Raw genomic sequence first — 243,793 nt, 5'->3', positions numbered from 1 at the left:
GGCAGCCCAGTTTAAAACTTATTTATGCTTAACATTTCTAGTTTGATCTGATTCAAAAAGTTTATCAATAGCAACGAGCTACAAAGTACTCGTTTGAGGACGCTGGGACTTCATTATTCACAATTCTGTCTTTGCACAGCCGTGTTCAGGTATTAAAATAAACAGTTTTATATTTCCTTACACATTGGTGACTTTAATATAGGATAAATAATGAAATAATCCCAGTGTCCACATATGAGGACGTTGTTCCTTTTTTTCCAAAACCGACTTCCTGCCACAAATACCTTGGAGAAATGAGAAATGCAAACCAAAATAAAAGCTCAGGTCTCGGGGGGTTAACCGTTTAGGCTAATAAACGATGATCAATACGAGTTCCAGGAGGCCACAGTAATATTTTTCTCCAATGATCCTGTTTTTTTTCTTTCCTTCTGTGGATCAACACACGTAGGTGAATTGTTTTAAGACAGTCTTGATATAATGTGAGACGTTCTAGTTCTGCAGCAGCCACTGTTTTTGTGTGTGTGTGTGTGTATATATGTATATATATAACTAGTGTTTTATCTTTCAAGTGATGCTAAAACACAGACTCTGACTGACATTCAGTGACAAAGACAAGGCTCGAGTATGTTTAATAGTAATAAGGCTTTTCTTGCATTTTAATGCCCGGAAACTGAAAAAAAGTTGTTTTAACATCCGGAAGGTTTCCCAGTCCATCCATTTTATTTCGAAGGCTGGATTTAAACACAGCCCCGGTGCTATTTCAATAACAACTTTCCCTTTTTTTTTTTTTTTTAAAGTTCCTTTTAAACTCTTTAAACTGAGTCTCTCGCTCGACGGGCAGCGTGTGCTTAAATACACAAACAACATTTAATTGCATTGCTGATGTTCAGTAGGCGGCGGATAATAAAAAGCTCATCACGAACCCTCGGGTGCACAGCTACTGAAATGAACCCTGCTTCATTTAGGTGTGTGATAAAATAAATATGGTAAAATACCTTTGTCGCTAATAAAACGGCTCCTTATTATTATTATAGCAATAAATACGCCCTGAATTCCCACAGCTCAGCGTCTACTGCATGAGGACTTTTAAATTACAAACATTATTGCTATGATGTGTTAAAGTAACGCTACCATGGCACGGTGACGAGGGGAGGAGGCCACGTGAAGGCAGACGGCTGGTACACTTCACCCACATCCACGGACACACAGAGAGCATGCGGGTGTGATGGCAGATGAGTGGATTTCAGAAACCGGAGGCGCGCTCACACCTGCGGCTTATTTTCTTTGGTCCGTCGGTCGGTGTGAACTCGCCCTTCGGTGTAAATGCTCCTTCTTTTCTTTTTATAATTTTTTGTTCCATCCCTCACTGCACTCTCGCCTCGAACAGAGCGTTGGGCGTCAGCTGCACCTGCGGGGGGGGGCCGCAGCCGTTGAGGTGGTGCAGGCTGTCGGCCCCCAGGTACGCCAGCAGCAGCTCAGAGCGGCGGTGCAGCAGGTGGAGCATGTCCTCCGCCAGGCTCTCCACCGAGGAGTAGCGCACTTTGTCCAGGTCAAAAATGTCCTTCAGGAAGTGGAGCACCTGGTCCTGGAGGAAAAAGACGAGAGTCAAGTATGGAATTAATAGAGGCAAGGACTTCACGATGTGGTATCACAATACTTGAATCATGATTATTGCAATATTCAACATAGTTAATTGAGAAATTTTAAATGCAGCTTAAAATAAACATGTATGTATAGATGACAGTGATAATTCATTGGACAAACTGAGTCAGAAAACAATTAAACCAAATGATCCACTTCTTGTTTGTTGCACTTGTTCAGAAAAAGTGTGGAAGTCGTTCAAAATATGACTTTTTATTTTCCTTTTAAAATCGATATTAGGACATTCAATATTGATTTTGTATTGGAAGAAAAAATATTGCGATATATACCCACATATAGATATTTTTTCCCACACGTAAGAATTTTAAAAGTAGTGTGTGGAAAAATATTCATGCTTCCAAGACTGTTCAGTTTTCTAAAACATAAAATTATGAATATCTGGGGAAAGAATAAATACATAAATCTGTTTTTTTTGCTAAAATGTTTGTATGAGAGCACACTCTAGGCTACATTGATGATACATGTGCAACTTACAATAATAATAATATAATATTATAAATTATATAAATATAAATAATATAAAATTTAAAAAAATGAATTTATCTGGGTTTGGTTTATCATGTTAATTTATTTCTATGAGCTACATGACTTAGCTATAATCTTCTGTAAATTATTTGGCGACAAAACCACATACATGTTCAGATTAATGCATACACTGATCAGGCATAACATTATGACCACCGCCCTAATATTGTGTAGGTCCTCATCATCATCATCCCACAGATACTTGATCAGTTTGGGATCTAGTGAATTTGAAGGTCAGGTCAACACCTCGTGCTGCTCATCATGTTATTTTGAGTTGTTCCTGAAGCGTTTTTGTGTGTATGTGTGTGTCTGTGTCAGGCTGCATCCTGCTGGGTCATTGCTATGGGGTGGGGGTGTCTGGTCTGGTCTGGTCTGGTGCTACATGTCTAAGTTACATCCACGTGAATCAATGCCAGTTCCAAAAGTAAATATAATGACCCTAAAATTGAACCCTGTAGCACTACCACAAATGGCCACTAGGTGTTGTAACTGAGCCACTAAAATGTTAGATCCACAGTGTCAAAGTTCATAATGGTCATAATGTTACGCCTGATCTGAGTGGAAATGCTCAAAACATTTTTTTTTTTTTCAGTTTTATTTAACTAACGACCATATAACAGCGGTGTGGTGTGTGGAAACGGGATTTATTTGCATTTTTCTGTAAATAAATTGCGTCAGACGTCGTGTGTTGATGTCGTTTCTGACCTTGAAGAAGCAGCAGAAGTCGTGCAGGGAGTTCTTCGGACCCAGGAAGCCCCAGGCCAGAGCCGGACTGATCTGCTCACACACGGCGTAGAAATGGGCGATGAAACCGTCTGGCACCTGAGGCAGAGACACGTCACAGAGGGACAGAGGACTTTAGGTCTCCTACTGCTACTACTGCGACCAAACATCCTGTTCCTATATATTAGGAGACATGTTGTACCTTCATGTGTTGTCTCTTCTGCTTCAGCACTGACCAACAGCTGGACGCCACCGCCTACAAACATACACATGAATCAATAATAAATAATAAAAAAACACTTGCTGTGAGGGTTTTCCTGTTTGCGGCTTCACTCACAGTCTCTTTGAAGGAGCTGTTGAGCCACCGGTTGTTGATGACGTTCTGGATGGAGACGGGCGGGTTCTCCAGGTCCTCGAAGGAGTCCATGAGGATGAAGTCCAGCACAATGTCATAGAAGTTCAAGTGTCTCACCTGGAGGGGGACGGTGGTCAAACATTATTTGAAGAAGCGGGAGGAGATTAGTTTACTCCTTCGTAGCTTAGCTTAAACAGATCTGTTGTAACCCTCACCCCTCGTGTGGCCAGCTCCACCTCGGTTTCTTCCCAGTGCTCCGTGTGGTCCAGGAAGGAAATCATCTCTTCAAACACTTCCTCAAATCTCTTTGGGCTCTGGAGACCAAGCGGTAGATGTTGAGAGAAGAACAACTTGTTAAAAAAAAGAAGAAGAAGAAGCAGTAGAAAAAGATAATTTTATTAAGTTTATCAGTCTTACCTTGTGTGCTTTAACGATAATGGAAGACAGTATTTTCTTTCCCGTGTCCGTCAGAAACACCCTGGTCGTCCTCTCAGACAGAATGAGCTGGAGACAAAATTATTACTAAATTACTAAGACTGCATCCTAAAGAGTGAACATGCCAAAAATATTAGGCTGACCTGGTATTTTCAGGTATTTTTAAACTCTTATCATTCCAGCCTTTTTACAAAAAACTAAAAAAAAAAAAAAGAAGCCTATTTAGGACAAACCTAAAGTAAACTGAATTCTGTTCGTGAACATTTGGAGCTCATGCATGGTCTTGATCTCTTTTGAAAGCCAAGAGTCTGAAGTTTCTATCACAAAAGTCAGAATTACTCTAAGTGGTATTGTTCTTGAGGAATCAGAGTTAGCACAGAGTTAAAAAATAAGAAGTTGCTGGGTTCAACTGAATTTTCTGTTTTGAATAAATGTGTTGGTTGAATCCTATAATGGATTTTATCAATGAAATCAGATGGAAATTACATATTCGCAGCATTTAGTCAAACACAACGTGTGCAGTGTTGTGTTGTGTGTTGTGATTGGTTTAGAAAGCTACTGCCGTCCCATACACAACCCAGAGGAATGTTAAAGGGTCTTTAAGTGTCTCTCGGGAGTGAAGCTTTGTAAAGTTTCATTATCCTGAGTTCTGTCGCCCCCTGGTGGCTTTAAGCAGCATAGAACATTAGCCCCACCTCCTCCGTGTGAGCAGATGTCAAACAAACCCCCAAAGTTTCCATTTCTATGTGTGTGTGTAGATTTGTCTGTTTGTTTTGATTACCGGCGCCTTAAAGGTGTCAGTCACATCAACAGCTGTGATTTATTGTCATCTGTTTCTTAACAAGTACCAGAAAACAGTACTGACAAATAAAGCTGAGGGATCTGCTGTGGCTAGCACCGTGTCTCCTGAGCACGCTCTGATACCACCCATGCATCTCTGCGGTATTTTGGCTTCACTTTTGTACAGCATAAGGAGGCGGTGGCAATGGACGGTCGTCTACAGCGGGAGCTTTGTTGTTACACTTCACTGCAGTTAATCAGGTTAGACTGTACCTGACACGCCTGCCGTACACAGTGCAGCTTGGCCAGGAAGTCCAAGTCCCCGAGACACTCTAGCGTCTCCGTCCTGAAAAATAAAAAAAAAAAATCAAGATTTTATTCAGATGCATGAACACTGAGGAACAAATAGGTTAAAACTTGTGTTGGTTTTGCATTTTTTCACGTTAGTGAGTGAAGTTACCGTAGCACCCTGCAGGAGATCTTTCCCTCCTCGGCCATCTGCAGCGCCTCCTCGTAGAAAGGGGAGTGACCCAGGACATAAGCGCTCCTCAGCTCTCTGTGCTCTGACAGCTGAATAGACACAAAAGAAGAAGATGGACTAAATGGTGATCATTTTTATGTTAAGAGGTGGGGTCAGTGTGTGATTCTTGCCATAGCAGAAAGTGATTTGACTGGAGTCAACAGACTGGAACACACTGACAAAACTAGGGTCACAGACTCTCACTGTGTCATGAACATTTTCTTAAATTCTATTGTAAGAAAAGACGCTTTGACATTTGTGGATTTGTGATGAAATCTACGTCAACTTTGTCCGAGTTGAGCTGCTGTTTTTCCACTCCAGTCCAGTATGTGGCAGCAATGCAAATTTAAGTAGTAGCAGTAACACGTTAAACGTTAGCAGTAAAGAGACGACTGTGTTGATAACGCTGGTAAAAACCAAGTGCCAACCTCCAGGTCTGAGCGATGAAACCAATGCGGAAGCGCAGAAAACTGCAGTTCATCAAGTGGCCACTTGAGGCTCCAAAAGGGAACAAATCCCCATAGACGCCCATGTTAAAAAGCCCAACTTTACAGCATTATTAACCATGTTTACAGCCTGGTACAGAAAATTATTTTAGTTTATTTTTTATTAAGGTTTAACATTCTTCATAGATTAAGGGTGTTCCCACTTTGACTGACAGGTGGTAGCCTGAGCTAACAGGTAGCGGAGAGTTGGGCGGGCGGGTCTCAACATCCAACACCTATGTGAAGAGAATACTATGTGAAACTCGTGGTAGGCGTCGTTCGTTGTTGCCTATTGTTGTGGGTCGGGCCTAGTCAAAGTAAAGGGCACATTTTTAGTCCCAGTCCGTCCTTGGTTGGACCTGATGTAGTTCTCAATAAGAGTATTGTGTTGTTAGCTGTCCTTTATGAACAGGATAAATTAAACCATTCTGGTACTCCATGTTGTGGTACTCCATGTTGTGGTACTCCATGTTGTGGTACGTTGTTTGGTCTGTAGTGAAAACAGCTGCAGAGTAACATTTGGAGGAATGCTGAAGGTCTATTTTTGGTGACTGAAGTCTGAATGACCTAGTTTCAGTTTCAGGGCTGTAAATTCTGCCTTAAACTCACCACTCCCTAAATGGCAAATAACAACTCTGCAGGTGTAAATACCTTCAAAGATGCACAGCCCCTCCCCTGAGTCGATCAGTTTAACTCTTATTTAGGCTTCAATCCTATTCCTATTAACGCTTCCTACTTGAGTCAAAGGCTTCGGCTTATTTCAGATTCTTAACAACCAGTTTATTTTTGTGCTCTGTGGGTCAAGTCCACCAGTAGAACCGGATACACGGCTCAAGTCCCCACAGAGAGATAAACAGTGGGCGGTGAAGGAGCAGGAAGATCAAAGCTCCCGCTGTGAAACACCCGAGTTGAGCTTAAGACGGGTCCACTCCTTCACCTGAATCGTTTTAGCTTTTGAAAGGAGGAGGTTTAAAAGATAATGAACCTGCACACACAGACCAGCCACAACATTAAAACCACCAGCTGGTTAATGGTGAATAACACTGCTGAACCTGGATTCTGGTATTTATGTGCTCCGTGGATCACGCTGTCCAGTAACAGTGAGCCTTGGACAGCCATGACCCTGCCACCAGTTCACCTCTGACCACTTTCATGATTACTAACCACTGGAGACCAGGACCAGGAACCCACAAGAGCTGCTGTTTTAACCTCCTGAGACCCAAGTATTTGTTTGAAATGCATCTTAATTTCATTTTAATCTTCTTAATAAGATTAAGGTCTTTAGGTATTTGGGATTAGTTGGACCTAGAAAGTATATCATGGTCTTTGAACTGGAAGTCGTTTTTGAAATAAATTATATGGACATAGGGATTATTTCACTGTATATTACAATGTAAGTCCCCAATGTGTACCAATATAATAAAATAAAACTGTTTATTTTAATGCAAAAAGCAGAATTGGAAACAATGAAATCCCAACGTCCTCAAACGAGTAACTATTAATTTGTTAAATTTGCATGTCAAACCAAACTAGAAAAGTTAGTAAGAATAAATAAACAAGTGTATTAACCCTTCGCTAACAGTACATGGCAAAGAAAAGTGTCTCTTTATGAGGACAAAACGTATAAATAAAGGAGAATAAGCTGCCACACACCTAAAACATAATGTCCCCATATGAGGACGCCGGGTCTGACCCATTCATCACAGTTGTGTCATTATCAAAACTGCTAAAATTCTTCGATTTATCCATTTTGTTTCTGCTTCTAACCCATGAACTTGCCTGTTGTATATCCCACCCACTAATAATCAGTGCTGTTCACTTCTACTGTCGGTGGTCATAATGTTATGGCTGATAGGCTATTAAGGCGGACTCTTGCTCAGCAACAGGAGGATTCACTGAGGGAGGTTTATTGCTTCTCTTACCTCGGCAGCAGAGACGAAAGAGTCGTTGGAGGCGATGCTGATGCTGTCTCTGAGGCAGCCGTCGTCCAGCTCCTCTCTGGCCAGGATGTCGGCCATCTTATCTGAGAGAGATAAAAGATAAATAAATAAATAAATAAAAATAAAAATCATATCCAGCCCCTCACACACCAAGACTACAACCACAAAAATAACACAGGATGTTAAAGTGGATGCTTCTTGGAGTTCCTGCTGTTTTATTGTGCTCGCTGCATATATATATATATATATAACATCCTGTGTAAATGATGGCGGGTCAGTGACTCACCCTGGCTGCTGCAGTGGGACGAGGGCTCCGACACACCCAACACCCCCTCAAACTCCTCCTGGAGGTGGTAGGCTCTCTGCAGCAGAGACCTGAGCCTGTGGATGAACTCTGCACTGATGACGTCCTGAAAGGAAGCGCATCATAAAGATCAGATTTACCAAAATGAGTTTTGACATGAACATATAGATCAGATCTAGAATTCAGTGGAACAATCCAACATCTCTTTTCCGGGTTCTTGCGCATCCTCAGTGTTTCTAACAACCTTTCCAAGAGAGCGTCAGACTTCCTCGACTGAGGAAAACGAAGCCGCGGTCTGAGCATTTGTTGGATTAACTGCTTGACCCACACTAATCCAAAACCCCACAATCTGAACGCTGCTTTGGGGTATAATCCTCTATAGCACAGGTCTTCAACAGAGGTACACAAAATCTTTAATTTTCCACCACAAATTTAAATTTAACACCTATTAATTACAAGGTAAAATGATGATTTTTATGGGAAAAAAGCCAAAGAGCAGAATCAGAGTACGGTTGTTTAAGATGTTCGCTCCTTTATGGCTGAAATTTCCCATATATTAATGGATAATGGAGCAGGATAACGCATCATCTCACCAAGAAAACACCCTCTAAAATAGTTTTTACGAACACGAATGGACGGGTTTTCCACGTCCTCCTCTCAGTCTGATACTCCTACCTCCATGCCTTGCTCAGCGATGGCGTCTCCAGCTCCCGTCTTAACAGATTCACAGCTCTCCTCGTCCTCAGCCTGCTTCCCCCTGAACGTCAGCGCCTCCTCCCACCGCCGCAGAGCCTCCTCAAATAAATCCATACCTGATAGAAAACACACAGAGTCCCCATCGTCCATCACGTCCTCCACTCTCATCATTACAAACACGTTGAGGTTGACGCCCGTGTCTTTACCCATGAGGTACAGGTTCTCAGGGGTGGTGACTGGTATCCCACCGCACGTGTCGACGTCGCCCACCCGGTCCCAACAGCTGGATTCGTTAGCGCAGGTGCTGCTGCTGGACGAGTTCATGCTCTTTACCTGCAAAGAAGAAGGAGCAGAAGTAGCATGAACAGCTCTGACAGAAATACGGTTCTTTCATTACAAGAAACTGACACTTCCTCAACAAAAATCAATCACTTATTATAATAACGTCTTGGTTCCATCTTACCGAAGCCAGGCTCAGCAGAGACCCGGACCGGTTCCTGTCTTCTCCTGTGAGGAGACCCAGACCGGAGCGGTTCTCGTTCATGGAGTCGAGGGTGACACTTATGTTTTGGCTGGTGTTATCTGGGCACATAAAGACGAACAAGGATCAGACCACAGCAGCACTGTTGACTCAGGATTATGTAACAGATAAGCCGTGTTTGGCCCGTAATGGTTGTAATACCACCACTGTGTAATAACCACTTTGTGGGAATTTCATTTTTTTTTCCTGTTTAAATCCCTTTCTATCATATTTTACTCACTTACTGTCTGAAAATTCTTTTCATTAACAGTCAGATTTGACATCACTGCCGTCATTTGTTGCGTTCAACCAAATGTGCAACACCTTAATATCACAATATAAAACTACATTTTGAAAAAACTCTCAACTATCGCTAAAACTTTTTTATGCTCACTGATGTTTATTTAATTTTTTTTTTCAGGCATATCGATATAAAGGTCCATTTAAAGTCCATCTTCCTGAAAATGAAGTCTAGTGGGACCAGAATTTAAGAAAATGAAGAGATATCGCGAGATGAAAATAATAGCTCATTCAGAAAACACCTTTCAATGGAAACACGCATCAGAATTTTCAGGAATGTTGCAATGGAAAAGCAGCTAGTGAGAGAACTGACCAAGTCTGAGACAAGGAGACACTGAGAGACACATTTAAAGCAGAGTCAATACTGAAATCACAGGTGAGGATTTAAACCTGTGAGTTTGCTTGTAATTATGCGTCGCTCTGTAATTACGCCGGTAAATCAGGAACTGAGCAGCTCATGATGGTGTTCAAGTTAATAAATACTGAACTACGGTTCAGAGGACGGGAGGCGTAGCTGAGCTTGTGGAAGGAGACGCTAACCTGAACATGCACATTAATGACTTCCCCACAACACCTTCCTGCAGATGTTTCACAATAAGAGCGTCAGTAACAAATGAATGGTGTATAACCACTGAAACAGCACGGGCCTCATCATTTGATGCAGTTATCAAGAGCGTCGAGCAGAAACTTTGAGCAATGCAAGCGGGGAGCGAGATCTCATAATAAAATGCAGTAAATTACACTTCACAATGACGGCGCGCTACAGAGCGCCACAGGAAATCATTCCTGCCCGTAACCAACAACCACTCCTCACTCTGAGTGTCAGACAGTAATGGTATTATGCAATAACTCATGTTCACTTTCTTATCACATACTTGTAAATATTTCTTTATGTGTTTATTGGGCTTTGGACTCAGACATTGATGTATTCTTATTCAAATGACCTACTTATTACACACATATGTATATATATACATACATATTCTTATTGCCTACGTTGCCCATTCTTGCTGTAACCAAAAGTAGTTTCCACCTGGGATCAACAAATTGACTCTGATACAGGTGTAATTGGAGGAAGAAAAAGTCCTGTTACCCTCTGTAGTTTAGGTAGATGAAGGTCTCTGTCACATTTAAGTAAAATAAAAAAATAAAATCTATAAAGGTCATATGACCTTTATCAAAGGATATTATTCTATTTTCATGGACCCCTTGCAATTACACCACAGACCACTAGGGGTCCACAGACCCCCCCACACATTGGTGTTTAATTGCACATGAATTAAAATCATGCAGAGAACAGACTGTGCAGATAAACTCTAAAGAAAAGCTGTGTTTCCCTGGTCACTGCTTCATCCCACATTTCTGGTCGTGTCTCTTTGGGACTCGACTCGGTGGCTAATCGGAGACTAATGAGATTTTTTCTGAAACCAGACGTTTACAGTTCAAGGGAACACAGGAGCAGAACAGGCACGTCAGTCCGAGTACGTCACCAGCCGGTGTCGCACTCGCTACTTAAAGGGATCACGGACCGAGGCGTGAGGCGCTTACCGTTCTCCGCCGTGTTCCGGGAGTAAAACTCGAAACCTTCCTGCTCCCACTGGGGCATGTGAGCCTTCTTCCTGCCCTTCCTCCTCTGGAAGCGGCGGGCGAGGAACAGGAGCGACACGGCGCCGAAGGCGGCGGCGGCCACGAGCTTCTTGGTGCCTGGGCTGACATTCACCTGGAGAAGAGTTAGAGAAGAAGCATTAAATCGACCTCTTTTGGTTTAGTTTCTCCCCTGAGCCAAGGACTAAGACTATAAGAAGCTCTAAATGAGGGACCCCAACATAAAGCACACAAATAAGCAAAGTGTGCATCCAGATTACCAGGAGATGAGAGCTGCCATTATTGCACATTTCCAGCCGAGTTAAATGATTAAACAGCTCCTGTTATCAGCTCTTACACAGATACTGTGAGACCGATGACACAAGTGGTGGAGGGCAGTTCACCCGAGGATGCATACCTCTAAAAGCTGCACATGCCGATGTCATAATGTCAGGTAGATCAACATCAGATAGCCCCCCCCTGCCACTTCTCCTACCCCCACCCCTCCATCTAAAGATAGAAACACCGAACCAGGAGGCCATTATCAGCACAGGCACCGCGGCTGCACATTAACCAGCTACCGGACATTACACAAACGCTCAGTCGGTCTGACAACAGCGGTAATATTGACTTTCTGAAAAGGGTACAGGGGTGATTAAAATGGTGGCTCCGCGAGCCTGCGATGCTTCCGAGCCGTTTGCCGGCTGCTGCTACATGTCAGGAACGCTCCGACCAGAATCTGATATCAGACCCGCTACGTGACCGAGGACACACAAACACACCAGCACTTTAACACGCAGGTGCCTGCGGGAAAATATAAAACATTTAACCACCTGGGAAAGCACCTAAAATATTAAACTCTTACAGTTTTTGTGCAGATGTTGAAAAGTCTGTGTGTTGAATTGGCATGAATTAAACGTAGAAGATCATTGTCGTTGAATGCATCTATGACTGAAGGCTTTTAATTCAGATTTAAAAAAAAATAATTAAAAAAAAACGATATTTCCATTGCACAAAGCCTCCAGCTCATGCAGGCGGTAGCACTTTACACGTAAGCAGCTTAACTTTAAAACTATGAATGGAGCTGCGCCAGATTCTCCCGTGTGAAACCTCTAAGACAATTCAATCTGCTCCGCAGAGACGCGTTTCTGATCCGATGAGGCACAAAAAAACAGACAGACAAGGCAAAGGAAACCCGGCGGAATGCGAGGCTTCCAGTAGAGCAGGTCTCAGTATTTGTACTTGCTCTTGTTTTGCCGGCATGAGTGCAAACGGCCTCTCTCCACAGGAACGGTAGGTCACCGCTTTTTGAAGCGATGAAAACGGCGCCGCGGTACCAAAGATCCGGTCAACGGAGTTGGACGCGACTCGCGTTTGCAGCCTCAGTTTCATTTTTAAGTGGAGGATGAGAAACTCTTATCGGGCCTCGATACTGTCCGGCTCATAGTAAAGAGTGAATAGGTAAATAAATATCAGCTGGTGCAGGGTATCCGCAGGGATTTTAAAAAGTATTAAAAGTTGATTATTCAATCTTGTGGGGAAATTAAGAATAAAAAGTCTTATCACGACTTCATGAGGTCTAAAATTTGAAGCTATTTTTGAGGTAAATTTTCGAGTTCAAGTCCAAAAAACGTGTGTGAATTTATTCGTTTATTAAAAAACAAAGACGAACTGGCAACATAAAGACTGTGGGTGCGTTTGTAGATTGTCTCTGGGAAGGTCCAGACGACATGCAACTTTCTGCAAGTGTTATGCACTTATACACTGTTCAAACAGCCTGTTTGAATTCTGTTGCACGTCACTGATGCAAGTGGTGGCAATTCAAAGTGACAATGAGGTTTTAAAAAATACTGAAAAGGTCTCGAAAAAGTCTTTAAAAGGTTTTGAAATTAACTTCAAGACTCCTGTACGCACGCTGCTGCGGGAAACGCTACAGTTTGTGCAGATATTTTGATGCACATGATAATTAACACAGAACTGGTAGATGTTTGCTAGAATTATTGCGAACGGATAGTTTAAATAAAGGCTACTTGGGCAACGTACCCTCAACAACATCATCTCTCCAGACCCTTAAATAGACGCCAGTAACGAGTGACCGTGGAGGAGCACGTCCCACTTGCAAACACACGCTCACCTGTGCCAGAGAGGCGCAGACGGACATCGGCAGGTCGACCATGCGCAGGGCAGCAGCCTTGACGGACAGCTGGGAGCTCGAGAGGGTCTCGTGTGTCATCGTGGCGCTCTGTCAACGACTTGGCAGCTCCTCTTTTGTCGGCATCTTGTTGTAGCCGAAGCAGGACGGCCGGCGTGAGTGGAAGGCTTTAACCTGGGAGGATCAGGGAGGGATATAATGTCATTACATAAAGCCTCGCACAGCGCGTACAAGTCGCCCTGTTTGCGCAAAACTGAGTCACGCAGGTTCCATCGCGTCTATAAAGTTCAAGCGCCGTCTTCCTTTTCCAACCTTTACCTGCATGAACGCGTGGACTGATAACCTGTGGAAACAGAGGTGGTCGTTCACAGAACTACAGGGCTGCCGGCCCACACCCACCAGGGGACATGTTTCAACCTTCGGCCTATGTCACACACACACACGACTGAGCAAAGTGTCCGTCTGAGTACATAAGTAAATTAGAGGCTTTATCTTTCTGCTAACATCGTATTGATGTCTCCACAGCCACTCGCTGCACAACCACTTAATATGATTCTCTGACAGGGCAGTGCACAACATCCACTTAAGTTTGGACAAGAGTCCGACACAGCGCTGAAAATGTGTCTCAAATATCGAGAAAGGGTCAATTTAGTTTGACTTTAGTGACTTTTAAGCAGCCGTCACAGGTAAAATGATATTAATTTGTCAGTGCCAAAAACTGGGAACATGCCATTTAAAGAGTAAACACCATAAAAATAAGTTTCCTCGTTGCATTAACGTCAAGGCAAATACGAGAAGAGACAGAGACTTTTTTTTTTGTTTACTTAGTAAAAACATTTATGAATTTAAGTTAATAAATGACGCATTTGTCACTGTATTTCTTATCTATTCTGTTCAGTCTACCTGCATGTTATAATTCTCTTTACTGAGGTTTTGCAATACTGTTTTAACCCTTGTTACCATTAAGGGACAAAGAGTCCTTTGCGAAATAGCATACGTTAAGAAGTGTTTCTACATAAATCTTTTAATCCACTTCAGTCGTAACAATAAATAACAAAGTAGATTTTTCTTAATCATAACAATTTTTGAAAATCTGGCACTAAAAAAAACAACAAAAAAAAACCATCAAAATCAATGTTTCTGCAAGGATCTAATAATTCCCCTAAGAAAAATCCACTTTGCATTTGGATTTTTGAAAACATTTAAAAAATATTCACAAAAAAAAGTTCTGATGGCATCACAAACACTGGCATATGAAGGATTAAAAGTCAGCAATTAATCAAACATTTGAGTTTGAAATATCACAATTTGCTAAATAAATAAAATACACCCATTTGCAAAATATTACACCAAAAAGCATAACTACCGCTATGTTATTAAAAAATAAATAAATAAATAAAATAGAAATTGACACTTCTGTCCCATGAGGATTAAAGGTCCCATGTCATGTTACTTTACAACTATTAATTTTATTGTTAAAAGTTACAATACTGCCCCTTATTTCCATTAAAATAATTTTAGATAAATTACAAAAAAATAAGAGTCTAAAAAAACATTTAAACACATGGATAAAATCGCTGATTTTAAATGATAAACTAATCATAATCACATTACACAGGACCGGCCTCTCTGAGCGGCTAATGCTAGCGAGGCTAACAGCGGCTAACAGGGTTAACCGAGCTCAAGCAAAACCATCCGACGCAGAAACCAACCTCCCAACTATCTCCTGAATGAATGTGGCTGGATTAAAGTGTATACGACATATTCAGTACCTCTGGAGCCGTCTCTGCTCCTCGTGGTTCACCCAGTCCTGCTATGACCTCAGCGGCTGCCGACTGAAGAAGGACTCCCGGAGCTGAACGCCCCCATCCACACACATGCCCTGAGTGGAACAGCGCGCCAGCTTCCTGTCAGCCTCTCTGCGGGGCTTTGGCGCCCCCTCTCGGTTATCTGGGGAATTACAGTCTGTGTACGTGCTAGTAATAAACCCTCCTGTTTTTATTTATTATTTATGTTATTTATCTCAACTTCTATAACCGCTTGTCCTCTATAGGGTCGCGGGATTATTTATTTGTTTGTTTGTTTATTTTATTTATTTGCCAAATATATACGGAAAAAGTACAAAGATGCATAAATGGTATATAAGCACGCTCATTTACTATTGTTTGCTTAATATATCTTTTTATATTTTTTTATACACTTATTTTTATTCTTAATCCAACCATATGTGCACTGTGTATCTTATCTGATCTTATCTACTACAAAACTAATAGAAATAAAATAAAAAATACAACAAATAACCAAATACAAGAAAATTGAAGGTGAAAATTTTCAGGCAATATTATATTTTTAACACAAACTTCTTGTTTTGGATGCTTTGGGGTTTAAACTCTTTTCAGTATAGCTTAAAAACAATGATATTTTGTTGTTGGTTAGCAAATTTGGAGCAGTGAATATGAAATTTGACTTTAATTATGAGAAGGTTGATTGCATACATTTTGTCTAGGCCTGTTTTTTTCCATTTTCAGTCTCATCTCATCACTTATAACATATTCATTTTGAACGTTAACTACCTTAATTGAATAGTATACCTTACATCCATTTTTTTTCTAAATTTAATATATTGATTCTTTTCTTTGTTGCTAAGTTAACTCTTTTTTTAATTAATCACAAGTATATTTCTTTCCTTTTTACATTAATTCACACGTTTCTTTACAATAGCATGTAAAAAAAAAAAAAAAAGGTGGAGCAAAAATCAGGCATTGGTTACTGATGTTTAAGGTCACACTGTATAAAGACGTATTCTCCACTGTCAGCTCCAAAAAACACACTAGATGGCGCTTGGGATGGGTTTACACTGTATGTATAGTGTGTTTAGTCATCAGCAAGTGACTCTCTTTTTCAGTCTTTCTTTTTGCACAGTCATCTCAAATTAAAGAACAATAAGAGCACTTTACTCACTTCGCCCTATTCAATTCGCCTCCCTATTGGACACCAAAAGTCATGAGAGGGGCATGTTTTATCACGTAATACATTAGTAACAACAACTAAAAGATTAGAAAATTACAATTTTTCAATATTGCACTCATCGTGGTGCTATATAAATATAATAGTGTTAAATATAAGGGGCAAACAAATAAAATATAACATGCTGGGGAGGGTTTATTAGATTTTTTTTTTTTTAAACCGGAAAAGGGGCGGAGCCAGCTGTAACGTTAGCAACCACGCTGAGCGACAGGAACGGTTAATGTGAAGGATCGTCCTCTGAATTATGTGTCTACACACACACTAAATCTACATTTTAACCACCGGACACGGCGGAATCTACCCGAGGAGAATAGACTCGCTTGCTACCGAGCAGGTAAGGACGTAAAAGGCTGGAAATCAGTCAGCTGTGGATGCTAGCCGACTCCGCTGTGGACTCGTCGGGGTGATCGAGTAACACGTAGTAGCATTAGCATTAGCATGCAGCTAGGTAGATTGCTTCTAAGTGACGAGGCGTCTTCGCTCCGTGTTTATGTTTTTTTTTTTGCGTGACTCGGAATTCTCCGCTGTTTGTGTCACCGCAGTGCGATGCGTGTTACGGGGGGAGAGGGAGAGATTGAGGCGAGTCAGCCCGTGACGTGACGCCTTCGCCCGGGGTTTGACAGCTCAGTTTGAGGAGCAGTGGACAAGGCCGAAGCCGCACACATCTGCAGCGCGCGTCGTCTCCGTTTAAAACAAACCAAACTTGTCAATTTAGTCGAAACCTTGCCCCCCCAAAAAAAAGTTGTTAAAGACATGCTACACAGCTAAGTTGACAGCCAGGCGACGCAGCTCACGTGACACCTTCAGCACAATGGCTACCGGTGGCTTTTTTGTTTTGGGTGTCTGCTTCCTAATTGTGCTATAAATACGCTTTTTGTTGTTTGTTTGATTTTAGTGAGATGCAGCATTTGCATATTGTGGTGTGTATAATCTAACTAAGGGTGGCGTTGAATTTGCATTGCTTGAGTTTGGGTGAACGCCCCACCCAGATTGTACCACCCCTTTGTGTTGAGTTTAACCCTTATAATGTGTTAGAAAGCTTTTTTCAAAAGTGACCCATGACTTAATCCAGCCCAAAAGTGTCAAAAAAACAATGTTTATTATCTATTGTTGTTCTTTACCTCACATCTGATTTGTTGTGCTCTCATATCCATGCGAGAACTGTATTAAATAAAGTAATAAGTAATTAAGTAATTTCCCCCTGGGATCAATGAAGTAATTCTGATTCTGATTCTGATTAAATGTTATTTTTTGGCCCGATAGGCCTTTTATCTTTGAATACTTAACCTCTAACACCAAAGATGTCACGTTAATAATTTACAAAAATGGTGAAAAAACCTTTTGTTGTGTTAAAATAGTTGTTCCTGAGGAAACAAGGAAAATGTACCTCTTACACATATTTACTTGGAAACAGCTCACGTTTGACCCAAACACGATTTATGGTTTAATACCTCGCACTCTTGAAACAGTGCAAAGGTTGTGTGATTTGTTGTGGGTGGATCAGCGTGGATATTCTTTCAATAAAAATCGCTGGAGGCTGGAGAGCGAAACCACCAACTAATCAGATTTCCCCCTGTGTGTACTACTTGTTTTAATAGTGACTGTTTACTGTTGTACTCTGGGTTTGTTTTGTTGAACGTATGGGCGGATCCCTTTCAAAGTTCAGGGTATTTATAAGAGCTTGTTAAAGATAAGTAGAATCGTAGCTGGGTGTGATTACTACACAGACCAGCGGTGTCAAACTCATTTTAGTTTGGCGGCCACGTACGGCCCAGTTTCATCTCAAGCGGGCCGGACCAGTAAGTTAACGACATAACTCCAGATTTGCAAAGATCAACAAATTTAACAAACTACACTGCACAAATAAAAGAATCTTAAGAAACATAAGTGCAATTTGAGACGCATTGCTGTCTCAGTTTCGTGTTCTGTTCACGTGGACTAATTAGAGATAGTCGTTATTTTCCGTTGAAAAATTGCAGTCTTCTGTGTAATTTTCGCACTTTGAAAATTCATGCTGCGGGTCAGGTGAGACCCTCTGGTGGGCCGTTTTTTGACCCCCACGCCGTATGTACGACACCTGTGACACAGACAGTATTGATCAGGAAACAGACGCGTTGAGTTGTACAGGACTGAACATGACTTCGAGCTCGGTGTCTGCTTCTTTCTGCGTCGATCCATATCTCTAATCTCTAACAGTTGTCCTGTTGTCGGGGTACAGGATGTGTGCGTTCACGACAGCACGGATGATTGTGTCATTCGCTGTAACGTAAAAAGATAAGACAAAGTTAAGCATGTGTGTGTATTCGTGTTATATATACACTACTACATATATTCGCAACTCACCGGTAATCAAACGGCTGTTGTCACGGTTTAGCTTCATGTCCTTGTGCTTCTGTTTATTCTCATAACTATATCTTTTTTAAGCACTTCTTTGATAGATTGATCATTATGATCTATCCGTTATAAATCTCCCACATATCATGCGTCATTCACCATCATGTACTCTTGTTTGTATCATGTTTATATCCAGATACATGAATGAAATGATCTGATTCCATCTGCTGCCCCTCTTCACTTCCGGCCTCAACCTGATGGCTTCATATTAGCATGTTGCTTAGGATTTCTCTCCGTTTAAAGGGACCTTCTCCTTGCCCCTGTCGCCTTAGTGCTTACTCATAGGTTTTCAGAGGCTGGGTTTTTGTAAAGCGTCTTCAGACTAGGACGTCCCACTGAGTAAAGGGAGATCGGTATTGAGGCTGATCCAGGCATTTTTTTTTTAAAATGATCCGATCGAGGCGTATCCTTGTCCGACCTTTTATATTTTTTTAATGTTTAACGGTGTGACATCTTTTATAATGAAGATGTTGCTTTTTGGACTGCGAAGATATAAAGGAAAATAGTAACAGCTGCATGGTTCCTGGTTTACATTTGCTGGTCGATGATTGTTTTATCACATTGTTGGCATCTGTCGTATCTGCTTTTATTTTCTTCCTCATTTTGGTTCCCTACAGTAAATGGTTAAAAAAAAAAACCTTTTCCTTGAGACTATTTCCTGGTGTAATAGTCGCTTTCAAGAAAGCTGACTCCTGCTCAAAGTCAGATGAGGTTCGTGTTTTATGATCACACCCCAAGTAATACACGTTTTTATCACCGCAGCAGCGACTTAGGGCTGTGTGAGTTCCCTTTTCTATTGTGGAACAAGTCCAATAATACTTCCAGTATTTTCTGGTCATCCCAGTGCGCAAGGCACGTTTTTTTTTTTTTTGTCAGGTAGCTGACAAGCTTCTTCTTTCCATATACAGTTCAGAAATACAACAGCGTTTGTGCTAAATGAGCCTAAATTAAAATAAGCATTTGGGGTGTTACACTGCAACCAGCTCGCTCAGTTAACGATCTGAACAATAAATAATTACAGACTGTTACAGTGGCTCCAGCAACAGTGGAAAACCTTGTGATCTTCCAGAAAAGGGCCTGTGCCTGGTTCTTTGAAGGGACACGATATTATATTTAGGATCGTCACAAACTGAAAAAAGAACTAATTTAGCACATGAGGCGGGATGTCGTGTAGAAGATGTATGGTTCTGTTTGCCGAAGCTAATTGGTCCATTAGTATAGCAGTTTTGTGTTCCTCTCTACGGACTGAGTGCAGCAGGGGAACAATGGTTTGGTTTCTGCAGTGGCTGCCTGCTGATTCATTCAGCACTCTGCCGGATTTGCCTTTTCCATTTGACCAGCGGTCATTATTAATGTCAAAATGGAGTTTGCAGCATCACTGGTGTGACTTTCACTTTCATTTCAGTGTTTTTCTCGCTTCTTGCATTGTTTTTTTTCTGCTCGCCGCAGCTTCTATGTTTGGATTTCTTTCAGCTCCTTCTAAGATAAGAGCTTATCTGTGTTTGTGAATCCAGGGTTTAAGGCTCACATGTACGGCGCAGAATTAGGATACCGGCGAGCAGATAAAGGCACGGACGCTCCCGACAGAAGTGTCGTCCGTTTGAAAGTCCCAGGCTGCCACCCTCTGCTTCTTCTTTCTGTCAGTTGTCCCCTTTTTGCAGAAGTCTTAACGGTGGTCAGGTGTAGCTGGTTGTACACGACGGCTTTCAAGAAGCTGTGGTGGTGGTGGTGACTCTTGTTACAGTGGCCTGTAACTGTTCGTTCTCATGTCGTGAACAATATGCCTCATTATTCTTCTCTGTCAAGGATCAGATGTAACTTTGACGAACATTCCTCTAAAACCAGAAGGTCAACATTGTTTCCTAAATGAAGACGCGTGAACTCGTTTCTTTCCCTCTCTCGTCCTCAGAGGTGAGGGATGCCGACGGCGTCCAGCTCTGACTGCCCCCACCTGGACTGCGTGGGGGAGATCACCAAGGAAGAACTCATCCAGAAATCCCATGTGAGCGTCCCGCCTTCTGCTTGTAACTTACCACCCTTTTAATAACATTTTATTAACTCGTGTGAACTAACTGTGTTTTTCCAGGGCCAGTGCCAAGACTGTAAAGTCGGAGGACCAAATTTGTGGGCGTGCTTGGAGGTGAGACGACGCTCGCCGGCAAAAAGGAAATAAATATATGCTGATGATGATGAGGATGTGAAATACAACCTCCTAACACTTTGTTCCTGTTTTGTTTTTTTTTTTTGTTTTTTTATTACACCGATGTCTGCACCATCCGTTTCCCCCTCCAGAATGGCTGTGCGTACGTGGGCTGCGGAGAATCTCACGCTGACCACAGCACCGTCCACTCACAGGTGAGAGACCTCAGCGCTTTCCCTCCGTCTCTCAGCTACAGAAACTACGGAAAGAAAGAGAGTAATGACTGATTTGGAAATGAAAGTAGATGTAACCAAAAGAGGAGTGGCGGTGTGGGAGGCACGCACATGGCGGAGATACTACTTCAGGTCGCCTCGAGTCATGACTTGGAATACAGCTACCTCTGGCGCCGTTTTTATTTTTAACGTTTTCTCAAAGAGCCTGCACGTGCACGTTACAGCCGTGGAAGCGCACGCCTTGTTAAAAACAACTAAGCCAACTGCGTGTGTGCGCCTACATCCCCACATTCGGTTCAGTTTCATCCATTATTAATTGGCGTTCCTCCGGGAGGTGGGGGAGATTCACGAGTATTGTCAGTTCCATGGTTACAGTGTCTGCTCCTCCCATCTTAACTGCAGCTTACTCAGCCTCTGGTGCTCTCATTGTTGACTAAGGTTTTTTTTTTTTTTTTTTTTTTTTTTTCCTCCAGCACACTAAGGCCAAGTGGGGTTAGAAGGAACGAGTGGGGACATAACATGTAATTTGCTCTCCCTATTAATATCTATGCAGGAGTCTTTGTTTAAAAGGCTCAGCGGCTCCTTGAGAAGTGAAGCTTTGCACCCAGATACGAGAGGGATCAGTTACACCGTGTGCTGAGCCGGACGGATTCATAACAGATTTAAACGATATCAATCTTTGACATTGACATCCTGTGCTTTTTCTGCCTCGAACATTTGCTCGTGCAGCTTTCCAGCCGGCTTCGCTGTTGTTGTCATTAACATGTTTGAATCTCGCAAGAAAGGAGCCCGTGCTTAATTAGCGCTCTGGAAGCCACGAGGGGAGGGGGGGGGGGGGACGTTTGAATCTCTCGACTGTGCAACAAGAGACACTGCGGCTGGTTTAGATCAGACCCGCCACGGGAGCGAGGGCCTCTGTTAGTCAAACTGTACAGGGAGCGAGCACACGTGGCTATTTTAGCGGAGTTGCGGTTTCACATTTACAGCTGGAATCAGCTAATTTCAGAAGCCGAGGCTCCGTGTAATTAGTATTTGCATGCGTTTTGCATTTCATTTGCATTTTTTTACGCGGGGAATTTGGGAATTCCTCCTGTGCGCTACAGATAAAGAATTTAAACCTTGCGGTTTCTTTCTTTTTCTCTTAGAAATAGTTTTCTCTTTTTATTTGTTTTTCTGCTGGTGGAATTCGGTATCAGCCTGAGATGACTAGTGGCCGCTGGCATTTCTTATTTCTTATTTAACGAGAACATACAAAACACAGAGGAAATACAGACATACAGGAAAAAAAACCTTTTTAGAAACAAAGACGTGAAGAGAGTACACAAATCAATATTAATAGAAAAACCTGAAATTGAATGCAGAGCACAGATCATTATAGACGCATCTTATTGTCCTTAGAGAAAGTCTGTCTGGAAAACAGTGGACACCAGAGACTCGCGTTTCTTATTCCTTATTGATTTCAGAGTAACGTTTTGAAGACATGGGCAGGATAAACTTTTTTCATATAATCCGTAAAACCAGGCCTGTTTCTCCCTGTGATGTTCAGTCATGGAGCGTTTGTACGGTTGAAACATGCCCTGCGACAACTCTAACGTGTTCAGTGTTTATTTTGAGTGGATATTTGTGAGCCAGTCGGACCGGCTTTGTCACATTGTTTCCATTTTGTCGTCAGTTAGCACGTTTGTGTGTGCGTGTGCCGTGTGTAATGTTATACCATTATGTGGGCGGTTAACACATCATAAATTCAGGTTGTTCTTTAAGCCCTACCTGGCGCGCTCGCCCTCGTGAATGATTTAAACGCTGACGTTTCGGGGCCCGTGCTCAGCCTGTGGTGTGTGTCACCCCCCCGCCGCTGGAAGGCTAATGCAGCCCTGATGAATAATACAGCTGTTCCACCGCTGCTCACGTTCAGGCTCGTGCCAAAGAAACGGGCCGCTAGTGGGTCAGCGGGACTCGGCCACAGGAGTCTGCCTCCACCTCCGTCTTCACACGTAACCTGAGGCGTCCAGCGTCGGCCCAGTGTGGTTAAACCTTCTGTGACGCGTCCACATTTCCTGACTAGTTTCTTGTGTTGTTTTATTATTTCAGCAGCTCAAGAAACAGATTTTAAACTAATGGTTTCTTCATGATTTAGACTGTTAATAAATTTAGTTAAATCATAGCGGCATCAGACTAATCCATTTACAACAATTTGGTGGACTTATGCAGAGGGGTGGATATTGGCAAGGACTTTATGATACGATACGTATCACAACACTAGAGTCACGATACGATACAGTATTGCGATATTATGACATTGCGATATATATATTTCCATATTCTACATAGTTCACTGAGAATTTTTAAATGCAGCTACAAGTTACATGTATATACATCAGATGACAGTGATAATTCATTCGACAAATTTAGTCAAACAATAATATTAATCCAAATGATCCATTACCAATTTATTGCAAGGTTTCTTGCCACTTAAATGTCAAAACGCATTTTGCGAGCTGCCTACTCTCTGTCCAGCTTATCACTTCCTTCTTCCATTTGAAAGCCGAAGTGCCTGCAAACGTCAGCTTTTAATTATGATGGCGTTTTAAGTTTTGCCGCCACCACCACACTCGCTTCTGCTTCTTTCCTGTCCTTTTCTTTCGACTGCCTCGCTCACCACTGCCGCTCCGCAAGGTGGCGCTACAGCGACACTTTTCAGAGCAGAGGTGTGGAAGTCGTTCACGATCGGCCCAGAACGTGACTTTTCCTTTTAAAATCGATATTAAGACATTCAAAATCAATGTTGTATCAGAAGAAAAAGTACTGTGATGTATTGCCATATCAATATTTTTTCCCCTACTTATTTATGTTGAACATTATGGTTTTGTTCAGACTTGGTATCAACATGCATCCTAAGTGATTCATGTGAAACTTACCAGCTCTAAGTATAGGTGCTCTCGTCTCAGTTATGAGCTCTGTATGGAAATAAACCCAGATATTTTATGTAAATTATCGTACAGACGGCCGTTACGAAACAAGGGATTTTTATCTGCTGCTGTTTCAGAACCACAAGCAGCGACGTTTGTTGTATGTGCGTCCTGAAGTCTTCTTCACTCACCAGAAGCTCGTTCATTATGTCTTTATTATTATATTATTATAAGCGTATTATATTTGCTCTCTGCCCCTGACGTTGGTTATTTTAGAAACTTGCACTGTGGTGTTTGTAACAGTGGAAAAAAAAATCTGGTAATAAACTTACTGGAGCCCTGCTCGGATTAAATAATTCATTTTGATAATTCTTGTTCAGATTTATTTATTATTCAGTTACTTAACTGCTACAAGAACACAAGGTTTTTAAAAGCTTCTCCTAATGAGCAGACATCTCAGATGAAGCTTTCTCCTTTTTGAGGTGATGCCTCACGATAGCAGATGAGTGTTTTTTCCTGGTGAACGAGGCAGAAGTGGTTCATCTGCGCGTCGTCACAAGTTTCCCAGACCACGTTCGCACGAGGCCTGAGCGATCCCACCTCAAGGCCCCGCGTTATCGGGTCCGAACGGGGCCGGAGAAGAGAGCGGCGTGCGCTCCGCGAAGTGTTTTTGAATAAATATTAACACTGTTTTCTTTTTCCACTCTCTCTGTTTACCCTTTCTCGTCACCGTCTTGGCTGCGCAGGAGACGAGGCACAACCTGACGGTGAACCTGACCACGCTTCGGGTGTGGTGCTACGCCTGTGGCAAGGAGGTCTTCCTGGAGCGCAAGCTGGGCCCCCACTCTCCCCACGCTAACATCAAACCCCTCCCCTCGCCGCCTCCAGCCGGCCAGGTGAGAAACCTCTGAGGTTCTGTCACGGCTTTCTGCTGTAGCTCGTTTCAAGCGCCCCGCGTAAGTCGTACGTATACGCGTACGACCTCTCCTCCTGCCTTCATGGAATGATGATCGATTCCCAGCGCCGGTTAAATTGTCGCTATTGATTGGCTAGTTAAGTGTTTCACGATGAATTCTGTGTGTGCTGTAAACAGCAGGATAACAGCAGGGCCCCTGGGAGCCCGACCTCTCTGAGAGTGCCCTCTAATGGAGGCTGCGAAGACCTGGACATGGAGACCGAGGAGGAGGACGACCTGCGTGCCAGAGGTACTTAAAGAGTAATTTCATGTAATTACATTTATTTCCCTCTATGTCAACAGATATGTCAGGAGGTAAATGTTGTGATCAGCTGTTAAATATACTGCCGCAGTAACTGAGTTTTCCTCTTTTATCGTGTTAGTAATTAAAATCTCACACTTTTTGAAGTCAGTGAGGTGATTTTTTTATCGCCTCTTAATTTGAGAAACTAAATTAAAATCGAACACCTCCAACGGTGGTGGTTTAGTTCAAAGCGAAGGTTGTGGTTGAATCCAAATTAAACAGTCGCTTTGTTCGTCAAGCGTTTTTAAAGTCACGGACACATCAGGCAGCCTTCAAAGAGCTAGAGACGATGATGGAGTTGCACTTAAAGGCACCACTGCGACCATCTGGAACAGCTCTGAACTTGACACCGTCTCGTAGCTGTTGATGAATATAGGCTGGAATGGATTGCACCAGACAACACACAAAGAAAAAGGTCTCTCTCTCTCTCTAAGCCGGTCTACAGGCGGCAGTGTAGCTCACATTGTAATGATGTTTCTTTGCCCAGTGCCCAGATACAAACAGGCTCCACCGAACGGCATATGTTATGTTAAACCTCATGCGGTGCAGCTCGGGCGTCGGCACCGGTCGCAGCTCGGGTTATTTTTGTCACAATTACAAACCACGTGATCAGAAGGCGGAGGAAATAAGCTGCAGATATCCTCAAAATGTGAGGCATTAAGACGCAGGAAACTTTATTTGTCCCTCTGGGGGGAAGTTTAAGGGCCGTGTGAAGTGCGTGACATTTTCTTTTAAAGAAACAAATATATATATAAAAACTTTGCCATGAATACGGGAAACAATGAGGATGCAGGAGGGTTGCAATGATTTTGAAGGCTGCATCAGTCTAGTTCCTGTTCACATCTCCCAAAGCATTATGGCAAACGTAGTCCCAAAACCTGAGCACAAAACAGAAATAAGCAGGAGTGATAAAACCCATTCGTATTCACTGTTTTTCTCTGCTCTTCCACCACTTCCCCTGCTGTAAAGTTGTAGAAGTGCAGCAGATTTTGTGGAAATTCACACACCATCGAAATTTACAGTCGCTGGACGAGGAGCTTCCACTAATTTCCCTGGCGTCTCTTTCAGGTCTGACGGGTCTGAAGAACATAGGCAACACCTGCTACATGAACGCCGCCCTCCAGGCCCTGTCCAACTGGTGAGCGCTCCGTCTGCCTCCCCCCCCCCTCGTCCTCCCCCGTACCTGTCTCGCCCTCACCACCGCCACCCCCGCTCACTTTTCCCACATCTTTCCTTCGCGTTACCTTCGCCTCGCTGCTCGCACTTTAACGCGCCTCTCATCAGTGGCAATTCGCTGTTTTATTCAAACCCACCCCCCCCACACACACACACACACACACTCTCGCCGCCTCCTGCCTCTCGTTGACTGTGAGAAACGACCACGGGCCCGTGCTCATTTGGGAGAGTGGCGGCCGAGGGAAAATTACTGCAGTGCACCATCTGAGACGGCAGAAAATGGCCTTTTGTGGTTCCCTGCAGGGTCTTCTGTTACAAATGAACTCTTTCGCCGTCTCTTACGTCGCTTCCTCTCCTCCCTCGTTTTATGTCTCCCTTTATTGTTTCTCTTCCAGGCCGCCACGTCTTTTATTGTTCGCTGAAATGCCAATCTGTCTGATTCTTTATTTATGTTTGGATTCGTTGGTGCGGTCGCTTAAATTAGAGCCCCGCGACAAAGCTCCGAGACTCTTTTATTACTTCACATTGTTCTTTTATTTTGTTCGTGGGCTAAAAAAAAAAAAGAAAAAGTACAATAACAGCGGTGCTAGCCCCTTCCTTTTTTCTTAACACCACGCCCCCGCAGGGTTGGTAAATGTTTAAATTAAAACGAGCGACGCCTGGTCTGGATACAAGCTGAAATGGGGAAAAAGATGTGGGGCAAAATTTGCAATCTAAATCACGTTCCTAAAATAGAAGAAACTGACTCACTCAGCTGCAGGAGGGACCTTTTCTCAAACTTTCCTTTGATGCCTGTTTGCGCGCTCCCTCTCAGTCACCGTCGGGTCGTTATTCGGTTCGAAGGACTTTTCCTTTTGCCAGGGGAAGGGAATGCTCCATGCCTTATTCATTCTGCACTTGTCTCCGTCTCGCAGATTCCTGTCCATTCTGCATCCGTCAAATAAACTCCCCTCAGCTGTTTTTCTCTTCAGCTAGTCTGATGTCCTTCGTCTCCTAACGTTTTCTTGTACGAGACGCTGCGCCTGGGAATTTGCGATACGTGTGAAATATTAATTTTATGAAATAAAGAAAAGGCACGGACGCAAAATGGCAATATGTCGAAACCCTGAAGCCTGCCAGAGCTCCTTTGCTGTTTCATGTTGATCATTTTCTGCCTTTGACTGCAATAGCAAAACCCCAGAATGGATTGCAGACACACAGATTTCAGATAATAATTTCTTAATTCAACCCTCCAAATGTGGGGACTTAGAAGAACTACTGAACCAAAAAGTTACTCACACCGCAAAGACTAAAGCCAACATTCAGCTGTTACATTGTTCTGTGCCTATATGAAAGGAAATGTCTCTTTATACCAGCAGGTGGCAGTAGTCTGTATGCCACACTGTACCGTCATGGCGTGCGATACCGTCATGTCCCATCACAGCAGACGGCACTCCAATACGTCCACTCCGTCCTACCCTCACTCATGAACAAGAGCCCGAGACACCTGAGCTCCTCCACTTGAGGCAGAACTTCCTCCTCGACCCGGAAGTGGACAGTCCACCCTGCTCTGACTTGAGGACCACGGCCTCAGACTTGGAGGTGCTGATCTTCATCCCAGCCCCACACTCAGCAAGAGCTGGAGGTCGCGATTCGATGAAGCTAGGAGGACCACATCGTCTGCAAAAAGCAGGGACGAGAGCCGAGCTCGACGCCCTCCAGCGCCGGGCTGCACCTAGAGTTTGTGCCCATAAAAGTTATGAACAGAAGTCTGTGTTTGTCGTTTAAGAGGAGAAACAGGAGGAGCTGCTGTTAGCTGGTAGGCCAGGAAGCTAGAACCAGCTACAAACCGTCCTCCCCTGAGTCCGTCGGGAATTTGAATGTTCAGATTAGATGAAGATTATAAATAAGAACAGGCTCCCTTCACTGTTCCCTGTCAACATTTTTATTGCTGTCTTGTTCCAGACACCAAGAAATGGCCGTTAGCCTAATGCCTCACGCATGAACAGCGTAGACACATTCAATTGTGTGTAAAACACAATTGTCCTCAATAAGGATATTGTCCTTGAACCGAATGTTTCTAGATCACATCATTTGTTATAAATGTGGTCTACTGCTCATGAGTTCTGAAAAAGTTTTGTACAATATACACAACTAGTCAAAGGTTTGGACACAATTTCTCACTGAACAGACTGACTGGCGGTGTATAGTATTTAGTTGAGAAGGAGTTGGTAACAATGTGTAACAAAGAATTAGGTGATTCGTTTTGTTTTAGGCTTCAGACCCAAAGTTGCACGGTCCACTTGCATTTCGTGCTGTCAAAATATTAATAACGACGCTGGAAAAAATTTATTTACTTTATTAAGACACAGATTGATTAGTAGTTCGCTGAAGCTATTTTTCTTCTTCTGCACATACAATATTCATTACGCTGCTGATGGTGTGTTCTGCTTTGCTCTTTTTATGGACAGATGACGCTACTGAAAAAAAAATCTTACCTTGTGTCGCATTTTCTCTTTAGTTTCTTGCTTTCTTTGCTTCTTCTGTCTGAGAATAACGTTACCTGTCACATTGGGGTGGTTGCAGTTTGCACTCGGTGCTATTTGGGTTCACTGTGGCGTTTCCTTGAGGCCCAGCGGTCGTTTTGATATCTTTTATTGTTTTTCTGAATGAGACGGTGCATACCGATCGTTGTGGTAATCGAACAGTAGCCCTTTTGTTGAGGCGAGGCGTTCACTAAACGCTCGTTTGTGCCCACGCGTGATGAATTCCTCCCTCTTTTCCAGCCCGCCCTTGACACAGTTCTTCCTTGAGTGCGGGGGCCTGGTGAGGACGGACAAGAAGCCCGCCCTCTGCAAAAGCTACCAGAAGCTGGTGTCCGACCTGTGGCACAAGAACAGGTAGTTACTCATTTGCCCTTCTTTATCGCACCAGTCACTCCAACGGGAGAGTACACATCCCCGTGTTTGCCCGCAAGTCACAGTTAATGAGCTCTGGTGATCACTTCAAGTTATTAACTGACCAAATCTAATCACGTATGGGAGTGTTTTGTTTGAACGGGCTGTGTTTTCTCACATTGCAGACCCTCCTATGTGGTTCCAACCAACTTGTTCCAGGGGATCAAAGCCATAAACCCCATGTTTAGAGGATATTCTCAGCAGGTGGGTCGACCCAGACAGTGGAATACTGGTGCTTTATTCTACATGTCTAATCAATCACATGTTGCAGTTTTTTTCCTCAATGCTAACCTAAATGTTTAAATATAAATGTGTTTTAAGTGATATTTGGGGGTCATTATTTTGTGAGCCCCTCGTTACTTTTTGTGCTGAGGTATTATTATTCCACACTATTAAGTTGTCCACGTCCTCATGAAGCTTCCCCTATTCCCCTTCCACTCCATATCACTCCATTCTCATTCCTTTACGGAAATTACATTAGCTCCGGCTCAAATCACCCAGATAAACCGAATCCTCTTCCTTTCAGCTGCTAATTCCGAGCCACTTACTTCCACACACACAAACCCACACATTGGGCCTCAAGGTAAATTGCTTGATTTGATTGAAGGCCGTGCTTGAAAGCAAAAGTTTCATGCGTTGCAAGCATCGAGGATTTGGAGAGATATTAAACTGAAGCACTTCTTGTCTTTAACCAGAGTCTGTAAATAAGGGATTTATAGGCTTGAACGGTGAAATTATGAAAGGGCAGGTTTCTTCTCGCCAGTGTTTGTTCAGAGGAGTTAGCTGAGGAATATCCATTTGTCACACCACGCTGGCTCGCACTGGGTTTAGCTTTGCTTTGAATGGAGCTCTAGCTCCTCGGAGAAGGGGGTTTATCTGACTCGAGGAGGGAGATTAGATGTCTGAGGGTTCATTCAATTTGATTACGAATTCATGACCATTCGGTTTTTCAGATTTTGTGATTCAGAATCGGCAAAGATTCCACAAGGACGTGAAGTGGTTGCTGGGTAAAGACTTTGTATAATTTCATTATACTTTGAAAGAATTAATGGTGAAGACTAGCGACGACGTGGTGACAAGAGACCTTGGGGTGTGAATGAAATTTACATTGAGAGTTACGACGAAACATTTGGCGACGTGAAGTACGAAGCTGAAGTAATCTTAGCTTTGAGGTTGACGCCATTGAGGAGACAAACAACAGCAGCATCTGATACAGCTGACTGGCATGTGACGCAAACACAGAGTTATCTAAGCATTTCTTGGAAGATGAAAAAGCAGCGGCAGTGACGGTGTCTGTCTTCTGCCAATACAGAGCGGTGATGGTAATAAATCCATACGTTAGCAGTATTTTATGTTCTCTTTGTTTTGCTTTCACGAGGCAGCCAGGAACTAGGAACGCTGACAAATGAAAGTTGTATTCAGGGATAGGGATCGAGCTATATTTAACAAACTCCAGGGATCTAAATATCTCCTACCAGATAGAATCAAGCGACTACCTTAGCTAACATTTGTTTGTTCCCGTTTCGACCACTAGGACTCCCAGGAGTTCCTGCGCTGCTTGATGGATCAGCTTCACGAGGAGCTGAAGGAGCCCCTGCCCGAGCCCTACGACCAGTCCAACGGCATCACAGTGGACGACGCCCCCGAAGAGGACAACCACAGCCAGTCAGACAACGACTTCCAGTCATGTGAGTCCTGTGGCAGCAGCGAGAGGGCTGATAATGAAGTGCAGGGTGGGAATGTGCTGATGGACGACACCAACGAGGCAGAGATGCTGATCCCTGAACAGGATGAGATCCAGGCCAACAGGGAGTGGCAGAAGGAGAAGAACATGATAAATGACCTTTACCGCTCCGGGGTTAATGGTGTTATGGGTGGGAGCACTGTAGCGGACGTCGACAAAGATGTTGACACCACCACTGAGGTCACGCCCATTATCAGCAGCCAGGGAGCCATCAAGGTTCAAGGAAGAACATCAGGTAAAATTGTGAATGCTAGCCCCAGTTCCCTTTTAGTCCGCTTAACTACATAAAATAATCTAGGACCCTAGGAGTTTCTAAAACTTGGTCTTCTCTCCACCAGATTGCTTTCCAGATATTCAAATGTCAAACAACACAAGACCACAGAGTCCAGTCCCCATGGAGACACACATTCCGAAAATGTCCAGCAGCCCTCCCAAAGCTGCCTCTGGCTGGCCCAGCCTTAACCCCGCACACAAGAAAGGTATGTAGCTTTGGTTGGCAGAGGAGTTCACCATAACTAGAGGCAGTGTTTAAAATGATATATCCCCAGTCTGTTGTGTTAGACTTTCAGCAATCAGGCATAATATTATGATCATCTTCCTGATATTGTGTAGGTAGTTGTGACTCATCAGAGAATGGACAAGGTCCTTCTGAGAGTGTCTGGTAACAGGATGTTGTTAGTGGGGGGTCTATGGGTTGAGGAGAGGGGGCCTCTGTGGATCATCCCACAGAAACTTTATCAGTCTAGTGAATCCACACAAATGTCAGGTCCAGAAGTTTCCCACCAGAACATTGAATTTTCACAAGACGGTCAACGGAATTTACTTCTCCTGTCAGTGGTCATAATGTTATGCCTGATCGGTGTACTCTGATGTGCTACTCTCATATTTCTCCGTCTTGCTGCCTCCCTACAGCCGTCACCACGTTCTCTCCACCAAAGAACAAGCGCCAGAAGAAATATCGCAGCGTCATCTCAGATGTGTTTGATGGGACCATTGTCAGCTCAGTTCAGTGCCTCACCTGCGATCGGGTAAGTGTGTTTGTTCACGGCTTTTGTCGCTCTTTGGGTGTTGTGAAAATGGGACCATGTCAATGTCCTAAAATCCAGATGTTATGTAAAGATCCGTGTGGTGGTGTAGTTGAGGGTTCACTGTCACGTGTCTAGTGACATGTATAAATCTGTAGAAATGTGTCCATGGATGAAGCTTCTCTGTGGTCTGTTGCCGTCAGGTGTCTGTGACCCTGGAGAACTTCCAGGACATCTCGTTGCCCATCCCGGGGAAGGAAGACCTGGCCAAGCTCCACTCGTCCACCCACCAGACCTCCCTGGTAAAAGCTGGCTCTTGTGGGGAAGCTTATGCACCACAAGGGTGGATCGCATTTGTCATGGAGTACATCAAGAGGTGTGCATATAAAAAATTCATACCGTAAATTATGTGCTCATCAGCGTCTGTCTACGTTAAACTCACCTCTCTTTACCGTGTGTTTCTTTGTTTAGCTGGTTCTGGGGTCCGGTGGTTACGCTACAGGACTGTCTCGCAGCGTTCTTTGCCAGAGATGAACTAAAGGGTAAAGAGAGTGGGAAGAAAAATATGTTGTGCTGACGCAGACATTTAACTCTCGGTAACTGTGTGTTTCTTGTTCTCTAGGAGACAACATGTACAGCTGTGAAAAATGCAAGAAGTGAGTGCGCTGTAGTAAAAAGAACAATGTGTTTCATGTGAGGCAGATTCAAAGGACTGAACCTGAAATGTTTTTCTCCTTTTAGATTACGAAACGGAGTCAAATTTTGTAAAATGCAAAGTTTGCCAGAGGTAAACGGACTGTTCTAGTCTTCATCTCCTAAATATATCAAATATATATCTATAATGTTTTCAAATAGTGACTGGCCGCGTTGTTCCTCTTCCAGATCCTGTGTATTCACTTGAAGCGCTTCAGACACGAGCTGATGTTCTCCACCAAGATCAGCACCCACGTCTCCTTCCCGCTCGACGGCCTGGACCTGCAGCCTTTCCTGGCCAAAGACAGCTCCGCCCAGACCACCAACTACGACCTGCTGTCAGTCATCTGTCACCACGGCACTGCCAGCAGTGAGTGGGCAGAGTGCCTCCCCATCATTTCTGCATGAGACTGGGGCAGCTGCCATCAGTTGGCACATGCGAGTCCGCTGCATTCATTAGGCCGTAAATAAAATTCGCACATACTCGTTGCATTTGTGAATGCGGCTCTAACGCGTTCCTCCGTTCTCCTCCCAGGCGGCCACTACATAGCCTACTGCAGGAATGATGCGAACAATCTGTGGTACGAGTTCGATGACCAGAGCGTGACGGAGGTGTCTGAAGCCTGTGTCCAGAACGCCGAAGCTTATGTGCTCTTTTACAAGTAAGGTTCAAAAAGCTGCAAGTAAGAACTCATGTGCACCGATCAGGCATAACATTATGACCACCTTCCTCATGTTGTGTGCATTTCCCTGATGAGCATAAGCCTTCTGAGGATGTCCTGTGGGGTCTGGCAATAGGATGTTGTGAGGGGAGGAGCCTCTGTGGATCATCCCACAGATACTTGATCAGTTTGGGGTCTAGTGAATTTGGAGGCCAAGTCAGAACCTTGTGCTAAGTAGCATCCACCTGAATCCAAAGGTTTCCCAGCAGAACATTGTATTGTCCTAAGACAGAGGTTTTCAATGTTTTTCAGGACCCCCAAACTGATTATAGAGATTAAGTAGGGACCCCCTACCTACTATATGTGTTGTATATTAAACTCTGCCTAGCGATATTTATAAATATACATTGTTAGCATTGTGTTGCATTTAATATTAAGCTATTTAAACAATGCACAAGTTCAAGTATTCATTTATTAAAATTACAAACGTGCAACAGTAGTTTGGTGCAACTGCCGTAAACATAAACATACCTGACAGCTTCAGCCGCCTCGTGATTGGCTCAGCAGCGTTGGGGCGGGGCCTACTGTGTACAGGAAGCTTAGATTGACAGGACTAGTGTGGAGCTCTTTGTGACTGGCTGTTGAGACAGCTGAATGAGATGCCTCCATTTGCCCCTTTACTAAAATTTGTTCGATTCATGTTAATGTGTATTTAGAGAAATTTAAAATTTGGCCGTGGAAAAATGAAAAAATATATATAAAAAATGTCTAATCAACCAAAGATTTTGCGACCCCCCTGCAGTACCTCTGCAGACCCCCTAGAGGTTGCGGACCCCTATTGAAGACCTATGTCCTAAGATAATCAACGTTATTTACTTCTCCTGTCAGTGGTCATAACGTTATGGCTTTGATAGCTTCCGTCTTACTTGCAGTGCTGATTAACAAATGTTGTGTTTGCGCCGCAGAAAGAGCAGCGAGGATGCGCTGAAGGAACGCAGGAGGGTGTCGGGCTTATTCAACATGATGGAGCCCAGCCTCCTCCAGTTCTACATCTCTCGCCAGTGGCTCAACAAGTTCAAGACCTTCGCCGAGCCCGGGCCCATCTCCAACGACGACTTCCTGTGTTTGCATGGAGGTGCGCACGACCACGTTTTTTATTTTTTTTATTTTCTCACTGAAACCACCGCAAGGTCAAACAGCTCTTTGCCCCGCGTCCGAGCGGTTAGCGGAAAGAATCGCGCTACGCGCCTCGCGTAATGCGGCCTTCGTCCCCGCTGTGGGTCTTTGATTTCGACATGCGCCGCACAGCACTCACTTCACAGCGTATCAGACTTCAAACGGGGGTTTCGCTTCTCTTTGTGAAGATGATCCTTCTTTTTCTTTTCTGGCGGAGAATGGGGGAGTCCTAAAAGGATTTTTTTTTTTTCCCCTCTCAGACTTTCTGTTCAGCTTTCACAGGATATTATGGAAATCAAGTTGCAAAATGTAAATTTACAATGAAGCTTTTTTTATTTATTTTTTTTAGCTTCATAGTCTAAACAAGCAGCTACAGGTTGTCTCGTCCATCTTTGCAGCTGCCTGCACACGAGCGCGACATAATATAACTGGCTAGAGAGGTACAAAGGCAGAGATAATGTGAGTGCTGTTCTGTGGCCGCGTTGTTGAATTTTTCCATGCAAATTTCTAAAGCATCGCATCTTAAATTTCGCTCACCTGCCTCGATTTTAATGGCTGTAGAACAATGGTTTCAGATAAGCAGGAAAAAAAAAAAAAAGTTCAGCGTATACGTAGGCCCCATTCAATTAAGGGTTGTAGATAAAAGGAAGATAATTCAAAGGATTGAAGGACCCACTTCACAGATACACATGATTATAATTGTAGCTTTATTTAGCGGTTGAGTGTCTCTTTTCATTGTGCAGTTCATGATCTCCTCACAGTCCTTTCTGCTGGAGCAAAGCGTCTCTGCTTGTGCGCAACGAGTTGTGCTCTGTAGAGTCAGCCTCCCGTTGTGTCATCACATTTTGTCCCGTAAAAGTACTGTATGTTACTTTGAAAAGGGTTCAGCAATAAAAATGGCCTTAGAGTAGGATTAGCACAGTCTGGCTTAAAGGAGAAGAAAGATGAATATTTAATGTAATGTAATAAATGAAACGGCCCTTTTAAACTGTGACCCGTTGTCATAAAGTCCAGACCTCAATGAAGTTTTGTGGCACAAAAGAGACAAGAATTGAGGCAGTAGTCTCTCGTATGTGTCTTCTGTTAGAGCCAGTGGGCTGTTTATTTATTCAGACTTTGGCAAACTTCAGCCAGAATCTGGAAGGATGTTGTTCTTGAAAAGTTAAAAAAATTATCAGCAAATTGAGATATAGGTATTATACACAAGTAAAAACAAAGAAATAATACAGTAAAATAAAACTAAATAAAAAAAATAAATAAATAAAATTAAAACTGTAATAAAATAGAAGTAAAAATCTAGTAAAATAAAATATAAGTTAAACTGTAATAAAATAAAAGTAAAAATCTAGTAAAATAAAATATAAGTAAAAATAGAATAAAATAAAAGTAAAAATCTAGTAAAATAAAAGTAAAAATCTAGTAAAATATAAGTAAAAATCTAGTAAAATAAAATATAAGTAAAACTGTAATAAAATAAAAGTAAAAATCTAGTAAAATAAAATATAAGTAAAAATAGAATAAAATAAAAGTAAAAATCTAGTAAAATAAAATATAAGTAAAAATAGAATAAAAAAAAGTAAAAATCTAATAAATAACATAAGTAAAAATCTAGTAAAATAAAATAGTATAAGCAAAAATTTACATATTTTCATATGAACAAATGTACAAGACATAGAGGCCGATGTAGATAAATATTATATACACAGGAATATGAGTGATTGTTCCTTCTTGGATTACTTTGCACATTTCACAAGGCAAAAAAGTAATTCAACTACTCAGGAACCCTTAGAGAGTCCTGACATCCAGTTTGTTACACACTGTTTTGGGAAGAAAAAGACATTAAATACGAGGGGGGGACACAATCTGAGCCACGAGTGTGACAGATTTGTTTGCAGTTGAGCCTCTTGTTCTCTTTAATGCACAGCCATTACCCTTTAAAACGTTGCGCCGTCTGACCGATGTTTGAATGTGTTTGCCCAGGCGTGCCGCCCAACAAAGCCTCGTTCATCGACGACCTGGTCGTGATGCTGCCGCAGAACGTGTGGGATCACCTCTACAGCAGGTAGATCGCGGCCGGCGACGCCTCGTAACATTTTCATACGTCCCGGTTGCGGCGTAATCTCCTCAGCTCGGGGCTTAGCGTGACTTTATGATTATTGTTTCCCCCCCCCGCAGGTACGGAGGGGGGCCAGCTGTCAACCACCTGTACGTCTGCCACACGTGCCAGATCGAGATCGAGAAACTGGAGAAGCGGCGCAAGTCCGAGCTGGACATGTTTGTCAGGGTAAGGCGTCCACGACCTGAAAGACTCTCACTAGCGAGAGGAGACGGAGCTTCACCCGGATACAGTGAAGCCCGGTTTGAGCGATAACGCCTCGTGTGTCAGTGAGTGTCAGTGGGGCCGTAAAGGCCTATTCTCAAGTCCATTTAACCAGTGGATGGGATGCATGTGTTGGTGCCCCTTCAACCCGGTGGGAGATGAGAGGTGTGAGCCTGATGAAAGCCTTATCATTAATGCGCTGGGACAGAGGCAGCTGTTATTGCCTGCTCAGTGTGCCCGCTCACACAATGGCTGCTCGGAGGAGAGATAAATGTTGTGCGTCTGTGTCTGTGTGTGTGTGTGCGTGTGTGTGTGTGAAAGAAAAAGCTTCAGTCAGCTAACGAGAAGAACACGATTATTTGTGTCATTTCCAAGAAAGATGAAATTGGCGCGGCGCGGTGTCAAGACTGTCTCTTAATTGGAATAACCGCCACAGAGAATTGATTAGGTTTTCCATCTTCTCTCCTCTCAATTCTTTCATCCTTACTTAAATTTCTTGCCCCCCCCCCTCCCCTCCCCTCCCCTCCCTCTCTCTTCCTCCACCCCATCCCTTTGCATCCTTTTCCCCTCCCTCTTGTCTCCACCACTCACTCCTCCCCCACTTCCTCTCTCCCTCTGTTGCCTCTCTGTAGCTGAACAAGGCGTTCCAGGAGGAGGAGTCTCCAGTGGTCATATACTGCATCAGCATGCAGTGGTTTCGTGAGTGGGAGGGCTTTGTCAAAGGAAAAGACAACGGTAATTGGACAATAAGTCTCGCCTTTTTCACCCCCGACCCCCCCTCCCCTCCCTCCCAGTCCTGTTTAAATGTCTGATTGAAAGGTTAAATGTTCCCCACGTGACTGTTGCAGCTGAGATGTATCTAATGATTCATCATGAGGGAAACAGCTACACGTTCGTCTTTTAAGTTAAAAGTGTTTTTTTATTATTATGGGCGCGAAGAGAAATGCTTTGTTTCTCTGTAGAAATATTTAATTCTCTGCTCAAAAGAGAAAACTGTGGCGTCCCGTTTCTGCTTTTGATTCATCTTCAAAGAGCTCGCTTCAGTCCCTTGAGTCGGGGTTTCCACCCTGCTACAGAAACATAAAGCGTCGAGATATATTTCCTTTCTGTTCCAAAAGATCTGTCCTCTTTCTCTGTTTTTTGTAACTTGCTTTGTATTGTCACATCTATTTATAACAGCCAGCATCTGCCTTGTCTGCAGATGCCTTTTCTTTCCTCTGACTTCTGTTCCTCTTATATTTGTTTTCATCTCTGTAGCAGAAATTCCTTTTCATAGTGCAACAGAAACATTTGACATTTTAACATAATTACGCTTTTGAAAAGGGGATTGATTGAAAGTGTATCTGTGGAAAAAAGTGGGCACGTATGCAGCTGCTGTATTCGCCAACTAAATGTCTTATTTTCTTTGTCAAGATCCGCCGGGACCCATCGATAATTCCAAGATAACAGTAAACAAGAGCGGGCATTTAACACTCAAACAAGGTACCAACGTTATTATCATGTCATTGCTGGATCGTACCACTTTTAATGCTTGATTCTGCGTAAAACGAGACGGATGAAGTAAATCTCCTGCTCGCGTTGACCCCACAGGAGCGGACTCTGGGCAGATCTCCGAGGAAACGTGGAACTTCCTCCACTCCATCTACGGCGGCGGTCCGCTGGTGACGGTCCGACCGAACGTCAGCCACCAGGAAGCAGAGTCGTCGCAGTCGGAGGAGAAGATCGAGGTGGAGACGCGCTCCGTTTAATCAAACACTTGACAGTAAACACCGAGGAAGGATGAAAAAAAAACAACAACAACAACAACAACAAAAAAAACATTTAAGAAACGAAAAGCCTTTTATTTTGCACTTGACTTTTATTTCGAAAGCATCCAAGCAAAGGACCTCACTTTTACTGCTACGTGACAGCCTTCGACGGAGGGAATTAACATGTCTGGAAAGGATGGTCGCGTTGTACAAATCTGTATAAAGAGCTCTTAAATTTCTATTAGCACTGTAGTATTCATGTGTCGGGTGGTTTTCTGAACCAAGCATTTAAATTAAGTGCAGCTAAAAAATTCCACTGTATGCCATAATTCTTTTTTTTTTCTTTTTTTTTCTCTCGACCAAATGAGCACATATTGTATGTCCACATGTGTGTGTGTTGCTGATATTGATGAATCACAATACATCTTGCTGTAGATACATGACTCATTTTTCCTGTTGTAAGAGAACAAGAGCTGTCCAATGAGGAGAGCAGAAAATCGTGACACTTAAAAGTGATGAAAATCAAAAGGTTATGAAGGGACTAATAGCTGAGTAGTCTCAGGAATGATTTTTGTGTTTTTGCACTGTTCTGTAGACGTACAAATTGGCATGCTTCACGCAAATGTCTGGTTTGTATTTTGAATGTATCCGTATACCTATAGTATGTTGGTCAACATCCAGCACTTGGGTTATTTATCGCAGAAGGGAGTGATTTAATATGATGTCAGTAGATTTTGTCTTTGTAGAAAACACGTGGCGGGCGGACACTGTTAAGAACGCATGCTCTAACGCTTCAGTCGCATTTTAACATCTCGTGTAAACTGCATGTAAATGCAAGAGCTGCTCATAAAAATGTGCACGCAAATCCGGATCTATCTTCACTAAACTGTACAGCCGCAGGAAGCATAACGTAGGCCGCAATCACCTTTATCATCATCAGCAGCAGTTGAATTAATCAAAGGCATTATTTTTGTGTATGGGCATGGTATTGCTTAACGTGTTGGCTGATAGGGAGGTCAACAGAAATGCTGTACTCTCCAAAATTTTTTTTATTTTTTTTTTGCATATGAGTAAGATCTATCCTGATTTTTTTTTGGCTGGCTGACACTATTAAAACCTGATGAAAACATGTTGATCGCTGTGGCTCCCTTGATTGTGTGTCCCTGTGTGCTGATGTGCTGGTGGTGGTGGTGGGTGAGAAATAAAAGTCAATCACGGCGCGTTATTATTATTCATCATAGTAGCCTCGGTGTATGGCGATCAATTAGGCGAGGCGACCGATTGCAATGTTGGCAGGGGCAAAAAAAAAATAAAAAATGTGCAGGATAGTGTTGCATTTTGAGGAGAGCGGCTGAGTCGGCTCTCCTCTCAACACACACACACACACACCAACACACACACTCACTCACTCACTCACACACACACCCCGCGACTAGTGGACTGGGTGAAAACATGGCTGCAGCAAATTTACGGAAGTGAGGTACGTGTAATTCTTGAGCTACAAAAGCTGTTTAGAAGTGTACCCCCCCAGCTCGGTGCTTGTAGTAGAGCAAAAAGACAAAAGCCCGGAGTTATTAACCCTTCAAAGATGTGCGCGGCCGTCATTGTTGGCAGGACACGAATACATCGGCAAAGTTATGCGCGGAACAATCGGCTAGCCGCGGATAGCCGCGGTTGCTAACTGGTTACCAAGTGCCGTTATACCGCCTGGTTGCTAACCATGCTACTCCTGCCTGTCTCTGATATAAACCTCGGCGAAACACAGCGTTAGTACCAGCTGTCGGGCTAGCTATAATGCCTCGCCTTATATTTTAATAGAGGGGCTATTAAATCGCCACGAATCCTCTCTGCACGGTGCAGTTTTACTGGGGAAACTAGCCGAGGTAACGTTAGCCGACCTGGCTAACTAGTCTATCACAACAGAAAGAGAAACTGGGTTTGTTCAGGCTGCAGCACACTTTTTTGGTGAGTGCCAGGGAGGAGCGCTTTAGGCAATGATTTTATTTCCACTTGTGCAGCAACAGTCTGCGGGTTTTGGTGCCTGAAGCGTTAATGTTTTTATGTTTAGCTCCCCGGGAGCTAGCGGTAAGTTAGTTAGCATTAGGGATGTGCGATACCACTATTTTTTCCTTTCGATCTGATACCAAGTAATACCAAGGCTAATGCCGCGATATCGATATCGATGGACGTCTACTTGTGGATGCGAAATTTACATTTACAATGAGTGTTTATGAATGTAAATATTATATCTCTGTATAAAAGTCAATAAGATGCCTAATATGTCTTTAATCAGAGCAATCAAAGGAAATCTGTGCAAAATCAACAAGTCGACTGAAAATCTGAGCAAATCACATTTAAAAGATTTAAAATCGCTCTCAAACAAAAATGAAAATAAGAACAGCCGCTCCGTCTCGGCTTTATTTCTATTTGGACCAGACCAGTGGTCTTCAGGTTAGAACTTGATAGAACCTCAACTTTCAGAACATTCCGTATCATTTCCCATTTATATGTTTTTGCTAAGAAACAATAGCATGTTGATATGATCTACTTGTATACACCTGTGATGTATTTTCACACTATACCTGGATTTTGCCTTCCTCTCTGAATTTAAGGGCTTCCATCATAGACGTCTGTCTCAGGTGTGGGGACACTTCCCCGCGCTCCATGTCTCTCACGCTTTTGATTTTTTTATAATTGATTACAGGTTCAGTGTATTTAGCTCTATTCGCACGGGATTCGTTTTACCTGGGGACATCCTGCAATTTCCGATATTACCTCCTGTGTCTGTGTTTCACGTGGTTCTGTGTTTTACTCAAATTCACGATCTGTAGTTAAGTCTCTGCTACTTTCCACGGTCTAATTTGTGGTGTAATTATTACATCACAAATTACGGACATGGACGATTCGCACCGGATTAAGATCACAGACGACCTCCGCGATTTTTTACAAATTACCAGGGGTCCCCAAGTAAAACTAGTCTCCTGCGAATAGAGCTATAAAAGTATTTATATTATATGTGAAAGCGGACTTAGTATCGATATTTTTGATGTGAGGATCGATCCGAAAAATATCACACGTCTAAATCGGAAGTATCGACGTTTCTGGATCGATACGCACATCCCTAGTTAGCATGCTAGCTCGGCTAAGACGTGCTATGGGGGAAGTTGGACCATGCTGCTAGCGTGTAGCTTTGCTCGGCTCGGCTCGTTTTGCCCCGGCGGACTCTTAACCGTGAACTTTGGGAGTTTTACCGGCGGCACGTGCTGATGGTGCTGCCGGTGCTGCACACGCCGGTCCGGTCTGGCTCGCGTAACCACCCCTCGTGCCTCCAACTTTTGTCGCCGCTGATTAGCCGGGATGTTGGGGTTTGAGCGATTCTCCTCGGTATGTCTCCCAGCACCGCTCCGTGGATTTATTGTTGCCAGTAGGCCCCGTGGAAGTGTAGAAACTACAGGTCAGCAACAGAGACGAGCACAGAGTCTGTCCGATCATCATAAAAGAGACATTAGTCCCCGTTATCTCAGTCACAGAGGGTTTTAACTTAGCTTCTTCGCCATCATCAGCCCCCCCACACTTTGCCTCTTAAAGGTGCGTGTTTGCCTGTGTGTAATTAGGAGTTTAAAAAAACCTTTTTAATGTGTCAAGTGGAAGCTCCTCATGGTTTTACGGTGTCTGGTGCCACACTGTCCATCTGTTAGACCTCTTAGAGGGAGACATGTCACAATACTAGTAATGCGATCCTCATCAGCACGTGTTAACTTCACAACCAAACAAGATCAGGAAGTGGCTTGATTGAGTCTGGAGTGGCACATGGGTCCTGTCTGGGGAGCAGCACTTACTAGTAACATACTAATAAATACTGGGTTTTATGGTTTGTTGTACATAGTGGTCAGGGTCACTGTTTATACACTACCAGAGCATTATGAAGTGTCAAAATAGTTTTAGTTGTGGGGCCACACACAGGAAGGAACACAATAGCATGATAACCTATAATTAACACCAGCTCCACATTGATTTCTATTTGTTTTAGTGCAAAGAAGAACAAGTAAATTAGGAGAATGTTTACTTTTAATAAACTGTCCTTTTAAAAAGGTAAAATAATGACATTTCTTAACTAAAATAACTGCACTTTGAGCTCGTTGCCGTCTGCTGATTAGTCCTGCGTCTCAGTGCGTCTGTTTCTAAAACACATTAGGAATAGAAGTTATTTACATTGGAAAAAACTGCAGTAATATTCACAAATTAACGCTGATGGGCCAGATTTAAAATCTCAGCCGGGGCCTCTTTTTGGCCCTATGACACCTGCGCGCTGCTGTGTTGTGTTTACGCTGTAATAACATCAAACACTACTATTTAAAATCGTCACCCGTGATCCTGAAATGTGCTGAGATGTTCCCAAAAAGATCAGGGGATATTTTACTCTAACAGATGTATTAAGTATTAGAGTTTTCAGTAAACGAACACAGCTCTCAAACCTGAAATTAAACTGTTTTTGTTTTGTTTTTCTAAATCTGTTGCTCTCGACCTTTTTATCATCCTTGTGACCCCCCTCCCCTCCCCTCGTCAGGCCGACGTGGGTTATGAGCAGCTGACGCGAGAGAGTGGTTTATCTCTCACGTCAGATTAAGTGATTTTTTTTATTTTATTTTTTTTTTTAAAGCCAGTTTGAAATCTATTATAATGACAGACCAAGCTAAAACTAACCAAACTAAATGCTGCCTTTAATCACCTGCCTTCAAACATCACATTTATCTCTCCAGTTCTGTAACGACTGTCTTATACATTACAGTGTCCAACATGTGTGTACGTCTCCGCCGACTTAGTAACCGCGTCGACTGGGAAATATGCAACCCTGTTGCACCCTTCACTTTATGACATTCCAGTCATTACATCCGTCCGTTTCTTTTTAGCTTGAGCTCGAGTGGGATCGTCAACGTATTGACAGTTATTACACTCAATTGCCAAGATATTAGGTTTATTTTATTAATAATAATAATAATAATAATAATAATAACAGCCTAAATCCCTCTTCATATCCGTTGTGTCGGAAAAGGTGACGATTTAACGGTGTGATCCTTCAGGAGGACGTGGTTTTGTCGCGCTAAAACGGGCTAGTCAATTAACAATTAACAGCCCCCAACAAAGGAAAACGCAGTTGAATCATCAGCTTGTTTTAAACGGATGTTGAGCACCGTAACATTCATGAGGCTTAAATTTAGTGCAGGGCTGTTATGTTTTAATACAGTAGTTTTTACGTGTGTGCTTGACCTCTTATCGTTCCAGCCTTTCTCCAATAAAAACAGCAACGCATATTTAGGACCAGAGTGAATTGAACGCTGTCCGTAAACATTTTGGAGCTCGTGCGTGGTCTTGGTTTCTTCTCAAAGCCAAGACTCTGAAGTTTCTATCACAAAAAACAGAATCACTCTGAGTGGTTTTGTTCTTGAGGAATCAAAGTTGGTGCACAGCTTATTTATTTATTTGGAAAAAATTGTATGGTTTGAATCTTATAATGACTTTTATCAATGAAACCAGGAGAAAATGACACATTGCATGAAGCATTTACTCACACAGCTTGTGCACAGAGCTCTGATCTGTTTCAAGAAGCGGCCGCTGTCCCACATGTGACCCTGTGGATTCTTAAAGGGTTAATAATTTGGCAAGCGAGCGCGTATTTAACGGATCCTTCAAACAAGCACCTGAATGTGGCACCTGATTTATTTAATACTCACTTATTGAGACCTCGCCAGTTTCATCGCTTTAATTATTGGAAGCAAAAATTTCCATATCCCATAACCCTAATTATCGTGTTGTGTAGTGATTAGTTTTCTAGATTTTTTGGGAGCAGGTCAGATGAGCCGGCTTAATTAGTTTTGGCGTGTTGAGTCTAAGGGCGAGTGCTTGGTCTGAATAACTTGCCCCCCACCCCACCCCCCCCCCCTCCAGCTCCCTGTTTTTCTTTCTCCCTCTCTTTTATTTTACGCATGGACAAATCACATTAGCCTTCCCAGCTGGAGACCTTAGTGGAGTGCGAGTAAAACGTGCGCGTGGTGGCGGCGGCTTGTTCCAGGTGACTATTGTGTCAGCTCCCCTCAAGGAATATTATCAAAATGTTATTTGTGGTCCGCGTGGCCTCTGGCGCTGAGCGAAGGAGAAAAAGGAGGAACCGTCCCAGAATAGACGACACGGAGATGTTAAATCACTCTTTGACTGATGAGCTCGTCCCGCACGTTGATGCAGTCAGAATTAATGTAAATATGTTCATGCACTTTACGAGCAGAGAACCGTGACTGTGTCTCCTGTTCTGCGGAAACGACGGCCGGTGACGACATCTCCGGCTGAATGTCACTTTAACACGACCTTTAGCGCGTCACGCTTTTATTGTCCCTTTCGTTAGATTTATTAGCTGGACAAGTTTCCTGTGGCTGTGTTGACTGAGAACGTTCTCGGGAGCCGGTCGTCCTCGAACTCGGGGCAGGAATGTCTTTGGGATCTGAAAATAGTTTCTCCGCCTGCGCGTCTAACTTTATTTCTAATTAATTTATGCGTCGTTTCGGGTGATAGATGTCCGAGGCGTTTCTAAAACAGCCCTAAATGTAAACTCTGTTTATTTGAAATATTAAAGCTAATTTTCCTTTTTTTTTTTTTTTAAATGATCCAGATTGTAAATTGCTATGACTGAGGGGGGGGGTCAGGCCCACATTTACACGACCTTTACACTGTGTGGCAAAAGCCAGAATAAGCTGGTTTCTCTCAGCATTATGTGTGCACTGCCAGTTCATTAGGTACACTAGTGAAAACAAATGCATTCTAATGTAATGGCGTTAAATCTTTGCTTCATGAAGGTTGGTTGTGTTTCCAATTGGAGGATTTCTATCCTTTTGACAGCCTCATCGTTGTCCGTGTGATAGGCTAAACAAGAAATATAACTTTGAGTTTAATTCAGGTTTAACAGATTACATCTTATAAAATGATCATACACTTCAATTACCATCTTTTATTCTATATATATATTTCTCCTACATCACATTTGCACCACGTGACTGGATTTAGGGTTAATAAATAGCCTTGTTAGAGCTAATGTAGCGAATCTTGTTTTTTTTTGTTTTATTTTTGTACCTTGGCTTCAGAAAACCTGTGTTCACTACTAGATGTTTAACATCATCTTGGGACGTCCATTTAAACAGAAGAAGAATGGTGGTTGCGGTTTATCGCAAACCTAAAAATAAAAAGATTAGATCATCTAAAAACAATACTGTATTTGCTTTTACTAATGCACCCAAGTGAGTGTTTGTTTAGTTACAACCTTAATGTCATGAAAGTGAGATAAACTGGTTACCGAGTTATTTACCTGACTGGACGCTACATTTAAAAATTGATTTAGTGCTTCGTCTCTTATCTGCGAAATTAAATATTGACTTCATATAAGAGCCTGGTAACATTTAGACGGTGTTCTTTTTTTTTTTTTTTCCTTGCTCGCGCCGGCCAGGATTTTTCTTGTAGTTCACACTAGTGAAGTGTCTTCCTCTGCATGATACCACGGCGACACACAGAGCCGGCGTCGGGAGGCTTTGTTGTGCCTTGAATTGAGTCAGGAAGTTCATCATCATGCCTCATGTAGAGGACTTTGTTCTTAGTGTTTCAGTTTTTTTAAAAAAATGTGCTCCAATAAGATTTTTAGCCCGTTGACCCTTCAGGCGCACCTGTTACGAAGAGATAAAACCAGACTGAAGGCGTGCGATTGGTTGAAACTGTGTCTCTGCTGAATTGGATGCAAGAAGTGTAGTGTTGCTTTTGCTGTCGGAAATCAGTCAACCAAGTAAACCACATTTATGTTACACAGAAGAGAGAAAAAAAAAAAAGAAAAAGCAGCAGCAATCTCTGCAGGGAGGAAATAAATAGGCCTTCACTGTAACAGACGTACGCCGTCTGCGTGATGACTTTATTTTTGGCAGCAGTCGAAATCTTTTTCCGAATATCACCTTCTTCGCCTGCTTCGGGGTCTTTTCATCATTTCGGATGCCTCCTGAACCGTAGTCACCTCATCTCTCGAGTTACCCCGCACATACAAATGAGCTTCGAAGCGTCGCCTTTTTTTTTTTTTTTTTTTTTTTTGTTATGAGGAGTCTGAAGTGACTGTGTGATTAGGCCAAATGGAAGATCGGACTTTATTGTCCCCCCCCCTCCCGCTTTGTTTTCTGCCGGCGTGAACTCGCCGAGCTTTTCAGTTTATCTTCTTTTGTGCAGACCAGGTGTAAGACATCCAGTTTTTGCCTGTGGACAGAAGGTGTTGCTTAGTTACAATGACAGGAGAAATCAATACGGCTCCGGTGTGAGCTGAGAAATGACCCGAGCGGTATTTAACAAAGCCCTTACGATGGACGCTTTTCTTTAAAAACACCGCGCGTTTTAGCTTTAGCATTTTTTAACGCTGTACCGCAGACACTGAGCTGTGAGCGTTGGCAAATTGTCCGTCATTATATTGACTTATCGAAGTGCATGTGTCTGGCTGTGTGTGTGTGTGTGTGTGTGTCTTGCAGGTGCCCACATTGTGCTGCAGAGGAGAGAGCACCAGGATGAGGAGACTGTAGGCACCCGCCGTAGTATGGCCGCGTCCCGTTCCTCGCGCGTCACAAGGTCATCAGTGGGGCTCAATGGATTGGATGAGAACTTTTGTGGTCGAACCCTCAGGAACCGCAGCATCGCCCAGCCGGAGGAGACCTCGGTGTCTCCTTTGCCGCGGGCCCGCTCGCCCAAGAAGAAGCAGGAGTCGAAGCAGGACGCCAAGCAGGAGTCGAGGCAGGACGCCAAACAAGACGTTAAGCAGGAGTCGAAGCCGGACGCCAAACAGGAAACCAAGCAGGAGTCGAGGCAGGATGAGAAGCGGGACGCGCGCCCGCAGGACGGCCAGCAGCCGGCCGCGTTGCAGGGAAAGGTAGCCGACTCCGGCGCTTCTCCGGCCGAGGCCAACCAGTGGACCAGGAAGCGGGGCGCGTCCTGCGTGGAAAAAGACATTAGCCCCGAGAAGTCCGAGAACTGTGATAGAGGGAAGGGGGCGCGGGATGCCTCTCCTCAAATCAAAAGGGCCAAGCGGGGGTCCCGCTCTGGAGAGTCTCAGGGACAGGAGGAGGACCCCGAGCCTCCGAAACCTGAAAGTCCAGCCTCTGTCCCGGAGCCTAGCAAGGACAAGAGTTGTGAAGAATTACCCGGCCAAAATGCTGCTAGCACAGCTCCTGTCTCGCCTGTCCTCAGGAAGCAGGAAGGTGAGCTGACAGGGGGGGCGTCGGCGTCGGCGTCGGAGTCGGAGGAGGCGGCGGCGGGTCGCGTGGAGTGTGACGGGGCAGCCAAGCCTCCGAACGCTCACAAGGCCTCCAACGGACTCAGAGAAAACAAAGCGGAGGAATCTAGCGTACTCACTGAAGAGCCTAGTGCAAATCCCACCAACTTCCCATCGCTGCTGAACGGCAGTCAGACGGGGGCCCCCTCATCCCCTGACCCCACCGTGCCTTGTACAAACTCTGTCCCCGGGCAGATGGAGGTCTCTGGCTCAGGGGAATCGCCAGCCTCCTCTGCGCCGACGTTAGGGTGCGCTCCAGAGGAACCTGTCCCCGAGTTGATCGTGGCCAAGCAGCAGCAGCAGGAGGTGGAGGAGGTGGAGGTGGACGTGGACGTGGTGGGGGGGGACACATTGTGTCTGGCGCACGAGGAGCAGGTGACGGAGAGCCAGGGCGACGCCAACGGTCGGCCGCTAACACCAGCGCAGGAAGCTGCCGCGTCCGCCTCCTCTTCTGCCACTAACTTGAACAGTAGTCCAATCAACAACAGCAACTCAGGAGAAACTACACCCCCCTTAACCACCTCCCCTCCCCCCCCCACAGAGACAGGTTGCAACCCCTCGGCATCCAGCACGTCCCCCTCTTTCACGGAGCTCTACGAACACAGATACACCCTGCGGACTTCGCCGAGGAGGTCTGCGTCCGGTGGGAAGGCCTCCTCCAAGCCCAGCTCTCCTCCCAGAGACAATGGTCCCTTGAGGGACGAGGGGGAGGCGGTGGTTGGGCTGGAGGAGGGGGAGGAGGAGGGGGAGGAGGGGGAGGAGGCGGCCTGCCCCATGGTGGAGGAGCCCGCTCCCTCGGACTCTGTTGGCCTGTGCAGCGAGGGGCCGGCGTCCGTGGGTCCCGGAGACAGGGCAGGTGGCGAGGACGGTGCTTCTGTGGGGGACAAAGAGGCCGAGAGCAGCAAGGAGCTGACGCGGAGCCAGGCTGCAGAGGAGGAGGAGGAAGAGGAGGAGGAGGAGGAGAAGAAGAGGAGGAGGAGGAGGAGGAGGAGCCCGACGTGTATTACTTTGAGTCCGACCACCTGGCTCTTAAACACAACAAAGAGTATGTGGGAACCCCCCCCGCGGGGATTCATCGCTCTTAAGCTGTCTGTAGATGTTTGATCAACATGTCACACATGTTGATCGCCACATTGGCGACCGTCAAATTATTTCTGGTCCGTGGTTTTGAATGAGCCTGACGTGCACTGGAGGTGTCGCAAGAATGTGCTGCTGTTTTTGAAAATGCACCGTTTAACCCTCGAGTATTAACTGGTTTACGCTCGGATTTTATATTTATGGAAATCACACTGTCAGAACGTGTGCAGCGTTGTGACTTCGTGGCTTCTAATCTTAGGATTCATTCGAATAGTTTGTGGACACTCGAAAGAGGTGCAGCATCCATTTCTTTAGAAACGGGCAAAGATTACACATTACAATTTAATATTTTTCTTGTGAATTATCCCCCGACCCTGATAGTTTTGTGCCTGTGCCGAGGAAAAACAACTTCCCTGGCGCGTTCTTGATTTAAACACAAAAAAAAAACAAAACAACTGTATTACCACAGGAGCTTATCTGATTATTTGCACCATTAGCACATGGACAGAATGTTTAATTAAGCCGTCGGTTATTTCTGGAGCCTTTTCTCAGTAATTGAGGGCGTATTGGCGAGCGTCTAAAAATAGCCCCGCGTCTTATTGTTTAGGTTTCTACGTGTCTCAGCGTTTAATTTCCACCTTCAGTCTGGTGCGGCGGCGGCGCGAATTAACTGCCAGTTGTCAGTCCTCCAAAGCCCGAGGAGATTGGATGTTAAAATGACTCCGCTGATTGCTTCTGTTATCTCTCCCCTCCGTGAGATGAGTTGTGTTTCAGGAGGAATAGGGTTTCTCAGCGCTGACCTCGGTTTTAGTAGTTTTCTCTCGTTATCCGCGAGTGGACGTTTATGTCAGCGGACAGGTCTCCGGCCGCGCTCGGTCAGGCTCTGCTAACTGCACCGTGGCAGGTCAGCAGACTTCCAGCGCGTCTTCCCCGGGGGCAGGGGAGGGGGGGTCAGACGGCGGGAGGGGCTTTAAGGCACCGCGAGCTGGAGTCCCTCCATCGCAGACACCAGTATTGGTTTCAAAATTGAATAGTGGCTTTAGAATAAGATTTCACCGCTCTCTCATCGCGAGGTAATTCAATCAGGTCCCTGTGACATGTCAAGGGTTGGCTGTGCTGAGTAAGGAGGATTTTTTGAGGGCGCCGATCAATGCTGGCCAGGAGTTATATTTAGGGAAGCATGACCAAGCGTTTTTTTTGTAGCTGCTGAGTGTGGAGAACTGACAGACTTGTCTCAAGACGTGTGTACGGAACGTCTTGGATTTTTGGTCGCGTGAAGCAGGTCTTAATTCGAAGCCCGGCTTTTTTTTTCGTTTGGCACCGGTCCTCGTTTGTCGGTGGACCTGGCCCCCAGTAGGTGGCAATGGAGCACCGGACTCTGTCCCTGGATGCTCGGAGGGACTCCGGCGTCCTCTTCTCCAAAAACCGATGAAATGCACCGATCATCCGTGGAAGTTAGCGCGTTTGCATTGAATCAGAGTCGCTAGGAAGTGGCACAGGAAGTTTGCGGTGGTGTTTTTGGTGCCGCTGTGCATGTGCCGTACGAAGCCGAGCGCAGCGTTAAACGCAGCTGACTCACCACGTACGCACTACACTTGTAGGACTTTTAAACCGCTGGCAGCTGTTGAATAAATCGCGTCCTGTGCATCGATTTTCATTCATGTTACGTTAGGAGAGATTGATCCTCTCTGCTTCGCTGAGCCCCTGCATTAGGTCCTAGCGACGCAGGACGCTGTCACATTCCTGTCAGTTCCCGTCTGCCGTGAAGGCCTCTGAGTCAGTCCCACTCTGAGCCATTGACAGATCAGCTCGCTGTTCTGCTGTTGCCCCGGAGGGTGCGAGCGGAAAGGTCGGACTTTATTCCACGGCGGGGGTCCCCGAAGCGCTGGAAAACACAGAGCGTTTCGCCGTGCGGGGCTTTTGATATTTGCTGGGAAATCTGAGAGACGTGCACGGTTACAGATCAGACCAGACCCAGAGGGCTTTCATTAGAACTAGAGAGATGTTATCAGCTGCCGACTTCAAAAGATTTGGAATCATTTCCAAACACGTGTAAGACGTTAGCTGAAATATGTTTCAGGTTTTTTTTTGTGCGGTTTATTTCGACTCTCGGTCCCGCGGCTGAATTATGCATGACCTCCGGTGTAAAAGTTTGATGTCAGGTTAAATAATGTAGCCCCGGTCCTTTTCCTTTTTTGCTCTCGTTCTAAACTCGCTTCCCCACTTTACGTCAGTTATCAGAGGCTGCTGCAGACCATCGCGGTCCTAGAGGCCCAGCGCACGCAAGCCATCCTGGACCTGGAGACGCTCACACGTCACCAGAGGGAGGCGCTGGCCGACCCCATCAGCTTCGTCGACCAGCTGCAGAAACAGGTAAGGAAATGCACACATGTCAGACCTGTTAGTGCCGGAGTCCTAAGCTGACCGTGTGAAAAATAGGTATTCAATGTTTTGCAAATCGCTGTATTTACATTTGGTTAGCTTGTAAAGTTAAGGATTCAGATTACTGCCTCTGATATTGTCGTGCATTTTTACACATCTGAGATCTTACTGACTCTTAATTGATTAAGTCACCAGGGCATCAGTGAGTAGTTAGAGTAACACTGATAGGGTTTGGCATGAGGGCAGGATGGGAACCAGTCCTTTAAAAGAACGTCACTCTCATCACGTAACGATAACGCGACGGTGGAGAGACCTAAACTTTCACCAGAAGGAACCGCAGTAACACGGCGTGCAGCCTCTGCAGCAGCATCATGATTTTCAAGCAAGGGCGGCAACACCACCAACATGGTGATGCATTTGTTGACAACACACGGCATTAAATACTCAGACTGCCATGTGTTTGTGCAGCTATCGCTGAGGCTCAGCAAAGCGGTGCCAGAGAGAATCCAGTGACCAGCTTCCTATTTGTTTTCTTACACAAGCTCTTATCTCTTGTTTGGAAGCTCGACAGAATTTCTGTTGTTTCCGTAAGAACCGCAAACTTTTTCTAAACCAAAGATTCACAGGAGGAATTGATAATGGCACATGGTGCATGTTTGACCGTCATTCGTCTTCAAAGTGGAAACAGGAATCAGTGGAGATGACCCGTCCTCAGCGATCCCAGCTTTAAGAAGGACATTAATTACTGCAGGGAAACCTTACGGAAGCTGCAAAAAAAGTAAATTTCCTTAAACCCTTGATTTGTGTGCCCCTCAGGTGAACCTGGGCCTGCCGTGTCCTCAGCGCGTCGTCCAGCTCCCTGACATCGCCTGGGAGCAGTACACCTCAGGCCTCGGCGACTTCGAGAGGGAGTTCTGTGACAAGAAACGCAAAACAAGGCGGCTGAAGCTCATCTTCGACAAAGGCACGGGCGACTTTAGAGCTGAGTCTTTTCCTGTATTTGTGTCATTTTTAAGGGGTTACATGTATTTACGTGGCGTTTTTCTTGTGATCAAAAGAAACACCAGAGAGGCTCCTCTGTCATTCCACTTCAGGGCTGCCTCTTCGACCAAAAAGCCCCGTCGAGCCCAAGAAGGAAGGCGAATCCTCCGCCATGTACTCGTCTCTACCGATGAGTGACGCTCCAGAGAACGGCCGGCAAGCGCAGGTATGTCTGTGCATACGCTCACACAAGCTGCTTCGATTTTCTCCCACTATATCATTAGTGCGGACGCAGTGACGTCTAACTGTAGCGGGTGAGTCACTGATCTCCTGCAGGTCGGCCCCATAAATCATCAGGTCGTTACTGTTTTTACACCTCTTTCAACTTCATCTTCCTCATTCTTTAGTCCTCGGTTCAGTTAAGCACGCAGCACAAGCCGAGCGCTAAAGATGGTATCTATGGAAACACGGGGAGCCCTCCCCTCTGATTATGTCTTGTTGTTGTGTGCGTGTCTTTTACTACAGCCAGCGAGGTTTCAGAGTCAATTGCTTGTTGAGATTACACAGCGCAAAGTAGTCGGCGCCGAGCAAACAGCTCCTTGATTCTCTCGGTTTATTCCGCGCGAGCGCATTTGCATTTTCCCAGACAACCCTCGATGAATCCTAAAAAGATTCTGTTTGTCAAGTCTGTTTCCCTGCGTCCTCCCAACCGCACGTCTCCGCTCGCGTCTGACAGCCGCTCTTTCTCTGTCAATCCGACGGATTCAGTGTGCCGAGCAGCTTCGTATGTAAAGTGCCCATTGTTTTTATTTTTTTTTTGTGTTGTGTTGTGTCAATCTTTCTAACGCGCCTGACGCCTGTGTGCTCTCGACAGATGATCAGGGGGAGGATTTGTCACCCAAACAAGCCTGACACATTTAACCAGCTGTGGACTGTGGAGGAACAGGTTGGTGGTGTGAACGATGTTGCTCCGTAGTTTACGAAATTAATCTAGAGGAGAGAGTCGACTGTAGTTCACACATTCACAATGTAGCTGTTCTTATGCATAGATGGATGCATAGATGGATGGATGCATAGAAGTATAGATGAATGCATAGGTGGATGGATGGATGCATGGATTGATATCCTGCAAGGAAAGTCATTGCAAAAAACAAATACAAATCAACACATTTAAAGTTAAGACAAACGGGCCTTAAATGTTTTGCTGGATAGTTTGTGATGTAGAAGCTTGTGCAACTCCACCAGCAACAAACCTCTAACTGTAGTTAAACAGGAATCAGATTGTGGAGGATGAGTCAGTTTACAGCTGGAGAATATTCTGTATAGCTTTTGTCATTGCTTTAGATTGTTGCAGTAACAATGACATTAATCTGCACGATGCAAACATGTGGTTCTATTACCATGTTGATTATAAAAAGCACAAAAAATATCGCTTAAAGGTGCATTTGTCTTGAGTTTATGATGGACCAATTGAAATTGATCTTGTTTAGGAAGATCAGATTCAAATTTTTATTTATTTTTTTATATACACTCAAGATATCATCAGACCTGAAAACTGACTGAATTTTTATATATATATATATATAAAAGGATGGCAGAGAAGAACTGCACAAAATATTGCGGACGTACCAAGATTCTTCCACAAAAATTGTTTCAAAACAGAAATATCTCTGAAATTAAATTATACTGAATTGAATCAAATCAGGACCCATATTCAGGGAAACAATAGCAGTTTAATGAATAGAGCATAAAGAGCCCCAGAGTTCAACAAATAATAAAACTAACAGATGCGTTTTCAGTGCTGCCTATTTGCTCTTTGTCATAATTGGTCAAGGTAATGATTGCGTTGCTTTTGTTATAAAACCATCTAAAACTTAAAATTTACTGTAACACAAACGCTACATCAGAGAAGCTGCGTTTTCTTCCAGTATCTAAACGTATTTTGCTGTGTGTCGTCTACATGTGTCATGGCCAGAGTGTTTGTGTCCAGTCGGATGCTTTACACGGTCATGTTACTAATTATGACATAAGTTTGTCTGTAAAATAAGTTGATGTTTTGTGTGTTTTTCATAGAAAAAACTGGAGCAGCTTCTTGTAAAGTTTCCTCCTGAGGAAGTGGAGTCCAGGAGGTGGCAGAAGATTGCTGATGAGCTCGGCAACAGAACAGCAAAACAGGTGAGAAGGATGAAAATAAGGCAGACGTGTTCTTGTCAAAGCCTCGTGCATTAGTTCCTCTTTGTGTGATAATAAAGATAATAAATGCAAACAGATTTTCTTGTGGCCGAGCAACATTTTCCTCTTTCTTCTGCTGCTCGTGTTTACTGTGGTGACTCTTGAGTTCACTGTGGAGACAAACAATCTGTTAAATTGCGAGCGGGAACACTGGTCGGTGTTAAAAGGCTTGTGCAATAACCGCACCCCCTGCAAGGACCCGGGCGACACACGTGCGTGACCTCAATTACGTCGAGCAGCTGTTCCCGGGTCGGAAACGATTAACTCGGACGTTCTCTTGTTAAAACACTCCAGGTTGCCAGTCGGGTTCAGAAGTACTTCATCAAACTGACAAAAGCTGGTATCCCTGTGCCCGGGAGGACACCGAACCTGTGCATGTACACTAAGAAGGTAAGTCAGCAAAACTCTAAACCGTACCCGTTTACTCTGTCCCTGTCACTGACATGGTGTTGTAATCGTATAAAGATGAGTTTGATATTAAAGAAAACACATCAGCTGTTTTTTTTAGAAAATTACCTTTTTATCTCCGTTAAGGTGAATATCAACTTGATTCAGACGTGTCTTTAGCATTTCCGTGCAGCATTTGTTGTTAATTACCAGCCAACATACACCAATCAGCCACAACATCGCCAACATGACCATTGACTGGAGAACAGAACAGAATAGAAAACCCGTATTTGTCCGACAGTGGGGAAGTTGCAGTTTGCAACGGCACACATAGGGCCAGAATAGTAAACAAGAATAAAGAGTGGACTGTGTAAAAGATAAATAATAAGATAAAAAAGAAATAGAATAAAGTAAACAATATACAAGTATTGGCACATATACAAAAAGTATTGAATTGCAAACATTGATTGCTGGATATTGCACAGGGAGATAATAGTCATAATGTTATGGCTGATCGGTGCATGTTATCAGTATAGTCACTATGACATAAAAACATCTGGTGGTATCATATAGTTATTTTAGTTCATACATTCAGCCCAGTTTGATCTAATGTCATTCCAGTATGATGACAACATAATTACCTGTAAGTAAAGATGATGCCAGATTTTTTTTCCATTTGTTTTAGCGTAAAGTAGAATAGGTTAATGTTTGCATCTTTTTTTTCCATTTATTTTTGAGCGAGTGAGTAAAACATTTTACAACACAAGTGGCCTGCATATAGCAGGAGCTAATAATTGCAATTACTTTCAACAGGTTCACTATTCAAATTCATTCAATTAAACTCGCAAAGAAATAAACTAGCCTTTAAAAAAAAATGAAACTTCTTTAGAAAAATAAGGGCGTGTCTTGTCCAAAAACAAAGACAAGTTAGGGATAGACGTTATTTTTATTGAAAATTGCAGTCTTCTAACATTAGCCTAATAGCATAATTGACTAGGTCATGTTTGAAGATTTTCAGAAAATGAGAAAAAACACAATTTATTTAGCAGCACATTTTATTAATATTGTAACAGTAAGTCAAAAATGACTTTGGCAATTGTGTTATTAGACTCTAGACCTAGATTAGACCTTCTGTTGTTGTTATCAAATCAAGTTTTAGCATTTCAAAATATCTTCTTTCTTTATTTTTCCGTCATAACTATTTAAGATTCATTAAAATGAACGATATTTGACGAGTGTCTGCTCTTCTCACCGTCCCCGTGTGCTTCCCCAGGCGTCCAGCAAGAGGCAGCACCACCTCAACAAGCACCTGTACCGGCCGTCCACCTTCCTGACCTCCTACGAGCCTCCGGTCTACATGGACGACGACGACGAGCGCTCGGCGTATTACAACAGCGTGCAGGACCCCTCCGCCGACGATTCGGTCGGTAACTTTTAAGCAAAGATCTTCATGCGCCTTCACGACTCTTTGATTTGTTGTGTCCGGGGGGGGGGGGGGGGGGGGGGGGGGGTGTTTATCTTGTAATTGATCAGAGGACACTCTGTGCTGCTACTTGGCTGCTTTAATTAACCTCACATCTCCTCCTGTACGATAAAAACTTGTATGTTTTAATGCTTTTCACAGCTCATCAAAATCCCATTTTCAGACCGGGGCCAAAATTACCACATCTATATCCCCCCACCTTGTCACTTATGTGCGATTTCATCCAGACCCCCGTCCCTCTTAGCTCCGCTTTAACACCTTTTGGATGAAATGAAGCGTTGGCCTCCTCCGATCATTCACCACCTTGCGCGGTCGAAAATGACTAAACCCGGCCAGCCTCGCAGCCTCTCCTGGCGCTCGCCATTATCCGAGCTCTGACATTTCTTTCCCTCCCTTTGATGGCTGTAACCTTTAAGCAAAACCGGCTCGCCGTGCCCTGCTGACAACACAGGCTGTCGTATCCATCAGCGCGTTAACAAAACCTCTGACACCGCCGGTATGAAGTCGAGGCGCAGAGGTGTTACCAGCGTGGACGCAGTCATTTCTCACTTCGCCAGCCTGTCCTTTGCTCTGGACCAGAAGGAAGCGAAGAATCCGCTGAGGGCGCTTCCGTCGGTAGCTAACCCCCGCAAAGCTATTTCCTGTCGAGACCTGGAAGTGTGACGGATAGTTGTGTTCTCTCTGTAAGAAAGTGGAGGTTGCAGACGTTCGTTGTCTTATACGAAGGACGCACACGTGAAAGACGACACTACCTTCCAAACAGAACGAAAGCTGGATAATGGATACGATGAAAAATTAGGCCGATCAATACCGTCTGTAAACTCGTCTCCGGGGTATAACTCATCTTGAGAATGTCACAGCGGCTCCTCGGAGTCACGCTGGGGCTGTTTTGTTGATGACCACTCACCTCCCTCTTCCCCCGTGTGTTTGTCTGACTTCCTGAGGACAGGATGAGGAGAGCGTACCTGTGGAGCTGAGGAGTTTGCCGGAGTACAAGGAGCTTTTGGAGCTGAAGCGACTGAAGAAACAGAAGCTCCAGGAGATCCAGGAGGACAAGGCCGGGGTGCGGCATCTAGGCTACAAGGTGAAGACTTAACACGTCACAATGAAGAGTCAGTTTATCCCATCAGCATTATTCCCCCCAATTAATGAAGTTTACTTTCAACATACACAAAATACAATGAGGGCTGAAGCTCATGCTTATTATCCTTGTTAGCAACGAATCATCCTTAGCAAAACAACTCATAACCAGAGCCATATATGAGAGGGAGTCTGGCCAACTCAAATCATGGGCTCCATGTTTGCTGCATCAGAGGGAAGAAATAAATGTCTTATTTTCACCATTAATGGGCCCATAAATGTTATAGTCAACGTCTGTTAATATGTAAAAGGTCCTCACTTAAATATCCCAGCGTCTACTTACTTTAAATATCCTAAATGAGCTGTGTTTACCTTCTCCTCAGTCTTGTGTATCCAAGTTTGAAATACTCGAAATATGAATAACTGCTTACTGTATTGTATTTATACTGCTAGCACGCTAGTAACAATAACTTAATAGTAACCGAGGCAAATTTAGGTGTCAATTAAATTTGTCTGTCTACATGGACATAAATCATATGCACACATGGATTTCACAGTAGATATGATGGTAGCTGCTATTTTTCTAAGCCTTGAGTCTAGATAACTCGCTAACATAAGGCTTGGTTAACTTCACACTTCATTCATTTGTAAAGCGGTGTTTCCTAGATCAAGGTTCACATTAATGATGGTATGACTTAATTTTTCCTGCATAAAATCTTAACAAACGTCAAAGAGAGACATTGACATTTACCTCATATAACATGGAGAAATCAGTTGACATCCAGTTCTTCCTTTTAATCTTCTGCTCCATTAACGGTGGAGTTTCCTCCGTGTTTTCCTGATCCTGTGCTGGAGCTGTAGGCTGAGCACTGTGGCATATTTTAACTTTTAATCCAGTTTTATTCTCTGTTATTGCCACTTCTCTTTTGGTGAACGTTGGTTAAATGTATCCAACATGGCGCCCATGAAACACGTGACCAGCTCAGAACCAATCAGTGTGGAGAGATAGCTCAGACGATCGGCCAGACTCTCTCTAATAAACGGGTCTGGACATAACCTCCTGTTTGGAACGCATCTTAATTTCCATCAGATAAGATTAAGATCTTTAGGTATCTGGGATTAGGAGTAGGAGTTTATGGAAACGATGAAATCCCAACGTCCTCAAACGTGTACTTGTGAATTTGTTAAATTTTCGTGTCAAATCAAACTAGAAAAGTTAATAAGAATAAATAAAGTGTACTGATCCTTCGCTGCCAGTACTTTGCAGACAGAAGTGTCTCCTTATGAGGACAGTAGGTCTAAATGAAGCAGAATAAGCTGCAACAAACATAAAATCTAATGTCCTCATATGAGGACGCTGGGTCTCAGGAGGTTAAAAGACACAATCTGCATCAAATCATGAAACCACAAACATTCAGCTTTCACCTTCCACAATCATTATTTTAAATAGCTGATTTATATATTTTTGTAACAGTTTGGGTTTTAATATGTTTTTCGATGAGTTGAGTTGAACTATTTCACAGGTTTCACACCTCTAACAGAAAAACACCGTTGTTTAATATTAGTTCTTCTTTTAGGTTTAGATTAGTCGATATCCTCTAACACCACTAAATTCCCAGAGGTTGGACAGTTTACCTGCTCTATCAAAAGAATCCAAGGATCAATATACACATGTTTTTGTGGTTGGAGAAACAGCAGGTAAAATTTCAGCTGACCGTCTGTGTTTGTGTGTTTGTTTTTGTGCAGTGTGACGTTTGCGGCATGGAGCCGATCCAGGGGGTCCGGTGGCACTGTCAGGACTGTCCTCAGGACAACTCGGTCGATTTCTGCTCCAACTGCTCCGACTGGTGAGATCATCCACCTCCGCCAGTAGTAGAGTTCATTGAGCCCGTACAGAGTGGTTATTAGCCATGTAAAATGTAATAAAAACAAATATTATATCAATAATAATATATAATATACACTAGGGGTGGGTATTGGCAAGGACTTTATGATACGATATGTATCGCGATACTTGAGCCACGATACGATACATTATTGCGATATTATGATATCATGATATATTGCAATATTCTACATAGAAGTTTTAAATGCAGCTTAAAATACAGTTTATATATGTACTTTAGATGACAGTGATACATTTAATCAAAAAAACAACATTAATCCAAATTATCCTTTTACAATTTATTGCTCAAGTCGTTCACAATCGGCCCAAAACATGACTTTTTCTTTTTCTTTTAAAATCGATATTAAGACATTCAACATCAATATTGTATCGGACTACAAATTATCACGATGTATCGTCATATGGATATATTTTCCCACCCCTGATAATAACCGTTTGGACGCACCCTCTCACTGAATTGATAAGACGTTTTTCGTTTTTCATGTGAGCTTTTTTTTTATTTATTTATTGAGTGGAAAAGTGTGGAAAGTGTCTGCTCCTTTGTTTGTCACATTACATTAAAATTAGTGGACCAGAATTCCTGCACAGTGCACAGTAAAAGACTCATTACAAGTTATCACAAACATTAGGTTGTTTGGTTTAGGGGTCACTCTTTCACACAAAGTGCAGTTTTTACATTAAGGCTGTTATTATTAAAGGAAAACAAACTCCAGACCTACATGGTGTGGAAATAAGAAACACCTTTTCACAACACTGTAAATAGTATGTAGTGAACTTACTAAAAATTTAATTGGCAAAAACTTGGTAAATGTATCGAACATGTTTTATCACGTTTAAGTATCAGTCGGTGCTGATGTTATATTCAGAGCTAAAAGTGAGATCTTTCCGTTTAACACGATCCTTCCGTCACTTTCCCTCTCGTTCTCACCTCGTCCAGCTTGTTCAAGACGGAGACCCACAAGCCGAACCACCACCTGGAGCCGGTGTACCAGTCTGAAACCTTCCTGGACAGAGACTACTGTCTGCCCCAGAGCACAGGCTACAACTACTTGGACCCTAACTACTTCCCGGCCAACAGATGACAGGGTCCCAGGCGCCGCTAGCTCCAGGCTCTCTCTCCACATATCCCACAGGCCACTCTGTGCATGGCTCCATCCTCCAAGTCCAAGATAACCGCTTAACCCGCCGCCAGGCAGGAAGGCCAGCAGGCAGACGGACAGACAAGACAAGACAAGACAGACAAGACAGACAGACGGGGGCCTCAGAGCAGACCACACTGCTGCTGCTGCTGGTGGTGGTGGTGGTGGTGGGGGGGGGTAACTCACCTCCCTGACTTGAACAAAAAAAAGTGTCGGCCACGTCGGGAGGCTCCCTCCCCCCCCACGCCCCCACCCCCACGCCCGCGCGCTCCTCCACCTCAGCCAGGTTATTCAACGGATCTGTGATTTGAAAACGTTATTACACTATTTTTAAAAACAACAACAACAACAACAAAAAAAAAAAAGCAGAAGGCACACGACATTCCTGAGCTCCATGACTCCTCGAGGGCTGCTCCCGTTCACCTCCTCCCCCCCCCCCCCCCCCCCCTCCAGTTTATACCTCCCCGTGCTGCTTCAAAACTGGAGAATCGAGTCTGGTGAAGCGCCACCTAATGGAGATAAGTGGTCATAGTGGACTGTGACGTCATCGGCCGAGATACACGTGGGTGGCTCTGTATGTGTGTGTGTGTGTGTGTGTGCGCGTGTACGTGGTCTCCGTGTTATGCAAGAGTGGAAACTGTTTTAGCTAGGTGTCCGTAGATCGAGTATTTATGAGCGGCGGCGTCCACAGGAGGGCGCCGCGGGAAGTCGCCGGGGGCGGACTTTGTGCTTTTTCGGCGTCAGGCTGTAGGAAGTTCTGCCGATTCACAGAAAAAAAGACCTGCACGGCGTCAAAGCGCCGCGTTTCAGCATCGGAGCCGCCGCTGCTGCCACCGTCACACAGCGCTGCTCCTTCTCTACCCAAACACATTTCAAACTCACACACACACACACACACAAACACACACACACCTTCATCTCCTTCCCCCTTTCGCTCTCTCCACTAAAAACACATCTAACTAGGAAGCACTACAGCACAGAGAGCAAATGGTTCGATCGGAAAAACTACACAGGACTGTGTTCTTTTCTTTTTCTTTCCTCCCCAATGTGTGCCGTTGTTGATCATGTTGAGTGTACAAGTATATGGTGAAAAGTAGCCAGCGCTAGTTGCTGTGTGCCATTTAAGAAAAAAGAAAAAAAAGGAGTAAAAAAAAAAAAAAAAAAGATCTATTTTTGTTTTGGGCAGGGGGGAGGAACCCTGGACCCCGGCCACGACCTCTTTCTCCCCTTTCGTGGCTCCATCGACCCCACATCGTCCTCACATTATTGATCCAGTAATCATGCCTCTAGATCTTTAATTCTGCAGTCCACTTTAAAGGTCCATTTAAAAGATTGTATTTTTATTAATCTATTTAAAAGAAAAAAATAAAATAAAATAAAATAAATTGAGGTAGTGGTTGGTGCCTCCACAGTGGAACAACCCACACAATTTTATACACATAGATTTTGTTGTGCTTGAGTAGACACCATTTTGTATGGTTTTCGTCTCCTTCCCTTCACCCCCTTTGCCCCCCCGCTTCAATATCTGTGTATAACAGTCTGTTCTTATGTAAAAAAAATAAAATGAAAAATAATGTAAAAAAAAAATCAAAAAAAAAAATGCTAGAGGAGAACCGTGGAAATAAAAGTATGTGAAAATAGTGTTTCTACATCTGTGGTTTCTGCTTTCTTATTATTCCAGGTCAGTTTGTGGTCGAACACTTTAAACCATCTTCAGTGAGATTAAATAGAGACGTCCAACCTACTGTATGTGTTCTGTATTAAACTCAGCATAGTGCTATTTATAAATATACATTATTATTAGTGTTTTGCATTCAATATTAAGCTATTTAAGTAATATGCGGGTTCAAATACTTTTTATTTTTTCATTCTAAATGTGTAATAATAGTCTGGCTGTAATACTGAAGTGTGCGGACGCCCTGTTGAAGACCTAAGGTCTCTAAGGTAATGCTTTTCACTGTGTCCTAATGTCAAATGATAAATAATTAACCCAGCAGCTGCAAAACATTTTGCAAAACTTTTATTTTTATTTGACATAAACTGTAACTCGGGAGTAAATATCTGAACATGAAATGAGTCGGAAACGTCAGGAGCCCAAAGTGACGCTTGCAGTGATCTTGGTTTCGTTGAATCGACCAGCTGTAGAAAATCCAAAATAGAAAATGTGCCGTGGTACGAAAGAGGACGTGTGTCACAGGAAGCGTGGAGGGTTAAACATTAGAACTGCTGCTGATAAATGTGCCGATCGTTTCAGCTCTGCCGCACAGATGATTATACAAGATGGGAAAAAAAAAAAAAAATGAGTCCTCAAATCGAGAAGATTATTACTGATGCATGATCACAGCGTTTAAGTGAGTTAAACTAAGCGGCTGAAGCGAATCGGAACGTCTGTAAAAAAGGCTGAAGCGTCTTTTAGGGGGAGCTCTTCTGCATGAGAGTGTTTAATACTGGAGTGAACTATCCCAGAATAACGCCCTGATCGCTAACCTTCATTAGCATGAAATCAGTCTGAATGACGGCTAATGCATCACCTCTTCTAACTCCTATTCGTGTGAAAGTAAAGCAATTTAAAAACCAATTTTGTGGCAAATCTGCAAAAGAATCTGCAAAAAATCTTTTTATTTCTATTCTCTTTCCCCTTGACCCTGAAGGTGCAACTTGTAGTCAAAGGCCGTTTTACATTTTTCAGCCTTTTATGTAATTTCCGAGGCCTTCGCTGGGATCCAGCAGATGGAGCCATCACATCACTCACACACTCGGGAAAAGTTTAGCAAATGCACTGGCTTTTATTGAATGTTAAACACCAGACTCGAAACACGCACCTGTACCATGAGCTTGTAAACATACAAAAAGCAGTTAATACTCTTACTGCTTTTTTTTTTCTTTTTTTTTTGTTAAATTCAAGGCTGTGAAGCTTTAATTGTAATTCTTGCATGCTTGTTACGATATAAAGCACGGGTGCTGCGCATGAGAGCGTGGACAAGTTCGATACTGCATGGGGAGAAAAAAAAAAACCTTGAGAGACTTCACATTCAGCATGCTCTCAGTCACAGCAGGAGATTCTTTCAGTACAGTTGTCTGCCTTCGGTTATGGCCGTCGGCAGCGTATATCGAGATGGACGTGAAAGAGAGGAGAGAGTAAGAGGGACGCGAGTAGTTTGAAGCGGACGACCGGGTTGTTCGTCAAAAGTGTCAAAAGCAGAATACACGTGAGACATGCATACCACTGGAGTTCAATGAGCGACTGTCTGGTGCAGGTGTGAGCTTGTGTGGGTGAGTCTGGTCGGGGTGATGGGGGAGGGATAGAGAGAATGAAAGGGGGGGGGGGGGGGCGTCTCCTTGGATGGACCTCCCGGACTGCAGAGCTATGGCCAGATGTCGATTGTAGAAGTCAGAAGTGGGGCGCCACGGACTGGCAGATCTGTGCGAACACGTCATCCGGCGACCGCTCGGCGTCGATCTGTAGGCAGAGACAAAGCAGTCTGATGATCTCGGTACCTGTTGTGGCATTTAACCCACCTAACACACACACACACACACACACACACACACACTATGCAGACTGTGGCATTTAAATGTTCAAACAACTAATTTTTAAAAAGGCGGTTCAAACGAAAAACAGAAACCGCCGTCGTCTCGTCTCCGCTGTGTCAGTGGAAACATCAGCCTTCTCTACGTGAACGACCTTAAAGACGACCAAAATGTTTCTGGTGTAGACATGATATCATGGCTTTACGTTGTTTCTGGTGACAGGTGAGCTCTTTCAGGTGCTCAGATGAATAATTAAACTGCCGTAGCCTCGTTGCCTGTTCAAAAGAGACACATTCCTGTGATGAGGGCCTTCTATATGTGCGAAAAACACGCAATTTCACGTTGGTTCTAAAGCTAATTTTGGCAGTTGGACAGTTTTCCACTGCCGAAACTTTGACTACGTCCCTGTCCGTGCATGTTTCCAATCTGTAGCTGCATGGTTCTGATCTGTAGAACTGCATGTTTCTTAACTGTAAAGATACATTGTTGTGAACTGAAGGGTTGCATGTTTCTAATCTGTAGAGCTGCATGTTTCTGATCTGTAGAGCTGCATGTTTCTGATCTGTAGAGCTGCATGTTTCTAATCTGTAGAGCTGCATGTTTCTGATCTGTAGAGCTGCATGTTTCTAATCTGTAGAGCTGCATGTTTCTGATCTGTAGAGCTGTATGTTTTTAAACTGTATAGACGCATGGTTGTGATCTGTAGAGCTGCATGTTTCTAACCTGTAGAGCTGCATGTTTCTGATCTACACAGATGCATGTTTCTGATCTGTAGAGCTGCATGTTTCTGATCTGTAGAGCTGCATGTTTCTGATCTGTAGAGCTGCATGTTTCTGATCTGTAGAGCTGCATGTTTCTAATCTGTAGAGCTGCATGTTTCTAATCTGTAGAGCTGCATGTTTCTGATCTGTAGAGCTGCATGTTTCTGATCTGTAGAGCTGCATGTTTCTAATCTGTAGAGCTGCATGGTTTCTGATCTGTAGAGCTGTATGTTTTTAAACTGTATAGAGCATGGTTGTGATCTGTAGAGCTGCATGTTTCTAACCTGTAGAGCTGCATGTTTCTGATCTACACAGATGCATGTTTCTGATCTGTAGAGCTGCATGTTTCTGATCTGTAGAGCTGCATGTTTCTAATCTGTAGAGCTGCATGTTTCTGATCTGTAGAGCTGTATGTTTTTAAACTGTATAGACGCATGGTTGTGATCTATAGAGCTGCATGTTTCTAACCTGTAGAGCTGCATGTTCTGATCTACATAGATGCATGTTTCTGATCTGTAGAGCTGCGTGTTTCTGATATCTAGAGCTGCATGTTTTATAATCTGTAGAGCTGCATGTTTCTGATGTGTAGAGCTGCATGTTTCTGGTCTGTAGAGCTGCATGTTTCTGATCTGTAGAGCCTCATGTTTCTAATCTGTAGAGCTGCATGTTTCTTAAAAGGGAGTTTTTCATTGCCACCTTCATCTCACTGGTTGCTCTGCGGGGGGTCCTTCTTCTTTCGCCTTTAGACATTTTGATTACTACCGACTCTATAAAAGCACAACTGATTCAAGTGAACTTTTCATAGTAGGGAAACTTAAAACAAAAGTGTCCCTGTAAACCTGAACAGCAGGACCTTGAAAACAGACCTAAATAAAATAAAAGGCAGCCAAATAAACAAACCTCCTCTTTTACCACAGACAAACAAAAAAGTCCATGATGAAAAAAGCTTATCAGTTCAATTCAGAGTGTCAAGTTTGTTTCATTAGAAATAAACCCCCGTGATGTGCGGTTGGGGACTTTTACGCATAGATTTACTGGTTGGTGTCACCGCGATGGTTTATGTAAAGTCACTGTATAGATAAGAGCTTGGGGGTTTTTTTAATCAGCAGGCTTTTAAATTTAATGACTAATTTGTTTACCGCGTCCACCTACACTCCTCCAACACATTTCGAGCTATAAATGTTGAACAAACGTGTGCATTTTACCATCCGACACTTCTGCATCCCTGTTGTTAGTTTTGGTTGTGGTTCCCCTGATCGGTCACTTCTAGTTTCACCAGTTGGAGCCGTTGAGTTTCAGACGAGGGATGTGAGACGCGGAGAAAATGTTCTTCTTGATTTGATTTTGCTCAAACTTTATATAGTCTGACTGCTGCAAAATTTTGCAAAATTTACGTGATCTGTAACTTGGAGTACGTTCAACTCAAATAAGTAAATATCTGACCAGCGTGAACTTTGTCGGAAACGTTGTTTTGTGCAACCAGTTGTAGAAAATCCAAAATAGAAAATGTACTGTGGTACGAAAGAGGACGTGTGTCACAGGAAGCATTGAGGGTTCAATATCAGAACTGCTGTCGATAAAAAGTGCTGATCATTTCAGCTCTGCAGCACAGATAATTACACGGGATGATAAAAATAATTCCTCAAATCGAGAAGATTGTCACTGATGCGTGATCACAGCGTTAAGTGAGTCAAACTAAGCGGCTGAAGCGAAGCGAAACAAACGACATATGTAAAAAAGGCTGACGCGTCTTTTATTACCGGAGTGAACTGTCCCAGAGTAACGTCCAGCTCGCTATTCTTCATTAGCGTGAAATTAGCTTGAGTGCAACATGCAAAACATGACTGTAAATCCTTAAACTTGGTAGATACTATCTTTTAAATAGGGGGACACTGATATTATTGATGATGATGATGCAGGCTACCACAAAGCAACCATTTTTGCAGTCAAACACTTACACCGTGCCTCAAAAGTATTAATATCGAAAAGTCTGGGAGATAATGAGGTGATTAGCGAGGACTCTTTGACCCGCTGTGCTTTTTTGTGGGGAGAGATATTGTTGCCCTGTTCGCACCATCACTTAGACAGAAGATGTTTGAGGGTCCTCTGATTTAAATCATCGTTTAAGGGAGCGAAAGGCTTTTTCTCACAGTTAAACCTGGGTGGGTGGGATGTGAACCCCTGACCCCCACACGGACGGAGGAAGCTGCATTTTCTTTTTTTTTTTAAATCTCACCGTGTGCAGGAGCCTTTTGCTTTCGTAGTGAGCTGCCACCGCCTGGCTGTCGCTGCTGAAGCTCTCCGCTCTCCTGTGCAGGGCGCTCTCTCTGCTGGAGGCGCCGTCGGAGCCGGAGGATCCCCTGCGACACTGCAGACGACTGGACATGGTGTCGGGTGAGCAGTTCAGCAGGAGCACCGCGCTGGGTTCCCCCATCTAACACGAACAGCACAAGAAGAAGAAAGTCAGCGTTGAAGGAGTGAAACACATAATGCATCTTTCCTTTTCGCAGCTTCAGTGTATCATATTATTTGATAGTTTCTATTAGACATAAACAGTATTTAACTTTTTAATATTGAGCTGGGTCGTATATGGAACAGCAGTAGCTTTTTTAACCAAGTTGTGTTAGAGTAAATAATGTGCAATATGTAATTTTCTTCTCATTTCATTGGTGAAAGTCATTAAATGATAGGTCTTCAACAGGGGGTCCGCGACCCTTAGGGGGTCCGTGGAGGCACTGCAGAGGTGTCGCAAAATCTTTGGTTGATCAGACATTTTTTTATATATTTCTTTTATTTTTAACATGAATCCAACACATTTTAGTAAAGGGATAAATGGAGGCAGAAGACGTCATCTTTCAGTCAGCACTTACGTTCACCATGGCGCTCAACAGGCCGTTCCACACTGTGAGCCAACACGAGGACCCGCCCCAATCGCTGCGTCGAGTATGCCGACGCCGCACACAAACGCTGAAGACACCTGCATTATCGGATTTAACCAACACACTTTTTCAAACCAAAAAATTTCAGTTGAAGCCAACAACTTCTTGTTATTTTTTATCTGTGTGCCAACTTTGATTCCTCAAGAACAAAACCACTGAGAGTGATTCTGACTTTTGTGATAGAAACTTTAGAGTCTTGGCTTTGAGAAAAGACCAAGACCACACACGAGCTCTAAAATGTTCATGAACAGCGTTCACTTTACTTTAGGTATGACATGATAAGAGGTTTGCAGCAAAGAGCCTGTGCCACAGCATTGAGGATCATGGCCTCAGTTTATGGCGAGCTGCCTCTTTTTTCCTTTCACCTACAGAAACGTCACCTTTAACCAGCATTTATCACACTCATGTCGTTGCTGCACGTCTCCTCTGACTCCTTCCCTTTGCTCAAACACAACTCCCCAGCAGACTCCTGTCATTCATCTTTTATTCATGTCCCCGACCACCATGTCTGCCCGCTCTGACCTTGGCCTCGAACTCCTCCGCTTGTCTCAGGTCTCTTGGGAAGCCGCTGATCACGAGACCTTTTCCCTGCCGCACCGCCGCCGCCGCCGCGTCGCACAGCAGCTCCAGCAGTGTTTCCTGGAGATTAGATGCACACGGACATGCAAATGTCATTCGCGTGCGGCAAAGCTGCAGGATTACTTGAATACTGAAACAGGGTTTTTGATTTATTAAGGTTCTGTACGCTTCAGATCATGTTCGAGTTTTCTTTAACAATTTATTTGGTTAAATGCCAGAAAATTGCAAACAGAAAGTTTTCAGAGGCTTCATATCATCTGTCGCAACATAACTTAAAAGGAATAAATATATATTATTATATAATTGACATATTCTGAACCTTGAGAACTGATTTCAAGTTGTTAGACAGTTTATTTGTTTGCTAATTCATGTTTAAACGAATACAGATAAATGTATTTAGACATGCAATAACATTATTTAAATCACAAATCTTCGCATGTCCTCTCTGAATTCTGTCTTAGCCTGATATTACAAATATATTTAATATTTAATGCATTTAAATCATTCATATTTATCTAATTCTGGAAACTTGGAAATGTTCTACAAAATTCATGTGGCACGTTTTTCTCACTGGAGGATAAATCAAGCGCACCCTCTATAAGGACCCTGCCTATTTAAAGCTCTGACACTCCACCCACTCTTTTGCCATTTTGCTAACTCTGCTAGCTAACTCTGGGTAGCTCGTAGCATTTGAGAGCCAAGTGAAAGTGTCTGAAGTCGTGCCTTGTTTACTCAGGAGGACTTTGCGGAGACAATAATCGTGTCCGTGTTGCTTCTTGAAGCCGAATCTGTGGAGGCTGGAGACTCGTCTGTTTGCCGTTCATCATATTATATTAGCTTCAGCATGGAAGTTATATTAGCCTGGAGCTAAATTACAGCAACACCTCCCAGAGGCCTCACTCTGAAATGCTGGATCTCTGCCTCAGTGTCTTTGTTGCTCTCCAGCGTGTGCCTATCGGTCGTTCTCTTGGATGTTGCCATCTGCTTATTATGCAAATGTTGCTGCTAATGCTGCTTCTCTTGCCAAGTTTATTAATCTACTGATTGTTTGGCATGATGTCTTTATTCCTGGTGATCTTAATGAATATTTTAGTGCAAACTGAATCCTGTTGTTGGTTGTGGGTTTCACTCTTACCACCGCTCAGATCTGAGTTCCTGGTAAAAGGAAACATTATAAACTGACTTCCTCGGTGAGTTAGTTATCACTTTGATTAATATTTAGTCATCTACCCTATTCAATTTAAGGCTTATGTAACTTTTTTTTTTTTTTTATTGCCTCTGAACTAGTGAGCTGTTTCATTATCAGTTTCATTGTTTCATTGTAACCAAACAATGACAATAAAACTTCCTCTACTTTGTCTACTTAAATCAGCTGTTTATCAGCACTACATTATTAAACCTGCAAACATGAAGTGTTTCAAATTCCTGTGGTGCCAAAAACAGACACAAACCTCGAAAAATTTCATTCAATGTGGTTCTGTCAAATGATTGCAGCATCGTGATTAATCACGGGGTTGCTGTGGATTAATTTCGATTAATCGCGATTAAATATTGTTAATTTTTCATCTATATTAATCGTGTTTCACTTTGCATGAGCAAACAGACAAAAGAAACAAGGGTAATATATGCATATATATGTTTATGAGACACCTTCAATGGTTTCAACATAACAACTTGAAACAACTTCACAACTTTTTGTCTCTTTTTTTTTCATTACCGCATTGGCAGGTTTTTTTTTTTTTTTTCCAAAAAGCGCAACTTCCCAGTGTTCAGTCACACACTGAATCAGTGAGTTACAGTAATTCAAATACTGCAAGCTTTTTTTAATGCGCAGGCAGATGTTTAATTCTAAAGTGTTAACACACTTCTCTCCACATTAATGTGTCCCTGTTCTTCCTCTAGGACAAACTAACTTGTTGACATTGTCTGAGAGGAGATTCGATCGCTTCTTATTTACAGTGTTGCTGCAACTGAGAACAGTTTCTCACATGGAACAGTGATTGCAGGAGTGGACAGATATTTGACGGCAGCATTTCTAGCTTGTCCTTGTCTTGGTTTGTCTCGGTTTGTCTCAAGCTATGTGGCTAGCAGAATCTAAAACTCCTTCCTGCAGAGAGTGATAATTCTTAATGTTGGTTCCATCTTGGTTTTTATTGTACCACGGAGAGGACCAACATGCTGTTTAGCGTCTTCCATCTTTATGGTTTGGTTCTGCTGCCTGTGGTCACTACTGGATCAACTGCACATTTGTTCATGCGCAACTCTACTTGGACAAACTGCCTGACGCAGAACGATCGATTTCAAGATAACGTCCTGTCATCAATTGTCAGCCAAGGCCGAGACGCTCCAGTCAATAAATCACTGTAAGCACCATAATTAACGCTGACAGCAAAGCTAAAACCTGTGTGGAAGGTTATAGAAGCTGCATTTCCATTGCAGCTATTTCTAAAATCGCGTCTTGTATGTGTTGCCATTGAAAGGTGTTTTGCGAATGAGCTGTATTTCTCGTAAAGTCTTGCGATATCATAATAATTCTCTAAAATTCTCATGACGTGAAACTTTGAGAAAGATCTACTTCAAATGAACTGGTCTCATGAACTCCTGCATCTCCAGCGAAAAGCAAAAAAAAAGTGTTTCCATTGCACTTCTGCAATAAACTTTTTTGTTTGTTTTGCCTTTGTCTCACAGGAAGGAAGAAGAAGAGGAGGAGGGAATACTGATGATAGTAGTTTATCTTTAAAGATGTTATAAAAGTGTGAACAGCCAGTAACACCGAATTTACCTTCTACCAACAATAAATCAGGAGCAGCACCCACTTCCACTTTTTGCAGTTTAACACCTTTAAACAATGAGGTGTTTTGTTAAATATCTTCACCTGAGTGTGTATTTGTCAGTGAACCCCACCACACAACTTCCTTCTGTCCTCTACATCCAGACTTCAGGACTGTCTTCTTCTTCTTCTTCTTCTTCTTCCACAGAGAATATTAAATGTCCACGTTGCCAGGCAACAGCGCAGCAACACTTTACCAAGTTGAGTCGTTTCCACAGGTTCCCACTCTCCAGCGGGCCACATACCACCAGTGTTTTTTATCTCACTTTGAGCTAAAACCGTGGCTTCTCTAGTGTGTTCTGCTGTAAACCCGGAGAGGTGCATCCTCAGTCGTCCCAGCGTGGCATCGTTCATCCTCCGCCTCAGTCTTTCTCCATATATACAATCACTCACATGGCATTTAAAACATTTTTACAGAGGTCATGTTGGAGAGCACATCAGTGTACAGTAATGTACAATAAGAAGATTTTTCTTTCTATTGTTGCCTTAACTTCTTTTCCCGATCCTCATAAACACACGTTTTACCTGAGTTAATGTGAACTCAGATATGCAGATAGTTGTGAATGGAACTTTCTTTTTTGTCAGTCTACCAAACTAAGTTATATATAAATAATGCTCCCAGTGATCACTTCCTTCTCCTCCATCTTCTTCTCCTCCTCCATCTTCTCCTTCTTCTCCTTCCCTGTCTTCTCCTCTTTCTTCTGCCTTGTCACCTTATTCTTTTTATTTACAGCGGGTAAAGTAAGTATTGAACACGTCACTATTTTTCATCGTCAACATATTTCTAAAGATGCTATTGACATGAAATTTTCACCAGGTGTTGGGGACAACCCAAGTAATCGATGCAGAGAAAGAAACCAAAACAAATAAGTTCAGAGATTAAGTTATGTGTTATAATGTAAAATTTCATGTCAATAGCACCTTAGGGAAATATGTTTATATAGATGTTTACATATAGAGATATGTTTACTATGAAAAATTGAGATGTGTTCAATACTTTACCCGTTGTATTCATTTTTATTTATTCTTCTTCTTCCCCTAATCCTCCTCCTACTTCCTTTCAATCCTACTTTTCACAGTTTGACTTTACATTAAATTTGGACTTTTGATCAGACAAAGAACAAAGACGTTTGAAGGCGCCACTCTAGATTCTGTGACATCATAGTGACTGACAGGACAAAAATAGTCGTTTTAATAATAGTTGTAGCTCTAATTTGCTGAGCGATTACTTAACTTGGTCAAAAAGAAAAAAAAAACAAAAGGCTGAACATGATTCACTTGGAAGACCTGTGTCATTTAACCCTGACAGAGTTCAACGATGCACGTGGCCGCAGGTTAAGTCAAAGGGAAGCAGGTCACTCTGGTTTAATAAAACACTTGTCAGCTTAGATGTATAGCTTCCTCCAGGCTCCCTCGATGTGCTTTCAGACGGACTGAACGGACGCTCTGCAGGAAGGTTTCCTTTCAGGCCGGGCCGTTTAATCAACTGAAGCTGCGAGAAACTTGAAAGCAGATGAGGAACGGCTCTGCTCAAACGTCCTTGGAGCATTAAACCACGTTTTATTTAGTCTATACTGTAAGAAATCCTCTAAAGCAGAAGTAGCACCTCGCAGTTCCTGTTTTTATTTGACCAGTTCCTCCAGCGTCTCGCAGCAGAAGCGTTTTGTGATTGTCAGGATGTCTGTGATGACAGTTTTCCAGGTGTCGCTGTGAAACTTGGGGCAGTGAGTGGAAATATTCACTACATTTAAAAGTCCTCTGCAGACGTACTCTGTGTCATGGGCTATGGGGTGGGGGTGCCTGGTCTGGTCTACGCCAGGTCCAAAAGTTTCCCAGCAGAACACTGAATCGTCAGAAGATGGTTTAAAATGTTGTTTACTTCTGCTGTCAGTGGTTTTAATGTTGTGGCTGACCAGCGTAGCCTCATAATGACGATACTAAAGCACAGAATCCACAATGAAAACACAGTCGAAGCACCAGCTCTGTTATTTCAAGCAAACCTTCATGAAGCTAAGTGTCCCTAATGAAGTGGCAGGCGACTTGTCGTTGTGTTTGTGTCGCTGAACCAAACTCATGCATGAGAGTGAAAAGGCGGCACACATACCGAGGCTCACGGAGCAGTAGGTTAATCTCACTTCCACCAATTTGTTCCAGCCATGTCAGGCTGACATGTGTCGAATAAATCGGAGAGGTGGTGGTGGTGGTGGTGGTGGTGGTTGTAGCGGGGCTTCGGGGATTTGGACCATGTCGGTCTGACATGGTTGGAAATGGAGATTAGTTCAGCCCCCGAGGCTGAGCAGGCTCTGTAGAAGTGTGTGCCACCTTTTTATCTCCAGGTCTTCATTGTTGGAGCTTCACCGCGTCCTCTATCTTCAAAGTGGACATTTAGAAATTGCCCTCACGTTCGTTCAGTGCAAATTCATTAGTTGGGAAACATTTAGATTTTAGCAAAGCTGTTTTTCTTCGACTTCTCTCTATCTTGTGGTCTACTATCAAGGTTTCAGATGACAAACCTACATGAAAGAGCTACTGGCAACAAAGGACACCACACCATCTGTGTCCGGACAAAGAAGTTGTACTTGAACACATCACAAAGACCACAGCCAACAGCCAGCTGGTATAAAACCTTCTGCACCTGTGAGGAAGGACATGACTCTTCATACGAGCCAGTGGCAGCAGATGAGTGGATCTGAATGTTCAGACACTGATCTATAAAACCTTCAACTGGCTAGAAGCGCACGACACAGCGGGTGACACTGGGTCACAGACCACTTAAAGTAAATTCCTTGTCTCAACATGAAACCCTAATGTAAAGACTTTCCAATAAAACTACAACACCAAAATAAAAAAGTTGGAAAATATAGATTAAGACAGTATTTTATTAATAGGGGTAAATATATTAACTGCGAGACTTTTTGAGTTTAACATAGTTGACAGGTATCACATATTTTAGCTCGTTTCAGGCCTAAAATCAACATGGCCGCCTATAACCAATCACCACACGGCATTTTTTTTTATTTTTTTTGCATTGCACTCAATAATAGTCTATTCAAAAAATACACAGGTTCTCATATATATTTTTAATTTCAATTGAACCCTCATGTTTAGAGTTAAAACTGTCAATCTGTCAATTATGTTCTTTATCTGTCACTTTTGTCTTTATCTATCTGTCAATTATATACATATATATAAAATTATTATCTTAACAGTTTTATCTTTAAACGTAACTAAATACTATTATACTAAAATATATTGGATTGTTGTTAACGTGTATTTAAAGTAATTTTTTTAAATAAAACAAATAAATAAATAAATAAATACCTCTATGCAGTACTTTCATGGACCCATAGGGGTCGCGGACCCTGTGTTGAAGACTTCGGTTTAGCAAGTGATTGTTATTAAATTTGGTTGGTTAGTTGACATTTTAGTGATAGCTCAGTCAGCTTTTATTAATGAGAGACTGTTTCCATAATAAATAATCATAAAGACGTGATCATGAAGATCACATATATATATAAATTTTTTTTTTTTTTTTTTTTACTTTAAAAATAAAACGTATACAAGACATATCCAATCAAAAGTCCTTCGGTTATACGTTGACCCTAAACCTAAAACCCTAAAAACTCCAAAAACCAGCGACACATCGGTCTGATTCTTTCTCCATCCGTTGTGTTACCCTGATGACACACACCTATAAAAATAGATCTGACTTCATATTTTTATATTTGTATAAAAGGCTGAGTCATCTCCTGAATACTAACGTAGGAGCAAACAGTGCATGTGCTGGGGAACTAGTTTCATCGGAGGCGGACTAATACACACTCGCTGCTCAGGTGTGCGTGTTTCTGGCATCATGTCATGTGTGAGGGATTGGTTTAAAATAAACTGGAGCTGCTATGTTCAGGCTCATGAAGGGACTATTTTTTATCACAATAATGGGGCTCTGGATGAACATCAAGCTCCGATGTGCAACGTTTTATGTGGTTTTGCTTTAAAAAAAAAAGTAGAAATGTTCCACTGTTTCGCTTTAGATGATTAATCGTTTAATTTGTTGTGTTTGAAGGCCGCTCAATAAATCCTCCGCGGACGCATTAAGGTTAAAAATCCTCTGCGTTGTGACGGATGGTGAAGAGACACCGGTGAGTCGGGAGGCGTGAAAAGGACACGCTGCAACGCTGACTTATATTTCAGGTTTTTCTTTTTTATGTGCGGACTCTAATCAATATTTATAAGTCATGCGGGTCAAACACACGCTGATGACACAGGGTGTATGCAGCTTTGAACATGTGAAGGTGGGGTGGAGCTTTGATGTGAAATGTCACAGACTCGCGGCCTCGATTTAAAAGCGTCCTGACAACCTCCTCTATGCGGACGAGCTTTGATACATCTCATAATTTCTGCAGCCGTAAGGACCAGAGCGGGAACTATTTGGCTGCTGCATTTATAACGTGATTTAAGTCTCGTTTTGGTTGGCTTTAATATATCATATATTTACAGGAGGAAACAAAACAGGCCGAAGAATATTCAGTGAGAATAGCGTTTGATATTCGTCACTGTGGGATTTATTAATTAAAGGACAGCGTGGGCGTCTACAGCGTGGCCTGATTGGCACCTCAGGGATTTTTTTTTACCTTTATTTTTTTTTTAAATTTGATTAAAAAAAAAAAGGACTGCCAGCTGCTGTAGAGTCTATATTATTCATACATCTGTTTTGTCTGCCTTAGTCAAGCTTTGTTCTGCTGTTAATTGGGAAGTGTCAGAAGGGCTGTTAGATTTACACAGCTTAATAATAACGGATGAAGTTCATGGTACTTTTGTAAAAACACTTTTACAAGCTAAATTTTGCTCACCATTGTCTGTAGGAAAAAGGAGATAAACCTTTTAGCTGTCGAAAAGTGTTAAAGAAAAAATTTGCAACAATTTAGATTTTCATGGCTGTTTCGATGAGGAAGTTGTTCATACATTCGTAAAAGAGGCAGTAAATGTGCATGACATAAAAAATGCTTTTTCTCACTTATCCAGCTCCGGGGAAGTGACTAGATTTCACATAGGGGTGGCGTAACCCTTTAAAAACGGAGCTCTACAGGGATTGACTCACTTTCGGAGGCTACCTCTAGTGGCCGCTTGGGGAACTGCAGCTGTGACAAGCCCAGATGTCGCTGCTTGAGTTTGTTACAATTTAAATGACTGTATATTGTACAAAACTTAAATTAGACCATATGTGAGTTTTCTTGCACGTCTCCTTTTAATAAACACTTCGGTTGTTTCTCAAGCTGAAGCGTCAAAGACCTGGATTACCCGTCATGTTGCATTACTTAATTCGTATTTGGACAAACCTTCTGGCAGCTTGTTTGCAACTTAATCAGACTACAGCAAGAATCACGATAGTGTCAGTTTCCATAACATTGTCACTGTGACATTTAATGAGTTCCTGGATGCTCCGTTTAGTCGGTAAACTCAGAGCAGACTATCTATTGTCTGCAGGAATGTATGTGCAGATTCCCTCCACTGATTAACATGTTTTCTCGGAAGACAGATGTACATAATTTATCTGGTTTACGCAGCCTGCCAGAGAATCTCTGTTTCCAGCTCCTATAGGCTCTGACAGCTGTGTTGACCCTGTCTGGTTCACTATGTATGGATGTGCAATCTGCGTGAAAGCCTTTTAGAGCAACTGGGTATTACTTCCACCTCAGAAATCCCCTGTCTTTTTATTAAATTAGACCTTTGGCAGGAGAACACTGTATATTGTATTTTCTCTGCCGTCAAGCTTCAACGCGTTCCATCCTTCAGTGAAGAGTTTCTTTCATTAATTTTAACTGAAGCGAACTTCATCTTCTAGATTATTATCATTTTGCTGGCTCACTTTTCCATCAGAGTTTTGCGCCTGTCCTCCCCACAGACCACCTGTCCATCACAGGGTGTGGGGCAGTTGTCCTGTGACATCTTTATTTTATTTTCTGTTCAGCAACTGTGACATTTTGCAGTAACTGCTTGCACTCACAGCACTTACAGTCTGGCACAACTTGCAGAAGAGGCATTAGAGAGGGAGGGGGAATGTTGCTGTAGCCCTGGATTTTTTATTTATTTTTCAAAAAAGATAAATGCAATGTAGATTCAGCCTTACTGACACTTTGTCAACCGGTGAGGTGCAACAAATATACCCTGTGGGTTAAAAAGAAAGAAAAAGAAAAAAAAAGACAAGACACAGTTCACCTGCAATATTTGCCTCAGTATAAAGTTGGATAAGTTGTGAACTTCACAGAAAAAGACACACACTGTTGGGAAACCACTGGAGTGAACATGGAGTATCTGTCTCATTTATACCAACAACTAAACCAAAAAGCATAAACTTATGTACTGTACTGCACTTAGTGTGTCATGTTGTATTGTTGTAGTGTTTCATGTATGAAAATAATCATAAATCATCCCTGTTAATTTGTCTCTTAACAACGAAGGAATAAAGTTAAACCAGAGCAAACAACAGTGGTGAAACTACGGTGTCAGTCATAATCTGAGGTTTGTGCGGGTTTTCTGTATAACAGATTTTGCAGCTTGTTCCAAAATATGCATCATTTCCCCAAGTCATGACAAACTGAGCTTTTCGTTGCTGCGTTGCTGACATCCAGGAGTGTCATTGCTATGGGGTGGTGGGGGTGCCTGTTGTGGTCTAGGTGGGTGCTACATGTCTAAGTCACATCCACAGGTACAAACGTTTCCAGGGGAACACTGAATTGTCACAACATGGTCAATTAATACGTTCACATGCACGTTTAAAAAAAAAGTAATTATGGCCTTAATCCGACTTTAACTGGACAACTTAAGTGCATGTAAACACGTTGTCCTTATCACATTATCTGGATGTCTTATAAGACGCCCAGATAATGTGATTAGAAATTGTTTTTCTCCACTATGTAAACGCCTTAATTGGACTTTAACTGGACAACACGCGTGCACATGCTCCACAACCGCTGTGCTAGCATATGACCCCGGAACAAAAACATCCAAGAAAGCCAGTTGCAGGAGAAGACGAAGGTAAACAGAGCCGGTAGAAGAACCAAGTGAGGATAGTACAGTGCACATTATGTACGAGTTAAAAAGCTGTACTATTACCCATCTTGTTTTTTTAAATTAAACAACACTTGTCTATTATATGACCCAACATGCCAACCAGAAAGGGGGCCGTAATAACCAGCTGACAAGACACATATCGCCACCTAGTGTGGAGGACGAGGAGGACGAGGAGGACATGTTCCCGTCAGTTACTTGATTCTCTCCGTTGCATGTAAACTGGGACAAGGACCCCGCATTTATTGCATGTGAACACACTGAATGTTATTTTCTTCTCCTGTCAGTGGTCATAATGTTGTGGCTGATCAGTTTAGACTTACTATAATCCTAACCAGTTGCTGCTGAGTGGGGAAGAGTTCATCAAGACCATTATTTTTCGTGTACTAATTTAATCCCCTGACTAAAGGCAGCTTCACTCTATGGCTGTAAAACATTAACACACTGACCTCGGGCAGCGGCTCTCCTCTCTCCAGAGCGCCCCGCAGGTGGCGCCCTCTGTCGCTGTGAGACTGCAGCTCGGTGCACAGCAGGTCGCCCAGGGTGACGCGGCGCAGGCCGAACCGCTCCTCCATCCGCTCACACTGCAGAGCCTTACCTGAGCCTGGACCACCTGAGGGAGACACGCACATATACAACCATACGTCAGTCCGTTCTAGTAGTAGCGTGTTTCCGCTTCAGTTTTTCCGGCTGCTTTGGATAAAGGTGGAAGCATTTGTACAACTCAACATTGTACGACATTTTAGAAGGTATGCGTGTGACGTCACAGCCAGTGGTTACGGCAAAGAGCGACAGTTTAGCATGTGGGGATTAGCAGCATAAGTTTGAATCACAGGCTTTAATAGCATCCAAACTGGAAAATGAATGTAAGAAAAGGTGAAGAGCTGTTTTTAAAAGCAGTCGGTGTTTGGTGGTGTTTTAACAACCGCACTGTTGAGCGCACGAGTGTAAAAGGCTCATAGGTTAGTCCCGCAGAGGCTATAAACCGCACTTGAGAGAAAGTAGAGAATAAGACGTGAATGGTGAGTGGTGTGAGATTGTGACAGAGATTCTTTTATGGGGAAAAAAAAAATGAATCCGGAAAAGGAGAAAGAGACATGAAAGAGAGAGGAAACAGATGACACGTCATTCTCAAATTCCTGGTTATCACAGATAATTATCATCTTCATCTCTTATAAAACCTATGTGCCCTGCTGCTTTAATTTAACTACGCACCCAATCAAACTCTAACACCACCTTTATACCACCTTTTTAAAAAAGGGAAGGTGCATTTTATTTAAGATACAAATTTAGATTTGTATTTCCCCCACACCTCTCTGGAAGAGACTTGAAACAATGGCATGGTCTTCTCTCATATTTTCTAGACACACTGGGGACACTATTATTGTATCACATTTTAGATACTGCTCGTCCATTTTCTCCTGTTTGGCTACAAATATTTCACATTTACATTTTAGCTCAACATTTAGGAAGAGAGATTACTCTGGCAGCCAGCGTTTTGGCTGCCACGTTTGCGATCTTTTGTGGCCGTCTGTAATCAGAAAACGTATTTCATGGCCGTGAAGCCGAGTGAAGTGGCGATTTATCAAAAGCAGCCTTGAGTCCAGTAATAAAACTCATATTCATCGATATTCGTCTCATGTCTCGGTGCCATGGTCCTCCGCCAGCACTCCAAAACAAACGTCCTCATCACCATTTCCTCAGAGAGCGGACAGATACGAGCCAGACTTGAAATATCCAGGAGTGACCGTGAAGTCAGAAAGGTCCATAAGAAATCAGGGAGGGGAGTTACGGATTTGTTCGTTGTGCATTCAGCACATGAGTGCTGGCTTCATTTATTTCACTGGCACATCCCCGCTCTCTGACAGTATTCATCTGCTGCTCGACACCTCCACCAGGAAGTAAAATAATGACCTAGAAAGCCTAGAGAGGCTTGTTAGGGACTCTTGTAGTTAGTCGGGTCAAAGAACAAACGGCTCTGTGGGTAAAGATTGTTTCATGTGTCTGAGACGATCGGAAATTCAGATTAAATGAATCCGAGAACCCAAAAAAATCAAGTTTATTTCTGCTTACTTTCTGTTTGAGTTACTTTTCTTAGTGTATTCTCAACAAAATGACCCACGGGTGACAGAATTTCGATCCCTCCGGTCAAAATTTTTCAGTCGGGAGCCAATTAGTGGGACGGCCAAAAACTACCGGTGTCTCTGCTGAGTTGTACCGAGGGGCTAAATGCTAATTTCAGCCAATGGAGGGTACGCACGTGCCGTCACAGCAAGCAAGTCTCCATGGTTACGATCACCGAGTGGCAAAAAGTGACAGTTGAGCATGAAGATTAGCAGCATTAGCTTGAATCACATACTTTAATAGCATCAAAATGTTAAAATTAATTTAAAAAAAGGTGAAGAGTTGTTGTGCGACTGACTGTACCAACGTATCTGAAAAGCAGTCAGAGATGTATGTTTGCAGATACATCATACTCCAAAAGAAAAGAGAATTAAATGAGTCGCTGCATTAGAAGAAACAACTGGAATCCAGACACAGAAACCTGGTGCTATGGTTCACATTTAGTGTCAGGTAATATTAATTTATGTATTTTTTGATGAAGTCATACTATAACAAATATCCTAATTTCCCTTTATTTTGACATTTCTGTCTTCACCTCCATCATTTCCTTTACCTCACATCTTTTCTCTTTTCTCCTTCTCACCAATTGGGTCTTGTTTTCACCTTCTATCACTCCCTGATTTACCTGATTGAGTTCACCTGTTCACTCCTTATTTAAAGACTGCACTCCCCTTCACGCCTCCTTTCCTCACCTTTGCATGTGGCAGCAGTGCTTCTTTGTTCATGCACTCCTTAGTTTTGTCCATGTTTTTCATTTTCATTTCATTTATTATATAAAATTCTGAGTTTTGCTTTCTTTCAGATTTGATCACCCATGTGTTTGTTTTCGCTCCTTTCTTCAAGTGCTGACCCAAATTGATTATTGAATCCCTTATTTGATAAATAAACCCAGCATACAATTGTTCAACTCCTGTCTGCAAGCATTCTCACCGAATATTTGCGATCACTCCTCGCTGACGTTACTTCTCAGTAAAGCTCTTAGCATCTTTTATTTAGTTACATTTATCATAATTAAATAACCTAAAACTAACTGAAACTAGTCCACTTTTCCAGATCCATACGAGTTAGTATGGATCACTGTTGAGTCCAACTGTCTTTAATTTGATCTGATAATCCACATTTTTCCCGAACTCTAAAGTCTACACGAATGCTAGCGTTAAGATATACCACGAATATCTACCTAATAGTTGCACTTAGACAAAAAGTCTTCATTTGGAAATCATGAATCATGACAGTCCCTGCATTAGTTGTTGAGATAATCAGTTTGGACTCAACCAAACAAACTCATCTCATCGTCTACTACCACTTGTCCTACCAACCAAACTATTGTCTTTATTTTGTTTTAGGTAGAAGCTAAATCCTAATCTCAGCAATACAATCATTGCTAACATGTTAATGTATAATTGTTGTATTGTTTATCGTCATCACTGTCTTGTTGGCATGCTAATGTTTGCCAGGAATACCATAAACCAAACTACCGGATTGAGGACAATATACTTTAGCCCAAACAACAACAGACGATTTTTCATTTGTGGGGAATATATCACTACAGCCAAACTCATTAAAACATTAAAACGATTGTGCTTTGTACTGTGTGTGCCGAGGACTTCCAAACATCAAATGTGTCCTTTTTGGTAAAAAAAAAATCTAAACCCGTGAGTAAAAAGAAAGAATGAGTCAAGGCTGCAGCTCTGCAAGTGTTTAGCTAGCGCCTGGACCTTGCTTCTAGTTTCTCTGAAGACGCTCAGCTAGATTTTAGACCAAACCATCCCACCATGTGTGAACAGCACCATCACAGCGATGTCCCCGATAAGAGCCAACGTGACAGATGGAATATATTAGAGAGAGATGGAGGCACAGCCAGAGATGAAAGATGAAAGGCCTGAAACCAGGAAAAGAAGGTAGAGGACCACATAAAGACAGAAAATCTCATTCCTCTATATAAAAGTACATCAGGCTAAATGATAAATGGACCGCAGAGGAGACAAGCTTTCCCCTTCACAAACGGAGATGCTTCCGTCAACCACGTGAATTTGATCATGGCCATTGGCAGCAAACTCTCTCACAGTGCAAATTCAAACAAAAAATGCGGAAAGAAAAATGTTCCTTACAGACAGCGGAGTGATTTTTCGATTTTCACTTCTCATCATGCAGAAGAAGCCTGGGAGAGTGGTTTCCACTGATGTTTGATTAATAAACACCGCCTGTACGAATGTGGACGGGACGTTAGCCAGAGGTTTTCTGCAGGATTGTTCTCTGCCATCTTTTCAGTTGTTATTGGCCATCATTTCCCAAAGCGTGGGCATCTGAACACAGCTTCAGCTTGGGTGAGGCAATAAAAGAACACACGCCTCCACTTATGTAAGTCTTTATGTCCTCATAACAGAAAGACGATGATTAGTCATTTCTAAATAATTAGTAGCAGTACTATTAATCTAGTAGTACTTTGAGTATTAAAGGTCCCATATTATACATTTTTTCAACAACTTCATATATTTGCCAGAGGTAAAAGATCATTGTTTTCAAAGTTTATTACCCCAAATTCAGCCCTGGTCCTGAATTTCAGAGAGTCGAAAAGTCGTGCTAGTGACCTCTAGTGAGAACAGGCTGCTTCTGTGACTGTACCTTTAAATGCTAATGAGCTGTGTCTGGTCAAGCCTTCTCCACGCCCCTAAAGAGGAGAGGATGCGGCTTTTGCTGCCGTTACCATCCTAAAGTTTACGGTATATTTATATGTCTATGTAGAGTAGAGTATGTCTGGTAGAGACGCTGTCATTCAGTCTTACCAGTTTGAACCAGAAGGAGAGGTTCCTGAAGAAGTTCAGACTCTGCAGTTTAAAAAATATTGCATCTGAATATGTTTTTTCGTATGTGTTGTTACAGTTACTACCATGCAGCTAACGCTAGCTTCCGCTAACTGTAAGGGTAGTTGTTACGGTTCGTTGATGCAGCCAACAACAGAGCAACGTACCTTTGTCATGTGTGCTTGCAAGGAGAAAAAATGGCGCACGATCTGTAATTTTAGAGGGCGGCCTCATCTATCTGGGCTGCGGGTCAAAGGAAGAATCCACCACCAGAGGGAGGTGGTTATTTCCCCGCGTGACGTCAAGAAGGGAAAAATCTCAGGTGCACCTGTTTGAGCACATTTGGTAAAAAGTGGAGCAAGCAAGTGAGGGAAGTGACACTTCTGGGGCCTCATGCACAGGCTACAGTTACACATATTACTGTTTTAAAAAGACCTTTATAAAGTGAATTGTGCATAATATGGGACCTTTAATTTAAACTGTACCTCTTTGTGGAAGGAAAAAGGGTATAACTAGAAAACATGGTGGTTCCTGCCTGTTAATGGCATCCTTTAGCCTTCAAACACTAGCATCCTAGCAGGGACCTTTCAGTACTAAATTGCCATTGTGTCCTGGCGCCCCAGCAGCAGATCTTCCCTTTTCTGAACTAAGTCTGATTACAAGCGTTAAACGGTAATTTTCTGCAGAGAGGGGAAATAAAAATGAGGGAATTGGATGTGAAAGAGCGCAGTGGGATGAGGAGAGGAGGTAGAAACAGAGGGAAAATGACAAGCAGTAAGTAAAACCTCACATTAGCAGTTCCCCCGGGGAACATTGCCGCCTCCGCAGAACACCACTCTAACTTTCCCTCTGGTTTTTTTATAAAGGTGCTTGAATAAACTCACATTAAATAAGATAAAAACTCCTGCCTCCCAACTTTTAATTGAACCAGTGATTAGGAGCTAAACTTCATATGGAACTGATCTTATCGGCTTTGTCACAAGAAGTCTACAAAATACATGTTTAATGAATGTGAATTAGGTTTAATGCTTCTAAACATGTAGAGAGGCGTTTTATTATTATTTTTTATTTAAATTCCAGTTCAGGAACAGGTTGGATTAGTTGTCCTTTAATTCAGTCTTTGCCCACTAGACGAATAGGGTTGTTACTAACTAGTTACACCTTGCACCACCCAGTGCCAAATGTAACTAATCTATAGCTACACTCATATTAACTCACCCTTCTTGTAATATTCACAACCTTTTTAGTGGGAATTTTATGTAACGTCCACAAGTTGTGTTAATATGCTGTACTTCAGTCATATAGTTTTCTTGCTAATTTTATAAGCGAGGGAATTAGTGTGAAAGACACCATCATTACACCTTTGCATATCCTTACATTGCGCTGTGTTTTCACGACGTGCCGCCATGTTGCCACATATGTAAAGTGTGTAACAACAACTTCCTCAACACTGTCTGAGTTTCCTCAAACGTTTAGCACAATGAAACGCAGTCCATGAATTTGGTTTCTACCACCAACTTCACTGCGCTGAACCCAGATTTTCCTGATATTGATGGTATTTTCTTTTCAAAATGAGAGCAGTGATGGCATGAAGACCTAAGTCTGTTCATTACACAAGCAATATTTTAACTTGGAAACTTTTACAGTAGAGTGAGGAGGATATCAGGCAAGAAGAGATGGACTAAGTCTTCACTAGACAATACTTTTTGAGCTTTAATTAATTACCTACTGGTTTAAAAATAACGTTCCTAACTTTTTTTGCTGAAGTTTCCTTTCCCCCTCTAAAATTACTCTTTTATTCCTTGTGGACACTTTGAAGTTTTCATGGTATTTTCAGGATATAATTTCGTTTTCAGCCGACTCTGAGCTCTTCCTCTGATTAAAGCCCAGAGTCTGACAGATAACCTGGGCCTCCCCCGGAGCAGCAGCAGCATCAGTGAAACAGAGTGACAGGAGGAGACGAAGGTTGGCGGGGGGGCAGGAACCTTTTTTATGCCGAAGTGAGGAGTCACCACGCTGCGTCGGGATGTCTTCAAACTCTGCGTGATACTTGTTCTTTAAGAAGGCACAAAGTGAATTAAACATCCAGGATTCGCTTTATTAATTTCACCCTGCTCTTCCACATTTCTCTGTGGCTGCGTTTAAACCTTGCGTTGACATCCAACCTGTGCAGTACAATCACAAGTGGCCAGTCAGTACTTGATAGAGTCCTTATCCAGCACTGGAGATCCAATCTTACTTTTGGGTCTGTGCACAAATATTATATACGGCGACTGTCTCTGTGGTTCTGATAAAGTGGTGGAGATCCTTTAAAGTTGAAAAGCAGTTTGTTGTGTGCTTCCATATTTTGGAACAAGCTGTAAAAACTCTCTCTGACTTGAGAGACCATAGACACAATAACCTAAACCCTAAAACCTTCCACACACACCACAATTTAACCACTGTGCTGTCTGAGGCAGAAACACCTGTACTGATGAGGATCGATATAGACGATGGTCATTAGTGAACTTAGCGTGGTTCCTCACACGTCCACATGATCACATCAACATTTAACCTCATGCTGATATGTTTTTTTTTTTTAAATGACAGAATCAGAAACAGTGTACTCATACTAAATTCAATTAGTTAATTCTTATTTAACAGCGACAAGAGCAGAATCTTTTAAAAGACTTTTCAGGTGATCATTTCTTCTAGTGGTGGTGTTTTTGTTTTTTTGATTTTTTTTTCTGAATGAATGAGACCCCTGTTAAGTGACGGAGGTCTGTGACTAGGTGTGTTCACACTGACAAAGAAATGTGGTCGAACACGTCCCAGTCCACCTATAAACGTATCCTCGATGCGCCCTGGGACCGTCTAGGTTGGATTTTAAGGTGTCAAGGTTAAAAAACAGTTAAGTCACTAACTCTAGTCATGCCAGTTACTATAAATATTCAGTCTGAAGGAAACCGAGAAGAATTTAGTGCCTGCAGTGGCGTCTGATAACGCGCGATAGAGGAAAATATTCCACCAATTATACAAAGAGTTCAGTTCTCCTCATCTCTCTTTCAAAACTGCAAAATGGCTAATTACCCTCGTTTGTTTCAGTTGATTTCGAACGCTCCTGAGGCCTTTTGTTTCACAGGAATGTCTCTGTCGATAGCTAACTGGACGTCTCCGTGATGAAATAGTGCTCGACCTCCCAGAACAAATGGCCTCAATACGGGACTCCATGAGAACAGTCCGACTGATTTGCAACCATATAGAATCGACCCAAATAGGCCTCACCAGACCAGCAGGACCGCATGAAACACGGCTGTTTGATGCTGATTGGGTTATATTCAGACCCACATAAACACTATGTGGCACTTTGTTGTTTTAAATGGATTGAATGTCATGGGGAAAAAGTGCTTTCTTTTTCCGTTTGGCACCTTCCCAAATGTGTTCAATGTCAAGGTGAAAATAATCCATAAAATGTGGCTCTAATTCATCAATATTCTTTGCACCAAGCATGTTGATATTCTGCTATGGGCACCCTGCAGCGTGAACAGTGGGTGGTAGAGGATCCGAGCTAACGGCTACTTCATAGGCATAAAGACAACGGTAAGAAATAATGACGACGATGCATGAAATCTGGCTTCCAAATCCCACTTTCTGTTGTGTCGTACTGACGGCGTGAACGGAAAACTGTTGTGAACGCGTTGAGTTCATAAAAATGTTGGCTTGTGCCATCAAATCATCTCTCATTACGTGGTATAAAATCTGCTCAGGAGACACGTCGGAGTCTAGGTGACAGGTGTTATATGAAGGTGACATTTTCCTCCAATTAGCTGTAAAATAATAATGATAAAAAATAAGGTGTTAATTTAGCTCAGGGGGGATTTGTTGTGTTGGTTTACCATGTTTTTAATACCAATAAATATTTGGGCGTGACACGGGGCAAACACACGCTGCTAATTAAATAATATTTTAATGAACATACGTTTAGTATTTTAGAAGGAACCCTGATGGTGGATAATGGAGACTCTGTGTGTCCCAGATTTCTCATTAACCTTCATCTCTATGTCCTCTCTACAATTAGCAGATCGAGCCACACTGCCTACCAGTGCTATCGCTGCATACTAATTGATCAGCAAATACTTTTTCCTACAAAGATGGAACACAAGAGAACCGCGAGGAACTAGATGTCTATCCTGTGAGGCTTTTTACTAACATGTGTTCATTTATTTATTAATTCAATTGTGCGCGAGACTGATCCAAGCTCACAAAATACCAGCGGTTACATCATTTGCAACATTTCCATTATTCATTCATCTCTCAGCACTTTTTCTTGGCCTGTTGTTCTTTTTCTTAGATTTGATTTCACCAAACTTTTAAGTGATTACTGAACACAATCAATCAGGATGTTTTTCCAAACACATTCCTTCCTTGAAGGAACGTGCGTTGGACAGTTCTTAACCCAATGTAAGTGGTTTCTGCTTCAGTCTCCTTAGATGTTTTCTCTGATACATGCCAATGATTTGACCCTTCTCAAACAGACTAAAGTCTTTCAGTGTGTATATAAATATAAATATATATATATAAGTAGCACTTTTAACCCCACATGGTGCGACTGCATCACTGTGAGGCGTGGTGAAGATGGAAATGTCTGAAAAATGAAGTGGCAGAACGAGAGGACCAAAAAAAAGGTTTGGTGTAATTTTTTTTTTGTTGTTTTTGTTGATCAGAAGTCCCCGATTTCTGGGGACAGTCCCTGTTTTGCATAGCTGTCTCCGAAAGTGTCCCAAGTTTTACCATTTTATGAATGAGAAAAAAAAAATGTTGCGCGCAGACTACAGTTATTACGGTAGCCGGTCCCGCTGCTATTGACATCACAGACATAGCAGTTTAATCACGTTTAAATATGAATAAATATGTCGAAATAAATGAAACCGTAACCGTCCCTGTTTCTTCATTTCATCTTGATAAGATTTAATTTTCCTCCGAACACAGGGCCGTGCGAACCTGTTTTACTACTAGTGTGGGATTATCCTACAACATTTACTCATCCTTAGTGAATCTACTGCATTAATTCCTCTCTCAAACAGTAGGAAATGTTGTGAACATGTGATTACGCATGAAAAAACAAAACGTGATGTATGTATGATTCAGTGCGTTTTCAGCTCTTCTTAATGAGGCAGCCTCCACCGGTGCTAAGGTGTGTGTGTGTGTAAGTGTGTGTGTGTGTGGTGTGTTGTGCTACATGTACGTACCCATCATGAAAATGACCTTTGGTTTCTTCTGTTCTGTACAATAATCTGTCAGAGGGAGGAAAATCACAGTTGAACATGTGGAGCAGACGGGTGCACGCAAACATTCGGACCAACATTTCCCCACATTTAAACCTCTGCTAACTCATGCTCACACTCCATCACATCATTTACATTTACTTTAAAGTCTTCCATGTAAAATGTAATGATTTCATATAACAGAGACAGTCCCCTTAGTGCAACTATGTTTCTGCTTGTGTCACTGTTGTTTTTGTTGCTATTTCGGACAAGAACCCAGTGACAACACTGTTCTTTCTCTCAATATTTTTAACGTGGGGTTTGTCTTCTCCTCTGCCGAGGACAGAGGAGAAGCCGATGAGATAAACATCAGGCCCAACTGCCAACAGCAAATCAACACACGGGTCCGCCCGTGAAGCACACAATCAATGCTGCTGATGCTGAGTGACACTGATAAAAGCGCACAAACACAGGGCGCTGCAGGGACAGGCATCTGGCGAACAACAGCTACATGACACTTGGCATTTACTGTGAACAAATGGCTTGTGATGAAATGCTGAATGGAGTCGGCTGCTAGTTTAGAAAAGAAAAGGGGAGGGGACGAAGTGTCCTAGTCACAGTGGAAATGTCAGGGAGGAGCTCCCATTTGACTGTGAATCAAAACTCTATTAATATGTAAACTCACTTTCTGTTGCTCCCTCAGTAAACCCGGCTTCTGTCTCCTCTTCATCCTGGACAAACACAGGAAAGGAGAAAACGCAAAGTTGAAGAATAAAATTACAGTGATGTCCATTAAGAAAATGCATTCATGTGGTAATTGAGAGATTTAAAAGCAGACTTGGCCAGAAAATACCTAGTGGCAAGGCAGGTTTTTGGAACCATTATCAATGCACCTCTCAGATTTCGTGCAAATTTTGGACCCTGGCTGCAGGAATTTGCTGCTCTTCAGCCTCCAGAGCATTTGTAACGTCCCACGGTGAGATGTTGCCTAATGAGGTTTGCAGTGCATCCCAAATTAGTTACTGAGGTCAGGACTTTGTGCAAGCCAGGACACACCAACTCAAAAGCAGCATCTTAATGGACCTTACAACAGAGTTTTCACGATGCAAATCTGAATCCTGCAGCTTTAAAGCCAGAAACACCGGAGATCAATATGCAGTTGGGATGCATTTAGTTTCGCCCTTAGTCTTTGTCAGCATGTTTGATGGTTGGATAACTTCAGAAATAAAAAATAAAAACAAAAAAACACACATCAGAATAAGGGAAGTCAGTGAGCTGTTATGACAGTTCATCTGACACCAGCTTAACACTGATTGGCAGCTGTGCGGAGGTGAGACAGGAGCAGAGAATCTGCTTCCGTCCTTCTTTCTCCATCTATGGATGTCTGTGTGTATATATAGGGTATGCGTGTGACGTCACAGCCAGCAAAGTCTCCATGGTTACGGCCACTGAGTGGTAAAAAGTGACAGTTGAGCATGAAGATTAGCAGCATTAGTTTGAACCGTAGGCTTTAATAACGTCTAAATTAATTAATAAATAAATAAAAAATTTTAAAAAAGGGCGAGGAGCTGTTTTGCGATTGACTGCACCAACAGATTAGAGATATTTTTTACAAATATCTCCGACTCCCAAAGAAAAGAGAAGTAAATGTATCGCTGCATTACGAAGAAACAACTGGAATCCAGGCACCGAAACCTGGTGTTGTGGTTCACATTCAGTGTCAGGTAATAATAATTTATGCTGAATTCTTTGATGAAGTCATACCTTAAGTTGCTTCTTAAGTTCCATTAAATGGAGGGCTGTCAGATAAGTTTGTGGATGTTGTTGTTTTGGCGTAGTTACGGCCGATTATTGCAACTATTTCAGTTGCAACAATAAATAACAATAGAACAATAAACGTAATATTTACGACCACTCCTCATCATCCTTTTAATGTCCGGTCAGACACTACACTACACTTGCTTCTAAGTCATGCACTAGCGTTAGCATCTTTTATTTAGCTACATTTGCCATATTGGAAATGACCTTAAACTAACTTAAACTGAGGCTAATCCACTTTTCCAAATCCATACTAGCTCGTATGGATGATTGTTGAATCCAGTTGTCCTTAATTTTATCTGATAATCCATATTTTTCCTGGTCTGTTTGTATTTACTGATACGTTTCACTGTGTTTGTGCCACTCAGGGGGCGTGGCCCCGGGAGGCAGTGACGTCAATGCATCCCCTCTATAATTTTGGGGCATTATCTGTACAAACACCTCTACTCATGATGAATCTTTGGCTTTTCACGATCAGGTCAGAACAGGTTTAAACACTGGGAAGATGTTTTGCTCAAAAAAAAACACGGACAAGCCCTCAAACACCGAGGCTGGGATAGCGAAAAGGAAAATAAAATAAAAAGATAAGCTGCATTTGAAATAGGGAGATTTAGAGTCTTGTGTACACCTTTATATCTCTGCAGTAAACACATACTTTGAGCCTAAAGGAAGACTGGAATGCATGTGTCGTGATCGCAGAGCAACAAACAGGGCGTAAAAAAAAAAATGTCTAGGAGACGTGTTGCATTTATTTGAGTACGTTTCTAGAGGGAAAGCTTTTGATTCAAACAAATATGTTAAAAAATAATTTCTCCCGGGTCTCATAGCTGCAGGTTTCCTTTGTTTTCATCCTCAGCTTCGGCAATCTGCATCATTCTAGCACAAATGACCTGCTAATGACTCGAGTGTTACATTATAACCTCATTAAATCTCAAAGCGGAAAGATGTTCAGTCCTTATTAAATATGTCTTTATTTAACCTTATTTATTGCAGTTAAGTGTACAAATGAGACTAAATAAAAGGAATAAAATAATTAGGGGTGAATTTAATCATTTGTATGGATGCTACATTGATTTAGGACAATTTGAGGATATATTTGAAGATATAACTCTTCAAATATTTATTGTTAAGATGCCAGATAGACTCCCCAGCTAAGTGCAACCTCATTTATATTCAAAGATTAAAAGGGAAATGTTTTTATTAATCGTTCAAACGGGAAACAGAACCACATCAATCATTCAAGCACCAAGTCGTGGGAGTGTGTGGAGGGAAAGTCGAGAGCACTTATTGAATTCCTCCTCACCACCGTGTCTGTTGGCACTTTAAACTATCCAAGTTGTGCAACACATTTACCAAAATCTGAAACAAGCAACTATTGTCCCTACACCCAACAATACACGATGTGCTTCGTCGCCTCCATGTTTTCTGTCACTTCCCACCAAAAAGCAAGAGAACGTGTGAAAAGCTGAGCATCCGACATCACATCGGAGAAAAGCAAAACATTTAATATGCAGATAGATGCTGTGTGAGATGACTGACCATACTAAGCTGAGGCAATTGAACTGAACATTATATAATACATTTATTGTCCCAAAAAATAGTTTATATAAATAGTTTTATCTAATACAATAATGACTTTTTGACATGATGATGGGGGCCCCGTTGGTGAGTACGTTCATGTTAATGTTCATAGTTTTAAGAGGATTTATGTTTGTCATTGCCAAATATGCCAAGAGGTTGTGTAAGTGAAGTTACTAACTGATCATTAAATCAGAATGGTTTGCTGTTTCTCCTTCTTACTGTGTTATTTTTAACCACAAAGACAGTGTTTCTGTTGAGGTAATTACTACACCCTTCTGATGATTTAGTCCCAGGAGTTATGTAAGAGGAGACACTGTCTAGGTATTTGATGGCAGCGAAAATGGCCTTTTCCTATTTTTGTGTGACAAGTAGCAGGAATGTGGTTTAGTTAGGGATGTACATGCTTAGTGGTCATGTATATTCTTAACTGTGGGAAGCCAGGAAATCGCATGACAAAGCCTGTCTTGGTGAACACTATAAAAGATTGGTTGGTTGTTGTTTGAAACGCCAGTCTGCCGCATGAATGACTTCTGTTTATTATATGACATAATAAGTAATCTGCAAAGGGGGTCGTATTAACATGGTGTTAACCAGCTGAAAAAACACATATCGCCACCTAGTGTGGAGGAGGAGGACATGTTCCTGTCAGGTATTCGATTTTTTCAATAGCATCTAAACTGGGACAATGACCGCATTGAGAAAGTCGAATTTCAAGCATAGCTCAATTAAGCTGTGCCCGTAAACGCACTGACTGACTGTCCCTCAAGTGTTCACGGAAATGGGAAAAAAAATGCTGTTCCCTAAGCTTGTAATTCCTTGCAGGCTGCCTTAAAATTGTCTGGTCTGATCCCATTCTCTCAAAGAGAAGGAACTTGAAAGCACTGGTCGCTTTTGCAAAAGAGATTCTCTATCTCAGTGAGCTCACCTGGTTAAATAAAGAATTTATAATAATAAAACACACACACACACACACACTCAATCCTGGGACCAGTAAAGTGGGTGGGAGGTGGATGGACGAGTCATCAAAACATCAACGTAATGACATTTTGTCAACGTTCTTTATTTAGAAGCACAGACCCAATCATTCCCCAACCTTAACCACATGACCCCTAACTTTAGCAAAGCGGTCACTTTGACCCAAAAAATATTTTCTCTAAACCTAACAAGGCCTCAACCAAAAGTCACTTATTTTCAAGCCATAATATGTAATGGTTTTGGAAATTGCAGAGAATCTCCGCTGTCTAGCCAACAGTGACCTTGTATGAGAAAACAAGTATTTTCGATTGGATTGAACATGCAGTCAGTATTTATACATGTAGTGTACATTAGTAACCCAGGGTACCTAGTAATAAGAAGATGACATATAAGTACTATAACTTTAAATGTAATGAGGAGGCTTTCAGTACGCAGAGTCGTACACAGATGTCAGAAAGCAATTGGACACCAACTGCGAACAGACTCCCAAAGAAAAACGACCTCCCCTGACATTTCCATCTATCGCTGGCTCCTGACCTCGCGCTGCTTTGACTGTAATGGTTGTGATTTAGATATGTGGATGCTCACAGAGAGGTCAGCGCGAAGTCCAGGCGTAGCTGCAGTTGGAGCTACAGCAGAGACACGGAGTAAAGCTCGGCACTGTGGCTGTGGCTGGTGTAAAATAGATGGCGTCAGTGTGGAGGAGTGCTGGGCGCCAACGACGGGCCAGCTTGAAATGTGGGTACACCAACTGGTGCGGTGACTCAGAGGGAGAAACACATGCACGGCGAGCACTGCTTCCAACGTGACGGAGACGAGATGCGTATATAAACACGCACAAATTCTCTGTAAAAAATGATACGGTGTTTCTTAAAGTCTTGGTAACAAGATGCAGTGTGATATACAGTGACGGTATGTGATACGCACAGCAGCACGTCTCGAAAACACACTCCTACATTCACAAATGTCCAAAAACAACACCTCAAGTGTAAAGTTGTGTCGGGACTGTAAAGCTTGTTTACAACTGCAAAGAAAACACGAGAAGCAGCTTGTCTTTTCTTATTACTCCCTAGGGGTTAATAACTTAAAAAAATCTCGATTGACCATCGAAACTAGTATAATCTACAGGCCCATAAAGGGAAATTTCATGAGATTTAAGAGCTGGCGGAAAGAGGCGGAAAACAAAAGAAAGCTATCACTATCGCGTTAGAACTGAAAGAAAAGACAACTGTGAGTGATTTATCAGTAGCCACAGTGCGTGACAAACCTTCAAAATGAAACTAGACCAAGCGTCATCAGAGCTTCTACATCAGTGTGGCTCAAAGAAATCCGTCTGATATCTAGCAGATCCCCGGCGATGACTTCGTTAGCATCAGCGCAATATGCCTCTAAATCTTCATTTCTGACGACAGTTTCTTCACACCAGACTCTCCCGGCGAGTCACCCGTATGATCGAATTAAACGAACTCCGTCTGTCGCCCTCAGCTCGTTCTCCTCAGACCTCGGAACCACAACATCGGAAAAACGGACTGTCATGTCTGCCACGACGGGCCCACAGCCGCGCAGGACGGATGAAGATTGCTCGTCATTATCGATGCAGCATAACGCGTCCTGCACGTTTATCATTCACTTCCCACAATGCCTCTTGACAGCGTCTGCAGATCGAGCCTGGAGTTACAGCCTGTTAGACTGTTAGCTGTCATCACGTCAACGCGCTACATTAGCTTCGGTACGCATTAACAGCTGTTTCACATTTTAAAACTCACTTTAAACGACATAAATTGTTACCGTTAGTGTTAATATTGGGCTGAGTTTCTATTTGTTGACGATTAAAGATTAAGTTAATAAGTTCATTAATTTGGGCAAACTTGCAGAGCTTTGAAGACACAGCTGAGACAGAAGCGCGCGTTCTGAAGAAGCTAAGAGTGCTGGGAATATAACGCAGATAAAAGTTAGACTCATGGTTAATGCGGCTGCAACAAACTTTTCAGAGCCATCTTTCTTGTCGCCGAATGTCACTGAAGATACAGGCGAGGAAAAACTTCTTTTTTCTTCTCCGTGAAAAGCCTGAGTGCTGCGCAGTGGGGAATGCTCCTCTGAACTACTCTTGAGCATTCTCGTGATATTCCTTTTAAATCTCTCTGTTCCACTGGGACAGCTGGTGTGTTGTTGCAGTCCATTTGTAACACACTTCCAGTGTAAGGAGACTCTGTGCAGAGAGATGATGTGACACTTCAGGTGACGCATTCATTGCTCATTATTGCCTTCGTAAGGCCGAGCTGTGACAGGGTACAGCCAGTAGCTGTGAGCTCAGCTGCAGCTGCTCTGTCGGGCGATGCTGACTGAAGCCGTGCATAGTGATTGGATGTATTGTAGATTTACTGTGGCTACTTTTTACTGCTGCAATTAAACAGGAGGCTTGGCTCTATGAGAGCTTTCGATATGACCATATAGGGACCATATACAATATGGCTCCTTGTCCCATAAAGGGTTAACAGAATAAGAAAAATGCAACATCAAATTATATGCTGCACAGCACATTGTCTGTAGGTGCTCTGTCAACAATCGGAGGAAAACTTCCATTGAGATTTGCCACCAGATTTCCAAAATAGCCGCCCTGCCCTGCTGTCTTTCTCCTCCGCCACCTTCTTCGGATCAGCATGCTAACACAACTCATTTCCGTCTCACATCCAATGTTACAAACACAGGTTGACAAGGCGGCACGGTGCCATCGTTCCACTTGACAGAAAGCGCTCTCCACAGGAAGGTGTTGTTCAAGGACATGGCTGCCCTCAATGAGCCAGCTGCTCGTCTTTGTCCTCGAGCCGCTCTGTGGGCTCCTCTGCAAGGATTACCACCTTATTGTATTGATAGTGGAGTGTTTATCCTGTCTCTGAATGAGTCTGAGTAATGATGAGTAAGCGACATCGGTCAATAAATATCGATCAGCATGTTGTGTTGTGATTTAGCCTGCGAGGCCCTGGAGACACCCAAGAAGATGTAGGCTTTCGGGTAACACAGCCAGCTGTGAGTAATTCAATTTGTGAACTGGGTGGATTGAGATCAAACACTGTGATGAGCTCTGAAGACAATCATACACGGACTATAGTCAAAAACAAGCCGACTTAGTCTGCAGTCACAACAGTGTGTTAATTCTGAATAAAATTTCACCTGATTTAATGTACAGGTTTGGCATCAAAACGTTTCATTTCAAACTGCTAATTGTAACATTTCAGAGAATGACATTTGCTTAGTTTTCATGTGATTCATTGATTGATAGCTCCTCAATTGCCGTTGACAACATAATCACAGCATAAAGCAAAGCACATCACAGCTCTTTAAATAAGTATGTTCCAGATGTGAAAGCACTACATTGAGGGTTTCTTAAGCACTTGGTATGTGGATTGCACTTTAGAGAGACTTGGTTATTTCCTTTATTACTTCTTTAACACGTGGTTGTTATTTTTTTTTGGATTAAGTTTCTTTGGGTGTGCATGAAGCTTTAGAAAGTAATACGAAATATGCAATGTCATAGACTTCATTTTAAAGGATTCTAATCAATCTTCACTCAATGGCCCACAATAACGAAGTGAATCTACTGAATTCAACTTATATGCAGCCATTACAGCTTTAAGTCTCAGATTCACACCAAAAAGAACCTGGTAGTTTGGTGCTGGTCCCAGAGACAGTGCTTAGGTGGTTCCAACCTGGTGGCTCCAAAGAACCAGTTTGCGTTTGCATAGGCGTAGCCAAGTCATTATATTAGTGTAAAACGTGATCATGTGACTGTGTGGGTCTGGTGTGGGTACAGGATTCCTTTCGGCCCAGACGTTGCGTCCCAGTTCTCTTTTCTTAACTTCTTAAGTTGGTTCAGAAGCTAGCTACATTCAGAAGTCGTACCCGGCAGCAGCCATGTCTTTTTGTATTTGCTGGAACACCAGCTTTGTGCGAGAGGCTCCCACCAACTTGTCTTGGAGTTTGGATGAAACCTACAGTCTTCTGCTTGATGCGACCTGCTGGTTACCAAGTGCTAAACTCTGGCCCCTGTTTGGAACCAGTTGAAACTGTTTGGCCAGTGTTTAGGTGGTGGAAAAACAAAGACAAAGTCAGGCACTGGCTCCAAATGAGCCCTGGAGGAAAAGGGACACTTGTGTAAGTCTCTCATGTTATGCAAGTCCTTAGGCTAATCCATTCCTCATTTGCAGAACCTGTCGAGCTTTGCTAGACTGGTGGACAATCATCTTCAGGTCTCTCCACTGGTATAACATGGAGCGTGGGGTTTAAAATAAAGACTTGTCCACCTGTTGAGAAGCCACCCCCTTATAGCATGATACCGTCACCTCCGTGCTTCAGTGTTGAGGCACTGTCAGTGACTGATGAGCCATGTGTTTGCCAGACTTGGTGCTATGAGGTCATCCCAAGCTACGCAACTGGAATAAAGACAAATCTCAAGGAAAATGAACACAAACAGAACTTTTAATGAAACTGTCCAATTGACTGTACCACTGAAGAAGAAGAATTGTAGCTTATAGCTTGTTACATACTCCAGAGAAGGAGAGAAGAGAAAATTGTTTTCTTGCTTCTCACGCTGCAAGAACAAGAACAAGGTTTGTTCTGGCCAGGTCAGTCATACTTCAAGAGAAACCGAACTCCGGCACTAGTTGTCTTGCCATGCTATTTTGTTCCCATGCCATGATTCCATGTTGTTGTCTCCATGTTTTTGTCCTCTAGCATTCCATCTGTTTCCATGCCACGTTTTGGACTTCAAACCACGTTTCCGTGTTCTTGTGAGTTGTTAAAGTTCTGTATTACCTGCCATTCCACAGCTCCTTTTGTTGATTAAAGTAACCAGACACAACACAATAAGAACTTTCTGCCTGGTTAATGTGTCGAGAACAAGCTGAGAGAACTCCCTAACGAGGGCTGTAAATATAAAATGACGTCACTTTGTTCTCACATCCCGAGAAGCGAGAACAAACAACCTTCAGCCTTGAAACACAAACAGTCCAAAATCTGAAGGTAACTTCAAATACAGATTTCACTCATTAGATCCACATAGATAGCATTCATACCGGAATTGGACATTAAAGCTCTGCCTTGAAAGACAATGGGTGATATATGGGAGTCTCTTTCATGTAAAAGTGTTTTAGCTGGAATGATTCCTGGATTTAAGGCTTCAACTTTCACCAGTTTTTAAATGCCACAGAGGCCAAACATGCTCATAAAAACAGCAATATATCCACAAAAAGAAGTGTATGGATACATTATTGAGTAGAACAAGGACAGAGGGAGAACATGACAGGAGAAGAGCCTTTTTACTCGACTACCACAGTGACTTACTGCTGAGCAAAATGCCCAAACGTCTCCACTACTGAGCAGCCAACAATAAACAGACTCAGTAATCACAAGCAGCTCCCAAGTGGGAATTCAATAGGCTGAATAAATGCAAAGAGGTGTGCAGCTGAGACTGTGTATATACCCTGAAACCCTCTGCCTGGTTGGAAATCTGAAAAACAATAAAGAAACCTCTGTCAGCTAAAAAAAAAGAAAAAGAAAAAAATGAAGTGGAAGAAACCCAAGGAGGAAGAGGCAGAGAGAGAAAGGCAATTTGTTTCTAGACACTCGGGGGATGGAAATTGAGACAGAGGTCGGCGTTATGCTTTACTGGGTGCAGCAGCGCAGGGGCTGTGCGGAGGAACGCAGCTCGCCCGAACCGCGGCTGAGCATTACGCAACAACATTCGCTATTGCAGGACATTTGCAGCGCTGAATCATCTGGCCTTTGAAATGATGAGTTCAGTGTTTGCCGTTTCTGAAAAGGTAATTTGCGGTTGTCATTTAAGTCGGGGTTTTTGCAAGTAAGGAGGAGAGAGCGAGAGCTGGGGGAGCTGGGGAAATGGGGGTGTTTGCTCGTTAGCGGTGTTGCCTCAAACTTCAGCTTCTTTGTAAAACCACCAGTGACAAGAGAAGTTGCTGCTGCTGCTCCTGCTGCTCATAATAATACGTTTGTTATGGAGATTAGTCAAGCAAGAGGACGGCCTTCATACCACAGTTTGTGGTGTTGGGACTAAAACTTGAGTAAATAGATTTATTTTTTGCTGCACATGCAAACAAAAAAAAATGTTATTTCTGTATTGAATACTTGAACATTTCCACATTTCCCCCACAAAAACTGCCTTAGCAAGCTGAGCATATGACAGCAGAGTTTTCCAAATGAATCTTGACACAAACTCTTCAACATCCAGTAGGTAATGAAAAAAGAAATCGTAATCCTACCTCATGGTATTTGCAGGCAACGTCTGCCAGGCCGCTTGTTTCACCAAGAATACTGAGATCCAGCTCACTGGGACCTGAGGAGAAATTCACAACAAAGTTTGTGCAGTTAGGCTTAAGCTAACAGTTTGTCGTTTTAGGAGCCAGTAGGCACCAACAATCCCAAAACTTAATTTTCAAAATAGCTGGGTTGTATAAATTAGCTTTTAGTTTTAGGTCCTCAGACACATGGATTCCCTCCTGCTTTCAGCCTCTATGTTAAACTAAGCTAATTGCCTCCTAGATTTAATTTCATAGTGACTCCAAAGACAACTTTAAATGAAGGAAATGGTATAAAGTGTATTTCAAGCTGCAATTTCCGAAAGCCACAGTTCTTCAGTTGACGACTTCAGGCTCCAAAAGCGAGTCAATCCAATTAGACGTGTTAAAAAGTCCAACTTTACAACAAAACTTAAACATATCTACAGCCTGACCTTAAATTATATGAAGCTGTTAAATGTACACATATTTAAGGATCTGTCTCCTTTATGCGACGTTGGGGCCCTCACAGGTTTCTCCCTAGGTTTCAGCTCCAGGCACACTCCACCTCTTTGCCCATATTTGAATTAGCTGGGATGTGGGCGGAGTCAGGCACCTCAAAGATGGCGACAGTCAGAGCCAACACGTTCAGCTTCAAAGCTGTTGAAATCTATTTGTGATACCATGTGTTTATATTCAGTCGATGATATTTTTTGCATGACATACAACTAAACTGGTGAATAATCTCAACTTTCCTTATTACATTTTGAGTTGGCGCTAGCATGTTGTCAACATTGTTACTATTAGCTGCCACAGCTGTACAATAATATACGCCTGTCTAGTTGATTATTGCGTAATCTCTTTGTGTAACATGTGTCCCACCGCAGCCCGCGAGCTATACCATAGCTCTACACATCTGGTGTTTGACAACACATCTGTGGAGAAAAACATTCACAAATTGAAGTTGATAGTTGCCCCATGAAGCTACCGCGGCTAACGCTGTGATGAGCTCAAACATGTGGCGTCTTCAACCTCTTCCTCGGTGGAAATGGGTCGTGAATAACACTTCCCCTTGGCATATTCTTTTTTTTTTTTTTTGCCGCGCCTCTCCTCCTGATTAAAGAACTGGGTTAGAATCTGTGAGGAGGCAGCTTCAAACATTCAGGCAGATTCCAGGGAGGCATGAATTTCTTAGGAGCATTATGATAAAACGCTTCCGAATGCACCGTCTTGTGTGCTCTCAGCAGTCCCCAACTTAACAGTCAGCGACCTGTCAGGCCGCATCTCGTCCTGGAGAAGGCGGGGGGAAGGTTCGGGTATGACAGACTTTTGTTTCGCCAGTGACGTCCCGTGGCAGAGCCCGCGCTCGTGAGCCTGCACTTGGGTTCGGGACGCCGCGCTGCTAATAACCACGGAGGACGGCGGAACTGGAGGACAGAGGCAGCAGGTCCCCTCCCTCCCGCGGCACACTCGAGGCGGGAGGCAGTTTCTCTTTGAAGAGTCAAGTCTGCTTTTTAGCTTTCCACTTGATCTTTTTTTGTTTCCCGCGGCCTTTCCTTTTCACTATAAAGACATCAGCTGGTCCGTGAATCTGCACAATGTTCTCTGGGCTTTCTCGGGTGCAATCAAGACATTCGAGTTGCACAAGTAGACTACCCACAGTTGTGCTCCTCTTAGGACGTTTTTCTTCTTTTATGTCTTGGCGGAACCCCTATTGTGAGTCCCCATTACGGACAACATACGTGCAGACCAATGCACAAGTGCAGCTATAATAACCACATATAAGTGGAGTCGTGGTAGGAAACCTCTTAGTCGATTACGCATTTTTCCCCACGATTATGTTTCCTTTCTGCAAGAGTGGCCTGTCATTTTATATTATTAAGAACAATATAAGATATTTCACTTTTCACTGGCAGTGGGAGATCATTTCTCTATGAATATAGATATACAACTCATTAGTCCAAGCTTTATTTTTTGAAGATTTTGTGCAACTAAACCGACACGAGTGCATCGCTTATCTCCCACCCCAACCCCGCGTCTGTTTGGTATTTTGGAGCCATGATGCAAACCACTTCGAGCGTGGGGAGAGGAGCTGCAGGAGGATGTGTGACAGGTAGCTGTCAAGTAGGGCAAGGCAATTTTTGATGTCAAGGATTGCTGGGAATGTGAGACACCGGTCATATTATGCGCTAGGTACAAGTTCTGGAGAGAAGAGGACAGTTGGGTAGGTTGAGGGCGGATCTGACTTTTTAATTCGCCAAAGCAACAAAAAGATATAGTTTTTAATCCTGACTCTGAAACAGAATAGTGGTGCCATACGCCATATGTCCCATATACCTCAGTCTGTTGAGGCAAATCTGCTCCCAAATATTTCACACAATAACAAAAGCAGCGTGCGAGAGATGCTTTTTGAGATGAAAGCGAGCAGCCGCTTTGATTGGTCATCTATAATAGCCAGAGCTACTAATCTCGTCTTCCGAATCTTACAAAGCTTCCTGCCGCGCTGCAGCTGTGCCTGAGCCGCGTGGCGTGACATGATGGAAAGCAAACATTCAACAAGCAGATTTTAGACGTCGGAGACGTCGTCACATCACACGGCGCCTCTCCAGCATTTCTGCCGCTTTCTTCCGGCTTCCATTAATCACCCTAATGAAGACGAGAGAGAGCCACAAACGCGCGGCGACTGCAGGAGAGCTGTGCGTGGGGCATCTTGTTTTGTGCACTTCTGCAAAACACAGTAAATTGGGGCTGTAGGTGCAGAGTCGACAAAAGCAGCACAGGCGGGGTGCATAATGCCGGTGGAGGACAAATCGTCTGGGTCGATCGCTGCTCTCAAATGGAGCTTGTGAGCTTTTGTTTACGAAGTGAGCAGACGACACCTGTGAACTCATCAGAAATAAGATTTGAGGGCAACAAATGAGTGCCCCGATTTAACTTATGGGAGGTGTCTGAGATGTTTGACTGGCCTTACATGATTTGTCCACCTGGGTTTTTTTTTCTTTTTGCAGTTTGGATGTTCACCCAAGCATTTGTGTCATGTATTCTACATCTCCACCAGAGAGGAAAATAAGGAACTATACCTTTAACAGCCATAGCTAGAGATAATGTTTGGTTTTGTTGTGAGTTCAAGATACAATCCTGAGCTAATCAGTCACTGTAATTAAAATGCACAACCAAAAAAAAAAAAAAGAGAGAACACCTCATTCTTACAATCAATTAACCAAAACATGTTCCAGTGGAAACGTTGCCCTTTAAAAACACTGTGTGGGCACATTCACAAATTACACCTACTGCTTCATCATGATGAAAAATGTTGCTTTGCAACCAAAACCCCGGTGTACTTTACCACGTAGGTCTTCAACAGGGGCCGCAAAATCTTTGGTTGATTAGACATTTATATATATATATTATACATTAACATGAATCCAACATATTTTAATAAAGGTGTAAGGGATATCTTAATATTGAATGCAAACTGATAATAATAATGATGTATATTTATAAATAGCACTACTTTAATATAAAATGCATATAGAATATAGAATGCAAGACATTTAAGACCCCTGCTTTACCAACTCGTGCCAAGTGTAACATCGTTTCCCTTTAACTAAACCACCTCTAAAGATCTGTCACTTAGGTAAAACAGAACAGCCATTCAAAGTGAAACCGATTTCACAAACCAGGACAGGTAGGTACCACGTGAAAAGGCTGCATCTAACCTCGTCGAGTCTGTGTTTTCCTCACAAAGCGTGGCTAACCCTGCTTCACTGGTTGCCATGCCAACTCAAGTGGTAACCAGGCAGCTGGTGGGAGATGCTTTTGGTTTTTCGCTCATTCTCTCTTCTTGTGAATGTGGATTATTTTGGAAAATACTTTTTTTTTTTTTTTTTTGCATGGTGCACATGTTAAAAATGCCTGAGGATGTTCTTTGGTGCTACTGTAGGTATGCTGGTGCATGACTGCTGTTGCAACATATTTCATCAGTATTTGAAATGCTATCTGTGTAAATCCTGCCTTCCTCTAAATTATATATATATTTATTTATTTATATTTATACATATATGCAGACACACGCTCTGACCTCGAGCCCTTTCCCTTTCTGGGAAACTATAATTCTATTCCTGACCTCCCATAGGAGTTGTATAACACAAATTACAGTGCTAATGTGCAGTAAGTAGAAATAACACTTATTTATGTAACAGCACTGATGCTTCAGTGAAGGAATACTAAGTAAAAGTAGGTAAAAACATAAAAGTATTAACATTAAGTTAAAAGTATCAATGGTAAATTATAGTAATTATTATGATGGGATTTTTTTGCAGCTATTAAAGTTACTTTGCATAAAAAATGAAAGGCCAATACAATCTTATCTTAACCTATTATAATAATAAACATTATATATATGTTTTTTTATGTTGTATTACTATCTGAATCTGCAAGGTAACTGGTAAATTCATCAGATAAATGTAGTGCAGTACAATATTTGCACCTGGAAACACTGTAGTACTGTAGTTTAGTATCCTAATCATGATAAAATGTTCCTGTTATGTTATTTCCACTACTTCATTACTGTACTAAATAGGCAGTATATCGCAAGGTCATGTTCAGATATTCATGGATTGCAACACATATTATTTTTTATCAACCTTTTCAATATATCTCAGCAAAATGTCAAAAATAGTTAAGTTTTTTTACTTTTTAAATTTCCCTTTACTCAAATCAAAGTCTCTCACTCTGTCACGTACGACAAAGAAAAGCACAAAATCCTCCTGTGAGAAAAAGCAAACGTTGTTATTTGTGCTTAAAAATGACAAAAGCAGTTCCTCCCTTTTTATCAGCTTATTGTTTACTCGACAAATCACTACAGCTCCAGTCTAACAGTCACTGCAGCGTGAGTTGTTGGTTGGGTGGATTTTATGTTTCACATCATTTTTTTTTTAACATAAAAATCTTTTGTGCAACATGCAAACACATGTCAGCTGATCAATATGGAGATCTGTCTGAACTTTATCAATCTGTGCGCTCTTTGTTTTGGCACAATGAATGAGTGGCAGTAGTCTAAGCTTGTTATGCGTGCATATATTAATTAAATTGCTCCATGATAAGAATTCAACATTCAAACACGACGTACTCGTCGTGCAGAGGAACACTCACACCAGGACTTTTAAGTGACAGTGATATTTTCTGGTGCTGCTCTCTTCTGTTCTCTCTGAGACAAAAATCCTGTTATTCCACTGGGAACGAGCTGCCATTCTACTATATATTTAAGTCATTTTCAGAGCAAAAGCTAATATTAAGTTCACACAAAGTGTCGTGCACAATTTTTTCCCCCATGATCCATCCAGATCAGACACATTTAAAGTCATTTCACATCGTTTAGTGTGTCATCTCACCGGCTGCCGGCTCCTTGGAGGGAAACAGCTTGCTGTCCAGAGTCATGCTGATGTCACAGAAAACCTCTTCCTCATCCCGGTCAGCGTCCAACTGAAAAGAGCAGAAAATAATGACTTTAGCACGTTCTAGATAGTTCGAAACAGGGCCGGACGGACGCACAAAAGTCACGGCCTAAAAAAGCAAAATGAAATATGACGGCGCGTGCGCGCTGAGGCCGCGCTCGGCCCCCGTTAATCCACCGTGACATCCAGGATGACACTCATTATAAGATCAAACATCAGGGACGAGCTCTGATGCTGGGGAAACAGTAGCTCGGCTCATTTGGTATTCAGCGCACGCTTGAAGCTTTAATAACACTAGATTAATTAGCTTCCCTTCTGTGTCACTTTCAGCTGACTCCAAGGCTGTCTGGCTTCCATTGGACGTACAGTACTCACGAACAGACCGTGAACACTTTAGTCTGTGAGTGAACTGGAAGCAGATTGAAGCAGACTTCTCATCCGCCGACTCCTTTTGTTTTAAGTTGCTCTTAATTTGCCCTCTGCACTCATCAGACAAGCACCCGACAGGCAAGGGAGGACGTTGTGCATCCAGACAAATGAAAGAAATTAGTTTGTGTGCGAAACAGGTGTGCGAAGCTCGTCTAAATAAAGAAATGAATGAATGTCAGCGGTGGGAGTGGAGGTCTGGCTGGATGTGAGATGAGGACAGCTCGCGTCCAACAGTCCAGCTTCCTCCTGGGGTTACCATGGCAACGGTGTGGTGTGCGCGTGTGTGCGTGTGTGTATGTGTGTTTGTGTGTACTGTGGACGTCTGCTGCGTGGGAGAATCCCAAAAGAGCTCGAGGGCCCCGTGAGTCCAAAAAGCAGCAGAAGAGAAGCAGAAGGGGATGAGACTGAGGATTCCCCAAAGAGAGTGGTATCAAAAAAAAAAAAAAAAATGATCTGAGGCAGAGAAAGTGTCTGTCTCACAAAGAAGCTCCATATAATCCATTTATACTTACGAGAGAAAGAGAGTGTCACTTTTCAAGGACAGGCTAGTAGCTGTGACTTTCGAAAGGGTAAAGTTTGTTTCAGTAGTTTCTCTTTGTCGGACAGAAGAAGAGTGAACTGGTCTGTGTCCTCAAACGAGTCACTGTAGTTATGATCGACCTCTGAGCTTTTATTTGACAGGATCAGTAACTAGAGCACAGGGATGTAAATCTGTTTTCATTTGACCTTTTTTTTAGTTTCGTCTCATCATATCTTGTCTTGTTTTGTCTCTTCACATCTTGTCTCATATCTTTTCTAGTCTTGTCTCGTCTCGTTTCATCGTATCTTGTCTTGTCGCATATATTTTCTAGTCTTAACTTGTCTTGTTTCATCTCATCGTATCTTGTCTTGTCTCACTGTATCTTGTCTTGTCTCATCGTATCTTGTCTTGTCTCATCATGTCTTGTTTCGTCTCATCATGTCTTGTTTCGTCTCATCATGTCTTGTCCTGTCTTGTCTTGTCTTGTCTCGTCTCATCTCATCTCATCTCATCATATCTTGTCTTGTCTCATCATATCTTGTCTTGTTTTGTCTCATCATGTCTTCTCTTGTCTTGTCTTGTCTTGCCTTGTCTCGTCTCGTCTCGTCTCGTCTCGTCTCATCATATCTTGCCTTGTCTTGTCTCATCTCGTCTCATCATATCTTGTCTCGTCTCAGCATATCTTGCCTTGTCTTGTCTCGTCTCGTCTCGTCTCATCATATCTTGACTTTCGTTTATCGTCTCATCACACCTTGTCATATTTTATCTCGTCTTGTCTGTAAAGGTGTGATGCTATTTACTTTTATAAATCAGTCGAGACTTAACTGTGATTGTGTATGTTGGCAGGTCACTGTAGCTAACAACCACATCCACAGGAAGACAGAGCAGATAGTCCTGTCTCCTGACTAGGAATTACATTTAAATACAACTCATTTAGTTGCTGTCGACGGTGCCATGCAGCCCATACATTGCCCTCCCCCACCCATGAACAGAGTGCGTACAGCTGGAAGCTGGAAGATGTCTGTGCTCTACCTCTTTTGACCTATTAATTTTGTTACCTATTTATGCATAAGAGCGTTAAATATTCTTTGAGTTCAATAAGTGTCTATGCTTTTAGTTTAATTGAGACTTGCAACATTTGTTATAACTGTGTCATTTCTATCATGTAAATGGAGGAACAAAAAGCAATATCAGCACCAAGTACTGGGAAATGTTAAAATTTTGTATTATATAATATATATGTAATTTGTAATTGTATGTAATTTCTGGGAGATGAGGAGGAACTAATACCAACTAATGCTCAACAGAATCAACTGAAAGTTGCCGGAACCACATCTGAGCAGACCTACTGTACATCAATATTTTATCTTTAGCTTTCCCCATCAAAGCTAAAATGCTCCCTAGATGTTTTTCTTTTCTGTCTTTTATAAACAGTGCATGGCTTATTTCTAGAGGCTGAATGAGGAAATTAGTCTATGGTTACACAAGCCTCCAGCCTTAAATAACTCCTCTTGAAACGCCTGGACGACGTGCGCACGTGGTTTTGTCAAGACGTCTTCAAAGGGTTGTTTGACCTTCACATATTGAACTTGCATAAATCATTAAAGAGCTTTGTATCTTAAAGATCCAAAAAGATTAAAGGAAACGGATGAATGTCTTGGGAGAGCTTGGAGAAGCTTCTGGACTCTACAGCCCTTTTGTTTCTTTGGTGAAATCAGTCTGATTGTGTGAACTCTCCCCACATGGCACTTTGTAGTTGAAGAAGATATTAAGATTTATTTGACTGATATAAATAAACCTAAAATAATTGTGATTGCCGTTTTCTGGTTATCCGGTATCTTGTGGCCGTCTCCGGAGAGGCTCAGGGAAACGGAGCATGGTGTGTTTTGGTTTGTTTGTGTTCTCGGGGAGAACTTAACTAGATGGGTCAGTTTCCGTACAATGACTGGACGGTTTCAATTACCTACAAACAATTATTTCTCCCCGCCGCAATATCCGGTTTAATATGTCAGTGGTTGTGTGTGCGTCTGATAAGTTGAGTCATGCTACTGGGAATACAAACAAATAAATAAATGAAAAACTTTCACCAATATCTAAACGTCACATTTGACACTGAACCACAAACTAAAACACAGACATGCTGAGTGACGGTGGAGGAACTTTTTCCACACAGTGACAGAATTAGGGCGAAGTGAACAGATGTGAGGACGCAATTCAGCAGTAGACAGCGTGGGGCAGTGACTCACTGCGGCCGCTGCTTTGTGGAGTTATGCCGTCCTACATCGGACCTGACATTTCTAATGAAAGGGTTGGTTTCACACAAAAAAGGCGTTCGCTCAGCAAATGCAATTAAGCCTCAGATGTTATTGCCTTCATCGGTCAACAAAGTATCAAGTCCTTCACCTGAAATAATCACTGAAGAAGAGTGTCCAATCACAGTGTGATCTGATTCTTCCAAACATTAATAGAGGTGACACATTTTACAGACAACTTTATCTGTCGGGTTTCAGTTCATTAAACAGATGGTTGGCCCCAGAAAAGTATATTGTTAGCCTAAGAGCAAAGTCTGGGGTGTTCAATGTTTTTCAAGCCAAGGATCCCCAAAGTGATGGAGAGATTAAGTAGAGACCCCCTACCTTCCATATTAATCTCAGTCTAGTGCCATTTATAAATATATATCATTGTTATAATTTTGCACTGAATATTAAGCTATTCAAATAATACACAGGTTCAAATATTAATTATTTTTTTTACTTCAATCATGTGCAACGGTAGGGTGGCCGTGTACTTGCCATAAAGATAAACATAATTGACATACAATTGGCCTCATGGAAGCGATTGTCAATTGTTAGCTTCTCTGCTGCTAATATTGCAGCGAGCGTCTGGGATTTCACCTGGGGACTGAATAGGCTCTCGACCCACTGCAGGGAACCGGATAGAGTCAACATGTAATATGCAGGCTTGTGATTGGCTCAGCAGCAGTAGGGGCGGGGCCTGCTGTGAACAGAAGGGTTAGATTGACAGGTCTAGCGCTGTTGAGACAGCTCCTGTATCGCTGAGTGAGTGAAGTGTTGACGGAAAGACGACGTCTTCTGCCTCCATTTATCTCTTTACTGAAATATGTGTGATTCATGTTAATGTCTATTTAAATAAATTTAGACTTGTGGGGGAAAATTGAAGGGCAAAATTTAAAATTATATAAGAAATGTCCAACCAAAAATTTTGCAGCATAAAACAATAACAGAACATGACAGCGTCCAACATGTGTGTCTGTCGCCTTTCAAAACAAAAGTTAGAAGTGGAGGCTTCTCTAGAGTGGAGGTTAGCCATTAGCAAGCTGTGTTGTAGCTTTAATTCAACGGTTGTCGGTTGTTAACGCCACACAAGACGCACTACGCACTGCCACGCTTCCTGAATTTGGTCCTGTGCCTCACCAGAGTTCGGTTGAGCTTTCACACACTTACTCAAAGGAAGTGGACAATCTGAGGAACCGAACTCTGGTTGGTTTCAAGCGGGCGAAACAGCTCCGGTGTGAAAGACTGAAATCATAGTGAAAATATTTTATCTGATTAAACGTAGCTGAGAAGATTTATATTAGGCATAACATTATGACCACCTTCTTCAAGTATCCCACAGATACTTGATCAGTCGTTTCAGTCGTTTGGTCTATGGTTTTTACTTCTCTTGCTTGTCAGTGGTTTTAATGTTGTGGCTGATCTGCTGCTCTTTCCTTTAGTCTCTTGAAGGCACAGGTGGATGAATCTCTAACCAAATATAAATGGACAGAGAAGTGATCAACGCTAACATAATGAACCTCAGGGGGGATTTGGAACTAATAATCTCTAACACAGAGCTAATGGCTTAAACCTTTAATGAACAACTCAGTCAGTCTGTCCTCTTTGTCCTCAATCTAAGCCATAATGAGACCTCACTTTGGTCACTGGAGGACACCTACCGGTTCAGATGTCTTTTACCATGAATCTTTTGGGCTCTGCCGGCCTCTCGATTGTCAGAGGTGTCAATTGTCATGTGATTGCGAGGACAATTTGTCGAGCCAGAGACACGCTGAGAGAGTGAAGGTGGAGAGACGACAGACGGACAGACAGAGAGAGAGAGAGAGAGAGAAAGTTTGTCCAAAACGTGCTGTGACCGCCTGTCAAAGGAAGCACCGAGAGCAATTCACAGGAGGGGAAAACCATCGACAAAACGTTCAAATCACTCGGATACGGAGCGAAGGCTTTTTTCATTCACAGGTGTGGGGAGAGGAAATTGGTTGTAGCCAAGGTGTTTTTACCAAAAAAAAAAAAAAAAGAAGAAACACCACAGATTGCATGAGGGCAACGCTGCAATGTAGGGCATCTCGGCTGGTTTAGGAGTTTCTATCCCTTACAGCTAAGTTAGATAAAGCGCTGTCTGTGTTATAAACCACAGAAGAAACGCTTAAAGCTTCTAAACCAACGTGCTGCTAACTGTACATTTACAGCACACGACCCTCTCCTCCACAGTAACGTCATGATCACTGCTATGTTCCACAGAGACATCAAACCTCGGTGGGCATAGTTTAAACCGTTCCACCTGAGCTGATTCTGATAAAATGTGATCCGCCGCCTCCATTTTCTAGACTTTAATGATCCATGGGGGAAATTGCTCGGTCGCTTCCAAGTGCTCCTATGATTGAAACGAACGTCGCATCGGTGTCTACTTCATGATTGTTACAAGGCTGTCATTCAGACTCCAATCACGAGATTAAAAGAAATTTTCTTCATCACTCTGACACGATGCCGAGTGTGAAGAGGAACTAAGAGCCGGTTGGTGTAAGATGAAAAAAAAAAGAAAGAAAAGAAAAGAGAACAAACAAAAGATAAATAAATGGTTCTCTTTTTCTTATTCTTATCACAATGTTAGTTGGCTTCTTTTCAATTCCACCAACGTAATATTTTGTTTCACCACAGTGGCCAACGTACACCGATCAGCCACAACATTATGACCTGATATAGTGTAGGTCTTTAGGTCCTATGGGTTGAGGGGAGGATCCTCTTTGGGACCTACTGAATCAGGAGGTCAGGTCAGCACCTTGAGCTGTTCTTCATGTTTTTTGGGTTTTTTTTTTTGAGTTGTTCATAAGATGCTGCCATACAGGAGTGTCACTGCTATGAGGTGGGACGGTCTGGTCTGGTCTGGTCTAATTTGGTGGTACTTTCATGCATAGTAGACGGCTAATTAGCTGTATTTTGTGTATGTATGGGTTTTGGTGTTGTAAGTGCAGATCATCCAACACAGGACACTTGAGCATCACTCCATACACTGCCACCAATTGGCCTGTCGTTGGAAGTGCAATTACTTATTTATTTATTTATTTTTACTCAAAATAAAGATGGCCAACAGAGAGCTAGAAATGCCAAGCACCTCGGGAATTTTCCATAAATACTTCCATAGTAGGGCACCACTAAAGGTAAAATAAATAAATAAATAAATATATGCTGGCATCAAGTAACAAGAATTATATTAATTTTTGTTAAATTGTTAAAGCTTCTGGATATTTATTTCATACTAGGAGAAATTTGTTATAAATCATGGAGTGCACAATTTTCTGAACTTCAAATTCCGTTGCATAATTTTAACAATTTTATGTATATGCCTGAAGAGGAACAAAAACATACAGGAAACATCTTGACTAAGCTTCCTGTAATTCATTCATGAAAGTATTGAAGAAGTAACGTCCACATGAAACCCAGGTCCAACAGTTTCCCAGCAGAACACTAAATTGTCACAAGATGGTCAATGTTATTTACTTCTCCTGTCAGTGGTCATAATGTTGTGGCTGATTGGTGTCTGTTATGCGGCATCTAAAAAAATGTTAGATTCATATTATTCGTATCTTCTTCTAAACAATCGCCTGATAATAACAGAGATGTAGTATCTAATCTTTTCATCCCTGTATCGTCTTACTGTCTGTACATGTTTCTATAAAAGTACTGAACTAAGGTTATTAGTTTCAATCTCTTTTCTTTCCTTAGTGAACTCATTCTGCAAAAATAAAAACACAGAATAGGGCAAGGACACTGTTTTTTAAGTGTCCTTGTCCTTCTGTGTTTTTATTTTTCTACCTCATCTATCTATCTATCTATCTATCTATCTATCTATCTATCTATCTATCTATCTATCTATCTATCTATCTATCTATCTATCTATCTATCTATCTATCTGTCTGTCTGCAGCCTTTTGATTAAAAAAAACAGAAGCGAGGACATGGTTGTCTGAGCCTCTACTTTCTCAGGGTTGAACTTTTCTTCTGAGCTGTTGGGAAGAAAAACGAGGGCACAGTTGGCTGTTGGCTCATCTCGTCCTCTGATGATTGCAGTGCCCCGGGCGTGAATTTACAGTAGATATGTGCAGCCTCCTGTCAGTCATGGAGCTGGAAACTCAGTCAGAGGTGCTGAGGAAACGGCAAACAACCAGCAAACTGGATTTAAATTTAAATGGTTTTCTTTTAATTAAATGCAGCTGTTGATATATACATTAATATACTGATTTTCAAATTCTAGCTGACATGTTTTATTGTTATCTAGGTGGAAGAAAAGGACAGAACAGCAAGATATCTTTATATCTTTATTTTTTTCAGACTTTCATGACGTTTTTTAGGGTTTTAATCATATTTTATTGTGTTTGTAAAGATGTTTTATAGTTTGAGTTCGGTTCCCTGTTTTATTTTACATTTGGTTATCCTGCTGTATTTGAGTTTGACCTCCCATCTTTGTCTTTTCCTGCCCCCTGTAATTACACTCACCTGCCTTGTTTTGTGTCTTTTGGCTGCATAATCGTCCCCTCAGTAGTTTTCACCTGTGCCTTGTTTCCCAATTAGTCCTGCATATGTATATATAGTGCTGTCTCTGCCTTTGTTTCTTGCCAGTTGTGTATCTTGTCATTCCCTGCTCATCACTGCAGAACATTTTGACATCCTTTTAGTAAAGTTAATCTGTTTCCTATTCAGACCAAATGATCGAACATTATTAGAATAAAACAACTTGCTAAAGTGGAGCCTTATCGTAAATTTAAAATAGTTTTTGTGACAATTATTTGGTGTAAAAGGGAGAGAAAATTCACTGACACCAAACGTGTCAAAGTACTAGTGACTAGAGTTGTGGCAACACAACAAACCTGTAAAACCTCAGGTTAAACCACAACACAGAATACGAGACATTTATGACGAGGAGGACAGAAGAGGGTCACAATTAAGATGCAAGTTTTCATTTCATAGTAGTTTTTAACAGTTCAAGAATAATTTATTTGAGTGGTCTTTTACTTATTTCTTTTGTGTGTTTGAAACATAATTTTCACACATTTTGTTCACACATTGTGTCCTCAGTTTCTTTTCTGTTGTTGCATTAGCTCGACTACATAGTAAATGAGGCCACTACCTCAAAATACTTCAGAGTTTAAAATAAATAAGTAAATTACTCTGATGTCTTTTTTTTTTTTGTTGAGGTTTACCAGACACATTAGGGTTTATTTACACAAAGTATCGGCAATACCAGCCTGAATTTTACTCCGTATCAGATAGGAAAGGAAATCATTGGTATCGAACATCACCACAAAACACCACACTGAGCCTCATAGCTGATGACATACAGTACAAAGTGTACACTATACGTGACGTGACCATGGCTAAGGCTGCAGCAGAACATCGTAGCACACGTAGCCAGAAGCAACTGCAGCATTCATGAATACTAAAACCCGCCTAGAACATTTCCCACAGTCTAAAGACATGCAGGCTGGATGGATCTGAAACAACTCTGAGAGGCTTAGCCCACAGACAGACGGCCTCAGTGCAGGTTATGTAGAGAGTTTGGAAGCTGTAATAAAAAAGAGATCAGGAACAGAAAATTGCTGGTTGTGGGAATGGAAGCACCGCGGGAAAACGCACCAAACTGAAATGAGATTCAATAAGATCTGTGAAGAAACAAGAGAATGAAGAAGGGAGAGTGGGGAAAAAAAAGGAGACGGATCGCCGAAAAGGCAATAAGCACAATATAAAATATTCTAAGAATATAAAGCAAAGCAAACCCACCCTCGGTCTCAGAGTCATTAACTGTTGTTCGCCGCAGAAAAACAAAAGAAAAAAGCAAAAGCTGCAGACTTCCTGGGGGCATCTGATTTAATTCCCTTTTTAATGTTAATATGAGATCTCCTGCAGATTATCATTTCGAGTTCAAGATGCCCCCGAGACACCAATCTAAGACCACCCCGTCCTCACAGTAACACCGTGGAGGAGTTACTCAGTTTTCCCTCTGATGGGAGGAAGACGAGGCCGCGCCGACAACCAGACGGATCAATAAGACTCCCAACAGAAGAGTGGGCTGTCGGCTGCAGGAGCCAATATCTCTATTAGCCCACGACCCACACGTACCACTGGTAACTCGATGCTTCTCTGCAGTTCACATCCACACAAGTAGCTGAGAGATCCTGGCCTGCACACTCCCTCTGCTGTGGAGTGTGTTAAGAATGACGGTGAAATGAATTGGCGTGATTTAATTTGGATGTAAATGCTGTACGGTACATTATTATTTCTAATGACACCAGTTTACGTCAGACTGGCACATGTTGATTGATGACCACAGCTAGTGTTGGATGTGTGGCTTTAACATTTAGTAGTGACATAGTTGTTCTAATTAAAAAAAAATCTCTTGAATTTTTAACCTTGAGAATCAGAAATGTAATTTGCTCAATCCCTTTGGTTTTTGGTGACGTGACTGCAAAAACTAATCAAATGTCGTACGGTCTGCAGTGTGAACAGTGTGGATGTTGAGTGGAAATTAAGTAGTTAAATCAACATAAACACAGAATATACACAATGTTTTAAAATCAGCTCAAAAAGTCTTTATTCAGCCTAAAGGCACAGAGTGAGTGAGTTTACTTCCTTTGTTTTCTTGCGATAACGAGTTATTTTTCTCATTATTTCAGGAAAACAAAGCTCTGTTTTCTTGAGATCTCCAGAAACTGTTTTGTGCTATAATGTTTGCTAGATAACGATTTAAACAGCTCACCTTACAGTCGACTTATTACTATTATATATTATTTTATTTTGCTAAGGGCATCTGTCAGTCAGAACTCTCTCGAATTAAATATATCGAAATCTCGAGAAAACAGAGGAAATTAACTCATGACCACAGGAAAACGGAAAAAAAAAATAATATGTGAACGCATGGCCGCTTAGGGCTTCCGTACAATTCTACCGTGACATGCAAAATATGTAAGTCAGGCCTAAAATGTGACAAAAGTACTGCTGCAATCCACTAATGCTTACAGAGGAACGGTCCAAATCCTCTAAACAACTATCATTTAACAACTTCACTAAACGTCCTGAGGTAACAGAGAGAAGGAAGCTGCACAAAAACAATTTGATGCTGAATGTCGTTGTCAAATTTATTAGGCCTTTAGCTCCAGAGGAATACCACATTTCTTTTAACCTGCTGCGATGGTATCCCATCTTAAAACACCCTGTGGAGTACTATTGAATGTTATCGATAGCGCTGAGTGGTTGCCTGTTTTTATACAGGCTATACATACCTGCACCTACACAGCATGTATGACATGAGCCGTCTGTTCTCAGAATATGTTCGGGTCACAAATGTAGATTTCATTGTTGCAAATCATTACTTTCTACTTTATTTGTGTTAGTAACTTCATCATCGTGACTTAGATCACATGATACTCAACTTTAAAAAAAAAAAGAAAGAAAAAATCAGAAATTGTGCAACCGCAGTACATGGATGAAAGGAAACGTCTCTTCATACCCAACAGTCTATATTCATCACTGAAAAAGGGAAACCAGACTACACAGCTGCTTTTTGGTCGGAGGCTAAGTAGAGGTACAGAGCTGGCCTCTCCTGAGTCATGCTGTACGGTTTATTCATTTCAGATGCATTCAACATGCTGAACTGGCCTGGTCTGATTCCTAACGTTGCAGAATATACCACCAAATGATGCTTCACCCTCTGGATGAGCCAGCGCATGCAAATCATATGACGAATTTAAGACGACGCAGCAGCAAGACGCAGCGTCACTGAGGCTCTGTTGCTAAGTCAAACCTATATACAAGTTTTTAAATTGTGTTGACAGGCCAAGTAAAAATAGACCTATTATAAATAATTTCCGCCACACTTTTTTCTGAACATAGCCGTCATGTTGGTGTCGTCTGGTGCTCGGGAGAAACGTTGAAAAGCAAAATGCTAGCAAGAGGAGATTGCTAGCTAGCTTCAAACGCTTGAGAGCAATAAACCAAAAAGGCAAAACAAACAAATAAAAAAAAATGCCACCCCTATAGTTTCCTATAGTTTTGTAAATGGTTGTAAATAGTTGTACAAAAATGCACAATTCATTTCCAGCATTTTAATGTAAACCGTTATAAATAGCTTTGTTGTTTGCTAAATTGTGTACATAAGCTTTTGAAATTTACACTTTAGATTTCTATTCTAAGTTATAAAAATGGTTTGTTAAACATGTTTGTGGTTTTAACAGTGAAGAATCTAACTTTTTCCTACTCGGATTTTATGGATTTAATTTGGTTTTAGGTCCAATGTGTTGACACAGTTTGTCAGAATGAAAAAATAACTGCGAAAATGACACAAGTGAGGTTGTGCTGCAAAGATTGACACCAAACACGTAAACCATTTTTAAGATGAGATATAAATTGTATTAAAACGGCTGATTATACTCTGGACTCCAGAGGGTTAATATTTGCCCAACGCTGGCAAATGACTTTTAGCTTGGTGTCATAGGTCTTAAATGATTGACCTTAATTTTTTTTTATCAGTTTCTTAGTTCACTGAAACCACAAGTTGTAGTTCAAAACATTATTCTGTGACAGGATGTGAAAGTTGGAGGCAGCACGTGCCCATCCACCACCCTGAGCTCCATATCTGTACTTTCCATTACATAAAGGCCTCACTGCTTCCTGTGCTGGCAGACATACCCCGTAATCACTTTTCTTTCTTTCTCGCGCACACACACTTTTCAGCCAGCCTTACCGTAACAATAAGGCCCCTCTCCTGGAAGTATTTGACCAGAGGAATGGTGTTTTGCTTGAAGTTGGTCAGGCGGCGGTCGATGGCCTTGGGGTTATCGTCTGGTCGCCCCTGCTGCTCGGCTCTCTTCTGCAGCCTCTCCTTCAAGCGGTGGTTGGTGCAGGCCAGGAACACCACCAAGTCAGGAGTGCAGATCTGCAGAGAGAAAGAGGAGATTATGTTTAATTTAAATGTGATGGACACAGTCTGACCTGGAGGAAGCTCAGAGGGGCTCATTCCTCTTAACCAGCAGCTCGGGTGAATCTCATTTTTAAACCCAGTCAACTGAGGTCAGAATGTCAAAACTGCTATTACATACATATATACATAGACATATATCAAAGTAGCGTCTGAAGATATTGTGAATACTGTACACAAACACAGTCCACCGAATTTCACTGGACTAAAATTATGAGCTTTGGAAATAGCCTGCAGCAGCACCAGCAAAAAGACGGTTTTAATACAGGTGAGATTGTGAGTCAGACGTGATGATTTTGTATTCCAAAAAAAAAGAAAGATGAGGACATAACCTGCCACGCTGCCTGCCAGCATTTCTTTGTATTAATCCTCGTTGCTTTTGAGAAACAGAGGAGGATGAGACAGTCTTATTTTGTGCGTCAATCCACAAATAACATTATAGGTGCGATCACACAAGCCGCCTCTTTCATAACTGTAACTGCATCAGTGTGTCCAGAGATTAAACACAAAGGGAGTCGCTTCAACAGCTCCAGATAGGAACAGTCCCTCGAAACGTCTGTCATCATTAAAATTAATTTCTGAATTTCACTTAACATTCAGCATCTTCTTCTAAAACACTTCAACACTTCACAACCCATTTAACCAAGACCTGGAGTGTACTGTACACATGTTTAAAGCAACTTAGTTTTGTATTTACAGCTTCATTCGCTGCCTCCAAATGGCCCAATCATTGACTTTACTTTAACCTCCTGAGACCCTGCGTCCTCATATGGGGACATTTTTCTTTTAGGTTTGTGGCAGTTTTCTTATTCTGCTTAGTTTAATCTTGATTCATTCTGCAGCCAATCACCGGACAATTGTATGGACAAATGTATAAAACCTCATCAGATTTGACAGTTTTATCAACTTTTCTAGTTTAATCTAACACTTAAATTCTTTCAATAGTAAGAATCTATAACTTCGCTAATTAGCAAGTACTCGTTTGAGGATGTTGGGACTTCATTATTTGCGATTCTGTCTTTGCACAGCCATGTTCAGTTTTATGACCTCATCGCAAGATTGAGTGAAATAATCCCTGTGTCCACAAATGAGGACATTTTTTTTGCTTTTTCTTTTTCCAAAAACTACTTCCTGTTCAAAGATTATGCTTAGCTTTTTATACCTCTTAGGTCCTACTAATAAAAGCTGGCCTGGTGAACACCCGCAACGTGCTTTACCTTCATTTTTTGGTCTCCTCCACCTATTTCACAAAGATATTTGCCTTATTGCAGGTGCTTCATCAGTTAATTGCTGCCTGTGTGTCTGTCGTATGGTGCTGGACAGTTAAGTCCAGAAAACCAAAACAATCAGCTGAAAGTCATTACAGTGTACAGTGGAGAGGAGGGACAGAGATGGATACAGTAGTGGATGGACAGATAGGCAGGTGGACAGATAAATGGATAGATGGGCGGACAGGTGGATGGGTAGATGGACAGTTAAATAGATGGAGAGATTGATTGATTTCTTCCTCACTGTAACTCAAAAGGCCGCTCATCCGAGTAGCTTCTTCAGCTCTGAGAGACCAGTGGGAAGTTGAGGTTTGAATAACTTAACTGAAGAAGCTACTCGGATGAGCGGCGAAACGTCTTCTACAAGTCCAGTTCTTCAAAGGTCTTTTGGATTAACATGACCTGGATGAGTGAGAACCTTCACAGACATACAGTATCCTTCACTGTATCCATCTATCCGAGGGCAGAGATGGGGGATACACGGTCACTTCCTTATTTCTTAGGTAGATCTTGATCAAACTAACCCAGTCACATCCTCCTCTAAATGCTATAGTGTTCAGCTTCTGTTCAGGCTGTCAAAGTCATTTTGGAGGATGTGGTTTGTGGTGCTGACTCCGGCTGGTTTAAAGTACCACAGTGACTACTGGCTTTATTTGAGGAGATGAATGTTTTTCCTGTCAAAATGCCCACATGATCTCACCACTAACTGAACTTCGTTAAATGTGCTTTATTTGGCATTAAAACAAATGAGAAGAAGAAGAATCGCCCCCTGCAGCACCTGTTGCCAAGATATAATGTGAGCAAATAAACAGTAGCAGTGTTAATTTAAAAGAAAAAGGTCAAGCGACGGACTCAGGCCCGAGTGATGCACATTTAATTTGTGACGGAACGATGAGCTTGAATGCTTCTGTTTTATAAAAGTTCGCCACACAAATGCATTCCTGGGTAACCAATGTCGTTTTGTGTGCCGGGCGTTTAAAGATCAGCTGTTATCAGTTTAATGCACGGCAGCATCAAAAGGAAGTGATCTGGTTTCCATGGCTCTGACCTGGTACGGTGAGAGCGCCGCTTCCACCACCAGGAATGCTGCCCTATAAAAAGCTAAAAAGCAGGAGCGGTTTATAACTATTCATGCCGTGTGCTTTGGGTTCCTCCTGTCTCGTGTTTCATTGCACACGATAAGCACTCCCAAGCGCGTTTGATCTCAAAAAATAGCTCGGATGGCGTTGTTTATCGAGGCGCACGCCACTCCTGCTACGGGACCCCATTCTGAGTCTCGCAAATGAAAGTTTCAGTTTCCATAGCGACCACACACGTGCACCTTGTGTGTTTTTTTTTTCCTCTCGGTTCGAGCTGCTGATGCGGAGTTTTGAAGATGATCAGATTAAAAGGACCTCACATCAGATCAGAATGGAAAGACACACGTGTGACGCCATCTCCTCTGCTTTAAAGCCCTGGAATCGCATGGCGGGCTTCCTTTAAAAACACACACACACGGACCGAAGACCTAAACAAGGTGCAGATGTTGACCTGTGCCAAGCGGCTAATACCCTCTCAGGGATCTTCGGCTTAATGCATTCGATCAAAGGAAGAAGAAAAAAAAGAAAAAGAAGAAGAAGGTGGATAAATAAATTGATGGCAAACATTCAAGTATTCAAGCTTCCTGTTAGGCTGCGGTGGAAAGATTACATCTTTCATAAAGAAACAACCAGATGATTCTGTAAAAAAAAAAAAAATGTAGGCCTTCAAGACCGAGATAAGAGTTTTTTTTTTTTTCTTTTTACAGAAAAAAACAACAACTCAACCTTCTAACACGGCACGAAGAGAGATCTCAACAAGGGCATCGGCCCTGAGCGCCGCGCTCGCCTTCGGTTAAGTTTGTCCCGCTCCGCCTTTCTGAGCACGTGCGTCCGCAGACGATCAGACGTCTCCATCTGTCTGCACGAACCCCACGGTGTCCTGTCCCTGTCCAGCAGTTCTCATGGAGAGACACAGACTTTAATCTCACGTCTCAGGGAGCTCCAAATGCTGTTATCGCAACTCGCCCAAACAAATGCAATTAGGGTGCGTCGTTTGAATGGATGGTTTAGAAAGCACGCTGATCAGGCATAAAATTATGACCACCTTCCTTAATACTGTGCAGGGCTACCTATTGCCTCAAAGACAGTGGAGTCCCAGCAGAGAATGGACATGGGTCTTTTGAGGGTGTTGAGGGGAGGGGCCTCTGTGGATCATCCCACAGATACTTGATCAGTTTAGGATTCAGTGAATTTGGAGACAAGGTCAACACCTTGTGCTGTTTTTCATGCTTTTTTTTTAACTGTTCCTCTCAGTGGTCATAATGTTGTGGCTGATCGATGTATAGGGTTCTAAGTAACTTCCCTTATACTGTTTTGTCAATTAAAAAAAAAAAAAAGAAAAAGATTCAATATCAAATCCCAGTCCATGACAACTCATACTTTACATTTAAGCTTTAAAAATTTAAAACATTTTTTAAAAATTAGCCACTTATCACCACTTTCTATTGATCACGTCACAACTCCTGCTTGAGTTAGACATCCCCTACATTGCTGCAGTTAATTTCATCGTAACTAATTAATCTCACACTAATTATCTTGAGTAACTGCTCTATTGGTCTGTAAAACACGAGAAATGGGGAAGAGGAGGTGTCGTCTTCCAGCTTGTCATGCTATGCACCGAAAGCCTTTTCTGTGCGATTCTTACGTTGTTAAATGATATACAAGGCTGTTAAAGTAATAACCATCTCTTTTTGCCACTTCCTACCACGGTAACAGCAAAATGACTCATGCACCGTTAAGAAGATGCAGAGCCAGGATGTTTTTAAATGTCTTGTTTTTCTCCAAATCAGCTCAAACCTAGTCTCATGTAAAAAAAAAAAAACAAAAACAAGAAAGGCAGTCTATCACCTGAAGTCAGTTGGTTTTAGTGTGTTGGTGCAGCTTTTCCGTTTCCAGGTGACTGAGATCAATCTCCGTGCTGACGGGCTGCCCAGCATCAACCCTCGCGCAATATAAATCAACAGGTTTATTTTTGAGTAAGCCTGAAAAATAGTTCTCCTAAAAACCTGTAAAAGCTCCAGGACATACGACCTGATGGTGCTGGTTAAAAGCTCACAACATTCAGATGAAGAATCTGCACGATCAGCCACAACATTATGACCAGGAGGAGGAGGTGAATAACGTTGACCATCGTGTAATAATTTAATGTTCTGCTGGGGAACTTTTGGACCTGGCATTCATTCATGTGGATGTTACTTAGACATGTAGCTCCCACCCAGACCAGACCAGACACCCCCACCCCATAGCAATGACATAGGGCCCAAAGACTCCACTAACAACATCCTGTTATCAGACTGTTCAGTTGCGGCCAGGACATTCTGTTCTGGGACTAAAGCAGTGGACTTTCTGTTAAAAGGGAACTCCTGTCACCACGAATCCAGATTCATAACCAGCCCTGTTGATGTTATTGTTGAACCTGGCCATGAATTTAAAACCTAATATAATAGGAGACTCTTTAGTCTTTATCAGCACAGATTTTTAAAATGCCTCCTCACTTGCCACATTCGCAGTGGAAATCTCTATAAGCTCGCTAAAAGAACAATTGTATAAATGTTTTTTTTTCTTTCTTTCTTTTAATTTTCAACTTCCCCTTAAGCTGGTGGAAGTCTCACAGGAGGAGGTGGATGAAGCCATGCACACTTGCTGCGTTAATTCATTGGTCTCTGAGCACGATGTGCCACTGTTCAGATTTGTAATTTAATGATTACGATGAGCAGATTTAAAGGCGGCAGCTCCGTGCACAAAACCCCGATCTCTGACCGGCCACAACCTCAGCTTGTACACATTAAAAATAAATAAATAAATAAATGCCTGTGATGAATCACTTTTATGACAATTCCATTTCCAAGACAGTCAGTCGGAGTGTTTGTGGAAGGGCTTGAAGGGAGGATGAAGGGAGAGCCGGTCCCTCTGGGAAACTGTGAAGGAGAGCAGGGCTGCTGTGGTGGAGGCAGCTCATAAACACGCTGCTGTGATGTTGTAAAGGGCAAAGTGGCAGCATGGGATAAGTGATAAGTAGTAAAATGGATGCGGCGGGCTGCCAGACTCAGTGCTCCTTAACTCACACGCTGCTAAAGGAATATTTGAACAGCCACGGGTTGGTTTTTAGTAAATACACCGATCAGGCATAACATTATGACCACCCTCCTAATATTGTGACTCGTCAGAGAATGGACACGGGGCTTCTGAGGGCGTCCTGTGGGGTCTTAATAACAGGATGTGTGTTGAGTGGAGGGGTCTCCCTCTGTGGATCTTCCCACAGCTGATCAACTTGATCCGTTTGGGATCTAGTGAATTTGGAGGCCGGGTCAATGACACCTTGGGCTGTTCTAGTTGTTCGTAAACCGTTTTTGTGCGTGTGTCTGTGTCAGGCTGCATCCTGCTGGGGATGTCTGCTGCCATCAAGGAGTGTCATTGCTATGGGGTGGAGGGGTCTGGGCTACATGTCTAAGTAACATCAACACAAATGAATGCCAGGTCCAAAAGTTTCCCAGCAGAACACTGAATCGTCATAAGGTGGTCGATGTTATCTACTTCTCCTGTGAGTGGTCATAATGTTGTGGCTGATCAGTGTACACAAAACTAGGTTTGTACTTTTTCTCATTTTGTCCTCATACCATTTCTACAAGCACTAATTCCCCGCCCACAAACCCGCTCTCCTCAAGTCTCGGATCCCTTTACATTCACGTAAACTTTCCAGACTTTCTCCATTTGTCTCGTTTCCTTCCTCGTCTCCTCCATCTTTGGAGCTGCTCTCTTGGTCCGTATGCCTTGTGCGGCCGTTAATGATGAAGAGGAGAGGTTTGTGTTGTGTCTTCTGCAGCCCAACTGGAGCATTTAACAACATCTCCACGGGTTTGCTAGCTTTTTTTTTCTTTTTAACAAGGTTGTTAAGTGCTGGCGTGAAGCGGAGTGATTAATCCCATGGAAGAAAAAAAGACGTATAATCCTCTAATTGTTGAATATTTTTGGACTTTAAATGTCTGTTGAAATAAAACAAACTGTTCTTTTACTTTTTAACCAATGACTGAACCAATCGTTAGATGCAGCTGGAACCAGGTGTTTACTGTGACTTACATGAATCCTTTATAACCGCATAACCGCCTTTTCTGCACTTTTGTTATCTCTATATGGAATATTACACAACATATGGAGGATCTGATCTCTAATCACACCCGATCTAAACGTTATCAGTTCCCAACCCCTAACGCATTCCTGCCGCTCAACAGCACATCGTGGTATCTAACACTATCTGCTGCAGACAACGTGGACTTGAACGAGATGTAATTTTGCACTGATGTGCCAGCTGATGAGGACGATTTCAGACATAGAACTGATTCCTGGAAGGACACGCAGAAATGTCTCTCAGGAACTGGGAATGGAAGAATTAATTTGTTGTTGGAGGACGAGCAGCAAGTGGCTTTCTGAGTTTTATTCACTGTGAAGAAATTAAGTGTTGCATAAAAACCTCCTCAATGCAGCCGCCAAAGTTAAACCCTCTGCTGAGATGAGTAAAACTGTTAGGACTTTGGGAATTACATTTATCTGCTTGTCTGCTAAGAGTTAGATAATTTTCTGACTCGTGTGTGCGTGTGTGTGTGTACACCAGGAGCCAATTAGCTTAGCGCAGCATAGCACTGAAACTAGAAAGTAGCCTGACTCTGTTCAAAAGTCACAGTCTTGCCTAAGATCTCCAAATTCTCCAGGCTGAGAAATCATACTAATGTACAGAATCGGTGACAAAAATCTTAAGAAACTATGATGGTACTCATTTGTTTGTTACTGTACAGTTGATGCTGTACGACATTAAACAAAACAGACTCAGAGAGACTAGTTACAACCAAAAACGAAGTATATAATTTTCAAATAAATGGAAGAAACTCCTCAAACTTGTCAAAGCTGCTCAAAGACAGAAATGCAGAACTGTGCACTTAGCTCATCAGGTGTTCTATGCATTAACATATCACACTGTTGATCGTTACATAGAAAGCCACGTCGCTTCCTCCTTTATGATAAGCACACGCAGAAACTGAAACCCAAGTACTACTACATGTATGTCGTATAGGGTTCATTTAGGTAGGAGCAACAGGATGTTGTTAAAGATAAATTCCGTGCACCTTTTTTTTTCATTATAAGTCGCACATGAACATCTGAACTATCTGATGTTACACCAGACTTGGCATCCTTAAACATCAAATAAGTACTAATAAATACTTTTCAACAAGTAATTAAATTAAGTGCAATACAAAAACAATTTAGCAAACTAGAACTTAAACAAATTAGAACTTGAGTGAGAATTTGGAGCGATAATAAAAGGCCGTTAGAATCGCTCGCTCACGAGGTTCGAATGATGCGTAGTACCAGGAGGATAAGAGGACGCTCTCACACAAACATTTGAGCTGTGCACCTAAAAAAACAGATCGATTCATTTATTTTTTTAGATATTCATAATTTTATGTTTTACTAAACTGATCAGTGATAACAGTCTTGGAAACATGAATATTTTTCCATAAACTAGTTTTCAGTTTCCACACTTTTCCAGTTAAGTAGTGGACATTAATACAAATCAAATTCCAGACTTGCATAGGTACCTTGATCCACACAAATGAATGCCAGGTCCAAAAGTTTCCCAGTAGAACATTGGATTGTCACAAGATGCAATTTAAATGTTATTTACTTCCCCTGTCAGTGGTCATAATGTTATGGCTGATCAGTGTGTACTACCAAGAAATTGTCCAGCTATCCTGCACAAAGTCCTCATAAAACCATGCACAGATTACATAAACTACATACCAAACGAACAAAAACATATATTTTTCTAATGGTGTTTCATTTACGTGTCTGTTTATGTATGTGTGGCTTTTAAACCCGGAGTCTCTGCAAAATGTCCTCATAATGACAATAAAGACTCTTGATTCTGACATAAACTAATAAAAACTACTCTACTAGAAAATGCAGGCATGAGAGTGGTTCCCATTATTTTAATTTGTTTATATTTATTAGTGGATTTTTATATATGTATATATATTAGATTTCCCTATACACTGGACTGGACGCCACAAGTGGTGTCCTCCCCGATAACACACGAGGTCTCAGCGCGTCATCTGTCAAACTACGCCGCCGTTGTTTTCCCTCTTCGCTCCTGAGCTGCACAAAAGGCCCTTTAACAACAAGCTGTCTCTTTACTCGATTGTAAATCCCAGGGCCGCTGCATCTGTGCATTGCTTGCTCGCTGAGTGGTCGTCAGCTCCCGTCCGACCATCGACGACGGTATATGAGCCGGTTTAGAGTGGTTGCCATGACCCGGCCATAAACACAACTGCATGCACGTGTTATCCGCGCCATTTCATCTCCACCGCACTTCCTCTGATCCTTATCTTTGCAAACCGTCATCGACCCTTTTAAGGATCCTTTTGTGCAGCAATTTAAATAACATTCTGACAATAATAATAAATAAAAAAATCTATTTAGCTGAACTTAATTTCTGGCATTATCTGTTATAAACGTTGTTTTAGGAAATTACAAAATGAGACACAACTTTTAACTTATATCTCCTGGCTCTTTGAATTTGCCGTTAACTCTCGAATGTGCAGCCACAGAAGAAAGTTGGTTGCTTCTTGCAGGTTTATTTTCTGAGGTCGTGTGTACAGTACAGCACACAGTATATAACCACTTATTCACCCAACCTGCGTCACCATTACCGTAATGTCAGCTTTTTTTCTCCCAGAAAGCACAACTTGAATTTTGTCCTTTGGTGAGTTACGGTAATTCAAAAACGTGTTCGGTCTTAAAGGGTTGAGCAGCTTATTGAGAGGGATTAACACACTGATGTTGATGAAATTTACAGGGCGACGTTTGATTCTTTGTGTCAAGTTGGGTTTGTGTGCGCCGGCTGTTTGGCCTCCACCAAGGGAACTCCTCAGGGAACTACCTTGCTCTTAAACTGCTAAACGCCCCACGATATTCACCAGAGTATAGAGTCTCTACATGTGTCTGTAGAAAACAATGCCATGAAGTGCCGTGAGAAAAAACGAAACGAACCACAAAGGCCTGAAAATCTGCATTTGTCTTCCGTAAACACTGTCAGTGGGAGGCTGAAACTCAAGATAAGATGGTTTTCTGGTATCTAAACAGTCAATTTAGTTGCGGTAAATTACGAATAAATGTGCACAAAGACACAGATTCGCTTCATTTTTAGCAGTTCACACAGATGAGCTGAGTACGCTCAGTTTTTTTTTTCCTCTTTGTTTTTGTGTTTGGTCTCCACCGACTCCTGAGGGAATTATCCGGCCCTTAAGCTGTTAAATACTACACTAAGTGCAAGATGATCACCAGCGTGTGTCAGCTAAAAGCAATGCAGAAGCAAAGGCAGTGCAAGCAATTAGTGTGGAGGAAAAAAAAATAATAAAAAGAAGGCAGGGAGGCGTCTTAATAAAAGCTGAGGAGCTTCAGATTGAGCTGAGAATTGTCACAGCGAGCTCCGGCGCTCACATTATTACACTCTGCTTCCACGCGTTGTTTTCACCGAGCCCGTCGCCCACTGTGACCGAACGCACGTATCACTGACTATGAATGACTTTTTAATATGATGGCTGAAACTCAATCTGCAATCAACACCACGTTATACGGCGTCTGAGTGACCTTGAGTCTTATTTGTGAGTCTGATTGCCTCTGCGTGTGTCTGTGTGTGACACAAGCGTGCGGCGACATATTCGCCGTCGGACCTTTTGTGCATTTTCTTTGCGTGCGTGCGCGTTCGCATATTTTCATGTGTACACAGTTGCTCGTGTGCGTCTGCATAGAGAGAGAAATTGCCTTTTGTTAACTTAACTGGCTGAAGCAGATGGACTCTATCCAGCCGACTGAGTGGCTGCGGCTGCCTCCATGAACAAGCCATTCATATGTGTTCACTGGAACGTAAATGAGATAGAGCACCGGCCCAGTCTTTCAGTAAATGTACCTCCAGAGTACCATCTGGTTTCCGTTGCAGGAGGCCGCAAAGTGAATCAGCGTGCAGCACCACTGGGAGCCCCAGTATGAGAACTGTCTGCATCGAGCCTTCCTTAAGTGACGCATCAATAAAGCAGCTGATTGATGCGCTCGCTATTGGTGCTGATCAAACCGTCCTGGCGATACAACTTTTGGTACAGTGGCTGTAAATGGAAGTACCGGTCCAGACAGACACAGTTCAGAAAAATTACCATAACGGAAATTGGTCTTTCTAGTCTTCACAATTGCATGCATGAAAGTGATCCAGTGTGTGATAAGAACTTGAGTTTCTCAGGTAGCACTTGCCCCATCGCTGCTTGTAAATGCAATTACAAAAATTTAAAAGTGAACCCTTGTTGAAAAGTGATGATTTGCTTGCAGCTCAAGGTATGTGGTGAGAAGACCTGTTTTTACAATACAGACTAAAAGTAGGAGATCAAATTTTAATGGAATTTATTACCAATCAGTCCTTCCAAATGCAGACACGAGGACTGAATCCAACCACAGCGGGTCACAAACCAGTGTGTAGGATGGACAGGATCAGGAATGAGTACATTAGAGGACTCATGTGAGATGTTTCTGAGATAAAGTTAGAGAGAGATATCTTAGAAATGATGATGTGAGGGCCAAAGCCACAGCAAGGGTCTCACTCATCCACTGCCTTGCTGGTGCGACATGGGGTGCCTCCGCCAAGGTACTGCTAATCTCCCTACAGGCCTTTGTCCTCTCTGTGGCCAAATACTGCGTCCCAGACTGGAGCACAAGTTTCCACACCCAGAGGGTAGATGTGGTCAAAAACAAACCCTCAGGATTGTGACCGACTTCCTGGAGTCCAGCCCCATGTTCTATCTACCAGCCCTTAAAGGTGTCGTCCCACCCAGCTTACACTACCCTCGCCCTGGCAAGGAAAGACAAACAACATTACTGGCACATCCAGCATGCCACAGCAATACAGCCAGCCCCTTCAAGTAGGCTTAAGTCCCGCCATTCCTTCAAGATGGCGGCCATAGAGCTGCTCACTTCCATGGCTGGAGGACCTGTCCGTAAAAGGCATGGCTGGCAGCAGCTTGGAAGCAGGAGTGGGAATCGGCAAGACTGGAATCTGAGACCGTAGGGACGGCATCAACGGAGAACAGCTACCTCGCCGACAATATACCCTCCTAAATCGCCTCCACACTGGCCTTAGCTGCTTCGGTTCATCCAGGAAGAGATGAGGCCTGACGGACAGTGCAGCATGTGAGTGCGGGGAGCCTGAGCAGACCGCCGACCACATCAGCAACACCCGTCCCCCTGTACAAACCACCTTCAGACACAGAGGAGTGACCGAATGACACAGAGCTGGATGTGTAAAGATGATACACAAAAGAAGAAGAAAGAGAAAGGTGGTTTGGACGTGTTCAGAGAGGGGAGAGTGAATGTACTGGTCGAAGGATAATGAGGTTAGAGGTGCCCGGCAGGAGGAGGTCTAGAGGAAGACCAAAGAGGAGGTAGGGACCAGGTGAAAGGAAAAGAAGAATGTCTGGTGGTGGTAGTTTTTGAAAATTTTAATTTAAGGAATGGTTACAAAACTTCTGTCAAAGAACTATTGGAAGTAACAACAAGTTGCTCTTGAACATGCAAAATATTAGCAAAACTCTGGCCTTTTCTAAAAACTTCCTTCTCTGTAACAACCTCTTTCAATTTGGTTACAGCTCAATTAATATCTGGAACAATGAGTTTTGTGACTGTGGGACTATTCTAATCCATTCGAGACTTGAGACTTTGATATCCTTACTTCTTGTTCTTCTCTTGTAATGCAGCTCACAATTACTCAGTTTTACTGTTGGAAGTTTCCATGCACTGACCCACTTAGACCCCGGCCACTCTAAAAGCCACTGAGTGCTCATGTAGTAGTTGATAAATGTTAATTGGCTTTCAGTGTGATAAAGGAAATCAGTCTTTCTAAAACAAATCGACCGCTTGGTGTCACACAGCTGGCCATTCAACTGTCACGCTTGACCGTCCGGGACCCAAAGTCCCCCCCTCCACTAACAACAGTCTGTTGACAGACACCACAGGAAAGGCTAATTTACATAGACATTGATGTTTTTAGTGGGTTACGTGAGCCTTCATAAAAACTTCTTGTTAAAATGCAGGAGGAAGATGCCTCATTGATCCTCGTGAAACACGTAAAACCATCCAGGCAGACTAGCGGGTATTTTCTTGTGGTATTAGTCAAGGACACTAGAGCAGAACAGATGCTCCACGAAACCAGTCTGCCAGTCAAAAGCTCAGCGTGCCACCGTAAGGTCACTTCAGGAAAACGTGGAAAGCTTCATGCATGATTTGTGTCAGATCGGCGCTGACATCAAATGCAAATGAAACAAAATATCTCGGCTGTCTATCAAAGAGAAAATAAATAGTTGGCATGCAACAGCGTTCTCTATGAATACCTCTTTGTGTGCTGGACTCACAAATAAAATTTTTTGCTGAATAAATAACACGGTGACTTTAAAAGTGTGTTTAGGTCACATCCAGTATGATTCAGAGTTGTTGTTCTCAGCAGACAAGACAAAAGCTGGACCTTAGTGCACAGGTCTTCATAAGTACTGCAGAGAGGTTGCAAAATCTTTGGTTGATTAGACATTTTTATATATATATATATATTTTTTATTTTGCCGCATAAATTTTAATTGATTTAAATACATATTAACAATAATCTTAGTATGTAAGAATTTAGCAGTTTTTAAGTTAAAACTGTTAAGAAAATAATAATATATATGTAGCTCTGATTACATGATACTGTTAGTGGAGCAGGATTGGAAATATAAATCTGTCAACGGCATCTGAACAACGGGGCAAAAATGGATGAATAAGTCAGACTCACCTGGTCCTCAAAGGACAGGGCCTGTCCGACGTCCCGGGGGAACCCGTCTATGACGATGCCGCTGGCGTCTGGGATCTTCATAATCTTCTGCTTTATCTCAGTTATTGTGGTCTCCTGGAAAACAGTGATTCATAACCACCATTAGTTTGTGCGTTTATGTAAAAAAAGAGCAGTGAGGTGGTGGTGCAGACAAAAAAACACTTGCCCAGCGTTTCAGCTTTGTGCGTTTTGGATACAGCAATAATTGAGATTTCTGCTTTCCAGCTTCCACATCGTGGGAAATTTAATTGGATTTTTGAATCCAAATAAACGTAAGTGACTCAGAAATTAGCCCGTGTTTGGATTCCCGCCTCTCCAAACTCACATTTCGCTGCATTTTGTCACATTTTCTTAAGTGTTTTTCTCATTCAGGAGGAAGATTATCAAGCAAATTGGTTCAGGGTGGTGATTACAATTCGCTTTTCCGGCAAGATAATCATTAATTAGTTTGATTAATGATTGTTTTAGTGCCTGTTGTAGAGCTGTCAAAGTTGTAGATTAATTGGAAAAAAAAAAGCCTGAAATAAAAATAAAGAGTGTCTGTTTAACCGATTGTTCTTTCATATTTCTGAATGCGTCAGAGGAACTGTGTGGCGAGCCCTTGAGGCCAGAGAGTGCCAGCATCTTTTAGCATCACTTACTTCCTTGTGGCTGGAGGAGGTCAGCGTGTTTGAATGCATCTCTCCGGGCAGAATACATCATATGGCAGAGATACACGAGCAACTCTCAGATCTAAAAATACCACGAGTAAGGCTGAGGTTTAATTTCCCTCCAACAGCAGCCTGGAAGCGTACGCAGAGATTAAATCTAATCTAGGTCCCATCAGGTAGATTAATGCATGTGTGTAAAAGATAAAATGAGAAAAGCTAATGTTAGAAAAGCCTCTGATCCACTCCATGGCTGCATCCATGGCTGACTTCTAATAAAGATACATAAGGCACCGTACACCAGCTTCAGAGAATAATCACACAATCCACATCCACCAGCCGTAAACCATCTCAGTCATTCATTATGAGCACACATGCTACAGACGCTGAACAGTCTTTAGAGATTTCCAACCCGTGTTATTTCCATTTATCATGTTTTTTTTTTTTTGTTTTTTGCAATAACTAACAGGTGCAATATTCACATCCGTCATATATGGCCCATTGCGTTATGGTGTTATTAGCAAGAAGGCACAGACACAGCTTTATTGTTCTAGTGCATACATTCGCACAGGATGAAAGTAAAGTGCAGCCAATAGAAAGTGGGATTTAAGACTCTGGTTAAGTCTCGTGCAAAGTTTGCTCAAATGTCCTGGATTTATCTGCTGCTCGCACATGTTTCTGACATCTACGGAAGAGGATTAGGGCCACCCATGAGAAAAATCCCGCACTTTGAGAGAAAAGTCGAAATTTCGAGAAAAAAAGTCAAAATTCCGAGAAAAAGGTCGAACTAGAATTTTGAGAGAAAAGTCGAAATTACGAGAAAAAAGTCGAAATTTTGAGAAAAAAGTCAAACTAGAATTTTGAGAGAAAAGTTGAAATTTTGAGAAAAAAGTCGAAAGTAGAGAGTACAGCTTTAAAACTCAGTACCATATGCGTATGGTACTGTCCATACTCCCGGTTATAGTGTGACATGAGCAGTGTTTATGTTCTGCGGAGACTTGGTTGCATGCATCTTCAGGACTCTATGGGCAGATAATTAATTATATTAAATTCTTAATATTAATTATTAATTAAGCCCCAATACTCTTCCGCAGAGTATCAGTGGTACCATACGCATATGGGACTAAAGGTCTACTTTCTACTTTCAACTTTTTTCTCGAAATTTAAACTTTTTTCTCAAAGTGGATGATGAAAAGCAAAATCTACCTCCTCTAACTTTTTTTTTCTCATGCGTGGCCTTAATACTCTTCTGTAGATGTCGTACAGGTTGTGTCTGTTTCGCCCATCCCTCAACTTTACATGTTTACATCGAAATGCAACGCAATGTGAAATGAGTGCCGTGATCCCAAATTTTAGAAAACACCACGCATACTTTTGATTGCTTTTTAGCCACTTTTAATAAAACTAAAAATATGACTGCTGTTATACCAGTTGTTGTATTTACATTATGATTAATGACGTAGATATCGTATTGCTAGTCTTTGTCATAGTTGTCGAAACCAAACATTTTCATGGTTTATCTTAAAGCCACATGTAACGTTATCATTTAAATCATTCATTTGGGAAAAACTTCTCAGTTTAAGGTCTAAATTTTGCATCATTCTCATTCCCGTCAGAATGATGAAATGTTCGAACATCTGTAGTTTCCTGTCGAGTTAATAACTGCTGATAAAGACCACTTCACTGGAAAGCTTTGCAGACTCCAAGTAGTTGACCTTAAGTTTGGAGAGAGTCTGAGGTTAAAGGTGAACAGGACAAAATGAACTGGAAACCACCAACACATGTTTGTTTTTGGTGAAACGGATAAGAAAAAAGAGTCTAATATAAAACTATTTATCTTTCTCTTCTTCGGTTTAGTTTCAATTGTTCTTTCACTGTCACAATTAGATAAATGTGTATAGAAACTTCTCTTAATAGAAAATGATACAGTAGACTAGCTAACATATTTAGGTATTTAGTGAATGTAGCATACTGTACCACTAATTAGACAGTAATCATCTTGAGAAGACAGAAAGAAATTTATTAAAAAAAGAAAATGGTCAGAAACCTCCCTAATGTGGCCTAATGAGCCTAAAATTATGTTCTGCTATTAAGATGAGGACAATAAAATCAAAAGTGGTTTTAATTTCAGAGCAGACTATCAAACATCCAAGAGCCTCCCGTGAGAAGACCTGTGGCATTTCTTAAAGGAACACAAGTTCAGAAATATACTGAGTCACATGACCCTGCAGTGAGTTTTGGCGAGTTACAGACAAACAGCATGTGGTCGCTGGCAGATGGAGCTGAGAGAGATTTTTGAGTTATTCCTTACAGCAGAGAGAGAGAAAAAAGAACTAGTCTTCTAACGGACAACGTGTTCATGCAAATTCAATACGTACATCTGTACGTCAAATGCAGAATTTAGCTTAGCTCAGCTTAGCATAAAGACTGGAATCAAGTGGAACAGTTAGCCCAACGCAGTTGGAAAATAAACTGCTGCTTTGAATGTAACTAATGGACCCGTTTAATGTGAGCTTTCCACAGTGTAAACAAAAGCACAGGTAGAGACTAGGTGATGTGGTTGATGCTGATGATCATAGGTGAAGAACCTCTCGCCGACGTGATTGAGGCGACAACCAGTCGTACAGCTGATTTACGTATAACACAAACACTGCAAAGAAACCCCGCTAAAATCCACGACTTTTGGTTCCTGCCACCAAATTCGCCACGTTGATAGCAGGCTTGGAGGACTGATCAATACAGATACAGATCCTTATTCTAGAAGTTTTCTTTTGTTTGTTTTGTTTTGTTCTGCTTGTTTCACTCCAAAACATTTGTGGTGGAAAATATACAAGGGGGTTGCCCTGACAACCAGAGCCTGGAACATGTTGGAGTGAATTGATTTATGTGTGGCTCGGGCCTTCGTATTCAACACACAGGTATGAGGGTGGTGTGCCCATCTTCTCATCTCATTCCAAGCATAGGAAGGAACCCATCATTAACTTTAATGCTTTGTGACCAACTCTCAAAGAAAGATACAACTACCGACGTTTTATTGGCTTTTATCGTGTATTGGCTGCTGTGATTGACACTGCAGCAAACTCTCCGTGGCACTGATGCACAAAATCAGCCAACAAATGCTTCTTCAAGCAACCTGGGAACCAATAATTTGTATTTACAAAACCAATATAGTCATCAGCCATCCTGCTCAAATCACTAGAAGCATTTCTCCTCCTCCTTATATCAGCACATGCACAATAATTAAGAAATCAAATCAAAATCTCCTTTGCTCAACTAATCATTGCAGGAAATTAAATGCCCAACAAGTCACTTTATCATATCCGTTACTTCACTATGTATGCACCTGGACTGACGTTGGACGAACAGCACAAAAAGTTCTGCTAAACACGCGAGGAAGAGGTGATGAATGATCCTAGATGCTCGGCCATTAGTGATTCATGAGCCAAAGGGTGATTTTAATGAAGCAGGCGAAGGCTCGTGTCCGTGTTACCAACTGAGACGCCAATAAATCACAGTGTCGGTGTTGACGACAAGGACCATCCTTTCTGGTGTTTTCATTTTGCTGATCTGTAAATTACCCAGACAAGCTGAATCACTCGGGCAGTTTTGTGTAATTTTATGTACGACCAACACTCAGGAGACACTCAGGAAGAACTATAAAAGAAGTGTCATCCTGTCATCCTGATGATGTGCAGTGCTTTGGAGAGTGGTTGCCATCTTGGTTTTAATGGAAAAGTCACATTTCAGAGTATTGAAATGTGAAATGTGAATATTTGGATGATTGAGGACTTGTGAATAGGGATCCAAAACCCAAAATGTGGGAATAATTTGCAAAATGAGCATCATGCAGTCATGAAGACGACTTTAGACTAGTGATCGACAACATCCAATTTCTTAAACTTCATTTGGAAAATGATATTTGTGAGTGAGTTATTACCTAAAGCATTGATTTGTATAAATCTGGTTTCTTTCTCACTGCTGGCCCTTAGGTTTAACTCAGATATTTTTAAAATGCTCATGGCTGTCTCATCCTATGAAGCCTATCTCTTTACTAAAACCAAACGAAGCCTGGCGTAGCTTCAGCATATATTTTACCTCATGAGGGTCCCTCCCCACCCCACACACACACAGTGGAAGACATCATACATCATCCTTGTCCCCAAGAAGCTACAACCGAGGGAGTTCTACAGACTGGTAGTAACTGATGCCCGTATTTCCCTGAAATCAAACCCAGATCCCTCAATAGTCCCAAAGTCTAGACTTAAAACCACAAGAAAGTCTTTTTGCTAAGACCCCTGAAGTCTGAAAAGGTCTTCTGTTAAACTATTTCTGCATTAAACACTTAAAACTGACTTTTTGATCACTAGTAGTGCTACTGAGCAATGTGTGCGCGTCCCCCGTATAGTTTATTCTCATGTACGTAAGTGAGTCCTACTTCCTTGGTTATGCAGGCGACTCCAAACAAGTGAGCATGTGTCTATTAATAAAGTTTCATTCTGTGAGGAAGCAAATGCAATTATTAGTCGTTTAGACCTGAAGAATACACAGGAGGCATTATTATGAGTAACACTGGATAAACACTGGGTCTAATTTGGGCCACCTTTTCTTGTTGCGTAGTTTCATATTGTAAATTATGCTATGTTATATATATCATATATGTGTCACAGCGTTTTATATAACAGAATATATTATTGCAATTTGACTGGGATAAAAATAGAAAGCTTGCACAAAAGGCTACCAAGTAAACCTTGAGGTTAATATTTAACCACGGGTTATGAGACTCATTACGTGTAATTGTTTAATTCAAATAAATAAAGGAAATGTTTGCAAGACAGCTGGAGCTTAATGGTTTCCAGAAGACAACAGATGAAATCAATAAACAATTATGTAGGTTTGCAGATTAATTCACTTAACAAACATTAATTTAAAATTAAATTCAGAACTTTTCTTTCCAGTTTCCACCTCAGAGTCGGACAATTGTGACACCAAAACGAATAACTTTGAGGTTTAAAAGACACCTTTTTCATAGTCAGCTACAATAAGTCTGGAAAAAAGATCTGAAATGAATCTTCCTTATATTTACTTCAGATTAAATTAAAGACTGCGATGCTGCCGATCTCAATTTTCACGCAAGAGAGATGAAGCCTGAGGATGCTTCATATTCAGCAGCGTGTTTATTGAACATGCCATGCAGGCTTTGAACGATGGGGGTGGGTTGTACACTAATGACATACTGCTTTCTATACAAGGACCACCCGGGGTGCGAAGCGGTTGATGTCATACGCAGGTTGAGCTGTAGCGCAAACAACTCAAAGGGGGTCTGAGCTGAATATCATCCCAGGGAGCGTCATTATCTTGTAATGGCGGATGCTAATAAGATGGATAAGTCGCCCTGCAGCAGGCGTGTGATAGGAACGCTACTAATTAGTCCCATGTAACACGCATGCTGTGATAATGGCCTGAAAGTGACTGGACACGCTTGCATTCCTCCCCTCATATTATCTCCGTGTCCCCCCCCCCCTCCCCGCCCCCTCCACCCCACATTTCATCTTATTCTCTGCTTCCCTGCTACCTGTGGTGCCAGCTCTCCGTTGGTGATGATTTTAGCGATCAGGCTCCACTTTCTGTTGCTGGTGGCGTTGTGGATCATCTTCTTCCTCAGCAGCTCGCCCACGGACACGTACTGGAAGCCGTAGCGCTCGGCGATCTTCAGGCTCTGTGTTCCTTTGCCACTGCCAGGGCCACCTAGGCACAGAGGGGAGGGGGGGTAGACAGAGAGAAAGAGCTGTTGATGTTTTGGGGAGAGATTTGGGACTGGTGCGTGAGCGTGAAACGCTGTGCGCGTGGGTGTGTTTGGTGTAGGCGCACGTGTGTTTTCAGCAACTGTGTGTGTGTTGTTTTTTTGCACATCAGTGTCTCTGTGCATGACTCTGCGTTACTGCAAGTGTGTGCGTGGGAGAAGGGCTTGCGGTGGGGGGGGAGGCAGATGAGAGAAGCAGGTATGTGTGAACCTCCTACATTTGTTAATTACTGAACCTCCAAAGGATGTGCAGAGGAGCGATAGGATGTCTTAAGATATTAGCATTTTTCGAAAATTACCCATAAAACGATCACGTCGAGCACATTTTCGGAGTTAAACTGCCTTTAGGGGACACGACCATAAGCAGTAATACATTAAAGGGGCAAGACGGGCTCATTATACGAGCTGTCGATTTGTGAAAGGCCGTTTAAGTGCCTATAAAAGCCACCTGACAACCTGGATTCTGCTTTGCTGTTAGGCAACCGTGCTTCATTCCAGGATTTCAGAGTTGCTGCCGTTACCATAGAAATGTCAATCGCTCCGAAATTGCTCCTGGTGGATGGCCAGGCCAGGGGGAAGTGAAATTAGTCAGAGAACAAGCTGCGTCTTTGGGTAATTTATTCCATCACGACGTGTCATGTGTCCCTAAAAGGTATACTCAGTTCCTGACAGAATCGGTTTGGACGGTGCACAGTTTACATTTAACCCCTTGAAACCCTCGCCTTAAGGGTCGCGACACAGCAAACCCGGGAAATGAGTGCACGTCCATGGCACAAGTTGCAGGGTCGCTACTATTTAGGTTCCATGTCTGCGGCGTGTCCTTTCATGCAACTGCCGACCATATGCTCCTCCTGGCCGTTGGCTCTAGTCTCCGCTGTGCGTTCAAGCGCAACTTTTTGGACATGAGGCAACATAACATTTGGCCTTCTTTGGTGAGTCCTCAAACGGCGGCTGCTTAAAAAAATAAACACTAGCCTGGTAAGCATTGGGGGGAGAACACAGGCACTGCTGAAACTCCAGTTTCTTTTTTCAGTTCTACACACGACTACTTCCCTCATGCTGCACATATACAGGCCAGGTGCAGCTCTGTGGACACGCTGAGGAGGAGAAACTGCCTGAAAGCTGTGCTCATTAGCGTGATTATTGTTTCTCACCTCTCTCACCTCTAATGATGCGTCACCCGGCCTTTATGTGTGGACATTTATACCAACGACACATAGACATGGTCAAATAGCACGTATCTTTAGAGCTGAACTAAGCTTTGGCTCAATGTTGCTTTATATATCTATATCTGCTGATGGGAAAATCCAAATCACAACATCTCTGTTACTTCTATTTAAAGGTCCAGTGTGAAGGATTTAGTGGCCTCTAGCTCTGAGGTTTCAGATTGCAAACAACTTAATACCCCTTTGCTTTTTGGCCTGTTGGAGAGCACTTTGCTTTGTCCATTCTGGGCTACTGTAGAAAGTACGGCAATCATGAGTAGATTTAAAAGGCTCATTCTTGTAGTTCCAGGTAACATCTCTGCTAATAGATCCGACAAATCTTGTAAAAACTGTAACCTTACATATCTTTGCTGAAAAACGATGTTAAAAGGGGAACTGCGGATATCTCAGAGTTCAGAGTTTGTGGATTCACTCACTTATTTCCTCCTTTTGTCTGCAACTACAGTAAATGAAACCGCTTAGCTTAGTGCTTAGTAAAAGCGTGAGGATTAGGACCATTGGTAGGTAGCCCCTGTTGGCTTCAGATAGAGTTAAGGGATGCACACAAAGAAGAGCTCGCTAATGGGAACTGATTATACAACATAAACAATTTGTAGGGCTATCCAACTATCTACAAAGTGTTTCCCTTTCCGTATCAATTAAAACACGCCCTATAATGGAATGAGTTATTTTCTCATGAGAATTGAGTTTGGTTATAAACTAAACTAGTGAGGTGTAGCAGTAAGAAGAGAATAAAGTAAAACTTTGCATAGAGAAGCAATGCCAATTAGAGCCATTTGACATGTGGTCTATGATTTTGCTTCCTAATGCCAAATATGTTTGTATATTTTTGAATGAAGTGCAATAGCAACAGCATGTTTGACTTTCATGTAAACTCTAGACATTTCTTTGAACACTGTCACTGTTGATAGCAAAGACTACCTCCTTCCATACACTGGTAATCATTATATGTTCTGATTGTTTCACTTGGTAACACCCACTGGTGACTAACTATCAACTACAAAGAGATGGAAGACAAGTGAAATATGCAGAATCATTTCCTGCTTAATTTAGTTCAAAGCTTTGTTTTCTTATCATACACTGATCAGGCACAACATTATGACCACCTTCCTAATATTGTTCTCACATCAGAGAATGGACATGGACCTTCTGAGGGTGTCCTGTGGTGTCTGGAAAGAAAATGTTCTCAGTGGGGGGTCTTTGGGTCCTTTGGGTGGAGGGGAGGGGCTTCTGTGGATCGTCACATAAAATACTTGATCAGTTTGGGATCTAGTGAATTTGGAGGCCAGATCATCACCTTGTACTGTCAGCGTTATTAGGGTTAGGGTAAGTATTGTTAGAGTTATTAGGGTTAGGGTTATCATAGGGTTGTCATTGCTATGGGGTGGGGGTGTCTGGTCCAGGTGGGTGGTGCATCTCTCAGTAACATCCACATGAATGAATCCCAACAGAACACTGAATTGTCACACGATGGTTGTTTTAATGTTGTGTTGTTTTATGTTAAGGCATATAAATAACATGCAAATCTGTTAACAACGTCTGAGTTCAGTGTGTTTCATCCTCTCAAACTGAAACATTTAAATGTTCCTCAGTTTCACCATATTTGGTCAAATACTCTCGTCTTATTTGCAAATGCGGCAGCAGAGAGAAGCAGCGAGCGGATCGTAATTATGCATTCGGCAAATGTAGGCTCACGCTGGAGTACTTTGTAATATTTGACCCAGAGTCCTCCCCACACCTTCCAGACCAAACACGCTTTGTCAGTCTGTATCTGTGAACCTGACAGACAAAACATTCACTATGATCCTCCGCAGAGATGACAGCTGCTGCTGCTGCTGCCGCCGTGGTGTTCTCCCTTTAAAATAGGGCACAGTATGCTCACAAAGAAGAGACAGGAACTGGCTTTGTGCTGCGAAGACAAATAACTATCATCCACTCCACCGACGGTGTGAACATCCCGCCTAAAGCAAAGAAGTGCTGTAGCTGCTAAAAGGTTTTTAACAGATGCGGAAATCCTTTATATTGAAAATCGCAAAAATAGCTTATAAATAGCTTTTTTTTTTTTTTTTTTTTTTTTGCAGCGTGGCTCAACTAGTGTCGTTACTCTTACTGTGCAGCTGCCACACTTAATTTATGAGATTAATGAGCGTGTTTGACAGGTTAATGGAGACTCGTCAAGGAAATCAGATTAAGAGAGCGCGAGTGTCTCACACGGTGAGTGACATGCGGCGAGATCTACCCCGCTGATACCGACAGAGAGGGGCGGGGCTACGTTCAAAATACCAGGAAACACACTACCACTGAGCGCACACATGCAAACACACACACACTCCCCCCCACCCCTGATTTGTAGATTCCCATCCTGGCCTTGTATTTTTAGATCGCCACTGAGTTAAATATAAACTTTCACTTTGTGTTTTTGTTGAGTCTCAAATAAAAATAGATTCTCATGAAGATACTCATCAAACCAAATGTGCTGCTTCTTATCTCATGGAAAACATGAGTCAACAGGAATCCACATGGTTCGGCTCAGAAGCATCAGATTATGAAACGGTAAATAAACTGATCCTGATTCACTCAGAGAAGGTCTGTCCGTCTTGTTTTCGTGCGAGTGCTCACGTAGTTCGGTGTTTTGCTCCTTACCGATGACGAGGATGACTTTGGGTCGCGGCCTGGACGGATCGAACACCTCGTACTCCTCTATGAGCTCCGCCGTCTCCGACAGGTCCGAGTCGCTCTCGATGGAGAACTGGCTGATGGGAGGGAGGCGGTCGTAGCGTCTGTAGGGAAAATTGGGGCTGTCGGGCAACACTGCACCGTGACAGACACAGGCACACAAAAACACACAAAGGAATTAGTGAGCTGAGAAAATACCAGTGATTAGAGACACTTCAGGCTTTGTCACCGTTGTGTTGTCAACACTGATCAGGCATAACATCGTGACCACCTTCCTAATATTGTGTAGGTCCAGCTTGTGCCTCCAAAACAGTTGTGACTCATTAGAGAACAGACATGGGCCTTCTGAGGGTTTCCTGTGGTCTGGTTGCAAGAGTTATTGTGGGGGGCTTTGGGTCCTATGGGTTGAGGGAGGGGTCTTTGTGGATCTTCCCACAGATACTTGATCAGTTTAGGATCTAGAGAATTTGGAGGCCAGGTCAACACCTTATGCTGTTCTTCATGTTTTTCCCCAAAGTGGCATTGCTAGGGAGTGGGGGGTGCCTAGTCTGGTCTGGGTGGGGGTACATGTCTAAGAAACATCCACATGAATGAATGCCAGGTCCAAAAGTTTCCCAGAAGAACACTGAATTGTCAGGAGATGGTCACAATGGTATTTAACTTCTCCTGTCAGTGGTTCTAATGTTGTGGCTGACCGGTGTAGGCACAGGTTTCCAACTGTAAATCCAATCCAGAGCTAAAATAAATATAAATTAGGGACATGGTCGTTAGAGTGATGGATTGAGAACTGCTTCATTAAGTTTGGTAAGTAACCCGCTGTCTCTGAAAACATTGACTGTGTGGCTTCAGCAACATTAACACAATCACTAAATTCATCGTTTAAAGCTGTTCCTATACATGAAAAGATTGAATGACCTCTTTGCGCTCTGGACGCTATTGATCGTACGCGTACAGGAACAACTTGAATCAGACGGTTGATGCTAAACAGGCCGACGTTTAGGAAGCGAGAGCGAGGGATTCTCCTCCAGCCTCACTTGAAACGTGGTGGACTGGAGCTTCGGCTGTCGGCCAAGATGTTCGCAAATCAATATCTCTGATTAGGCTGCAGCTCCCAGCAGCTACACACTGCAGCAGCTGGCAAAGTTCCACACCACGTACCACAATATTGCAGAAAGAGGAAGAGAAAACTGCAATTCTGGAAGCAAGCGTGTAAGTTGTGTGCTTCTTCAATCAAATTTCTGACAGCTTCTCTTAGCTTCTATGAGTCTGAGCTGGTTTATCCTGATGGGTCTCATGTGCAAAGTCAAGCAAAAGGATCCCTTAAATTAAAACAAACCAAATTAAACAATTCTAATGGAAAATGTAGCTTGCGGCAACCTGCTACTGTCATAGTTAAAGTCAAATTTGCTTTTGCTTTGCAAATTCTCCCAAGGTTTTGCATACGGACTTCCTGCATCAGCTGGGAACTACAGCTGGAATGGATGAACTTTTGGCGTTCCCGCTCAGCCAGCGAGGGCCGCACAGCCAAGTTCAAAGATGCGATCTGCACACCTGAGCGGCCTCTTGAACAGGAATCAGCTGTGCCTGCGGCCACCGTTACGGTGGTCTCTATGTGAGGGCGATGGAGCACAGAGCGGTGCTATTTCATTATCCACCAAAAAGGTAATTTCCTGCTCTTACTTCCAAGAGTATCACAAGAGTTTTAACAATGCAGCTATAACAGGGCTTCCGAGGGTTTCGGAGCAAATGTCGACGCCCTTTCCTGTTCAAACACTGAGACTAGTCCGGATTGTGGGAGACAAGGATATGCACTTGCTGCCAGGTTTGTCAGAAAGATGAGAAGTGCCAGCAAAAAAGAAAATATATATATATGTATGCATACACTGGTGGCTTTTTCTTTGTAGAGGGAATATGTGCCAATCATTTAATTGGATGAAGCACAGTGCCAAGGTCTGGAGTTCAGTGGATTCTAGTAAACACAAACTTCTAGCCAATGAAATGTCATGAAATAGCAGAACTTAACTTTCAAGGGCCGGACGATTCGTCTTAAAATCAAACTCATTACAAGTTTCTGGAAACTGCATCCTCACCATTTCTGAAGAGGGATCTGCGCGATTGGCCTCCGTTGAGCGGCGGGAGAGACTTCTTCTCCTGACCCACGAACGTATCCCACCGCACCTTGTCCGGTCCTCCGAGCTCCCTGACTTTCTTCAGACAGCCCTCCAAGTAGTCGATGGGGTCATCGGGGCGGTAGTACATCAAACCTGTCAGGAGGCTCTGGAGGAAACACCGGAGGAGGAAGAGGAGGACGTGAGGAGGTCGAAATGAGAGCTGCATCTTTTTGTTGTGATGTGTTGTTGTGCGACAGTGTGGCAGCGGTGAGGAGCAGGCCGCCTTAATGAGGGGAAGTCTTGGAAGTGTAGAGCTGGTTGCCGTGGCTTGGCTCCACCGGGGGAACAAATCATCTAATCTTGTCGGGAAGCCCATGAAATTGGACCCAGCCAGACAAATAAACACAGATCCCCCGGTGTTATTGAGGAGTGAAGCCAACGACTGTGATGAATGTGAGAGGGCCGAGTCAAGTGTATATTTGTGTGACATTTGTAACCCCCGGACCCTGGGTGTTTTAAAAACAATACCCTCCCTTGGGACTTCCCACCTCCAACCTCCACCCTCCCCTCTAACAACGCCCACCACAGCAGCGTGGAAACACAATGTGAAGTTTCCTTCACAAACAACCTGACGTGCTCATTTAGCTGGATTAGGAATGAAAGCGCTCTTCTGTGAGCAGTCAGATAAAATTGCAGTCATGATGGCGGCACTGATGATGGTGGTGATGATGGTGATGATGATACGCCACTTCGCTGCTCAATGTAATTTGAATCCGACTGTAAATAAACAGCAGTGATTGCTTGCATATATTAGCTGCTCCCAGCTGGGGGCTGAGTTTAATTAAGTGGATGAGCAAATTTAGTGCCCCCCCTCGGGAAAACGAATAGTATGTTTTATTATGACGCCGAGCTCTGATAAGTTTAAGAAATGAACCGATGACTCGTGTGTACTTTTTTTCTGCAATAACCCGCCACTTTTACCTGCATAATACCCCCCTAGAAGCAGTATTAATGACACATTTGTCACATTTTACAGCATTTTAATGCCTTAAATGTGACTAATATCTCTTGAGTCGAGCCTCCCGTGCTTGCTTTCTTTCCTGTAATGTTACCAAAAATGAATTGTGAATATTTTAATTGAATTTTTGTTCGTTTTATGAGTGCTTATTGTAATTTTAATGATAAACGCATCCAGCTGGATACATCATAAATAGACTCTATTACAGTAGGTTCCGCTGAAGGGCTGTTTGAGTTAATTACCTTTACATTTATGATGACATAATGTCACCATAAAAACAGCAGTTTGTGAAATCATGAATCAGTCTGTGCTCTCGGCGCGCATCAGATGGCAGACACCGTAAAAGGAAGGATCTTCACCGTGACTCTGGTCTTGCAACGCACCTAATCATGAATCTTAAATATATATATATAAAAAAATCTGCATGCACTATCCCCGGGTCCCCTCGATCAAGCGCGCACGATCTCTCACCTCAAATAGTTGAGGTATCTCCCGCCGTGCGAGATACTCCTTGGCATCGCTGGTATTCATCTCCAGTCGGGTTTCTTCTGAACTTATCCGAAGCGTGTTGTTCCCCTTCCGTTTTTTTTTTTTTTTTTTTTTTTTTTTTTTATTATTTATTATTACTATTTCCTCCTGGTGTATCTGTGCCGACAAGGTAATCTTTGGTTAATGACCGAGCTCCTTCTTGACGCGTCTCCTCTCAGCGTATTTTTCGCCTCCCGTGTGGACTTTACAACTGGATTCCTGCAGGCGATGCCACCGCGCCACCCTCCTCGGTGATGCGGATGCGTGGCTCGTCCGTCTTCCCTCCTACAGCGCTCTGCTCCCAGCCACGCACCGCGTGTGTGAGAGAGTGTTGTGTTGTGTTGTGTGCGTGCGCGTCTTCGCTTTGGCACAGAGGTTGTGTGCCGAAAAAAAGAAAGAAAGAAAGAAAGAAAGAAAAGAAAAAACAAACCAACTCGGCGCCTCTACGTGGCGTTGATCAGCCTCGATAGGAAGAGTTGGCGGAACAATGATGATAGTGGTGGAAAAAAAATAGGTTTCGTAAAAACAATAGTCACGTATTTAAGTTTCAGTTCAGTCTGGAATACTTGTATTATCAAGGCAACTGCGCATTTCACGTTAAGATTGTGGAGTGATAATGGTGCATCAACGCAAACACTAAATGCACACAGATAGTAATTGGGATACAGAACTTTCTGTTTTTTGTTTGTTTGTTTGTTTTTTGTATACCTATTTCAGAAAAGTTCCGTTTCATTTGAATTTTGTTTATGTCACAGATACACAATCAAAATGGTCTCCAAAGCATTTACAGCAGGGTTCTTCAACGTTTCTTTAGGCCAAGGACCCCCAAGCCGATTACAGAGGTTAAATGGGGACCCCCCTACCTACTATATGTGTTCTATATTAAACTCTGGCTAGTGCTATTTATAAATATACATTATTATTATCATTTTGCATTCAATATTAAACTATTCAAAACAGAGACTGGAGCCTCCAGAGCAAGCACTAAAGTGACTGTGGTGACGAAAAGCTCCCTTTTAGCACAAAGCAGCGCCTGAGCCTGAGCAGCTCAAATGAGGACGGACACATCTGCTTGAAGCGGAATGTGTAGAGAGGCAAAAAAAAAAAAAAAAAAAAAGAAGAAGAAGAAGAAAAAAGGAGATAAGTCGATAAGTCCACACATGCATCTGGATAAAGCATAAATAATGTGATACTTACTTAACCGTATGACACATCGATAAATTACATCTAAGCTAATGCTTTTATTACCTGTCCTTCAGTTTTCCTGTGTGTGTGTGTGTGTGTGTGTGTGTGTGTGTGTGTGTGTGTGTGTGTGTGTGTTTGGCATTGATCAACCATAACAGTATGACCACTGACAGGAAACAACGTTGAGCATCTTGTGATAATCCAGTGTTCTGCTGGGAAACTTGTAGACCTGGCATTCATTTGTGTGCATGTTACTCAGACATGTAGCACCCACCTAGACCAGACCAGACATCCCCGCCCCGTAGCAATGACACTCCTTGGTGGCAGCAGACATCATCAGCAGGATGCAGCAAAACGGTACACGGTGTTGATCAGCCTGGGATCTAGTGAATTTGGAGGCCCCTTCCCTGAACCCACAGGACCCCAAAGCTCCCACTAACAACATTCAGGACAACCTCAGAAGACCCGTGTCCATTATCTGAAGAGTCACAACTGCTCTGGAGACACAAGGGAGACCTACACAATATTAAATATTGCACAGGATAAGATGTTACAATCCAAACAAGAACGGTTATCTAGTCAACGGCAATATAGGCAATTTGTTATTAGATATCAGGAAGGTGGTCATAATGTTTTGCCTAATCTGTGTATATTTCTATATTAGGTTGGATGGTGTTTTTCTGCCGTACAGAAACAGGTATAGGCCAATTTGATTTCCATGTTACAGCCTCGTACAGCATTTAATTCTTACAGGCCACTAATCCTCTTAACAGCTGGACAGCTGACTTTCAGTCTGCCTGTTGGTTATATCACAGGATAACTTGAGATTAGTTAAGTGATTCAAGTGTGTTAGAAAGCGATGATTAGTACATCTGAATAACATTTCACACATGAGCCATAATCAGATTTTTTTCTGAGAGGAAAAAAAAAACCTGCTTGACAGGGAAAATGGAATAATGATGAGATTCATGCGACCGAGAACAGTTGTGCTGGAGCTCTTTGCGTGCTTTTTTAATATTTTCTAATGGGACGTAATTGACAGAGTGTCTGGCTGTGATGACTGAGTGATGCAGCAGGTCAAAAAGCAGCAGAAGGATTCGTGGAGAGGATTAAAGCGTCTGGCGGCCCTGTGAAGGCGCCCCGCCGTGTGCTAAAACTGATTTCGATGCAGCTTTTCCAGCGCACCTTACGCATGCTGTGCTGTAATGTTGCATTAGAAATGCATGAAGGGTGCATTGTTTTCATGGCCTCTCCTTTACGACGGGGGCTCCCGGATACTTGGGCAGCTTCAGCGATGACTTAACAAGCACCTCAACATCTGCTGCCTGTGATATCCACGTCGCTTCTCGTTAGAGTTCCTCTCGCTAATGAGCTGGAGAGGGCATTCTGAAAATGAAGCTGTCACATGTGACATGCAATCTGCCTGCCCCCCTCTCTCATCGAGGTACCAGTCAAATCTGGTTAAATGATGTTTTGTTGATTTAAACAGACAGTCCTCTCTGCACTGGAGCTCCTTAAATGTATCACGGTTAAAATTTAATTGCTTCACGATGCAAAGAAAACCACTTGAAGAGGAATCTTTGTAATTTTGATTACACACCTCATATTTACTGTTAATGATCAATTAAATTCAATTAAATTTGATTCATACAGCGTCAATAACGATGCAAATTGTCTCAAGAAGCTTCACAAAAACCAACCTGTAACCTCCAGAGGAAGCCTGCATGCAGCTGGATGTCTTTACACTAAAACGGCCCATTTGTTCATTTACTCACATTAATTATCGTCTCTTAATTTGAGCATGGAAGTCAGCGTGTTCACACCGGAATGAATTCTGCATCTGCCCCATGCAGTGATAAGCCACGCACACACAGACTGCATCATCTGATAATCACACAGGACTGCTGCCAGATTTCCAGCGATCATGGCACCGATCCACAGCAACGATAGACAGATGGCAATAGCCTGTCCATTAGAAGAAGAAAAAAAAGTGCAGTTGTGTATTTAGAGGTACAGCAGTGTGGAAGAGTTCAACAGTTTCACAGCATCCGGGAAGAAGCTGTTTTTCTGCCTGGTGGTCCTTGCATGTATGCTGTGCTGCCTCCTGCCTGCAGGTATGGGGGGGAAATGGTCTATGTGCAGGGTGGGTGGAGTCTCTCCTGATGCAGGTTGCTCTGTTTCCTGCATCGGCTGGTGTAAATGTCCTAGAGGGCTGGTAAGCTGCTTCCGATGATGTGGCCCGTGATGTGGGAAGTCACCTGTGGAAGCCAATTATCTCCTTGGTTTTGTTGATGCTGAGGATGAGATTGTTCTCCTCACACCACAGTCCTGCTCCATCCACCTCCTGCCTGGATGCTGACTCATCCCTGTTGGTGATGAGCCTCACCACTGCTGGGAAGCCAGTGTTGAGGATGATGGATGAGGATATGGTGTTGGAGATCCTAACAGGTTGGGGTCTGTTAGTCAAAAAGTTCAAGATCCAGCTGCAGAGTGATGGTGCTACAGATTGTCCACTAATATCTGCAGAATGATTGTAAGGAAGGTTTAACAAAAATCCAAGAAGAGCAACCTGGCATAGGAGTCCTTATTCTCCAACTGTGTGAGGGACTGATGGATCACAGCAGCGACGCCATCCGCGGCGGAGCGGTTCCGCCTCTAGGCATACTGGTGAGGGTCAGCTGTTATGCTGATGGACTTTTTTATGTGTCACTACCAGCCTCTCAAAGCACTTCATCACTGTCGGGGTGAATTCAACTGGGCGATGGTCATTAAAACAGGACACTGTTGGAGCCTTTGGCACAGGGAACGATGGTAGGCACCTCGAGGCTCATAGTGACAGTGAAATACTGAATATGTCAGTCATGACTCAACTCAATGAAGTTTTTGTTTCCAGCGAGCCTTTGTGCAGACTTAGATCACGGATGAAGACTGTGGTTTAACAATTACTCTCCTTACGGATTTTCCATTTTTAACTTGCATGTCTGCACACAATATATTTGTGCTTTCCATGTACTGCACATGTATGTGAGCAAGCTATTACATATGTGAATCAAACGCACTGGAGAGTGTGTGTGCAATTGGTTTGAATCTGTAATACAGTATGCCAAAAGATGATGATCTATTGTGTCATGTTTCATTTAAATTTAAATTGTTGCAGGAAATATTCATACAAGTAAACTAATGATGGCTTACTTGCTCACATGCATTAAATGTTTTGCGGTGCCATGACAGACGCGGCTGAATTTGAAAGATAAAAATGAAATGATTTTTCCCACCCATTCCACCTCTTTTATTTTGAAACGCCTCTTACCGGAAACACTTGCACGGTTTTCACTTCCTGGATGTCCACTGCTAGCAGTGCTGCACAATGAAAATACTCAGGTTTTTTAGTTTATTCGCCTCATACTTACTAGTAGACAGCCTTAACATCGAGGTGAGTGTATTCTGTTGCACGTAGCTCCGACTATCCAACTAATTTGTTTGTTTTTTCATTGAATTTTACCGGAAACATCGTTTCCGTGTTAGCCTTCTCTGCTTTCATGCTAGCTGTTGTGATGCTGAGACTGGTAGCTTGTTTCAGCTAAAATCAGGCAAAGATAATAATATTCATTCATATTCTTTTGCTTGTTCTTCAGAATAGTGCAGGGCAGTTCTTCAGCAGCGGTCACACGAACAACTGGGCTGTTCTGGTGAGTATTTATCGACGCTGCACCTTTGGAAGAGACGTGCTAATTGGTTTTCTGTGATTTGTGTTGAGAGCTTCAGCAGAGACACATCTGTGCTTCCTCTTCATTTGACTTTATAAACAGGTGTGCACATCCAGATTCTGGTTCAACTACCGACATGTGGCAAATACTCTGTCTGTGTACAGGAGTGTCAAGAGGCTGGGCATCCCTGACAGGTGAGTAAAACTCAGCACAGCAGGTGTATTGTCTATTAAACATATTAACTGATGCAATAAGCACTGAGATACTGTGGTGTTGGTGTTAACCAGCGAATATTAAATCACTGATAGACTGGCACACAATTAATTGACATGTACACTCACTTTCCACTTCATTAGGTACTTTAGTTAATATTAATTCATTCTAACTCTTGCACTAAATCAGGACTAACTAATCTTGATGGAAAGGTGGTAATTCAACTGTATGATTTTGTTGCAAGATGTAGTTTTGTGTTTCTGTTATGAAAACACAATTGTTTTAAACAAATGTGAAGCTAAGATTCGGAGCTTAAATACCAGAGTGTGTTTGTTTTCACTGGCTTACCTAATGAACTGGCAAGTAAGTGTATTTTGTATATGTTTTTATTTATACTCTGTTAGCTATTTTAATTTGAAAAAAATTGGTTGTTTTTTCACCACACACGATAACATTAGAAATCAGAAAACTTTGTCCTTGTGCCAAATGGTACAATGAGATTCGCGTGTGCACAACCTAAAAGACACTGACACACGCACTCATTCCCCATCTACAATCACACGTAGTTCAGTTAATAAGTTAAAAGAGCACAGAGAAAAGCATCAAACCAGAGTGCTCGTATTGCACATACAATTGTGCATAAAAATATAAATTACAATATTGCAAGGTTATTCAGACAGAATAAGCTGATCTGTGGGAAGTTATTTGTCATCTGTAGGAATTATCTTCCTAGCCCCTAAACTGAGTCGATTGTCCTCTCTGCAGTGGAAATAGATTGATTTCAGGCTGCTCCCTTTGCTCCATATCGTTCCCTCTCTTTTGCCCATTTACTTCCCCTCTCCCTGCTCATGACGCCACCCACAAAAGGTACAAATGGCCAAATAAATGGTAATTGGTAGAGTATTTATAACTAAAGTAATAATAGTTGCAAATCCTTGTTCATTGCTGAGATGTTACAGACTCTCAAACATTAAGTGCTTCTTAAGTGATGCAGTGCTTCAGTTGTGTGTTGCTGTATGCAATTTGTACTTTTGTAATTTGAAACAGTCTTTACTCATCTTTGATTTACATCCACAATATACGTAAACTCTCTCTGTGTACTGCAGTCTATCCACGCTGCAGAATATTTCCATGTTGTATTTCCATTGAATGTCACAGTGAAATGCATCATGGAAAATAGAGCAAATGCATTACAAGTGACAAGGTCCGTGTTAACCTGCAAACATGACTTTATAACATGAAATATTAATACTGCACAACATTTTTATTTAATACAAAATGTAATTAAAGGTCTTTCTTTTTCTTTTAACCAGTCACATAGTCCTTATGCTGGCTGACGACATGGCCTGTAATCCCCGAAACCCCAAACCTGCCACAGTGTTCAGCCACAAGAACATGGAGCTGAACGTGTACGGTGACGACGTGGAGGTGGACTACCGAGGATACGAGGTCGGCATGCGGCGACTGCATTGAGCAAAAGCTGTTGGTCTCATTAAAATGTTCTTTGAAGAGTAATGTCTGAAAAGGGCAGATGACTTGACGAGTGACTTGCACAAACGTGTGCAGAGAGGAATAACCAGAGATGGGTATTTTTGTCGCTGACCATCCTGTGGGTTGTGTTTTGTGGATCTAGTCTTCGTCGCAGTTTATTTTTGAGTGTTTACTCGGCTTGTGTTGGGGTTTTAAAATATTAACAAACACTTTGCTGCGCAGCCTGTGTTTGCTTTGACGTCATAATCACGTGCAGCCACAGTGGATGCTGATGAAAGTGGAGAAAAAAGTCACAATGCTTTTGCCGTTCAATTAAGACATAATTGATACATTTAATTAATACATTTCTTTTACTTTTTAGTCATTTTGACACTGGATGTGACCTCCTTCTGCTGTGAACATGTTTGTGTCTTGTGTGTTTTAGGTGACTGTGGAGAACTTCCTGCGGGTTTTGACTGGACGGTTGCCTCTGAGCACTCCACGCTCCAAACGCCTCCTCTCTGACGATCGAAGCAACATCCTCATATACCTGACAGGTGCTTCAATGAAAAATCTTTACCTCCTTTAAATTTGTTCATTTTTTTTATTATTGAAGACCTGTGTTGAAACTACCTCAGAGAAATGGCAGTGATTTACAATCCCCAGAATGACGAGTGAGCAGAGGAAGAATGTTACTGTGCTGCTAAAGGCAGCGTAGGCACAAATCCAGCTTAAGGAAAGTTTAACTTGGAGATACAAACATTCGTATGACTCGACTTTGGTGAAATTGAGGCAAAATTGCAGTGAAAGTGAAGCAGGAAGTAGAGATAAAAATTAGAGCATTTGTCAGATGTTGAGACCCGCCCACTCAACTCTCCGCTACCTGTTAGCTTAGGCTACCACCTGTCACTCAAAGCTGGAACACCCTTAATTATGCAGAATTTTAACCCTTAACAAAAAATAAATGAAAAAAAATTAGCCCCCCTACAGTTGTCATGAACAGTGAAATAAATAAACCACTACTTTTTGTACCAGGCTGTAAACATGTTTAATGATGCTGTAATGTTGGGCTTTTTAACATGGGGGTCTATGGGGATTTGCTCCCTTTTGGAGCCTCAAGCGGCCACTGCAGTTTTTTTGCACTTCTGCATGGGCTTCTTCGATCAGACCCAGAGGTTTTTGCTTGGTTTTTACTGGTATTGGCATCAGCTGATACACGAGTGCATTCGATACATACATACATTTTTGTTTTTCCCAGTGAGATTTACAGACTGACTCATCCACATGTAGCCCTGTGCCCTCTAGAAGAGTGCGTGCAGCAGGGAGCTGGAAAACACTCGTACTCTTCCCTTTTTACCTGTTTGTTTAAATGGAGGAAGAAAAAGCAGTATCGACTCTGAATATCGGCCCAGAAATTGGGTGCACGTATCCTCCATCGCCCAAAGCTGATGTAAAAGAATCATTATCAGCTCTAAAAAAAAATCCACATAACTTAAATTTGTCTTTGCATTTTCTATCCAAATATTTCCTTATGTTATACATCTCTGTCCTTCCAGACCTTCATTCGAGCCGCCCACTCGGCTCATGCTGCCTCCAGCCTTGCTATTTAGTTTTCTATAACATATTTTTGCATTGTGAAAAAAAGATGTCTGAATTATTAACTGTGTGCGTTTGTGTAACAGGCCACGGAGGAAATGGCTTTCTGAAGTTCCAGGACTCGGAGGAGATCAGTAACGTGGAGCTGGCTGATGCCTTCGAGCAGATGTGGCAGAAAAGGAGGTAAATATAAAAATTTAAATTAAGCATTGTCATTATCCCTCTTTGTTCGGTCTTTCCTTCGTCCTGGGGCCAATTAGCAGTACAGCACGTCAACAAACATTTAATGACATGAAAAGTAGCAGCATATGAATTGAGAGGTTGTTGTGTTTGTTGGTGACGTATACTTCTAATAGCTTTCTATCCAGTGCAAGATAAAAGTAGTAGTAGCACATTTTGGTGATAATTTCCAAGTCCAGATCTCTTGGCTTTAACAATTTGCAGTTAATGTGTAGAACATCATTGTTGGAAATGAATGAATGAATGAATGAATGAATGAATGAGGGCAGCATGTGGCCCATGATGATATCAGTAGGTCTTTAAAAGTCAAGCTTCACTGTTTTTATTTGTCACATGTATATTATACATTTAAATAAAATTGCAACAGCCCTTGAGTGTTGCAAGTAGAATAAGAAAAAGAAAGAAAAACTATGACACGAGGTAATTAACATGTCTGACTATCAGGTGTAAAATTACTGAGAGAGTTAAATTAGCAAGGTTATTCTGACAAGGAGTGGAATAGGAAACAAGAAAGACAATTATATAATATGCAGAGCTATTTACAGTGAAGGTGAATGCAGGTTTGCTCTATTTGTGATTAATGTGTCGTGTAGTAGATGGAGTAAAGTGCAGGGAGGATACCAGCGTTAATTACAAGATTTTAGCTTTCTTACTAAATATTTTTAGGGTTGTTTCTTAAATTTAATTGACACATGCTTTAATTAATAAATATCTTTTCCATTGTGATGTAGGCACTTTGGTTATAAAAGTTTCTGAATTTGTAATTTCTGCAACAACTGTGTTAAATAATCCTCAGTGCAAATGTTTGTCTGACTTTTCATTTGTTTTCTGACCTTTATCTAGGAGGGAAAACCATTCGAAAGCAAACAAGATACAAATATTAAAACAAATATTGAACCGTCAAACATTAGTGTGACAAATGGATTAATCAGAAAATAACTTGATCTACAAATGCAATAGTTTCATAAATTCTTTTAAACCGTGGTCTTCAGCGTTTTTCAGACCAAGGACCCAAAACTGATGAAGACATTAAGCTCGGACTAGTGCAAATTATAAATACACAGTATTATTATTATGATTCTGCATTAAATATTAAGCTATTCAAATAATACATAGGTTCAAATATTATTTATTTTTTTTGTTTCTATTTTTTTGTTCAAGTGACACATAGATCCATTCAGGCCTCAGTAGTTGGCTGATGGGAGCTAGCTGCACTGTTAGCTTCTCTTCTGCTAATGTTGCAACGTGAGTCTGGGATCTCACCTGGAGACTGAACAGGCTCTTGGAGCCTGACAGAGTCAGCGTTTAATATGTTTCATCATGATTGGTTAAGCAGCAATAGGGGCAGGGCCTACTGTTTACAGGAGGCGGGGCTAATGTGGCGCTCTGTGTGAAAGAGTGAGCTGTAGAGTCGGCTCCTCTGCCTCCATTTATCCATTTACTAAAATATGTTGGAGTCATGTTAATATATTTAAATACATTTAAAATTGTGGAGGAAAATTAAAAAAAAAAAAGTATAAAAATATCTTATCAACCAAAGAACAGAGTACCTGTTTTAAACTGTTCAACACCAACATAATTATTATGTATTTAGAAAAGCTCTTTCTGTCACGTCTCCACTCTTGTCCTCCAAATCAGTCATCACCATCATCATCATCATCATCATCATCATCAGCAGCAGCAGCAGCAGCGAGTGTCTGGGCACCGTTCAGACTCCGGGCCGCTAGATAAAAGCTTAGAGACGCCAGCTTTGCTGCTGATGTGATAATTGCACGTTTTAACTGCCAAATTACAGCCACCGAAGAGACCTTCCCATCATAGTTCGTCCCTCCCCGCCCCCTTTTTTTTCCCCCCCTAAAAAAAACAAACAAACCTCGATTTGGTCAACTTGTTTTAAAACTATTTGCTCTTTTTTTCTAAATGGGGAATAAGTTGTAGTAAAAAACTGTTTTTCCAGGATGGAGGGGAGGGGGGAGGAGGAACGGTGTGCGTGGGAGTGACAGGGAGACTGAATGGAGCTGTTGGTTTTTCTTGGTCGCCATGGCAACTGCTGTATGAAAGACGGTTAGAAGGGTTTGTGTGTGTGTGTGATACTGGTTTAATGGGACAAATGGACGAGTGTTATGCCAGCTGTGTGTTCTCTCATCAGTTTTATTTGTGCGTGTTTTGTGTTTATGTGTCACCAGGTACAACGAGCTGCTCTTCATCATCGACACCTGCCAGGGCGCCTCCATGTACGAGAGGTTTTACTCTCCCAACCTCATGGCCTTGGCCAGCAGTCAAGTTGGAGAAGACTCCCTGTCTGTGAGTTTTCCTCCCCTCGTACGAGGGGAAAAATGAATTAAAAAGCATCAATCAGTTTGTCAGCTCCTCTAATGAGCAGTGAGATGCGTCTGGAGAACGGCGACGGTTTGATCGCGCAGGCTCGTCCCATGCAGCGGTTCGTCAGCGCTGCTCAGAATAGTGTTTTTTTCCACTTAATTACAAGGAGGAGACGATGTGAAGATAATTATGCTGAAGCAATTAGTCAGACACAGAAATTGTTAACGGATATTTAAATAAGTCATCAATTGAGGAAAGTGTTTAATGAGGGTTTGCTGGTTCCTGCTTAACGTTCCATAATTTAATTAATGATTTCTTTCTTTTCTTTCTTTTCTTTCTTTCTTTCTTTCTTTTTTAAATTGTTAGGGAAATTACTCGGAGTACGGCTGCACAATTAGTCGAATTTTAATCGTGATCACGATTTTGGCTGCTACGATTAAATGAATCTGATCGTAGGCGATATTTACATTTAAGATGTGGGCTCTGCTGTGTTTCTAATCAAGCAGTTTCTCAACCAGTAGTCAGCCAACCACATTTGAACGCATGGTTCAGGCTTCATTACGGTGCCTAAATAACAAGGGAGTGCACGCTGGAGCACCAGCCTCAAGTTTCCCTCGTGACGGATTCTGAACATCGTATATTTGTCATGAATAGTGAACCGCTGAGACCAAAACCATTTTTTGTTCCAGGCTGTAAACATGTTTAATAATAATTTTTAATATGGGGATTTGCTCCCTTTTGGAGCCTCAAGTGGCCACTCGATGAACTGCAGTTATTTGTACTGAATGTGAATGGGCTTCATCGCTTACGTTGCTGCTTGGTTACTGCCCGGTGTCCTAACGAGAGCAAGTCATCGTGGACCTGTTTTGGATTTTGGCCGAATGACGTGAAGCAAGAACAAGTTATATGCAAAGAGTGCAGCAGAGTTACACAACTAATTTGTTCAGTCATCTAAAAAACCATAACACTCCTCCTGTGACGAATGCACGGAGGCCAAAGCTAACGATCCACGTAAATGTAAACTTTATTTTTTCATTATTAAGCATTTATTCTAATTTAAAGTTTCATTTTGCACTGAAAACTGTTTGAACATTGTTTGTTGAAAAGTAGTGCAGTAAAGATACAGATGTTTCCCCGAAACATGATGAATAATCACGATTGCAAAATTAATAGAAAATAATCATGATTATCATTTTGGCCATAATCGGACTCGGAGCTGTGGACTCAGAGTCATGGGAGCAGCTCAGGGGTCGGGTTCTAGCTCAAGGCCACAGAGACAGAGGAATGTGAACCTGTGACCTTATGGTGCCTAAGCTGCTTCTCTTCATTATGTCAGAAAAATATTCAAAGGCACAGACTACTCATTAATAAACCAATTGCTTGTAATTGAATACTAAAAATATTGTGCATCGACTCTGATGAATTAAAACCACCTGAAGACGCAAAGTTTCCACAACACACTGTATCCACCCTGCTCATTGATTCTTCATCCAGCAGTGAAGAGAAGTAACGTCTCCCTATCTACTCCAAACAGCCTGATGATGATTTATTCATTTCTTTCTACAACACTGTAGAATTGCTCCAAAATGATTGCACCTCAGGGATTAATACATATTCTAATCCTCGTCCTAAAATGCTTTTCCTTTGAGAAGCGTGAGAGAAATGGAAACAGTTTTTGACTCTGACCTGGTCCAGCACGTTTCTGATCCGTGGTCCTGGACCCACCAGCTTAAACCGTCATCATCTTAAAAAGTGTTTATACATTTATACGTGTACTCACAAAAAAAAAAGATTGCTGCACGTTTAAAGGTGTTTGTGCCTTGGGCTCAAACTCCTCATGATCACCTTAAAACATTTAATTTCAGTGTGTGTTTGCTGAGCTGCACACGACGTCCTCAGGTCCCACAACACTCAGCAAAACCAAAGCCGGATGTGAATGTTACATCTGTTTCCTCTTCACATTTTACAAATGATGATTCATTTATCATTGCACAGTTCACCTCAATATTTGATTTCACTAAATACTTGTGTACTTATTACATTTCTGAATAAATATTAAAAAAACTACCTAATAAATGTATAACCACCAGAAATGTATTGTTTTTTTTGATGCCAGTCTGCAACAACTCACTAATTTAACTGGAGTTGATTTTACACTGGTCAGCATTTATCTCCACTTCCTGATCTGATTAAGATGAGGCTTTATTGATCCCCATTGAGGAAATTCAAAAACGGGTCTATTAGTGCAAACACTTTATTAGTGCAAACACTTTATTAGTGTAAACACGTAATAGCACCAAAGCTCATGAGTCGCTTTCTTTGATATCCCAATTTTTTTTTGTGTAATTGTAGCACCAGCCAGATTTGGCTATCGGAGTCCACCTGATGGACCGGTACACCTTCTACCTGCTGGAGTTCCTGGAAGACATCCACCCTGCGAGCAAAACCAACATGAATGATCTGGTGAGGATGGGTTTTACTTGTGTGTGCACTCACAGCTTCTACATAGACATCAGCCAGGGAGGGTCACAACCTTCCAGAGGCCGAGACCGACGTCCTTTTTCACATGAAAGGTTTAGACGTTGTTATGGGGTGGGGGTCTCTGGACTGGTCTCCACCAAGTAACATCCACATGAATGAATACCAGGTGTAAAAGTTTCCCAACAGAATATTGAATTACCACAACGTGTTATTCACCTCGCCTGTCATAATGTGGTCATAATGTTGTGGCTGATCAGAGTATGTTTTCCCTTCATTTCGAGGAGAAAAATATCTGAATATATATATATTTATATATTTTACTTAAACAACAAGTCAGGCATTGAGAGTTTACTGCTGGATCCAACTTTTTTCTTGGAAAACAACCGCAACTCATTATGAAAATCATTAAATAATCAACTGTAATTTGCGTGATTCGCTAATTTCTGTCAATTTGTTTTTGGTGGGAAAGTAATCAAAAAAAAACTAAATGTCAGAGTCAATAAAGAAGTAGTTGCTTTTTGCAGCAGTGGAATACAAAAGCAAATATGCTGAGTGTTTGTGGACTGTGGTGCAGTGACTCACTGCTTTTGACAGAACACGCGGTTAATTCTAACAAACGCGAAGCAACGTTTCTCACGGTACAGACGTTCCAGCTACCAGATCAGCTCAGGCTCATGGTTAGACAACATAAGTTTAAATTACTTTTCACAAATCAATAAATACAATTTATTTATAATCTACAAAAGACAAAAAATATGATGACGACACATTATTCATAAAAAATAAAGTAATAAAATGACCAAATAATTCAAGTTCAATCCATCTGTTTATGTAGTAGGTGCAAAAAGATTTAACAAGTTTTGTCCTAAAAATATTAAATAATAATACAGATTTTATATTTAAGATGAGATAAAATAAGCCTTTATTTATTCCACCATGGGGAAATTCTCAGTGTTAACAGCAGCAGAGACATTCAGCCCTCACACAGACTGTGCACATATATGTGGACCAAAGAATTAAAAACAAACAAGGCAGAATTAAAGTACGAAAATATAGAAAATGAGTACGATTTATCCAAAGAATAAAAGGACTAAACCATAGGTCTTCAACAGGGGATCCACGCCCCCTATGGGCATGCAGTGGTACTGCAGGGAGGTCGCACCATCTTTGGTTGATTAGACATTTTTTTTTATCTTAATCCCCACAAATTTAAATTATTTTTTAAAAAACACATTAACATGAATCCAACATATTTTAGTAAGGGGCGAAATGGAGTCAGCACTTCCTGTACATGCTCACTCTGTCAGGTTCCCTCCAATTGGCTGTTTGTTTATTCAGTCACCAGGTGAACTCCAGACGCTGCAGTATTAGCAGAAGAAAAGCTAAAAGTGCAGCTTGCTCCCATCAGCCAAATACTGAGGCCTGCTGGTTCACTGACCTACATTTTGAAATAAAAAGCTAAATATTTGAACATCTATATATTTTAATAGTTTAATATTGAATGCAAACTGTTAATAATATATATTTATAAATAGCACTTGGTTGAGTTTATTATAGAACATATATAGTAGGTGGGGGGTCCCTACTTAATCTCTCAATCAGTTTTGGATCCTTGGCCTGAAACGTTTAAGACCTTTGGACTAAACAAAACTGCTAAGTTGCTCTGCTTTGACAACAACAACTTCTCTTCTGCTTCTTTGTGTTGTCCAACCCAATAATAAACCACAACGTCACCATCCCTAACGACTACGTGACATCCTCTGTAAGCGCTGGATCTGGTACCTACACGGCCCCGGTCCTAACGGCTGAAAGCCACGCGGGCCTCGCTGCACTCAGCGACACTTGAAACAGAATATCTGATGGTGTTTTAAGACTGTTGGTCTTTGACATGTGACGGTGGTGATGAGGTTTCCATGTCGCGTTTCGGTCTATGGCTCAAATCTCAGCAGCGCCTCCCTTTTCATCTTTTAGTCTCCTGCAGAGGTCCACTGACCCCACGGGAGGAACCGCACCTCATCAGTGTGACCGGGGCGTCATCTTGTTGCTCTGGCACCGAGTCGACCTGACTGATGCTTATTATTCTTTCCAATTTTCCTGTTTCTATAGATGCACTCTTTCTTCTTGTGCTATTTGGCAGAATTAAGGTTCAATAGTATGGATTTTCCCAGGCGAAGTTCTCTGTTCTTTCTTTTTATAATCCAAGCAGCACCGGCTGCTTCCCTTTGATGACAGAAATTGCCTCGACCTTCCCTTTTCAGAATCTGCGAGCAGTCGTTTGTTTTTCCAACTACTGTTTGGCTGACGGAGATAACGGTCACCTCAGTTTAATGATTTTTTTTTAATTTCTTTTCAAATGGGAGGGACCAGTCGGGCAGCGCGCTGATGAATCACACTCTTAAGCGGATTAGCCCACAAGTGGTAACACACCGAGCGCCGAGAGATTCGTAATTGACTGGGACGCGCACAAATGTCGGCCTCCCTGCCTCTAATCTTCTCCTCACATCGTCACAGATTTTAACGCCTCCCACTCCTGTTCTAACCGCGTTTGGTTCAGCTGGCAACTAGTTGAGCTTTATTTTTTATCAGCGGTATTAAAATCAGTAAATCAAATAAAACTTCTTGTCTTGCTCCATGAAAATGATTGAAAAGAAATGTCTAATTTACGATGAACCTGTAAAATCCTGATGTGGAGTTTGTGTTTTCTCTGCCTCCTCAGTTCAAAGTGTGTCCCAAGAGTCAGTGCGTGTCCACTCCGGGCCACCGTACCGACCTGTTCCTGAGGGACCCGGGAAGCGTCCTCATCACGGATTTCTTCGGTAGCGTCCGCAAAGTGGAGATCACCACGGAGACCATCAACCTGACCGAGCCCATCAAGGCGGTGGAGGAGACGTAAGAGGATTAAACTTTATCTCACACGAATATACGACTTTATATGAACCAATCAGGCATAACATTATGACCATCATGACCACCTTACTAATATGTGTAGGTCTCCCCTTGTGCCTTTGGGTTCTGTGGGTTGAGGGGAGGGGCCAAAGTGGATCATTCTACAGATACTTAATCAGTTTGGGATGAATTTGGAGACCAGGTCAACACCTTGCGATGTTTTTGTGTTTGTGTCTATGTGAGGCTGCATCCTGCTGAGGATGGCTGCCACCACCAAGGGGTGTCATTACATGTCTACGTTTACATCCACATGAATCTCAGGTCCAAAAGGATCCGGGCAGAACAGTGAATTGTCACGGGATGGTCGTAATGTTGTGGTTGATCGGTGTATAGTGAGTGGTGGTTTATTGGAGTAAAGTCTGATCTGTAGAGGCCTCATCTACTTAAATAGTAGTTTTGATACTTAAATATGCATAATTTAAAGAAAGAAATTTAGTTTTCTGGATTCTTCCTTCAACTATCAAAATATTTGAATGTGCTTATTATACTTTATACTATCAAACAGAACTGAGAAACAGCGTAATAATAAACAGAGGAAATGTTTTGCCGACAGCACACAAATGATGACAGTAAGTCTGGGGACACGCTGGGCTACGTTTAAAGCTCCAACGAGAGGAACGACGTGAATAAAATCCCACATTGAGGTCACCCTCTCTCTCTCTCTCTCTCTCTCTCCTCTAATTGAAGTGCCACGGGCCATATTCGTTTTATGTTTAGTTCCCAACTCACCAGTCTTTGATTTCTGTTTAGAGCACCTCTCATTAGTGATATTGATTTCTCCTCTAATGATGTGTTGTGGGGCCCGTTTCTGGGAGAGCAGAGGACTCGGTGGATGTCGCCATGACTACCCTGCAGGCGTTTCAGGACCTGATTGTGAGTCCGACCGAACGATCGGATTGTTTAAAGTGATAAAACAGCTCGTTTGAGATGCCGTTTGCTCTGTTTTTACAATCAGCAAAGCATAGTTTCAGAGCTCAGTGAGGATCATAATTAAGACGTATCGCTTGTGGACCTTCGAGCAGTAATTCATGTGCTCTTAATGAGGGCTTTGTGAGTGTCTGCAGCAGATTAGCTATAGCGCTACCCTGTGGCGAGCTCCACGCCTCCCCATCCTTCACGCAGGGCTGTGATGAATGCTTTCAGTCACTAGATGGCTGCAGAGAACCTTAAATCTCCTCCTCTGCGCCCGGTGACAGAGTTGTTTGCTTTCTCACAAACACACTAATCCCATAATAAGCTCATTCGCCGAGAGTTTTAGGAAACGCGCGGCTAATGCACTGAAACGCAAACACTCTGCCATATGTCGCGTAAAATGTGATGAAAATTGAAACTTTAATCACCATTATTCACACTCACTCTATTAATTGTATTAAGCTGGGATTTAATTGAACCACTGGGAGCGTTAAAGAATCTCATGCATTTGGCTGCCAATTAGTAATTAGGGGCTATTGCTATTCCGGTCGTATTCATCGGCTGCTTTTTTGCCTCGGGCAGGTTAGTCATTGCGCACAACTTCAGCCTATTACTTTATTATTGATTAGGGCCAACGCATTAGGTCTGCGGATCCTCTCGGCAACACACGAACGCCACCGCCGGTGTGTTACTGAGCCGACTGTTGCTCTAATTCGATCCGAGAGAGACGCTCCGTCTCCATTTCTGATGTAAGGAACCAGCAACCTCCCGATTCATTTGATGTTTAACAGAGTTTACGGATGCAGCACAACACGAGCAGCGTGGTTCTGCTTTTAAGGAGAGTAAATGATGTTAGGGGGAAGGCTAACAGCGTTTCCTGTCATTTTCATGTCGCGTCACGGTGTTTCCTTTGCTTCACTCAGACTTGACAGGTAACACAGACACAGGAGCGTGTTTTCAGATCTTCTCACAGATCCAGGGTTTTTTTTATTTTTATTTTTTTTATAGCCATGGGCAGATATTGCAAGTTGTCCTACATAAAACCTCATAATTGTAGAACTTACGAAACCGCTGAAATATTGAGCGTCATTAAATATAAATTGAATGTTGGTTAGTTTTTAGCAGGAACACGTCTCACAGTTTTTTCCTTTTTTTTTTCTCTGAATGTAGGACTCGGTGTTTGCAAGGTTTAAAATGCTACAGAGGCAGAGGCAGAACATCCCCGACAGAATCAGCCGCTAAATAAGTTAAATCCAATCCAGGCACTTTAGAAAACACCAAAATGAAGCAAAGTGCTGCACAGAAGGGATAAATAAAAGACAATAAATAAAAAATAAAAAAAGTATAAATAAAACATGAGTAAAAAGACGACGGCAGCAAGAAGTCAGCGTCTTACAGGGTGAAAGGTCAAAGGTCAAAGGATGCGGAACAGATGGGTTTTGACGACAGCAGAGCCGTGTTTCTTAAAAAGTGTAAAATATGATAATCCCAAGTCTTAAATACGGGCATATTTTGCATTGTAGATCTTAAATTACATTTAGCCAAGTCTTAAATCCTTACGTCCATTTATTACCACTCCATTTGCAGTACGACCGCCTCTGGCCCCGACCTGTTATGTTTCTGTTCCTCATTAGTGGAGACCACCCCAGGGATGTCCCAAGTTCAGAGCTGAATGTTGAATTTTGTTATTTTGAAAGTAATTCTGGGTCTCTGATTTTCCTTATTTTTCGTAATTTGTGTAGGTCTTAAATTAAACTCGTAATGGTCTTAAAAAGGTCCAAACATGCAGGAACCCTGGTAGAGGGAAGTAATTTCTCAGTTTTCTCTTCTGTGTTTGTCTTGTTGTGTCCATATGCTTCTCATTTTAAGATTATGTAAAAGCATCTCTGGGTACTGAGAAAAGCATTATATTTATAAATATATACACATACATATTATTATTATTACACAGCTGAGGAGCCACAACCGCAGCTAAACAGCACATATGATAATCCTGCTGCATCTTAATCTGACCATGATTTAAAAAGAGTAATATGTTATGAATTGACCTGAATGACACGAGAGAAGAGAACTTATTTGATTTTTAGTCTTTATCCAAGGCCGGCCACAACCATCAGTGACATCAGATCATCCCAGTCTTTACGTCGGTCTCTATTTACGGTCGTCCCATAAATGTTGGAAATGACAGGAAAAAGGCCCAGACCAGGTTGTTGAAAGTGTGGGATTATCTTTACTTAGAGATTCAGTGCGTCGACCGCTTATTGAAATATTTGAAATAACAAGCAGTCGCTACATGAGAGCATCTTGACGGAAAAGAACCTTCATGAGCTCAAAAAAAAAAAAAAAAAACACAGCGTCGTTTGTATTTGGACTTTTCTAGTGAGTTATTTGTCTGGTCGTTGTGACCTTCTCATGACTAAGAAATTATATTTCTGCACATATAGACGTTTAAACTGAAATGGGGTAGATTAGCATTCATGTGAAAGCAGCATTTAGTAGATAAATAATACAGAAACACTTTCAATTACACTCAGCACAAGATATTGAAGTTAAATATTGACAGGCTTAGTAGTAAAAGTACAAGTAGCGTCAGTGGTTACAAGTTTGAAACGAGTTCTTTCCTCTTAGATAGCAGGATAAAATGTATTGTTATGTTACAAAACTTGGATTAGTTTAATTTTCATTTTTTAATCTGCTACTCAGAAAATAATCAATAGATTAATTCATAAGGAAAAAAGAATCCTTTGTTTCAGCCTCCGTATACCACACGCCTACAAGATGTAAGCTTGCTCTGATGAAACGAAGCAACAGTAAATTCAGATTTTATGCAGTGATAACTTTTAAAATTCAAAGTTTCACCTTGTGCGTAAATTGTGGGGAAAGATGAGCGGGTTGGGGGGGGGCGGAAACATCACAAACATCACACATCTGCTCTGGAAACTTCCTTCTCTGTAGCTGTGAACGGTTTAGTCAGTTGACTAATTAGTGGATTGACAAAAAAATAATAATTGACAACTTTTTTTTTCTTTTTTTTTTTGCCATTTTTAGTTAAAAATGTGAAACTGTTGCTGCTTCCTGAAAGTGCAGCAGGTGTCAGAATTATTTTTTCACATCCCGTATTTTAATTTTGAAAAGACAAAACTGTAATAAAAGTTAAAAAAAATAATAATTATTGCAGCTCTACTTGCACTAACCGTGCTGCCTCACTTAAAAGGAATAAATCAAAATTCAGGTTTAATCCCTCGCCGACACGTCTGGATCATCTCGGAAAGCGAGAGAGAGACAAAAACAGGCTCTTTTATGAGCTCGCTGTCCAGATGCCGCTGCTCAAGTTAAATAATAGCGTTTCATAAGACCTGAAAATGGGCTGTGAACGAGCCCTGTTTGTTCCCACGGAGAGAAGATCACAGATGTCCTCTGAAACACGGCGTCATTAAATATAGTGCTGCTTTAATCCACTTTTGCCAGCGTGTTCAGTCGCTCGGGAAAGTGGAGGAGGACGTCTGGAAGAAGATGAACACGCCTGTTGCTTGTCCCTCTTCTCCATGTTCCAGCTTCCCTGTCGTTCCTCTTGCGGCGTAATATCGTTTCTCTCCCATTAAGTGAATGACACTCAATAGCACGTTTTTAATGGATCCACTCAACCGGCTTCATTACACACGGGCTTAACAGTGTCGTGGTTTCCCTTCCAGTCATAGGTGCTCGTTGACCGGATCGCGTCCTCCTCTGGATTACAAGGCTCCTGGCGTAATTGCAACGATCAAAAACTAAACTTAATGTAATTTGTAACCTGCAGCACTGGACTTAGTTTACAAAAAAAAAATGAGTTATTGGTGGAGCAGATGTTAAAAGGAAATTTGTTTGACCTAAAGATGGCAGATGGAGGCGGCGGCAGCAGCAGCAGCAGCGATGCCAGGGCTGGAGGTGGGGAGGGAGGAGGGAGGGGCAGACACATCCATTAGAATCAGCTAAGTGGATTGAAAATTCCTCTCTAAAGTCTCTTTATGGAAAATAAAGTGGAAAGTGGTTCAAATTGAATTAGAGCTCATCTCTTGTGCTAAATAACAGAGGGAGGGGCGCGGCGGTGAGACGCAGGTCCTCGCGTTTCTTAATGGAAGAAAGAGCTCGGAGCTCATAGAGGGCTCTGCAGGAGATGGTTTTTCTCCCTCCGCTTGCCAGCGCGCCCTGCCGAGGCAGAAAGGAGGAACATCTATAGAGGGAAAGGTTGCGTAAAAGTAACTCGGAGGGAAGAGAGTGACAAAAGAAGAACAGGTTGCTCCACTCAGCGAGTGGCTGCTCACAGGGGGGACGTGGCCCACTTTGTCAGCGGCTGTCTGGCCTGAAATGTCTTTGAAAGGCAGCCACTCTCTTGAACCTCCTCTCGACCGTGACCTTTAGCCAGGACTCCTCCATCTGAGTCTGTGTCACGCTTTAGAGGCAGTCTAAAAGGGGAACCATGCAAACATTTCAACAGGTTCTGTGCCAATTTAGGGGATGTGATTTGTTTAAGTAAAGTTCACATGCTAGTTTTCCGTGATTAAAGTCCGAGTTATGGGAGGTGGGTCATTGTAATTCTAGAGAAACACACAGTTGTAAAGAGTTATCAGAGGCTTTTCTGTTCAATATTACAGAATGATTATATTAAACCTAATTCTTTCAAAGTGGGGGACGACATCCCAGAATAATGTAGAGGTCAAGCATTGATCATTAGCAGCTAGAATTAGGAATATTTGTTGCTGTTTTTTATAAACAGCAGATGAGTCAAATCGTACATTGTATTAAAAAAATGCACAAATCATAAAATAAAAAATAGTCAATTTACTGTAAGGGAATTTAAGTAATAAAATCATGGAAATTATAGGATGCATGGGTTTATAGGACTGGACAGCAGAAGTCTGGAAATGGAATAAGAGACAACTAATTCAGATATATAACCGTGTACCGAGCCAAGCAGTGTTTTAAAGACAAAGGACTCTTAAACTTGGTTCTGTGCTTTACCTGTAACCATTAAAAAGGGGCAGTGGTAGAGGCTCATCTCACTGCTACATTTTGAACTAGCTGCAGGCGATATGATTCAGATTGACTGATTCCTGCATGGATGAAGGTGCACCTGAGGTGAGGGGGAAATAAATGCAAGATCTATAATGTTTGACAGACGGGAAGGATTTTTGCAGGAGATCAAATGCCACAGCGAGCTAACGGTCTGATGGTGAGGGTCTCCTCAACCCTAGCAACGCCCAGGGGAGAGTTCATCTGTTTGTAAGTCTGGTCACAAATCCATGTAAAGACCAAAACCCAATAATGTCAGTTTCTCAAATCTTTTCAGACTCTCTCATCCCCATTTGTTCCTACTAGACAGATGTATCCTTTAAAAAGTCTGCCACAACATTAAAACCACTGACAGGAGAAGTAAATAACATTGACCATGTTGTGACAATTCAGTCACAACCCTAACCCTAACAGCACAAATTCACTAGATCCAAAACTGATCAAGTACCTGTGGGATAGGGCTGCACGATTCTGGGAAAAAAAAAATGTGAATCACGATTTTTTTGCTTAGAATTGAGATAACGATTCTTTGGCACGATTTTTTTTTTTTTTAACAAAATGTTTATTGCACTGATGAACTTTAGAAAAACAAACAAAAAAAAAACATTCAAATGGTCATTCAAGTTGTCTTGCGGTGGTGCAGAGAGGGCAGAACACACTTCACAATGCACCAAAACTGTTTGTCATCGTCTGTATTAAATCCAAAATACTTCCACACCGTCGAATGCAAACCTTTTTTGGGCGTAAGCTCAGTTCGGGTCTGTGGTTGACTCTTGCACTACTACCTGGGGTTTCTTCGGCATCCATTAAATTCTCTTTACCGCTAACTTCTCTCCCTCACGGTTTCCACACACTCTGCAGGCGGGCTTCCTCCGTTGACAGAATCACATGTTGTAAAGACGCTTCACCATGCCGCTCTTGAAATAAAACGTTTAAGAATCGCTGCGTTTCGAAATGAGATCACGTGTATGTGTGAATCGAGGTTGAGATTTTTTTCAATGATTTCGTGCAGCTGTACTGTGGGATGATCCACAGACACAACATCCTGTGAATGGACATGTGCCTTCAGAAGGCAACTGAATGAACTGTTTTGGAGGCACAAGGGAAACCTACACAATATTATGAAGGTGGTCATAATGTTATTCCTGATCGGTTCTTGTCTTTTCATACTTCACCCGGGACTATTTTCAGATGTGGATTTGTTGCTGTGGTCAGCGTTTTCCACAACAGGATGCTGTATGTCTCAAAATAAGCTAAAGTGCTCGTCTTCATTCTCATGGGGACATGTTGGACTGTGTGGCTCACTCAGTGTCTCAGTAGTTTCTGGACAATACTACAGGCATTGAACAGTTGAAGCAGGGAAGCCCTGAGAGTGAATAACTAGCTCTGTGCTTGAAATATTTATTTGTAACCTACAATTCACATGTGGTCAGGGTCATCGTCCTGTAAAGGATGAAAGACCTTGTGCCTTTACTTAGAAAACTGAGGAAAGCTTTGTCGGCACACAAGATTGTCTGTCATTGCTTGCTTGGCCTTGGATGCAACAATGTACACACATAGTTTCCTAGTAGTATTAAGAAACTTTTCTCAAAAACATAGCCATTACAATTGAGAAACTACATCCTCTGCTAGTCTGTCAGTTACCCAAGAATATGCATATAAAAAAATTGTAAAAAAATTCTTAAAGATGGACAAAAATACCCAAAGTAACTCGCTAAGTGACTACTACAGCACTACATCCAGGCAACCAGCAACACTGGGCATTCTTCACAGGAGTGCAGGCCAATATGGGGCAGTGTGAGCCAATTCCTTAGAGGAAGAACAGGGGATGGTAAATCTGGCTAATGCTAACATCCTGAACTCCAAGAAAGAGAGAGATGGCCGCGAGACAGCCCAAGAGAAAAAGGGTCAGATGAATATAAATGGAAAAATAAAGTGCTGTGATCAGGCAAAGGCTGGAGGTCACGTTTACATCAGCGAAGGCTTTGAAAACAGAGAATGAGACCTTAGAGTTGGGGGGGAAAATCCTGCGGGATGCAGACGTGGTTGTGTTTTCTGCCTGATAGGTGGTTAACTTTGCTTCGGTGTTGGCTGGAAGAACGGGAGAGTTGTGAAACGGGCTCGCTACATGTTAGAGCCTGGACGCGTCAAATCAAAATCAGCACAAGTGAGGCCTGATTTTACAAAGATTACAGTCAGCAACCAAGTGGCATACACCGATCAGGCATAACATTATGACCACCTTCCTAATATTGTGTGGGTCTCCCCTTGTGCCTCCAAAACAGTTGTGAGTCATCAGACATGAATGGACATGGAACTTCTGAGGGTGTCCTGTGGTTTCTGGTAACAGGATGTTGTTAGTGGGGGTCTTTGGGTCCTATAGGTTGAGGAGCATCTGTGGAACATCCCACAGATACTTGATCAGTCTGGGATCTGGTGAATTCGGAGGCCAGGTCAACACCTTGTGCTGTTTAGGGTTAGGGTTATTCTAGGGTTAGGGTTATCCTAGGGTTAGGGCTATCCTAGAGTTAGGGTTATCCTAGAGTTAGGGTTATCTCAGGGTTAGGGATATTAGGGTTAGGGTTATCCTAGGGTTAGGGATATCAGGGTTAGGGATTTCAGGGTTAGGGATATCTTAGGGTTACGGTTATCTTGGGGTAAGTGCTATCTTAGGGTTAGGGTTATTGGGGTTAGGGTTATCCCGTGGTTAGGGCTATGTTAGGGTTATTAGGGATATCTTAGGGTTAGGGTAATCTCCGAGTTTGGGTTATCTTGGGGTTAGTGTTATCTTAGAGTTAGGGTTATCTTAGGGTTACCATTGAATTGTCACAAGATGGTCAATGTTAATTACTTCTCTTGTCAGTGGTTTAAATGCTGCAGTTGATCGATATACTTATGGCTTGCTGTGTCACAGCCCTTAGCTTGAGGCAACCACTCTCACAATCATTTATTATCCTGCTACATTGCTAATGTTACATTACGTTATTTGTTTTTGGCTCTCTTCTTGTGCCCTGAAGAGAGCGGCGAGTTTTTGTTTGTTTCAGTTCAAATATCAAGTTTTTGTCAGGGATGACTGGGTCCACCTTGAAGTTACTAATGAGCAACCCTCAGAAACAAAGATGCATTTTCCTTTTAACTTTTGTTTGCTGTTGTGGATTCATTTTTGGGATTTATTTTAACTGACACTGTTCCATTTCTGTTACGGATGTCAAGCTTGATGTACTGTAAGAGAAAAGCCCCGGGCCTCTGTATATGATTCTTGTACCTAGCCAATGTTTGTAATTTGGTCTACTTGAGGATGTCTGCCAAGTCTGGAGTGTGTTGCAGTCCAGATCAGCAGTCAGCCAAAACCTTTTCTGGGATCATCTTTCCGTTTAAGTGCCTGAATCTGTCCACACGCCGAGCATATTAAGCTCTCTCACTTTCCCGCATTGAATTAATTTGTGCCGTTGCTCCTGTCTGGACGGAAAGTTTCACAGTTTTTATGCAATGAAACAAAGTGTAAAAGCCACAGTTGGCAGACCTCACATTCAAATTCACATTTATTTTTTTTGTACATACAAACTAGGGGGGAAAAAAACAAACAAGGGAAGCAAAGTAAGAACACTAGTTGGTGTTAAATTTTGCAAAAATCTCATGTTTCTTGTGCAGCCGCACCAAAATACAACAAATATTTAACCAACCCATGTATCGACTCTGACACTTCCTCTATCTTCCATTGATTGCTGCATGGATGTTCACTGGGGGTCCAGCTTGCAGCTTGGATCGTACAGGGGGTCAGGGGTCACGAGTTCTTCTAACACTTCTGAAATTGAGCAACCCACTCACTGTATTTCTACAGCTGCAAAGCACAGTTTTTATTTTGTGTCACTTTATAAATTATGTGTTTTTTTTTTCCTCTATCTTGTAGAGTCAAGTGGTGGTACGCAACATTATTTTATTAATCTATCTAGAAGAAAAGGGGCTTCATTTGCATCAAATTGCGCTGCATATCATTGACTCGGCCCTGAAATGATACGTCAATCACGCACACCTCGGCTACGCACACGCTGCCAACAGAAACACTGAGTCTGACGGCTTTTCTTCATCGCTGAATAATAGCGCCCCACATAACAAAAGGATAATGTTTCCTGGGTGCAGGAGACCTTCTTGGGCAAATGCTAAACGAGCGCTCTGTGTTGTCTTTCAGACTCGTGAATGAAGAGGTGCAGAAGGAGACGTACTCGTACGTGGACCAGCTGCCGGTGTCTGAGATCATTCATCAGGTAAAGTGACTCACACAAACACTGGCGTCACTCGGGGACACTCAGAACCGCGCTGTGTTGATACGGTCCAGATATTTTTAACTTGCGTTTCATTTTTTGTTTAATGATGTTTCATGGTTTTGCGTAGGCGCACATTTATTCAAGGCTCCTGCGGGGTTTTGTTCCATTTATTTATCTATTTATTTTTTTGTTGTCGGTTATGTGAAGTGTGTCCACGCTCGTCCTTAATTTGGGCGCAGAAGAGAAAGTTATGTGCAACATCCACCAACAGATGTCTTTGTGCCGTTTCCATGGCGACGGCTCCAAGTGTGAAATGCAACTGCCTCCTGGTCTCGGCGCGGACGGGCCACCGTGAAATCCGGCAGAATGGATAGGCAGGGTTGTGGTGGTCGACGTATTGTGCATTCACCTCATTCCCAAATGAATTGCGGCTTTCAGTCGGGTCGACCTTCACAAATGAACACCTCTTCCTCCGCAATCCACCTTTACATGTGTTCTGCATTCGAAATAGCCCCCCGTCTTTGGTCCCGCGTCACTCTCGTAAGGTTTTTCCATTATGAGCCTATTAAAATACAATTTCTAACTTCCACTTCAACTTCTGCCTCGGAAAAGTAAAGACGCCGCATTAATCTTTGGCTCAGGCAGCGGCAGACGTCATTGCCGCTTACGTTTGGGGTTCAGCTGTCTCTGAGTCGCACATGCTTAAAAATACAAAGAACAATCCCCGTGATATGAAATTTAAACTAGGGCCACAGCAAGTGACTACACAAAAAGGCAGATACACTGCTTCGTCTAATGGATGTGAAAAGGTATATTCGTTTACTTGCCCCAAAATATTGATCGGAACCTCAAAGTCTAAAGGTTGTACCAAATAAACATATTGAATTTGCACAGTTTTAAGTTAATAAAAGGACTTCAGAGCTGATGCCTCACTAAGTCTAAATTAGCCGTGCTCTATTACAGATTCAGAAGCTAAATGGGCATCACTTTGTCATTTTAATAACCTTTGTTAGCATTCAGGAGTTACAGCTCGCATCCAGCAAGACTTAGTCATAAGCAAGCTGTCCAAATTTAATAGCATGTCATTTCGCAGTTCCTCCGAGGGATTATGATTTCTGGATAAAACAAAAGCAAAGTATTTAATACAATTGCAAAGAGCAGAACGTGACAAGTGAGCAGTTGTAAAAGCATGTCAAGTGATTTCAGTTGCTGAATGCCAAGTAGGAGTCTTTTTTGGGCGGGGGGTTTCCAGGACAACAACCTCCCAAGAAAAAAGAAAAAGAAATAAATAAATAAAAACAGAATTGGCCATTTGATGTGGATTGATCAGACCAGGGGCCTCCAAACTGATGTAGAGATTAAGTAGAGATTTGGCACCGAGAACCGTTAAGAAGATGTTTGAATTTTGATTATTTTTTTTGGTTCATAAATGGTTCCCGCACTAGTTTGTTTCCAAGGTTTGTATTACTGCACCCGGTGTGCTCCACTAGTAAAAAGAACATCACTCCTCTGAACAAGGACTGCAAAAAACACAGCTCCAAAGTCTGGCTTCATTTCAATTTGAAAAAGGACAGATTGGCACAGTGCAATATCTGGGAAAATCATAATACTGCCAAAGGAGGATGAGCAACAAACATGAGAAAACACCTTCGCCTGCATGGGATAATAATCAACCGGTCCATTCTTCAGGTCATCATCAAACTGCAGTTTATCTGTAATGCAGTCAATGACGTATGAGGGAGGAAAAAACAGGCATTCAGTTCTCACAGCAGGAGGTCCGACCCCAGACTTTTGTCGATGTAGAAGCACCAAAGGCGAGTCAGGTCGAACAATGCCGGGGTCGACCCGCTGTGAGTGCTCCTCTTCTATAGACCAAAACTTGTTTTTGAGCTGAAGTTTTTTGGCCTCATGGGAGCAAGCTGCACTGTTAGCTTCCCTTCTGCTAATATTTCACCTGGGTACTGAATAGGATCTCGGCCAACTGTGGGGAACCGGACACAGTCAATGTGTAATATTCCAGGATTTTTATTTGTAATTCACAACCATACAGAAGCATGAATTGGGACGAAATTATGCACTCAGGTCCTGGATTGTTTCCCACAGTATCTATAATATATTGAATACGCCGCCTTGTGATTGGCTCAGCAGTGATGGGACTGGTCTTCTGCCTCCATTGATCCCTTTACTAAGACATGTTGGAAATCTGAAAAATATATAAAAAAAATATCTAATCAGCCAAAGATTTTGCAGTACCTCAGCGCCGGACCCCCTAAGGGTTGTGAACTCCCTGTTGAAGACCAATTTTTTCAAAATGTGAGCTGGATTTGGTGATGTTTGATTTGACATTGTCTCTTCCACAATCAGAGGTCAAATCCAACTCAAAATAAGCTGCTCTTTTTTTTTTTTTTTCTTAAAATACAAATCTCGAGGTCCTGCCGGTGGAAACATCAGAGTCAACAAAGGGGTCACAGTCGGTCGGTCCAGAGAAATGAAACTGACCACAGGACTGAGCCCTGTCGGACGCTTATTGAGTGTGCTGATGAGAAACAGGAGGGGTGTCCGCACCCAGCGGTACTCTGGGAAATTAGTTGCCCTAAAAGTGCTGCAGACACTGACCATTTTCAGATCTGCAGCCCTGCTGCTCTCCTAGGAGCGCTCTGTAAACTCTGTTTGTTGCTGTGGATTGAAAATTACAATCACACTATTGGAAAATTGCCCCTGTCGCTCACACAAACACTCCACGAAGCGTCTGTCGTCTGCCACTTGGCTTCATATCTTGACACACTTTTCTCTTTGGACTCAGTTTTATGTGTTTTTTTTTTTTATTATTTTTTATTTTGTTTTTCTTGTATTTTCATTCTCTACTCTACCCTCCACTTTCCAAATCCAGCCACATGTACAACACACAAACACTCTTGTCAACCTGACGACCCCTGGCAGTGATTTCGATTATCGGCTCGCACTCCCACTGGGTTGAAGATGAGAGTTCTGACAGTCTGAGTCATCTCTCCCCCCTTCGCCATAGTCCGTCTGCACTGCAGCAGAATGACCAATGTCCATCAAGCCTATTGACAGCTCTCCTCTTTTTGATTAGCTGTCGCGCGGCGTGCAGCACCCTCTGAGATGTCTTTGTTTTCGTGCGGCCCGTGGCAGCGCCCTTTGTTGTCGCTGATCAGATGCACTCATCTGAAGAACTAGATGAGATTGGATCTCATAAGATTTTTATATCTAAAATGTTCCCAAGTGGTCTGTGGCTTATTTTTCAGTTGTGCCTCCAGCAAAAACAATTCCTTCTTTGTGTTTATCTGCTAAGAAAACCATTTTTCCATTTGCTTGTAGCTCAGGTTATGGCTTGTAAATAGAAAAGGCAGGAGAGTGACTGACAGTGGATTTATAAGGCTGTGCTGTATGGTGACTCTATACAAGCTTCCACTCATTGTGTGTGTGTGTGTGTGTGTGTTAGAGAGAGAGGGGTTGATTAATGCCCTGTCACTGATGGCAGTTGTCTCGCTGGTGGTGACAGGGTGAGTCCCCTCGTCCCGCCACCTTCTCTTTGCAACTTCACACATCTCTCCCCGATGCCAGTGCCTAATCACAATATGTTTAGTTCTGGAAATAACTACAAGGAGCTCTGACTTTTTTTTTTTTTTTTTAAACTCCCTCGTGTATTGTACTTTTTTTTTTTTCACCCCTCCTCCCTCGCTGCTGTGAGTTCTGGTCTCTGGCGTCAAATTGTTATTTGTTCTTTTGCCAGCTTGACGCCGCCCCATATGGCTCCGGAGAATTGGAAATGGAAACAGTGGAAATTAATGCTTCGCCTCCCCTCCCGCTCCTCACCGCATCCCCCTGCCCTCACTCACGCTTCAACAAGGACACTTTTCAGAAACGTGGATGATGTTTGGATCGCGTGCCAAATCCTCTCCTAATTGTTTAATCAGATATCAATTGGAATTGGCTTCGGTGCTCAGTAATTACGATTAATATCCTCTGGAAAAGCAAAACACGCTTTATGAGAAAATAATTCACCCGCTACTTTGAGTGTCTCAGCACTTGCCGGGGGCTTAAATGTCAAGGCAGTACAGTGGAGTGTCCTGGCACTGCTCCGTGCCTGCTGTTCCTTCATCCGCCTCGGCACAACATAAATTTGCTGCAATTTTGACCTTGGAGTGCCAGTGTTTGGCAGCGTGTCCCAGACTTCCCTCGATGACCCTTAGCATCCTGCATGGCCATGTTAATTAGCTCCAATCAATCAGAGGGGTTTGTGTTAATTGATTTTTACTGGTGAAGTGAATACGCGACATAGTCTCTGTCCTTTAGTGTTGGGATTTTAAACGGCGACTTCGATGAAGGTCACCAAACGCTTGCAACGTTTCTGTTCCTCGCTCTCCTTAATTTGCCCAGTAGTTTTTTTTCCCCCTCTGCTACCTACTGTCCTTCTGGAAAAAAAAAAAAAAAACTCAACCATGAAAGTAGTTATTAATAGAGATTGGCCGATATGGATTTTTTTTTTTGGGTCGATACCAATTTTTCATATATATATCAGCCTCTCAAAGTTAAGGATTTGCTGCTCCATTGCCAGTCAGAATTTTTCACATTTTGTGCATGGTCTTAATCACTAGCTAATATAAAAGCTGACATCTAATTTTAGGAAAATCTGGACTCTTGTGAGGCTCGTTTCGAGCTTAACTAATTGCAAATAAGTTAGTATTTCTGCATATGACAAAAGTAAGCCCAGGAAAGACAAGTGACATATACTAGAGAGAAAAATTATCTTAAGCTTTTTTTTTATTATTTTTGATTAACTGACTCTTAAAATGGAATATATTATTTTAGATAAAAGTCTCTGTACATGTTTAGTGCTTGAGCTGCAGACCGGGTTTCTCTATGATTTCATATGGTGTTAAATAACAGTGTCTCCATTACACTCAAGCTAATTCATCAAAAATGTGTATTTCTATTCCAAAAAATAGCTTATTTTTTTTATACCAAAGGATGGGAATTGTGCCCGGTGAAGATGTGTAGGTATCACTGTCTTTCCTCTGAGTTAATGCAGCCTTTTTTTTTTTTCTTCTAATCTCTCTCTCCCACTCTCCCTCCTCTCTTCCATCTTGACATATGCTCCTCTCACTGCCGGCTGTGCTGACGTGGCTTCCTGTCACAGTCGATCCATCTCCCTTTGCTCTTCTCTACCCAAAGGGCTGCCGCTTACACACAAAACACACACATATACATAAACATGCACATCCGCAAAGATTCAGAGTCATGGCACACTTCTGCCAACCGTTGTCACCGAGGTCAACTGCCCCCGTCGGCCACATGTCGTCTCTCGTGATCTCAGAGTCGTCTCTCGTGATCATCCCTGTCCTCCAGGTGTTTAACCCTCAGCTCTGCTTCTTGTATTCATGCCGGCGACTTAGTCACCACGGCCGAAACCGAATGTCCCAACTCCCATTTTTTGGTTATGTAATGTTGTAGTAAAAATGAGAGCAGGGAGGGAACCAGGGCAGATCAGTATTCATGTGATTACTGTGCTGAATGTCAGTGGCTCAGTGGGAGAGATCCGTGTTGTCACAGCTCCGTGTCCGTTTGACCGTAAAACATGGCGGACCCTGACGGCCCAGCCATGCTGGCAGATTTAATTGGGATTTGGGGAGATGTCTCTGCTTCAACTAAACTTGAACAGACAGGTCAAAATCAACCATTGCACGGGACACTGAGGATTCAGCGTGGAGTGTCAGCGGCTAATCAAAGCACGGCTGCATAATGTCCCTTTTACAATAAACTTGATTACTGACCATAAATCATTTTGTCATTATAAGATAGAGGCCTGTTTTTCCCTTCGACTGTATAAAGATGGATGGAACAGCTCCTCAAATCCAGAGCCAATACAGCTCCCCCTGGTGACTGGCTGCAGTATAGGCCATCCATGTTTATTAGACTAAAACACTAATGTACACATCAAATAATATATTTGTTTTTCAAGGATGCTTCGTCATTTTATATAATTAATATAATACTGATGCATACTCTAGTGTAAGTTTTTCGTTTAGCTATTTCACGTTATAGAAACACGAAGTGTCATAATACTTGGCGCCACCCATATCCCCCTTCGAAAACAGTCAGTACGTTTACATGCACATGAAAAAAACTAATTATTGCCTTAATCTAACTTCAACTCGACAACTTAAGTGCATGTAAACACTTTACTCCGACTAAAATCTCTTTATCCGATTAAGACACCCAGATAATGCGATTAGCAATCGATTTTCTCCAGCATGTATACACTCAATCGGACTTTTAACAGGATCATGCATGTTAGCATGCGCCACAACCGCTGCGCTGGCGTATGACCCTGTAACAAAAACATCCAAGAAAGACGGTCAAGGTAAACAGAAGAACCACCTGAGGGATAGCGCATCACATCTGCACCAAAAGTAACGTGCACATTGCGTACGAGATTAAAAAAGCTGAACTATTATCCATCGAATTGTTGTTTAAAATGCCGCTCTGCTGCATGAATGACTCATTTATTATATGACATAATAGGTCAACCAGAAAGGCGGCCTTATAAACGTGGCATTGACTCACCGGAAAAGACGCATATCGCCACCTAGTGTGGAGGAGGAGCACATGTTCCCGTCAGTTATTCGATTTTCTCCGCTGCATGTAAACTGGGACAAGGACCGAAAGTCGAATTTTGAGCATAGTAAGAAAAGGAGAGAAAGGAAGTGGAATTTGTGTAGCTCTTAAAGCTGAAACTGCAATCCTGCTTAATAAACATTTATTATTCATTTTATATTTAAAAGTAAAAAGCAAGTACGTTATTTATTTCCATTTATCATTCGAGTAACACATTGAGTGTCAGTTTGGCCAATGCAAGAAAGTGGGAACACATTAACCGTATAGTCTGTAGTTCATACAGGTAAAAGCATCAAGATGTGATCTGTTGGTTTGTTGTGTTAAGTCAGTTGTGGGTAAGTGAATGGAAGTGACATTTGCACAAATATAAAGAGAGCATTACATGAGCTGCAACTCCGGTACTTCGTCTTTATCTACACAGGAGGTGTTCTGGTGTGTTATTAAGCTGTAGGTAGGGTTGGGCATTGTTTGGATTTTAACGATTCTGATCCTCAATTTTGATTCCTGTTAGGTCAGCAGGTCACAAATATTTCACAAGAGAATTTTTTCATTTGAAAAAGCCTTTACACAGGCCATTTTTATTTATTCACACTGCCAGTTAACTTGATACAGTTTAATTTGCTTGCTGTACTGTAACTAGGGTATTCAATTACATGGGAGGGTCCCTAACTGTAACTGTAAAACTGAAACTTGCTGAAATAACACTACAAGTTGGCAGCAGTCTAAAAAAACAAGGAGCTGCAGCACAGGTGAGTGTACATAGTCCCATTCACATCGACCCGCGACGACCCAGGTTTTTCGCTCCATCAGGTCAAACGACCCGGGTCAAGTACTCAGCAATCAACCCTGGATTTTATCGCATTTTGTCTCGTTTTTTCGCTCTGACGCTGATACTGAGACTCGACGGCCTGACAGACTGTATCATTGTAGAAGCTTCAGCTCAAAAATAACTTTTGTTCTACTCCCATAAAGACTGATCTCTGAAGGGCAGAGATTTTTGTTCCTTTTTTTCAATCAAACAAATCAAATATGTTGTTACACAATCGTTAATGGAAGTGCATAGGTGAACGGCGACTGTGTTTATATATAGCTTGTATAGCGATCTCCAAAACTTGTTTAACAATCGTGGCAGCGCTCTGCATCCAAGGAAAAGAGGAGATTCAGCGGCAGATATCAGGCACTGTACAGGACACAGTGATTTATTCTAATATTAGCCTTTTGAAGGAGCAGGGGTTTGACCGCAGGTCGACTCACCTTTGGTGCGTTCACATCTCATTGCGTACATTGCAGATAACCTGAAGAATAAACCGGTTAATTATTATACCATGCAGGCGAAGGTGTTTTATCATGTTTGTTGTGCATCCTCCTTTGGCAGTATTAAGTTTTTCACAGGTGTTGCACTGTGCCAATGCGTCCTTTTTCAAACAAACTAGTGTGGTCATTTAGGAAATATAAAATACAAGCCATTGTGCCTCCTGTGTAGATAACTACATTTATTAAAATAGGAGGAAATCTGTTCACTACAACCTGTGAAACACAGATGGCTAGAAAACGTGATATAATGTATTTATGTGCAGTTTCTTTGCCTCTGGTAAAACAGGCATTGTTGAGATTTCTATGGGCCTGATTTATTTATTGTAGGGGTATACGGTACTTTTGGCATGAGACGTCCGTTTGGTTTGCCAGCAGTCAGACAGTGTGTACTTTATATAACCATCTTGTACGATGTGTTAAGTGAAGCTACACCACACATTTTTACCCGTCTTTCCGCAACTTCTCTGCTCATCCTGTATCTGCCAGCCACCATGTAGAGTTCACACTGTAAGAGACATAAGCTCGATTTTATCCAGTTTATCCACAGTTCTAGTAAAGTTTATATAGAGAATGTAGTTGTGTCCTCAGAGAGGACAGAAAGAAAGTGGAATTTGTGCAACTCTCAAAGCTGAAACTGCAATCCTGCCTAGTAAACATTGTTTTATTTATTTTATATTTAAAAGTAAAAAGCAAGTACATTATTTATTTCCATTTAGAATTTGAGTAAGAATTATGGCCAATAAGACCTTTAATGTTACTCAACAAAAACTATTGCCGTACCATTACTCCCCTTGGATAAAAGCCAGATTTATGGCTCTCTGTCAGACCAGTGCCACAGTTTAAAGTGCACCTCCCCAGAAATATGACTACCACGTCATGGCAGTGCAGAGCACAACAGCTGTAACTGGTCCATGTCTCTGTGGACAGAAGAGCTGGTCTTCTGTCTCCTACTATCCATCTCCTCAGACGTCTTCTCTCTCTCTTTTTTTTTTCCTTGTGAATAACTACTGTTCAACATCTACTAGCTTCACGTCCACATGATCCACTCAGTTGCGTCATTGTTTGATTTAAAGGGAGAGACTCAACACAGCTGACTAGCCCCCGTAAATATGGAACAACACAGATCCCCACACAGCTTTATTGTGAGAGAACTTTGACGGTCCACTAGACTTAGGAACCAATAGCTTTTTTAGTATCACCTCCTGACACATTCAGGCTTTTAAATGGAAAGATGAGCCCAAAATCTTGGCTGACCACTGATCTGGACTGCAACACACTTCAAACTTGGCAGACGTCCTCAAGTAGACCAAATTACAAACATTGGCTAGGTACACGAATCATATATACAGAGGCTCTGGGCTTTTCTGTTATGGTACATCAAACTTGACATCCCTAACAGAAATGGAGTGTTAAAGTTAAAATAAAATGAATCCTAAAAATGAATCCACAGCAGCAAACAAAAGTTAAAAGGAAAATGCGTCTTGGTTTTCAGTCATTCTTGAAAAAGACTCTTGATATTTGAACTAAAACAAATACAAATACAATACCAATCAGCCACAACATTAAAACCACCAACAGGAGAAGTGAATAACACTGCCCATCTTGTGACAATTTAATGATAACCCTAACCCTAATAACTCTATTATAACCCTCCAAATTCACTAGATCCCAAATTGATCACGTATATGTGGGATAAATCACTGAGGCCCCTCCCATCAAGCCATAGGACCTAGAGACCACCCCCTGACAACATAGGCAGACCAACACATGCCTGATCAACATATAATGATACAATACATCTTTGGTTTTGACACAAACTGAAACTGTCTCAATAAACAGCCATACTCCTGCCACAACACACAGCTCCGTCCAGTCAAGCTGCACATTAACTGCACATTTCAGCTGGATTGATTTACAATGTAAATGGTGTAATTTAGTGTTAGCCTCACAGTCACAGAGCTTCGGGGTAAAATTGTCGCTGCAGTGAGTTGTGAAATCCTGTCTCAGTATTATAAACTGTGGTGCAATGTTTTAGTGCCTGGCAAAACCTTGAAAATGATGAGTCCATTACTCAAACTGGCATTCCTGAATCACATTTCATCTCATCACTAGCACCTGTACAAATGTTGTTTTTTTTTCTTTTTTTTTTTTTTGAAGGCCATGATCAAAATATTTGATCTAAATCTGGTGGAAGCATGAGGCAAGATTCACATTATGTGCATCTCGCTTGGGAAATAAATGGAAGTGTTTCAACTTCATGGGAAGCTCATGAGAATTATTTTTATTTTTATTTTGTGACTATTTTTAGAGTCATCATCCAGTTTGATGTGCTCTAGTCTGAAGTCAGATAAACGAGACCAATATCTGTCTGTCGCCTGATGTGTTTCCTTTAGTTCCTGCAAATCTCTGGCAGAAGAGCCATTGTTTCAGATGCTAAAAACATCCCTTTATAGTTCGAGCCCCATTGTCTCCGTTGCTCTGTCTGTTGAACGCTGTCGGCTCCTGGTTTCCGTCAGATGCTATCTGCTGAAGATATACTGTATGTAGGAGAGCTACCCATGACTGACTGGAGGAGAACTTAACCGTTGTGACTCATGTGTTATAGCTCCTCTATAAGCCTGGATTTAGCTTCATTTTGCCTTCTGTGGTTATTTCAGAGCACTGAAATGACTACAGCCACAACATTCAGATGGTTAAGGAGCTCTATTCTTTGCTGTCAAACGCTAGGCCTAGCCTGGAGCTCAGGTGACGCCTCTGTGTCTCTGCTTAAGCATTCTGGATGGCAGAGGAGCTCTATTGATTTTGCCTGATTGAGCTGTTAAATAAATTTAGAGTCAGACGTAATCCAATTTTACTGCCGTCCTCGGTCTTTCTGCATTAGAAGCTGGCAGCGCCGGCGCGCGAGCTGGAGTTTAGGTTGAAACGACAGCCTTGACAAGGGTTACGACGGAGGCACGAGGACGCAGCCACGCGCTTCCTAAAATTAACTTTTCCCTTGACTTACCTTGAGCTCTTGAACTAATAAGAATTTACAATAATAGTCACCAGGAAAGGCAATTAATATTCATTATTCTGAGAAGTATTGTGAACATCGGCGCCTCTTCTAAACGCCTTTGAATTAATAGGATGAAGTGCAGGAGCTTTGTAGTCAGCCACTGAAAAGCTTGTTTGAGATAAAGCCATTGTTTCGCACTGATTCCGTTGGCCGGCAGGGACAAGAAATCCGCCACATATAACAGGTGGTCAGACGTTACAACCTGTGTATGAGATTTCAGCGGCCAAAGACAGATTTTTACTGGCATTTAGCGCTCGGTGGGTGGTGATTTCAGACACGCGTTGGACACACACTCTACAGTGCTGTGTGTGTGTGCCAGCCTCCGATTTAAATATCACAAAAATACAGCAGAGGATTTCACTCCCATTATATGCCAATTCAGCAGTCCTCGCCTCCTATGTAAAGGGAAATTCAGCAAAAATATGAGGCCCCACACTTACTTGAGTGTAATTGCAATGCAACTGGACACTTTGAAAACTGAAACGCCAGCGTTTAGCCACCAAGATTAGATGAGATATCGTTCTATCTGTGATTAGCCCAATACCCTGGTGGGTATATATCTATTATAGTAATTCCAAACACTCGCATTTTTCTTGAAGAATATTGGTGATGCTGGCATGTGTCAAAGCCCAAACCCCTAATAAACATGCTCTCACTGGGCAATTCATTAGGTACATTTATTAAAATGAATGCTTTCTAATACAGTAAAACAATAAAATACACAACAACAATACGATAAAACACTCTCTCAGTCATCCAGGTAATGGTATATCCATTTTTTTTTAAGTCATAGCGAAAGAAGACAAGTACAAACAGTTCCCCGATCAATGATGGGTAAGTATCCAGCTGTTAAAGGACATCAGTTGTGCTAGTTTCTGGTCGCTGACAGAAATACGACAAGCTAGTTTCATCCACACATGGTCCTATTTAAACCTCATCTTCCCACCGGTCCCTTAGAACTGAAGAAGCTACCTGGATCTGTGGTGAAACAGCTTCAGAAAACAAAAAAAAAAACTCTACAAGTCCAGTTGCCTTTCTTAAACTTGTTTTTACGTTATGGTACAACACTGTCACGGCTCAGTCAATCAGTACACTCTAAAAGTTGTACACTTATTTTAAAGAGGCAATTTTTTTGTTGTTTGTTAGTTTGCGACACTGGCATGTGGATAATTTTGAATGTGTTGAGCTCATTTTAAGTTTAATTTCATGACTGCATTCATTACATTTGTTTTACTGCCATAAATCAGAAAAGTCAAAGCAGATTTCAGAGTTTAAACATGAGCACTGAGTATAATTAAAGTAAAGAGTTTTCACAAGTGGAGGCGATTTCTCTATAGTTGCTTTCATTTGCCTGTACTTGATTAGCATCTACATGATTTATACCACTCTTTAAGGAACTTCTGATATTCTCGCGCGCTTAATTTGTTTTTAAGTTGTGTTTCTCAACACCACAAGAATTTCACAGCTGGGTTGTGTGTCGGTGATAAATCTGTTTGGATTCTAGTTAAACTTTTCTCGGTTCTTTGCTTTGACAAAATAACAACAAAACCTTTTTTCGTTAAACTAAATAAGATGAACTAATTTAATAATGTCAGCACAATAGTGTTACTTAGATATTACATTAAAAGTGTTAGCCTTCAGTAAATACAACAATCAGGCATAACATTATGACCACCTTCCTATTATTGTGTAGATCTCCCTTGTGCCTCCAGACTAGTTGTGACTCATCAGAGAGTGGACATGGGTCTTCTGAGGGCGTCCTGTGGTGTCTGGAAACAGAAAGTTATTAGTGGCCTTTGGGTGCTGTGGGTTGAGGGGAGTGGGAGGGGTCCCACCCAAACAGATGCTTGATCAGTTTGGGATCTAGTGACTTTGGAGGCCAGGTCAACGGAAGCCAGTCATGCATATTATTTCCCGTGTTTTCCTATGATAACGAGTTAATTTCCTCTGAGTTATTCATCTCATAAACTTTGGAAAAACAAACTTTGTTTTCTTGAGATCTCGATATAGTTAATTCTAGAGAGTTCTGTTGTACGTGACCTGCCACGCTGACTGGTGGATGCCCTTAACACTAAGTAATGACGTGGTAATAACAGTAGCAGGCCTGCTGTAAGGTGAGCTGTTTGTTTTGTGCTTTAATGTTTGCTGGATAATGTTTCTGGAGACGTTGAGAAAACAGAGCTTGTTTTCCCCAGATAACGAGATAAATAACTGGAGATCTTGAGAAAACAGAGGAAATTAACTCGTAATATGTGTGAATGCGTGACTGCTTAGGGCGTCCATACAGGTTGTGCTGCTCTTCATGTTTGTCGCAGTTGTTCCTAAAGCGCTTCTGTGTGTGTGGCTGCTTCCATCAAGGAGCGTCTGGTCGGGTCTAGCTATGTCGACATCTCCAGGTCCCAGAGTTTCCCAGCAGAACCATGAATTGTCATAAGATGGTCAACGTTATTTACTTTTCCTGTCAGTGGTTTTAATGTTATGCCTGATCTGTGTATATTGACTCTCCTTCACAGCCATCATTTTTTTTTCATCGCTCTTAACACTAAGTCACATTATAAATGTGTCAAATGAAATCACGTTGCAGAAAGTCATTAAAGACCTTCATGAAGCTTCCATTTGTAAACGTCAGGATTATTGATAATTACTGGTTTGATCCGATGCTCTTGGCCGGTTGCAGATAACTGGCCTTTTTCGGTCGCGGCCAGGCTGTGAGGGTTGTGGGTAGTAATGACTCAAGACGGGGCTTTTCACACCAGCGTCTAATCCTCCGGGGCCTGTCAGTCGGCTGTCAGCCCGGCTCCAGCCTCCGCTGCAGTTTCTGCAAAGTGAGCGTTATGTGCCGAGCCTGTATGGACGTACACTGTAGTAGAACTGAGGCAGACATGGATCCCCTAAGTAGTGGTGTAGCCGCTTTACAGCGCTATATGTCGTCCTTACTGTTGTGTGTACAATTTGTTCCTCGCGCAGACTTGGAGTACATCCTTGGGCGCTCATCCTCTTTGCCGAGTCTTGATGTTTTGGCTTTGGGGGGTTGCCTTGTCTGACTAGTGATTTCCCGTCTGGATAATGGCAGCTTGTATTGTAGAGGGATAACAAAATCTCTTAAGTGCACCCGCGCAGCGCATCTATAGCTTTGTCGCCAACTGAGGAGTTAGGAAGATTTTTTAGAGGTTAAATCTCATCTCTCCACCGGAATATTGCCGGCGCATTAGCATATAAATGTGCTCCTTGTGAGATGCGTGTTTAATACAAGCGGGATTTAAAAGTATAATCGTACACAAAGTGATGATGTGGCAGTGAATGGGACAAACACATGGCAGGGGAGGTGTACTGATGAGCTTTGCCGCTCGCCCGTTTGTGTGCGACGCTTTGTGTTCGTATGAGAGACGGTGTGAGGAGATGAAATGAGCGATTGTGCACCTTCCCATCTGTGTGAATGACAGAACAATCAGCGCCGGCCTCAACAGGAGAAATAAATATACACACTGTTACTAACCTGCAATCCCCCCCCCCCTGCTCCCCCTTTTTCTTTTTCCTCCCCCATCCCCACCACACCTTGCCTCACCCACCCACCCCCCCTCCCACCTTCAGAAACCAAAGCAGAAAGACTGGCATCCTCCTGATGGCTTCATCCTGGGCCTGTGGACTTTAATCCTCCTGGTGTTTTTCAAAGTGTACGGCGTGAAGCATCTCAAACACATCTTCTGAGGCCTCGGCGTTTACACCGCTGGATATCTGAGGACGTAAAGCTGCAAAAACCGGGATTTTTTTTTATTGAGGGGATATTAGAGAGAAGGTGCAGTTTGTGACAGGCTTAATATTCCTGGAAATGGAAAGAAGAAGATATTTGCCACCACGTCTGGTGCTTGACTAGAAACTGCAAAGAGAATTTTTGTTTTTTTTTAACTCTGGGACGATTGCTTTCTACTGATATTTGTGTTCTGTTTCAAATGCTGTGAGGTTTTTTTTGACCGTGGAAGTCGTGCATCACTCAGTTTCACGAGGATTTAAACCTTCGAATGTTCTGTTTTGTCAACTGACGCCACAACTCCGTCGATTTGCTTAAAAATGCACCGAGGCGAGTCTGCAGATAAGAATTTAATTTATTTTTGAGAGCTCTGCACATTACAGCAGCAGCCCACCCTCCCCTTTTTTTTTTTTAAGTGCTACTCAGAACGTGTGCTCGGTCAGAAAAGGAAAAAAATGTGGGACTATGCGGCGGGCTGATTGTCTGTGAGTGGGCCGCGGAGAGATTACTCTTTAATGTCTCCCCTGTCCATATACATTACACCCCTTGAACGTCATATCACACTTGTGAAGGATAACAATCGCACCTAATCCCATCTCGCATGATGGACTCATCCACTTTCCCATTCACTAAATTGCCCTCCCCGTAGAAACATCCATTAGCTCTCCAGCCATGTACTCCGCTGATTGTATTCTGGGTGATGGACAGCTATTTTCATGGCCATTCGGCGTCTTGTGATACAGCGCCGATAAGTGAGTGATAACCTAGTAAGCCGCCGGCTGTCCCAAATGAATCTCCTCTATGCTGGCACGTGTTCTCCCTTTTTTTTTTTTTTTTTCCTCTCTCCCCCAGTGTCTCCTTGTATTACACCTCTGCTTTAGGCTCATTGTTGGGAGGAAGGACTGATGCTCAAAGTGTATGGATTGAACCAGCGGTAGTTTATCTTTGGCATGAGGACCCACCCACGCCCGCTGCCACCCCCCACACCCCCCACCGCTGCGGCTGAATTGGAAAATGGATGGATTTGGAAATGAAACCTGCATGTATTGGAATACAGCTGCTGTGTCAGCCACTGTGTACCTTTTCTTATACATTATTTATGCTTCCTTCCCATAAACCCTTTCCCCCTTCTCTTTCCGATAAGAGCAACATTTTAATTTCCTCGGTTCGGAGGCTTTTTTTTTTTTGATGCCCTGATTAACGTTGTAACACTGGAATCAGAGAAATAAATTTACATCTTTAACTGCCTGGTTTGTTTACTCCTTTTGAAAAGGTGGCGCGCTTCCTTAATTACTTTTAAACAGCGGTGCGGAGCACTCACCGACTATTTAAAGACTGCAGGTCTGCTTTCGCTTCCCCGAACCTTGAAGACGCGCCTGGCGGAGCTGATAGTCTGAGCTTATTTATAACACAAAGACTTCCTTGAAATCTCTGCTGCTTAAGTTGACTTACACTCCGGCTCTGTTGTTTTCCTGCTGGAAACATTTCAAACAATGCGGAGAGGTGTTTTTACTTTTTCCCCCTCTTCAAACGACGGCCTCCGCTGAATCCGAGCCCACCCCCCCACCCCACGCGCAGCCTCTTCGCGCCAGGCCTGAAGCGGTAACAATACGAATTAAAGCTCGCCGCATCTCAGACGCTTTTGTTTGATCTTAAGTGCAGCGCAAACCGGACTCGACATCCTGCCTCTTGTTCCCGTTTAAGCGCTCGCAGACCTCGGAGCTGATTGCTCCCAGATACCTGCTCCGCTCCGCTGTTGAAGATCACAGCCCGTCTTCCTTCTTCGCACCTGAGCTGGAGGATAGAAAACCAGTGACAGGACAATATTAGAACAGCCGTCTCCGAAAGAGGCAGAGAGTCAAACAGGTTCCCTCTGAATGTGTCACACAGGTTGTTCAAAGGAAGAGCGGCGTCTGTATTCACCGATGAGCCTACGTGACACACACACACACACCAGCGCCTCGACGCTTGTTGTCTTTGGAAGTGGAACGGCGTCGACGTCGGCCCCATGTGGCGGCTTCCTAAATTTAATGATTTACGCGCAAACACACACGCAGTGCTGTTCAGAGACGGCACGCGTCTGACAGGTTGTCCAATTTCCATGGAAACTCTGGATTTCCAGCTGCTTGCCTGTCACCAAGCCTTTGTAATGTCAATCATTCCCGGGAAGGATAATAGTAATTTTAGCAGTCACAGATTTTCATTCTCATCTGCAACAACAATCGTGGCGCTCGGCGCAGCTTGTTTTGCTATATGTTTGAGTTTTAAATGTTTAAAACTTGGAGCGAGAAAACTAAACTAAACGTCAGGAGAAAGTCTCGCTCGGATGTTGGTTGCGGTAATAAATATAAACCGTTTTTCCCCTTCCGTCCAGATGCCTTATCTGAAATTAGTTTATTTACGCAACCAAGTCTGAACTCAAAAAGAAATAATTCAAGCATAAATTCATAAGCCTAGGGAGAAGGTTTGCGTTAGACCTGATAAATATTAAAACCTCTTTGACCTTTCAGACAATTTTGGTTACGTAGCTGCTGTTTCTGAGGCCAAAAGTGGACTCCTCAGTCTTCTTAGACGTCCATGAAGTGCTCAGAAAAGAGCAGTAAATGCTGCGTTGGAGGTCAAAAGGCTAAAATCAGTCAGCAGCTACAATCCTTTGCAATTTATGGCCCCGACTCTGACTCCAGGGCAGCGAAGAAGTACGCACAGTGTGTAGCTTGGAGAGTGGAGAGTTGTGTCTCACAGGAGAATGAGCCGCACATCTCACCACAGGCAACGTAGAGGAGAGGGTTTACATCCATAATGATAGAACATCTGTTGAAAATAAACCTTTAAATCTGTTACCATGACCCGCAACTACTCAACTCCACCTACTTAAGTGTGAAATCTCCACAAAGGCACCAAGGAGCTTTTAAAATAAAACTGAATGTACCAACCTGCATTGAGGTAAATCAGTTAAAGGGAAACATTATATTTCCACAGTGGTAGAAAGAGCTCAATGCACTGGAGCTTAAGAAAACATATACAAATAGAGAAAATACCAGAAAAGACTCTGAATGAATGTTTAAATATTATTAATGACGTCAGTGCATGTGTCATCGGATTATTTGAATCGACAAACTATTAAAAAAAGAGCAAAAGGAATTCCGATAAAAGACAAATACAAGTAAACAAAAACCAAAAACCAAAAACCATGAGGCTTCAATGAACAAACACACTTTTTTGCGTCCCCTGGAAACATTTTTGTATATGTTTGCACTTTATGTGCGTTTCTGTATTTGCAGGTTTGATGCGTTGTCAGATCGATGAAGACGTTTCCTTACTTTTCTTGTGTTTTGGTACGTTGCGCTGTCACCGTGCGTTTCGTTTTTCCTTCTCCGTCTCATGGTCTTCATCTACATGTCACATTATGTGAAGTCTAAAATGTTACTGAGCCGTTGGAGCTTAGAAATCTCCATCTGATGGTGAAAATCCTGCTACGAGCCAGAAAAAGCTCAGTTCAAAGACCGTGAGGCAGTGTTGCCAGATGGGAAATGAAGAAATATCGTACTGTCGCTGTAAAATAATCATATGTTAACCCTAAAAAGATCACACACTAGGACAGTGCATTTAAAATTAAAGCTATTCTGTGTGCATTGGACTGTAATAACCAAAGGAATAAACACGGAGCTTTAACTGCTTCATTCAATGCCAGTCAAATGGCGTATATTTGCCCTTTTATATCACATAGGCCCTGAAATATGATAATTATGGTACATCTGGCCACACTGTCTTGAGGTTAGCGAAATGTTTCACATTAGCTTCACTCAAACATTTACAGCTTAATGGTTAAATGTTCTATCTTCTTCTCAATCTCACATTTTTTATATTAATATCTGGGTCCAGGGGTGCTGCCAGGAATTTTGGGGCCCGTGAGAAAAAAAATCACATTGGGCCCCACCCCCCTCACTGTAAAGGTTGAAGGGTTTGAATTTCAGTTCAGATCGGAAAAATCAAGACATTTTTACAGTTGTAAAGCTAGAAAAATAGAGGTTGACGTGGTTATATTACAAAATTACATTTTATGCCGATGGTTTAATATTTTTTTCTTTTGGAGGTGTTCTAACTTTGCCCCCATTATATGGTTCCACTGTCTGGGTCTTCTACAGTTTTCAAAACAAAATGAGCCATTTAACACAGTGTTTTCCTATTATCTTTATCACACACCATTGAATTCTGTCTTAGTCTTAAGTGTAGTCTCATTGTGTACACCTGTGAATTTGTCGCCACAGTTCATTTTGTGTGCAGGACTGTTTTCCGTCGTGCTGTTTTTCATTCTGCGTCGTCACACCCGAGTGAAACTGAGCTGCATTAGTTTGGGAAGCTCATCGCCTCATAAGTCTTAACCGAAGACTTCAATGAACACGAATCAATTAATCATTTTTTTAATTGGTTAATCCATCCTGATGCCCCCCTCCCCTCACACACACACACACACACACACACACACACACACACTACTTATCTGGAACGTGTTAATTAAAGTAATTAGATCATTAGGAATTGATTAATACTGTGGGTTGCATTGGAAAAAAAAAACATAATCGTATGCTATATTGTCTTCTGTTTTTATCATCATTTAATACTTTGTAAAGCTGGTGTTTTATCTGGTATTAAAATGTCCCCACAAAATAATTACTTGATTTATTTCTTTTGATTATTGTTAGTTTATGTTCTTGTATCACCATATTTGTGACTCTTTCAGTCCTTATCATAGCTTTCATTATTATAAAGAGACAGTGATCATTGTAAATGCTGCATAAATGCATTTCATTGATCTGGTAAAAGCTCTATTGCTTAATGATTCGTGGCGTCGCTCCGCTGAATACTTGATTTCACTTAATCATCTCATAGTCTTACCTTAATTTATATTTCATATCTCCTCAAGCAATGACATGCTACAGGATCATTTTCAAACATGGAGAGAGAACGAAGAAGAAAAGCTCCAATGCTCCACGTTGTGATCGTGGTCAAGGATCTATTTGTAGCTCTGGAGGCTAATGAGCAGGCCTTGTAGCTCTGCCCGTCTTTCATTATTATTTCAGTGTGACACAGCCTGATGTCACAACCCGACGGGAAGCGCAAGATTGAAAAGTAAAAACGGCAGCTGCCGTCAGCTGAGGCCGAAGGTGAGTCACCGGCCGCCCGTCCTCCACGTTACCCACATGTTTCATCTTCATCTTTTACTCTAATCCTGTTTGTCACATTTTCACCGTTTCCCTCTGACGCTGCTCACAGACGCTGCTGAATGCGAGGTTACTGATAAAAATGATTTTATTCAGTGGAATGTTTATGATGAAATGAAACGATCTTTTAGAAAAGTTCCCGTGGAGACCTAGATGAACAGATTAAAACCATTCGTGTCTGCTGCACAATACCGTTTAGCTTAGCTTTCAGGCCAGCACTCCTAGCTTCGTCTTAACCTCCTGAGCCCCATCGTCCTCATATGTTTTGTGGCAGCTTATTCTGCTTCATTTGGATCCGTTGTCTTCATAAGTTGACACTTTTGTCTGCCATCTAGTGGTAACAAAGCGTCAATACAGTAATCGGTGTAGAGGTACAACATCGCTAATTAGCAAGTACTCGTTTGAGGACGTTGGGACTTCATTGTTCTGTCCTTGCACAGCCATGTTCAGGTATTAAAATAAACAGTTTTATATTTTGTTACACACTGAGTTTTTTCTTTTCAAAAACTACTTCCTGTTCAAAGATGATGCTTAGTTTTTAAACTTCTTAGGTCCCAATAAACCCAAATAGCTTGGAGAAATGAAAAATGCATACCGAACAAAAGCTTGGGTCTCAGGAGGTTAAAGAACACACACTTACTTAAAAGCACCTCTTAAGCTCACCAATTAACATTTTATATATTATTAATATCATCTCAGAATAATTCTTCACTAAATGTGGAGGTAATGTTCTAATGTTTCATTTGCACCACGCTAACGAGCTGCAGACAGGAGAGAGGTATCCGTCCTTTCATCTAACTCTCGGCAAGGAAGGGAATGATTTTATTTCCCAAAATGTCAAACTATCCAAGTTGTTCATGAAGTTAATATCTCTAAAATATCACCGGTTTCAGTTTGACAAATATGAAGATTTTCTCCTTTTCTCTGTTTAGTCTCCCTGGTAACTGGATGCCTTCGAGGCTGTGGTCGTTCTTCCTCAAAACAAACAGTATGAGAATATCAGCCTTGAGACGGGCATTTCTTTTTTAGACTTCTCTTGCATTTTTTAAACCACCTGTTATCCAAATAGTCTGTGGTTTCATTATGATCAATTCAATTAGGAAAGAAAAAATAAAGACAATCGAGTGCATACCCCTTTACTGTTGTAAACTGCACAGAGGCATTCACAATTCAAGTGTCTGGAAAACGAAAAAAACACACTTCGCTCTTTGCTACAGTAGAAACTCAGCTGTGTGCCGAGCCAGGCTGCACACGGCAAAACCGCTACGGCTGTTTATGATGGATGAGAAGCAATCGTGCTCTCGTCTTCACCGAGGAAGTGCGATTTGAAACATCCTCTCATGGTGTGAGCACCTATGTGTCCGCCCCCATCCCTCCGACCTCTCATTACTCACGTTACAGAGATGAGGGCAAAATCAATAGGGACTTAGCAGTGGGATGCATTGTTAAGATAATCACACGTCTCCACGCTTTCTCCTGACTGACACCCGAGTCGTATCCATGGAGAGAGGACGAGGGGTGCCCTATAGGTAACACAGGCCTCCATGAAATGAGGGGAGAGGGCAGATAGAAACGCAACTGAGAGCGAGAAGGTGACGGATCACATACTCATCAGTTTAACAAAAAAAGAAAATCCGGTATTCTTTGAAATGGTGTAAGTCTCCTGCGAGGTGATTCGGGCTCGCCGGAGATGAATATAGTGGGATAGACGCCGCTGCTTCTGCTGCATCCCTGCTCTCGATCTTAATCTCCCACTTGTCTTGTGTCACATGACTGCGCATTTACATGGAAATCCGGCTTGTAGCTGTATAAATCGCACTATTAACTGTTGACAGGGGCCAGAAAAACCTTATGATACACACACGTATGGGACCGGAAAGGGGTGCACGCGCGTGAGATAAAAACCTCCCGGCGAATGCTACACACTTGTCATTCAGACAGGATGTGCTGCATTGCCAAGTTTGACTTGGGCGAGCTCACAATGCACACATCTGAAAGGCAGTTTAAATGAAAGTCAGGGCAGTGATTTATGAGACTGCTTTGAAGGGGGTTTGAGCCTTTGCTGCGTGACACGAAGGTCTAAAGAATCTCATCCAGCCTGACCTCCGCAATCTTTGAAAACTGCAGAAGAATGCAACATCTGAACAGTAATAATTCACACAAAAGCCAAATTTAACTCAAGGTACGCCAGTGTTTGTATTCAGCCGACGGTCTCCGGCGCTACATGGAAAGAAAGCAGGCATTGTAAAAATGTTTTCTTCTTTTCATGAATTGTAAGCATTGACTCCTACATGGATCCTTCACCCAACAGAGGCTTTGTAGAGGGAACTTTGCATCCTCTGTGTTTCCTCTGGTGCACACGTGCATACGCGTACATGTGCACAAAGGCCGGGGAAGGACCACAATCAAACACTGCATGCATTGAGAGTGGAGTGTGATTATGTTGCTGTCCTACACTTTGCAAGGTGTATAACTTTAAATCAGTTCACTTCAGTAAACAAAACACTGCAAGAACTGTCAATGTCCAGCAGTCTTCATCTGGAGTAAATACTATTCCTCCTCCTTTTATATATTATCCTTTGTTTTAAGGGTCCAGTAGCCGCCAAATGTCACCCCGTTCTCAGTCCTCGTGAGCCGCTTTTTGTTCACCCCAGTCACGTCTTGTGGGGAGCAGCAGGGATCACCCCGTCCAGCGTCTGGTTGGCCGGGAGAGGAGGCGGGCTCCAGTCAGGCTGATAGAAGTGGATGTCAAACGTCCGTGCCCAGTTGGCGAAGACCCGCTTCTCGGTGATGAAGCGGTGGTGGCTGCCCCGCCGCCCGCGCTCATGGGAAATGTACATGGCGCACTCGTCCGGGCCGTGCGGCTCGTAGTAGTGGTAGGGGATGGAGTGGTGCTGGGACTCCCTGCAGTGAAGAAGACAGAAGGAGAGACGGTTGACATTTAAAAAGCACTTTAATGAGCCGCCACAAAGTCTTTTTCTTTTCATTTCGAGGCGAGAGGGAGAAAGGCTGATCTGCATTCATGTGTTTGTGGGTTGCAGAGCAGACGCGGTTAAATATAACTAGTTTTAATAATAATAAAATTTAAACACAAAGTGAAAGTAAATGAGAAAGATGAATAAAAAAAATAATGTTTGTGCATGAATGGGTGTGAGTGGGTCTAGGCAATTCGCATGCCACCATTTCAGAATAATACAGTTTTAATTTCTTATTAAAGAAGAAGGAGCAAAAGAAATGCAGATGTAGACCGATCAGCCACAGCATTAAAACCACTGACAAGAGAAATAAATAACACTGAGCATCTTGTGACGTTTTAATGTTCTATTGGGAAACTTCTGGACCTGGCATTCATTCATTTAGATGTTACTTAAACATGTAGCACCCACCTAGACCAGACCAGACGCTCTCACCCTATAACAATGACACTCCTTGATGGAGAAAATGGTTCCAAAAATGGTTTGGAAACAACTCAGAAAAACATGAAGGACAGCACAAGGCGTCGACCTGGCCTCTAAAGATACTAGATCCCAACTGATCAAGTATCTGTGGGACCATAAACCTATGATAACCCTAATCCTAATAACCACAACCCTATGATAACCCCAACCCTAACCACGTCAACCCCAATGACCCTAAACCTTTGACAACCCCAACCCTATGATGACCCTAACCCTAAACAGCACAATTCATGTCCTCCAGATTCACTAGATCCCAAACTGATCAAGTATCTTTGGGACCATAAACCCATGATAACCCCAACCCTTATAACTCCAACCCTATGATAACCCTACCCCCAATAACTCCAACCCTATGATAACCCTGCCCCCAATAACTCCAACCCTATGATAACCCTATCCCCAATAACCCTAAACCTTTGAAAACCCTAACCCTATGACAACCTCAACCCTATGATAACCCTAACCCTAAACAGCACAAGGTTTTGACCTGGCCTTCAGATTCAGTAGATCTGAAAGTGATCAAGCATCTCTGGGATGATCCACAGAGACCCCTCCCCTCAACTTATAGGACCCAAAGCCCCCCCAGTTACAACACCCTGCAGCCAGACACCACAGGACACCCTCAGAAGACCCATGTCTATTCTCTGATGATGATGTTTTGGAAGGGAGTCCTATACAATATTAGGTCATAATGTTATGCCTGATCGGTGTATAGAAGCATCCTGTAAATAACTTGGACAGAAATATGTTCACACCTGCACATTATGCTCCATAGTAAAATATTACGACCTCCACTCTAGACGATTGTGGGCTCAGAGGTGGTGGATGTTGTCGAGGTCAGGGTGAATTCTTTCTTACCTCGCTGGGAAAACATTTATATACATATACATATATATACACAAACCTGACAGCATAGTACTGTGTAAAGTATCACCAGACTCTGAACCATACAGTGTGTTTCTTAGATCAGTTCTTAGTGAACCAAATGACACTAATGGTTACCATCTTAAATCTCTTTCTGAATTAATCTGACGACGACAGAACCAGACTTCTGTTTGTGTACTTGAACCGCCTTACGTCCTTGAATGTTGCTGAATGTTAACTCAGTCCATCAACGAGACTTGTTTTTAAAGCTTGTCTGTCACAATACGTCAGGTTCTTCTGAAATATTAATGACACGCCGCCATTTGCCGCATTTGCAGCGTTTTCATCCACACAAGTCGTCACGTCCTCCCAGTCATTCATCTTCATATATTAATCATTTAGCCTTTATACATTTTACTTTCCCTAATTCATCCATACAGCAGTTTAATATGAGCCTACAGCCAGTGCTCATTCCTCAGGATTAGACTGTACCTGTGATGAACTGCAGTATATTTTAAAAAGTGATATATCGTAGCTGTCAAGAGGGTAATACCGAGCTGTATGTCTATACCAAGTGAGTAAAATACTAAGAGAAGAGATTTGTTTGGTTTCACACTCAAGGCTCCAAACACTGTGGCTTTGTTATTTTCTATTCAAGATCAAGAAATTAAATTTTCTTCTAAATTACTTTCTTCTGTTTTTAAAATCCCACCACCCCATTCTTCCTTTGTCTCTGCCCAGATGTCTCGAACAATAGACCTGATTTTCTTAAAAACTTCTGACACAAGTGGCTGTTTGGTGAAGCTCAAATTGTTTTTTCGTGGCGTAAGGTCCACACCAAGAAACGCAATGTTATGAAAGTGTGGCGGGGACCGTTTCATGTCATCCCCCGGCTCCTCTGCACACACTGGCAGTGAAATGACGGTATAAAAAATTCCCTTAAACCAAAGAAAAACTGCTCTGTTCTGGTATTTTCTGGCAACTCGGTGAAAATTACAGGTGCCAAAAAAAAAAATAAAATGTTAATGGCTAAGTTGATGAGATTCTGTTTTGTTTTTTTAATTTTTAGAGTGTTTTTTATCAAAGAAAGCAAAGAAAAACATGAAACACAGGTCCTCTGTATCTTGAGAGAGAATAGATGAGGTGGATAAAAGTAGAAGAAGAAAGGAGCCAGAGGGGAGCACTGAAAATTTCAGACATTACAACTGATGCCTCTTTTATATTCGCTGATTATTTATTAACGTTATAGATTTCTAAAAATATCAACAAACCATATCTGATGTGACATTTTGGGAAGATTGAATCCTAGACTTGATGCCATCCACTCAAATGATTACCGAGCATCGTCTTAAGCCGAAGATCCCTCCTCATCATCGCTGAGATTCAATTTGTGCTGAAACCCTCGACATAAAAAGTAATTCTTTAATCAATCAGAGCCAGGAACAACAGACCGTTTTGCAGTTTTTCTTTATTCATTTAGATATCTAATAAGATTTGTTCCCTGTTCAATAAAAAATAAATAAATAAATAAAATACAATTAAAGTGGTGTCTGAGACGGCGAGACGTGAGCTGTAATTCAAGCCGTTAAACTCTGCTAACGAGGCCGTGGCAGCTGGTTGCCAGGAGCGAGAAGGAGTCAGAAACACATGACACAGTTCTTTGTATTTCTCCTAAATGGGACCAGCATCATGGTCACGCTCTTTCTCTGTTGTATTAGGTCATATTCAATCTGGTTCTTTTTTTTCATTACTCAAGTCTGAATCTCGGCGCCGCAAAGCCACCTAGAAAATAAGGAGATGGCACAGTGAATGTAAAGAGGAAATAACTACACGACTTCCCCCTGGATGCTTTTTTAATCACATTGGGGGCTTTTGTTGTTATTAATAAGACAGATCCATCCTTTATTTATTAATGCAGCTAAAAAGAGTTTATTGTATTTATTTGAATTGATGCTTATTTAAAGACTTCCACCACTAGAGTCTTTAATGTGAATGTGGGTTCTACACTGATCAGGCACAACTTTATGACCATCCTAATATTGTGTAGGTCTCCCTTGTGCCTCCAAATCAGTTGTGACTCATCAGAGAATGAACACAGGCCTTCTGATGGTGCCTGGATGTTGTTGGGGGGGGGGGGGGGGGGGCTTTGGGTCTTATGTGTTGAGGGGGGGGAGGGGGGGGCCCTCTGTGGATCATCCCACAGATAGTGGGAATAGTTTGGGATCTAGTTGGGTTCTTCAACGTTTTTCAGGCCGAGGACCCCTGAATTGATGGGGAGATTAAGTAGGGACCCCCTCCCTACCTACTATATGTGTTCTACATTATACCATATACATTATTATTATCATTTTGCATTCAATATTAAGCTATTCCTTTGCTAAAATACATTTAACATATTCATGTTAATGTGTATTTGAAGAAATATATATGTACCTCCACAGACACCCCTAGAGGTCACAGATCCCCTGTTGAAGGCCTATGATCTAGTGAATTTGGAGGCGAGGTCAACACCTTGTGCTGCTCCTCCTCTTTTTTAATTGTTCCTAAACCGGTTTCATGCCTGTTACCATGACTGCTATGGGGTGGGGGTGTCTGGTGCTACATGTTTAAGTGACATCCACATGGATGAATGCCAGATCCCAAATTTTTCCAGCAGAACACTAAATTGTCACAAGATGATCATAATGTTATTTACTTCTAATGTCAGTAGTCATAATGTTGTGGCTGATCGGTGTAGCAGAGTTAACATAGTATTAATTCACCCCTAGCAAAGTTTGATAAGAGTGCTTGATAAAAGAGAAGCATAAGACTAAAAGCATGCTTAAAACTTATTATAAAGGAGGAATCCCTGAAGTAAAATATATCCTCCCTTTGGGCCACACATTATCCCTCATGTAAGCGTGTTCCAGATCATCGCTCGACGCGCTCAAGTCTGCATTTCCATAATGAATAATCAAGAATGTATGAAGGGCAGAAAGGACGGTCTTATATCAAATTCTGATTTATTTTTCTTCAATTTGGACTGCACAACTAGTGTGTCCTCTGCCACCCTCTGCCCATGATAATCTATTGTGTGTCGATCGATTGTTATCGATGCCGGTGCTGCAGTGAATGAAAAGAACAGAAACAGTGTGTTGTGGGGAAGGAAAATGCTGCAGAAAGCGAAGCAAAATGCTGCAACACAAAAGCGTGGACCGAGCTGGGCTGTCTGAATGACTAGAGTAGGATCAGGAAATCACAAAAAAATATTTGTAAACTGATCAGTATCAGTCTGTAATAAGCCAGCAAAAGCCTGCACTGTTGATCAGCCGCAACATTATGACCACTGACAGGACAAGTAAATAACATTGAGCACGACACAATTCAGTGTTCTGCCGAGAAACGTTTGGACCTGGCGTTCATTCATGTGGATGTTACTTAGACATGTCGCACCCAGCAGACCAGACTAGACCAGACCAGACACGCACCACCCTATAGCAATCATAGACAATACTTGATGGCAGCAGGATGCAGCCTGACACACACACAAAAACAGTTTAGGAACAACAACATAAAAGATGAAGAACAGTACAATTCAACGGTAACCCTAACCCTAGGATATCCCTAATAACCCTAAAATAGCCGTAACCCTAAACAGCACAAGGTGTTGACTTGGCCTCCAAATTCACTAGATCCCAAACTGATCAAGTATCTGTGGAATAATCCACAGAGGCCCCTCCCTTCAACCCATAGGCCCCCCCATAGACCCCCCCTCCACTAACAACATCCTGTTGCCAGACAACACACGACACCCTCAGAAGACCCATGTCCATTCTCTGATGAGCCACAACTGTTCTGGAGGCACAAGGGAGATATTATAGGTGGTCATAATGTTATGCCTGATCAGTGTACAGTTAATGGGAATGATGTCTCAAAACCAGAAGTGAGAGTTCTGCCTTCTATTTCATCGTCTACAGCGATTGCCTGTTTATTGATTCATTTCTGTACTAACACTCAATTTAAGTATTCACACAAACATCTTCCGCCACATCGAAATTTTACCATCGGCTGCCTGAATATATTTAAAGTCTTCATCTTTCTTATCAGGCGACTGTGCTGCAACTGCATATGTGCGGCTCTGCTTTGTTGGAGATGATCTTTTTTTCATTCGGCTTCACAGTCTCACCTGCAGAAGTCAGGGGCCACCATGCCATAGACATTGATCCTATCGCACAGCTCCAGGGCGATGGTCATAGTGAACCAGCCGGTGCTCAGCCAGGAGTTTGATATCTTCCTGAAAGCAAAAGAGGAGGAGGTGGAAAGACGACAGTTAGATTCAATCCATGCGTGGGTGACCACAAAGATGAAAACCGTACGTTATTAGATTTTTTTCGTGAATGCGATTAACTGGGATAGATAATCAGAAAATCTTATGTTGGTGTATTATGGCAGAATATAGATTTATCTAAATCCAGTGGTCGATTTTTCCTGACTGCAAGATCATTCAAATTCCCCACACGGCTTCATTAAAATACAGATCCATCTTACATATCGACTGATACAAATGAACCCTGTCAAATAATCAAACCCTTAATCAGAAAGTAGCCTTGGTCTGCATGCCGCGTGGATAGCTGAAAATGACACAGCTCCAGCTGCAGAAGGCTGTGCCTGCCTTCAGTCTCCAAAGAAACGAGCATTAATCATAGTTTTTTGCGATGCTGTTATGAGAGAAGTATGAAAAGATATTTACATTGAATTAGAAAGTCTAAGTGTTCGTCAAAGCGGGCTCGTCTCACAGAACTGCTGTCGGAGGAAAAACCATTCCACCCTGACTATCATGCATATTTGAAGGATTTTTTGCTGCCGTTGAATGGATTTAATTGGCTCAGGAGTCATGGAACTTTCACCATTTCTAAAGGGGCCACGAAAACATTTAAGTTTAAAGTGAGAGGAAAATAAAAGAAAATAGCTTGGTGTTTTGACAGCAAAAAATTAAGTGTATAAATCGGCGAAATGTTTATGCAATATTTTAAAACCAAGAGGAAGAAGGTCTGCATGTTCTCCCTGTTTCTGCACAGGTTTTCTCAAGGTTCTCCACCTTCCTCCCACCTTAGGTTCATTGGTGATTCCAAACTGGTCGTAGGTGTGAGTGTGAATGGTTGTCTGTCTCTCTGTGTTAGCCCTGAGATAGATTGTCCAGGGCGTACTCCACCTCTCATCCAATGACAGCTTGAATAGGCACCACCCCCTGGAGGACAAGCGGCTATAGAAGACGAGAATGAGAACATCAAAATCCTTCGGAGTAACCTTTAGAGGATTTTTAATTAACTACCAAACAAAGACCCCCAGTCTGAGGTTAGTTTTGTGTTGTTACAGGCTGAAGTGATGAAACGGCTTGAATGAAGGTTCATGCAGACATCGGTCCCCAGCAGATGAAGCCTCTGATTTTTCCCCACGTTTACGCTTTTAGAAACTGATTCATTTAACCTTTTACTAAAGAGGGACTTGACAGGAAATGTTTGAAAAACCACTCTTCAGAAGTGAGATCATACACATGGTAAATATTTCCAGCTCAGCATCTCCAGCTTAGCCTGTCAGTGATTCACTCTGGGTCAATTTGACGGCGTAGCTACAGCAACAGCCCAGAGGAGGGTTAAACGAGGAGGTTTGAATCAAATCTCATCTGATCTTCTGCTGCCGTTTATCCTCGTTAGAGTCGCAGGGGTTGCTGGAGCCTAACCCAGCTGTCACTGGGCGAGAGGCATGGTACATCCTGGACATGTCGCCGGTCTATCACAAGGAGACAAACAAACACTCGCACTCCCACTCACACCTAGGGTCAATTCAGAGTCACCAATCAGCCTAACGAGCACGTCTTTGGAGGTGAAAACCCACACAGGCACAGGGAGAACATGCAAACTCCACCCAGAAAGGCTCGAGCTGTCAAATCAGATCAAACTCTATTTATACAACATTAAACATTACAAGAAACAAATTCAAGAACCTCCAACCCCGTATACACATACAGACACATATAAGCACACACACACACACACACTAAAAGTTGTTGATGACACATGGCAGGACACTGAGGCTTGAGGCAAGGAGGACGCCACCATCAGGTACAAGCATTTATGTGACTTGTCTTTGGCATTGTTAAGGAGTAGAAACAAAAGTTAACCAGAGCGAGCCAGACTGACAAGCACACAAGTGTAAGTAACTACTGTACGTGCGTCACTTATGCCGTCTATGTCACTAAGTAGTCGACAGAGGTGTGAGCGCGGCTGAATCTTCTTGATTTCATCAAGACAGTTGCAGCTGCTGAGCTTTGTCCCACACCCACAGGTTTAGTTATTGTTCAAAACTCCTTTGGAACAATTAAAATTCATGTAATCCGTTGATGAATTATTCAGTGCAAAAAAAATTCATCATGACTGTTCTTGTTCCCTTCACACTGTATGTCAAGATAATCAGATATGAGCAGATTTGAATCCTTCAGCCGCATCGGACACATCTGTTCATTTCATCATGGCTTCTATCTATCTATCTATCTATCTATCTATCTATCTAATATCTAATAGGACAAAAAGACTTATAGTATAACATGCAACCTTATCTTCTGCCATCGAGCTGCTCCCCATATGGGATAATATTATGATAAATAATGCACAAAGCGCTTTGAGGGAGGAAAATAACATTAATTCTAATTAATTCACAGAACTTACATTAAAAGGAAGGAAGTCATTTAGTCGCCGTATTTGTCACGTGCATCAGTCATAGTTTACTTAAGTGGCACTTATCAAACTCAGCAAATATAAAGTGTTTTAAAAAGGACGCTCGTAAGCCAATAAAAGAATTACAGAGACCGTAAATGTCAGCCTCACGGCGGAATAAAAAGTCCGAGGATCATCAGAGAGGTTCGGATAAACCCTATGGGGAAACGCAAATCTACCAAATACATCTGTACGAGCTTTTGTTTTTCATCAAAATTAGTTGAGCTTTTTCTTTGGTCCCACTCCCAAGAAAACAGTGTGACTGAGGAGGCAGCAGTTCAAACTCTTGCTTAAGAGCAGTTTGACGGGTGGGGTGGAGGTGGGGGGGCGTTCCTTATCTCCCAGCCGGCCTCGTCACCCTGCTGCTCCTCAGAGCTTGTTACTGCTTCTTGTCTGTTCCCACACATACGCACCAGCATCTGCAGCTGAGGCTTTAACACGGAAAGACAGAGGAACAAAGCCCGGGCCCCCGATAAGAAAAGCCTTGACAAGAACAACCAGGCAGGCATCTCGACGCTCTGCACGCCTGCTGTTGATGCCAGTGACACATTTGGAGTGAAGGGTTTAACTTGCCATTTGGAAAAAAAAAAAAAAAAAAGGTGTTCAGAAGTTCTTTTGCAAATTTTCTTCCAGAGCGAACGGTGTAAGGGGGGACACATGTCGTGTAAACACAAGCCTGAAATTAAAGGCCTGTTTAGTTCTTTTTACTCTGAACATTCAGCGTTCTCGGGGTTGTTGGAATAGAAATGCATCTCCCTGAGAAGGTTAACGTGAGTGAAATTTTTCCAGAGTTTTGAAAGGGATGATGGAGATGTTATAGACAGGAGTCCTTGAGCAAAAGAAGACAAACTCTGTTGTTCTGTGATGGCTTTTGTGTCCACCTCTGGGTATTTTTAGGCGTGCTTTGGTGCGGTGCAGTGTTGGTCACTCAGTCTTTGGTAGAAAAAGAAAGACCTCACAAAGGTAAGGAATGTGCTGCTCCAAAAATGTAGCCCTACCTTCGTCACTGCTGAAAGAAGCTCCTGAAAGACCGTTTTGAAAAAACCAACAGGACCTGTGCATAACACAGTTTCCTAAAAAGAAGAGGCCGGCCTATCTCCAAACAGAGTGCACCAAACCCTTGATGTAACAAACTAGCTTAGCATATTAACACAGGCACATTTGAATATATTTGTGTAGACGTCACATATATATTCAGCTTGTCCAGCAACAACTTGTCGAAGTTGACATTGTTATTCTTTTGAATTACCTCCAAAGTAAAGTGAAACAAATATGACATCAATGAATCAACCAGGGTAATTAAACGTAGTTTTTAGATCAACTGAATGTGTCAACTAACATTTCATGCTAACGTGCTAAATGCTAACAAGGCCCCACCTTTTGCAAACAATCCAAAGCCTCCCTGTGAAGAAACAACTGGACTTTGGTCATTGCTGCCAATACTGTATAACTGTTATACTGCAGCATTATGCAGTGTGTTCATGTTATTATATAAGTTCAATATCATTATATCTGTTTCCATGAGATGAAGCTACTGGATACCAAATTTCCCATGGGGCAAATAAAATGTCTCTCTAATCAAACCTAGCATATGGTAAATATTAGCATACACAACTTGGAGGTAAACAGTCGCATCAGGAGGACACAAGTTTAAGATTATGATACGTCACCTTTCCGTACGTTAGAGTGATAGTATTACCAAAGCTAATGTAACGTAACAGTAGAAATGTCAGTTACTTACACAAAAACACCAAAAAAAAAAGTCCATCAAAAGTCAAAGAAATGCAGGACACAAATCTATGAACAGCTTCTCTTTGACATACATATCTCTATAACACTATTGTTGTTTATGTGGTACCATTAGCATCCACAGAGGTGTTAGCATAGTAGCATGCAAACATGTTATCAGTCTATGTGTATGCTATACATGACAAGCATGCACTAAATACTCAATTTTTGTTTTCTGAGATTTGACTGAGTGACTAACACTACACAAAAAAAAATGATGACAGAGTCCATCTTCTTTCCCCAAGGAGTTCCCATCTATGATGTTTTCTCAGTTCCTTTCAATGCGAAACAGTGTTTGAAGAAGAGGCATTTCTATTTCCATATGGCATGTGGCTGTGTTGTTACTAAAGATGAAAAAATGGCTGCATGTTGCAATGGGCGCCTCTTTATTTACTGTCCTTTATAGGAAGTAGTACCGTCGGATTCAAACTGAGATTTTCTGCCATATTTTAGTTTGGATGCTGAATGCTTTTTCATCGTATTGTAGTTTTAGTAAAGACGCTCTGCAGAACATTCAGTCACGTAAATAAAACAGCAGAGGGTAAAAAGACATGGCAGTAAACAGGGATTTTAGATCCAGTCTCAGTTTTGTCCGTAGGCTGCGAGTAAAGCAAACAGAAACTCTCATCCTCCCACCCTTTATTCCCCCACTCTCCAATACGACTCTGTGTTTGCCGAAGAAATTGTCAGTTCCTGTTGTTTTACAGATTGTCCAAACAATCCGAACCTCGCGAATCAATCAGCCTGTGACAGTGTGATGAATAGTGACTGACGATGCACTTTTGTCCAGCTTTTATCGGAGTCCGTCCACAGCGTCGCCCCAAAGTGATGCTATCGCAGCTGAAGCACACACTTCTCATTTTCATTTAATTAAGAGCGCACCGGGTTGTCTGGAACATGTTGATTTGTTGTGATATGCAAACAAGGCCGTCGGTCTTTTAATATAACAACAGCCCTCGAACACACAGAGTTACACGCTCTGCTTTAGCAGTTTAGAAAACTTACAGTGTTTTTTTTTTTTTTCCAACCAGCAGCCTGCGGTGAATGCATGAAGGTCTTAGTGGAAGGCATGCGGCTAATCTCACTTAAGAAGTCTTCCTCATTTCCTTGTTTATGAACACGCTGATGAATAATGCCGTGTGAAATGTCAACCTCTTAGCTTCCACAGCTGTCTTTTAAAAAAATAAAAAAATAAAAAAAGGACTGGGGGGAGAGCTGTGAGTGGGATGACGGATTCATCCCTGTGAAGGAGAGCGGTGCTGCACCCTGTATTTACACAGTCTGGGATCGTGAAAGTAGAATGAAAATACCAGCTTAATGAGCCGTTTATTGTGTGTTGATCTTTCAGTCTTAAAATCTTCTTTCTGTTCAAATGAGTTAGAAGTGAGATTATTTTCAAACAAGTTGTATTTAATGAAGGGACTGATTTCAAGATGAGATTTACATAGTACACAGCTGTAACTGAGGAGGAACTGATCGGAGAGAGAATCCGTACTTTTGTATTTTTGTTCAGTCACATTTCTTTTTATTATCGGGAGAATTGTCACTGAGCTCTTGTGAGGACATCGCTGATGCACATTTGCAAACTGCTCATTGCTATGGGGTGGGGGGGGTGTCTGGTCTGGTCCAGGTGGGTGTTACATGTCTAAGTAACATCCACATGAATCAATGAACTATATTCAGATATATCATTTAATTTTGGTGTTCACACCAGACACCTTCAACCTGAGTGACTGCTCTCATTACAGGCTGTTTTTGAGGTTGATTACTGATTTAAGCTCCTTCACATTTTCCAGTCCCATCTGTACCTACTTGACTTCCACTGTCTGTCTCATCACAGCTTCTGTAGCATCACTCACTCGCCGAAAATTGACAAATTAACGTCCCTTAATGTTTGGGATTTCTTTCTGTGCATGTTTTTCTGCTGGAGTGGCCTCGTTATTTGTCCTCTCTGATGCGCTTTATTGTTGCTTCAGTTAAATTTTTATTTCCATTTTCATTCTTGACATGGTTGCAACTTGAATTTATCTTAATTGAAGAAATAAACAAGGTACAGGGCTTTTATTTTTAACTCTTCTCATTAAAAACGATGAGGGAGATGTGCTGGGAGAGTGCAAGAGTTGCATGTTAGCTCTGGCATTAACCTGCACGCTAGTGGGCCACGTGCATGGATACTTACTACTTACTGTGCGATCAGAGTCTCTCGATGAACCGATTCGTTAAACTCCCATATGAATGTAAATATGCAAATGTTCTCTAAAGAAAATCAGCAAAAGACAACATGCTTCCATCCCCTGCTGTTATGTACGAGTCCAAATTAACATTCAATGGCGCTAATTCCCCATATAACACAGCGGAGGGAGATTTAAAAGAACATCTGGAAATCTGACTGATTTATGTTTGTTTCGTGTGTTAATCTAAGGAACATGCAGCCTCCTCATGCATCCGCACGCATCCGACGCTTTCGTCTGCCGCCATTATTCTCCATCCCCTCGCTGTTTCATATGCGTGGTCATGATTCATTCTGTTTCCCCCGCACTGTGCTTATTGTTTTTTTTTTTTTTTACTGCAAATTGAAAATGCACATATGGATGGAAACACACTTTGTGTTTGTGTGACATATTACACCTTAATCCCTTTTATTACGGTTTAAGGAGTCTGGTGACATTTCAAATGTCCTAGCATAGGTTTGTCCACCTTCAACCTGAGCAAAAGCCTTATCATTCAGAATAACTGCAAACGCGTGGGCGTGTGCGTGGCCTTTAAAGGTTACAGCCTATTGTAACTTGGAGGGAGTTTCATGGCAAATGTGTCCTGTTCGACTCATTTTGCAGGGAGCTTTTTTTTTCTTTTTTTTTACCGCGGAGCTTTTCGAGTGTCCTTAAGTGTAATTCTAGAGAAATAGTGGCTCAGCCATTAATGCGGACGTGCTGTTCTAAAGAGGCGTACACAGAGGCTGTGGTGACAGGAGATAATTTACTCCTAATGAAATTCAACAAGTCATATTATAGCCGCAAAGGAATATAACCATGGCAATGTGAAGCGGGTGGGTGGTTCTGAACTAATCGTTGGGGCGCAGATAATAGGTGTGTCTGATGCAGCTGACATGTAACGCAAACGCCAACGTTTATCTCAAGGAAACGCCAATGGCTTTGGTTCCTATACCAGCATATTCACTATGTTGATAGTGGGGTTGGATCATAGACGTTTGTTAAGATTTTATACAGGAAAATTAAATTAATGTGTACCTTGATTTCAAAAATACCCAACACCCAAATCACCGAATCAGTTTCCAACAGGATCAGCTTTCAGCCACAAAAAATGTTGGACGGGGGAGTTGATTTGGCTTCCAGGCCACTAGCGACCAGCTGTCAGCTACAAAGTGATGGGCAACATGTAAAAGCCTACATGTCAAGTCATACATTGGTTGTCACAGCATCGCTCTCTGCTTCTCAACCTCTACTTTTTTCCCTCTAAATTTTTTTTTTCCATATTTTGCCACTACCTGACTCAGCCTTAGCCCCTTTTTTTTTGTGTCAAATGCGTCCATTAGAAACCACAGTGGAGCTGTTAGCACTTACAATAAAGCATTACAGGAACATAAAACAGGAGCAATGAAAAAAAAGAAAAAAGTTATTCCAAAAGCTAATTTTCCTTTAATCACCAGTTGAGAATCATTCTTGCGTCGCGATTTAACACAAAGGATTCAGAGGGACACCTGTTTTTCATCGCTCCTCTGCCGGCGTTATTAAAAACGTGTGGATGTGGCTTCGCCTCGCACCGTCTTAATTACCGTTGCTGAAATGGCACAACCCATAATTACAATTACAAGCTCGCGGGGTTTCCGATTGCACAGTTGATTACCCAGAAACTCTGCTATTAAGGCTGCGTTCGCCGGCTCAAGACAATGGAGTTCATTTTGTAAGTTAGCTGCAGTATAGTTGTTTAAATGTATCCCCAACATTAGAAAGCCATAACACTGGCACATTAGAAATAAGCCTCACAGATGTAAATGCCTAAAGCCAGAAACCTCAGACACAGTGAATAGGAACAGTAACAGGAGCCGTCTGCCCGCTGTAAACATTCAACATCATCGTACGAATAGAATCTGAAGGATCTGAGCCCTTCACCGAATCCTCGGCTGGGTAATTTCCCTCCTCGGCATCTATCTTAAACTGAAGTTAGATTCAATCTCCACTGAAACCCCGGGCAAATGCTCAGACAAAAGAGAAGGCGATATCGACTCAAGTGTGTGTGTGTGTGTGTTTTCATTAAGTATTAATAGCCACAGAGCTGAGAACTGAGCCTGGACTCATTACAACCGACTCCTTTTCACGGCGTTCGGCTCCAAACAAAGCGTTGCCGAAAAAAACGCAAAACTCAGTGTTTACGAAGCCATTTGGACATCACACGCTTTTCAAATGGTTTTTTGCATTTTGCATTCAAGGAGCTACAGGAAACGCCGACATCTGAGGTCTGAGAGACTTCTTAACTCATACACCTTCACTTTCTCAAGACTTTTTGGAGAACGCAGAGGAATCCTTGTCAACAGGCAGCCTTCCTATGTTTAACTGTGGAGCTTCCTTTTAGGGGTGCATGACTAATAACTAATCTTTCGAAACAGAAAAATCTGGAAAATAGTAAATATATCAACTAGAATTATTACAACTCATTTATTGTGCAGCAAAAATAGATCAAATCTAGTCAAATTCGATAAATCTCCCCAAAGAACAAGTTTAGCTTAGTTAAATAAGTTTTGAATATTTTACCTCGTTAGGATAAGTACTGACTGTGCTGCCCTGAAAAGTCTAATGAAGCTTTTTATTATGATATATGAAAATACAACTGGTCCTGACTGGAAATCTTTCCCAGCTTTCTACATGTTGGACTCCACTCCAGCGTTTATTGGAAATCCATTCTCCCAAACTAAGAATGTAAGATCACTTGAAGATGAGGACAAGGTTAGAGGCACACTAACACTTATTTTCATCTTATTTTACATATTTTAAAAGCAGGAAACATTTTGTCTGATGCCCAACACTCTGTGTATGTTTTGGTTATTGAATGTTACGTTCAGAAAAGGACATTAGAAAACAGAAAATGAGTGGTTATTTGATTTTCATTTTAAAAGTCAGAAATTAAAACTGAAATTCAAGGCACTTTTCTTTATCGGGTTTGAGAATGGATGGATAAAACTTTAAAAACCGCTCCCTTTTAATTATCTTCTAAAAAACAAAAAATAAAATCGTTAGAAGACAGAACCAAAAAAAAAAGCGCTCATTTTTTTCATACTGTGCGAGCGAAAGTTGTAATTTTCAAAGTAAGAGCACGTATGAGGATGACGCTGTGTAACAGAAGTTGATGGACATGGATCAGTACGTTGTTTTTCGAAACAATAAAATAGTCTCAGTTAAGAGGACATGACTGCAGAAAAACGAAGCCGCATATCTCAGGTAAAAACTTAAAATAACTACATATAATAATCAGGGAATAGTTAGCTACTAGCTAACATTACTCTGATATGGGTGGAGAGATTTCTACAGATGACAAGCCTTGTTTTGTCATCAGATCAAAATGACATCAGAGTAATGTTCCAGAGACATTTTAGCCCGGGTTAGTCTCGGGAAACCACATATAAGTCATGTATTTGGGGGCTCTGGCCATAAACGCAGCACCGTCCTCATACATCGTGCTCTTACTTTGAAAAAACAGGCGCTTTTTTTCCGTTTTGTTTCTGTCTTCTAATGATTTTATCTTTTATTTTTAAAAACAGAAAATAAAAATAGGACAGTTTTTAAAGTTTTATCTATTCTCGACCCTGATAAAGAAAAAATGCCTTGAATTTCAATTTTAATTTTTGACTTTTAACATGAAAATCAAACAACAGCTCTTTTATCTATATATATATATATATATCCTTTTATAAATGGAAAATAAAAACAAGACCAAAACATACACAGATTACCCTGAACCACGACAATTTAGTTTTTTATTCACTGCATTAGTTTTACGTTAATAAATCGTATTAAAACGGTGACAGTTTTCAACTTCCCACTATGCCACTCATGTCAGATTGCAAATTTTGTCTGATCAAAAGGACCAGAGATGCTCGGCTTATGAAACAAAAACTGCAAATCACCACATTTGCAGAGCCAACAATATCTGGAACTGGATCTGTCTTCTGTTGACTGACTACACATTCATCCCGACACCCTCACCTGTCCTTGCCCGTCTCCTTCTTGAAGAGCTCGTCAAACTGCAGCATCTTCTGCCAGGAGATGATGTAGACCTTGAGCTTGGGCAGCACCTGATTCATCAGCCTCAGGTTGTTGTAGACCAGCCCCTTCCCGTCCCGCCTCATGTAATTGCTGGGGCCCCAGAAGATGAACACCGTGTCCTGGCTGGCGTTGAGCAGCTCGTGGCGGCTCCGCAGGACGCGCTGCATGCTGGAGTGGGCGATGACGCGCAGGGAGGTGCGGCGGCCCACGTCCCGGGCGTAGCCCCTGGCGGTGGGGGCGTCGTTCATGCGGATGACGCACTCGGCCCGGTCGATCTCTTCTCCCCGGCCGCCCCCGGTGAGGTGACCCGAGCTGGTGACCAGGGCGCAGGTCTGGCAGTGCATCCTGAGCGGCTGATCAGCGGAAACAAGGGAAACAAGAAGCGACAAAATGAGAAAAAAATAAATAAACTTTCCCTCGCAAATATTTGCCGTCTCCTCGTCTCTGTGTGGATGCAGCCGCAGCACGGCGGCAGAATCTTCCTGTTAGTCTTTTCCCCGTGTTTGTTTGTAAGCCTGCAAACTCTCGAAAATGCTGTGAAGTTCTGTTTAGCCTTAGTTTATACAGAAATATGCAAAGGAGACAGAAGCGCTCACCTAGGGGAACTTTGGTAAAAAGCTTCTCTGTGTGTTTGAGGCAGAAAATGCTTTGTTGACAAATGGGTAGCGACAGAGCCTCCTGGGTATATGTACCTTGTCATATTGCTTTGCGATCGGTAGAAACCCCGGGGTCTTACAAAGGATTCACCTTAAATCTTTCTCTCTCGCGCGAACAACAGAGGAATGTGTGTTTACCTCCAACACCGACGTTTGATGCATGGAATTCATGTGGAATACTTATTAAATGTGAACCTGTAGAGAATATATGTGACATGGAAAACTGGTGCCACGATACAGAGCATATGATGAGAGCATGTGGAATTAATACCTGCTCCTCAAGCACAGACAGGTACTGACGTACGCAAATCAAACCAAATGAGAACGTGATTTCATGTACATGATCAGCCATAACATTATGACCACCTGCGTAATATTGGGAGAAGTAAATCACATTGACCATCTTGTGACAATTCAGTGTTCTTCTAGGAAACTTTTGGACCTGGTATTCATTCAAGTGGATGTTACATAGACATGTAGCTCCCACCTAGACCAGACCAGGCACCCCCCACCCCATAGCAACCGTATACTCTCCTTGATGGCAGCAGGATGCAGCCTGACACACACACAAAAATGGTTTAGGAACTCACAAAAAACATGAAGAACTAGGGGACCAGGTAAAATTCAAGTATCCCGTGAGATATCCCCAGTACGGGATCCTCCCCTCAACCCATAGGACCCCACTAACATTGTGTTACCACAGGACACCCTCAAAAGGCCCATGTCTATTCTCTGACCGTTTTGGAAGTAGGTGGTCATAATGTTATGCCTGATCGGTGTATGTACAGCTCAATGCATAAAGTATATTGGCCACATAAATACGTATCCACACTATATGTCTTCAATGACATCGCTTATTGTATCATGTTTGTTTCATTCTACTTTTTCCGACAGGTTATTGCTTTTATCTTTGCTCACAAAAATCAAAATGATGACACTGTGGCATCGCGTTCTTACATGAAACTAACAAGAGCGAGCTGAAACAGGTAAACGATCAACAGACAATGAAATCAAAGTGTATTTGTGTCGTTTTCTTTTCAAATACGCGTGAAAACAGGTGAACGCCTTCACTGTTTTCTTGTGTTTTACAGATTAAATGAACAACATAAACAACACATTAACTCAGTTAACTGAGGAAAAGGATAATTACTGTAATTATATATTTGTAAAAGCAGTTTAAAGGCCTCAGCCACCAGTATTTTTTTTTTTTTTGTAATTTGTCAATTTTAAACTACATTGTGGCTATATATATATATACATATAAACCTATGTGACTTCTTCCTGCTCTTTGCTCTGCTGTTTCTTTTATACTTTTATTTCTCCCCTTCTGTTGTTATAGGTACATCCTTGGTTTTCAGTTGACGTCTCACATTCGTACATGCAACATTCATGAAGTGCATGCCCTCTTTTTTCGTTCCATAAATCATTAACCTAGACCCATTTATGTACGTTAAGTCTCTTTACATGTCGTTGGTGTGTGTGTGCGGCTGCTGCACAGCAACTTAGCGTGTGTGCGAGTGGGCAGGCCTGGGATTTTTCTTGCTTCCGCAAGTGGTGTAAATCAACGATATGCAAACCAGGCCTGCAGAAGCCTTTAATGTGCCCTGAAATATCACCCCAGCAGGAACGCGGCGGTTATTTACATTCCAAGAGACACAACAAATTTACATTTTCACGGCATTAACAAGAACAAATGGTTACGGAGAGATGTTGGCGCGGGGGTGTCATTATCGGCGTCATCTGCAGACTTTGACTCGGAGGCAGATTAGCGGAGGGTTTGTTGAGGTGGTGGAGGAAGAAAAGGGAGAGTGTGAAAGCAAAGGGGAACAGAGAAGGAGCATGAAAGCGATAAAAAAACGTGGACGTATAGAGGAAGATATATAGCGGCAGTGAGAGCTGGTGCTGTAGTGTTTGATGAAATGTTGAGCTAATGAGGTCCTGGTGGTCTACATCATCACCAGCAGCAGCAGCAGCAGCAGCATCCGTCCATTCCTCCCGTCTCCCCCTTCCCTTCCCTCCCCTCTACCACCTGGCAGCGCTTTGACAGCCAATCTGGCTGCAGAGCTGCGACACCAGTGGAACAGGTCAGAAATCCCATTTTTACCCAGGGGCTTTTAAGTGGCTCCACAGACCTTATTCTCTCTTCCTCTGTCTCACGGAGAATTTAAGTGGGCCTTGCTGGCCAGAATTGGCCTCTTCAGGGAGCTCAGTCAGGCTATTACCGAGAAATAGGCTGGATGGTCTGGACAAGGCTCTCCATTTTAGCCAGAATTACGTGACCCTTCCAATATGGCAGTTTGGGTTGAGGGGATGGAGTCGATGTAGCCCCTGGTTTAACCCAGAACTGGATGTGAGCGCCTGCTGACTCCTCAGAACGGAATATTTGCCTTCAAATCGAATTTATCCTCGAAAAACCGGCTCTGAAAAGAGCGCTCCGTTTAATGATTCATACAGTAAATGGTTTATAATTCAAGGAGCATTCAACATTTATGAATTTCAAATCACCAGCTTTGTTCCTCCTTACTGAACAAAACACCTTTGATCATAATTAAAAGATCCGCTACGTTTAAACCCTGCGAGTGTTACTTTGAGTTTTCCTTCCATGTGCGGTTACAACGCCTGGCCAAGGCCGCGATCAATAATATAACTGCGGCGAATATCCAGAGTAAATAATGGATTCTCGTAGCTGTTTGGCTCCTTTGTCTCACAGGTGGACATTAGAAAGGAGAAAGTCAGGGACCATTCTCAAAGCCGCTCCGCCTAAATGCTCGTCTGACGTTTCCAGGAAACGAGTTTTATTTTAGAGATAATTGCACAGAATGCAAAACAATTCAGTTCAATTCGCAACCAGGCAACAGGCGTCCAACGGATGTGGGAAAGATGAAAGACGGCGCACAACACTGTAACTTCATTCTTCAGGGAGTTAAAAGTAGTTTCGACCACCAGCTTATATTCTTCTCTTCTTTTCCTCTCCACAACATTTATTTAACCACGGACGGATATTTTCATTTGACCTCATCGCCGTAGGTGTCAAATTTCTGCAATTACTATTTAATTTGAATAACTAGTTCAGGTCCGAAGAAGTAAAACAAAACAACAGAGTGTGTTTGTGTCCTGCGAGCACTCAGAGTGTCCACACATTTTGGCTACTTTTACAAGTCATAGAGATCTATCTACATATACTGAGGCATGATGCAACAAAAGGCAAAAAACAAAACATTGAACTAATCCATCAAATTGTGAAATGTAGTTAAGGCTGCATTAGTATACACTCACTGGCCACTTTATTAGGTACACCTGTTTAATAGCTAATCAGTCAATCACATGGCTGCAATTCAATGCATTTATTCATGTAGAGGTGATCAAGACAACTTGATGAAGTTCAAACTAAGCATCAGAATGGAGAAGAAAGGGGATTTAAGAGACTTTGAACGTGGTATGGTTGTTGGTGCCGGACGGGTCTGAGTATTTCAGAAACTGCTGATCTACTGGGATTTTCAAGCACAACCATCTCTAGGGTTTACAGAGAATGGTCTGAAACAGAGAAAATATCCAGTGAGCGGCAGTTGATGTGAGAGGTCAGAGGAGAATGGGCAGACTGGTTGGAGACGATAGAAAGACAACAGTAACTCAAATAACCACTGGTTACAACCAAGGAATGTAGAATACCATCTCTGAACGCACAACACATCCAACCTTGAAGAAGATGGGCTACAGCAGCAGAAGACCACACTGGGGGCCACTCCTGTCAGCTAAGAACAGGAAACTGAGACTACAGTTCACACAGACTCAACAACACTGGACAATAGAAGACTGGAAAAACGTTGCCAGGTCTGACGAGTCTTGATTTCAACTGCGACATTCAGATGTCAGGGTCAGAATTTGGCGTAAACAACATGAAAGCATGGATCCATCCTGCCTTGTATCAATGGTTCAGGCTGGTGGTGGTGTAATGGTGTGGGGGATATTTTCTTGGGACACTTTGGCCCCTTAGTACAAACTGAGCATGGTTTAAATGCCACAGCCTACCTGAGTATTGTTGCTGACCATGTCCATCCCTTTATGACCACAGTGCACCATCTTCTGACGGCTACTTCCAGCAGGATAATGCACCATGTCACAAAGCTCATATCATCTCAAACTGGTTCCTTGAACATGACAATGAGTTCACTGTACTCCAATGGCCTCCACAGTCACCAGATCTCAATCCAACAGAGCACCACTGGGATGTGGTGGAACGGGAGATTCTCATCATAAATGTGCAGCCGACAAATCTGCAAAATCTCCAAGTTTCCAACACCTTGTTGAAAGTATGACACTAAGAATTGAGGCAGTTCTGAAGGTGAAAGGGGGTCCAACCTTTTACTAGAAAGGTGTACCTAATAAAGTGCCCGGTGAGTGAACATGAGTAGTAGTATTTGTCTGAAGAAGTAGGACTTTTTTATATACTGTTCTATATTTAAGATTACCATATCTGAAGAATAGATTATAAAAGGGAATGAGTTTCAATTGAGAGCTGAACCTCAGCTCGTTCCCATATTCCCATCCCATAAACTCAGCGAAACAATTAGACCATTCAAAAAAAAAAAAAAACTACTTAAGTCAGTGCCTATAGGTTCACATTAGGGGCATGACTACCCGTATATATGGCCATATGTCAATGTGTCAATATGTATTTGTGCCTTTCTCATGAGACGTGGACACGTGCCAGCTTTGGACACAGATTCCCCTTTAGGGACGATGGAGATAATTCATCTATTTATTATTTCACTGACTGAAGAAGAGCAGGGTGGTGGCGGGCGGGGGCGGGGGGGGGGGGGGGGGGCTAGAAAATGTGCCACTGTTGCAGAACCACTGACTTAATTTCCCTTTATTACTATTCGTTCTTTTATTAATAATTTCCTCAATAAATCATTTGATTTAAAAGAATAATTTCCACTGAAGTCTTGTTTTATTTGACTAACCATTAAATCAAGAGAAGCACCCAGTGATTCTATTTTTCTTAAATAAAAGTGACTGACTGCTTTGAGCATTATTAAAGCTCTGGATGATTGTGTTAGATGGAACTGATCCGATCAGGCGTAACATTATGACCACCTTCCTAATATTGTGCCGGTCTCCACTTGTGCCTCCAAAACAGCCGTGACTCATCAGAGAATGGACATGGGTGTCTCTGTTGATCATCCCACAGATACTTGATGAGTTTGGGATCTAAATTTGGAGGCCAGGTCACCTTGTGCTGTTCTCCATATTTTATTTTAGTTTTTCCTAAACTGTTTCTAAACTGTTTTTGTGTGTGAGTCTGTGTCCAGGCTGCATCCTGCTGGGGATGGCTGCTGCCATTAAGTAGAGTCATTGCTATGGGGTGGGATTATCTGGTCTAGGTGGATGGTTCATGTCTAAAGACATTGTATTGTGACAAGTAATTTACTTCACCAGTCAGTGGCCGTAATGTTATGCCTCATCAGTGCATTTGCCTATGTAAAATACATTCACAGAGCTACAATGTATTTTTTTTTTTTTGAGCTTCTCAGCATAAGAAGGATGAAGGGTAACCTTGTCCCACTTTGGCTCACACCAGGAGCCTGTCCTGGTTTCAGAGAGCCCATCCATCCATCCACAGTGGCCTAGTAAAGGTACAAAAACAACAACAGCAGCGTCAGATAGCGGCCCAGTCACATCTCTGCTCCGCCTGCCAGGGAGACAACTCAGACAGCGGAGGCCGCCCTTCTCATTTCCTCATTCTGTCTGCATCTGAACCCTCGTCTGCTTCCTCTGAGCCTGTCCTTCACAGGGCTGCAGGAGCCGTCACCGCACCGCCCGGCGCTCGCCCCGCCTGACTTCCTGACCCGGGGAAAAACATGGCTGTCAGAGCCGCGAGGATTAACCTTGAGAGGCAGCGGAGGCGATGAAAAGGAAGGGCGGCTCGGTCCCAAACCACCTGGGGAGGAGAGGCTGGGGGACGGGAAGGGGGGGCAGAACAAACCTGACGCTCGGCCATTTCAAAAAGCGTTTCCTGCCTGTGATGTGTGTCGGTCGAGAGGCTTACTGCGTAGCATTTGGAGGCCGCGTATGAGAGTGTGTAATTAAGCTACAGGGAGGAATAAAAGCCATACAGGACTCATATAATCACATATGATTACGATGTGATTGTAGATGAAGGAGCCTGTGCAACGCCGCAGTCTTGATTGGCTTCGTGGTCAGTGCTCACGGGCCTCCGCTGCCCATGGGTAACACAGGGAATAATTGGCGGTTAAAACTCACATGGGTCTTAAGGGGGCATGAAATCACAGCTGTAATTCCTCCCCCTCCCCCCTCTCTCCCTCCCCCACCTCGGCCTGGTCCCTGGAGGGAAAGGCATACTTACACTACACTACAGCGAAGCATTACGCTTGACGTATGCCATACCCCCTCGGAGCAGAAAAATAGGATTCGAGTGTTGTTATTGATTTCATGTGGGTGAATGCAGTGGGAGGGGGGTGGTGGTGGGGGGGTTTCAAGGATGCGAAATGGAGGATATGGCCTGTAAATGTGAGCGCTGAGAGGCGGCAATCATCCGGCTCAGCAGGACGCTGTCTGGCTGTCTGGTCTCGCCCCGAGATGCCACGATGGAGCAAAGCGCTTTGCGCCTGCTCCCGGCTGACCTTTAGGCTCGTCAGAGGCGCCTTTGTTTTCTGTAGCCTCCTCAGGGGGGGAAGGCAACTACCACAGTTGCACATTAATGACTTGAGGCAAAAAAAAAAAAAAAAAAAACTCTTGAAAGTTTCTAAAAAAGAAAAAAAATGGAAAAGACGATGCAACATACAACTTTTGTTACAGTTTGTCTCTAACGTAAGTTGTTGACTTTGAATGCTGAGTTTACTGAGTCACATGAGACACATTTAAGATGAGACATTAAGGCAGTAAATGCAAAATCAACAGTTTCACACCAATACACACAAACACGTTATAACACCAATACTGAGTGTGCTCTTAAAATCTTTTAATCATCTCGTCTTTACTATCACAGCTATAGAAGAAGCAGCTGTGAGCAGTAACCGTGTTTACATTCTTTCATTTGCTTCAGCATACGAGCCACAGCGGAAAGGTCCTGTTTCATTACTGCACATTGCATCTGGTCGTTGCATCTATGCCGTTTCATTCTTTCCTTGGGCGTGCGGCGGAAATAACTTTCTTAGATGTGTGTTATTCAAAACACACATAAAGTACAAAAAGAACTGAGCCGCTTTTAGACCCGGTTGCTTTCACGCTGAAATCTAAATGAAGCTGAGATGCAGAACGTGCTATACACAAACGGAACAAGTGTTCTCGAATAAAACAACCGATACGACTATTGCATATAATCCCTGCAGTTCTACTATCAGTCTTTAACAATGTGTTGTAATTTTATGAATGGTTAAAAACATAGTAAAATTTTTTTTTAAAAAATTAAAAAAAAAATACAATATCCTCTTGAGACCCAAGCTTTTATTTGTTTTTGAATTTCTCCACAGTATTTGGGATCAGTAGTATCTAAGACGTATAAAAACTAAGCATCATCTTTGAACAGGAAGTCATTTAATTATTTATATTATAATAAACTCACCCAATGTATGACAAAATATGAAACTGTTTAATACCTGTACATGGCTGAGCAAAGACAGAACAATGAAGTCCCAACGTCCTCAAACAAGGACCTGCTAATTAGCAACATTATAACTCATTGCTAATGATAAAATTTGTTAAATTTGAAGGTCATATCTAGCTAAGAACATTAATAAGAATAAATAAACAAGTTTCAACTGTAAAATTCAGTGATGTTTTCTACCTCATCTACCTTTGTCCTGTGATCGTCTGTAGAATGAATCCGCTATCATGTTTGCTACTTTGCTACTACCCACACGAGTTTAAATAAAGCAGAATAAGCTGCAATAAAACCTAAAACTTAATGTCCCCATATGAGGACGCGGGGTCTCAGGAGGTTAAACCTCTCTGAATAGTGGTATAAAACACAAATACTCAAGTACAAGTACCACAAAGTTATATTTTAGCACAATGCTGGCAACACATGACCCCAGTGAAGATGATCGGTTTTAAAGTAGCAACCTGGTCATTCCTCAAATGACCACTAGAGGCTGGCACCAAAAGTCAGTCCCTTTAACCTCCACTTTAAGATGCCTGACGTTACAACATAAATAAACATCTTTAATGTTGGGTACAAATGGGTGGGTGCCATCATAAATTGCCTCGGCATCTCCACTCCACCTCTGTCTACTCTTGAATTAGCAAGCAAAGCCAAGATGTGACTGTCGGTGGGATCCGCACTGAGCTTTTAAACCACTCTTCAGAAATCCTAAAGTTGGCGTCACTTAGGATTTGTCCATCTTAGTACGATGCCAAGAAAAAGCGACATAGACACGTTTAAGATAATCTGACAAATGCAGCTATTTACTGCACTGGAGGAAAGAAACGCAGAAGACCTCATTTAAACCCTTTGATTAGCCCACAGAAGACAGAGAGTCGCTGTCTAAACTCACTTGTTTCCTGTTGTTCCATCCTATATCAACATCAACTGCAGCTTCTGGCTGTTTTCAGGAGACACCCTCCAGAATACAATGTCGCATTAAACCGATCTGTGCGGCATGAAGAGTGTGTGTTTGTGTGTTTTGGCCACAGAGTTGGTGCCAAAGCAACGAGGTGCCGACATCACACAGCAGATACACAGCAGTATCAAAAACGAAACACATTTTTCTTTATTATTATTAATGTCATTATTAATTATTATTAGCGGATTTCAGTTTTTTGTTGTGGTTAATTTCCGTATCATGTCACTTACAAGGCTATGTATGCACAGTATATAGACGAAGACGATAATAAAAGTTTACGCCGCTCAATGTTACGTTTAGAGAGCAAATCAAATATAACAAGTTTACGCGACCAATGAGCATTGACCTAGCCTAGTAGACTAACCTGCTATGCATGCACAACCAAAATGATGCCGTTTGCACATTTAACTTAATTAAAAGAATAACTAAAAGGCCACGCCAGGTCCTCTGGTGGCCGTAGACTGTATAAAGTTGTACGGCGGAACAGCTCCTCAAAAGTGAAGCCAAAGCAAGTACAGCTCCCCCTGGTGGCTGGCTGAAGTATAGGTCATAAGCTCGACCTCCATCATGTTAGTGGCAAACATCAGCTGCCATGCCAACCACTCTGTACAGCAGCCACATGACACTAAATTAAACAAATTAAAAAATAAAAAATAAGTACAGTGTATAAGCTAACATTTCCCTGTAAGTGATGGAGGTATAGTAGAATTAATTACACCAAAACACGAGTGAGGACCGGAGCGTACTGTGCAGACTCTGACTGTGTTTTTGGCCTAACACTAATAATACTAATGCCAATGCTGAAAAATAATTACAAACACAATTCAAAGTGTGTTTGTTTGCTGATGTTTGACAGTTACTGGACGGAGGAAACTTTAATTAGTTCTGGACATTTTTGATCATAAACTAAACATCTGACACATTAAAACTGACATTGGTGCTATGGGGACAGTCAGAGAAACATCAACGCTGTAAGGGTTTTGTTGCTGAAATAGTTTAGTAAATTAAAGAAACAGACATTTCAGATCATCTGATGAAACCACACTACTAAACAAACACAAAACACTCGATAATCAACTCAAAGTCATCTGAATTTAGCCTTTTCTTGGTAAAAAAGAAATCTCTGTGAGTGAAATTGGAATGCTGATGTCTTATTTGATCATTCTGTGAAATTGCCTGTTAAAAGGGACCATTAAAAAACCCTTAAATCTGAGAGATAACGAAAACGCCCTCAAAATAAGCTAATTCAAAAGCCGGTTCCCGCTGCGAGAGCCGAAATGTGCGGTTTCGTGATATCAGACGGCGAGAAGGAGGAGGGGGGGCGTGGAGGAGGGGGGCAGAAACGCTGAACGGCCCGAAGAAACGCATTCAGCGGGAACATAGAGAGCGAAAAGCGGCGAAGGAATGGGGCGTTAACAAATAGAGAAACAAAACACCAATTACGAGTCTGCAGCGGCGAAGAGGAGCGGACGCGTGGGGTGGTGCGACTGCAGTTACCAATTAGAGTTAAATCTCAAATAGCTGCAGGCGAGAGAACGGGGAAAAATTCAGCCGTGGTGGTGAAGGCGTTGCGTTTAGAGGAGAATCAGACCTGCTGGTGTTGTGCCGACGAACACACACAAAGAGGCAAAGAGGTGTATATGCACATTTCGTGTGCAGGTAGAGCTCTGCAGGTGGAAGAGGGTTTGTTTGGAGCTGTTTGCCTGGCGTGCACGTTTGACCGCCATTAAGTGGGAACCGAGGTGGGAAGTAAACTCAGGACTAATGAAGATGAGGAGAGGAGGAGGAGGACGAGGAAGAGGACGAGTAGGAGAACAGAGAGGGGATATTGAAACAGGGGCAATTAGGAGATCCAGCGGTCAGCAGTCATACTCCAGGTTGATGCTCCGCTTGTAATTAGCGCAGAGTTTTCAGTGAGGATCTTTAAAGAAGACGCCTTTGATGGAGGGCAATTATCTGCTTCAGAAAAAAAAACAACATCTGACCTATAAAGAGTGAATGAAAAATCATTGATGGAGTGTTTTTTTTTAGATTTTTTTTTTAATAAGTGACACGGCTGATGATCTTGTTACAGGGGCCCTGGTTGAAATAAAAGTCGCTATCATCCAGAGCGTTTGAAGAAGAGGAGACACTGGTGGCAGAGCTCTGATCTTCAAAGCGCCCAGTCGAGAGTAAAGAGAGCTCTTTAGCGAGCGCGTCTGCGCGCGCGAGCGGAGAGGTTTAATGTGCGTCCGCGTGCGCGATCAAAGTAAACACGCGCGGGCCGCCGGAGAGTGGGACGCAACAGTTTAGAGGACGTCAAGCCGAGCCGCGCGCACATCTGGAGCACTCCAACAGCAGCTGCGTTCCACAATCAAATTAATGACCAAGAAGAATAAAATCAGACAGACGAGTGTGAACCAGAACATCACGCTGGTTTTGTTATTTCTGAAAAAAAACAAAAAAAAAAAACAACAGCAGATAATTGAGCGTGGCTGCTGCCTGAACGGGAGACAAATCACTGATTAGGGTGAAGAATTGAAAAGATACGATGCAGCTGACAGGCGCTGCTCTTAGATACACAACAGATAAACTGGTCAAATAAACGGATTAATGCTTAAAGCTGCGTGAGGGGGGTAGACACTATTGAGCCGGCGGGAAGGTGTCTAGAGAGAGAGAGAGAGACACATGCACACGAGTAACAAAGCAATAATGACTTTCATCCCGGAGAGAACAACACGAGTAAACGGCCTCGTCTCATGAAGTGTGGATGACTCCAACTGAGATTTAAAGGTACTGTCGGGTCACGCTGTTACGGCGCCACATGTCTCCCGTGTCTGGACCAAGACTTTGCACGTGAACACACCACGGAGACTACAGCCAGTTGGTACACACACACTGATCAGCCATAACATTAGGACCACTGACAGGGGAAGTAAATAACATCATGGTCGTCTTGTGACAGCGCAGTGTTCTGCTGGGAAACTTTTGAACCCGACATTCGTTCGTGTGGGTGTTACGTAGACATGTAGCACCCACCTAGACCAGACCAGACACCCCCCCCCCCCCGCCCCCCCACCCCATAGCAATAACACAGCAAGACGCAGCCTGACACACATGCTTCAGGAACAACTCAAAAATGACGTGAAGAACAGCACAAGGTGTTGACCTGACCTCCAGACCCTCATTCAGTTCAATTTAAATTCAACTTTACTCACATAGCACATAGAATCATAAGGGGGTGGCACAAGCCAACAAACCAGAAACTATTCAGTTACATCATGTGGTTAAACTATAATGGATATACGGCAATTAACACACAGTATAACTTCTGTCCAGTCCAGTTTATGTCACAGCATAAAACAACACAGCATTAAAAAAAAAAGGTACATTAGTGTGGGTGTGTAGCTTCCAGTGCTGGTGAGACAATGAAATACGGTTCGGACGGAGAAGCACATTTGAAATATAGATCCATTAGTGTGAAGGATTATCAGACGCCAAAACACGGGGAAGTGGTTTATGACGGCACCAGCAAAGATTTTTCAACACTGTGAACTTTTCCTCCAACATGTTCACAAGCAAAAAAAAAGAAAAAAAGAAAAGAAAAGAAAGAAAAGGAATGAATGACTTCCTGTTGCAAAGTAATCAAAGTGGAACTGCAGCCAGGTTGAACGTTTGTTGTTGAGTAATTCTCTGAGTTTCTACCAGAGTCCTGTGGGAACTGAATTATAGGCTACGCTTTTCACGCGGCGTTAATTTCAGCTTAAATAAACAGCTTCGTGAAGGAGTTCAGAGGAATATAGTGGACGCTGAGCGGGCTGCACGCTGGCTTCCGTTAATCGCGCCAGTGAAGGAGCCGCCGGTGCAGCTGTCTAATCACTGAAGTGCAGATTTGAAGAGATTTTATTTTGGCCTCCGCAGTGATCTCATTTGGTTGACAACAGCTAAACCCTCGCTTCAAACCTGACCTCAAATCTGTTGCAGGAATAATATTGAAAAGTGTTTTTATGGAGTTTTCAAATTCAAACAACAAACATTCCATTCAAAAAGGACGCGGTAGGACTCAAAGCACACACGTACATAAATACAGGTCTACAGAGAGACAAGACAATAACAAGACGGATCATACAAACACCAGACACCAGACATCACACCCATCACCTGTGTGGTCCAGACACTCTCGGGTAAAAGCAAAGAAAAGAAAAAGAGCTGACTGGAACTGATGAAAACTCATGTTCAAAGTAACAAATAAAAGGCGGTGTTGCCTTTATCCAGTTAAATAAGATTAATCTCCAGTCCAACGCTGAAGAGAATATAGCTATAGCTTTTCTATGTTCAGCCTGAGATGAGACCAGAACATATGACATATGTTGGCTGGCGCCTGTTTACATCTAGGGCAGGATAGATCAGTCCCCTTGAAAAATGAAGTCTATGTAGCACCTTAAACCACAGGTCTTCAACAGGGGGTCCGCAACCCCTAGGAGTCCGTGGAGGTACTGCAGGAGGGTCACAAAGTATTTGGTTGATTATATATATATTTAATTTCCCCCCACAAATGTCTTAAAATACACAATAACATTAACCCAACATATTTTAGTAAAGGGATAAAAGGAGGCGGAAGACGTTAACTATCAGTCGCTTCGTCACTCATTCAGCGATACAGGAGCTGCCTCAATCACGCTAGTCGAGTGCCACAGCTTGTATCTACTAACACACTCAGTCCCCGAGGCCATGAGTGTTTTTTTAAAAAGTTGGCTGTGACTGATGTGACTACACACTCACTGACTGGATGGACGATTTGACCAAAGGAGGAGACAGAGGGGACGAAGTCTGCTCTGTCTTTATCAAGTGATATTACCAACAAAGATATTACAAGAAGTAAGTGGAACCACTGTGGAGAGTAACGTAGTAAATACAACTTCTGCTTGGATACTCCTGAAACACGCATGTAACCTTGCGTTAGCTAGAGGTTAGCATTAGCAGTAACATGTAACACGAATCCTCCAAATAATGAAGTAACTTCACAGGTTATTCTAACCCATAACGTTATCCAGGCTGAAACTGATGATGCATTATATTAGTCTGACCTGATGTGAAGTGTGCGTTGTTGTTGTTGTTGATTGTCTCACTCCAATCCTTTCCTTTATTGGCCAAGGTCAAACCAAAGTTGTCTACGGCTGGCAGGGATGGGATGTGATAAAACGTCAACTTAGTGTTTTCAGCTTTTTCGGTTTTGGCACCAAAAGATACAACAAGACGACATTTTCATCTTCGAAAGTGACAGCGTTCGCCTCAAGCTTCCCTCTGTTCTGCCTCCATTTAACACTGTGACGTCACAGCGACGTGGGCCATGAAGGCGTCTATAGCACGGAAACCACCCATTTAAGAGTCGGATTGGAATCGGTTGCAGGAAATAAACATGACAACGCTACACCAGGCTGAAATCTGCTCTGAAGCTGCTGTTGCTGTTATTCTGTCCAACCACGCTGTCCCCTGGGTTCCCTATCCAATCAAAAAAACGACCTTGCATCCCGAACACAAAACAACCTCTGCAGCAAACGCTGAGCCCAACTCTGGCCCGAAGGCACAACTCTGTCATTAAACCTTAACTCTCATTGTCGTCACTGGACAAAAAAAGGTGGAAAGAACAATGGCGCAGCTCTTTCCCCTCCCTCTTCATTTCCCCCTGCTGCTATGCCTCCATCACACCTCACCCGCCAAAGAGAACACCTCTTCCTGCTGATTTTTTCGGCACAAGCTGCTGGCAAAGACTGGACACAGGCAGTCGAGTTTCACATTGTTACAGCACACACTCTTTGGCCTTAATTGGCTCCGTATCAGCCTGCGAATCCACTGGTGCAGACCTCTAAAATGACGCAGCCGTCGCTCGTCCCTGTATCCTCCACCTATAGGATGGTGGAGAGCTGCTGCGAGGACCACACAGACACATCCCTCTAGGAACCATTGCCTTGGCGTGAATGCAAAAGATGAGGTGCAATTTACCAGGTCACAGGATCGCCCCTCCATCCCCACCCACCCTCACACGTTTTTGCTCTAAAATTGCAATTGGAGGTGGCAAGGCGAGAAGATAGAGGAGGAAAAAGCCAGGAGGAAATGACAGAGGGACATTAGGAGGAGAGTGGGAGGCAGAGGGATGGGAGAAAGAAGGAAAGAGACGGAGAGAGGAGCCATGACAGAGAGAGGCGGGCCGAGGAGGGGGAAAAATGAAAGGCAATCTGAAAGATGAAAAAGAGGAGCAAGAAAAAGGAGTGGCTGTCAGAGAAAGAAGCACTTTGGAGACCGAGAAATGTAGGGCAGCGCCTTCAGAGAGACACGGAGGGATTTCAGGGGCGTCCTTTGATGGGGGGAAAAGTTAGAAACGCGCACTCGGTCGCTTCGCAGCGCCGCCGAAATTATGATCTCTGATAAGGTCATTATGCGGGAGGAGAGCCGCAGCCGCGCAAACATCATTAACACATCTGCAGGATTCCCCCTCTCCGAAAGCGCATCCGCACACCTGAAGTTGGCCCCCGCACGCGAGCTGGGAGGCTTCACATTTGCAAGTGGGCTCACGGCCGCCTTCATCAGCTCATGGTTTTTTGATGTGGCGGGCCGATGTGTTCCCGTAATCCTCTCAGATCGGTTGTTGGGAGTGATAGGCATAGTTATTGCCCAGCGCAGCGTGGTAAACAATGGACTGAATCAATAACAAGAAGATGATCTTGTTAAGAGAAGTGCGGCGAGTGTAATGACTTGGAGAAGATGACTGAGCGCGAGGCGCCGCTTCACTTTCACATCACGTCCGCGTCTCGGCTGCAAAAAGTCCCCTTTTCTGCACAAGATACAGCGCGTTGAAAATGAAACTGAAAGATAAAAGGTGCAGCATAATCTCAGCGTGGAGAAGGATGTATGCGCGGGCCGAGGCGGCGGGAGGAAATCTGAATATGGCTCTCAGGCGAACTGTTGAGCGTCAAATTCAAGACGACAACGGGGGCAACGAGGTGGCTTTCACACCAACCAGCAGCAACTTCTTCCAGGGATGGAGGCTGGCTGCTTCAGTCCTGAGCTACGTCCAGCTGAACCCCAAAGGAGCAATTACTGTTGTGTTCTCGTAAATATGACAACGAGTTAAAGAAAAACGAAAAAAAAAACAAAAAGAAGACATCAGTAAAACACTGGCTCTATTAGTGCGGAGGAAAAGGCTTCGCTTCCCTCTGAAAACATTTTCAGTGCTACATATTCCGGTTGGAGTGTGTCCATTATGTGGCGGAACAGAGGATAATGAGAGACAGTAACTGAAAAGGACGAGTGTGTGTGTGTGTGTGTGTGTGTGTGTGTGTGTGTGTGTGTGTGTGTGTGTGTGTGTGTGTGTGTGAAACACCAGCTGCCAGTGACAACAGTCATCAGGCAGGAAGAATCTCTGAGGACGCGGCAGATTTCATATTGGCAAACAGGACACGCGAGTGTGTCTCCAGTCTCTGTCCGTGTGTCCGTTACATCTACTATTTCAAGGTGCTACTAGAGGGAAATATAGTCAATGTCTATTTGGATTTAGATAAAAAAAATAAAAATCTAGCTTCCAAGTGGTTTCCATACTGGTCTAGTTTGGGCTTCCTTGAGTATATTTGTGTATTAGTGCATAAAAAAACTAAACAGATTTACTCAGAAAAAACCTTGGATGAAGTTTATCAGGACTCAGACTGAAGACATTTTCAGGGTAATTTATCCTATTGAGTACAAGAAATCTAAGGACCTTGATCGGCAGCATTACAACGTCACACCACGTTCTTCTTCTTCTTTTTTTTTTTAGTAGTTTTCAAACCTGCTTGCAAGTACATTAACGCCGCAGACTGGAGGCGTTTGAAAAGCTTTTAGCACTAAACTCCTGAAAGAAACCAAGTGAAGAAGCCACTTAGATAAGTGATCTTTGAGAAAAGTCAAACAACTCACAAACGCCTTTTGTTTTAGCTTAGTTTGTAGATAAACCATTAAATGGATGCTTTAAATTCAAGCCTTTACAGGGCACTCACTGAAATACTTGGAAAAGTTTCAAAGAGTGTTACTGTAGGACATGAGGATGCTTTTCTTTTTTACGATGAAGTTATTATATACGGTTCCTTGCCTTTAAGTGGTAAACAAATGTAAACCTGTATTTAGATCACATGCTTCTAAACCTCACTGACACAGACTTTAAAATGTGTGCTGTGTTACCATATATATATAGTTTATATGTATATAGTTAAAAACTTCAGAAGCTTTAGAGCATATTGTTGCTTCATCATGGGGTTCATCAGTAAGTATAGCTCAAACTCAAAAGCTTTTTCCGCATAAAAAAAAAGTTTGTTATATATTATAATGAGAAGACAACTTCATTTAACACGTTGGTCTAAATAAAAATGAACAGTATTAACTCAGTAATGCATGAATTTTCAGCAGGTATTTCTGCCTTCACTCAACATAGAGGTGTATTCAGTTAGCGCAAATTAAAATGTATTCTGCCTTTAAATGAGTCTTTAAATAAATAGTTTACTGAAAAAATATAAGGTAAAAATTAGCACGAACATTTTTGAGTAGAGTGAAAGGAAAAGAAATAAGTTCAAATAATTAGGATGAGGAGTTATTTTCTGATTTCTCTGATGAAAGACCAATAACTGAAAGGGTGGAGTGTGTGTGTGTGTGTGTGTGTGTGTGTGTGTGGAAACACTCAGAAACTCCATATGTCAAACACAAACTAAGCTGTAATGGGTAAATGGTGCAATTTTGTAATCAACATTACATTTGTCAAATTTGAGCCCTTCTGAACAGGAAATGTTTTTAAGATTGTAATTATTTAGTGGCATGTCTGTGCAGTCACAAAATGTACTTATAATGGGAGTCAAAAAATCTCCCTTTTCCAATTATTTTTTATATTGAAAATAAGTCATAAGTCATGTCGGTGACTTTCTTTTTAAACATTTAAAGGGTTAAAATATATATATTTTTAATATTTAGTAGTTTTGATGTACTGAGGCTGATTAACAGATTTATGCAAAAAAAAGTTGAAAACATATTTATCTGACATGAAAACAGGCGCCAACAGTAAGAGAGAGAAACAGCTGCTGAGGCAGCTCCTGTATCGCTGAATGAGTGAAGTGTTGACTGAAAGACAACGTCTTATACCTCCATTTATCCCTTTGCTAAAACATGTTAATGTGTATTTAAAAAATTTATCTGTGTGGGGGAAAATTGTGGGTAAAAATTAAAAAAATATATACAGAAAATGTCTAATCAACCAAAGATTTTACAACCCTCCTGCAGTATCTCCTACGGGTAGAAGAACTATGACCTCGACCAATTCAAACGGAAGTTTAGAAGGAAGGAAGGAAGGAAGGAAGAGGAGAAAAAGGGGAAATGAGAATTTGCTTGCTTGAAAAAGGAGAGTTTTGTAAGAGAGTAACTTCATGTGTGTGCACGTGTTTGTCGTTTTGGTTTTGTTGCCATAATGTCCATGTTATGTCCTTGTCTGTTCGGTTTGAAATAAACTACATGAACATTAATACTAGCTATGTTGAAATAACTTATAAATAGCCATGTACATTGTTAAATCATCATTTTTCAGAGTGTGGGGTGGTGCTGGTTCTCCCTGACGTGGCTCCATAATCTTAATAATAAAGTTGCTGTGATGTTGCGCCGTAGACGGAGAGGACGGCGTTCACCAATAAGTTAAACACACAAAAATGTCATATTTTTTTAATCCCATTTTCCACCTCCGCGCTCTGAGTTTCATTGATAGCACCCACCAGGCAAATCGACAGCAGCGGATGGATGAACAAACATTCATTCTCATTTTCTTTGGTTCTTTTCCCTCAAATATTTGGAATGAATTTCTAAATTTGGACGGGAGCTTGAATAATGAGCTCTTTCAGCGGAGACTGATTTCACCTCCAAACCTCTGAGGTGTTTTAAATGCGTTCGCAAAATAGCAAAGATTAGAGGATTAATTCATCACTCAGTCGGCTCACGTCCCTCTCAGGTTTATCCTGTGACCCTTTGATGGGGCCTGACCCTCAGCTTTGGAACTAAGTAACGACAGTGGAGGAAAATTGAGCATTTTGTGAACATTATTTCTATATTGTATGTAAAAAACATGTGGGTCAAAATTTTTACTAATTTCACAGATTTTAGTTTGTAGTACACCGATCAGGCATAACATTATGACTGTTCTACTTAATTTAAATGATGGACTTGTAATTGACTTTTCGACCGTGGCGCAGTAGTGAATAACAGCGATAATTCTCTGTCCACCGCGTCCAAGTGCAGCTTAGACGAGAGCCTGTTTCTGTTTTTCCGCTGCGCTCTCGAGAGACACAGACTTTTAATAGGAAAACGCTAATAAAATGAATCATGACGCTAATGTTTATTGCCAAGGTAATGCCTATTCATTTACTTAATGGATACGCACCTGAGAAGCAATAACAGCCAAACCGGTGATTAGAAACATGCGAACGAGTTCCGTTCACAAACACGTTGAACGTGACGGCGGCGGCTGTGGAACGAGCTCACTCCAAGTAAACGGTTGTTTGGAGTTCGTTGTTGTTTTGCTCTTTCCTAGATTTCTCACCAAGGTGACGAGCCTCCCCCACAAACGCGGGGCTCATTAGTCTAATCCTGGGTGTGTTCTGCCTAGCAGGAATTCATAAAGACACAAACAATGCGCGCATGCATGCTAACAGCTCTCTGTCTGCAAGACGCTCCCACGGCGTTTCATGCCTTAATGAGGCCTGATCAGCAGCTGAAGACGAGGTGAGAGGCGCACAGCTGCAGCGACGGAGGGACTAGAGGAGCAGTTGTTCTGCAGGAAAATGGACCGCGCTAGTTAAATTCATCACGCAGAAATTCAAAGGCCACTTTCTTCTGACTGGCCAGCTGTATGGTAGCTTCTGCTTGCAAATGCCTGCTGTTCCTGCAAGTGTTCAGGATCTGAAAGCAAACTGTAGGCTTACTATGGCATCCTCTCTGAGTCCTGACTGGAAATATCTGATGCATTTTCAAGTCTGGGACGGCATTGTGTTTTGGTTTGGCACTGATGCCTCGCGGCTAGAAGGTTCTGAGTTCAAATCCACTGGCCGACTCCGGCCTTTCTGTGTGAAGTTTGCATGTTCTCCCTGTGTTTGCGTGGGTTCTTTCCAGGTACTCCGGCTTCCTCCCAACCTCCAAAGTCCTCCCACCATAACCTCAGTCAGTACATTTACAATTATTGCCTTAATTGGACTATGACAGGAGAACTAAAGTGCATGTAAACACGTTACTCCGATAAAATCGGGGTTCTCATTGTCCGATTGAGACACCCAGATAATGCGATTGGAATCTGAGTTTTCATCGGATAAAGCGTGTGCGCATGCTCCACCACCACTGGTGGTTCTGCACCAGAAGTAGCACGAACATTATGTACGAGATTAAAAAATGTACTATTGTCCGTCTGGTTATTGTTTGAAATGCCGGTCCGCCGCATGAACGACTCTTGTTTATTATATCACGTAATAGGTCAACCAGAAAACGGGCCGTATTAACACGGTATTGTGATGGCATCACAAATTCTTCAAAAAAAACTTTATTTGTAGTGCCCCATTTACAAAAATTGTTAAGTTGTTACCATTAAGGGAATTTTTGTGTTTTTTTTTGGGGGGGGGGGGGGGGGGGGGTGATTTGTGATGCCATCACAAACACTGGCATAAAAAGGGTTAAAAGTCAGAAATTAATCAAACTTTTAATATTTATGATTAGTACTGAAGTTGATTAAAAGATTTATGTAAAACAAAAAAAAAGTAGAAAAAATATTAACATTTTAATTATTTTAGGGCATTTGTGAAGAGGACACTTTTGTCCCTTAATGATGACAACATAACAATTTAGGTTACGTGGTGTAGAAATGAAGCATTGTTGAATTTGAGTTTGAAATATCAAAATATGATGGCAGAAAGCCTAATTACCGCAAGTTATCATAAAAACTAAAATGGAAAAGGACACGTTTACCTTATCAGGACATGAAGGTTATACATGTTGTAGAAGTATTTAGGACTAGGACGTATTCCACCAGTTGTGTCTGGAGTTAGTAACCCTGAGCGTAGAAGCATTGACACTAATACAAATGGCCACTCTCTGTCATTAGCTGAGCATGTGATGCCATCATCATCACCACCACCATCATCAGGGCTTTCTGTTGCATTATTAATGAGATGATGATGGAAGGAGGAATCAACAGAGTGATTAGGAGCAGAGGAAATGGAGGCATCTCCAGCTCATAAATAGACAAATACTGTTTTGCGTGGCTCAAACGAGCCTCTGGATCCGTTAATGTTAATAGCTGCAGCCAGCTGTCTTATTTATTCATTCGTCATCTGGGTGAAAACGACAATTATGAGCGCTCCCAGTGTGGAGATCGGATTATTCTTCCGTCCCAAAACTGCCCCTGCCGGGTCAGCGTGGATGGTTTTTAAACTTCCTTGTGTGTCAGCAACAGGATGTTTGATTCAAGGAACTGGAAGTGTTGCGTTTCTTTATCTGGACTTAGTCAGTTTGAGATGAGTCAGATGTTTTCAAAGGTCACTTTAAAAAAAACAACTGAAAAAAAAAACAATAGAGAAGATATTGATTTTTTTCTTACTTTCTGGGATTTAATTTATCTGGTTCTAGTAAAAGTAAACCAACTGCTGGATCACGATGTTGATTTTATTAAAATATATTATTTATATGTTGAGACAGGGTGGCTGTCAGGTTAAAGCACAGGAACATTTTTTTTTACTGTGCCATGACAAAAGAACAGAACAAGGTCGCCACAGCACAACCAACTTCTTTCTGGAACGATACAACATTTGATACAGTAATTGAATCTATTGAGGTTTGTCTCATAAAGCAGACTCAAAGGTTTGTTTAGCTACTGTATAGAATATCCTAGACTGTAAAATATTCAAGTTCAGCTAAAGCAGAAAAAAAAACGTAATTCACTTCCTTGGCTAAAGGAAATTGGTTCTGTTTTTCATGAGATACTGTGGAGCCACGTCAGCTACACCCTGCGCTGACCCACAAGTCGGTGTGACCCACATCCCCCCTTTTTTCCCCAGATCTGAATGAGGAGGGTGAAGGGCGACCTCGCTATTTTTTAACGTGCCGTGGTTCACCTCGTACTCGACACTCGGGGACAGTCGTAAACACGTGAAGCGCTTCAGCTTGAACTTTCTGGAACGAAAACAATCCGACAAGTCACACCCACCGTTGGCCCGTGATTGACAGGAAGTGTGAAAGCATCCGGAGCCGCTGCTGCTGCAAGGACGAATTCTCTCCAGCACTCTGCCCAAATTGCTATTTCCTCTGCTGTCCGCGGCCTCGCTGCAGAGCTGTAACACCTCTGCTTTGGCAGCGGTGCAGACGGCGAGCCATCAGAGGAGTGACAGAAAAGATGATTTCTGAGCACAATGCACGCCGCCTTGACCTCTGCTGATGGATTCTGAGCCACAGCGGCACGACGGGCTTTCGCTACGCGCCGAGCGCCGCATGTGCGTTAAATGGAGAATTTATTCAAATCTAAATCAGCTTTTTACTGCGACGCGCGCGGATCAGCAACGACGCTGTACTGCAGCGAAGCCGGAGATCTCAGTCAGCTCGATATTAGGACAAATGCAATGAAATGTACCGGCGTGGCCGCACAGCATTAGATGTACGCCCATCAGCCACAACATTATGACCACCGACAGGAGGAGTGAATATCATCGAGCATCTCGTGACAATTCAGTGTTCTGCTGGGAAACTTTTGGACCTAACATTCATTCATTTTACGTAGACATGTAGCACCCACACAGACCAGACCAGACCCCCCCTGGGGGGTCTGGTCTGTATTTTTTGTTATTTTAGCTGAGCTCTATACACTTTTAGAATCTTAAAGACACCAATGATTTACAGCTACAATTAATAAAAGTAATCCCAGCACTCAACGGCTCTGCGGTGGTTTGGTATCGATAATTCTTGCCTATACTTTAGATAACACAGTTTGCTTTAATATGTTGTTTTTTTTTTTGTTGTTGTGTTGTTGTTTTTTACCTGACGTTCACACACAATTCACCTTTAGTACAGATGAGAGAGAGGCCAGGGTTTCTGTCTCTTAGACAAGGTTATTAAACTCTTTCACGTAGCCGATTCATGAGATCACATCACGCTATCACATCTTCCTCCGCTCTGAACAACTATATCGGCGCATGGAACGAACAAGCTGATTAATAAGGTCACAGTCCACCGAGACACTTCACAAGCGCAGATTCTCTAAATCTCTCAGGATACGTTCACAGTACAGGCTCAACTCAGTCTTTTCTTTTTTCGTGTGTCAGATCTGATCTCTTAGTATCGGTGGATACTATGAATGTTTATTTCCAGCTCCGGTGTCAACACTTTTAACTCATCGTGTGAGGGGCGCATTCGTGGTGAAGGTGGATCAGACGTAGAACCAGACGTAAAGCAGATCTGAGCCTGTTTAAGGCCGAATAAGCTCGTTTTAAAAAGTCCTTTCAAAAGAAATTTCCCGTCTTTGTAGTGGAAGTGTTTGTCCTGGTTGACATCTCACCTCCACCGTTTTTTACAGTTTAGACTCTGCATCACAGTGAAAACTGAAGAAAGCGTCGCCTGAAATTGGCCCGAGATCGCTCTCACCGCGGTACAGAGATATGGGTTTCCCTGACAGACGCTGGAATCGATATAACTTAAATTAATGCGGAATCCCTCCACGAGAGGACGAGACGGGGAAAAAGGAGGCAGAGGTGGTTTGGTGGCGTCCAGGAGAAATGCTTACTCCTCAGCTCCTCTGGAAGTGTAATCAGCGGACTCGTCAGTGAGCGCAGGAGACCAACGAGCCCTCAGTGAGCAGCCATGACACTGTCTCCTCAACGGGGACGTGCTGGGATACACATCACAGTCCCCTCTGTAATTGGGAGCGTTTCGACTAAAGGCGGACGACGATTCAACGTCAGCGAAACGCTGCGAGAGGCTGCTTCATCATCGCTCTCTTGTTGAGGTTCCTTCCACGACTTCGGCTTTGTCACTTCTGCTTTTATGATTAAAAATAATAACACTTTAACACAGTTCTGCTCCCCTTGCTCTATTTTCGAAAACACACACAAGTTTTGGCAGACCCCAGGTCTCCATAATTAATAACCTTGGCATCCAATATGCTTCGAATCTGGAGGGGAACTGCTCACAGCATACAGAGGGAGATTACGCCAAAACACAAATAACAGTTTGATCATTCCTCTCTCCCACCGCGGAGGGCACGGTCATTAATCACTCCTAAAGAGCTGAGTAATGTAGCCGGCCTTGTGTGTCTGCGAGCCAGAGGACAGAAAAGCAAAGGAATTGGCTTTTATTGCGATGCTTCTTGCCAGCCGTCGTTTTGCATTTGCTCTCGTGCGCGCGGGAGGCGGCGGAAGGCATCTATCTCCTGATGTTGTGCCAAAAGGTATCATCCATTTATCAGAGTTTAACCTTTTCAGATCCTTCACAGGTCTCTCGGGGGGCCAAATAAGGAGAACCTCCACGGGCTACAGCTTACCGAAGCACCAAAGGTTAAAACACGGAGAGAGGCATGAAATCACAATTCAGCTCGTGACATGAGCCTGGAGAAACTCCCCTCCCTTCCTTTATGTTGAAAATGTATAATTTCACCAGTGATTCCCTAACCACAGAATGCCAAAAGGCAGTGAGTGTAGGATTACTCCGTCGGGGGAATGCTTATCGTGAGGGAGCGTCTTCCCTCCCACCCTTCATCCGTAATTGCTTCCCAGGCCTGCGAAGGAAAGAGCCCGGAGCTGTGTTATGTTTGGAGCAGAATTCGTTGAAGATAACTTGAAGACTTTGCTCCAATTGGGACCACTGTGGCATAACGCATAAAGCACCATTCTCCAGAAAAACTGAGCATTTTTAATATTCTAACAAGGTCCATGCATAAAAATAGTGGTTATCTGTCAGTAATGTTTCCCTCAGTTTGCACATTGTACGAAGACAGACCTCACATACACACACACACGTTTCTCTTCATGAACACAGCCCTGCAGAAAAACCAACACCGTTAGCTCGCTGCAGATGACAACAGAGTCCTTGGCCATAGCGGCCTAATTGGGGAGCTTTTTGTCTCGCGCTCCAGCTGGCTGATTGCTTCGCACAATCCTAATGAACAGTGAAAAATGGCTCGGATGCTCGGAGAAGATGTGGCTGTCTGAGATGAAATATTAAACATCTCACTTCTCCAGCTGTCACTAAAGCTGTGGTTGGGAGAGCGATGCCTTGTCACGTCTCCTTGGCGCAGATGCCCTCGCGCCTCCGAGCGAAGTGTGGCTCGTCAGAGAGAATTTCCAGATACGTTTAAAACCAACTCTGCCCAGAGTCTGAGCTAAAGAGTCTGCTTTGTAAATTTTCTTGTGTTCTCTCAGTGGGATTGTGCGCCGCCGCACAGCGGGCCAGAGGAATGGCTTTAAGAACGACAGAAATTCTGACTATTAAATGGATTATCATGGGATTGGGTTCAGGCGGCGAAGATTTCTCGAGGATGAAACCGGTTTTGTTGATCATTTTTCCTGTAGAGTACAACAAGCTTCAGTGTTTTTAGTGAAATATCTCAACAGCATCTGGATGAATTGTCATGAAGTTTGATGCAGTGGTATTAATCCTGATAACCTGACATCTGTCATCTCACACCACCTGTGTGTTTATTGCAGCTGATTAACCCTTTAAGACCTAAACATCCACCTGTGCATAAAAAAAAAAAAAGCTTGAGGTATTTGAGTTACTGTAACTCACTCATGGAAAATTTTAAAGTGCGGCTGAACACTGCGAAGTTGCACTTTCTGGAAAAAAACCTGCGATTATGGTAATGATGACACCGGGCGACGGAATACCAAGGAAACCCAGGAAGAGAGAGTTGTGTGGAGGAATTTATTGGTAAAAACAAAGATAGTTACACCCTGGAGATGTCACAAAGGTCTTTCACAGTGTTCAGCCACACTATGAATATTGTCAATAGCACAAATTACTGTGAGTTACAGTAATTCAAATATGGCATGCTTTAACAGACCCCCGGCAATCTGTTCGGTTTTAAAGGGTTAAAATGGGGTTGTGTTTACCAAGTTCATGAGAAAATAGCTCCATATGAACAGCGCCCCCTTGTGGTATGCACATCCTCAAAACTAGATTTTTTGTTTCAGAAATGGTGGCAGTCAATGGTAGCTTAATAAATTGTATTTTATCAGAGGATAATGTTAATATCCCCAGGAGCCTCGTTATTTCATTTCATTTCATTACGCTTCCCAGTCATTATCTGGCTAAGCTATCGGCCTTTACATGTAAACAGTTGGCGAGCAGCTGTGTTTTCACAACTTTACGGCTTATTTAACCATTTGAACGGCAAAGCACTTATGAGTGCCCGGCTTTCCACGTCATAACCTCGAGCTCACAAGTTCAATTCGAAGGCAGCACATGACCAAACACTTCACATCCCCATCTGTTTGTAGCTGCGGAGCTAACATGTAAACACTGTCACTGTGAGCACGCTAGCATACGTCTTTACCTCAAAGCACCGCAGGTTTTAGAGGGGAACGCTACAGGTTTTCTGGGATTTACACATCAAAACCTGTTTGCAGGTGCAACTGGAGGACTCCCACTGCAATAAAAGCTGTTGGAGTCCCCAAATTACTCCGAAATTGTGACTGAGGCAAGTTTAAAAAATCAAAAAAAATAAATCCTCGCCTTTGCTTGAACAGCTTTAGCGTAGCACACAGAGACCTCCAACGTATCTGTCAGCGGTTGAGGTGCATTGTGTGTAATGTAGGTGCTGAGTTTTGACACGGAAAAAAAAAAACGCATAAAATTAAAATCTGACAAATTCGATGGAGTGGAGCCCCTCACAGGTTTGGCTTTTAATCACATGAAACACGTCCCACGGCTTGTGAGACGGAAAAAAAGGGAAAAGTCAGCCTTGTTCATTCTTCTCCCCCCGTCTCCCCATGCTTGACAGGGCGCCTCGTTCTCATCTGCGCCGAAACCTCCTCCATTACTTCCACTCCGTCTGACTCGCGGGATATCAGTCAGGAATCTGCATGATTCCGGTGTCACGGAGGAAATCAGACAGAGACGGCTGCCCTGCCTCGTCCTCCCATCTCAGTGAGAGACAGGCGAGAGTGGTTCCTGTCCTCCTCCTCCTATTTTCTCCACTCTGACAAAATAAAAAGCAGGATAGCGCCGGAAGAAAGGAACCCCTTGGGGATTTCACTCTCTGTCTTTCGCTTTTCGTGTCAGTTTCTGCCTCCTCCTTCACTCTCTTGTCTCGTTCTCTCAGGCTGAACCTTTCCAGCCTCCCATACTCCCTTTTATCAATCTCTCCATCCTTCCCCCCATCCTCCTCCCCAATTTCGTCCTCGTTTCTTTTTTCTTTTTCTTTTTTTCCTCTTTGCCCTTACTCCACAAGAGTTTCTTTCCCTTCTCATCCCTACACCAAGTTTCTTTCTTTGCTGCCTTATCTGGTCGCTCTCCTTCACAGCAACAGTCCAGGGCCAACCAACGCTGCTGCATAGCTCAAAATAAATTACCCTTCATTCTGACCTAAATCAAACATGTTGCACTGAAAATACTGACTACCAAGGATTTAATGGATTCCGGTTTCATAAATACTTTTTTCTTTCCCCCTCTCAAGTTACTACACGGAAAATATGTTTTAGCGTCTTGGCCAGAAAACTCGCAGCCTTCCGAATGTTTTCTGGGTTGTGATGATGAGTCTAATACTACGGTGGAAGATGAAGTGAAGCGGTCAAAGGCTGACTGGCACTGCACCCAGTGTGCCAGCTAGCTGATGTCTTGGAAAGATTAATATGGCAGAGAGGTCAGCAGTCAAAGATGAGAAAGACAAACATTCGTGTCAGAGTTTCTTACTCTTTTAAACGCTGATCACGCGGGAGAAAAACAACTTGTAAAACCCTGAATATATATGTTTACTCAGGGTCTGACATCCATGTTGTCACACCGCACCGAGGACACAATAGATGACTGACTCCTGCATAATGTACGACCTCGTGTTGTAACAGCAAAGTGCATTCAAATCATCAACTATCGATTGCAGCTTGCGGTGAGACATTGTAAACAGCGACACAGTTGCAGGCTTGGAGAAGCGTAAATGATGTTCAGCAGAGCCGTGGCCCTAATTGATGTCCCTTGTCCCCAAAATGCCAATAAGTTTATTGCCAAGAGAAAAAATAAATTGGCGCTTTATTTATGATGCTCGGCTGCTCCGGTTCACTCGAGGTAAATCCATTCTCATCCATAACTGAGGTTTACTGACGCATTACAGACGAATCCTCATCAAATCAAAACATGCACGGTCACTGAATATTGGCATTTCAGAAAGTGAGAAATAGATGATGCCGCACGCTCCGTCGCGCTGTCCCAAAATATGACAGCAGTGACTCATTTCATATTTATTTGAGAGATCTGTGTGGCTGAACTCTGTGATAATTATGTTTCAGGGACAAAAAAAAAACAAAAAACTGGACAACCTCTGGGATACGACCAAACATCTGGATTCATGTTATTAATGTTATCACTGTATTCTGTGGACCACACAACACACTCGGTAATAAACATATGTAAAAATATGCTAAAGTCATCATCTAAACCGAGCTGACACACACGTCAGAGAGCTACACCCTTAACGTCCTAAAACTTTAACCTAATTTCACCCTTAATGCTCAAATCTGGGGGTCTTAAGTGTGAAGACGCAGCAAGATGGCGTCTATTTCTGTCTAGCCAGTCGGGAGCTTCATATTCTCAGGTTGTTTCTGGTTGTCTGTTCCACGTCGTCTGCTATTTCCCCTTCTCCCTTCAGCTCTCTCTGCCTCTATAAAATAATAAAAGCTCCTAAACAATTAAAAAATAAATAACATCTTGAGATGGCATACGTACATAAAGAGATGCAGAGCAGTGAGTACAGTAAATAAAGATAGTGCCATCACCAAATCAATCAACATTTCCTTTCATTTTTCATTCACAGACATATTTGAAGTCACCCTGACCACATGCACCAGCCAAGTATGTCTCATGTGAAGTGAATGCACAAGCAAAAAATGACTAACGTGCATCTGCTGTAGAGCTGAGCCACTTAAAAGGAAAACTTAAGACACTCCCAGCTGAACTTTCTTAGTCAACATTAGAGGTTTCCGCACTAGTTGGTTTCAGCACTAGTGCGATTTCTTTTAGTGAATAATGGTTCCACCTTCTGCTGCAGAGCTCCATTATTTTGTCACTAGACTAAATGGCTCATCAGAACCCCCGGTGTTTAATTTAGAAGGAGTTCATTTACCACTCAGGCTTCTTTTTCTGTTCAGGAACAATGTGTCGACTCCCAAATCTGCGCAGCTGATACACGTTCACGCTGCTTAATTGTCTCATCCGCGCATCGGCAGCCTGCAGGCCGTCCGCTTACTCCTATGCAAATGAGCCCGTGACGTATTCTGACGACTTGATGCACATTTTTTTTTAAGCGGTCGACAGAAACTTTCTTTGAGACAGGCATGGCGGCGTGAATGGGCCTGTCGCTCATGATGTCTTCAGTCCTGCCAAGATGGATTACTGACTGTGCCAACTGCTGACAAGCCCAAGGGCCTCGAAAGCTCAGGGACCAGAGAAGTGACTGTGGAGTCTATTAAAAGACTACAGGGAGGTGTAGAGTGACAATGAAGTCACTAGAGAGAAACAAAATGACTAAAGACAAATACAAGACAATACAAAAAGAGACGCGTGGAAAGTGAAATTACACGACTTATACATCAGAGACTAGAGTGGATGCAAAATGGAAGACGTGAAAGAATTGCAGGTGAAAAAAGTATACACTGAGAGAACCAAAATGACTGGAGTAGGATGGAAATCACAAATAAAATAGTTAAGACAGAAACAAAATGACTATATTACCATAATAAGCACACACATAATTATCGTATTTCCTCTAATAGTGGCTGAGGTCTTTATTCACTCAGCAGATTTAAAATGGTACCGTACACACATTAAATATTTACAGAAACTTAAATGGCCATAGCGAACCAGAGGGTAACAGTCAGAACAACTTATTCTTCGAGGGTCAATATTAAAACATTTCTTCTCCCGGTTTCTTGTTTGCACCACGCTGCTAAATCTCTCTGTTGTTTTGACAGTCAGTGCATTTTCATGCACAGTTTAATGTGGTCCTTGTCCCCTTTAACATGCAACGGAGAAAATCAAATAACTGTCAGGAACTCCTCCTCCACACCAGATGGCGATATATGAGTTTTCAGCAGGTTAATATGGCCCTATTTCTGGCTGACCTGTTACATTATATAATAAACAAGAGTCGTTCATGACCGGCATTTCAAACAACAACCAGATGGATAATAGTTGAGCTTTTTTAATCTTGTACATAATGTGTGCGCTACTTATGGTGCAGATAAGATGCCGCTACCTCTCAGGTGGTTTTGGCTTTGTTTACCTTCTTCTTCGATCTGCTTTCTTGAATGTTTTTGTTCCGGGGTCAAAAGCCAGCGCAGTGGCTGTGGAGCATGCTCACACACGTTATCCAGTTAAAGTCCTATTAAGTGTAGAAATGTGTGTAGAATCGATTTCCAATCACATTATGTGGGTGTTTTAACGAGATAAGGAGAACTCTGATTTTAATCGGAGTAACGTATTTACATGCGCTTAAGCTAACCAGTTAAAGTTGGATTATGGCAATAATTAGTTTTTTTTCACATGCACGTGAACATACTAAGTGTTTTGTTGAAAATCTGGGTTCATGTGACACGTCAAATGTAGCTACTGCCATCTATGGTACCTGTGTGTTACTACATCTATAATTGTAAGAGACCTGGCTACTACTTGAATACCGACCACTATTACTGTAGAAGAAATACTACTTAAGGAGGCTGTAAAAAAAGAGAAAATTTGAACAAGACAACAGATGTAGTTAAAACAGCGTAAAACATTGATGAAAGATGCAAAATCGATTGTACATATAACTATATTTTGTTTATATAGCTGCCGTTTTTTGCACTGTCTGCATCTCCCTGCCAAGGGGGATGTGTGAACATATACGTACATTTATATTTATAAGCATGCCCACTCCTTTACTTGAACACTGCCTTGTTTGTTGTAATATAGATTTTTATGTATATTTTTTTGATATTTTTATATTCTATTTTTTAGTCCGCCTATATGTGCACCGTGTGCACTGGTTTTGATGTTAAATGTTGAATATCTGCTGTTGTTAACAATGAGAATTTCCCCACTGTGGGATGAATAAAGGCATATCTTATTTTGTCTTATCTTAAAATGACTACAGAAAGATATAAAATTGCATTGAAGGAATGTAAAAATAGGACACAAATAGACACAAAGTGAACACTGAGGGAATACAATGGGTGAAAAAGCAATGAGCGAATGTATCGCAGACAACAGGAAATGACTAGAAAATCACTGGAAAGGGACACAAAGGATCTACAAACAGTTGTAAACCATCTTTTTACACATTAATGTTGGGAGGCCCTTCACGTGCCCACTGTCCCGCAACCAATTCAGAACAATTGATCTTCTTTTTTTTAACGAGTCTGTCTGTCCTTGTGTTGCCGGTTGTCCTGCATGTTGCCTAAACAAGCCTTCACACTGGGGGGTGCTTTACTTGCAGCCCCCTTCGCTCCCCCCACCACCACTACATCGATCGCCTTCTCCGGCCAGGTAGAAACACGTGGAAGTCAATACAGCCCCTGCCGTGACGTCAGGCCTCACCTAGCTGCAGGTCTCCGGGGTTTATCAATTACAGCCAAGAATGCAGCCAAGGATTTCATTCGTAGCCTAAGCTCTTATTAGTAACGACAGGTGGGTATTGAGTGTGGCGCAACACTGTGCAGGAGAAAATTGTGATAAACGACAGAGGGGAGTCTCTCTTTCTCTTTCTCTCTCTCTAAAGAGCTGTGCGGGTAGCAGGGAACCCGTGTTCATGTGGTGGAAGTGAGAAATTAAAAAAAAAAAAAAAAATTCAAAGATTGGCGGCTTCAGTTTGCGGTGCATTAGCTCCGCTTTAGACGCCACATCTGTTTACCTTATGGTCGATGATGCCGCTGTATCCCTGGAGGACCGGGGGCTGAGGCTGGGCCACCCTGACCGGGGCTGCGCTTGGCCGCCGCAGCTGTTCATGCTGCCGGACGCGCGTCTCGTTGGTGTCCCTGGACGCGCCGCTGAAGCTGCCGTTGTACACGAGGAACAAGCTGGCGCACAGGAGAAGCACGAGAAGCACGGCTACCCCATGGCGCTGACACAAAGACACAAGCAGACGCTGGCAAATGAGCGGAGTGCCAGTGAGTGGACACTAGTTCAGGCTGCAGGGGTAGACGCGAGGCAGCAACATCATCATCATCATCATCGTCACCATCATCAGCCGGTTTGTCACAATAGAACACAACTTCCTCACATACACATGACGCCTGAAAAGAACTTAGAAACACACCTTCGGTCGACTTAATGAAAGGACGCGGTCATGCTAATGACATTGTCAAGATGTCAGGTTGTTAATTTTCTTCTTTACTTAGTTCGCATATTAATGAAGTGGTGCGTTCAGGAGAACATCTGTTCTGTGAAGTGCAATTTGCAGCCTCACTTTCAGAGGACACAGAAAGCTCCAAAGACAAGAATAATAAGAAAAAAAAGTGCAGTATCGGTTGATTAAGATGTTAAGATGATAAACTCGTGACACTTTTAATCACTTTTGTGGCACAGTACCTTAAACACGTGTAAATCTATGTTTTTATTTATATGAGACATCTGCATGATTACGGATTAAATGTGACAATACGATTACATGCACTTAAGAAAAAAAATCCTAGCCTCTGCATTAAACAGAAAAATAAATAAATAATCAAACGTCCTGTGCGCTCTGATCCCTGATCGTGGAGCTTTAGTGCCAGCAGAGCGCACAGCTGGGTGTCTATTGTTCGGATACTAATCTTTTGATCCGACACTGTACACACAGCAGCGCGCTACGGCGACTGGAGCGCACTTCGCAGAACAATGTCGGATTTAAAAGCCAGCACCAACAGTTTCCTGCGGGGCTACGCGGCAGAAACCTTTACCATAGGTGTCTTCATTTTGCGGCGCGCTGTCTTATCGCTGCGGCTCAGTGGCTCCACTTTCTCTCATGGTCCGGAGTAATCTGCTGTCATCCTGGATCCACTCCAGTCCGTCCGCGCTGTCCCAGCCTTCCTGCCTGCCGCTGCCCGTGTGTCTTCAGACTGTAGCCTAGGCTCAATTCATACAGAGGAGACCGAGGCGACAGATGTTCACTATTGTACCTCTGCTGGGTCTTAACGCCTCCCTATTTCCAGGGTCTGGAGAGTGGAGGCGCAGCGCTGTTAATTATAAAGCCTACCTGCAGTAGGGCGATAAGAGCTTTCTGTTTAATGGTTATTTCCTTCTCAGCGATATTTGATGGGGATCTGCTCCCAGATTACTCTGGAGCACGGCGAACGCACGCCATGTCATGTTTTTGACGCCTGCTGCATAAAACATGAGCAGGACTCTGAAAACAAGTTATTGCTCCAACTCCGAGAGTCTCTGTTAATGAGCAGCAGTAAAATGGAGGTATTGTAGTTCATGCGTCCGCTCCACTAGCTTTACAGTTCAGAGTAGGGAGTTAATGCAGGCTACTTACCTCGCTAGTTATTTTTTTATATTGCAAGTGAAATGTGAGGCGCAGTTAGAGGTTCGTACAATGCTCCAAGCATTTTTACGCATATTTTCCAACCAATTCGTTTTGTATTTCTACATTATCAGTGAATTATTCACACCCAATGCAGTATTTTATTGAAATTGTATTTTACTTGAATAAAATATCGGTGCTGTGTAACAGAGCACACATTCAGTACCAGCTGAAGCGTTTAATTCTCTTGATTTAGTACAGATTTTTAGATCCTATTTTTTAAGATGCTGCAGATGTTTTTACTTTTTTTGTCTTATATATTGAAAAGTACAAAATACTGCAATTAATTTTTGGGTTCTATACTGATGCCTCACCTCTAATGTGTTGTTGGTAGAGACGCTAGCTGCACCCATTAACCCCCCCACAAAATTCTGTCGACTAAACATTTATCAGTTCACCTTTAATCCAAAA

The 243,793-nt window shown here is 42.4% G+C and overlaps 6 protein-coding genes across 7 annotated transcripts; 3 read left to right on the top strand and 3 right to left on the bottom strand.

Annotated features, from left to right (window-relative positions):
- Positions 1 to 258: 258 nt before the first annotated feature.
- On the bottom strand, positions 259 to 14,885 carry miga1 (mitoguardin 1). Its single transcript, XM_047590398.1, has 16 exons — positions 14,754 to 14,885; positions 12,964 to 13,155; positions 10,794 to 10,965; positions 8,889 to 9,007; positions 8,632 to 8,758; positions 8,405 to 8,541; positions 7,712 to 7,835; positions 7,408 to 7,508; positions 4,941 to 5,050; positions 4,754 to 4,826; positions 3,683 to 3,769; positions 3,481 to 3,579; positions 3,248 to 3,382; positions 3,113 to 3,166; positions 2,893 to 3,009; positions 259 to 1,585 (listed from the first exon to the last, which is right to left on the bottom strand). Exons 2-16 carry the CDS (start codon positions 13,060 to 13,062, stop codon positions 1,364 to 1,366), a joined length of 1,776 nt encoding a protein of 591 aa, XP_047446354.1. The 5' UTR covers positions 13,063 to 13,155; positions 14,754 to 14,885; the 3' UTR covers positions 259 to 1,363.
- A 1,298-nt stretch (positions 14,886 to 16,183) lies between these two features.
- usp33 (ubiquitin specific peptidase 33) lies at positions 16,184 to 39,549 on the top strand. Of its 2 annotated transcripts, none has more exons than XM_047589607.1 (24): positions 16,184 to 16,342; positions 20,312 to 20,404; positions 20,489 to 20,542; positions 20,695 to 20,757; positions 24,428 to 24,577; positions 24,778 to 24,886; positions 26,009 to 26,078; positions 28,882 to 28,995; positions 29,178 to 29,256; positions 30,587 to 31,031; positions 31,135 to 31,275; positions 31,709 to 31,824; positions 32,025 to 32,197; positions 32,293 to 32,363; positions 32,444 to 32,477; positions 32,563 to 32,608; positions 32,704 to 32,884; positions 33,050 to 33,176; positions 34,142 to 34,311; positions 36,333 to 36,414; positions 36,528 to 36,636; positions 37,305 to 37,407; positions 38,086 to 38,154; positions 38,263 to 39,549. In XM_047589607.1, exons 2-24 carry the CDS (start codon positions 20,321 to 20,323, stop codon positions 38,418 to 38,420), a joined length of 2,748 nt encoding a protein of 915 aa, XP_047445563.1. In that variant the 5' UTR covers positions 16,184 to 16,342; positions 20,312 to 20,320; the 3' UTR covers positions 38,421 to 39,549. The 2 variants fall into 2 exon arrangements, with proteins under 2 accessions (XP_047445563.1, XP_047445562.1); XM_047589606.1 differs by having other exon boundaries at positions 24,775 to 24,886.
- A 2,012-nt stretch (positions 39,550 to 41,561) lies between these two features.
- zzz3 (zinc finger, ZZ-type containing 3) lies at positions 41,562 to 62,067 on the top strand. Its single transcript, XM_047589605.1, is given in 13 exon segments — positions 41,562 to 41,874; positions 46,961 to 48,717; positions 48,720 to 48,802; positions 51,069 to 51,207; positions 52,033 to 52,180; positions 52,275 to 52,423; positions 53,072 to 53,143; positions 54,271 to 54,372; positions 54,724 to 54,819; positions 56,090 to 56,239; positions 57,249 to 57,383; positions 59,126 to 59,226; positions 60,223 to 62,067. Coding segments are annotated over 13 exon segments (3,174 nt in total). The 5' UTR covers positions 41,562 to 41,777; the 3' UTR covers positions 60,368 to 62,067.
- A 1,118-nt stretch (positions 62,068 to 63,185) lies between these two features.
- Positions 63,186 to 144,279, bottom strand: ak5 (adenylate kinase 5). The gene is made up of 14 exons (XM_047589608.1): positions 143,824 to 144,279; positions 142,314 to 142,500; positions 140,191 to 140,358; positions 136,094 to 136,266; positions 129,836 to 129,949; positions 116,400 to 116,591; positions 104,361 to 104,451; positions 98,953 to 99,026; positions 88,989 to 89,034; positions 88,289 to 88,333; positions 78,582 to 78,745; positions 68,178 to 68,294; positions 66,953 to 67,150; positions 63,186 to 63,884 (listed from the first exon to the last, which is right to left on the bottom strand). Exons 1-14 carry the CDS (start codon positions 143,881 to 143,883, stop codon positions 63,816 to 63,818), a joined length of 1,698 nt encoding a protein of 565 aa, XP_047445564.1. The 5' UTR covers positions 143,884 to 144,279; the 3' UTR covers positions 63,186 to 63,815.
- A 4,089-nt stretch (positions 144,280 to 148,368) lies between these two features.
- On the top strand, positions 148,369 to 186,269 carry pigk (phosphatidylinositol glycan anchor biosynthesis, class K). Its single transcript, XM_047589610.1, has 11 exons — positions 148,369 to 148,498; positions 148,701 to 148,754; positions 148,875 to 148,966; positions 150,299 to 150,434; positions 150,901 to 151,012; positions 152,138 to 152,234; positions 154,478 to 154,595; positions 156,966 to 157,076; positions 159,811 to 159,983; positions 170,191 to 170,266; positions 184,866 to 186,269. The coding sequence occupies exons 1-11, from the start codon at positions 148,433 to 148,435 to the stop codon at positions 184,980 to 184,982; spliced, it is 1,152 nt and encodes a 383-aa protein (XP_047445566.1). The 5' UTR covers positions 148,369 to 148,432; the 3' UTR covers positions 184,983 to 186,269.
- Positions 186,270 to 190,314: 4,045 nt separating this feature from the next.
- st6galnac5a (ST6 (alpha-N-acetyl-neuraminyl-2,3-beta-galactosyl-1,3)-N-acetylgalactosaminide alpha-2,6-sialyltransferase 5a) lies at positions 190,315 to 242,989 on the bottom strand. The gene is made up of 5 exons (XM_047589611.1): positions 242,757 to 242,989; positions 241,730 to 241,939; positions 209,325 to 209,737; positions 198,732 to 198,839; positions 190,315 to 193,148 (listed from the first exon to the last, which is right to left on the bottom strand). Exons 1-5 carry the CDS (start codon positions 242,769 to 242,771, stop codon positions 192,899 to 192,901), a joined length of 996 nt encoding a protein of 331 aa, XP_047445567.1. The 5' UTR covers positions 242,772 to 242,989; the 3' UTR covers positions 190,315 to 192,898.
- Positions 242,990 to 243,793: the final 804 nt, after the last annotated feature.

This window comes from Mugil cephalus, chromosome 7, assembly GCF_022458985.1.
Source record: "Mugil cephalus isolate CIBA_MC_2020 chromosome 7, CIBA_Mcephalus_1.1, whole genome shotgun sequence".
NCBI classification, from domain to species: domain Eukaryota; kingdom Metazoa; phylum Chordata; class Actinopteri; order Mugiliformes; family Mugilidae; genus Mugil; species Mugil cephalus.
The sequence above is the reverse complement of the archived record's forward strand: the minus strand, read 5'-3'. Positions and strand labels throughout refer to the sequence as shown.

What these genes read in the sequence shown, in the direction of transcription:
- ak5 (XM_047589608.1), bottom strand. Translation starts at nt 143,883, where the DNA reads ATGAATACCAGCGATGCCAAGGAGTATCTCGCACGGCGGGAGATACCT. An exon ending in AGATACCTCAACTATTTGAG is followed by an intron (nt 142,501 to 143,823) that starts GTGAGAGATCGT and finishes TGTTTCCTCCAG; the next exon opens with AGCCTCCTGACAGGTTTGAT. An exon ending in TACTGAGGGAGCAACAGAAA is followed by an intron (nt 88,334 to 88,988) that starts GTGAGTTTACAT and finishes TCCCTCTGACAG; the next exon opens with ATTATTGTACAGAACAGAAG.
- miga1 (XM_047590398.1), bottom strand. Translation starts at nt 13,062, where the DNA reads ATGACACACGAGACCCTCTCGAGCTCCCAGCTGTCCGTCAAGGCTGCT. An exon ending in CTCTGCTGAGCCTGGCTTCG is followed by an intron (nt 8,759 to 8,888) that starts GTAAGATGGAAC and finishes TCTTCTTTGCAG; the next exon opens with GTAAAGAGCATGAACTCGTC. An exon ending in AGAAGAGACAACACATGAAG is followed by an intron (nt 3,010 to 3,112) that starts GTACAACATGTC and finishes TCTCTGCCTCAG; the next exon opens with GTGCCAGACGGTTTCATCGC.
- pigk (XM_047589610.1), top strand. Translation starts at nt 148,433, where the DNA reads ATGAAAATACTCAGGTTTTTTAGTTTATTCGCCTCATACTTACTAGTA. An exon ending in CAGATGTGGCAGAAAAGGAG is followed by an intron (nt 152,235 to 154,477) that starts GTAAATATAAAA and finishes ATGTGTCACCAG; the next exon opens with GTACAACGAGCTGCTCTTCA. An exon ending in AAACCAACATGAATGATCTG is followed by an intron (nt 157,077 to 159,810) that starts GTGAGGATGGGT and finishes CTGCCTCCTCAG; the next exon opens with TTCAAAGTGTGTCCCAAGAG.
- st6galnac5a (XM_047589611.1), bottom strand. An exon ending in GCGGCATCATCGACCATAAG is followed by an intron (nt 209,738 to 241,729) that starts GTAAACAGATGT and finishes TCCGCTGATCAG; the next exon opens with CCGCTCAGGATGCACTGCCA. An exon ending in GTGGCCCCTGACTTCTGCAG is followed by an intron (nt 193,149 to 198,731) that starts GTGAGACTGTGA and finishes TCTTCACTGCAG; the next exon opens with GGAGTCCCAGCACCACTCCA.
- usp33 (XM_047589606.1), top strand. Translation starts at nt 20,321, where the DNA reads ATGCCGACGGCGTCCAGCTCTGACTGCCCCCACCTGGACTGCGTGGGG. An exon ending in GGACGACCTGCGTGCCAGAG is followed by an intron (nt 24,887 to 26,008) that starts GTACTTAAAGAG and finishes CGTCTCTTTCAG; the next exon opens with GTCTGACGGGTCTGAAGAAC. An exon ending in GGTTCAAGGAAGAACATCAG is followed by an intron (nt 31,032 to 31,134) that starts GTAAAATTGTGA and finishes TCTCTCCACCAG; the next exon opens with ATTGCTTTCCAGATATTCAA.